The 268659-nt window shown below is 46.5% G+C and overlaps 8 protein-coding genes, 1 long non-coding RNA gene and 2 pseudogenes across 20 annotated transcripts; 6 read left to right on the top strand and 5 right to left on the bottom strand.

Annotated features, from left to right (window-relative positions):
• Nucleotides 1-321: 321 nt before the first annotated feature.
• Nucleotides 322-29593, bottom strand: LOC114598477 (flavin-containing monooxygenase 5-like). Of its 7 annotated transcripts, none has more exons than XM_028732164.2 (10): nt 29338-29593; nt 27374-27513; nt 22418-22588; nt 21247-21435; nt 18346-18508; nt 16868-17010; nt 5767-5966; nt 4131-4483; nt 3101-3173; nt 322-1164 (listed from the first exon to the last, which is right to left on the bottom strand). In XM_028732164.2, exons 3-10 carry the CDS (start codon nt 22550-22552, stop codon nt 819-821), a joined length of 1602 nt encoding a protein of 533 aa, XP_028587997.2. In that variant the 5' UTR covers nt 22553-22588; nt 27374-27513; nt 29338-29593; the 3' UTR covers nt 322-818. The 7 variants fall into 7 exon arrangements, with proteins under 7 accessions (XP_028587997.2, XP_077784265.1, XP_028587996.2 ...); XM_077928139.1 differs by having other exon boundaries at nt 29420-29593; XM_028732163.2 differs by lacking the exon at nt 27374-27513.
• Nucleotides 29594-35124: 5531 nt separating this feature from the next.
• On the bottom strand, nt 35125-47675 carry PLPP6 (phospholipid phosphatase 6). Of its 3 annotated transcripts, none has more exons than XM_028732159.2 (3): nt 47652-47675; nt 43502-43952; nt 35125-38137 (listed from the first exon to the last, which is right to left on the bottom strand). In XM_028732159.2, exons 2-3 carry the CDS (start codon nt 43917-43919, stop codon nt 37770-37772), a joined length of 786 nt encoding a protein of 261 aa, XP_028587992.1. In that variant the 5' UTR covers nt 43920-43952; nt 47652-47675; the 3' UTR covers nt 35125-37769. The 3 variants fall into 3 exon arrangements, with proteins under 3 accessions (XP_028587992.1, XP_028587989.1, XP_028587990.1); XM_028732156.2 differs by lacking the exon at nt 47652-47675 and adding an exon at nt 47356-47511; XM_028732157.2 differs by lacking the exon at nt 47652-47675 and adding an exon at nt 47035-47257.
• Nucleotides 47676-69114: 21439 nt separating this feature from the next.
• FAM78B (family with sequence similarity 78 member B) lies at nt 69115-81878 on the top strand. The gene is made up of 2 exons (XM_028732155.2): nt 69115-69391; nt 72302-81878. The coding sequence occupies exons 1-2, from the start codon at nt 69129-69131 to the stop codon at nt 72822-72824; spliced, it is 786 nt and encodes a 261-aa protein (XP_028587988.2). The 5' UTR covers nt 69115-69128; the 3' UTR covers nt 72825-81878.
• Nucleotides 81879-86503: 4625 nt separating this feature from the next.
• UCK2 (uridine-cytidine kinase 2) lies at nt 86504-104052 on the bottom strand. The gene is made up of 7 exons (XM_028732153.2): nt 103630-104052; nt 96917-97076; nt 95482-95578; nt 90611-90753; nt 88973-89070; nt 87944-87992; nt 86504-87598 (listed from the first exon to the last, which is right to left on the bottom strand). The coding sequence occupies exons 1-7, from the start codon at nt 103753-103755 to the stop codon at nt 87459-87461; spliced, it is 813 nt and encodes a 270-aa protein (XP_028587986.2). The 5' UTR covers nt 103756-104052; the 3' UTR covers nt 86504-87458.
• Nucleotides 104053-104227: 175 nt separating this feature from the next.
• On the top strand, nt 104228-127231 carry TMCO1 (transmembrane and coiled-coil domains 1). The gene is made up of 7 exons (XM_028732154.2): nt 104228-104394; nt 107999-108076; nt 108753-108812; nt 109614-109660; nt 113045-113112; nt 116174-116318; nt 126819-127231. The coding sequence occupies exons 1-7, from the start codon at nt 104325-104327 to the stop codon at nt 126915-126917; spliced, it is 567 nt and encodes a 188-aa protein (XP_028587987.1). The 5' UTR covers nt 104228-104324; the 3' UTR covers nt 126918-127231.
• A 2255-nt stretch (nt 127232-129486) lies between these two features.
• ALDH9A1 (aldehyde dehydrogenase 9 family member A1) lies at nt 129487-147743 on the top strand. 2 transcript variants are annotated; one of them, XM_028732145.2, is made up of 12 exons: nt 129487-129608; nt 131439-131645; nt 137723-137868; nt 140027-140156; nt 141497-141631; nt 142386-142582; nt 143273-143413; nt 144304-144492; nt 145360-145447; nt 146081-146222; nt 146564-146676; nt 147221-147743. In XM_028732145.2, exons 2-12 carry the CDS (start codon nt 131465-131467, stop codon nt 147313-147315), a joined length of 1557 nt encoding a protein of 518 aa, XP_028587978.2. In that variant the 5' UTR covers nt 129487-129608; nt 131439-131464; the 3' UTR covers nt 147316-147743. The 2 variants fall into 2 exon arrangements, with proteins under 2 accessions (XP_028587978.2, XP_028587980.2); XM_028732147.2 differs by lacking the exon at nt 129487-129608 and adding an exon at nt 130127-130246.
• LOC144327729 (H/ACA ribonucleoprotein complex subunit DKC1 pseudogene) lies at nt 134591-137027 on the top strand (annotated as a pseudogene).
• Nucleotides 136450-137072, top strand: LOC144327730 (H/ACA ribonucleoprotein complex subunit DKC1 pseudogene; annotated as a pseudogene).
• Nucleotides 147744-157156: 9413 nt separating the features above from the next.
• On the bottom strand, nt 157157-166736 carry CRIP1 (cysteine rich protein 1). The gene is made up of 5 exons (XM_077928137.1): nt 166573-166736; nt 160690-160784; nt 158933-158990; nt 157583-157630; nt 157157-157474 (listed from the first exon to the last, which is right to left on the bottom strand). The coding sequence occupies exons 1-4, from the start codon at nt 166610-166612 to the stop codon at nt 157590-157592; spliced, it is 234 nt and encodes a 77-aa protein (XP_077784263.1). The 5' UTR covers nt 166613-166736; the 3' UTR covers nt 157157-157474; nt 157583-157589.
• Nucleotides 166737-175364: 8628 nt separating this feature from the next.
• Nucleotides 175365-227190, bottom strand: LOC114598400 (cysteine-rich protein 2). 2 transcript variants are annotated; one of them, XM_077928135.1, is made up of 8 exons: nt 227077-227190; nt 192778-192872; nt 186634-186691; nt 183117-183254; nt 181304-181372; nt 179756-179850; nt 177035-177092; nt 175365-176550 (listed from the first exon to the last, which is right to left on the bottom strand). In XM_077928135.1, exons 1-8 carry the CDS (start codon nt 227117-227119, stop codon nt 176483-176485), a joined length of 624 nt encoding a protein of 207 aa, XP_077784261.1. In that variant the 5' UTR covers nt 227120-227190; the 3' UTR covers nt 175365-176482. The 2 variants fall into 2 exon arrangements, with proteins under 2 accessions (XP_077784261.1, XP_077784262.1); XM_077928136.1 differs by lacking the exon at nt 227077-227190 and adding an exon at nt 193338-193365.
• Nucleotides 191548-194592, top strand: LOC144327728 (uncharacterized). 2 transcript variants are annotated; one of them, XR_013392799.1, is made up of 2 exons: nt 191548-191816; nt 193327-194592. It is a non-coding gene; the product is annotated as an uncharacterized LOC144327728 (long non-coding RNA). The 2 variants fall into 2 exon arrangements; XR_013392800.1 differs by having other exon boundaries at nt 192429-194592.
• Nucleotides 227191-268659: the final 41469 nt, after the last annotated feature.

Here is a 268659-nt window from a genome sequence, read left to right as displayed (position 1 = left end):
GAAGGCACAGTGGGATTCGGATTAATTTACTCTGCACTGCCTGACTTTTTCATCTGGCTGTTTACAGCCACCCTAATTCAGAATGAAGTTCAATTGCCAGAAGATTTCCAAGTTACATATTGACTCTAGGTTGTCTTTTAGCAATCTTTTTTCATGCCCTGAATTATAAAGTTCAAAGGAAAATGTAGTTGTGCATTTTCCTGCATCAGCAGGATGTTAAACAAGATTGTCTTTCAGGTCCCTTCCTTCCAGCTCTATGATTCTGTGAAGCATTGATTCTGCTTCTGAAGGGCTGTAAATCTTATTTAGGGTTGCAATCAATTTGGTGCTAAAATACACTTTATTTTTTAACAAAATTAACACCCACACTTTAAAAATATTGAGGGATAAAAAGGTAAGGTATAATTGAATTGACTGACAAATTTGAATAACATTTAATATACATATAATTGTATGTTTGGCGCAAAACCTGATTGGTCCACATGAATTAATTTAATTATAGTATTAAAATGTTTTGTGAAATTAGGTTTTATACTTGTGATTAAGAAGAGCAATTGGACAATAGGGTTCCTTAAAAATGTTTTTAAAAGATTTGGGAATAACTGCAATCCAGGAGAGTTTGCAGGTGTCGGGGGGAGGAAGTTACCGTCTAAAATTCCATTGAAAGGTCTGTGCAAAATAGGGATTGAAGCATCTTTGAAACATTTATAAATTTCATTAGTGAAGCTATCAGATCCTCAGGATTTATTTGTTTTGAGGGATTTATGATCAGTTTCAGCCAATTCCTCTTTCTATTAAACAATGTTGTTCTTCAGCATTTAAAAATAAGCAAAAATTGCAGCCAAGAGAGCCACAAGGCCAACCAGCTTGATCCACAGGGGCACGAAGGTGTTGCTGCTTGAATTGTCAACAGGCCTTGTTCTCAAGGGTTTCAGGATCCGGTTGTGTTGCGTCAAGATGGCTTTCCTGGCTCCATCCCATTTCCCTGGTCCTTCGAGGCGGTACTGATAGGGTGTGCATGGCCCAAACAAAAGCTCCCAGGCCAGTTTGGGGTCAGAAAGAAACAGAGGCCATACACTGGGCTTGACCCCCACCAGACAAGCCAATTCATCCATGTACTCAATATAGTCCACTTGGATGGTGTGGCGTTGGCTCTTCACATACCTGGCATGGAAGGGGGAAGAGATAAATATAGTTTACTTTGCTATTCATTCAATCAGTCACATTTATAACCCACCCTTCCTCCCCAGGGTGGCTCACACCAATAAAATTACATAAACCGATTCAAAACAATATTACAGGCAGCAGTTAAAACCAACAGTATAAAAAAAAGATATAACTATCCGCCCCAAACTTTGATGAAGGAGTTTGATAGCCAGCATGCTGCTTCTGAGACTGTCCTAACCCGCATCCCAGCAGAAGTGGTTAGGGGGCAGGGAGTGGCACATTCCTCTTTCACCTCAGGTGCTCCTGGGCAAGACCAGGTGTAGGGTCTCTCCCCCAAATCACCAACTTCAGGATGGAAGCTACTTGGCTCCCAAGTGATGGAGGGCTTTGCATCCTAGTACTCCCACCTTGAATTGGGCCCAGTAGCTCACAGGCAGCCACTGCTGTGCCCCAAGATTAAGGATAGCGGGGTTGTTGTTTCTTGCTGCCCCATACAGTGAGCAAGCAGCCATGGTCTGCACTAGCTTTGAGATGCTCTTCAAAGGAAGGCCTTTGTAGAGAGCTTTGCAGTTACTTACCTTGGAGGCAGGTACAAGAGGTGGGAAGGTCTTTACCTTGAGAATGACATGAGCTCTGAGCATAGGAGGCCCAGGTGAGAGCTGGGAAGGAAGGCTGCTACAAGGCTCTACCATCCAATGCATGCCAGTTAATTGTAGCTAGCTTCTGCAGAATAATGATTCCCCCTCTCCCAGGGGTATATACTGCCATTTTTTATGTTGAGTATTGTTCTCCTACTTAGTTTTAAGCTGTTAAAATAGGTTAGCTTATTTGTATTGTTACCTAGTAGGACATGCATTTATGTTCTGCCTTTATTGATAGGGTGATTGTTTTCAATTGCTCTTAATGTGTATTTTTAATTATATTTATTATTGTTCATATGCCGTAAGATACTTTGGACACAGTTTTGTGGCCTACAAATAAACAGATGACTATGATAGCAACGTTTCAGAGCAGAAACTGGAGTCCTTGTCATGGGTCACTATAACCCTCTCAGGGCTTTGGCTTAGTACAGAATCTACACCCAGTGGCGTCGCAACGGGGGGAGGGCCAGTACGCCCTGGGTTCCATGCCTGCAAGGGTGACAAGAAGTCACATTGCGGGGGCTGGTGGTGCCTTTGGAGGATCCTCCGTTCGTGGCTGCAGCCACGAGAAGAGGATCCCGGTGCCGGCAGCTACAAGCCCTTAGTTATCATATTTCACAATAGGCCAAATGTGCTGGGGCAGGGTAGGCCCACTTCATGAATTTCATTTTTAATTAATACTGAGGTCTTGTCCACAAGGGCAGCAAAGCAGTCTAAATATCTCTGTTATTATTTTGGTATGTACTGCAGTTAGAATCTCCTCTGAACTGAGTTCAAATTCAAAGAAGCCTTATGCAAGCAGCAATCCATGGAAATAAACACAATCTTGTTTGGGCCACCGGAAACAAAACCCTCAGTTTAAAAAGCAAATGGAAGTAGGGAGATGAAAGCTAGCCACAAAACCACCACCAAGCCAGTCCCCCAGTCCCACCATAAGAATATACTAGCAAGCCCCCACACCAGCAGTGACCAGAGTTGTATACTGGGCTCGTTTTACTTACTGGATCTTCCACAGAATGGGTAGGCTCGATTAAATGAATAAAAACTACAGGCTGACATTTTTTTGACAACAATATCATGCAGATAATGCAAAAAAACACACACCCAAACAAACAAACAAACAAACAAACAAACCCACAACCACCCACCCAAAAACATGCATGCATGAGTAGCTCCGATTCAAGAGTGAACTCCCACCTTGAGGCACCTCAGCAATAAGTGCAGTTTTTGGAAGTGGCAACACTACAAGACTAGCCTACCTGGTAACCATTCAAGCTAAGCCTGTCATTTACCGTTTAGCCATTGCTGCTGACGTCCTGGTGATATCCGACATCATCCCACTTATTGATGGTATCTTAGCAAGTCCTAGAAAAGAGAGGCAAAAGGGAAGAGGCAACGTTTTGAGGACCTGGATAAAGGCAGCTGGGAAATGTAATCAAGGGAGGCAAGAGGCCCTTTCTGGAAAGTCCTGAGGTCTCCTGCAACAAACCAGAATTGCTCCATCCTAGTCAGCAGGAATTCTCTTTTCATTTGAGAAATATCAGTCTAGATTCCCTGTGTGCATGACTAAAGCTGATATTTCTGAGCTTTCAGATATAGATAAGGGGAGTTGGAATGCTGCTAGGTTTCAGGGTCCCCAAGAAAATGTTACCTTCCCACCCCAATTTCTCTCTCCCCTTCCAGCCCCACTTAACATCCTGGTAATAAAGCAGGTGGGAGAGAATGAGTCTTTTTTCCTTTCACTCACCAGAAAGAAAAAGTGACAAATATCACACACCTACACCCATTATTACCATGCAGGGGGAAGGAAGACTTCCCTTTTCCTAAAGCTTTCTGGAAAACCTCTTAAAGAGATTGTTGACACATTGCTTCAAGGAGGCAGGAGGGTTGCTTTGCTTTCTTATTTTGAAATGAGCTGTTGGAGCCCCTTCATTTTAAGGCCATAAAAGAAATAAAAAAAACCTCTCAGTTATTGCATAAAGTTAAAGTGGCAGCAAGCTCCGCAACTCCTCTCTCCAAACCTCTGGCCCCTAGGAGCCTCTCTGGGCCAGGCAGCACCCCATAGCAGTGCCCTCAAATCTGTCCCCCGAAATGTCACAGAGGCAAGCTCAAATAAAGGAGGCAGCTCCATGGTCAGCTCCCGTGAAGAAATACTACTCCCTCATCATTCAGCAAGGTCAAGTGACAGTAAATAGACCTGGTGCCATGAAATTAACACCTGCCGTGTCCAGACTTCCCAAATTTGCCAGTATAGATCATTCCTTCAAACAGGATTCCTGAGATCACCAGCAGCATGAAATGGAGCAGTTTGAAAGCTCTTACCCTTAAACACACGGACTGCCCAGCGAGCCTGCAGCTCTGAAATGGGCATGATGGCACCCAGGGGTTGCACAAGGCCAATGATTGCTAGAGTAGGCTGCTCCAAGTGTGGGGGGAAGACAAATTTATACAGGGCGGTCTGGTTCTCAATGACTCTCACAGAGTTTCCCAGGAAGGGAAAAGAGAAACTGTATCCTGTGGCAAAGACAACAAAATCGATATCGTCTTCCTTAGAGCCATCTTCAAAGACAACAGCAGTTTCAGTAAATTCACAGATGTTTGGTTTCACCAGCACCTTCCCTGAAATGATGCAGTTTGGAAGCTCATCGTTGACGGTTGGATGTTGGCTGAAAACCCTGAAAGATACAAAAACACAAGGTGGAAGTCAGTGTCGTGGTCTTCCAGTCGTTCCATCGGCAGAAGCATTTCAGCTTGTCAGAGAGAGGCTTGCTCCCTGCCACATGCTGCTCCGGGACTTCTCCCAACCTCAAGCCAATTGCAGGGGCACATGGCGGTCGGAGCGGGGAAAGCCGTTGTGCAAGCAAAAGTGAAGGGCTTCTACTGACAGTGTTGGCTAGGTGAATTCTCAAAATAGCTATTTTTTATTATTATTATTATTATTATTATTATTATTATTATTATTATTAAAAAAGCATTTCTAAACTGTATATTTTCAAAATATGTAAGCAGTGCAAAGACTAAAGATCAACAACAAATTAAAATATTAAAATGGTATTATTATTATTATTATTATTATTATTATTATTATTATTATTCCTATACCACCCTTCATGAAAATCATAGGGTCATTTACAATTTAAAATATACAAAAAATATATAGCACAAAAATATATAGCATAATAACAAAAAAAACCAATACTGCCCTCTACATTTTAAAAGGCCACCGTTTGTTTAATTAGCCTGGAAGAGGAGGAATGTTTTTGCCTGGTGCCTAATTAACATATGAAGCAAGGGGCATGCATAATCTAAACCAGGGATAGGGAACCTCAGGTGATGTTGGATCCCACGGCTTCAGACAGAATGGCTAATGGTCAAGGATGCAATTCTATAAACTATATAAATACATATATAAATATAATATATCTCTTAAAAATAAGTTATTCCAACAAGAGCAGCACAGCAGCAGCCCTTTCATTGAAAGCAGTCAGTTCCCAAAGTCTGATGAAACAAGGTGGTCCCATGCCAGCAGAAGGACAACAAAGGGAGTCAGTCTGCGGGGGGGAGCAGCCACATATTGTAGTGCCTTATTATTAGCTGTTATGAGATTTTTATCCTTAAATTGTCCTCTGTGGTGGTGGTGGTGATAATTATTATTACTACTACTACTACTACTACTAATAATAATAATAATAATACTACCCCGCCCATCTGGCTGGGTTTCCCCAGCTGCTCTGGGCAGCTTCCAACAGGAGATTAAAAATACATTCAAACATCAGTCATTGAAAACTTCCCTAAAGAGGGCTGCCTTCAGATGTCACGTCAGATAGTTCTTTCTTTCTTTGACACCTGACATTTTCTGGAAAATGCAGTACTGTACAGTCGTACCTTGGAAGTCAAACGGAATCCGTTCTGGATGTATAGACATACATTGACTAATTAGCATATTGCTGAGCCATACCTGTGTTTAGGTTTCAGGCCATAATGAGAATGGTTGAATCTTGCATTTAAACGACTCTCCAACCAGTGATTCAGCATGGACATGGTTGCGCACTTCTTCCGTAACATGTTAAACCGAGTAGAAAGTACCACATCTGCTGGATAGCCTCCTTCCCCCACACGATTCAGTATCCATGCACCTCGGCGAGTGCTGAGAAAGACCTGGGTATGGGAAGACAATTATTTAACTAAGATGTCCATGTGATCTGTTCTTCATGAAGTTCCTTCTTCCACCTGCAACGTTCCCCAAAACTGCAGAACATTTTAGTTGGACATCACCTGTGAGATAGATGAAAATATCTGGACGCAGAGAGCAGAGGGTGCAGACCCTCTAAGTGTCCCTATTTTCCAGGGACAGTCCTGGATTTACAGAGCCATCCTAGTTTCTGATTTGATGCCAGAATGTCCCGCTTTTCCTTAGGACGCCCCTACTTTCATTGGAGCCAAGGAGATGAGTAACTATACAATATTATGCATTCAAGTCTATGAGTTATTGTGTATCCATAATGTTGCAAAGTAGTTTAATATATTTGTTACTGAGTAAGCATCCGGCAGCCAGACAGATACTGTGAATAAGTTAATTATCAAGCTTCTTGAAACCAAATTTAAACTGACAGTATCTGTTTGGCTGTCGGATGCTTATTCAGTAATGCAAAATTCTGAATGCACAATTAACCCACATTAACTAACTGCCTATGCAATGGATGTTTTAGGCTGTCATATAGAAAACAGGGTAAAACACATTTTTAATGAACAAAAAAATAATGGCTACAAATTAAAAAAACTAAAATCTTCATCAAATGTGTAATCTATGGAAGAAACGACAAACAAATTTAAAATCTGGGTGATAACTTAAAAGCTCTTTTAAAAAGGCTTCATTGCAATTTTGAGAAAGAAAGCAAAAGATTAAAATCGTAGAAACGAGTTGGAAGGGACCCTGAGGGTCATCTAGTCCAACCCCCTGAATTGCTAGCTTAAAAATTAAATAAATTAAGAAGTTGAAGCTAAACATCTTATTACTTATTCAGAGGATCTGTCTGGGGATCTGAGTCAGAAAATAACAATGGGTCACAAAATTAATTAGCATTTGCACGTAAAAGGAAGTCACAGATATATGGCTTAACTTGGAGAAAACCATATCTAAAGACAAAACAGTATGAATTTAGTTAATGAATGTGCAAATGATAGAAGCAGTGCTGGTATCTCAATGCCACAAGGTTGGACTGAACGACCCTTGCGGTCCCTTCCAACTCCACGATTTTGGGATTCTGTGTATGTGATCATCAGCCCTGGAATTTATTTTCAGAAATTTGTGCAGCAATATTTAAGAATAGTGCCAACGCATGTGCAAAGTGCCTTCGTCACTAAAAGTGCGACAATACACAGAATTAAAGAGCAGGCATTACAGGGAACATGATATCTTCCTCTGGGAGGTGGCGTGGGAACACTGCTTGAAGCCAAGTACTGCCCCAATTTTGTCTGATATCAGTTTTGGGCCCCAGCTGAAGGGGCCTCAGACACGACACCCCCACCCTCCACCCCATGGGCCAGCTGAAAATTGCTGAGGGCCTTCCTTGATGGACTAGTTACTTTTCTGCGTGTTGTAGCAATTACAATGCATTGTGCTAGATGCCTTTATTTATTAAATATTAAGATATTACAAATCTAAGAAATAAAGAAGACAAAGAAATACAATTAAAACTCAGTTTGAGTATTTAATGTACAGGCAGCCCCTGTTTATGTGTGTTCAGTGCATGTGCAACAGTATATATGCTTATTGTGCCACCAAACCAGGAAGTGACCTGGAAACGTCATAAAGACGTCACTGAAACATCACTAAAAGGGTGGAAAGGGGGCAGGGTGGGGGACTTGCGGGCTTTCTCAGTGGGTTTCAATTTTACATGATTTCACTGATGTGTGCAGCACCTTGGAACGTTGTCAACCCTGCGTAAACGGGGGGCTGCCCGTAATGTATGTGGGGTCTCCTGGCTTCAACCGCAAATCCACAGACATGCTGAATGAAGCTCGTGGAGCACAGTTTGGGAGCCCCCCTGCTCTAAAAAAACATTTTCCCCTCTCCTTGCCAGCAAGTGAAGCCAGCAAGTGAAAAGAGCTTGAATCCAAGCACCTCCTCCCTCTTCCCAGAGCCTATCCTTTGGGCATCCTTTTTGCAACTACCCACTTTCCCCTGGCAGCATGAGTGACAATTGAGACATCATCTGCCTGCCTTCCACAGCCTCTCCTTCCAACCAGCTAGAGCTCTCTCTCTCTCCAGGGATGCTGTTCCCTGCCTTCTGCACCTCCCAGGGGTCCCTAGAGATGGGGGACTGCCTCAGTGCCCATCTTCTGTCACAAGAGAGCCGGCAGTCAATCATGCTCTGCAAGCTGGAGCTACCGTATTTTTCGCACCATAGGACGCACTTTTTCCCTCCCAAAAAGCAAGGGAAAATGTGTGTGCGTCCTATGGAGCGAATGCAGGCTTTCGCTGAAGCCTGGAGAGTGAGAGGGGTCGGTGCGCACCGACCCCTCTCGCTCTCCAGGCTTCAGGAAGCTATCCGCTAGCCGTGGGAGACCCAGCTCTCCCACGGCTAGCGGACCGCTGCGCTAATCCCGAAGCTTGGGGCGCGCGGAGCTCAGCGCGCCCCAAGCTTCTGGGTGCCGGCAAGGTCTCGCTAGCCCTAGGAGAGCCCCGCGACGTTGCGTGGCTCTCCCAGGGCTAGCGAAGCGCCGCGCTAATCCCGAAGCTTGGGGCGCGCGGAGCTCAGCGCGCCCCAAGCTTCTGGGTGCCGGCAAGGTCTCGCTAGCCCTGGGAGAGCCCCGCGACGTTGCGTGGCTCTCCCAGGGCTAGCGAAGCGCCGCGCTAATCCCGAAGCTTGGGGCGCGCGGAGCTCAGCGCGCCCCAAGCTTCTGGGTGCCGGCAAGGTCTCGCTAGCCCTAGGAGAGCCCCGCGACGTTGCGTGGCTCTCCCAGGGCTAGCGAAGCGCCGCGCTAATCCCGAAGCTTGGGGCGCGCGGAGCTCAGCGCGCCCCAAGCTTCTGGGTGCCGGCAAGGTCTCGCTAGCCCTGGGAGAGCCCCGCGACGTTGCGTGGCTCTCCCAGGGCTAGCGAAGCGCCGCGCTAATCCCGAAGCTTGGGGCGCGCGGAGCTCAGCGCGCCCCAAGCTTCTGGGTGCCGGCAAGGTCTCGCTAGCCCTGGGAGAGCCCCGCGACGTTGCGTGGCTCTCCCAGGGCTAGCGAAGCGCCGCGCTAATCCCGAAGCTTGGGGCGCGCAGAGCTCAGCGCGCCCCAAGCTTCTGGGTGCCGGCAAGGTCTCGCTAGCCCTAGGAGAGCCCCGCGACGTTGCGTGGCTCTCCCAGGGCTAGCGAAGCGCCGCGCTAATCCCGAAGCTTGGGGCGCGCGGAGCTCAGCGCGCCCCAAGCTTCTGGGTGCCGGCAAGGTCTCGCTAGCCCTGGGAGAGCCCCGCGACGTTGCGTGGCTCTCCCAGGGCTAGCGAAGCGCCGCGCTAATCCCGAAGCTTGGGGCTTCGGGATTAGCGCTCCGCTAAGCCTGCTTCCCGGAGCGCCAGGCGCCCTGAAAGCAGAGCTCCAGGCGCTTCGGGAACACACCCGCAGCATGGGGAGCCTTGCAGGAATTCCCCACAGGGCTCCCCACGCTGCGGATAGCAGCCTGCTGCCTGGCGGGTGGGGCGCCCTGAAGCAGAGCGCCCCTCGCGCCAGGCAGACATCCGCAGAGAGGGGAGGCTTGCAGGAGTTCCCGACAAGGCTCCCCACGCTGCGGATAGCAGCCTGCTGCCTGGCGGGTGGGGCGCCCTGAAGCAGAGCGCCCCTCACGCCAGGCAGACATCCGCAGAGTGGGGAACCTTGCAGGAGTTCCCGACAAGGCTCCCCACGCTGCGGATAGCAGCCTGCTGCCTGGCGGGTGGGGCGCCCTGAAGCAGAGCGCCCCTCACGCCAGGCAGACATCCGCAGAGTGGGGAGGCTTGCAGGAGTTCCCGACAAGGCTCCCCACGCTGCGGATAGCAGCCTGCTGCCTGGCGGGTGGGGCGCCCTGAAGCAGAGCGCCCCTCGCGCCAGGCAGACATCCGCAGAGTGGGGAGGCTTGCAGGAGTTCCCGACAAGGCTCCCCACGCTGCGGATAGCAGCCTGCTGCCTGGCGGGTGGGGCGCCCTGAAGCAGAGCGCCCCTCACGCCAGGCAGACATCCGCAGAGTGGGGAACCTTGCAGGAGTTCCCGACAAGGCTCCCCACGCTGCGGATAGCAGCCTGCTGCCTGGCGGGTGGGGCGCCCTGAAGCAGAGCGCCCCTCACGCCAGGCAGACATCCGCAGAGTGGGGAGGCTTGCAGGAGTTCCCGACAAGGCTCCCCACGCTGCGGATAGCAGCCTGCTGCCTGGCGGGTGGGGCGCCCTGAAGCAGAGCGCCCCTCGCGCCAGGCAGACATCCGCAGAGTGGGGAACCTTGCAGGAGTTCCCCACAGGGCTCCCCACGCTGCGGATAGCAGCCTGCTGCCTGGCGGGTGGGGCGCCCTGAAGCAGAGCTCCCCGCCCGCCAGACAGACATCGGCCAGCCCCACAAGCTTGGGGGACAGCAGGGAGGCGCAGCGCCACTATCCCGCTGTTCCTCGACCTGGTTCGGTTTCCCTGACCTGCTTTTGGGGGGGAAATAAAGGGGAAAATTTTTTCCTTTATTTCCCCCCAAAAAAACTAGGTGCGTCCTATGGTCCGGTGCGTCCAATCGTGCGAAAAATACGGTAACTCTTTCTTAGCCAAACCACAATCCGCCGGGACATGGTGGAGTGTCAGGCCTAATAAACACAGCAACTCATTCCTGGCAGGTCTTGTCCCCATGCAAAAGTTACCAAGACAAAAAGTCCCTGCCTCCCTGCAGCCCAGGGCTTTCCCCAAGCAATCGATCGGAGACTGTTTCTCCATTTCATGCCTCTCCTGGTTGTTGGAGGGGAGCTTGTTGCCGCACGACTGACTCCTCTCTGCCTCTTGGCCTCCCTCATCCCAGTCTCCTGCTTCAGCTCCTGCCTCTGATTTGTTGGTCTAGCTCTTTTTCGCTGCTCTCAGACCATTTCCGTAACCAATCCCGATCCAGAGCTTGCAGGGCAGCAGCTGAAGGAGGAGCAAAAGGGTTTGCTTGTGTGTGTGTTTCTTTGTGGCTGATTAGCTCAGTGTTTCCCAACCGGTGTTCCGCGGCACACTAGTGTGCCGCGAGATGTTGCCTGGTGTGCCGCGAGCGAGTCCAAAAAAGGTTGGGAAACCCTGGTTTCTCTTTCAAAAAGGAAACGTGGGTTAAAGCGGCGACGCCGCCTCCCTCTCACTTTCCTGCTCTGGCTTCCCTAACAGTTTTCCGAGTTGCGTCACTGGATCCAGCCCCCTTTTCCACATGTGACACGGGGCTGGAGGGAGGGAAAGAGGGCTTTACGCCGCGCACAAAGGCAGCCTCCTAGAAGCGCTCTGGGCCGGCGCCGTTTCGCCGAAGGCGCCGGAGGACCCCCACCCTCAGCTCCTTCAGAAAGGAAGCCCCGCCCCTCGGCTCCCTACGCCGCCAGGCAGCTCAGCTGACTGACGAGAACGTTCTGCGGCGGCGGCCGCCGCACAACCACCGCAGTTGCTGGCAGCGTCCGCAGCGCAATAAGTAACAGCGCCTGGTGCTGCCAACTCTTTCTCTCTCTCTCCCGCCCCGCCCCCAAGCTCTCGCGCGCCCCGCGTCAACATCGCCGCGCGCAGCTTCCCGAGCTCGAGGCCAGCCTATGCACACACGCGCCGGCTCGTCATCGGCTCCGGTTGTTGCCTTTCTCCGCCGAGGTCGGTGGACCCCGAGCCTAGGCTTCCTTCCCGCACCCCGCTTTCCGAAGACCGCACACCAGTTGGGCCAGTACATATTCCCCTCCCGTGACTGGAGCAGAATAGCCCTTTCTCTTCTTCCCCAACCCTTGTCGTTGGAGGAGTCCCTCAGTCCCTCGCTTTGCTGCCTCCTCCCCCCCCACCCCCAAAGCTTGGAGGTTCCCCGGCAAGGGGGAGGGAAAAAATTGAAAGTTACACTTTTGTGCGTCCCTCCCGGCGTGACGCTGCGCGCTGACGTCACGGGGCTGTAATGGTGGTGTGCCTCGAGATTTTTTTCATCAAACAAGTGTGCCTTTGCCCAAAAAAGGTTGGGAAACACTGGATTAGCTGCTCTCCCTGTGCAAAGGTCAGAGGGGGCAGGGTTTCTGTTGAGTCAGGTGGTTAGCTGTGGGAGGAGCTTATCAGAGCTTGCAGGGCAGTTTGATCCATCTTTTAGATTTAGGGGAGCTAGTCTCAAACGTTTGTTGGTTTTTTTGGGGGGGGTATTTGTCCTGTCTTCACGCTTTTTAAGATGGAGGACCACTGTAGCCACCCCCAACGACACATTTTCAAGATGGAGGGTGAGGGAACAGCTGCAGTCGCCTGCGGTTCCTGCGCAATGTTTGCCATCTTGCCAAAGGTTGCAGGCAGCTTTACCTGCAGCAATTGTATGTTGATTGCCCTCTTAGAAGACAAAGTCCAGCAACTGGAGGAACGTGTAGCTATGCTTCAAAGAATTAGAGCTCTTCTTGGAAGCAACAGAGCACACCGTCTCCACCAAGGAAGAGACAGGGGACACCCCTGAGAAGGAGGCTAGTTCACCAACACAGGTGCCAGATATATGGAGAAACGTGACTCAAAGAAGTAGGAGGCCCAGGGTTCGCTCTGATTGTTTAGAAATACACCATCGCTTTGAAGTCCTCTCCCCTAGCATGGAAGACGAAGAACAGACTCCATTTGAGGATCTCTCCCTCATTACAGTCGATCAGGTATATGAAGATGAGCAGCAAAGTCAGTCCTCAGGGAATGTCCAGGCGACCTTGGAACCGACAGCTCACAGAAGAACCCCGACCAGACCTAAGAGGAGGCGTGTAGTGGTGATAGGGGATTCCCTACTGAGGGGAACAGAAGCAGTGATCTGTGGGCCTGACAAGATGTCTCGGGAAGTGTGCTGTCTCCCCGGGGCTAAGATCCAAGATGTAACTGAACGACTGCAAGGAATCATAAAACCCACTGACAAATACCCCTTCCTCTTGGTTCATGTGGGAACCAATGACACTGCAAGCAATAGCCTCCAGAGGATCAAAAGAGACTACGAGGCTCTGGGCAGGAAATTGAAGCAATTAAATGCACAAATTGTCATCTCATCTGTCCTCCCAGTTGAACGACGTGGCCCAGGGAGAGAGGGAAAAATAGTGGAAGTGAACAGCTGGCTTCGCAAATGGTGTAAACAGGAATGGTTTGAATTCTTAGATCACGGACTGCAGTTTCTTGAAGATGGACTTCTGGCAAGCGATGGGCTGCACCTCACAACGGTTGGGAGGAATGTTTTTGCCAAAAATCTCAGAAACCTCATCAGGAGGGCTTTAAACTGACTAATGTGGGGAAGGGAGACAGTGCTCCTGAAGGTAGGAGTCTATCAATTGATGAAGATGATCATCCAAATGTCATAGACCAAATGGAGCAAACAGCACGCAGACCTACTGGTGGGAGGAAAAAATCCTTAAATAAGAGACACGGGGGAATGATTAATGGACTTCAATGTCTGTACACTAATGCGCAAAGCATGGGAAATAAACAAGATGAGCTTGAGCTCTTGGTACAGCAAACTAAATATGACATAATAGGCATCACTGAAACCTGGTGGGATAAGTCCCACAATTGGAATGTAATAATGGAGGGATACAATCTATTTCAGAGAAACAGACCAGACAAGAAAGGAGGAGGAGTGGCGTTATATGTCAGGGATGTGTATACCTGTGAAGAGATCCAAGATTTAGAACCTCAAAGCCAAAGTGAGAGCATTTGGGTCAAAATTAAGGGAGAGAAGAATAACAGAGACCTCATTGTGGGAGTTTACTATAGATCCCCAAGCCAAACGGAGGACATAGATGATGCTTTCCTGGAACAGATGGCCAAGCGTGCAAAAGGAAGGGAGATAGTAGTAACGGGGGACTTCAATTACCCGGATATTTGTTGGATGTCAAACTCAGCCAAGAGCATAAGGTCAAACAGATTCCTCACTGGCCTTGCAGACAACTTCATTGTCCAAAAAGTAGGAGAAGCAACAAGAGGAACAGCCATTTTAGATCTGGTCCTAACCAATGTTGAGGACCTGGTTAGTGGGGTAGAAGTGGAAGGATCATTAGGCGCGAGTGATCATGCTCTTCTGAAGTTTACTATACAGCGGAAAGGAGCAGCTAAGCATACTAGGACTCAATTTCTTGACTTTAAGAAAGCCGACTTCATAAAACTTAGGGAAGTGCTGGGTGAGATCCCATGGACAGTAATACTAAAAGGAAAGTGAGTTCATGATGGCTGGGAGTTTGTTAAGAGGGAGATAGTAAAAGCACAACTTCAGGCAATACCAATGAGACGGAAACATGGAAGGTGCCTAAAGAAGCCAGGGTGGCTATCTAAAGAACTTTTAACTGAGTTAAGATTAAAAAAGGATGTGTACAAAAAATGGAAAAGGGGGGGAAACCACCAAAGAGGAATTCAAACAAATAGCCAGCACATGTAGACACAAAGTCAGAAAAGCTAAAGCACAGAATGAACTCAGGCTTGCTAGAGACGTTAAAAGCAACAAAAAAGGCTTTTATGGGTGTGTCCGTAGCAAAAGGAAGAACAAAGAAACAGTGGGGTCACTCAGAGGAGAAGATGGTGAAATGCAAACAGGGGACACAGAAAGGGCTGAACTTCTCAATGCCTTCTTTGCCTCAGGCTTCTCCGATAAAGAAAACAATGCCCGACCTGAAGAATTTGGAGCAAATGATTCAGCAGAGGAAACACAGCCCAGAATAACTAAGGAGATAGTACAAGAATACTTGGCTAGTTTAGATGTATTCAAGTCTCCAGGGCCAGATGAACTGCATCCAAGAGTATTAAAAGAACTGGCAGATGTGATCTCAGAACCACTGGCAGTCATCTTTGAGAATTCCTGGAGAACAGGCGAAGTCCCGGCAGACTGGAGGAGGGCAAATGTTGTCCCTATTTTCAAAAAGGGGGAAAGAGAGGACCCAAATAATTATCGCCCAGTCAGTCTGACATCAATACCAGGGAAGATTTTGGAGCAGATCATTAAGCAAACAGTCTGTGAGCACCTAGAAAGGAATGCTGTGATCACCAATATCAGCATGGATTTCTGAAAAATAAGTCATGTCAGACTAACCTGATCTCGTTTTTTGACAGAATTACAAGCCTGGTAGATGAAGGGAACGCAGTGGATGTAGCCTACCTTGATCTCAGCAAGGCATTCGACAAGGTGCCCCATGATATTCTTGTAAAGAAGCTGGTAAAATGCGGACTTGACTATGCTACCACTCAGTGGATTTGTAACTGGCTGACTGACCGAACCCAAAGGGTTCCTCTTCATCCTGGAGAAGAGTGACTAGTGGGGTGCCACAGGGTTCTGTCTTGGGCCCGGTCTTATTCAACATCTTTATCAACGACTTGGATGATGGACTCAAGGGCATCCTGATCAAATTTGCAGATAACACCAAACTGGGAGGGGTGGCTAACACCCCAGAGGACAGGATCACACTTCAAAACGACCTTGACAGATTAGAGAACTGGGCCAAAACAAACAAGATGAACTTTAACAGGGAGAAATGTAAAGTACTGCACTTGGGCAAAAAAAATGAGAGGCACAAATACAAGATGGGGGACACCTGGCTTGAGAGCAGTACATGTGAAAAGGATCTAGGAGTCTTGGTTGACCACAAACTTGACATGAGCCAACAGTGTGATGCGGCAGCTAAAAAAGCCAATGCACTTCTGGGCTGCATCAATAGGAGTATAGCATCTAGATCAAGAGAAGTACCGTATTTTTCGCTCCATTGGACGCACCGGACCATAGGACGCACCGGACCACAGGAGGGGGAGAACAGGGGGAAAAAATTTTTCTTGTTCTCCCCCTCTAAAACAAGGTGCGTTCAAGGTACATTCACCCAGGCTTGTGGGGCTGGTGGTGGGGGGAAGCGCTGCTTTCCCGCACCGCCAGCCTCAAAGATCCCTGAAGCCTTTGGAGCGCAGCGCCCGCTGCCCTGGAGAGGCTGTGCGCACAGCCATCCGCAAGCTAGAACAGCCTTGCAGCTTCTGCAGGACAGCGGGGTGAAGGCACCCCGCTGCCCTGGAGAGGCTGTGCGCGCAGAAATCCCCAAGCTAGAACAGCGAGACGGAGCGCTCCGCAGTGCTCCGTCTCCCTGTTCTGTCTTTGGGCTTAGCAGCGCAGCCTGCATTCGCTCTATAGGACGCACACACATTTCCCCTTAATTTTTGGAGGGGAAAAAGTGCGTCCTATAGAACGAAAAATACAGTAATAGTGCCACTGTATTCTGCTCTGGTCAGACCTCACCTGGAATACTGTGTCCAGTTCTGGGCACCACAGTTCAAGAAGGACATTGACAAACTGGAATGTGTCCAGAGGAGGGCAACCAAAATGGTCAAAGGTCTGGAAATGATGCCTTATGAGGAACGGCTAAGGGAGCTGGGCATGTTTAGCCTGGAGAAGAGGAGGTTAAGGGGTGATATGATAGCCATGTTCAAATATATAAAAGGATGTCATATAGAGGAGGGAGAAAGGTTGTTTTCTGCTGCCCCAGAGAAGCGGACACGGAGCAATGGATCCAAACTACAAGAAAGAAGATTCCACCTAAACATTAGGAAGAACTTCCTGACAGTAAGAGCTGTTCGACAGTGGAATTTGCTGCCAAGGAGTGTGGTGGAGTCTCCTTCTTTGGAGGTCTTTAAGCAGAGGCTTGACAACCATATGTCAGGAGTGCTCTGATGGTGTTTCCTGCTTGGCAGGGGGTTGGACTCGATGGCCCTTGTGGTCTCTTCCAACTCTATGATTCTATGATTCTATGATCCCTTCCACTGGCATTCTGCTACTACATCTTTGATACACTCTGGGGCTGCTACACCAGGCAAAACCATCACAATATAGAACTGTCCTGAGATCTACGGGTAGAGGGTGAGATACAAATTTAACCAATAATAAATAATAGTAGCCAGACCTGTTGTGCCGAGCGACTTATCTCCACAGCAAGGTCCCCGCCTGAGTTCCCAATGCCAATCACAATTACTCTTTTCCCAGCAAACTCAGCTGGGCTCTTGTAATCACGACTGTGAAAGTAGCGACCTTTGAACTTTTCAATTCCTGTAAGTGAAGAGCAAAATTGTTCAGGCTCAGGTAGTGTGGATGCGTCTTGTACATGAGATCTGGCACTGTCGTTTTCTGCTGGTATGAAACTGGTAAACTCTGTAGTTGCAACACTAACTGCACTAAGGACATATTTTGAAGAGCAAAAACGAGGACACATTTGCTGAGTTCTACTTTGAACTATGGATCTCTATGATGGCTCTACCCATGAAAAAGAGGACATGTCCTGGAAAAAGAGGACATATGGCAACCAATCTGGACAAATTTTATTCCTTGCTCCCCCTGAATTCTCTCACAATATCTTTCCAAACCACATTTGCAAAACTAGTTCAGTTTTGTGAGCCTAAACTTTTAAGCAAATGTACTTTCTATACTGTTCTAGGAAGGGAAAAAAATAACTTTTATGCTAGTGAAGTAATCTTTTTTGATTGGAAAACTTGCTTTTTATGACATACACACAGGTTGCTCTTTGGTTTTTAATGCTTTGTTGCTTATTTCAGCACTTATCCCCCTCCCTAGTCTGATCAACTCAAGGCCAGCGTGAGAGAAGACGCTTTTCATGCAAAAGGCCCCAAGTTCAACCTCAACATCTCCTGGCACAGCTGGGAAAAGGCAATGGAACTGCAGAACTGCTGCCAGTCCATTTTGACGATACAGAGCTGGATGGATCCATGGCCAGACTCATTATAAGTCAGCTTCCAATGTTCCCATGGAACTACGGAAAGAACTGCTGCACCAGTGTGATACAGCTGTGCCAGTGTGATGCTTTGAAACTCAGTGGCTGAAATGAACAACCTGTTCTCTGTCTAAGCACTACTTACTACACAGAGTTGTGGTGAGAATAACTGTGGGATAACAAATACACAACACTGCACACTGGAAAAGGCTATAGAAATGAGTAGCAAGTTAAACATAAAGGAAGAACTTAGCTTATTTTAAGAGAGAGAGAGAGAGAGAGAGAGAGAGAGAGAAATGCAGTTACAGGATTGGTTCCTTGGTGAGACGGACACTGCCATGTGGTTTTCTCTGCTGAGCACCTTTATGTAAGTGCCAGTGCCCAAAACAGCATGAGCTGTAGGAAGCTCAGGCAAGTGAGACATGGCAAGGGGAGCATGCACATTTCCATACTAGAGGCAACGACTGAGGGGTGGCAAACCCTGAAGCAGTCACAAAATGTCATAAAAACGTCATGAGAAGGGGCAGGAGCAGAGTGGTCTTACGTGTGCTCAGCTGGCGCACGCGGGGGTCCGTAACCCCCTTGCAAAACAAGGATTGCCTGTAACATCTGCCTGCAATGGCTCCGTCGCTCCCCTTCGCACCTACAGAGCGTACCTGGGAAGGAGTTCAGCGGCAGATGTGCATTTGTGTGATGCCCAGTGCAAACCAGGATTGCATCAAAGACGGATGATTCTTCTTTTCCACCCGTCTCTGTGACAACATCCCATTGGCCAGTGCTAGAGAAATCTGGGCGCCTTTTTACACTGCACACCTTAGTCTGGAAAGAAAAAAGTCAGCAAGAGAATGATGAAGGATTTATTTCTGTGATATTAATGTATATGGTACAAAATACATATCAGAAGACACCTAAGGGCTGCGGTCTTAAACCTACACACTTGAAATGAAAATAAATGCTTCCAAATAAATCTGATTGGGACCAGACCTTAGATTATTCCATGTTGAGCAAATTCTTTTCTGGGGGTACTCAGGGGTACGCAGCACCGACACCCCCACACCGCCAATGAAAAGCATTGGTTAAAAGTGTGGCACTGACTATTACAACTTCGTAGTAAGTACTGACACCTTTTCTTTTTCTGGAAGAAAAGCACCACCCACAACCCTTGTTGAATCTCAAGGATAAATTTCAATTCCTCCAAGAAATAGATGAATTTTACAGCATGCTAGAATAAGTACAGTGGTACCTTGGGTTAAGAACTTAATTCTGAAGCGTATGTAACCCGAGGTACCACTGTATTTTGTTTATTTATTCAAACATTTCTATTGCATCTTTCTTCCTTTTGGGAACCCCCAGCAGCAGCAGCAGCAGCAGCAGCACATGCACAATAGATTTGACAAAACAACAGTGGGAGAAATTGGTGGAGGAGACTAAAAAGAGTGAGCTTATCTCTTTGGGATTAAGGCTGGTTGCTTGTCTGAGCTGCTTGGTGGCTTGGCTGTGGGTGTGGCTGCATGCTACTGCCAAGAGGAAGCCAGGCTGAAGAAGGGAGGGAGTGGGCAGAGGGGTTATCAGCCAGCAGCAGGTAGACTTGGCTGATAGAAGCTTCTGAGAGCTTGCAAATAAACAGGAGTGTTGGAGAGGACATTTGGAAGAGAAGGCCCAGAGTGCCATCTCACGGTGTCTGTAGGACTAAGAGACATGGATGATGAGGGGGCTACTGAAGTGACCAGCAACGCCTGTGCCATGTTCGTCTTTCTGCCTCAGAATGTGCAAAACTACACCTGCAGCAAGTGCAAGCTGGCTGCCTCGCTGGAAGAGAAGGTACAGCAACTTGAGGCCAGCCAAGTCACCCTTCAAATTACTGGGCAAGATGATGGCTTTCTGGATAGAGCTGAGTGGACTGTCCTGGAAGAGCAACTACAGAGGAGGAAGAACGCCCGTTGCAGGAGACAAACTCCTGGAGGAACTTGGCTCACAGAAGCAGTACTGTCAGAAGCCATGCTGTGTCACTGGAGCTGCAAAATTAATTCCTTGCGCTCACCTCAGACACAGACACTGGGCCAGAGGATCAAGAACATAAGTTGCAGAGCTTAGAATACTCTGAGGTGGTTTTGGAAGGCACTGTGTATGGAATGATTCCTGCCGCTCCCCAGAGGAGGAAGGGACTTGGGTTGGTGGAAGGGGACTCCTTACTGAGGGGGACAGAGGCAGCAGTGTGCAGAGGTAACAGGATGGCCTGGGTGCAACAATTCAAGGACAGAGAAGTTGCCAAGGCTTATAAAGCCCACTGGTCACAACCCCTCCCTTCTGATCCACGTGCCTTCAAATGATACTGCCAGACACAGCCCTTGATGTATAGCGAGGAACTATGAGACTCTGGACTGGAAGCTCAAGGGCCATGGGGCACGGAGGTTGTTTCCAACACTCTTTCCTGATGAAAGTCGTGGCCCAGGGAGGAGGAAAATACTGGCAGTAAACCACTGGCTGCACAGGGGATGTTGTCAGGAAAGGTTTGGCTTCTTCTCCGCTTTCTTGAGTAAGGACTTCTGGCAAGAGATAGGTTACACCTCACAGCAGTTGGCAAGAATGTGTTTGCTAAGCATCTTGCTGAGCCACTCAGTCAGAACTTTGTATGGTTCATTCAAGCAAAATGATTGCAAGTGAAAAAACCATGCCATTTTTGCAACGTTACAGACGAGTCCTGTGTTTTAGCTTAGCTCTGTGTAAGCTGGCATCAATTAGTCCTGTTTATCAACTGTTTAGCAAAGCAGTTTTTATGCTGTCCTCTTGGAGTCTGCAGAGGTGCACGGTTGACAGGAAGGCATGTAACCGAGTGAATAACTGCATGAGGGATCCACTCACACCTTCTATAGCCTCTTGTTTCACTAAACCCTTGTGACCCTTCTCCCTAGACAGGTTGTCTCCTGCCTTCTGCTCTCCACTGGCTCCACCCCATCTTCAATGGTTGCTAGAGATGGAAGAAGACAGAGTTTTGGTGTCCCCCTTCTCTCCCACAAATAAAGATTGCAAGCTTTTCATCCTTAAAAAATTCTGCTGTGACAAAGCAAAAAGAAAAAGAAAAAGTGGTCTACAAAAAAGCAAACACAGATTGATCAGGAAAGGCTGAAAAGAGCTGAAGAAACACACTCTCAACTTCCTTCCACCTAAAAGAAGGATGGGGAACCTGCAGCCACAGGCCAATCTCAGGCTGCCAGGAGGTCCAATGTGACCCTGTGAGGCCACTTCCCCCAAACCACAGCTGGTGCTGTCAGCTGATGAGCAGGAGGACAGAGTATAATTCTGCATCGGGTAGCCAAGACAGCAGGATTTAATCCCCAATCTTTTTTTGTTTTTGGCATCATTTTTGTTTTTCTTCAATGTCCTCCCTGTTGACTGAATGCTCTGCTTATGGCAAGAGAGAACATGAGAGAGGCCACTTGGACCAACTACTCATAGTATATTGTATAGTATATTGTCAAGAACTCTTCTGCCCAGAATTTGCTCTTCCAAGCCTAGAAACATCCCAGAACACAGCTGCTCTGTCCTACTCTTCTTACCCTGAAACGGATATATTTCAGAAGATCAAAGTGCTTGGCGTACATTCGGAAATAATCCATAATCTTGGAGTTGTGCATGTAGTTGGGGAAGTCGTCTGGGATGGGGAAGTCGCTGAAGCACATCATCTCCTTGGAGGTGTTGATGATGACAGATCTATAGATGCTGGCCCGTCCCTCCTCAGGATTCTCCTGCAGGAAGCATAATTTTAAGAGGGTGAGGTTGTGCTCATTTCGTATACAGTCATACCTCGGGTTAAAGTTGCTTCAGGCTGAGGGTTTTCGGGTTGTGCTCTGCGGCGACCCGGAAGTAACGGAACATGTTACTTCCGGGTTTTGGCACATGTGCAGACGCTCAAAATGACGTCACACACATTCACAGAAGCAGTGAATTGCTACCTGCACACGCGCAGGCGCAGGTTGCGTTCGCTTCAGAATGAGAACGGGGCTCCAGAATGGATCCTGTTCGCATCCAGAGGTACCACTGTATGTCACTTAGGGTTGTTTGAAAGGCAAATTATAAAGGCAATTATAATATTGTTTGAGGCACTTGCTTCTCCAATCACTGGGAAATCTAGGCTAGGCCTTAACAGGATCAATTTCCTTTGTGGAAGAAAACACTGGAGAGTTGCAATACACATGTTAAAACTGTTTGAAAAGTACTGCAAGGGCAGAGACAGACATACATGAGGCACTACTTTCAGAGAAACCATGAATTGGAATACCATGAATTAGCTCATCCTCAAAAATTATATTGTGCAAGTCAAACTGCAGAAAAGGTGCGTGGCAAACTCAGGTGTTCTATCTGTGTGAGCTACTGATGCACAACAAGAAACAGCCCACACATCACGTCACACACGACCTGCCAGTATTTAGTGCTTCGTTTGAGCTTGGGAGCAGCAGCAAAGGCAGATCCAGAAAAACTGGATATTGGAGGAGCTGCCTCCTTAGACAGGCATCCAACTTGCTGGCCCTGCATTCAGTTAGGCTGAGCATGGTCAATCTTTCCTTCCTGTGACCAAGAACTTCTTTTCGCAGGTTAAAGCTTCCATTTTCCCATCACAGTTTCTGCTCCTTTCCTGCACCTAGGTTTTTAGCAGTTATTGTTACAAATCCCCACTGACAGAATCCTCAGCAAGAAAAACATTAACATTTATGAAATGATCTGGCTTACCTTGAACCTCCAGAGCCCCCCAATGTCTTCACTGCTCTCAAAGCATGTAGGATCTAGACCCTCATCTAAACAGCACTTGATGCTACAAAGTCCACTGGAGCCACCTCCTATAATTGCCACTCTCTTCTTTGCCATGGCTGGTTTCCCAATTTCAGGAATGTTAGAGCTAGGCTAGGAGGAGAAAGAGATACTTATTTCCATAAAGTTCACACTCTTGCACCTTCAATAATCCAGGCACACATATCTCCCTGAACTTGTTTTGCAATTCCCAAAATGATACCTGACCAGATCTGTACCTTTCCTTTGAAATTGGTTTCAACCCAAAAAAGGAACAAAATTGCATATATTAGGGGGAAGTGTACATTAAAAGCCATATATTAAAAATTTTAAAAATAGCATACAAAATGAATTGTATTAGTCAAAATTGTTTGCAAAGTGTGTCTATGAGGAAATTGCACTGGTGTGAAGGTAAATGAGTCAAATGTAGGTTTTGCTCAGGAAGCTGCAGAATACAGATGGATTGTGGCTGATGTCATTTGTGCACAGCTTCAAACACCAGCAGCAGGAGTGCAGTGGAGAGTTGAGCAAACGGTAAACACTGTAAAGAATCTTAAATACAGCACTCATATCCACTTTTTAGTGCTGACTGTTCCTTGTGTTCATGCTTTCACAGCTGATCTGTGTGCAGTTCCCGGCAGCCTGGAGGCTCAGTTGTGCCTTGGCCAAGAGGAGAACATTTGTGCTTCAGTCACTGTGGGAAAGCCTTAGGAAGAATCCACCTTGGGGAAACGTATGGTGTTTTGTGTGTGTGTGGAGGAATTATTTGCCTATGAATGTTGTTTGATGAACATGACGGTGGGGCATCAAGGCTTACTGGTGAAGCAGGGGGCCTCCTTCCTATAGCAGAAGGGCCAGTGGGGTCATGGAAATGGGCACCAATATCGTAAGAGGTTCACCGTAGATGAAAGGAAGGGATATCAGGATGCCTGCAAGGCTTGAGAGGCTTTTCAATAGGGGCTTCTGCCAGGATTGTGAAAGAAAGCCATGCACAGCAAGCTGGAAGTGGTTCCTATGGGAGGGAGCCCTTTGGCCTCCCCCCCACCGCACGACCCACCAAGTGTAGCTCAGGTTGGCCAGTAACCATGCCAGGGGAATTGCAGGGGGCTGTGCATGCCAGTCTCCCTGAGCATCTCATGGGGAGGGATCAGAAGTACCCTCTCCATCCTGGTCTTAGCTGCTGTGTGCATATGTCATGCTCTTTCAACAACACTATGACCGATTTAATCCCATTTGTTGTTGCCCAACACATTCCTTCTTTCATGACAAGCAAAGTATGCCGACAGCACTAAACAGTGATGAATATCCATTTCAGGCACTAGCTGACTTGTCACCTGGATTTCTGAACCTTCCCCATGGCATTTCGAGAGATAATTATTTCAACCAGGCAGGTCTGACCAGCATGTCCACAAAATAAATACATCCATGATCTCTGAACTCCTCCCTCAGTGAAGATAAACTTTACTTTATTTCTCTTCTAGTTCAAACCAGCAACGATTTCTGCACCAGGAAGCCACAAAATCCCCCTGCAGGCAAGATACCAAAGGTAGTCATTGATGTCATTTTCTCTTGTTGACTTTCCCCATCAGAAAGGTCTTTCAGCAGCCATATTTTTACCATGTTTCAAAAGGTAAAACTTGTGTTTAAGAGGGAAATTGTTAGTACTCATTAAAGATTCCTCATCATCCTGGGAAAAAGTGACAAGTGGGGTGTCACAGGGTTCTGTCTTGGGCTCATTGTTGTTCAATGTCTTTATAAGTGACTTGGATGAAGGAATTGAGGGAATGCTCCTCAAATTTGCAGATGACACCAAACTGGGAGGAGTAGCTAATGCTGCAGAAGACAGAATCGGAATTCAAAATGACCTTAACAGATTGGAGAACTGGGTGCAAGCTAACAAAATGAATGTCAATAGGGAGAAATGTCAGGTTCTACACTTAGGCAGAAAGTACCAGATGCACAAATATAACATGGGAGACACCTGGCTTACTAGCAGTTCATGTGAAAAGGGTTTAGGGTGGACCACAAGCTTCACATGAGTCCACAGTGTGATGCAGCAGCAAAAAAGGCTAACACTATTCTAGGCTGCGTCAACAGATGTCTAGTATCCAGATCAAGGAAAGTAATAGTACCACTCGATTCTGCCTTGGTCAGACCACACCTGGAATGCTCTGTCCAATTCTGGGCACCACAATCTAAGAAGGATGGTGACAAGCTGAAACATGTGCAGAGGGGGGCAACCAAGATGATAGAGACTGACAGGAGATATGATAGTCATTTTCAAATATCTTAAGGGCTGTCACATGGAAGGGGGAGCAAGCTTGTTTTCTCCTGCTCTGGAGGGTAGGACTCAAGGCAATGGCTTCAAATGACAAGCAAGGAGATTCCAACTAAACATCTGGAAAAACTTTTTGACAGTAAGAGCTGTTTGGCAGTGGGACAGTCTCCCTTGAGAGGTTGTGGGCTCTCCTTCCTTGGAGGTTTTTATGCAGAGGTTGGATGGCCATCTGTCAGGGATGCTGTAGTTGCGATGCCTGCATCACAGAGGGTTGGACCAGCTGAGCTGCTTGGGATCCCCTCCCACACTACAATTCTATGATTCTATGACTCCTTTCCCCTTATACCCCACCTTTCCTCCAAAGTGCTCAAGGTGGCCCTCCTGGTTTCCCATTTCCCATGTTATCCTCACAATGACCCTGTGAGGTAGGTGAGGCTGAGAGACAATGACTGGCCAAAGGCCTCACTTGAGGGCCAAGCCGTGGCTTTTACCCTGTTCTCCCAGATCCAATAAATGTCCCACAATGTTACTCCATATTCTGGAAAGTAGGTCTAGAAGTGAAGAAGCAGGAGGACCTTTTCTCATAGCTCTGGACGTTTATGGTGACCCTTGTTAACAGTTCTGGGTGGCAACTTTCCCCTTTCTACCACCCCTGCCTAGGAGGTTTTTAAGCAGAGGTTGGATGACCATCTGTCAGGGATGCTTCAGCTGAGATTCCTGCATTGCAGGGGGTTGGACTAGATGACCCTTGGGGTCCCTTCTGACCACAATTCTGATTCTATGATTAGCATAAATGATGCCTCTGTCAGACTATGGCTTTTTGCCATAATTCACCAGGTCTCAGAACTGACTAGGTCCATAAACATGTAAGGTTATAGCAAGTGGGCCTTCAGACATGTTCTTTTTTTTATTATGGCCAGCCTCCATGCATCACCTCAGGCGCTGCCTGGAACAGGAGCCCTCAACCAAGGTACCTCACTTTTGGTAAATGAAAAGTTACACCTGTGTCCTGATATTCATAACAACGGAGCTTCTTCAACTATGAGCCAGAAGCCCCAGCTCAAATCTCACCCTCCACTGTGAGCTCAACTGCCATGGCTTTGACAAGCTGTTATCTTTCAGCCCCAGGCTGTATTATCCATGCTGCAGTATGGATTCCAGCCAGACCTTTGCATGCCTTGTCTCTATGCAGATGGTTTGGTTAACGTCCAGGCCATATTTTCTTGCAAGAGAAGCAAATCATGGAACGGTCTAGAGAGAGACTCTCTACAACTAAGAGGGATGGATCCAGTGGGTTTACAAACCACCTCTGCCACTAAGTGACGGGGAAGAAACTATACTTTCTCATCCTCCCTTTTTTATTAGCAAAATTTTAATAACCTACCTCACAAGATTAGTATGAGGATTGTAGAACATTCTATACACTCCTCTAGAAATTGTAATATAGGTAAAAGCAGGCACAGGCAGACTCGTCCCTCCAAGATGTTTTGGGACTACAACTCCGATCATCCCTGGCTAACAGGACCAGTGGCCAGTGATTATGGGAATTGTAGTCCCAAAACATCTGAGGGCTGAGTTTGCCTATGCCTTGGTAAAAGCAATACTCAGTTATTCCTTTCAATAAAAAACCAGTGATTTCATAATGGGATATTACACTTAGGAAACTTATTAAAGAGGATATCCTGACACTAATTCCTTAGTGATTTGGTCTTCTCCATTCCTCACATTCATTTTTGAAAGTAAGCTATTTTAGTTGTTCTTGCTGCTTCGTAAGTTCCTGTGCTTTTACTCCAGTGAAACCAGCAGGTGTTAAACTCGTCCAGATCCCTTTCAACATTTCATAGGCCGTTTTATCCTTCAAGTCTGTCCTTTACAAAGACCCTGATACCTTCTGATGACTAGAAATATGACATTCACCTGCTCTAAACAACTGTAACTGGTATACCTGACAACAACTTAATATTTGCAGACTGAAAGCTATACAACAGACCTGTGAAGACTGCAGATGTGATGAGGCAATAGCCCAAGGATTCACCGTACTGCCTAGTCCGCCTCTTCCACTCTGAAATTCTTCTTCAGGGTGGAGAGAAGAGAGCTTTTAAAGGGTGTCATTGAGCAACAGTCCCTCCCAGCTGTTTGCTCCAATTGGACAGAGCAAATCCTGGCAGGAAAGACATGGGTTTGAAAATATTTAGCAGTCTTATTCCATGGCCAAAAACAGTAACTGAGAAACAAGGTCTACAGTGTTGAGAAACGACATCACATGGCTTGGCAGGCTTCCCAAATGCTTCTATTTACGATTCTTCTTCACATGACAATGGGGAAAGATCTCTGGGATGTGGAAGTTGTGCTGGTTGCATTTGCAATAGCAAAGGGTAAAGCAGTCAGGCAACTTTTAACCTTTGATCTCAACAATCCAGCAATCTCAGTAAACACGCCCTAGATAAAGATTGTATGAAAGGTTATTTTATAGCTCTGGGTTGCTTTAGTTGAGATTCCTGCCTTGCAGGGGGTCAGCGCAGATGACCCATGAGATCCCTGTGATTCTATAATTTTAGGAATGCTGGAGAATGTGTTGACGTGCAATGCACAGAAGTGAGAGTCCAGGAGCAAAAACTCACCGTGACAAGATTAGGTGAAAATAGGCCACTGCTCTGTCTCCTTGATAACAGCCATAGTCCAGGTGAGAAAGGCAGGTGGGCAGGATCAGGGCACTGGGAAGCCGGTCTGCTGCCAGGTGCCACCCTTCCCAGTCCACTGGCTGAGGAAGACACATGGCAGTCATCAGGATGGACCTGGGTAATATTGCGTCCTGTGTGAGGCCAAAATTTGACACCCTCTCCAGCCCAAAGCCGCCTTCCCAAAGCCAGGTAGGGGAGACCCCAGGCTTTGGGAAGCAGGTCCTAGAGCCCTCTCCGCTCCTTCTCAAAGTTGGTAGTAGACCAGTATAAAGTAAGCAGCACATAAGCAGCACACAAAACACTACCAAACCATTCTACGTTCTAAAACTTGAGAGAACAATGTACAAGATCCACTACAGAGGCCGCAAACAGAAAACTCATTCAAATGGTGTCCAAAAGGAAGATTCAGTCTTTAAAGGTCCTTTAGCCAGGATCCTGTAGACGTCAACAAAGGTAAGTTTGATCAAACGAAGTGTCGGGGATGTTGCGCTCAAGGGCTAGATATCAACGAAGATAAGTTTGATCAAACGAACTGTTGGTGATGTTATGCACAATAATTAGACAGGGTGCCGGCGTTTGTCACCTGTTACGCCCATGAAGAGTCTCGGGCTTCTTCAGTAAATTCTCTCTCACAGTTTTGATATATTTATAAACATTCAAGTCTATATGTTACATTTCTTCTTGGCTTAAGCTACAATATTTAATTTCTTTCTTCAGGAAATTCTCCCTCAAGATTTTGATGTACTAAGGCTTAGTAAATGAATAAATGCTTAAGTCAAGAGAGAACTTAGCAGGCTAAACATATCCAACTCCCTTGACCATTCCTCATAACTTGGTTTCCAGACCTTGGATCATCTTGGTTGCCCTCCTCTGCCCACCTTCTAGTTTGTCAACATCCTCCTTAAATTGGTGCCCAGAATTGGACACAGTATTTCAGGTGTGGTCTGACCATGGCAGAATGGAGCAAGACTATTTCTTGTCTTGGTCACTAGACTTCTGCAAATCTGATGTGCATTTGACATGATTGGCCCAAGTGTATCCAGTAAGCTTCATGGCTGAGTGGAGATGTGAACCCTAGCCTCACAGTCACAGCAAGCATTCTAACCATTATGCCACACTGGCTCTCAAGGAGTAGGAAAGAAAAATAGCCAGCCATGAGTTACAAAACAGTTTGTGGTAAATGCAGTTTCTTTCAGTTTAGAAGGCAGCAGAAGTGACAACCTGAATTGTGTTTTCAGCAATTGAGAGTTTACTGAAACACTTTATGCCACAGCATTTCCTCATAATAAGCTGCTTCTGGGCATATATTGAAGTCCCCCACCGCAATCTGATTTTTTATTTTTTTTAAAGTATTTTTATTAAATGTTATCATGGGGAATGTTATCAAGATTTCTATTGTGGGGGGCAGGCTTCATGTTGGTGAGCCAGAACCTCAGTTAGTTAAATATTTTTATTGATTTACTTGATTGTAGGGGAAAGCTGCCCTCCCTTAGCTACGTCCATGGATTTTATCCATAGAATCCAAATAACAACATGAAATTTCATGAGATAAAACACATAAAAACCAAACCAAGGCTGGCATGAGATGTTACATTCACAAGAAAAAATGATAAAGCTGGCTATCTGGATATTTGTGATAAGACACAGAGGAGGTGGTAAGAGGAGAGCACCCTCATAGAAAAGGAGAGACCCGGAAGTGGGGCGCATGGCTTGAAAGATGCACAGAAACACAAGTCCAGAGCTGAGCCGTACCAAGAATAAATGGCTCTTTTTAACACCAGGAATTTTTTCCAACCAAATCGATGCTACTTAGCCCAAACTGAGAGGCTTGCAGAAGAGGCAAGTGTAATTTTTCTTTTTTAATGTATTCAATGAAATCCTGCCCAACTGAGACAAGAGGTTACCTATTTTTCAGGTGAGCTTTCCGGGTCGTGCTCGAAAATTTTTTAAGGGCGCCTTTTTTCTTTCCTGTTTCACAAACCTCACTTTTTAGACCTGAAACCTTTCAGCTCCACGATGTGGAAAGGCGTCGGGGTTTCTGGGCTCTCCTCAGAAAGGCTCCCGTGTGGGAGACGCGCCGGGAACAAAGGGCGCTGCCCGCCCGCACCCCGCGCCAGGGAGGCGGGGAGCGGCCCTTGCTCAAGAGCGGAAGGAGCTCCCGAGCTGTTCCGGAGAGAGTGGGGCTGAAGTGTAGAATTCAAGCGCTTTGCATGAAATAAATCCTAACGCCGTTCACTCTGCCCCAAGGAGTGAATGGGTGGAATTGACAGCATGGGCTTTATCAGCACAGATTAAGTGCCAAACATTCACAACATGCGGGAAAATGTTTAATACGGTTTGGGGCAATTCACACAACCACTGTGATATGTCAGAATGTAGTTTATGGATAACTAACATGATCTCATGCTTTTGGAAACACAGTTGTGAGAAGTGCACAAGCACCAATTATGAGCAAGTCCCTACCTGACTAAATACGCATTTATTCAGGAACAACCTGTTCTGTGCTGATGGAAAAATACTTCATCAGCAGCTTCAACTCACAAGTGCATATTCGGCACAGGAGAGGATTTGCATGCTGTGGCAGCTGTGCCAACGGAGAAAGGAATACAGATAATCATTTCAGAATTCAAAGCTTTTCCAAGCAGGGATTTGAAGCCAAAGGGGCATTTTCCCTTCGAAAACACTTTCAATGGCCATAGATGTGTTCTGTTTTGGATTACCTAGGCTGCAACCCTGCGCACACTCATCTTGGGTCAATGGGGCTTACATCCAAGTAGACATGTATAGGATATTTTGTCAGCCACCATAACAGTGACTTGCACTGCTACAATAGCGCATATATCTGGCCTTTCTATGTAAGGTTTGCATCAGGATGGAAGCCTACTTGCCTTGTTCATTTACTTCAACCAGAAAAATAGGTGAAATAAATCCTGTAGAGTACAAATATGCTTTTGTCAGGAATAGGAATACAGCGAGTTCATCTGACTAATGTAGAAACCTCTCAAGCTTCTGCATTATTCTAATATTCACTAATGCCCAATAATCCTGTCTCTTTGTCATGAAGAGAGTTAAGTTATTTTACCTTTATCAGAGCATTTTCAAGAAAGACAAAATGACACAATTCTCTTCAGATCACAACCCTTTATTGGTTAACAAGTAATAAGCAATAAGGACTCAATCATTCATTCATTCATACACACATACCTACCAGATGGTTGGACCCACTAGAAGAGATGGCCAGTCTCTTCTAAGGGCCATCGGACGGCATCCTCCTGCAGGTAGGACAGCACGCAAAGGCTTTCCAGCTTCTTATATAGGCTCAGTTTCCATATGGCTACATTGTCTTGTATTGAAGGGGGTTGGACCAAATGATAGCTGTTGTCATGATTATTCCTCAAATAGACATGAACAGGTATAGCTGAAAACAGTCTGGTTTCTGACATGTTTGATTCCTCAGATAGATATGAATAGCATGTTTCAAACAGTCTAGTTTCCACCGTGTTGTCACCGTCCTTATGAATAATATGTTTCTTCCAACATGTCTTCTTTAAGAACAGTCATTTCTTTCAAGAACAGTCATTTGTTAATAACAGGTGGAGACGAATCAGCATATAGAGGGGAGGTCAAAAAAATATCTACATAGTGCCTAGGGAACAACTTGCACCTTAATATCAGCAAGACAAAGGAGATGGTGTTGGACTTTCGGAGGAAGAGAAGAGAACTAGCCCCGCTGTACATCGGGGAGGGCTGTGTGGAGAGAGTCTCTTCCTTTAAATTCCTGGGCGTTTATCTCAGTGAAGACTTTAATTGGAAAATAAATACAACCCAGGTGGTTAAGAAAGCCCAACAGAGACTCCATCTCCTCAGAGTATTGCAGAAGAACAATGTCAATCAACATTTGATGATCTCCTTCTACCGGTCCACAACAGAAAGTGTCCTTTCATACTGCATCACGGTGTGGTATGCTGGTTTGAAATCAACTGATAGGAAGTGCCTACAGATGGTGGTGAATGCAGCACAAGATGTTATGGGCTGTCCTGTGAATCCGCTGGATGAAATAGCGAAAGAACGTTGCCTCAGGAGAGTGAAGAAACCTGCCCTCAGGCAGAAGATATAGAAGCGTGATTAGTTGTACCAACAGGGTAAAGAACAGCTTCTATCCGTGGGCTGTTAGGCTGCTGAATGAAAAGATAACAACAGGGCAACTGACTTTTGGGGTTGGTAGGTGTGCATCAGTAAACGAGGGGAATTAAGACTAAGTGAGCTGAGTGGGGGGTGCTCGTGTAATCTCACTGTATACAAGTTGTACAAGTGACAATAAAGTACAGTGGTACCTCGGGTTACATATGCTTCAGGTTACATACGCTTCAGGTTACAGACTCCGCTAACTCAGAAATAGTGCTTCAGGTTAAGAACTTTGCTTCAGGATGAGAACAGAAATTGTGCTCCGGTGGCGTGGCAGCAGCGGGAGGCCCCATTAGCTAAAGTGGTGCTTCAGGTTAATAACGGACCTCCGGAACGAATTAAGTACTTAACCCGAGGTACCACTGTATTTGTCTTAATCATATTTTTAGTTCTCAGGTTGTCCATTATTTCATCCAGACATGTTGTCATACTGCTCACCCTGTCTTACACAGTCCAGTAACTGGTTCGCTGTTCATCCATCTATTCAATATTCAACAGTTTGGTTCATTCTCTCAGTCCATTTCCGTCCATCCTATTTTAAAAGTCTGATAATGGTTCTTCCTCAGTCCATTTTTATCCATCCCATTTCCCACCTTCAATAATCCTTTGTAAAGTAATTAATTCAATCAGTTCTATATCTGTAATTCAATGATATCTTTATCCTTGGTTCTTCAGAGCCCGACCCTCTGATTCTCATTCATACTTCAGCCATTCATATCCATTCATAACTGCATTCAGACCCATCAAACATACTAAATATATAAGCAATTATAAAATAAGATCACATTTGGTTCTCACAGACTATTCCTGTGACTTAAAAACATCTTACTAAATCACATACTGTATATTCTGTAAGAGATTCAGCATATACCTGAACATTAGGAGAATGCATGTTGTTGTTTGATAGTCTGGGGAGCTTGAAACCAACTGTATTGAAAGAATACCTTTAATATTATCTATTCATACACAATTTGTGAAAAACACCTTTTCACCCTCACATCTTCACTGGTGTTCAGGTAATCTACATATCCTGCAGTTCGGAAGACTGTAGAGAAAGGTGACATAGGAAGGGTGGACTGGGTTACTCTAGGATCTGCCTATGTGCAAATACATGATTGTAAAGGTAAGGTAAGGGACCCCTGGACGGTTAAGTCCAGTGAAAGGTGACTATGGGGTGCGGAGCTCATCTCACTTTTCAGGCCGAGGGAGCCGGCATTTGTCCGCAGACAGCTTCCAGATCATATGGCCAGCAGGACTAAGCTGCTTCTGGCGAACCAGAGCAGCACACAGAAACGCCGTTTACCTTCCTGCCGGAGCAGTACCTACCTATCTACTTTCACTGGTATGCTTTTGAACTGCTAGGTTGGCAGAAGCCCGGACAGAGCAACGGGAGCTTACCCCCTCAGGCAGATTCAAACCACCAACCTTCCAATCAGCAAGCCCAAGAGGTTCAGTGGTTTAGACCACAGTGCCACCCATGTCCCAATGATTTAAAACATCTTCCCAATGAGGAAAAACAAGGGGGAAAGTTCTGGTTGGAAGAAAGGTGGGGTATAAATTTGAAACAAAAACAATTCCTGTTAAACACCGTGACATTTGACTCATTGCCCCACTTTCATGGAAGGAGGGAACAAAAGGAAGCCCAGAAAGGAAGTAGCAGGGACAAAGGCAATGACCCCACTCAGTTGCTCTACTTATTGCTCCTGGCTGTTGCAGATGTATGTATATATGAAGTATATACTGAAAGAACCATAAAAACATTGGAGTAAATACTCAACTTTTTAATATGAAAGGGAGATATGAAGCCCCGTTGTACTTGATACAGTACAGAAAAAAAGTGCAGCATGTAACTGAACACACCGTCCAGTAGTTAAAAACCATGATGAAAGCTAATGCCAGAAAGAGCAACTGTCTGCTACATTTTAAGTGGTACAGTGGTACCTCGTGTTACTACCTAATCTGTTCTGGAGGTCCGTTCATAACAGGAAACCACTTGTAACATGAGGCATGCTTTCTCTAATGGTGCCTCCCGCTGCTGCGCCACCAGCACGCAACTTCCACTCGCATCCCAGGGCAAAGGTCGCAACAAGGGGCATCTACTTCTGGGTTAGCGGAGCATGTAACCCACAGCATTTGTAAGGGGGACGGTACGTAACAGGAGGTACCACTGTACCTCTAAGATCTACAGTGTGGCTCAATTTGCCAGCAAAAGCTGTTAAAACATGTACACACTAGAAGACAAAGGCAATCAGAGAATCACCGTCGCAGTATTATCATCTGGCAACCCGTTATACTTTACAGACAATAAATACTTATACATGGTTTGTAATATTCTCCAACTGCAACAATACAAAACACACAATATGAGCACTACCCTGCGCTTGTACAATAACTTACTGAACAGTCTGAAATTTACTTAAACTCATAAGACCTGCCAAGCTGAGCTTTTACTAAAGCGGAAGTGACAAGTTTTCTCATGAATATGCCATTGACAGTAAATGTTAATGGCCTTCATGAGGCAAGGGCAGGGCATTCCAACTGCAGAACAACTTTTGATGAAATAGGTTGGGCATGCTTATTCACACGTCCTAAAGTGTTTTTAGGATGTGTCAATAAAAAAACCCCACGTTTTTAATGGGACGCCATTAAAACCACAGCACCCAGGACTTGCTGATCAGAAGGTTAGAAGGTCAGTGGTTCGAATCCCCACAACAGGGTGAGCTCCCGTTGCTCGGTCCCTGCTCCTGCCAACCTAGCAGTTCGAAAGGACGTCCAAGTGCAAGTAGATAAATAGGTACCGCTCCGGCAGGAAGGTAAACGGCATTTCCGTGTGCTGCTCCAGTTCGCCAGAAGCGACTTAGTCATGCTGGCCACGTGACCCGGAAGCTGTATGCCGGCTCCCTCGGCCAATAAAGTGAGATGAGCACCGCAACCCGAGTCACTCACGACTGGACCTAATGGTCAGGGGTCCCTTTACCTTTAAAGTGTTTTTGGATTGCTTTATGTTATTGGTTTATTATTTGTGCTTCAGGGATAAGTGTTGGCAGGATGTGGGAAGATCCCTTCGTGGGTCTGCTAGAGGCTGAGCGCTTGACAGCAGTAGCACAGCTGCAGAATTAAGTCTGCTAGCCCCTGGCTATGGGCCCATCTTCCCTGACAAGTGGGAGGAATTTAGGTATCAGGACAGCCAGCATGTAGCCACTGCGAGTCTGAAGTCTATCAGTCTCCCAGATTGATGGAGCCTGACCAACCTGTCTTGATGTAGGCCCTGACTGGATAGATGCTACATATCGGCATCTTTGTTTGCAGCCCCCAGTGAGCAAGTCTAATCTTGCTTATGTTGCATTATTCTGCTTACAGGCTGTTTCACTGCTTTTTATTATGCATGAAGTCTGCTACTTCATAAAAGTACTGAAGTTCTCTCCACTGATGTTCTTATTGCCACTGAATCCAAAAGAACACTTGCATTTGGCAAAACACAAGGTTAAGTCATGGAAAGGCACAGACAAGGATAATATTTTATTGATCTAAGCTCCAGGAAAACTAGCATTTAGCAACAACTCACAATAGTTTCAGAGTCGAATGCCCAGCGAGCATGGAGAATTACAACCGAACAGAGTAAGAGTACAATGTGCATCATAGATAGAACTGCTGGGAACCACAGGTGGGCAGAGTGCTGTGGTGCTCATCTCCAGCTCGCCGTTCTTCTCACAGGCATCTGGTCGGCCACTGTGAAAACATGATGCTGGACTAGATGAGCCCTTGGCAGGCTTGTTTTATGTTCTTATACAGAAAATCCACTTTTAAAACAGAATGGCACAAAGGTGAAACAGAAGGCTAGTGAAAACACTGTAAACTTATATAGGATTTGTTTCAAGTAATTTTGCAACAACAACAAAACTAATTCCTAGACTGATAAAGGTAAGCTTACATAAGACACTTTTGAATTCCAAAGTTAACAGTTTGGTGACTAACACTACTGCTGGTTGTTGTTGTTTTTTAATTACTTGTCAAGGTTTCTAGACTGGCTGCAAACACACAGAATGAACTCCAGATCAAACACAATGGGGTGCTGGTGCATTGAGCAAAAAATGTGTTTGCCAAATATACTTTATTATGCTTGATTCAGCTATATCAGTTGCAGTGATCTGCCTGTCCTTGAGCTGGATCCAGCCTTCCAAGCCTTCCCCAGGGACTTGCTAACCCCTCAATCCAATGTTGCACAGCTCCTCTGGTGAAAAAAAACCCTGTGCCAAGTAAAAATGGGGCAGAGCCATTTTCACCCCTTTTGAGGTACCAGGCAGTGAGTTTTAAACCTCTCTGCCCATCTCTGCGCTACAAGAAGGAAGCAAATGGTCTCTTCCCTGCCCATTAGAGTAATGATCTGGAGAGTGGGGAGAAGACAATAACCTGCTTCCTCAGCTGATCTGTGTATGGTGTGCAGTCTGTATGTTTAGTACAGTTCAATTCCCAAGTATTGGCCAAGGGTGAATGTGGAGCTCAGGCCAAAACAGGTTTGCCACACCTGAGCTATACCATAGCTTGAGCTACAGTTCATGAGGTGGGAGTCAGATAAAAGGCTGGATATCACAGTTTCTCTTACAAGGCTGCATTTAGGACTGAATATACTAAAAATTATGATTAGACTCTCACAGCAGGCAAACACTGCAACAAATGCCTGGATTAACATCAGCTTCTGATTGTAGAGTTAAGAAAGCAGTCTTATTTAAAGCTGCATTGAAGTCCTACCTTCCTACCACAAAGTTCTAGTTTTGAAAAGCAAAACATGAAGTGCTGGGTTCTTCAGCCATATTCTTGTCCTGCAAAAAGTCTGTCCCTCCATAAAGCTGTTTGGTTGTTCAGGTGGGACCATGTCTGTATTAAGTACAGTTTGAGTAAGCAATGTTCCTAGAACCCATTTTCATTTACTTCCTGCCATTAGAACAGTACAAAGGCACTTCAGTCTTGAGAATATACCATCACACTCAGGGCTCGTCCACTTCCACTTGTTCTGTGCTTAGAAAGCACGGGTCTGAGGTTCTCATTTGCCCCGCTGCTTTCCCTGGAAAACCCACCATTTACCACTGAATTGGACAATCATCAATCCACAGAAAAAAATGACTGACATCTGTTCTGATTCAGCAGCAAACAGCAGGGTTTCCTGGGGAAAAGCAGCAGGACAAGCAGAAACGTGAAAGACCAGCATTGCTCTCCTGGCTTCCTAATGCTGCAGACTGCTGCTGGTTACTAAGACCTGAGAGGGCAGGAGGCAGGCAGTGGGCAGTGGCAAACTGGCTTCTCCGCTGCACCCGCTGCACCAAGCTGCACACTGCCCTCTCTCAGTCACTCTCAACAATGCACAGGAAGCAATGCCATTCTGTCCATGCCGCCTGTGGAAAGCATGGTAAGGGAAGGGAATAAGGGGAAAGGATTCCCAGGACAACTGCTTTAGTATGTTTAATCCCCATGGCTGCAGCTCCATCGAAATCGCACATTGTGCACGCTTGTCAACTATTATTACAGTCTTCTCTGTGGAATCTCTTGGGCTGCTTTGCTGAACGCCAGCGTTTGGCAGAATACAATTTGAGATATGCTAGAATAACCAAATAGCCATTGTGACAATTGCAAAAGCAAGTTATCAACACCAGTTGGAATATGTACAGCTTACACAGTAACTACCAGACACCTATAGCACAAAATCATATCTACTACTTACTTGGAATACAGAGGTTTATGTGAGATATTATCTTTATCAGTTTACAGCGGGGGGTAGGGTGGGTGGGAGCTTTTTGGCCTACTGGGCCAGACCTTTATCTCCCCACCCTTGTGGATCGATTTTGAGAGGTGTGCGGGACCACTCATCTGTCAGTCATCTGACATAATAATTGCCTGATGTAAACAGTATTGCTTCTAATCTCACAAGGAAATGAAGTTTTACTATGGGATGGTTTGTGCAGTTTCATGGGTTGGTCCATGCTCCAGCCCAGCAACACGTTCAGAAAACAAGGCAGCACCAAACAACCCTTATGAGATGAACCTAAGCAGCCCACCCACCCGCTGAAGAGGAATCTTGCTGGTCCTGCCCATCTATCTTGCTGACCATATGAAGCTTTGTTCATTTTTATTGCTTGTGTTCAGGCAGACAAGGCCATCAACTCCACAATGAAAAAAGAACAGGAGCACTGACAGGTGACAGCCAGAAGTACTCCACCAGGCTGTATTGCATGTAGCCCATGATTAACCCAAATATCACATCTGTTACATTGTGCCTGCCTAGCATGACTCGGGAAATTCCCACTATGAAGGTCCAAAGCACCACCAGCACCCGCAGAGGGACAGCCAGGACAAGGTGATGTAGAATAAATCTGCAGACCATGGCGGCTCTCGTCGCATGACCTGAAGGAAATGAATACCTGTCCACAGACACCGTGGCAAACATGTCCATCTTGTTGTGAGCTGGCCGCCTTCGCTTTACCAATCCTTTCACCGCTGCCACCAAAAATAGATCAAGGATCAGAGCTGGGAGACAAGGTGAATAAAGAGGTTTCAGACATTTTAAAGAGCAACTTGGTAAACAACAAAGCTTAGAGACTGAATTTCTGTTATCTAACACCCATTTATCAGATACAAGGAGATTCAGGACATAGTACTTTGATTTGCCTTTAAGGTGCCACAGAATTCATGGCTGGTTTCATACCAATATTACAAACTTACATTTGTTTCCTAGTCATAGTTCCCCAACCCTAAAATAATTTGAGTTCTGAGAACCTTGAGCTGCATGGACCTATTAAACAAAGTGACTTGTGTAGAATGCCTATATACTAATCTCTGGGCATTACCAGGTGAATACATGAGGTAGCCTATTTTTTCCATATAACCCTAGTAAAATTATCAGTTGGCAAAAAATTTATCAGTTGGTTCCCTGTCTTTATTATGTGAAAAATAACCCAAAATATCTACTATCCAATTTGATAGTTCTATTTTGCCCACAAGGGCTCAAATAATCCAGAAAAGATCCATAATGTACTCAATAATTTTTGAGAGCATCATTGAAAAGCTGCAGAAGAAACAGTCCAAATTATGTATATAATGGGGCGGGCGGGGGGGGGGGGGAATCTTATATTTTAGATTTCATGTATAAATTGAATTGTTCATGGAAGTAGAAGAATGGTCTCTTTTCTACATTTAGCCTGTTAACTGACACTGATCAATGATTGATCATATCTCTGTTGAGGTAACATGCCTGGTTTAAAACAGTATGTCCCTGCTTAAATTGTTGTTACCACTCTAGCTGATGATATAGCCTACAGCCATTGTATTCCATGATAGCCATCAGAAATGAAAGAACACCTTAGTTATGAAAAAAGTCAAAAATTCATAATACAGTCGTACCTTGGATCTCGAACACCTTGCGAGTTAAACGTTTTGGCTCCCAAACGCCACAAACCTGGAAGTGAGTGTTCCAGTTTGTGAAAGTTTTTTGGAACCCGAATGTCTGACGCAAATTCCGCTGCTTCCGATTGAGTGTGGGAAGCTCCTGCAGCCAATCAGAAGCCGTGCCTTGGTTTTCAAACTTATTCATTTTTTTAAAAAAGATATTTATTAAGATTTTCCAAAAAGAAAAGACAAGAAAAGAAAAAAGATACAAAAATTTTAAAATAGGGGGGGAAAACACTCATTTACAGACCTTATTTTCAATACCTTATTTCCATGACTTCCCCACGCCTCCCCTTCTTGTATTCCAATTCCAATTTTTAGTTCAACAAGTTCTTATCCCTAATTTTTTAACCTTATTATGTTTAGTTCATTATTGTATTTAGTTCATTTTATATAACCAATTTTAACTTATAAACATCAATCTTAAATATTAAAATCTTTTTCTAAGATCGACCTCAATCCCCTTCCACGAATTCCCCAATTTTTATTCTAATAACAAACCCACACAAAAAAAACCTAAAAACAAGATATAATTGTATATCCTTTGGATTCCCAAACCTCACCCCCCCCCCCTTTCCCGGTTTCGATCCCCAACAAATGTTCATCAGTCTAACTGCTATCAGCCTGGAGATCTCACGTCCGAGGCCCTTAATTCTCTCTCAGTTCCTCTCTGCTGGTTTTTTTGATAGTCCTTTATATTAAACACCAAGTCTCGGAGAAGCTCTGTCCCAATAATGTCCATTTTTCTTCCAGCCAGACCTCCATATTTAAAAGTGGAGCCCAAATCTTGTTTCTTGCTTCTTTTAAGTCCAAATGTCCCAAAAGCTCCAGCTTCCACCTTGGTCAAATTTGTAATCCATAGGTCTTCAGATCTCCACATTAGCAGATCTCTCAATTCTTCATTCTTCAATTCAAACCAGATTTTCATCCTCCAAATCTTGTTTTCCTTTATATCCATCTTAACAGGCCTCTGCCTCTCCTTCATCTTCCGCAGCAATATAGCTCCTCCTTCCTTTCCCTCCAGATCATCATACATCTCTTTTTCCACTTTCTCAGATTTCTCAGATTTCTTTTCTTGTTCAGCTGCAAAGACCTTTTGTTCAGCTACAAGAACTTTTTGTTCAGTTTTCGAACTTATTCAGAAGTTGAACCGATTTCCTTTTTTTAAAAAAAAGATATTTATTAAGATTTTCAAAGTATTACAAAATGAAAAAAGAAAAAAGAAAAATACAAAACAAAAATAGTTAAAAACAATTCCATCTTTCCATTACTTATCTTTCATTTGCTTATTTCCCGGACCTCCTCACACCTCCCTTTTTTGTATTCCAGTTCAATTTGTTAGTTCAGCAAATCCTTTCCCTCTTTGTTTATCCTAGTCTTTAATCTTAAAATATTATAACATTAAATTTTTGCCTGTTAATAATCCATTTTTTCATATTCCTTATGGCATTATAGCTAAAAACCACTTCTTATCATTCTAACATTCATTAATTTTACAGTATTTCTGTAAGTAGACGTTAAACTTTTTCCAATCTTCTTCCACCGACTCATCTCCCTGGTCTCGGATTCTGCCAGTCATTTCCCCCAGTTCCATATAGTCCATCACCTTCATCTGCCATTCTTCCAGAGTGGGTAGATCTTGTGTCTTCCAATACTTTGCGATAAGTATTCTTGCTGCTGTTGTGGCGTACATAAAGAAAGGTCTATCCTTCTTTGACACCAATTGGCCGACCATGCCCAGGAGAAAGGCCTCTGGTTTCTTCAGGAAGGTATATTTAAATACCTTTTTCATTTCATTATATATCATCTCCCAGAAAGCCTTAAGAAGTTGAACGGATTTCCGGAACGGATTCCATTCGAGAACCAAGGTACGACTGTACAATGTTTTCTCAAATGTTTTAAATAATCTTAGAAGTAATTGTCATCGTTACTTCATTCAAGGGTAGGTGATTGTGACAATGTTGTACACGGTATTTTACCATGAACAGCATAACCATTCTCCATAAAGAGGACATGCAAGCGCTACACAAGATTCCTGAGACATGCAGGACAACCATTCCAGAACTCTGCCATCCATTGTACACAATCTCATGCCATCCCGTAAACAGGCCAGCACTTCCAATTTCTCCTCCACCTCTTGGGTTTGCCATCACCCAAGGAGGATTACAATGCCATGTGTTTAGGTCATCTCAAAGAAAGGCTAAAAATAACCCTCAAAAAAACAACCCAGAACCTCCTCCTCCCAAAATTCCACCAAACTCATGTTGATCACTCCCTCCAAACCAATTTGCTTGAAATAGTTGAGTAGTAATTTCCTGCTCTTTATTTCAGCTCATAGGAACAGTGATTGAATTTCCTCCAAAAACCTCAGGCTTTATATACATTTTTTACACAATGAGCACCACCTGATTATTTTCCCTCCTGGAGCCTGATTGGGCTGCTGCTGCCGGCCAATGAGTTATTGCATCCTAGTATCCTACCAGCCTAATAGGCTGATTAACTTCCTCCTGGGGTCTAATTGGGCTGCTCCTGCAGGCCAATCAAGTTGTTTCATTCTAGGATCCTACATGCCTATGGTTCTAGGATCCAAGCTTAGTACGTAACACCCCTCCCCTCTAAGTTCCCGTTGTAGTCATCAAGGTATGCATTGTGGTCTGGGGTGTCCCTCGGTAGGGGTTCCTGGTTTTGGCTCTTGTTCCGGGGCTGCCAGCTGCGACAGGGCCACTGGGTCAAGGGGCCCTACATTAGCTTACTGGGATTGGCATGGTTCAGGTCACTGGGGCTAGCCATCACTGGGGTGAACCGCACCAGCTCCCACGTGGGATTATTTTTATTTCAATTGGATTTTTAAAATAAAATGCTTTTGGAGGAAAAATCTTTCTAAAGATAGTTTTCTATTTAAATTATATTATACAGTGGTACCTTGGATTACAGACACTTCAGGTTACAGATTCCACTAACCCAGAAATAGTACCTCGGGTTAAGAACTTTGCTTCAGGATGAGAACAGAAATCACGCGGTGGCGGCGCAGTGGCAGCAGGAGGCCCCATTAAGAACAGGAGGCCCCAGGTTAAGAACAGTTTCAGGTTAAGAACGGACTTCCAGAACAAATTAAGTTCTTAACCTGAGGTACCACTGTAGTCCAAAGGCTATTCATCAGGAAATAAGGATTTGTTTTAAGTCTTTCATGTGTGCTAAAACCCAGTCTAAGTGTTTTTTTTAAAAAAGACCGTTCAACAAATATGGATACATATGCTAGAATGTTATTGTTTTAGTTAAATAAATTGTTTAAATTGTTATTAAGGAAATGATTATTTTTCTCCTTCCAGTAAAGTACAGCAGAAACGTTGTCCAAATATAAAGTTAACTTATTAACTTATTAAATCTCACAATAATTTCATAATTATCTATGTATTTCTAATAGTATAACCAAATCAGTAATTTTTGATATACAGTAACTGTAAAAACCACTCTGAAAATTTATTATTCCAAAAATGAAACCTTCATCTGGTTGTAAATATTAAAGTTATACCAGCAAGAATGAGTCTTTCTGGAAAAAAAATGATTTAAATCAAGTCTTACTGACTAGTGATTTAAATTGATTTTATTTAAATCAAATCCACCCTGCCCTGTGGGATTGCTAGGAACTGTTTTCGTGCCTTTTTTAACCTTCTTGCACTCTTTTACAGCTGTTTTTGTCATTTTTAAAATCACATTTGGGTTCACGACAATACATGTGTGCACAGTTGTGCATGCTTTCAAAGCACATAAACGGGGAGGTTCTGGTATATTCGTGTTCCTGAAAAGACTTCTATAGGAAAACCAATGGCAGCAGGTTCCACTTGGATGACATACGAAACATAGTTTGGGATGAAACATTTGGGTAGACCTGTACAGGTTCATCTAAATCAGGAGAAACCGTTTTCATAAATGGCCATTGGCCTACTGCACCTATCTCATGCAACAATAGTTAATATTGTATGTAATTTCCCCCTTAGCACAGGAAGGTTGGGATGAAGGCAAGTGTCATGGCCACAACACTCTTTGTGCCCTTGCACTCTCAGGCTGAATAAGGGCTCTGTCTGAAATACAAACACAAGCCAGATTTTCTAGAAGTGGAAGCTCAGGTTTAAATATGACATAATAAATATAAGTAATGGTAAAAATATTAGTAAATGGTATGTCAAACACAATTATTTTTTTAGTTATATACATCTTCCTAATGCAGATAGGGATAGCTTCCAGCATGTCTGTAGAAAACATTGCAATGGGACATCATTTTCATAAATGACATTTTAGGGAAAGATGGAATGAATGGGGGAAATCTCTCCGCCCAGTTCTCCCAGATACACTGACAGCTGGGCTACTCCCCACAGTTATCAGATAAAAAATATGGGAAGCAAAGACCACACAAGGTAAAGCTTTGATAAGAAAGGGAGCTCTTACCAAAGAGCAGGTTGAGCAGCACCTCACGGCCTGCTGAGCTGGCACTTCTACAGAGCCCATACAATGTGCCAGCCAACCAAGGAATGCCATGTCCTGAAATCTCTACAGCCTTCATCAGAGGACGAGCACTGCCCCAAGGGGAATTCTCTCCAGCACATACCCCCAACTGTTTAGAGGCCCAAAGATCAACAGCCAACAAGGAGCGCAGGGCAATACCCACAAAAGATGGATTAAGCTTCATGCAGTCCTCTTCAGGTAAAGCCTGTGGAGGACCAGCGCTGGCTGTCGATTCCTTGCGATGAGAAGGGCTTTCTGGGGGTGCTGAGCTCCTCTGACTTGTCAGTGATAGGAACTCCAGTCTGCTGCCTGGGGCCCGTCTCTCACGGCTACTCTTTGGGCTATTCCTAGGGCTAGGCATGATAGTGCGGATGTCGCTGATTTGTCGGAAGAACTGGGAAGATAAAAAGTTGGGGCAGTTTGATTCATCAGTCTATGCAATAAATGAATTAATACTTTAATCACATATTTTAACATATTGTGCCCCTTTCCCTCTTACAGACAACACAGCCTAATCTAACACATGTCTACTCAGAAAAAAAATCTCACTGAATTCTGTGGGTCTTACTCCCACATATGTGGTTATATGACTGTAGTCTAAATCAGTTAAGTAGCAGCATTTGCTAGAGCTACCTGCTTTTGAGATTCAAAAGCTATTTTAGCTTGAACAAAGCAATAAAAACCAGACAAATAAAAATCTGTATATTAGTGATCAGTAAGTACCCCGAAAAACAGCTTCAATATTGTAAGCAAGCTACACACTTCCACATTCTATAAGTAGCAACCAACTGGTGTGTTTAAAATAATGCTATAAAATAAAATAATGCTAGCATTTAACTATAGCATTGTCTATTTCAGTTATCCAATAAATCACCAGTTTCTATTGTTTCAAACATGCAGGTACTGATGGCAAAGTTCTGCAGCTGTAGCACACATTCATGTAATTTAGACTAGGGGTGCAGAATTCAGCATGCTAAGGATTTCAACATCATTTTTGAAATAGCATATTTCTAGCTGTCATGGATATAAAAGTATCTTGCAAGTGCCTGCTGCCTGCTGAAATCTCAGAAGCTGGAAGGGCAAGGTGGAGGATTTCTAGAGGGCAGCACTTCAGTGTCCTACATATTTTGGACCTCCAGTTCACTTACAAGAAGCAAGAACATGCAAAATTACCTAATATGTATAATAATAATAATAATAATAATAATAATAATAATAATAATAATAAATTTTATTTATATCCCGCCCTCCCCAGCCAAAGCCGGGCTCAGGGCGGCTAACAACAATCAAATAATCAAACAATCAAATAATCCAACATTCTAAAAACATTTCATTATAAAAATTAATTAAAATCAAGTTGATGGCAACCGTTAAGCAAAATTCTGTGCAGGTTGCCAGAGGAGGGAGTCAGGCTGCGCCCTGACCAAAGACCTGGTGGAACAACTCTGTCTTGCAGGCCCTGCGGAAAGATGTCAAGTCCCGCAGGGCCCTAGTCACTTGTGATAGAGCGTTCCACCAGATTGGAGCTGCAGCCGAGAAAGCCCTGGCTCTAGTTGAGGCCAGCCTAACCTCTCTGTGGCCTGGGACCTTCAGGATGTTTTTATTTGCAGACCGTAGGTTCCTCTGTGGGGCATACCAGGAGAGGCGGTCCCGTAAGTACGAGGGTCCTAGGCCGTATAGGGCTTTAAAGGTTAAAACCAGCACCTTAAATCTGATCCTGTACTCCAGCCAGTGCAGCTGATATAGTACCGGATGAATGTGATCTCGCAGCGAAGACCCCATAAGGAGTCTCGCCACGGCATTCTGCACCCGCTGGAGTTTCTGGGTCAGTCTCAAGGGCAGCCCCACATAGAGCGAGTTACAATAATCCAGTCTGGAGGTGACCGATGCGTGGATCACAGTGGCTAGGTCAGGGCGAGAGAGGTAAGGGGCCAACTGCTTAGCTTGGCGGAGATGAAAAAATGCCGCCTTTGTTATAGCTGTAATCTGCGCCTCCATAGAGAGGGAGGTATCGAAGATTACACCCAAACTCTTAACGGATGGTGCTGGCACTAATTGCACCCCCGCAAGAGATGGGAGTTGCCCCCTCAATCCCATATCATCCCGTCCCAGCCAGAGGACCTCTGTCTTCAAAGGATTTAACTTCAACCGGCTCCCATGTAACCATCCAGCCACAGCTTCCAGACATCTGGTCAGTGTGTCTGGGGCTGAGTCAGGATGGCCATCCATCAACAGATAGAGTTGGGTGTCATCGGCATACTGATGGCAACCCAGCCCAAAACTCCGGACAAGCTGGGCGAGGGGGCGCATAAAGATGTTAAAAAGCATCGGGGAGAGTATCGCACCCTGAGGCACTCCACACGCCAAGGAGTGGCGCGATGACAATTCCCCACCAAGTGCCACCCTCTGTCCCCGACCAGAGAGAAACGAGAGCAGCCATTGAAGGACTGTGCCCTGGATCCCCATGTCGGCAAGGCAGTGGTCCAGGAGTTCGTGATCGACCATGTCGAAGACTGCTGACAGGTCTAGAAGAATCAGCAGCCCCGACCTGCCTCGATCCAGCTGCCTGCGGAGATCATCTGTTAGGGCGACCAGAGCCACCTCGGTCCCATGACCAGCGCGGAAGCCGGACTGGAATGGATCCAGAGCCGATGTTTCATCCAGAAACCTACCAAGCTGTTCCGCAATCGCTCTCTCAATCACCTTACCCAGGAATGGAAGATTTGAAACCAGGCGGTAATTGGATAGATCTAAGGGATCTAATAGGGACGCGGGTGGCGCTGTGGGTAAAAGCCTCAGCGCCTAGGGCTTGCCAATCGAAAGGTTGGCGGTTTGAATCCCCGCGGCGGGGTGCGCTCCCGCTGCTCGGTCCCAGCGCCTGCCAACCTAGCAGTTCGGAAGCACCCCCGGGCCACGGCACCAGCGCAGCACACAGAAACGCCGTTTACCTTCCCGCTAGTAAGCGGTCCCTATTTATCTACTTGCACTTAAGGGTGCTTTCGAACTGCTAGGTGGGCAGGAGCTGAGACCGAATGACGGGAGCTCACCCCGCCGCGGGGATTCAAACTGCCGACCATGCGATCGGCAAGTCCTAGGCGCTGAGGTTTTACCCACAGCGCCACCCGCTTAGAATATTACTCTGGCCAGGGAGGGCGGGGTATAAATAATTTTTATTATTATTATTATGTAAATGGAACGAAATGTAAGCAATCTGTTGAAAATCACAGGGCTCGGGTGGGTTCATAGGGGGAGAGGTAGGTGGTCCTGAGCCATTTAAGGGTTTAGTGGTCAAAAGCAGCACTTTGGATTGGACCCGGAAGCGAGCGGGCAGCCAGTGCGGTCGGACCAGGATCGGCGTGAGATGCCCGAACCGGCTTCCCCCGGTGAGCAACTTGGCGGCTGAATTCTGCACCAGCCGAAGCTGCCGAGCTGCCTCCAGGGGCAGCCCCGCGTGCAATGCTCTGCAGTAGCCTAACCTAGCGAGGCAACCCTTTAGGCGCGCGAAGAGTCTCCCTCCAGGCCGGCCCGGAGCTCTCCTTCCGCCCCCCTGGGCTCAGCTCCCGGAAGGGCGAAGGCGGCCCTGGTCTGGAGAGGTCTCGTCCCCCCGAGAGCGCGGGGCCTGCCGCCTCTCCGAAGGAGGCTCTCCGGAGGAAGGCCTGGGCGGAGGGCGACGCCGGGACAGGAGTGCCGCGCTCGGGGGGGGGGGGGCCTCCCTCACGCCCGCCCGCCCCTCCACTGCCCCCCAAGCGCCCTCAGCCCGGCCAGCGCCGCCCCCCGCCTTCGCGCCCCGCCGTTACCTAGCAACCTCGCTACCCTCTGCGGCTCTCGCGGGAGGCGGGCCTTGGGCTCGGCTTCCGCTTCCGCCCGGCGCCATAGGGCCGCGGCCGAGGGGCGGGGCTGTCTGGCGGGAAAGAAAAGGCGGGCGAGGACGCCCCTCCCCCCCCTTTCCCTCAGGGTCAAATTCACACGAGACGCCGCGTTCCGCCGGCCTGCTTTAGAAACGGGCTCATGAAAGCGACCGCCCTGGCCTCGGCCTTTTCCCTTCTCTCTCCCGGCGCCCTCAGGGAGCCAAGGCGTGGCCCGCCCACCCGACCTTTCGCTCGTGGGCCGCAGCCCGCTTCCCAGCCTCTTGGGTTGGAAGGGGTCCCCGAGGGTCATCCAGCCCAGCCAGGCAGGAAGAGTCTCAGACAAAACATCCTCGGGCAGATGGCCGTCCGAAGGGATCGTAGGAGTCAGAATCACAAGACGTTTTTTTTAAAAAAAAAAAACAGACGCCCGAAGTATTTGTCTTGTCATAATTCTTCTCTTCCACATTTTATTCTCGTAAGCGAGACACAGCCTGACAGGGAAGCCCAGGCTCACCCGAGGAGCTTGGTAGATGAGCCGTGGGTTTAGCAGTGGTCTCCTAGTGTGTTTGTATCTGGGACAAATTGCATTTATTTGCTTTGAACAACACCTTGACTGAATTCTGCTTTTGAAAACTCTGGCTATACTTTCCGGAAGAGACATAGACATAACTGGTGGTTGAAGACTTGCTTTCCTCTTCTCGTGCCCCGCTCAGCAATAGATCACAACTTCTATAGCCTACATATAGTTGTTGTTGTATAGTTGTGTCCGACTCTTAGTGACCCCCTGGACCAGAGCACGCCAGGCACTCCTGTCTTCCACCGCCTCCCGCAGTTTGGTTAGGCTCATGTTTGTAGCTTCGAGAACACTATCCAACCATTTCATCCTCTGTCGTCCCCTTCTCCTTGTGCCCTCCATCTTTCCCAACATCAGGGTCTTTTCCAGGGAGTCTTCTCTTCTCATGAGGTGGCCAAAGTCTTGGAGCCTCAGCTTCAGGATCTGCCTTTCCAGGGAGCACTCAGGGCTGATTTCCTTAAGAATGGATAGGTTTGATCTTGCAGTCCATGGGACTCTCAAGAGTCTCCTCCAGCACCAGAATTCAAAAGCATCAATTTTTCGGCAACCGGCCTTCTTTATGGTCCAGCTCTCACTTCCATACATCACTACTGGGAAGACCATGGCTTTTACTATACGGACCTTTGTTGGCAAGGTAATGTCTCTGCTTTTTAAGATGTCTAGGTTTGCCATCGCCTTTCTCCCAAGGAGCAGGCGTCTTTTAATTTCATGACTGCTGTCACCATCTGCAGTGATCATGGAGCCCAAGAAAGTAAAATCTTTCACTTCCTCCATTTCTTCCCCTTCTATTTGCCAGGAAGTGATGGGACCAGTGGCCATGATTTCGTTTTTTTGATGTTGAGCTTCAGACCATATTTTGCGCTCTCCTCTTTCACCCTCATTAAAAGGTTCTTTAATTCCTCCTCACTTTCTGCCATCAAGGTTGTGTCATCTGCATATCTGAGGTTGTTGGTATTTCTTCCGGCAATCTTAATTCCGGCTTGGGATTCATCCAGCCCAGCCTTTCACATGATGAATTCTGCATATAAGTTAAATAAGCAGGGAGACAAAATGCAGCCTTGCCGTACTCCTTTCCCAATTTTGAACCAATCAGTTGTTCCATATCCAGTTCTAACTGTAGCTTCTTGTCCCACATAGAGATTTCTCAGGAGACAGATGAGGTGATCAGGCACTCCCATTTCTTTAAGAACTTGCCATAGTTTGCTGTGGTCGACACAGTCAAAGGCTTTTGCATAGTCAATGAAGCAGAAGTAGATGTCTTTCTGGAACTCTCTAGCTTTCTCCATAATCCAGCGCATGTTTGCAATTTGGTCTCTGGTTCCTCTGCCTCTTCGAAATCCAGCTTGCACTTCTGGGAGTTCTCGGTCCACATACTGCTTGAGCCTTCCTTGTAGAATTTTAAGCATAACCTTGCTAGCGTGTGAAATGAGAGCAATTGTGCGGTAGTTGGAGCATTCTTTGGCACTGCCCTTCTTTGGGATTGGGATGTATCTTTCTGGTATAGTTCCTCTGTGTATTCTTGCCACCTCTTCTTGATGTCTTCTGCTTCTGTTAGGTCCTTACCACTTTTGTCCTTTATTATGGTAATCTTTGTACGAAATGTTCCTTTCATATTTCCGATTTTCTTGAACAGATCTCTGGTTCTTCCCATTCTGTTGTTTTCCTCTATTTCTTTGCATTGCTCGTTTAAGAAGGCCTTCTTGTCTCTCCTTGCTATTCTTTGGAAATCTGCATTCAATTTCCTGTATCTTTCACTATCTCCCTCGCATTTTGCTTGCCTTCTCTCCCCCGCTATTTGTAAGGCCTCGTGGGACAGCCACTTTGCTTTCTTGCATTTCTTTTTCATTGGGATGGTTTTAGTTGCTGCCTCCACCCATAGTTCTTCAGGCACTCTGTCCAGCAAATCTAAATCGTTAAACCTGTTCGTCACTTCCACTGTGTATTCATAAAGGATTTGACTTAGATTGTATCTTACCGGCCCAGTGGTTTTTCCTACTTTCTTCAGTTTAAGCTTGAATTTTGCTATAAGAAGCTGATGATCTGAGCCACAGTCAGCTCCAGGTCTTGTTTTTGCTAACTGCAGAGAATATAATCAATCTGATTTCGATGTTGCCCATCTGGTGATGTCCATGTGTAGAGTCGTCTCTTTTGTTGGAAAAGCGTGTTTGTGATGACCAGCTTGTTCTCTTGACAGAACTCTATTAGCCTTTGCCCTGCTTCGTTTTGATCTCCAAGGCCAAACTTGCCAGTTGTTCCATTTATCTCTTGATTCCCTACTTTAGCATTCCAATCCCCTATAATGAGAAGAACATCCTTCTTTGGTGTCACTTCTATAAGGTCTTGTAAGTCTTCATAGAATTGGTCAATTTCAGTTTCTTCAGCACCAGTAGTTGGTGCATAAACTTGGATTACTGTGATGTTAAAAGGTCTGCCTTGGATTCGTATCGAGATCATTCTATCATTTTTGAGATTGCATCCCAGTACAGCTTTCACCACTCTTTTGTTGACTATGAGGGCCACTCCATTTCTTTTACGGGTTTCTGGCCCACAGTAGTAGATATGATAGTCATCCGAACTGAATTCGCCCATACCCATCCATTTTAGTTCACTGATGCCCAGGATGTCAATATTTATTCTTGCCATCTCATTTTTGACCACATCCAACTTACCCAGGTTCATGGTTCTTACATTCCAGGTTCCTATGCAATATTTTTCTTTACAGCATTGGACTTTCCTTTCGCTTCCAGGCATATCCGCAACTGAGCGTCCTTTCGGCTTTGGCCCAGCCGCTTCATCAGCTCTGGATCTACTTGTACTTGTCCTCCGCTCTTCCCCAGTAGCATGTTGGACACCTTCCGACCTGAGGGGCTCATCTTCCAGCGTCATAACTTTTATATGCCTGTTGTCTTTGTCCATGGAGTTTTCTTGGCAGGGATACTGGAGTGGCTTGCCAGTTCCTCCTCCAGGTGGATCACGTTTGGTCAAAACTCTCCACTATGACCTGTTCATCTTGGGTGCCCTGCTCGGCATAGTTCATAGCTTCTCTGAGTTATTCAAGCCCCTTCGCCACGGCAAGGCAGTGATCCATGAAGGGGCCTACATATAGTAGGTGTATTTAAAATGAGAGTCGTCATAGCGTCCTCTTTTTTGCTCTTCACAATATGGCAACCCTGTCTACACTCTAGTCCATTTAATACCCCTCCAGATTGTGGAAGGAAGTAATAAAAGCGAATAAGCTAGAATGGTGGGGGGGTTCATCTTTCTCCATAGGGCTGAAACTTGGGTAAGGGGGGCTTGTTAACAGTTCTGTGTGGTACCTTTATTGGCTTAAGACCACCATACCTCAAGGACCGCCTTTCCCCATATGAATCAACCCAGACCCCCAGATCATCCTCTGAGGCTCTTCTTTGTGTGCCCTTCTTCCATGAAGGGTCCCAAGGGTGGTAACAAGGCCTTTTCTGTAGTGGCTCCTTGTCTGTGGAACCTCTCCCCAGGGAGGTTTGCCTGGTGCCTTCATTATACACCTTTAGGTGCCGGGCAAAAACATTCTTCTTCAACCAGGCCTTTGGTTGACACATGCAATGCCATTTTAAAAGGGGGAGGGAGGTATTGTTTTACTGTTTACTTATATTTATGTTTTTATCCTGTACTGTACACCAGCCTCTGTGAACCAGCCTGAAAACTTATGATGAAAGGAGGTATTATTTTAATCATTATTATTATAGTCCAGTCAGTTCTGGTTGCAGTCCTATCTTGGTGTTTCCTTAATGGAATTTAGTAGAGCTTACTTCTGAGTGATTTATGGTTATTGTGACATTAACCAACACCAGAACTTCTGACAACAGGGACCCCTTCTCAACCAAAGTTAGATACTTTTTTTAGGCACTAAGTACTTATACAACTGCAACACTTTGATGTCCACACCTTTGCAAGGGAGGAAGATGGGAAGTATAGGAGCCAACTTCTAGGAAAATATTTGAGGGAGCCTTCCCTCCCCCAACATTGATGGGCATTGCCAATTTGCCATTCAAATGGTGTGCATGCACCGCGTCAGAGTAGACAGGGTTATAACTTGCTCTGCTTACCTGCCCCCCCCCCAATATTTCAAGTTGGCACCCCTGATGGGAAGTCAGAACAATTTGGCCCTGCCCATGTGACCTGCCAACCTAGCAGTTCGAAAGCACGTCAAAGTGCAAGTAGATAAATAGGTACCGCTCCGGCGGGAAGGTAAACGGCGTTTCCGTGTGCTGCTCTGGTTCGCCAGAAGCGGCTTAGTCATGCTGGCCACATGACCCGGAAGCTGTACGCTGGCTCCCTTGGCCAATAAAGCGAGATGAGCGCCGCAACCCCAGTCGGTCACGACTGGACCTAATGGTCAGGGGTCCCTTTACCTTTACCTTTATGTGACCTCCTTGGTCCTGCCTCCAGGTCCAGGGCATAGCTGTCAACCTTCCCATTTTTTGCGGGAAATTTCCTTATTACAGTTCCTTTCCTGCTGCTTCCCACTGCTATCCTGGATTGTTAATAATAATAATAATAATAATTTTTATTTATACCCCGCCCTCCCCAGCCAAGGCCGGGCTCAGGGCAGCTAACAAGCAATAATAAAAACAAGTTGAATGAATACAACATAAAAAAAGATTAAAATATAACATTAAAATATTGAAACTTTAAAATATTAAAATGCACCTTCATCATAGGAGGAGAAAGAAAAAAGAAAGGGGGAGGAAATCAAATTGGCTCCAAGCCAAAGGCCAGGCGGAACAACTCTGCCTTACAGGCCCTGCAGAAAGAAATCAGATCCTGCAGGGCCCTGGTCTCATGAGGCAGAGCGTTCCACCAGGCCGGAGCCAGTGTTGAAAAGGCCCTGGCTCTGGTTGAAGCTAATCTAACTTCCTTAGGGCCCGGGACCACTAGGGTGTTGCTATTTATGGACCTTGAGACTCTCCGTGGGGCATACCGGGAGAGGAGGTCCCGAAGGTACGAGGGTCCAAGGCCGTGAAGGGCTTGAAAGGTCAAAAGCAGCACCTTAAATCTGACCCTGTACTCCACCGGGAGCCAGTGCAGCTTGAAAAGCACTGGGTGAATATGCTCCCATGGCAGAGACCCCGTGAGGAGCCTCGCTGCAGCATTCTGCACCCGCTGGAGTTTCTGGGTCAGCTTCAAGGGCAGCCCCGCGTAGAGCGAATTACAGTAGTCAAGCCTGGAGGTTACCGTCGCATGGATCACTGTGGCCAGGTCAGGGCAGGAAAGGTAAGGGACCATATTGTTAGATATCCCATAGACTGTCCCCCGGACAGGTGAGGCTGCTGATCCCTTATTTTTAAATCTGAAAGTTGACAGCTATGGTTCAGGAGCCACCAACTGCCACTGCACCTGAGTCTGCACATTTTCCAAAAGGTTGGTAAGGGGCTCCTGGAAAGTATTACTCTAAGACTTGCTTATGTTTAACTGAAACTAAAAGTTTATACCAAAAAGTAACTCTTCAAGCCGAATCAGAACATCAAACTTGCTCTGCTTGTCAATTCTAAATATTCATTTTAGTTCCTTTTTAAACACATTCAACCTGTTGCAAAAGCTACCCTATGCATGTTTACACATACATGCAGGACAGGAAGGTTGCAATCATTAACAAACAGGCTGCTTACTAGGGATTAAACTCCACTGAACTCCATTTACCTTATTTCCAGGTTAATATGTACATAAGATTGCTTTTACCCACTCTTCATTTTTCTTGCTGTCTTGATGACTTCTCCCAAAGCCAGGTCACCTGCCCTCACTCCCTCTATACATGCTCCATGATACAACCTTTTTCGTCTCATATGTTTCACACTCCTAATGTATGCCATGCTTTCTAACCCAAAGCGAAGAGTGTAGAGAAAGCAGGGGATTAGCAGTCACAGAAAATGACCAAGGGAAAGCATGGTGCATGGAGCCTGAGATGTAAGCAAGCACAATATGTGAGCATTTAGGACACGTTTTCTTTTCCCAAAGCACAGGTGTTAATATAGTTGGTCAGGGTGCACTTGTAAATTATATATTGGAGCTGCAGCAGGGCTGTTGGCTCCGTGTGGGATGTGGCAGCGCTAAATATGCATTGTAAAAAGAAGAGGTGGGAGTAAAAGAAGACAAGATGGTGCTAAAAGGAACCTGAAATGGCCTGCAGCTGATACTGGTACATTGTTCCCATGTATAATTGCTGCTTGGTGTGTCCTTTCAGACCTCCTCCATGCATATGCTAAGACAGGCATAGGCAAACTCTGGCCCTCCAGATGTTTGGGACTACAATTCCCATCATCCCTGACTACCAGTCCTGTTAGCTAGGGATGATAATAATAATAATAATAAATCTTTATTGTCATTGTCCATTGATGATGGGAATTGTAGTCCCAAACATCTGGAGGGCCAGAGTTTGCCTATGCGTGTGTTAAGAGCACAGAGAAGGGGGAGCAGCACCAGGCAGCTGGCCTTGTTCCAGACATTCAGGGCCCTGTGGTCTCCCCTCCTGAGATTTATACTTAGAGCTGAAAGTCTGAAAATGGGCATCTACCTGCGTACAATGAATGTGCACAGCTATTCCTTGCATTAAGGAACTTTGCATGATCAGGGAACCCAACTGTGTGGAGCACCTGTTCAGTTCACACAGTGGCCGGCTGGAGAAAAATGCTGGAAACATATATCTGCCATAGATAAAATCAGAAGTCATTTTACAGTATAGCATTCAATACCATTACCTCAGCAGTTTCAGCTGGTGCACTTAGTCCCATCCTTATCTAGCTGTTTCTAGGATATAGTTAGCAAGAAAGGGTGGAAGAGATAAGGCTCTCTGCTCACACAGCTTCCTGCAAGGACACATTCTTACATGGTGCACATTCACCTTTCTCATGCATAGCTGACATTTCTGATTTCCTTTTAGGGAGGACTACAATTCTTCTTCCTTAGTTTGTATGCATGCAAACTCTTTTCACACCCCCGGCTCTACACAGGAAAGTCTGGGTGGGCCTGTCGGGGGTGGAGTTGGTGACAAAATTTGAAAAGGAAAAGTGAGGTTTTGATGTGCCTGAAATTAAAACTTTTAAGGGACTTAAATTTTAGCATCACAATTCACAAGATTATTTAAAATGAATTGTGTGCTAAAACACTTTCATTTGTATTTGAGAAAGATAATCAAATATTGTATTACTTATTCTTGCAATTTAAAATAAATTTAGCAGTTTCAAGTTTTGTGCTTTTCATTTTTTTCTTCATCTGTTTTTGAAAACAAATTAAAAAATATTTTTAATTAAATATTTTCTTGGGTTACAAAAGTACATGCATTGTCTCCTTTTTCAGGTGGTAGAGTCTTTTCTACAGATCAGTTACATTTGAGACAGTGAGACACTGATGTTGCATACAGTATAAGGCTGGGGGAGAAGAGAGGTGAGGAGAGGGTGGTCAACTTATATTCTTTTACTTAGTGTACGTGTGAGGTTTTCGTGTCAGTGTCACTTGGGTGGGTTCTCTTTCTATTTGTTTATTTCCTTGGTAGTGAGAGAGGTTAGGGGGGCAGGTTGGTTGTCTTCAGTTGACACGGGGACAAATAAAAGAGAATGCCTTCATTACATACATATGTTGGTTTCTGTTTCCCTCACTGAGCAGCAAAATGCTTGTCACAAGACAATTGTTTACATTCCACAGTCAGAGTTACTGTTGGGTTCCCACGGGAATGGGAGACTGCAGTGGCGTAGCGTGGGTTGTCAGCACCCGGGGCAAGGCAAGTAATTTGCGCCCCCTAACCCGTGGATTTGCGCCCCCTAATCTGTGGATTTGCCCTAACCCCAGATGTTGCGCCCGGTGCGGCCGGCCCCCCCTGCACCCCCCACGCTACGCCACTGGGAGACTGGATGTGACCGACACTGGTTTCCTGTTTTTCACTGTTCTCTCGGTTCCCTTTGTGTCGAGAGGGAGTTGCTTCTCTGCTCTTACAGAGGCAGGATGCATGTTTGTATGCTCTCAGCATAGCTTGTAAATAAAATTAGCATGTAGCACATTTAGCTGCTTATCCTTCTGCTGTGTGATGACGCTCTGCTTGGGCTCAAGATAAGACGAGCCTGTATCAGCTTCAGATGGGCCGAAGCTGGTTAAAATCTCACAACATAGCCCAACAAGGCAACACATGCCATTTTTCGAGCGGGGTACAAGCAGTTTAGCCTTGCCCAGGGTGCAAAATAGCCTGGCCGTGGGTGTGGCCAATGCCATGGTCCTGCTCCTCCCTTCTCCACTTGTTCAATGCATATGGGGAGAATCCTAGTGCTGTGGAGTTGGGAGGGTCTAAGAGGGTCATCTAGTCCAACCCTCAGCAATGCGGGAATCTTTTGCCTAATGTGGAGCTTGAACCCACGATCCTGAGATTAAGATTCTCTTGCTCTACCTTGAAAGGGTTTATTATAAATATATAAATTCCATTAAAAAATGGGTCGCTTCCAGCTGTTTATGCAAAGGGCAAGGAAAATGATGGAGGATATTGTAACAAACAAAGAAAATTGAATTTATAATAATAATAATTTATTATTTGTACCCCGCCCATCTGGCTGGGTTTCCCCAGCCACTCTGGGCGGCTTCCATAAAAACCAAAGATACAGTAAAATATCACAGATTAAAAACTCCCCTGAATAGGGCTGCCTTGAGATGTCTTCTCAATGTCAGGTAGTTATTTATCGCTTTGACATCTGATGGGAGGGCGTTCCACAGGGCGGGCGCCACTACCGAAAAGGCCCTCTGCCTGGTTCCCTGTAGCTTTGCTTCTCGCAATGAGAGAACCGCCAGAAGGCCCTTGGCGCTGGACCTCAGCGTCCGGGCAGAACGATGGGGGTGGAGACGCTCCTTCAGGTATACTGGGCCAAGGCCGTTTAGGGCTTTAAAGGTCAACACCAGCACTTTGAATTGTGCTCGGAAACGTACTGGGAGCCAATGTAGGTCTTTCAAGACCGGTGTTATGTGGTCTCGGCGGCCACCCCCAGTCACCAGTCTAGCTGCCGCATTCTGGATTAGTTGTAGTTTCCGAGTCACCTTCAAAGGTAGCCCCACGTAGAGCGCATTGCAGTAGTCCAAGCGGGAGATAACCAGAGCATGCACCACTCTGGCGAGACAGTCCGCGGGCAGGTAGGGTCTCAGCCTGCGTATCAGGTGGAGTTGGTAGACAGCTGCCCTGGATACAGAATTGACCTGCGCCTCCATGGACAGCTGTGAGTCCAAAATGACTCCCAGGCTGCGCACCTGGTCCTTCAGAGGCACAGTTACCCTATTCAGGACCAGGGAGTCCTCCACACGAGCCCGCCCCCTGTCTCCCAAAAACAGTACTTCTGTCTTGTCAGGATTCAACCTCAATCCATTAGCCGCCATCCATCCTCCAACCGCCTCCAGGCACTCACACAGGACCTTCACTGCCTTCACTGGTTCTGATTTAAAAGAGAGGTAGAGCTGGGTATCATCTGCATATTGATGGACACCCAGTCCAAACCCCCTGATGATCTCTCCCAGCGGCTTCATATAGATGTTAAAAAGCATGGGGGAGAGGACAGAACCCTGAGACACCCCACAAGTGAGGGCCCAGGGGTCTGAACACTCATCCCCCACCACCACTTTCTGAACACGGCCCAGGAGGAAGGAGCGGAACCACTGTATGACAGTGCCCCCAGCTCCCAGCCCCTCTAGACGGCCCGGAAGGATGTTATGGTCGATTGTATCAAAGGCCGCTGAGAGATCCAGCAGAACCAGGAAACAACTCTCACCTTTGTCCCTAGCCCGCCGGAGATCATCAACCAGTGCGACCAAGGCAGTTTCAGTCCCATGATGAGGCCTGAATCCCGACTGGAAGGGATCCAAATTTCAGATTTCATTTTATCTGAAATGAAACATCTAGCAGGGGAAGCTAATCCTCGGGCTGTAAAAGTGTTTGCCAATTTGTCCAGCGTGCTTAGAGCCCTTGAATCATGTTCAGGACACACTTTAGACATTTTCTTTGATTAGCCTTTGGACTTTCCTGACCAGCTGTTTATTCTGGGCCTGGTGAAGAAGGAGCAGCAAGGTCTTTCCTCTGTCCAGCACTCAAGCCACTCAGGGGACTAGGAGCTCAATGCCAACTGGCTTTCCAGGCTCACAAGACAAACAAAATAGCGCCAGATCAACAGTTAGAAAAATCTACCAAGAAACACAACCAGCCAGCGCTTTCATGTTGTAGTGCCCCCCACCCAATCTCCGAGCAGGACAAGATCCCAAGGATTCACTTTCCTCAGACTGAGGGACAGTGGACACTATAGTATCTTCAGGATATAGGTTTTATTTATACAAGATACAACCTGAGCCCGTTGTCTTTGTCCATGGAGTTTTCTTGGCAGGGATACTGGAGTGGTTTGCCAGTTCCTGCTCCAGGTGGATCACGTTTGGTCAAAACTCTCCACTATGACCTGTCCATCTTGGGTGGCCCTGCACAGCATAGCTCATAGCTTCTCTGAGTTATTCAAGCCCCTTCACCACAACAAGGCAGTGATCCAAAGCACTGCTAATAACTAGGCCAGTGGAATTGGTGATATTCCAGCTGAACAATTTAAAATTTTAAAAGATGATGCTGTTAAGGCGCTACACTCAATATGCCAGCAAGTTTGGAAAACTCAGCAGTGGGCAGAGGATTGGAGAAGATCAGTCTACATCCCAATCCCAAAGAAGGGCAGTGCCAAAAAATGCTCCAACTACCGCACAATTGTGCTCATTTCACATGCTAGCAAGGTTATGCTTAAAATTCTACAAGGCAGGCTCAAGCAGTATGTGGACCGAGAATTCCCAGAAGTGCAAGCTGGATTTAGAAGGAGCAGAGGAACCAGAGACCAAATTGCAAACATGCGCTGGATTATGGAGAAAGCTAGAGAGTTCCAGAAAAACATCTACTTCTGCTTCATTGACTATGCAAAAGCCTTTGACTCTGTCGAACACAGCAAACTATAGCGAGTTCTTAAAGAAATGGGAGTGCCTGATCACCTCATCTGTCTCCTGTGGGACAAGAAGCTACAGTTAGAACTGGATATGGAACAACTGATTGGTTCAAAATTGGGAAAGGAGTACGGCAAGGCTGTATATTGTCTCCCTGCTTATTTAACTTATATGCAGAATTCATCATGTGAAAGGCTGGACTGGATGAATCCCAAACTGGAATTAAGATTGCTGGAAGAAATATCAACAACCTCAGATATGCAGATGACACAACCTTGATGGCAGAAAGTGAGGAGGAATTAAAGAACCTCTTAATGAGGGTGAAAGAGGAGAGCGCAAAATATGGTCTGAAGCTCAGCATCAAAAAAACGAAGATCATGGCCACTGGGCCCATCACCTCCTGGCAAATAGAAGGGGAAGAAGTGGAGGCAGTGAGAGATTTTACTTTCCTGGGCTCCATGATCACTGCAGATGGTGACAGCAGCCACGAAATTAAAAGACGCCTGCTTCTTGGGAGAAAAGCAATGACAAACCTAGACAGCATCTTAAAAAGCAGAGACATTACCTTGCCAACAAAGGTCCGTATAGTAAAAGCCATGGTTTTCCCAGTAGTGATGTATGGAAGTGAGAGCTGGACCATAAAGAAGGCTGATCACTAAAAAATTGATGCTTTAGAATTATGGTGCTGGAGGCGACTCTTGAGGGTCCCATGGACTGCAAGAATATCAGACCTATCCATTCTGAATGAAATCAGCCCTGAGTGCTCACTGGAAGGACAGATCCTGAAGCTGAGGCTCCAAGACTTTGGCCACCTCATGAGAAGAGAAGACTCCCTGGAAAAGACCCTGATGCTGGGAAAAATGGAGGGCACAAGGAGAAGGGGACGATAGAGGACGAGATGGTTGGATAGTGTTCTCGAAGCTACCAACATGAGTTTGACCAAACTGCAGGAGGCAGTAGAAGACAGGAGTGCCTGGCGTGCTCTGGTCCATAGGGTCACGAAGAGTCAAACACAACTAAACAACTAAACAACAACAACAGTTACTTGAGCTCCACATGTTCTAGGGCAGGCTTCCTCAAACTTGGCCCTCCAGATGTTTTGGCCTACAACTCCCATGATCCCTAGCTAGTGATCAGGGATGATGGGAATTGTAGTCTCAAAACATCTGGAGGGCCAAGTTTGAGGAAGCCTGCTCTAGAGTATGTGGAAGGTGCTGCCTTTGGAGAAGGTCAGAAGGTGGGATACCATTTTGAATGAATGAATGAATGAATGAATGAGTCATAGAATTGTAAAGTTGAAAGGGACTTCATGCATCATCTAGTCCAACCCGCTGCAATGCAGGAATCAAGAATGATTTAAGCCTGAATAAAAGGCATCACTTGTCCAAGACGGATATAGAAAACCACTTTCCTTTGATTTCTAAGGCTACTTGAAATTGCAGTCCTAACCCCACCAGTAAGCCCCATTGAATTCAATAGGATTTACTTCTGAGTAGACCTTGTTTGGATTAGCCATCACCTTAATTGCTCATGGAGTGAACAAATAAAGGCAGCATTCTAATCCCCAAAAGCATTATCATGAGATCCTCCCATGAAATCACCCTGCAACTGTTTAACTTGGCAGAAAATCACGGGTAGAGCATGCACTGATCATGAGTTAAATCGTCTTTTTGCTTCACTTTTCTGCTGATGAGAGAAAATCAATGGACTTCTACAGTTTAGCCAATGTCATTAGGATACTGAGCAACTACTTTTGTAATCGGTTTATCTGTATATGCTATGCTTTAACCCTATCACAAATCGACTATGGATGGGACTACTGCAGCAGCTGTAAAGAGGTAGCTTTTGGAACTGTGCCTTCTCCTTCTCCCCTGGGGTTCATCTTCCCTTTTCTGTAAACCTGGCAACCTACATTCTCCTACAGGAGAATAATGTCACATGCCACCACAATGTTTGAGTGGTGCATGATTCCAGGGATCAGTTTCCTCGGCATGACAGTGGTGTCTTCAGAATACATATATGGTTTATTTACACATCCACACAACTTGAGCCTATGATGGAGGGTCTCACAGCAGTAACACCCTAAGAAGGTATTGCTTCTCCCACAGCCACAGCCTTGGAATCAAGCAGAAATAATTCAATATCACTATCATATTTATATTGCACTCAGTAATCCTGTAATTAATCCTTACAGCAATCTACAAGAGAGGCCACCTGATTGAGCCTCCTGTTCTTAATATTGAGCACACTTACTTGTCAATCTCTGGAAAGTCTGTGTGATCCAGAAAAGGAACATTAACCATATAGCCAGTACAGCTAATAGTAATTTGGTATCTTAACTGATGAGTGCAATATAGGACCCCACTGGAGTAAGGTCTTTGCCCAGTCACGTAAAACTATAATTTTCTGTTTTCTCCAAATATTGAGGATTGAATAGTTCCCCCATTATAAAATAGCATGGTAAGCCATGGAGTTCATTCTTTATGAAATGCCTTGTAAAACAAGTAGTTTGAGCCATCAAGCCCTGGAGCTTTAATGAGTTTTCATTTTTTGATGACCTCTACTTTCACTTCTTGAATTGGACTATTAAGGTACTAGTGAGGTCAGCAGAGTGTGAAACTTCTGCTTGAGAGATATCCATGTTCTAGATGCAAACAGATTAAGTGAAAAGGTGTGAATTCATGTTGCTCTGTCTCACTTAAAGTGGAAATACTAGGAATTCAGAAACAGAAGGTCAAAACTTTTAAGAGGCAGCATAATAGGAATTTGATAGTGTGGGATAACCAGTCTCATATAACCAACATGCTTTAGTCTAATTAATGCAGGAAGGGGTTGATACCATACAGTAAGTTGTCTTGCCAGACTTAACTGGGACAACTTCCCTTCACTTTGGGAGGAAGTACCGTAAGTAACCAGGCCATTGTTCTCTCCCAGTCTACCTGTGAAACCCAAGGTGTGAGGAGATCTGAGCTGGTTGCTCAGTCCGCCACTTTTTGGCCACTCTTGAATTCCTTATACCAATAATTTAGGAATTTTCACCACTTTGGAACTAAGCCAAGTTTTACTGCAGGTGCAACCTTTCTGACTTATGTATATTTCAATGCTTTCCATTGCTGTGTGTTTTGTTATTTTAAATCTCTGCTGTGGTTTTCTCACCAAAGAATACTTGCCCGGATTATACTGACAGTTGAAGAAGAAGAAGAAGAAGAAGAAGAAGAAGAAGAAGAAGAAGAAGAAGAAGAAGAAGAAGAAGAATAGTAGTAGTAGTAGTAGTAGTAGTAGTAGTTTGGATTTGATTTCCCATTTTATCACTACCCGAAGGAGTCTCAAAGCAGCTAACATTCTCCTTTCCCTTCCTCCCCCACAACAAACACTCTGTGAGGTGAGTGGGGCTGAGAGACTTCAGAGAAGTGTGACTGGCCCAAGGTCACCCAGCAGCTGCAAGTGGGGGAGCAGAGACGCGAACCCAGTTCACCAGATTATGAATCCACCACTCTTAATCACTACACCACACTGGCTCCAGGGTCCAGCTTCAAAACTTTTAACAGTTGACCAAAGATCCAGTGAGTCTTAAGCCTGCCTAGAAAACCCACCCTCCAGGATGTGGTGGTTCATTGTTGAGAAGGGTGCCATCTTCCAGAGCAGGCCTTCCCAACTCTTGTCTCAAATTAAAGCCCTGTGCAGCTACTTGATAGTGGGAATACAGGGCTGAGAGACAAACCTACTTAAGAGTCTCTGGCACGGATAGCTTCCAGCTGTTGATTGGTCTATCTGAAGCCATGCAAAAGCCCTTTCTGATAAAATATCCAAAGACCCGGTTGCACGCTCAATTATAACCCTGCATTATTGCACCATTAAATCCTTCACAAGTATTCTTGGCCCAACCATACTCAGATGCTTACGCCCTGCAGGGATTTACTTTGTTTTAGCCACTAGATGGTGCCAGGAACCAGAGATTGGAATAGCAGCAACAATAAAAGCATTTCATCAAAACCTTACAATGAACATCCACAACAAAAATGCACAGTAGAACAAGCTGGCAATGATTTGCAGAGGTTCCTTAAAACTTTCTTACAACTTGATGACTTGATGTCAAAGAAAAAGAGCACTTTTCAAAATAGCTCTAAGACAGTGTTTCCCAACCTTTTTTGGGCAAAGGCACACTTGTTTCATGAAAAAAATCTCGAGGCACACCACCATTACAGCCCCGTGACGTCAGCGCGCAGCGTCACGCCGGGAGGGACATGAATTGCTAGCAAATTACATAATCACCTCCTTGAGGGCTGGCTCATCTTCTCCGAAGGCAGAACCCCATTAATTAACAGCACAGACTCACACCATAGCCAAGACGAGGGGGGAAAACCTCAGTCATGCACAGTCATGCACATGTGGGGGCTAAATGAGGACGAAGACCGGGCAGAGAGCAGGGTTCAAATCACCCCACCTGGCCAGGACAATCCCTGGGTGCTCCCTTGGGCCACTCGCCTGACCCACCTCGCACGGCTGTTGTTGCGAGGATAACACGGGGAGAACCACGCGCGCCCCCGGGAGCTCCTTGGAGGAGAAAGCGGGCGATGAATGCAATGCACGAAATATATGAGAGGCGACCAGGTTTTGCAGGTGAGGGGCCCCCGCCAGCCTCCGCTTCCAACACCCGGCGCAACGACGCCGAAGTTTCCCCCTGGGCTCGGCTCGGGGAGCAGCGCTGCTCCCCCCCCCGGCTCCCCTTCGCCCTCCCGGCTCTCTCTGCCGCCCACTGGGGACCCCCCTCACCTGCCAAGTCCGGAACGCCGGTGGAAGTTGCATGCATGCATGCAGGGCGCCGCGTTGCCATTGCATTGCACTGCACTCCATGCAACGCCTGCACGCATGCATTGCCTTGCACGCCCGCCAAGGGGTCTCCCCGCGGTCCGATGCGTCCCCTCCGGCGCGGATGCAGCATTGCAAAAATAAAAAACCCCCGACGCAGCCCTACCTGGGGGGGCAGCCTCCGCCTCCGCCGCTCCGCCTCCGCGGGGATCCCCGGGCTCCATCCTGCCGCCCGATCTCCGGGGGGCGCAGGCAGGCTGCGCGGGGTCTGCACGGAAGAGCCCCTGCCCGCCCGGCCGCCGCCGCTGCGCTCATTCCATGGCCGGGAGAAGAGCGCTTCAAACAAAACGCCCAGCCCGCCAGGCCACGCTGGGAAACGTAGTTTGCGCACCCCGCACGGGCGCGGAGCCCAAGGGCGAGGGGACTACGGATCCCGGCAGCCCCCGCGCCGGGGACGGAGGGGGAGAGGCCGGGTGCAGGAATGGAGGGACGGGTGGGCGAGCGAGTGAGTGAGTGGCAGCCGCCAAGCCTTGGCTGAGAGCCAGGAAGGGCCTCCCCGGAGGAGGAGGAGGAGGGAGGCGCAGAGCGGGAGGGAGGGAACCCCAGGGGTCATCTAGTGACGGCGCCCCAATCGAAAATTTGACTTTAAAAAAAAATAATCTTTCAATTTTTTAATTTTTCCCGCGGCACACCAGGCAACATCTCGCGGCACACTAGTGTGCCGCGGAACAGTGGTTGGGAAACACTGCTTTAACGTACTGACAGTCCGCAGCCGGCTTCCCTTCTCCGGCAGTCCGTTCCCAGGGTTGAAATACAGCGGTGTAGAATTTAATTCCTTTCTGTAAATGCAGGCATATAATGCACTCCTGCCTGTGGGGGAGAGATCCTAGTCTCTTTAACAGTGGATTACTTATTCAAAGGCAAAATCTTCAAAAGTTACAGCTTAACAGTCTTTTTGCTTTGATCTTACTGCAGAGCGGAAAGGCAGACTTCCTTTTTAATCCTTTTCCGTCTCGGTGCCGAAATTCTTTAAATTTAACTTCAAATTAATCTTTAAGTCTTTATCCTACTCACGGATAGTAGTTTCTTTTAGATCCAATTCTCAGGAAGAAATCAGCGCTCTCCGCTAATGGCGACGCGGCTTCACTCCACAGGCTGGGTAAACGACTCTCAGCACCGCGCCACTCACCCGCTGCTGTTCCGTAGCCTTTAAAAAGGCTCCTTCACAGCTTTGGGGGGCGCAAAAGGTGCCCACCGAGTCTCCAGCTCACAGGCTTCGCGCCTGTGATTTTTAAGGGTCCCCGCTTGGTGACCAGATTGTTCACCAGGACAAGATGGTTTGAGCATATTACACCGAACATGGCCTGACCGGATTAGCCTTGCCCCTTCATGGATCACTGCCTTGCCATGGCGAAGGGGCTTGAAGAAACTCAGAGAAGCTATGAACTATGCCGAGCAGGGCACACAAGATGAACAGGTCATAGTGGAGAGTTTTAACCAAACGTGATCCACCTGGAGCAGGAACTGGCAAGCCACTCCAGTATCCCTGCCAAGAAAACTCCATGGACAAAGACAACAGGCATATAAAAGTTATGATGCTGGAAGATGAGCCCCTCAGGTCGGAAGGCGTCCAACATGCTACTGGGGAAGAGCGGAGGACAAGTACAAGTAGATCCAGAGCTGATGAAGCGGCTGGGCCAAAGCCGAAAGGACGCTCAGTTGCGGATATGCCTGGAAGCGAAAGGAAAGTCCAATGCTGTAAAGAAAAATATTGCATAGGAACCTGGAATGTAAGAACCATGAACCTGGGTAAGTTGGATGTGGTCAAAAATGAGATGGCAAGAATAAATATTGACCTCCTGGGCATCAGTGAACTAAAATGGACGGGAATGGGCGAATTCAGTTCGGATGACCATCACATCTACTACTGTGGGCAAGAAACCCGTAAAAGAAATGGAGTGGCCCTCATAGTCAACAAAAGAGTGGCGAAAGCTGTACTGGGATGCAATCTCAAAAATGATAGAATGATCTCGATACGAATCCAAGGCAGACCTTTTAACATCACAGTAATCCAAGTTTATGCCCCAACTACTGGTGCTGAAGAAACTGAAATTGACCAATTATATGAAGACTTACAACACCTTATAGAAGTGACACCAAAGAAGGATGTTCTTCTCATTATAGGGGACTGGAATGCTAAAGTAGGGAATCAAGAGATAAAAGGAACAACTGGCAAGTTTGGCCTTGGAGATCAAAACGAAGCAGGGCAAAGGCTAATAGAGTTCTGTCAAGAGAACAAGCTGGTCATCACAAACACGCTTTTCCAACAACACAAGAGACGACTCTACACATGGACGTCACCAGATGGGCAGCATCGAAATCAGATTGATTATATTCTCTGCAGCCAAAGATGGAGAAGCTCTATACAGTCAGCAAAAACAAGACCTGGAGCTGACTGTGGCTCAGATCATCAGCTTCTTATAGCAAAATTCAAGCTTAAACTGAAGAAAGTAGGAAAAACCACTGGGCCGGTAAGATACAATCTAAGTCAAATCCCTTATGAATACACAGTGGAAGTGACGAACAGGTTTAAGGATTTAGATTTGGTGGACAGAGTGCCTGAAGAACTATGGATGGAGGCTCGTAACATTGTACAGGAGGCAGCAACGAAAACCATCCCAATGAAAAGGAAATGCAAGAAAGCAAAGTGGCTGTCCAACGAGGCCTTACAAATAGCGGAGGAGAGAAGGCAAGCAAAATGTGAGGGAGATAGTGAAAGATACAGGAAATTGAATGCAGATTTCCAAAGAACAGCAAGGAGAGACAAGAAGGCCTTCTTAAATGAGCAATGCAAACAAATAGAGGAAAACAACAGAATGGGAAGAACCAGAGATCTGTTCAAAAAAAATGGAGATATGAAAGGAACATTTCGTACAAAGATTACCATAATAAAAGACAAAAGTGGAAAGGACCTAACAGAAGCAGAAGACATCAAGAAGAGGTGGCAAGAATACACAGAGGAACTATACCAGAAAGAAATGGATGCCTCGTACACCCCAGGTAGTGTGGTTGCTGACCTTGAGCCAGACATCCTGGAAAGTGAAGTCAAATGGGCCTTAGAAAGCACTGCAAATAACAAGGCCAGTGGAAGTGATGGTATTCCAGCTGAACTATTTAAAATTTTAAAAGATGATGCTGTTAAGGTGCTACACTCAATATGCCAGCAAATTTGGAAAACTCAGCAGTGGCCAGAAGATTGGAGAAGATCAGTCTACATCCCAATCCCAAAGAAGGGCAGTGCCAAAGAATGCTCCAACTACCGCACAATTGCACTCATTTCACACGCTAGCAAGGTTATGCTTAAAATTCTACAAGGAAGGCTCAAGCAGTATGTGGACCGAGAACTCCCAGAAGTGCAAGCTGGATTTAGAAGAGGCAGAGGAACCAGAGACCAAATTGCAAACATGCGCTGGATTATGGAGAAAGCTAGAGAGTTCCAGAAAGACATCTACTTCTGCTTCATTGACTATGCAAAAGCCTTTGACTGTGTCGACCACAGCAAACTATGGCAAGTTCTTAAAGAAATGGGAGTGCCTGATCACCTCATCTGTCTCCTGAGAAATCTCTATGTGGGACAAGAAGCTACAGTTAGAACTGGATATGGAACAACTGATTGGTTCAAAATTGGGAAAGGAGTACGACAAGGCTGTATTTTGTCTCCCTGCTTATTTAATTTATATGCAGAATACATCATGCGAAAGGCTGGGCTGGATGAATCCCAAACTGGAATTAAGATTGCCGGAAGAAATATCAACAACCTCAGATATGCAGATGACACAACCTTGATGGCAGAAAGTGAGGAGGAATTAAAGAACCTCTTAATGAGGGTGAAAGAGGAGAGCGCAAAATATGGTCTGAAGCTCAATATCAAAAAAACGAAGATCATGGCCACTGGTCCCATCACCTCCTGGCAAATAGAAGGGGAAGAAATGGAGGCAGTGAGAGATTTTACTTTCTTGGGCTCCATGATCACTGCAGATGGTGACAGCAGCCACGAAATTAAAAGACGCCTGCTTCTTGGGAGAAGGGCAACGACAGGCCTAGACAGCATCTTGAGAAGAAGAGATGTCACCTTGCCAACAAAGGTCCGTATAGTTAAAGCCATGGGCTTCCCAGTAGTGATGTATGGAAGTGAGAGCTGGACCATAAAGAAGGCTGATCGCCGAAGAATTGATGCTTTTGAATTATGGTGCTGGAGAAGACTCTTGAGAGTCCCATGGACGGCAAGAAGATCAAATGCATCCATTCTTAAGGAAATCAGCCCTGAGTGTTCACTGGAAGGACAGATCGTGAAGCTGAGGCTCCAGTACTTTGGCCACCTCACGAGAAGAGAAGACTCCCTGGAGAAGACACTGATGCTGGGAAAGATGGAGGGCACAAGGAGAAGGGGGCGACAGAGGACGAGATGGTTGGATAGTGTTTTCGAGGTTACCAGCATGAGTTTGACCAAACTGCGGGAGGTAGTGGAGGACAGAGGTGCCTGGCGTGCTCTGGTCCATGGGGTCACGAAGAGTCGGACACGACTAAACGACTAAACAACAAAGTTTCCAGGCCCAATTTGAAGTGCTCAGGACTGCAATACTTCCAGGACCGCCTCTGTCCATCTGAATCAGCCCAGACCCTGCCAGCATCATCCTTGGAAGCCCTTCTTAGTGTGCCTCTGGAGAGCCACAACACAAGGATGGGCTCCCCATTGGTGGGATGCCCCAGGGAGGCTCACCTGGCACCTTCCTTACTGTCTTTGGCACCAGGTGAAAACGCTCCCCTTTTCTGAAGCCTTGGCTCATGAAACCATTTATGGCCTTTTAAATGGTGTCTTTTGGGCGGTGGAGTGGGGGGTGTTTTGTTTGTCATGTGTGTGTTGTTGCTTTTATACTGTAAACTGCCCTGTGATCTGCCCATGAAGGGCGGTATAGAAATTTAATAAACAATGGCGAACACGCCCATCCAACAGCACCCGGTGCAAGGCTGCCTACAGGTGCTTCCCTGTGCGGCTTCCCTTCGGCTTCCGCCCGCGCCTTTTGGGGAGCCCCCAGCCGCCGCCCGCCAGCATCCTTCCCGGCGGCGGCCCTGCGCGCTTGGGCGCCGCTGCTCTGACCCGCTTCTCCTTCCCTTCACGTGACTCCTTCCCTCACACGTGTCCCCGGCGCGCCCTGCTCGGCGTCGGAGAGGAAGCCGCCGGCGAGCAGGTGGAGCCGCCGGGCGGGCGGGCGGGCGGGCTGCGATGCTCGGGGGGCGGCGGGCGGCGGCGGGCGGCGGCGGCGGCGGGGCGCCCGGGGGGCGGGCGGGCTAGCGGGGGCGGCGGGTCCGGGCCATGGGCTGCCTGCAGAGCGTGGCGTGCAAGGCGCGCGTGCGGCGGGAGCACATCGTGGTGTCGGACGTGTCGGCGTGCATCGAGCCGGGCGCCACGGCCCTGGAGGAGAGCTCGCCCATCGTGCTGCGCTACCGGACGCCCTACTTCCGCGCCGCCGCGCGCGTCCTCATGCCGCCCATCCCGCGGCGCCACACCTGGGTGGTGGGCTGGATCCAGGCCTGCAACCACATGGAGTTCTACAACACCTACAGCGACCTGGGCATGTGAGTGGCGCCGGGAAGAGGGGGGGGGGGGCTCACCGGGTCGCCATAGGAACCCTGCGCCCTCCCACAAAGATGGCTGCCCCCCCCCCCCCGCCGCTCATGGACCCCAAAGGGAAAGGTCGCCGCGGCGGAAGACACCGGGCAGGACAGCTGGGCCGGCCGAGGCTGCCCCGGGAGCAAGAGCACCCCCTCGGCCCGGGGATGGGGTGGGACGGCGCCCTTGGGAGCAGCACCTTCCTTAGCTGCTCTCTTGGGCAAAGGCTGCTCCTCCTTGCCTACAGTTTTCTGGGGCCAAGCAGCCCAAATCGCAGCAAACCCAGGGAGGAAATTGCTGAAATGTCTACAGTTGAAATACAAGCCCCGTGGCAGCTCTCAAGTAAAAGTGAAAATGGGAGAGGTTGGTGAGTTGCGGGTCTCCTGTAGCTTGGCCCTCAGCTGCTTCTCTGTGGGTGTCTCTTCCCCTTCCCTTTCGATGCTCCAACACCTACAGCAACATGGTCCTTTGTGAGCAGTGCTAATTGAGCCCACCTGGGCAGGTGAGAGCACCTGTCCTCATGTCACCAGGCACCCTTCTCCTCCTGCAAGAAAGCACCTTGGACAGTGCACTGCTGTGCCAACCACTGCAAAGCTACACGTCCCCCTTTAAGTGTAGCATCAGGAAAGTGAATGTTCTGTCCTGGCAGTGAATTACCTCCCGTTGCTAGAAGACTCAACAGCACTTTGGAGCTCCTTTTCATGTGGTTGTCTTGGGCCTCATGATGATTTGGAATAACTTGATACTCTTGAGCTCTTATCCTTCCTAATCAGCAATCATAATGATATTTGATTTTTACATTGTACTGTACTTTTATTTCAGAAATCCTTACAGCAGTTCTGTAAGAGAAGTCAATGGATTGTCCCCATATGAGGAGCTGAGGGATAGTAGCAACATATGTATGACAGATTCTACAAAAGAAACCCTTTGCCAGCTTGTTAATTGTCACCCTCTCCTCCCCCCCCCCTTCTGATAGTAAAGACTGTGGCAGCCCTGGCAAGGTTCTTTGGGGAAGCAGTTGCATTGTGGGAGTTCCCCAGTGACACTGCCACCAGATAAAAGGCATTGTGCGTGACATTTGTGGGGAACGTGGCCTCCATGCAAAAGGTAGAGTTGATCCTTAAATCGAATGAAGGCTATTTGTGATTTAAAGGTCAAGACCAGTATTTTGAAGTCTTCCCTGACATAGATTGCTGCTGATAGGCCCAAGGCTCAGTCCCAGTCATAAATTGCTCATTTTGAAAGTTTCTGAACAGTTGTTCAAAGGCAGTTCAGCATAGAACATACAATCATGGGAAAAAGAAAGTACACCCTCTTTGAATTCTGTGGTTTTGCACTTAAGGACATAACCATTGTTCTTTAGAAGGTCTTAAAATTGTAGAACCACCTTTAGCAGCAATAACTTGAACTAATTGTTTTCTGTAGGACTTAATCTGCCTCTCACATCATTGTGGAGGAATTTTGGCCCACTCTTCTGACTCGGCCATTGCAACCCCTTGATTCTGTTCTTTTTCAGCCATTCTGTTGTTGATTTGCTGGTGTACTTGGGATCATTGTCCTGCTGCATGACCCAATTTCATCTAAGCTTCAGCTGTTGGGCAGATGGCCTCACATTTGACTCGAGAATACTTTAGTATATAGTTCATGGCGAACTCAATGACTGCAAGGTCCTGTGGCTGCAAAACAAGCCCAAATCATCATCCCTCCACCACCGTGCTTGACAGTTGGCATGAGTTGTTTGTGCTGGTATGCTGTGTTTGGTTTTCACCAAACATGGTGCTGTGCATTACGGCCAAACATCTCCACTTTGGTCTCATCTGTCCAAAGGACATTGTTCCAGAACAATGTTTGTTTTTCAGTTGCAGTAAGATCCTACCACAGTAGATATATTAATATTGGAGGTGCTGAAAGACTCTTTGTTATTTAAGTGAACAATGGAATGGGGTAGAAATTGAGGTATGCACATGTGTGTGAGAGAGAACCTGCATCTTAGAAGCTCTTGCGGGTGCTCCCTGTTGGGTGGGTTCTCATAGATCTACTGCATAGCCTTCTATGTTCCCCTAGTGTGAAGGTCAGATTTTAGAGCAGAAAACATCTGTGGCCCACCAGATGTTTCTGGAGCACAACTCCTATCATCGCTGGCAATTGGCCTAATGAGAGGTGGATGGTGGCAGCATTGGGAGGACCACAGGTTCCTTATCCCTATTTTAGAGAGTGACGTAGTATCTCAAAGAGCAGCACTACACTTTACCAGAAGAGTGATTAGCAGCAGTTCAATTAGAAGGGGACAGGTTAACGATGCTCTTGGTGTAGCACTAAAGTAATTGCTATCCCTGTTCTCTTTCTCTTGGGTTCCCTTTGTTCTCATACTGTGAAATGGGGTAGATAGATAAAAGTGGATCCAAACCTGAATCCATCCCTCCTACTGGAATCCCTGAGGTTGATGTATTAGTGTGCTTGAAAGTGTTGGGCACAGTCAGCTTCCTGCTGCTTCAGTGGCATCGTTGCAAAAGTTGCCAGTGAAGGGATGCTGTCTATGTGAGAAGATTGTGTCACAATCAATACATACTAGCCAAAGCTATTTGCTTAGAAGGCTGTCTGCTGCTGAAGTGTTGTACGTCATTTTACTTCAACTCTTTTGCCATTTAGAGTGGTAGTTTTTAATCTTTCCAGGCCTGGGAAATACATTTAGATCCAGCCTGAAGCATAGGACTCACTTTTAGTATTTTTTCTATACCTTTTATTGTATTTTTAGTTTTTCATTCCCCTTGCCCTCCCATTTCCCCCCTCTTCCTTCTTGCTCTTAAACATTCTTAGCAACTGTTAATACAGCTCTTAACCCATGTTTTTATTTTGTTTTTGCTTTGCCCCTCTAGGTCAAGCTGGGAACTTCCAGACTTGAGAGAAGGGCGTGTAAAAGCCATCAGTGACTCTGATGGAGTGAGCTACCCCTGGTATGGGAACACCACAGAAACAGTGACCTTGATTGGCCCCACCAATAAGGTCTCCAGGTTCTCCGTCAGTATGAATGACAATTTCTACCCCAGCGTAACGTGGGCTGTTCCTGTGAGTGACAGCAACGTGCCACTACTAACCAGGATCAAACGGGACCAAAGCTTTACGACGTGGCTAGTAGCCATGAATATGACCACCAAGGAAAAGATTATTTTGCAGACTATAAAGTGGAGGATGCGAGTGGACATTGAAGTTGATCCCATGCAACTCTTGGGCAAGCGAGCCCGGCTAGTGGGGAGGACTCAGCAGGAGCAGCCCAAAATTTTGAGCAGAATGGAACCCATCCCACCAAATGCACTAGTGAAACCCAATGCCAATGATGCCCAGGTCCTTATGTGGAGACCCAAAAGAGGACCGCCTTTGGTAGTGATACCACCCAAATAAAAAAATACACTTGATGGTATCAATGAGGGCTTTTGCCACCACTGGCATGGATAACTGAGCCAAAGAAGACCTCTGTGTTCACCTGCCTTTTGCGATACAAACGCAAAGAGGGCTTCTTCAAGACAGCGTGAGATCACAATGGCCAGTGCTAGGCCACAGTAGAGTAGCTGGACGTATGGACTTCGGAAGATTTAGGTTGTTTCACACTTTGAGTGTGTTCTCATGTGGAAAGAGGCTGAAACACAGAGATCCAGAGTTTGATTTCCAGTGCCTGTGGCCAATGCTGCTTCCCAGCCAACTAGATGTAGTCCTGGAGGCTGTTCTTACCAGACATTCAGTGCAATGCCTGCTCTTTGGGTTAAGACAGGAAGGGATGGCATATTCCCACAACATGATACCTATGCATTTTTGATTGATAATCAATATTATCACCTGCTCATTAGAAGGAAGAAAATGTTTACAAATGGGGGGGACAAGAATGCCGTCTGTTAAGCTTCACATTTGTAGAAAGTGCAGCTTTATCCCGAGGAAACTGTCCATGGTGCTGAACTAAAACACATTTTGAACTACCAATAATATCACCCACTCTCCCTCTTTCTGGGGCTAATTGATTCGGCCTCATCGGGTTCAGACCTTTTGCATGTTTCTCGGTGTGTTTCAAGTAGTTGTAAGTGTAGGAGTTCTGCCATAGTTTTCTATGCTGTGGGTGAAGTGCAAGGCAAATCAACTGGCTACACCTTAAAAACAAAACAAAATGAAAAACCACACACCATCCCCAGTTCTGCTTTTTATCCAAGCACAGTTAATCTGTATTTCAGAAGATTGTCTGTGCACAGTATGTTTCTCCAGCACAGTGGGAAAGGGTTATATCTGGCACCCAGAAAAGCCCAGGCATAATATTGCTCAGTGTTTGGGGGGCGGGGGCGGGTTGGATTCTAACAATCTTGGTATGTTGTTTCTGCCATAGGAAGATTGAGATTGCCTTTGAACAAGGAAAATGGGTAATGCTGGAAACACTACTTCTTTCCATATCCTCCCAATCAGTGACAGTTTTGCTCATGGTGGAGAAAAGACTGGGAGAAAGAACACCACCTGGAGCAAAAGCGTTATCTTGTTAATGGACAGTCAGAGCTGGACAGAAACTCACAAGGTTAGATGCCACTAACTGACTGACTGACTGACTGACTGACCTACTTATTTATTTATTTATTTATTTATTTATTTCCCACTTTCCTCCAAGGAACGGAGGATGGCATACATGGCTCCCTCATTTTGTCTTCACAACAGCTCTGTGAAGTAGCTTAGGCTGAGAGAGTATGACTTGTCCAAGATCATGAAATTACCTTCATGGCTGAGTGGGGATTTGTATCTGGGTTGCCAAGTCCTTGTCCAACACTATTTGAAAATGCATGACATAGAGGGAAGGTTTTCTGAAAATTATTCCTTTCCCATATTTAATGTAGTTAAGGAAAGTATTATTAGATCATCCCATATTTGAGGAGGAATTTTTGATTTTATGTAGGATAAATGAAGATTGGAAGGTAATGGGAACTTCTCTTGAGCATTTGTCAGAACCACAGATTGGTAGCATCTTTGCTTATGATGGTGATGGTGTCCTAGCAGGAAAGGGAAGAGAACCTATGGAGTTTAGCTCCTGTGAAATCTCCAGAGATGTGCAGTCAGCTTACTTCTCTTTCTGCTCTGTTGCTGACTCTCAGCCAACACCCGTTCTGGAAAACTGGGAGGAGGAACACAGTGCCTCAGTGACTATAGCTCCAAGCTTTGGTTTTTGGTTCTCCAACTGTGGAAATGGAGCATTAAAAGGCTTTTGAGCAAAATTAGTGTAGAAAAGTGTGTAGAAGATCAAAACTACTGACATTAACTCCCAGAATAACGTGAACATACTACTTCAGATAGAAAATGTAGATGAGAGATGAACAGAAGTTGAAGATTTATGTTGTGAATTACTGTATAACAAAGAACTAGTTGCAGAATCCATAATAGCACAGCACATGGGGCCTTTTTGTGGATTCCCACCATAATTCTGCAAGTAGTCAGCTATTGGCCTTAAGAATTTAAATTCTCAAGTGAACAGAGATTGGCACTCCTAAAGAGTGATACATTTTCCACTGAGTTCTTCATCTAGTCCCATCTCTTTTAGAGCTATGATTTCATTAGTCTCCAGGTTCCTCACTCAGCTCTTCAGCTGAAGTGCCCAGGGAGGTCAGATCAGAGCAGAATAGAGGGGTATTTGTCATGATCTGGGCACTATATTTCTGTTGATGTAGCTTAGAATTGCCTTAGCTTTTTTAGCTGCCACTTCATCCTGCTGAATCATGTTTAGCTACTAAAACCCTTAGATCCTTTCAACATGTACTGCTGCCAAGCCAGGTATCACCTATCCTTTATTCGGGCACCTTAGCCTACCATAATGCAGAACTTCATATTCATTTTTGTTGAAATTCATTTTGCTTGTTTGGTTTTGTTAGTTTTGGCCCAGATCCTGCCAAGATCACCTTGATTCCTGCATCTAAGTATTAGCAAGAACTCTCAGTTTAGTGTCATTTGGAAATGTGATGAGCAAACATTGGACAGCACTGGGTTTAGGGAAACCCTGAGGGTTTCTAGGTTGATGACCCATTGAAGAGCACTCTTTGGGAACAGTACCTAGCTTTCCATCAAAATATGAGAGACCTTGTTAAAAATCGTTAAGATACTTTGTGCACATCTGCACCCCTGATCTAGCAAGCCATTAGCTGTAGCCCAAAAGGAGGAGATGAAATTAGCTTGACATGAACTCTTGCTGGCTCTTTGTAACCATTGTGCTTTTTTAAAGACAGACCAACTGTTAATAATCTGTTTAGAATTTTTCTAAGCATTGATGCCAAGTGAACTTGCCATCAATCACCCTTTGTGTCGCTATCTTCAGAAGGGGGGAATTTGCCCGCCATCAGTCACCTAGCATGCCACCTGTTCTCCAATAAGTCTCAAAAATTACAGGGACTCTGATACAGTCATACCTCGGGATGAATATGCTTCAGGTTAAGCATTTTCAGGTTGTGCTGCCACATGCACAGATGCTCAAAATGACATCACGCCCATGCACAGAAGCAGCAAAACACGACCCGCGCAGTCGTGTGCTACGTTCACTTCAGGATGCGAATGGGGCTCCGGAACGGATCCCGTTCGCATCCAGAGGTACCACTGCATTATCTCTGCCATGCAGCTCATGTGACCCTGGACCACATTTAGGGCAGCTAGGTGTTGCTGTTTGCATCTTGAGTAATAATTCCCTTAATTATTTCATCTATCTTTTTATTTTTTATTTTTGGCAGAATTTCACTTTTGGGAGAAGACAGCGGTGAAGTGGGAGTTGAGCAGTCCCATCTTCTCCCTGCCTCCCACTAACATTTCCATTCAACTGATCTATGGTTTTCTTGTTCTTCCACTTGCTCCAGACTGGCTCCTTGTTGTTGTTTTTAACCTTTCTCACAAGCCTAAGTTCATCTTGAGCTTTATCTCCCTGACACTTGCCCTACAACTTTGGCTATTCATGTGTCCTCATCCGTGATAGTCTGCCCATGTTTTCATCTCTGATAAAGAACATTGGGGGAATGTAACCAAAGTCTTCCTGCCCAGCCTGTGTGGATTCTCAAGACCTGTGCCTTTGCTTGGCCCTGGCTGGGAGCAACTGCTATTTCCATTACCTGAGCAAACCAGTGACTGTTTGAGGAGCCTAATGCTCTGAAAGACTAGGACAAACTCTTCCTGGAAATGTTCTGCACAAAGGATTATAATTGCCTCCCAAAAAGCTGAATGGAGAGTTTTATTATTTTCTGCTGTTTCTGAAAATTAAAATAGAACAGCTTATTGAAAGGTAGTGCAGTTTTAAATATATATTTTCTTATAAAATATCTCATTTAAAATTAATTATCCTAATTCTGGGGAAAATAAAATAAACAACGTTGCAGAAAAGGAAAGGAACAGTGAATTATAGTATGGAATACCCCCGCTCCAATCACACCCTAAATGTTGGTACTTGAATATCTAACTTAAAGTAAGGGCAGCCATGATCAGGGGACTGGAGCAACTCTGTCATGAGGAAGGCTTACAACATTTGGGACTATTTACATGAAAGAAAGACATAAGGAAGGACATGATAGAGGGGTCAAAAATTATGTATGGTGTAGAGAAAGTGATGAGAAGTTGTTCTGTTTTGAACCATGGCCTCAGCAGTACAGAGGTTCCACAAAGGCTTCTGAGGTAGAAGAGGGCAACAGCATATCTTCAGGCGGGAGACATCCTGGCCCAACTAGGTCCTCTTGCACAAATTCCTCTCCCACTTCAGCTCTGTGGCCTCATCCCCTGAAGGAGGGATCTGACCCCAGAGGGATGGCAAGTCTTTCTTCCTCTCTCACAACACTCCAATCCAAGACCCATCCAATTAAGCAGAAGAATGGGAGACGGGGACTTTTTCACCCAGCACAGAGTAAATTGCCGTGTTCGGTGGGCTTCGCACAGACATTGGACTGAAGACCAGTTGCTGGGCAGCATCAGTGGGAGGGGGCTGTTGCCCTCATGTCTGCTCCCTGGCTTCCCATTGACCTGTGGCTGGGGGAACAACCTGCAGGGCTAGATTGGCCTTTGGTCTGATCCCTCAGATGAGCCTTTTTGGTGTATTGAAGAAACTCATTAGGAGAGAGGTGTGCATGCACCCCAGTTCCCTTTTCTGACTATCATGTGCCTAATGCTTGTTCTTTTACATGGTCCTGGCCCCCTGGTCAGAATGCTGCTTCTCAGCAGTTGTTTCTTTTTGAAGATGGACAACAATATTGTTTGTCCCTGGCAGCGTTAAAAGGCCTGTGTGAGAAACCAAAAACTGCCCCCATTGAAGATTTGCAGACAGCCAGTCCCCAGGCCAGAAATGCAAGCTAGCAAACATGCATTGGTGCAGTAGAATAGAGATCTGATTGACAACTAATACTGATGTCCTGTTACTTGGCTTTGGGATATAAAAGATGGAACCCACATCTGTGCAGTATAGTAAGTGGTGTTGTGTACATTAGACATGGCTATTCCAACAATCCCACTTGCCATGATAAGTGTTGTGCTACCTTTGGGCAGGAGGAATGGCCCGCCTCCAGGGATTGAACCTGCAGGTGTAGGCAGAGATCTGCCTGCTAATTGCTTGGCAGTCCCCACCACCTCCAAAGCTATTTGCCAGCTACATGGCAAATATACCCTGGAGAGCCGTGTCGGGGTGGAATTTGGTCTTTCAGATTTTAGTGGCACCTTGAGCAAGGGTTGACACCAACTTCCCCAGAGAGGGGCGGGGGGCGGGTTGGGGCCTTCAAGTTTGGCTTAGCCAGCAAAACTGATAATTGGTATCCGTTCTCCTTGCAACTTGACTTTACTTCAAGCTACTTCACTGTTTGAGATACTGTAACTAAAAAGTGTTTGTGTGTGTATTTTAAGTGTGTTGCTCAAGTGAAGATCAATCAGGGGTGGTGATTTAAGAGGTCCCTCTTAGGCACATTGCAGGACCTCACTGCTTCTTGGGTGAGCGAGAGCATGGAACTCAATAGATACAACTTAAGGTGCAGGGAATGTTCAGGGAGAATGAGCCCAAGATGTTCAAAGCAGGGACTAATATTGTAAGCACTTTAGTCTTTGTTTGAGTGTGATGCCCAGCTGTGAAGGAATGCAGGTGTGTAGCCCACTAGCTAATTTCAGGCCCAAGTCAAAACTGGCCCCCACTCCAGGCTGCTTTTTGTCAATAACAAAAATATTTTTTTTGAAACATTTGGCACAACTGGTTCAGATACTGGATTAGTGGGTCATCAGAAGGGTCTCTGGCAGTGCCTGGGTCAGCTGTTCTAACATACAATAGGTAGAAGATCCCAGGAAATGGGTATATTTAGAATGGGATGGAGTCCTAGGAAAGCAAGAAAAATGCAGAGAAGGTACCAGGCCAGTTCTCAGATTACATTGGGGGCAAGAGAAGGCCTGACCCCTTACCCTTTCATTGGCCCCCTTAGCTCCTGTTTCTAAAGGCTTCAGAAAGCATGACTGGGCTAAAATTGGGGTGACTCAAGGTGGCTTGTGGGTTTCATTAAGCCCCCCCCCCTACTTTTCTCATATAAAAAAAGACTAGCATCTTTAGAGGGAATGGAAAGCCAAAAGACTATGGCCAACAGTCAAAGAGGTGAGAATGACTGATACTACATATTGATTGAAAACAGCCAACCAGATCTTTATGGGGCTGACATCTGCCAATGTAAATATGCAAGCCTTTCTGTTAAACAGCACCCCTTCCAAATTCTCACCTGTGCATAGGACAATGCTATTTCTAAAAACTAATGCTCCCCTCATTTCATAACTGTTGAGCATTCTCTTTTGATTAAATTATTTTGCATTAAGGATGTACAAAATGGGCACATTTTGCATTCTCAATAGTTCCTAGCCCTTAATAGGTTTTGGAAGCACTGCTGTTGTTGTTTTAAGAAAGTGTTTTTGGTGTCTGCAACGAGGCTGGAAGAGAGCAAGGAGCTTAGCACTATAAAGTTGTCAATTTTTTTCCTTAATGTTGAGGTTGTATTGGTTAGGAATTTATATAGACATAAAAATATAAGCATTAACTTGGATATAATGGCCTCATTTGCATGTATTTTTAAACGATAGCTAAATAAATGACAGTTTAAAGGTGAACACTCAGTGTGCTGGTGCACACTATTAGAGTTGTGGCCCCGTCACTCCTCCCCAACTGCTGCAACCTCAGTGACGATTTAGACCAGGCTTCCTCAACCTTGGCCCTTCAATTCCCATCATCCCTGGTCCTGCTAGCTAGGATCATGGGAGTTGTAGGCCAAAAACATCTGGAAGGCCGAGATTGAGGAAGCCTGACTTTTAGACCAATGAATTCATGGCTTTTCAGTTATATGATTCAGCCGCTATCCACTATCCACCTTAGAAGACAAAAACTATGGCTGAGAATGAGCTTCCTTCCTACTCTGCTAAGTTTTGTGCACATTATCCAGCAACAGCCATTGGCACAATAAAACATCCTGCCTGCACTGCTTCAACTTTCTTCCTAGGGGCTGGCAGCCTTGGCAGTCTTTGCTTTCCCCAGTTCTTTGGGCTATCTTAGAACATTTTACTGGATCCCACTTGCAACTTGCTATAAATTGGATTCAGTGGGTTAAGTTGCAGGGAACTGTGTGGCAAATTGCACCTTGGGTCAGTTAAGTGGACTTGCTGGACCCTACCAACCTGTAATCGTTGCTTCTACCAAATGTATGCAATCTTACCAGTTGGCCATGTCTGTTTTGAAATGGTTCCCCCCCATCTTCTTGAAGCAGCCTCCCCCAATGTGCTCCTGCTGTTTTAGACCAAACTCCATCATCTCCAGCAACATGCTTATAGTCCAAACTGCAGGCTGAGAGCACCAGGGTGCAGAAGGCTGTTTCGAAAGGATCCAACATCTCTCAGGGATAAAAATAGAGCCTGTTTGTAGAATGGGGACTCACAAACTTTCTCCAGCTCTGAAACTGGACATTAACCTTCTTCAGTGCCCAGCTGCCTTTCGTGCAAATGCATGTCACACCTGTGCCTTTGCACAATGAGCTCCAGCCTCCAGAGTGGATGCATAGGAGCCACATCCCCAAGACATCTGTTGCAGCAGGCTGGGCGGTCTGCCTTCACCACTAGAGCCAGTAAACCCTTGTGGACTTTTCAGATCCATCTTCTGGGGCCTCAAGAGTAGAGCAGCCTCCCCCTTGGCTCTCACAGATCTCAGAGCTGTGTGGCGGCGACTCTGCTAAAAACGCCTTGCCCTTTTTGCGAGAAAGCTGTTCCCGCGCTGGACCCTGGGCTTATCCCACACTTGTCCTCTGCTTAGCAAGCACAGGTCTGAGTAGTTTTGCCTCTGCCCTGCTGCATCCCCCAGGAAGCCTGCTCTTTTAGCACTACATCTGCAGAAAACCCAACGGCTGTTTGTTCCAATTCAGTGCTAACCCACAGGTTTCCCCAGGGGTGGGGGGAGCGGCAGGGTAAATGGAAGTGTGGATGAGCCCAGAGAAAGCAGCCCTCCACAACTCCACTCTGCGTAGCTCCATGCCAAATTCTGTGCTTATCTTAATGTTGTGCATCAGGGAAGCAAGCACACTTTGTGTTCTGGACTTGAACATGAACTGCTTTAAACTGAAGGGTACTTACTCAGCTTATTTATTTGAAGTTATTTTTTTCAGTTAAGAGACACATGCACCCTCCTCAGGTGAGCTCCTGAGTATGAAAGGTCTACTGAAAATGGAGGGTGGGGTCGGTTGTACTGAAACAGAGAGCTATACATAGGGAGGGATGATTTTCTCACATGTGCTATTTTTGTCTTAAGCTTCAACCTTGTTGTTGTCCTTTTTCAACAGGATTGGTGGCTATGAATACAACTTCCATTAAATCAGTTGAGGGGGTTGGAGAAAGAGGGTTGAATCTATTCCTTTCGATGTGATTCTCCTTTCATACCTTTGTCTGCTCTTTTTGGATTGCCCTCACCAATAGCAGACTTTGGGCTCTCAAATTTCAGTGCTGCCCAGCATGTCACTAAAATTTGGCAGCCCCACCTCTTGGGGCTCTGTTCTACAGCGTCATGGTGGTGCCCCGTGCAGTGTGGTGTCCAGTGCAGCCAAACTGGTCATAATACTCTAAAACTGCCTCTGCCCTTGCACCCTGTTTTCTTCCTTCTCCCTTTGTGGTGTGTGTGTGTTTTTTACTCCTGCAGTATTAGATGTTGCCAGTTTCCAGAGATATTTATAGGAGCAGGAGCATGTGGAAGTCACTTTGGAAAGAAAAATCAGGTATTCTGCCATTTTGAAAAGACTGGAAGCAGGGAAGGAAGAGGCAAGCGGGCTTTGCAGAGTGCCTTAAAACACTGACTTTAATCTGAGATGGGAAGGGGATTGCTCTTTATCTCTGAGTTTTATAGAGGGTCAGGCAATGCTGCATTCCACTTTTCTGGGGTTTAAAACAAATTGTCAAATACATCATGTATTGCAAACAGAAGGCTGTTTCCTTTATTTTGGGGAGATGGGGCAGATTTAAAGCTCTGGCTTCCAAACGTCAGTAACATTTGGGAGAGGATTCCATGGACGTTCATCAACCAGGAAAATGACTAAACTAGAGGCTCCGATGATCTGTCTCACATCTGCAGAACCTTTGATTTTCTCAGCCAATGTGGTGTAGTGGTTAAGAGCGGTAGTCTCGTAATCTGGGGAACCGGGTTCGCGTCTCCGCTCCTCCACATGCAGCTGCTGGGGTGACCTTGGGCCAGTCACACTTCTTTGAAGTCTCTCAGCCCCACTCACCTCACAGAGTGTTTGTTGTGGGGGAGGAAGGGAAAGGAGAATGTTCGCCGCTTTGAGACTCCTGAAGGGGAGTGAAAGGCGGGGTATCAAATCCAAACTCCTCTTCTTCTTCTTCATTTCTTGGTTATGGTTCAAAGATGTTAACATGATGCCTAACCCAACACATGTGTGTGTTTTTCCTCGTAGATACCTTTAAGCATTTGTAAGATGGAACTCTTCAGTAGGGCTTCTCTGGCAAATTTCAAATAATGAGGCGGTTGATGGAGAAATTATCCCCTTAAATTCAGGAGACCAGGGAAGGCAGCACTGCCATTTGGGGCTGGGAGACCAACTCCAGAGGAGGAAGGGCCCCCTCAAAGTTCCAGGCTAATGTCCTGCTAAAAATGACCAATTCAGCCTGATAAACTTTAAACAACTGAATAGGCCTGTTGGCAAAAGTGTCTTAAAGAGACATCTGAAAACCAGCTGCAAGGGTGCTTGCCAAATCTCTACTGGAAGGGCATTTCACGGTATGACACTGGGAACGCTAAATACCTGACTTCTGGCTGAACCCATTTGGGCTTCTGAAACATAAAAGGTAAAGCTAAAGGGACCCCTGACCATTAGGTCCAGTCGTGGCAAACTCTGGGGTCCCGGCACTCATCTTGCTTTATTGGCCGAGGGAGCTGGCGTACAGCTTCCGGGTCATGTGGCCAGCATGATTAAGCTGCTTCTGGCGAACCAGAGCAGCGCACGGAAACGCTGTTTACCTTCCGGCCGGAGCGGTACCTATTTATCTACTTGCACTTTGACGTGCTTTCAAACTGCTAGGATGGCAGGAGCAGGGACCAAGCAACGGGAGCTCACCCCGTCGTGTTGATTCAAACCACTGACCTTCTGATCAGCAAGTCCTAGGCTCTGCGGTTTAACCCACAGCGCCACCCGCGTCCCTTCCTTCTGAAACATAGGCGGCCACTATTAGCTCTTCTCTGAATGATCTCAGTGATTGAGCTGGGGTAGAAAGGCTGAGGCAGTCCTTAGGGTATCCTGGACCCAAGGAGGTAAAGAATTTTGTGGACTGAATCTGGCCTGGCAGCATATAGGCAGCAAGTGCAGCAGTTTTCATGCCCTCCAAGTGTCCCTATTTTCCAGGGAAGGTCCTGGAATTATGAAAGCCTGATCTGATCTGATCTCAGAATGTCCCTCTTTCCCCCACTGGTGCCACCACCACCAAGCCGAGGGAGGAGCCAGTGCTTGTGGTGCAGCGGTGGCTGCATTGGGAGCATCCCACGGCCTCTCCTGGGCTGCTGCTGCCAGCCTCCTCTCTTGGGCAGCTTGTAGCAGCTGTGGAGGAGGAGGAGGCTGCTGCCAAAGACCAGCCCTGTGTGACGTTCTGACTCTGAAGGGCAGGTATAAAGGGGGAGCAGAGCGGAGCGCAAGGAGTCCTGCTTTTTTTTATTTAAAAAAAGCTTTCCGTGTCCACGTCTAATCTTCTTCCCTTTCTAAAATTTATTTATTGGTGTATTTTTCTTTTTGCAAATCTACCAAAGAATGAAATCAAATCAAATCAGGAATGGCAGATTTTTCTGGGATGGTGCTGTGTCCCGTTGGTGTAACGGTGGTGGAAATGCTCAGAGGGCCAGTTGGTGGGGTGAGAAATGTCCCTATTTTCATCTGAGGAATGTTTGCGGGGGGGGGGGGTGAATTTTAGCAGAAGTGTTCTGTCAACCATCTGCGCCCATCAGAGGTTTGACTGCTGCATTTCGCACCAGCTGGAGTTCTGGACTAGGCCTAAGGCAGGCTCACAAAGTTCACTTTCAGCAATCCAGTTTGGAGGTCCCCAGTGCACGGACTAGAGTGGCTAGACCACCCTTATCCAGATGTAGCTGATGGACCACCTGAAACACTTGAGCCTCCAATGACAAGCAAGGCACCTGCTCCTTCAGAGGGAGTGCGACCCCATTCAGAATAGGAAATGGGTTTGCCAGCTGTACCTGGGAGCCGCCTACCCAGCCACACTCCATTTGTTGGCCCTCTTCCAGTCTGCCACTACATTCTGGCCCTGGTCCAGGGCTTGCTCAGCCACGCCCTATGCAAATGTTAAGGAGAAACAGGTGTGCGCCATCAGAATACTGACCACCCTGCGCTCTAAAACAGTTACCAATATCAGGCTCATGTTGACGTTAAATAGGATTTGGAGACAAAATAGTGCCCTGTGGGATCCCATAGCAGAAGTGCCGGGGGGGGGGGGGAAAAACACTCCCCTTGCCCTACTCGGTATGTACTCAACTGCACATGGAGGAAGGGCAGCACTGAAATACAGCACCTCCCAATGCACAGTCAAGGATACTGTGGTCTCAAGATTGGAAAGAAAACTGACTATCAAATTGAAAATCTTTTAGGCACTACATAACTCAGTTGTTTTGCTATAACAGACAACCATAGGAAATTATGGTATTTATTAACAGAGAAATCCAATCTATCACACAACCAAATTCATCTATTAGGAAATGATGGTGCAACTGGTGCAGGGCAAACTTCAGAAGTCCTCTTCTCCCATTACCATGACAGGCATCCTTTGGGTCTCCCTCCCGCTGGCCCCAACTACCATATTTTGCGCCCCATAGGACGCTCCGGCCCATAGGACGCACCTAGTTTTTTTGGGGGGAAATAAAAAAAAAAATTTATTTCCCCCCCAGGTGTGGGGCTGGAAGAACCAGGTCGGGGAACAGCGGGAAGGCACGCTCTGCCTCCCCGCTGTCCCCCGAGCTAGTGGGGCTGGCGATGGGGAGAAGTGCGCTGATCCCGGGACTGGAGGCAGCTCTGCGCGGCCATCCGGAGGGGGCGGGACTTCGCGCCCGGCTGCCGGTGGCCGCGCAGAGCTGCGCTGATCCCGGGACTGCAGGCAGCTCTGCGTGGCCATCCGGAGCGGGGCAGGACTTCGCGCCCCGCTCCCGATGGCCGCGCAGAGCTGCGCTGATCCCGGGACTGCAGGCAGCTCTGTGCGGCCATCGGGAGCGGGGCGGGACTTCGTGCCCGGCTCCCGGTGGCCACGCAGAGCTGCGTTGATCCCGGGACTGCAGGCAGCTCTGCGCAACCCTTGGAGCCGGTCTCCCGAGGGTTGCGCAGAGCTTCCTGAAGCCTGGAGAGCAAGAGGGGTCGGTGCGCACCAACCCCTCTCGCTCTCCAGGCTTCAGCGAAAGCCTGCATTCGCCCCATAGGACACACACACATTTCCCCTTCATTTTTGGAGGGGAAAACGTGCGTCCTATAGGGCGAAAAATACGGTAATCTGCTGTTGCAGGCAAGGGGGGAAGCAAGCCAGATGGTTGGCTTGGGCTGTCACTCAAGTTAATCCACTCAATGCTAGAGAAAGACAGCTTCAGCCCAGCTAAAAATGTCTGGTATCATGGACAGAAACTGGCCTTGCCTTTCTGCTGAGCAAGTGTTTCATGCCATCTCAACCGGTTAAGGGTGGTGTGCCAAAGAACAAAATCAAAGTGGTTCTGGGTTAACATGCGCGCGGGGAGCTCGGAGACAGGAGGTCCAAAGTGGGGGAAGCTCAGGATCTCACTGGCCCCTTTCTCCACACCATGCATCATTTTGTGAAAGCCCTTTCATCTCTCCCCCAAACTTCCTTCCAAACTAAACAGCTCCAGATGCTGCAAGGTCTCCCCACAGGTGATTTGCTCCAGTCTCTTCATGATTTGGGTTGCCTTTTTCTGCACCTTCCGCAACTTTATTTTTAGGTGCAGCAACAGCCCATCCTCCTTTTGTCACATGTTCCCAGCCCTCATTCATTGTTCAGAAAAAGAGACCATTCTAAATTTTGCAAGGCATGTTACGATAATGCATGTAGAATGGCATAGTTTATGTGTGCAAACAGAACTCATGCATACAGATGAGTTCAATGTGTATGCTACAGGAGATCTTTTTAAATACAGAATTCTAGAGCACCTGATGTTACGCCTAGGAAAGAGTAGTCAGCGTGACCAAAATTATAAACAAAAACCACAATACACTTTTCATGCCACCTTTATTAAGTCTGAATATTACATCTTGAAAGCAATAATTACAGAAAAGAGCAAAGTCCCAAGAGTTCTCCCACCTGACCTTATCCAGAAATTCCATCTAAACCCTGAAGAACAAGCCTCCTAGACTTGCAGGCAAAACAAGTGGCTCTTCCTATTCCCCTTCTAGGACAGGAGCAGGAAGCTGCTAATATTTATCTGAGGCTTGTCAGCCAGCCAGGACCCAAAACACCAGAGGACATACAAGCACCTTCTCTCTCCAGCCACACCATTAAGGTGGGTGGGGGTGGTAGAAAACATTGTTGACTGCTTCAATCTGTATCAGCACAACCCTACACTGAGCACCATGGCACACACACCCCTTTTCCTGTGTCCTGGTCACTCCCCATTCAATCCCAGGGCCCAGTCAGAAATGCTCACTATTAGCCCTGCTCATCCAAGTCAGTATCTATACATTGCTCCCTGGCTGGGATGGACACACAACACTCTTGAGTTTAGCACCACTAGGATGAACATGCAGAACTTCTGGTGATCCAAAGGCATCAGATGAATACCAGTTCTGAGGCTGGCTCAGGAATACTTGGGAAGGCAGAGAGTATGTGGCCATATAGTCACATGGGTGCAGGCTTAAAGCCAAGCAGCACTCGGGAGCTGTGTCTGCCTTGCTCTCATCACTTTTAAGATTAGCCCATTGCAAAACTATTGCTCAGCAGTAGGGGGATGAAAACGGGCATTCTGAGCCCAGGTGAGACTTCAGTTGAAACCTTTTTCTCTTAACAGCTCCCCCATCTCTCATCATACCAGAGCCCAATGATCTACATTTCTGAAAGCACAAGCCAAAAATGGTGCTTTCCTTACCCCCTTCCCTCCCTTCTTAGCTGATAATACAAACCTGAGGTCCAGATGTGATATGAAGCTAGTGGCAGAGCCATTTGGGCACCCAGTTCTGGTTCAATTCCTTCCCCCAATGCCTTGCACACAGCACTATCTTCCCCAAAGACAGAGATGCCACCTTTCCATTCCACAAAACCTAGAAATCATCAGCATCCTCACTGTAGGAATGTATTGCCCCGTGTTGGAGTTTGGAGCAGAGCCACCCTAGGAAGGCAAAATCTGACCATGGAAGCAAGAGTCCTTAGCACAGACTCATCAATCTATCCATCAGTCAGAAAAGAAGCCACCAAGCCCGGCAAGCGTGTTTGTACATGGGGCTGTAAATACAGGGCAGGAACCAAGGGCATTCAGTTCCTAAGGCAGCAGCCCTGAGGTCAATGTGGCCGGCTGCTTGCTTCTGAGTGCTGCTGCAGGCGGGGAGGAGTATAGCCATTCAGGCAGCCGTTGGGTTGGCGCTTGCCAAGGCCTCCGTTCAGAATGTCCTGGATGTGCTGCACAATCAGATTGATGGCCACTGGGCAGAGAAGAGGAGGAGTGATTAGAATATAGTCCGCATAGAGTCCCAAGTTTCCTTCAAAATGCCTCATCGCCCTCCACACATACTCAACATCTCAGCAGCTCTACTCCACACCATGGTCCCCTCTCAACAAATCTATCCTTTTCTTGCAGAGTTGGAAGGGACCCCAAGAGTCATCTAATCCCACCCCCTGCAATGCAGGAATAAGAAAAGGAATTGTTGCATTGTTTCCAAGGCTGTAGAAAGCCAAATCCTCCTAATTACCCTCTCCAGTTTCACATTCTCCAGAAACAGCTGCACAAGTCAAAAGCAAGTATTGTACTTGGAACGTCAACTACTCACCAAGATTATCCACGCCCCTTGGGATAATCACATCAGCATACTTCTTGGTCTGCCAGAAAGATAAAATCACATTACAGGGTGCTGCAGATGAAATCCAGAGCTGTTACCCATACCCGTTTGAGAGAACTGCTTTAGAATTTTTTCTCCTCAGCTCAAACAGCTGATGAAGTAATGAATGCTGAAAACACCTTTCCTTGTTCCCCTTTTCCCCTGGCAGAACTGCTGCCAGCTTCCACATTTCACAGCAAGAAAGAGGAGACTTTGTGGCCCCTTAAGTACATAAGGAGAGCCTGCTGGATCAGGCCAAAGGCCCAACTAGTCCAGCACTCACAGTGGCCTCCCAGAGCCAGAGCATAACTCTCTCCACCTGTCATTCCCAGAAACTGCAATTCAGAGACATATTGCCTCACAGTGGAGACAGAACACACACACAGTGCGGAGTAGCCACTGATAGCCCTTCCCTAAACTGGAGACATAGAGAAAATTAATTTTAAGTTATTATTATTAATGATAATAAAGTTATATAACAAGGAAAAAACATGCACACCCATGAGATATGGATTTGTGTGCACTTTTACACAGTATCTAGTCTACGGAAGGTTATGCCATGATACATTTGTTACATCTTTCAAGTGTGACAAAACTTAAATAATATGGCAGCTGTTGCAGGATCACTTGAGGAAGCTCTGCAGAAAGAGACCCTGGAATTGCAGCAGGGATGCATTCACAGAAAGCCCTCAGCCCTTATGGTAACAGATAAAAGTGTGAGAAATTGTGACAAGTGCAAAGAGCCTGCAACAAACCAACTTCATATGCCACAATTTATTTTGAGCACCTGTTTGTGGAATGTCCAGCACAAAAATATCCAAAGTTAATCTCTCTCATGGACAGGAATACAAAGCTCTAACTGGGAAGAGAAAGCACCCAACAAATCTTTCCCCCTTGTGAGCCTCCCAGGCACTCACAAAGAGGCCAGCCCAGCACTGACAGAGATGCAAAAGCCCTGGGGCTACCATATCCTTTACTCACAGGCAAGCAGAATTCTTCAAAGGCTGGCTTCACAAATGTAATATACTGAGATAAGATCTGCTCCAGGTCCCTGCCTCTCTCGCTTATGTCTCGGAGAACTGCAGGGGGGAAAGAAACCATGAGGAGGAGACTGACAGCAGCAGAGCTAGAACACAGCTACACTGACAGGTTGCCCAGCCAAGCAGAATATGGTGCTCTAAGCGGCTTGCTTTTTCTTTTTCTGCAAAGAGCAAGGCTTAAACTACAGAGATAGTTTTTCTTTAAACAAAGGAAATAAAACTTGAATACCAAAGTGTCCCGTCCCCCCGCCCAAGAAGTTAATAAGAACAGGAACTTGTGCTGGGGGGGGGGGGGATACAACACTGCGCTACTCAAAGCCGGCTTGGAAAGGAGTATGAGACTTCTGCAATGCGGAACAAGATGCATGTAAGACACCACAGGGCCACTCCCACGGTGCTGAACAGTAGCCTTCACAGACGGTGGGCTCGGCAGCCCCAACAGCTCTTAGCTGTGCCCGCCTCCAGGTTGCTCGCATGAGGAAGCTGCTGCCCCTCCCAACTGGGAGATGCTGCTGGACCATGGGGTCTGCAGGAGGGAAGGGGAGGCCCAAAGCCTATACAAGCCAGGCTAGCCCCTCGGGGGCAAAAGTCACATCCCAGGGGGTGACAGCACCCAAATGGGCCTTTGCAGGTGCCCCACAAACTCTGCAGCCAGGGAGTAACCTCCTGGGGTGAGGAACTCCCGGGGTACCCTGTACAGGCGCCACAGGGGGCCAATGTTCATCCAGGCGAGTTCCATCTTCACTGTAAATGCTCCACCGTTCTCCATCCATTTTCCACCTCCTCCACCCTGAACCACCAGGAGCCTCCAGAGGTTTGCAAGGCCCTGGGGGAAGGAGGCAGCTGAGAGGGCAGGGAGAGAGAAAACTACTGCTGGAGGCAGAAGCCAAAAAGCAGGGGGCGGAGGAAGAGATTAAGTGTAGGAAGTCAAAGTAAAGGTTTTTCAAAATGGCTTTCCCAACTTTTCTGTGCTGTGCCTGGGGGCTGCTAGCAGAGGAAGCAACAGTGTCTTGCAGTGGAGCTGGCAGAAGTTGAACGGGCAAGGGGGCTGCCCCGCCCCTAGATGTACCCTTTCGAAAGGGTGGGTAATGACAACCCACAAAGTACCCCCTTCCTCCACTCTTGTCAGGGACTGAGTAGAGGAGGCGGAGGAATGGTGGATACCACCTCCTCCACCTGAACCTACCAGAGAAGGAGGAGACAGCGTAGATTGACAACAGGAGTTTGCGAGAGGTCACAGCTGAAAGGCTGCAGAGGGGAGAAGCTGGGAAATATTGGGAGAGGAATAGGAAGCAGCAGCAGCACCAGGGGAGAGACAGCTGACAAGACTCAGTGTCTTTAGAAAGCATTCCACCCCCCACCCCCCAGAACCCGGTGGGCATTGAAAGTAGGAGAGCAGAAAGCTCAGATCAGCCAACATGGAAGCCTGACAACTATCGGAAAACAAGGTTTTCCCTCACCACCACCACCACGTTATCCTCAAGTGCAATGCTTTGCTTTTGTACTGTTGTGAACTTCATTTAATTTTTAAAATAAACTTTTTTACTCCCCTCTTCATCTGAAAAGACTACCAACTTACCCCTGCGGGAGAGTCGGGTGTCTGCATCTGTGTCCACAAAGAGCTTCATCTGGAATAGGTCCCGAACCTCTTGGTTGTAGAAGGCCAGGATGCCCTCAAATAACACCACATCAGCAGGGTACACAGTCACTGCCTCTTCTTTGCTGTTAATAGGCGCAAAAGAGATTAATATATGGTCAGGAAAGCCATGCAGATGACAACAGGGTCTGATCCAAAGCTCTTATGATGCTCCTGTTTTTGTTTTTTTTTATTAGGCTATTGTTCACATTTAAATTAGTTTTATTTATTTGTATATGTTTAGGTAACATGGAGACAAAACATGGCATATAATTATTTATATAAATAAAATGATTGGGAGCAGTTTGTTGCTCCATCCTCATAGGACTGCCACATAGGTCTGCAATTTCCTGAGAATTCTTTTCAGCCCAAGAAATAAGTGAGAAAACCTGTGGACTTTGATTGGTTTAACTTCAAGAAAAGGAAGGGGTGAGCACATAAAGGATTGTTTTTTTCTTTTTCCCAAGCCTATCACTCAGAACTCAGTATGCCCGTGAACTACAACTGAGGACTCGAAAGTTCTCAAACAGATCCATGAACTAAAAATGGTAGTTTAGGAACAGACAAAAGATCTGCAGGAAGCAGCCTCATTTTTGACACATGGAGTCACTCCTCCAAAGAGTTCAAGACTTTTGTTGCAAACTTTTTATAGTTCTCAGCTGCTTCTTTTAAGGCACCAGATATGCGCATGATTCTTAGATGGGTGCAGAGTAATCCTCAAGTGAGAGACATATAACTGATGAAATGAACTTTGGTCCATAAAAGCTTGTGCCCAAACAAATGTGCAAGTTTGAAGGCATCCCAATATTCTGTTTTTCAAACATTTTGTGAGGTAGTATGTCTTGAGCCAAGGGACGTGGGTGGCGCTGTGGGTTAAACCACAGAGCCTAGGACTTGCCGATCAGAAGGTTGGCGGTTCGAATCCCTGTGACGGGGTGAGCTCTCATTGCTTGGTCCCTGCTCCTGCCAACCCAGCAGTTCGAAAGCACGTCAAAGTGCAAGTAGATAAATAGGTACCGCTCCAGCGGGAAGGTAAACGGTGTTTCCGTGCACTGCTCTGGTTCGCCAGAAGCGGCTTAGTCCTGCTGGCCACATGACCCGGAAGCTGTACGCTGGCTCCGTCGGCCAATAAAGCGAGATGAGCGCCGCAACCCCAGAGTTGGTCACGACTGGACCTAATGGTCAGGGGTCCCTTTACCTTTACCTATGTCTTGAGCCATACACTACAAAAACAACAGAATTATAAGACTAAAGAATCTAAGTACTGAATTTTAGCATCAGAAATGTCACTAAAAATTACTTTAGATGTTTCCAGTGGTTTTTGTTTATTTCTACAGCACTACCCATGGATCCTTGGTTTCATAAGCAAAGATAACAAATCCGGAAGGTGTTTGTAATCTAAACTTGAATAGTGGTGAGAGACCTTAACACTGCATGTTCAAATATTTTTTATCAGCACTGGACAAAAGTATTGGAACAACGGAATCTGTTCCAGAAGTCCATTTGACTTCCAAAACATTCTAAAACCAAAGCGCAGCTTCCTGCAGCCAATCGGAAGCCACGGAAGCCCTGTTGGATGTTTGGCTTCCAAAAGAACATTTGAAAACCGGAACACTCACTTCCGGGTTTTGTCATTCGGGAGCCAAAACGTTCGAGAACGAAGCAGTTTGACTTCCAAGGTACGACTGTAAAAGGTGGTGGGGCAGGGAGGGTGAGGAGAAGACAGGAGCTGGAGACCACTGGGAAAGGTCTTTAATTGGAAATATCTATAACTTTTTCCCCCAAAGAGGAAGACAGGTGACACTATTCTCCTTTAAAGGAGGAAGCTGCCAGAGATTATGGGCTCTAGTTCTCTTATCTCAGTTTTTTCTCCTCCCCCTCCTCCCACAAATGCTATCTCCAGGTTTTTGGGGCTACCTTTCTGCTCAAATAAGTTACAATCATAGAATCAGAGTTGGAGGATCATCTAGCCCAACCCCCTGCAATGCAGCCCCGGCGCGGGGCTGTGGCGGGGGAAGCCCGAGCTGTCCCATACAGGGATCAAGGTTGTAATAACCTCTTTCATGTGGTACCTCAATGTCCAGTGCTTCCAGTATCCCTGCAGTTTGTGCCACTTCATTTGTTGAGAAACAGCAGCTTAAATGCAAAGCCCCAGTGAGAAGCAGGTCTTGCTTTACAAAGGCCTTCTGTGAAATGGCAGTGAGATTTGTGCTTCTGGAGTTTCAGGGCAAGGATCCTGATACATTTGAAATTGGGACCCAATCCAAGTTGCACAAGATGTTCTGACTCTCATCTCCTCTAGCCTGAAAGGGTACCTAGTGAAATGTATCAAGACTGCCTGTTGGTCTGCCTGTTGAGATCTTGGTCCTAGAGTTTAATTAGTTATTTTATGTCTTCCTCTACCACTGCATGTCTGTCAGGGAAGAGTTAGAGGTTTTCAGTTTCTCAGAGGGAGAAAGCATTCCCCAAGGGGGGGGGGGAGGAGAGCAGTGAATCTAATAGAAGGGAGCAAGAGGAACAACAGGGAGGGACCGGCTGTTCCCAGGAAAGGCCAGGGTTCAGTTCTAGCTCAGATTCGGAGGAGGGGAGAGACAAGCCAGCTCTAGCCAGGAAGGTAGGGAAAAGAGCGGGAAAGCGAAGGGAAAGGCGCCTTCGCCATTTGGAGAGGGGCTGGTCATGGAGAAGCAGAGCTCAGAAGGTAGCTGAAAGAAGGGACTCTGAGGAAGAAGAGTTAAGAACTGTTTATAAGAATGTTTTGTTAATACGCAATAAAAAGTTTTATAAAAGAACAAGAAGCGTTTCTGTGGTGATCTGAAGAGGACAACGACCAGTCCTGACAATGTCCAGGCATACTTCCCTGATCCATTTAATTAAGAAAACTTTCAGGTTGACTTCTTTGGATTTTCTCATCCTCAAATTTAAATGTCTCCTGTTTTCAGGTCACCTGCCTGATAGTGGAGAGCTTTATTAGGGTGAGCTGTTTTCTTACTTTCTTATAATGTTAACTTTCCATGTCACAGTATTTACTGCAATTTCTGTGTCCATTAATTTTAATAAGATTTCAGCTTATTTGTAATCAGACTTCTATTTGTAATAAGACTTCATCCCAGGCTGAGAAAAGTTATTGGCACGTTAGAAACTGGCAAGGAAAAGTGCCCTTCATTGGGACTCTGCATGGGAGTTTTGGTGACTTTTGACAGTCTGCATTCACCACCAGATAAAGCTCAGTTTTGCTAGCTGGTGTCCCTGAGTAGTGCAGAGCTTCTTGTGCCAGAAACATAGGATTTCAAGTTCACTTCTTTCTTCCGGACCATCTACCTTTCATCACCCAGTTTTTAAAGCAAACTCTGAGTTTCTAAATTAATCTGTTATTTGGGTGTAATGGAATTATGCAGCCACAACACCCATAAAATTTGTATGTGTGATTTGCTGCCTTCTCCCCACCCCCCAAAATGGATTTGTTGGTTTAAAAAGGCATTTCTGTTAAATTTTTCACTGATATCTTCCCCAAGTGCTAAGACTGCACAACTGTGCCTCCAATGATAGTTTACAATGTTCTGTGGGATCTGGGAATGCAAAACTAAAGTTGCTTCCTTTTTATTTTTTCCTACTGGGAATGATCCTTGTCTGTAGGGCTTAGAATGGACAGTCTTGGATTTGTCAAGAAAAAGAGTTTGGATTTGATATCCCGCTTTATCACTACCCTAAGGAGTCTCAAAGCGGTTAACATTCTCCTTTCCCTTCCTCCCCCACAACAAACACTCTGTGAGGCGAGTGGGGCTGAAAGACTTCAGAGAAGTGTGACTAGCCCAAGCTCACCCAGCAGCTGCATGTGGAGGAGCGGAGAGGCGAACCCGGTTTACCAGATTATGAGTCTAACACTCTTTCAGTCTGACTGGATTCAGGATTCTTTTCTAAGAAAACAGTACAAAAAGGAGATCAGGGAAAGCTCCCTGCTGATATGTCACAACTTGCAACCTCCTCAGGTTATACAAACTAAAAAGCAAACATAGAAACATGAAAAGAACCCATCCACATTGATAAGTGGACCTGTACCAAAGGAGCCTAAACTGAGAGGATGTAAGAGATGCACGCACAATGTTCACAGTCTGCTTCCATGATCCCCTCAACTTCTCTGAGGAGTCCAGCTTTAAAAGGCCCCTCATCATTTGGAATAGCTCTGGTCTGTTGGCAGGAAGAGGGCAGATGCAATGGGGGAGGAGAGGAAATTATGTCTCGTCGTCATCATTGCCATGGAGTTGCCCAAAAATAAACTCTAGACCAAGTACCTCCTACCGTCTCAGACCCACGTCTAGAGCAAACATGCCTTTCAGGAACCATTTCTTAATCTTCTACCATGTAGTTGTATACTGGGGTGCTCATGTCGCGACCAGCCTTGGATCGGGGTGTGACCCATGTGTGGGGCCCGACCCACCAGTTGAAGACCACTAGGCTACAATTCACTGGATTTGGAATAGTGAAACTGAATGAAGGCAACAGCTCCTTTCTTGTCATTTCATTGCAGGGAACGCACCCGACACAACATGGGAGTCCACCTCTGTTTTCTTCTACCAAAGCAAACACTAGATTAGTGTTTACCGCTGATAAACAGGAGGGAAGTAGGAAGAACTGTTTTACAATTTTCCTTCGACTAGACCATTAGATATTAAAGGTTGGTTTCGGGGCAAGATGCAGCATTTTATGCAAATGTTTTCCACCATGGGCTCACTGGAAGGATCTGCTAATGAGAAGCAATGCAGACGGAAAGCGCCACATCCAAAGCACAGAGCAAAAGAGGGGAGAAGCAGACTTACCGAGAATGAGAGACAAAGTCGTAAACAGGGATCTGAACTGTTTTCCCTTCCAATATCTCCCTAAGAGTTTTGACGATCAGCTCATTGTCAAAGGCATCTGTAGCAAGAATGAGAGAGGGGAAGTTAAACAGCTGTGTCTCTCAGTGTGAGGTAGGTCTCCCCAGTGAGGCAGAGGAAGCCTCAGAGGAAAGCATAAACGTCCCACAAAACCTTCCTAGTTAGGTGAAGTCTTCTGGATCACGAGAAAGATACAATTTTTGGCTAACCAGAAATTGTGCCTGCCAGGTTTCTACCCAGCAGTGGCCAAGGAAGCCTCTGAATGAAAGGATGGCTTGGAATTAGTGGGCTCTGACTGCAGCACCAGCCAAGAAAGCCCCCAATTTCCTGCTCTGGAACAGGAAAGGGAGGGGGGCCTGCCATTTTGGCTCTACCTGGCAAAGGTGATCCAGGAGCCTTGGCCAAACAGCCTCTGGGTATTGGTGGGGGGGAATCACTGGGTAGCTGCCAGATAATTCCTCTCCAATTCTGTAGTTTCAAGCTTGGGAGAAATGGTTGTCACACTCAGTGGAGAGGAACAGCCCTTTCATCAGAGTGAACAAGATTATCTTTGCTCTCATGGTTCCTTTCTATCTGAAATAAGTTTACACAGAACTTTCCACTGCAGTGGGAAATCTGGAGCTTGGGAATGAGTGAAAAGGCCTCTTCAGCTTTGGTACCTGTACAATTGGGGGGGAGGGGCGAGCCAACAGGAGGCCTGGTTTCTACCTTGTTCTTCCTCCCCCTGCTTCTTTGCTCATTGTAGTTTCACCTTGGCTTTATATTGTTTTCCACTATACTGCATATCATTGCTTTAATTTAATTTTTGATAGCTATGGATCAGCTCTACCTCTCTTTTTCTGAGGCCTGTAACCTGCTAATTTAGGTAGCCACTTCATCTACAGAATAATCAAAAATTATTCACTACTTATTGTTATAACTTCAATAATCAGTATCATGAATGATCAGAACATTGTATATTATGTAACTTGGCTAGCTGAAGGCAAGAAAGAATTGGTTAAGCTTGTACTCCAAGCAAATTTTAAAGTAGCAGGATGAACATAAGAGGTTTGCAGGGGAAAGGGTTATTGTTTTGTTTTTCTTCTTCTTTTATGTATTTTGTGTTTTTATCTTGCATTTTTTTTGCTGTGAACTGTTCTAAGCTCTATGGATGAAGGGCAGCATATAAATTTAAATAATATTAACAACAGCAGCAATAACAATCTATCCTATTGTCAAGGTGGGGCCTCCTCTCAACAGCTCTCAAATGATCTCTCTTGAGCAGGTTAGGCTGTTTTGACATTGCAATTTCCCAGTTCTGTCTTTGGGAAGTCTAAGTAGAAGCTAAGGAAGAAGCCTATGCCCCTCTACTCCCTTCAGAGGCTTCATGATGAGTTACCTGGGTGGTCAAAGTTGAACTGGCCTTTGAGAGCTTTGGCTTTTTGCTCTGTACTGAGCACACGATAGAAGCTGTCCTGGCTCAGAATCACCACCTGTTTCTGGCGATGGTCTACTTCATTCTGACCAAGCAGTTGGACTATTTTGGCACAGACAGAGGACTGCAAAAGATGCAAAGAGAAAGAGAGAGAGAGAGAGAGAGAGAGAGAGAGAGAGAGAGAGAGAGAGAAACATAATCTGAAGTGGACTGAAGGACTGACAGGTGTTGACCCTCCAGTTGCAAAGGACCCAACTTATCCGCAAGCTTCCAAGGGGCAGGGGGCTCCTCTGGAAAGGAGTACTGGCAACATCTGCCAAATATATAACTGTGTCCCCTGGAAAGAACAGAAAAGTGAAGGCCCTGCAACACATAGTCCAGCAGGAACATGTTCATAGGACAGGGATCAAGCATGTAAAACTTCTTTTATAAATGTTGCAGGCATACTTGTCCTTCATTAACAGGCAGTCCTTTCATTCCTGTTAGTTCACCCCTTTCAAGCTTACATACCCACAATTAATTTGATCTCCTTGCCGCTCCCTTGTCAGGGAGGAGACAGGTTTGTGCCCCATGGGTGGAAGGCAATCCAAGCACCTCCTGACCCCCCCCCCCATCTTTTCCTTTCCAGTAGAAATATGCTGACAGAAGGGGCAGGCATGTATCTTCAGCTGCTTCCCTTTCCACATATAAATCGGTGGATCTCAAAATCAGTAGCTGGAGCATTAGGCAATGACAACACCTGAGCATTGTCATCATAGGCAGAAAATATATTCTTATATAGGCTTTGGCCCACTGCTCTGTTCTTCCACTGGACTGTCCTTTGGCCAGCTGCTTCTCTCCCAGCAAGGATTTCATGTCTCCTGCTGGTCTTTCAAATGTCAACAGACCATCCCTCCCCAACCTTGGGCTAAGGGTAGTGCAACTTGCTTCCAGTTCAGTCTGCAACCTTCTTTCCAGCACTCATCAAGTACATCATATCTGGGCACTTGGGGGGGGGGGCATGACCAAGCAGGGAACGCTCCACTATTTTACGGGACTTGGGCTCAGCCCAGGCCAGGTCAAGGTCACAGCAGGCCTGTTCTGATGTTCCTGACAGGAGGTCTCATTGTAAGTACTCCAGTTTGCTACACTAGTCAAAGGAACAGGATAAATCTACCAGACAGCAGAAGAGCTTACTGAGACTTTCTGCAGGGCTCCTAACTTGTGATCATTCTACCGGAAGCAAAGCTCACTTCACTGGCTCAGCTGGGAGCAACATTTGCCTCCTCCCCTTCCAGAACATCTCTAGCTGTTACCTTTCCGCATAGTCATTATAATAAATTCCATAGGAAACCTACAATATATTGCAGTTTATCCTTAGTCCCCAATAGGAGTGCTCCAAATCAGGGTTCTAGTCAGCCTGGAACAAACATCTCACAGTACATTTCTGGCACTCTTGGAGGACACTTTCTCCCTTTCTCACCCAATCAAAAACTTTCCCCACTGTGCTATATGGTACTAGAAGGCTGCCAGTCCTGAAGCAGAGAGACTTTTAACCTCATGGGATGTATCCCCCAATTCCAATTCCTATTTCCAGGATATCAGCAACTGCTACAGGTTCAAACAGGCAAATTCCCCTCAATCTTCCTCTATTCGCCTTTGCTTCTACTGACATGTTAACAGTTGGTGTTTCAATTGCCTTCAATTATCACCAGCCCCTGGCCTAATAGCAAACTCTGATGACTGAGTACCTGCCAGCCTGGAAGTGAAAGGGAACCACCGAAAAACAAGGTAGTGGTTTCTACATACTCAGGAGACACAGCAGCATTTAAATCTGCAAATTAAAGATGATTTTTAAATATACACCCCAAGATAACCTGACAAATCCCAGAACTTACAGAAAGCCTAGACAGACAAGAAATCCTGCCAACCCAACAGAGTTGACACACAATGCTAGGGTCAGTTAACAAAAATTAAAAAAACAACAAGGAAAATGGAGGGAAGAGGGCAACAGCCCATTCAGGCCTGTAACAGCTTAAAGCAAGTGTCCTAGAAATGGGGATAAGTTAGTAGGGTACAAACAATGAAGCTTAACAGAAACCCTTCCTTCCCTGAACCACACAAGGAAGTTTTAGAATCACAACTGTAGAGTTGGAAGGGACCCCCAAGACTCATCTAGTTTAATCCATGCAATGCAGGAATCACCATTAAAGAACCCCTCACAGATGACCATGAAGGGGAGTGACATCTAAAGGGAGGCACATGGAAGAGGGAGCAAGCTTGTTTTCTCCTCTCCAGAGGGTAGAACCCGAACCAATGGATTCAAGCTACAAGAAAGGAGATCCCAACTAAACATTAAAAGGAACTTCCTGAGCATAAGAGCTGTTCAACAGTGGAACTGTCTTCCTGGAAGGGAGGTTTTTAAGCAGAGGTTGGATGGCCATCTGTCAGGGATGCCTTAGTTGAGATTCCTGCGTTGCAGGGGGTTGGGCTAGATGACCCTTGGAGTGCCGGCCAGCTTGACAATTTTATGATAGGCAACACTTGAAAGAGAAACCAAGCTTTCAGAAGGAAAGCTGTATTTACAGCAGCTGTACATCCTAACTATGATAAATGTAGGTCTTTACAAGATCTAAAATCCTGTTGTACATGTAAAACTAATGGTGTAAAGCCTGCTTTCCTTAGAGTTGACAGATTTTTAATTATCTGCACTCCCAAATATTTTATTAACTTGTGGCAGGATTTAAAACCCATCTGTTTCTGAATGATTGATTTGTTAGCGGGAGAAATTCCCATTCTCAGCAAGTCTCCCCCTACCATCTGGGTATAATGATGGTGGACTTTGTATTGACATTCATTTTTAAACTGTTTACAGCAGGGGTCAGCAAACTTTTACAGCAGGGGGCCGGTCCACTGTCCCTCAGACCTTGTGGCGGGCCGGACTATATTTTTTTTTGGGGGGGGGGGGGGATGAACAAATTCCTATGCCCCACAAATAACCCAGAGATGCATTTTAAATAAAAGGACACATTCTACTCATGTAAAAACATGCTGATTGCCAGACCATCCGTGGGCCAGATTTAAAAGGCGATTGGGCTGGATCTGGCCCCCGGGCCTTAGTTTGTCTACCCGTGGTTTAGACTCATTAGAAATAACTTGTTCATATAATATCACGAGCTGCTGCTGCTGCTCACCAGTGGACAACTACCATTTGTCATAGAGTTGACACACTAGTCCACAACCATACCTACACTAATATCCTAGATATCTCAATATTTTCAGTAAGCCAAAAATCACTTCTCCACAGGGGAAAACCAGCAGAAAATGCTTAAAGAGAGTTCAGATAAGGTGTGTTAAACTCTAGCCTTCCATTTAGCCTAGCTAGAGGGTTTTTCCTGTTTTCTTTTCCGTATGTCAGAAGCTTGTGTATCCAGGAGCAAATTACACTTGATTCTTAATCTATTGTACAGGAATTATTTTTAGCATTGACTAACAGCAAGAATCTCTAACAATAAAACTGTTTTCTGCTCAACTATTGAGAAGTGTACAGCACATCCTAGATTACAGGTTAGGGCAGGCTTCCTCAACTTCGGCCCTCCAGATGTTTTGAGACTACAATTCCCACCATCCCTGACCACTGGTCCTGCTAGCTAGGGATCATGGGAGTTGTAGGCCAAAAACATATTGAGAGCCGAGGTTGAGGAAGCCTGGGTTAGGGCGTCCAAGGAATACTGGCTAAGCTGGGCGGTATCTGGTTTTCAACACTGTGATATACCAATACATCAAAATGTCTAAAATAAGGATGGAGCTATGTAGAGGCAAATGTGGTAATGTCTTGGCAACTGCTACTACTAACGGGTCTAAAAATGAAAAAAAAATTACTTACCTCTTTCTAAAATCTTCCTTTTTATATGGAGGGGAACTATTTAGGGGGAACAAACAACATAAACACCCCCAGAAAATAAAAACACTTCTCCCCTTTCCTTTTTTTGCCAGTGGGGTAGGTGGGAGGGAATAAAAAGGAAGCAGTGGCAGCACATAAGGAAGTATAGGGTTGGTGAAACAATGTGAGAAAGCAAAGGGGGGAGGGGAGAATTGGGAGAGTTCATGGGTGAGAAGGAGAAAATGGGAAGGATAACAAGGGGGGGAGACTATCACACACAAACATGCAGAAGGGGAGAAGTGAGGAAAGAAGCTTAAACAGTAGGGCAAAGTTTTTGTTTTTATTCTGAAGTAAATAACGTTTCACAGGAGAAAGGAAGGGGGAAAGGGGCTTCCACCAGCTCAGACCGGCATCTCCATAAGCCACCTACCAGCCTGGTGCACCACCTACTAGCCTGCTTAAAGCAAGAGCACCTGAGGGAAGTTTCTGCTGGCTGCTTTTGCCAGTGCCTTGTGACTCACTGCCCCTGCAGGAGGTAGCAGAGAGCTGAACTGCACAGGAATCAAAAGCAGCACTGGCTGGCTATATGTGTATAGCACATCCCTCCCCCCCATGATTTGTGATATATTGCCAAGAAATAAATTATTAAACAGTTATCATGATACAGACTTCAAAAAACAATTCTGAATGTTATATTGATACCACCCAGCCCTAGAAAAGGGCTTAGAAAGGAGCAAGATTTTGTTCTGCCATATGGTCCTAAGCAGTCACCACCATGACACCCCTCTCTCCATACACTGGCAGAGTATCTAGGAGCACAGCTTCCCATTGAGCCAGAAGCGGTTTAGTCCTGCTGGCCACATGACCTGGAAAGCTGTCTGTGGACAAATGCTGGCTCCCTCGGCCTGAAAAGCACCCCATAGTCACCTTTGACTGGACTTAACCATCCAGGGGTCCTGGATTAAAGATCTCTCTCTTTATGTTATTTCCTTGCTAGCTGTTATTTTTGGTTCACATATAAGGCCCAACGAGAACCTTGTTGATTTTTACCATGAGTACATCTGTCTTGTACTTTGGCTGCTTTGCACTGGAAAACAAGGAAAATTGGGGAGGTGGAACTTATTGGTCAAATACTTAAGCAGGAAGCAAACAATTACTTTTTTCAATTATTTTTATTGATTTTCAAATTATTAAAAATCATTGCCAAATTAATTCAATTTAATAGGAAACAAACAATTACTGGCCACTTGATTCAGCTGTTAAAAGTGGGAGTTGTGATTTCAAACAAAAAAAACCTCACTATTTAAAAACATCTCTTAATTTGTTTTCCTAATAGAGCTCAGTAAATACAGTGGTGCCTCACAAGACGAAAAGAATCCGTTCTGCGATTCTTTTCGTCTAGCGGTGTTTTCGTCTTGCGAAGCAACCCCATTGGCAGCTAAGCGGATTAGCGCTATTAGTGATTTAGCGCTATTAGCGGCTAAGCTGTTAAAAGCCTATTAACGGCTTAGCGGCTTTGAAAAAGTGGGGGAAAGCGGGGGGGGGGAGGAATGGCGAGACTCGCAAGACGTTTTCGTCTTGCGAAGCAAGCCCATAGGGAACTTCGTCTTGCGAAGCGCCTCCGCGACAGAAAACCCTTTCATCTTGCGGGTTTTTCCGTCTTGCGAGGCATTCGTCTTGCGGGGCACCACTGTAGTTTAAGAAAAATGGAGGAACAGCTCTCAAGTTTCTTAGAAGCTGAGGGAATGGTGACATCTGTGTTGCCTTCACCCCCGACATCTGCAGAGAAACCCAGAACGGAAGCACCTGCAGCACTCAAAACCGCAAACCGCTATTTGGAAGGGCAGGTGCAAGATGAAACCTAGAATTCTGACATGCTGTTTTGCTTCAAGACTATCAAGTCTCAGGAACAACACAAAGCCTGGAAAAAATGTGGGAGCGGGTATCAAGAGTTTTCAAGTGGCTATTTTAATACAGTATATAAACCCCCAAGCATGCAGGGTCTTAAGGACTTGAGGGGAGAAAACAGAAACAAGACTAGAGTTTCATCAGTCCAGCTGCAGGAGAAGCAGAAAGAGAAGGATCCCACCAGTCCGTGACCATATTCCTGCCACCAAAGGATAAGCCAGCAGAGCAAAGCCACCCTGAGGGCTTTCTAGCCACTGAAGGACAGGCTAAGATCTTATTTTCCTCTAGAACAGGATAGTCGGGATCTGGCTTTTGTCTTGCGGGAATGTGGAGACACCCAGCTAGCTGCACAAGGATCCGACGGGGTTGTTGCTCATAGCAGCTTGCTCCCCCCTCAGCACCTGCTCCCAGCAACTCACCGGCAGGCCGGCAAACCTACCCCCCTCCCACCACTCCAATCTCTAAGGGGCAGGAGGGAAAAGGGATGCCATCCTTGTACCTGTACTGTATTTTGGGGGAAACTTTTCGCTATTACCGTACACTACTTCAACGAGCTCCACGCGCAGCTGTTGCCTTGACAAAGGGCCACTTCTGGCCCCGGAGCTCCCCGTACACGGAGAACGGGAGCCCGGCCCTCGAGGCCGCCGCGTGGCCGCCCGGTCCCCCTCGCGCGCGCTCCCGAGCCCCCCGGCCGCCCCTCCCGGGCTCCAGCCAGCCGGCCTCAAGCGCGGGCGGGCGCGCACGTGGCGGGACGCTCTAGCCCCCCTCCCTGACCACTGAGGCGCCGGTGAGGTCGCAGAGCCGCCCCAGCCGGGCTGCTCTCCATCTGGATGGCGACAGTGCCTCTGAGCGCGTGCAGAGAGGCGCCTGGAGCGGGAAGCGCGCCGCCGCCCGGCCCCCCGCTCACCTTGCCGCTGGCGGTCCCTCCGCCGACCCCGATGAGGAAAGGCTCCCCCCCGCCGCCGCCGCCGCCTGCTCCGTCGCCGGGCGGCCTCCCGCGGCCCTGCACGCCCTGCTCGCTGTCGCCGGCCATGGCCGCTCCCGCTCGCCTGCGGCCGGCGCCTCCTCGGCCTCCTGGCCCTCGCAGGACCGCCCCTCCCGCCTGACGCACGTGGGAAGCGCCCGTCACGTGTACAGGTCCCCGGGGCGGCCTGGCTGCTCTTTCGTGTCCCTCGGCCGCATCGGGTGCAGCCCGCGCGCCCAGAGAGTCATGCGTCGGCGAAAGAGGCGGCAGCTCCCGCCCCGGGAGACGCGCGTCTATGGGCGCCTCAGAAACGGCCTTTCTCCTCGCGCCTCACCGCTGCCCGCCGGCCTTGGCGAGGGGAGGCGGGAGATGGGAGGGCGGGCCAATCAAGTCTCGAGGCCGCGACCGTCCAGGCCGCTGATTGGGGGAAGGCCCCCTCCGTCCCTCCCCCGCGTCCTGGCAGGGGAATCTTGCGATTGGCCGAGCGAGAGCCGGGTTCTCTGCGCTGTCGAGACCGAGGACAGGCTCGCCTAACCGCCTGGAGGGACGCAGAGGCCAGCGAGGCCGGGAGCAGAGCGGCGCGTGTCTCGAGAGCGCCTCGCGGATTTCCGGTTGGGCCCAACTTCCGGCCGCCCAAGATGAGCACCATGTTCGCCGACACCGTCCTCATCGTCTTCATCTCGGTGTGCACGGCGCTGCTGGCCGAGGGTGAGGGGAGCCCCGGGCCGGGCGAGGGTGTTGCGGGGCGGAGAGGGCGGGCTCGCGGGTGGCTTCTCCAGGCGAGAAGCGTCTGCTCGAGCCTCCCTGGGAGAGACTAGCTGGCAGCCGTGGGGCGGCAGAGGCAGCGGAGCTCTCCCCATTCTGTAGGGATAGGCAAAGGGATCCACCTAAATTTCCTTGTCGTTCTGAAAGGCACAGGAATCTCGCCGCCCCACCCACCTCGGCAACAGCCTCGCATCACCAAATACTATTAAAAAATCCTGCCAGGGAGGGAGCCGAGTTGCACATGAGCAGGGGGGCAGCTGCATCAAGTAAATCAAGAAAACTACTTAACCAACTTAGGTTCGGCCCCTCCCCACCCCCAATGAATCCTCGCTATAACCATGGAGTTGCAGCACTTCACCTTCAGGAGTGGATTAAGCCATCCTAGTATACAGTGGTGCCTCGCAAGACGAAATTAATTCGTTCCGCAAGTCTCTTCGTCTTGCGGTTTTTTCGTCTTGCGATGCACGGTTTCCCATAGGAATGCATTGAAAATCAATTAATGCGTTCCTAGGGAAACCGCCTTCAGACCAGGTCCGGGGACAGTCTGTCCCCGGACCTCTTCTGAAGGCTGGGGGGGGGGGGGGAACAAGGGCTTTTCTTCCCACCCCCAGCATTTTAAAAAACCCCGGGACAGCGGAGAACTTCTCCGCTGTCCGAGGCGATTTAAAAGCCCCTGGGAAGGCAGGCAGGGGGGACAAAGACTTTCGCCCCCCGCCCGCCTTCAGAAGGTGTTACCGCCCCCGCCCCGCTTCGGAACAGCTTTCCAAAGTGGGGCGGCGGGGGCAGATGTCCCCGCCCCCCCTCCCCGCTTCGGAACAGCTTTCCGAAGTGGGGCGGCTGGGGCAGATGTCCCCGTCCCCCCTTCCCCCTTTCGAACAGCTTTCCGAAGTGGGGCGGCTGGGGCAGATGTCCCCGCCCCCCCTCCCCACTTCGGAACAGCTTTCCGAAGTGGGGCGGCTGGGGCAGATGTCCCCGCCCTCCCTCCCCGCTTCGGAACAGCTTTCCGAAGTGGGGCGGCTGGGGCAGATGTCCCCGCCCCCCCTCCCCGCTTCGGAACAGCTTTCCGAAGTGGGGCGGCTGGGGCAGATGTCCCCGCCCCCCCTCCCCGCTTCGGAACAGCTTTCCGAAGTGGGGCGGCTGGGGCAGATGTCCCCGTCCCCCCTTCCCCCTTTCGAACAGCTTTCCGAAGTGGGGCGGCTGGGGCAGATGTCCCCGCCCCCCCTCCCCGCTTCGGAACAGCTTTCCGAAGTGGGGCGGCTGGGGCAGATGTCCCCGTCCCCCCTTCCCCCTTTCGAACAGCTTTCCGAAGTGGGGCGGCTGGGGCAGATGTCCCCGCCCTCCCTCCCCGCTTCGGAACAGCTTTCCGAAGTGGGGCGGCTGGGGCAGATGTCCCCGCCCCCCCTCCCCGCTTCGGAACAGCTTTCCGAAGTGGGGCGGCTGGGGCAGATGTCCCCGCCCCCCCTCCCCGCTTCGGAACAGCTTTCCGAAGTGGGGCGGCTGGGGCAGATGTCCCCGCCCCCCCTCCCCGCTTCGGAACAGCTTTCCGAAGTGGGACGGCTGGGGCATATGTCCCCGCCCCCCCTCCCCGCTTCGGAACAGCTTTCCGAAGTGGGGCGGCTGGGGCAGATGTGCCCGCCCTCCCTCCCCGCTTCGGAACAGCTTTCCGAAGTGGGGCGGCTGGGGCAGGTGTCCCCCCCCCCTTCGGAACAGCGTTTTAAAATGCTGGGGGTCGGGAGCGAAGCGCTGCCGACCCCCAGCATTTTAAAATCTCCCCGTGTCCCGGGAAGATTTTAAAATGCTGGGGGTCGGGCTGCCGACCCCCAGCATTTTAAAACCTTCCCGGGACACGGGGAGATTTTAAAATGCAGGGGGTCGGCAGCTCTTCGCTCCCGACCCCCAGCATTTTAAAACCTCCCCGGGACACGGGGAGATTTTAAAATGCTGGGGGTCGGCAGCGCTTCGCTCCCGACCCCCAGCATTTTAAAACCTCCCCGGGACACGGGGAGATTTTAAAATGCAGGGGGTCGGCAGCGCTTCGCTCCCGACCCCCAGCATTTTAAAACCTCCCCGGGACACGGGGAGATTTTAAAATGCTGGGGGTCGGCAGCGCTTCGCTCCCGACCCCCAGCATTTTAAAACCTCCCCGGGACAGAGACTTCTCTGCTGTCCCTTGGAGATTTTAAAATGCTGGGGGTCGGCAGCGAACGCTTCGCTCCCGCCCGCCAGCATTTTAAGATCGCCCCCGGCAGGCGGGGGGAAGGCAGGCGGGGGGGAGCAAAGACTTTTGCCCCCCGCCGGCCTTCAGAAGAGGTCCTCTTCTGAAGGCCGGCTGTGGGCGAAAGTCTTTGCTCCCGACCGCCAGCATTTCCCTATGGGCTTTCGTCTTGCGATGCAAGCCCATAGGGAAATTCGTCTTGCGAAGCGCCTCCAAAACAGAAAACCCTTTCGTCTTGCGGGTTTTCCGTCTTGCGAGGCATTCGTCTTGCGGGGTACCACTGTATACTAAATGTGACTTCATTCTAGATCCTTATGTAGCCAAACCAATGAATGCCAGTTTGCGCCGGGGGGCGGGGGGAGAGTTGTGGACAGTCCTTGAATTCTTTGTCTGTACAGTGGTACCCTGGCTCTCAAACACCTTGGTACGCAAACAACTTGGAACCCAAACACTGCAAACCTGGAAATAAGTGTTCTGGTTTGCGATCTTCTTACGGAAGCCGGACGTGCTCCATTTTGGGTGTTATGCTGAGGTCTGTTTTTGCTATTTATATTGCGTTTTTGTGGCTCTTTTTTGTGACTGTGTGGAACCCAGTTCAGCTACAGATTGATGGATTGTGTGACTGCAGTACATTATTGCTTTCATTTAGTCTCGTTAGATAGTAAAATTTGTGTTACATTGCTGTTTTAGTGGTTGTTTTTAAAGAGTTTGGAATGGATTAATCCATTTTGCATTATTTTCCATGGGAACGCGTGCCTTGGTTTTGGAACGGACCTCTGGAACGGGTTAAGTTTGAGAACCAAGGTACCACTGTACTGCAGCTACTGTTGCACTAGCACCTGCAATGGTTACAATGGTGTCTTCTTGCCATTCTGTAACTTGGGTGTAGTGAATGAAGAGACATGTGTACATGGCACTTTCAGGAGCAGTGGTGATGTTGATGCTTGCAGTCCAACTTAAAATCCCAGTCTGTTATTTTCAGATGCTCCTACTCATGCACCAAAGCCTGTTTTAAAGCACCATCAATATCTCAAAGTTCATGTGCTCACAATACCTACCATGATGGGCAATGGGCTTCATCTCTCTTGGATCAGTTGCTAGGGGCTCCCACCTCTGACTTTGTGAATGATGGTTGAGTCATGCATGCTGTCGCTGGGCTGGTGGAATCAGTTTGGGAATAGCTTGTAACTCATGGTACTGCAGTTGTAGGAAGGAGACCATAAGCTACTAGGGCTCCAGTTACTGGGTTTGGAAGTCCTCTGGCAGTCATGCTGAGCGCTTTGTAGATACATCAGTTATTCTGTCTCCTGATTATTGTGCTATTTGTTTCAGGCATAACATGGGTGCTAGTTTATAGAACAGACAAGTACAAGCGGCTGAAAGCAGAAGTGGAGAAGCAGAGTAAAAAATGTAAGTTCAAATGCATGATGGAGCTTGTCTTGTCCATCAACACTCCAATTCTGGGCAATATTTCTTTAAATTGAGCTTAACTGCTTTATCTTGAAATAAATGGATCCCTCATCATGGATTTGTCTGTAAACCACCCAGAGAATGCAGTTATATGGCTGATAAATAAATAGTCATGGGCTGTGTATTAATGTGAAACACTTCATGAGCTTTTGTGGCCTAGTGTCTGCTCCATCAGATCCATGATGTATTATTTTCAATAGGCATAGAGATAAAACTTTTAAAAGGGAGTAAATGTGAGCAGGAAGCTCAGCAAAGTTGGTGTTTTTAAAAAAAGAAAAATCAGTATTTTGTGCTTCATAAAGCTTATGTTACAATATGAACTCCATTCTGGAGGCTTTCACTTCTGGACACTTACAGCACCATCCTAAACATGTATGCTCAGAAGTAAGACCCATTAATTTCAACAAAGCTAAACCAGTATAGAATTGAAGCCTTATAATAATATAATTTAGGCAAAAATAAGCATTTCACCATTATTAATTGCTTTTCAGCTCTTGCTTGCCATACCCATTGGTCTGATTTTTTGTTATAGAGATTTCTATGAGGCCTGAGGGTCAATGGGAAGAGGAACCATTTTCTTTATGAAAAAACTCACTGTGTTGTTTTATCTCTGCAGTGGAAAAGAAAAAGGAAACTATTACAGAATCAGCTGGCCGACAGCAGAAAAAGAAAATAGGTAACATTGGGGGCTACATGGTTTGTCATGTTTCAGTGTTCAGAGTGGGTAGGCCTGGGGGACAGATCTGGCCCAATTGCCTTCTAAATCCGGCCCGCAGATGGTCTGGGAATCAGCGTGTTTTTACATGAGTAGAATGTGTCCTTTTATTTAAAATGCATCTCTGGGTTATTTGTGGGGCCTGCCTGGTGTTTTTATATGAGTAGAATGTGTGCTTTTATTTAAAATGCATCTCTGGGGCATAGGAATTACTTCATATTTTTTTTCAAAATATAGTCCGGCCCCTTCTGAAAAAGTTTGCTGACCCCTAGTTCAGACAGTTTCATGAGGGAGTGAGGGAAGTGGTTTTCACACACACACTGTTGAAAAAAATCGAGTTCCTTCTGTAAATCATGCAGTATGAGATCAGCTCTTAAACTGTGCTTCCTGAAAACTTGTTATTATTTCTATCTATCTATTTATTTATTTATTTATTTATTTATTTATTAAGAATGCTTGGTTTAAGAATTGACTTCCAGAGCGGATTAAGTTTGTAAACCAAGGTACCACTGTACTGTATACAGTTTTGCATTATTTGGATGGTTTGTATTGAGAAACGCTCTTGAGCTTCCATGGGGAGGAACAGGATTGCTACTATCTGTACTAAATGTCAGAGCACCTGAAGTGGGTTGGTGACCTTTACATGCCTCAGACTTTCAGTATGCCTTTTTGTTGCTGTTTTCCTGCTGTAAGTCCCTTACAACCTTATTGGGAGCAAGTTCTTGACTTTGTGACCTGCAATCATTTGTTTCTCTTTTTCAGAGAGGCAGGAGGAGAAGCTGAAGAACAACAACAGGGATCTGTCAATGGTGAGGAAACAGAGCAAAGTGAACCTTTATTGTAAATCCCTTTGGGAAAGTGATTCCTAAATGAAGAAAGTAGTAATAAGGAGTAGGAACTGGGGCAGCTTTTCAGAAAAGCAGCGTGTTTAACCTGCAGACATTACAACTAGGAAGTGAGACCAAATTCCACTATCTCTGTGGGATGCAACACTTAAGAAATAGATGATCGGTAGAAGTGAACTGAAGTGATGCCTAGTTTTCATATAAACTCATCAACAGCTACCATAAAGAAAAAAAATCAACAGCTACCATCAACTAATGCAACATTTCACTTTTCCATTACTAATGCCTGTGAAGTATTGTCTGTCAGCCAACTCCACCTGCTTGATGTTCTTTTAGGCAGTAGAACACCCATGCTCCTGTCTCTCTCACCTGTTGCACAGAGGCTCCTGCCAGGCTTGGATTCTGTGCCCACCCTTGGCCACTTGCTGTGCAATTTACCTCTTCTGCTACATTATCTGCTATTGCAGATGCTATTGAAGGTGTTCAGTTTGTTTTTATGCTTTTATTCAAGATATTAACAAAATATTAAATTGACCAAAAGATTATATAATGTTAGTACAAAATGTCAATTAAAACCCAGTTTTAATTGCATACATTATGTATACATTATGTATGTAATTGCATACATTAATTAAACAACACTGTTATGTTATATAAGGTAAAGGGGACCCCTGACCATTAGGTCCAGTCGTGACCGACTCTGGGGTTGCAGCGCTCATCTCGCTTTAATGGCCGAGGGAGCTGGCGTACAGCTTCCGGGTCATGTGGCCAGCGTGACTAAGCTGCTTCTGGCGAACCAGAGCAGCGCACGGAAACGCCATTTACCTTCCCACCGGAGCGGTACCTATTTATCTACCTGCACTTTGACGTGCTTTCGAACTGCTAGGTTAGCAGGAGCAGGGACCAAGCAACAGGAGTTCACCCCGTTGCGGGGATTCGAACCGCCGACCTTCCGATCGGCAAGTCCTAGGCTCTGTGGTTTAACCCACAGCACCACCCGTGTCCCATGTATTATATAGAAAGGTAAAAGTACCCCTGCCCGTACTGGCCAGTCGTGTCCAACTCTAGTGTTGCGTGCTCATCTCGCTCTAGAGGCCGTTAGCCGGCGCCGTCCGAAGACACTTCCGGGTCACGTGGCCAGCGTGATGAAGCTGCAGCTGGCGAGCCAGCACCAGCGCAGCACACGGAAACACCGTTTACCTTTCCACTATAAAGCGGTCCCTATTTATCTACTTGCACTTAAGAGTGCTTTTGAACTGCTAGGTGGGCAGGAGCTGGGACCGAACGACGGGAGCTCACCCAAGCAACAGGAGTTCACCCCGTTGCGGGGGACTGAGGTTTTACCCACAGCGCCACCCATGTCCCTGCGCCACCCGCGTCACATAACACCCGTTATGTTATATAGTTAACATCTAATACAACTAATATCTAGCTGTGATTTCTGCATTGCACTGGATAAATCTTGGCATCCTTAACCTATCATTCAGTGTACCCATACCAGTACTGATGTATCTATACCAGTACTGGGGGAATAATTGAAGGTTTTAATGTTTCCTATACATTTCTTTATACCTTCCCTAATTTGTATGACATAAGCAAGTTTCAGAACTTTAAATAAGGATCAACACTCATATGATTGGAATGCTTGGGTTTTGTGCAGACAACAATGGAAGGTATTTTTGAGATCTGGCAGAGAATCCTAGGATGACCTTTATAGACTTGCTGGACCACCCCACCCCCAGAACACCTCTAAATAGTTGCATGTGGTGACCATGGATTGCTTGGGGAAGTAAGGTGTTCTGTAGGTTGTAGTGAAGTTTGACACTTGAATTGTACTTGGGCAACTAGTGAAGGATAGCTTATTTGAAACTCCTTAAGTGGCTTGTAATGTTTTGGTTCCCATTTGCTAACTGTAGGGTTAAGGCAGGCAGCGGTACAATACCTATGCAACTACATGATGCATTTAATTGTATGTCGTGAGTCCTGACATCCGTGCCCCAGGTATGGTGTTGGAATATGGAGGAGGATATGCCAAACGATGAGCAGTCTACAGTAAAGCACATCTCCCACCACCACCACCCCTGCCCCCAGTCCTTCCCCTGTGGAATGGGAGACTGATGCTAGTTGGTAAACAGTGGGCTCTCAGCAGGAAGAAGGGGCAGGTTACAGGATGCAGTGGTTCAAAGACTGGGATTGGGAAACCAGTGCATGTCAGTCCCAGCAGCATATTAAGACGGGACACACCTCTTATGAAGGAAGAAAAACTTCTCATTGAGACCTAGTAAGCAATCATGTTCTGAGCATGTGCCAACAAAATGGCCCAGTCTCATGAATGCCAATGCCACAGATGCAAAAGGTCAGCTCAACATTTCCTATTAATTAGGAACCAAGTGTGAGCTTCAGGATAAAAGATGCTAACTCATAATAAAAAAGAGCAGGGAAGATGCATAAAATGAGGCCATTGTTTTTTTTAGAGTCAGCATCACTGATAGGTTAGGGGGCAAGCTATTGGCGACCTTCACTGCTGACCTGAGCCCTTAAAATAGAAATAGGGATGGCTGTTTTGAATGGAGCCAACCATAGTTAGACAATTTAACGAGTGCTAATGCTGTGTTAGTTTTGCCAGCCAGTTAAGTTTTTAAAATCTACTTTGCTTCACTTAGACTGAGAGCAAGTTGGCATCTGGAAGTCAAGTGGTCAAGTGCTAGTACAGAGGTCAGCAACCTAAGGCCCATGGGCCAGAAGCAGCCCATGAGGGTCGCTTAACCGGCCCAAAAGCCGCCCCCAAACCGAGCTGCCTGCTCGGTGAGTCCCCATGCACTGCGCTAAACCGGCACAGCACAGCGCAGGGACTCTCTTCCATGGTTCTGGAAATCACTTCTACACATGCCCAGACACCAGAAATAGTGTCTGCGCATGTCCACGGCACCGGAAATTGCTTCTGTGCAGGCGCAATTTTCTGCGTCTGGGCATGTGCAGAAGCAATTTCTGGCACTGCGGACATGCGCAGATGCGATTTCTGGCGTTGCGCTGTGCCGGTCCAGCCCACGGAGGAGGTCCGCGGGAGTGATCCAGCCCATGCCCGGTAAGCCTTGCCGACCCCTGTGCTACTACATTTCCTGGTCTAACCTTCTATAGCCTTTGGGCTGAGGACCCCATAAACATCCAATGGCCTCACCAAGGTTGACTATTTAGTGGCTCCAGATAATGCATATGCACATCCCAGTTGATTCATCAGTTTTTGTGGGAAGAGACACTCAGTGGCGATAGTCACTTCTCCAATTTTTCCTCTCCAGGAAAAATTTGCCAGACACTAATATGGGTCCTCAATTGTTCTTTTGACTGCAGGTTCGCATGAAGTCCATGTTTGCAATCGGTTTTTGTTTCACTGCTCTGATGGGAATGTTCAATTCCATGTAAGTGGTCACCACTCTTCTTTTATTTAAGAACTGTTAACAATGCTCTATGTTCTCTTCTTCCTTCAGGGTACAGTGAGCCCACAACTTATGTCGGGGCTATAGTAAGTGCCCAGTGCCAAAACTGTATATAGCCAAAACACATTGGGTGATATGGCAGGTGGGATTGCCAGAGTTTATGTCCCACCCACCCCCTTTGTAATTTTTTATTTTTTTGCCATGCGCATAAAGCTGAATATGCTCAAGTTAAATGCGCATAAGTTGCAAGTATACTGCATATGTTTTCCATAGCTCACTGTGCCTTCCTGGGAACTGCATGGAATTAGCATAAAAGGAAACAGTGTTGGTGCAGACATGGTTGCAGCTGTGCAATAGCCATTCTTGCAAGCGATTGATGCCAACTGTGTGTGTGTGTGTGTGTGTGTGGAGGAATTTATATATAAAGGGGGGTGGAAAGAAGAGGATAGGAAGCTTAATTTCCTCTGCAGAGGAGAGTGGGTGTGACCTGAGTCTATCTAGCCATACAGCTCTGGTCCTTAACCCCTTCATTCACTAACTAGCAGGCATGCATAGTTATATTTGACTGTCATATCCCACAAACTGAGTTGTGTATGTGTGACATAGGACCTGTGGAAGATCACAGAGCTATTTTCATGATTGCAGGGGAAAGTTGCAGTTTTCCAAATAATGGAAGTAGCCACTGTGACTTCCCATTAATTCCCATGTCATACACTCAAGCTGTCTATCTGCACTGGCTCTTGAATTTCAGCTCAGACTCCAGCAAGATTTTTGGTCAAACATATGTATCTCTCTATTTGCAGTGAACTTCAATCTTCTACTTTTATCCCAAATATTCAGTGTTACGGTTCTAGCAGAAATTAGCTGAGAGCTCCTCACACTAGCAATATGGATTCTCATTGGTAATTTTGGTATCTTTTCATAGTAGAAAAGGTGCTTTTCAATTCTCATTTATCTCCCCAGCATTTCTGTGAGATGAGCTAGGCTGAGATCAAGTAATCTGGTCAGGCTTTATTAAGAAAGACCTTGACTTTGAGATGCTGGACTAGATTTTGGTCTGTTCCAGCAGGGTATTTCTTACATTATATTAAAAGTGAGTTTTTGTAAGAACTCTCAAAGTGACTTAGTCATATTCATTTTGATAATTAGATTAAATTCCTACATTCATCTTTCTTCCCTAACAATGTAAAAGTCATGGGGCCCATACCCTGTAGCACTTCCTGATATTTTTTCTTTTAGCTGTGTCCAGAAAAGAAGACAGGAACCATGTAGAATATCACAACAATGTCAGAGGGAGATAAACATCCGTTCCTATCTGTTCTGCCAAAAATTCCTTTGCTCTCCAGTTGGCACTTACTGGAAGTGCAGCTCCTTGTATTGTTAACTCTGCAGGAAGAAACAATCATTTAAGAGTTTACGGTACCAGAAGCACCTGCTGAAAATGAGAGAGAGCTTCATATAGCAATGCACTATAGGACATGCAGTTGGAAACTAGTTAGCCTAGAGTCCACCATCTACATTTGTCCCCACAGTAACCTTGGTTAAGGAGCATTATGCACTTCTCTCCCTGCCAGGAGCTTAAAATACACAAGTTTCTTTTCTCCTCTGTATAAGTAGAGCCTGGAAGAAACTTCGTTCCCCTTTGGAAACTCATAAAATGTTTTCAAAACCCAGTTTGGTTAATTGATTTCTGAGAAGTTTGTCCCTTATTTTACGTGCTGTTGCTCTCCTTCTGTTAAAGGATCTGAACACTGAGTGACGATATTGGACCTGAGCGATCTGAGCTCAGCTCCAAAACACAGTTGTACAGTCTTCAATCTGTAAAAAAGTTGTACAGCCTTCAATCTGTATACCTCAGAGGGTTGGGGCAGTGGATGAAGTACTCTGAAGTACTGAAGTAAACAAAAGGGTTTTTCTTTATCTCTGTACACCTAAAGAAATTGTGGTTGCTCTAATCAGGAGAGGACTAATCTGCTTTGAACCAAATACTATATATAGTTAAATTTGGCGTTTTCACCTGGGAGCTAGAAATTTCTTGTAGTCCTTGTAGTATTCCAGTGGCTTAAGGTTCCTGGTGGCACACTCTTCACAATCGGATTGTTTCTGGGTAAGTTTTACTACAGTCAAAGCTCGGTTCCCGAACGGCTCTGTTTTGGAACATTTCAGCTCCCAAACGCTGAATACCCAGAAGTAAATGCTCCGGTTTTCGAACGTTTTTCAGAAACTGAATGGCTTCTGGGGAGTTTTTTTCTTCTTTTTTCTCCATTGACTTTGCCAGCTGCCCTTTGATCCTCGGTTGTCAGAACGTTTCGGAAGTTGAGCGGTCTTCCAGAACAGATTATGTTAGACAACCGAGGTTTGACGGTACCAGCATGTTTTTACAGACTTACAGTGGTACCTCGGGTTACATACGCTTCAGGTTACAGACTCCGCTAACCCTGAAATAGTACCTCGGGTTAAGAACTTTGCTTCAGGATGAGAAGAGAAATTGTGCTCCAGCGGCGCGGCAGCAGCAGGAGGCCCCATTAGCTAAAGTGGTACCTCAGGTTAAGAAGAGTTTCAGGTTAAGAACAGACCTCCGGAACGAATTAAGTACCACTGTATTCCATAATTTTTGGCACAAACAGTTCTAAGGTCAAACTGTCAGTTCAGTTCAGCAGCTCTTAGAATACCATAAATCTGGTACCTCTGAGTGATTTAAGTTAAGATGGATTCCTTAGCGTATTTCCTGAATATAGCCAGAATATGTCAGTCGGAAACAGTGTCCAGGCGGAAGTCACTGAAATGTATGGCAACCCATGTTGGAAGTCTAGATTTTGGTGAATTTCCAAAAGCTCAATGACTTTGCCGCCCCCCCCCCCAAGAAACAACTTTTGTGTCTCGGTTTTCACTTTTTTGAAATATGGCAACCCTCTTCATGCTATGCATTGAATGTTACACTGTTTGGCTTAAATGCTCCATCTGCTGCCTTGTTTGGAGAATGTGAGTCTGGACCACAGACAACTTGTACCGATAACCAAGTACATCTGTATGCTTTTCCCAGATTTGATGGCCGAGTGGTTGCCAAGCTCCCCTTTGTGCCACTTTCCTACATCCAGGGTTTGTCCCATCGTAATCTTCTGGGTGAGGATTATACAGATTGTTCCTTCATCTTCCTCTACATTCTCTGCACTATGTCTATTCGGCAGGTAAGTGCTACTCTGTGGAGGGTTGCCTTATTCAGAAACTTTGTTTGGAACACCGTGTTTCACATTTTATTACTTTTATCATAATTGATAAGAGAGGGCTGGCACAACTACAATGCTGTGATATAAAGATGCAGCCGTAGCCGCCTTCTCTTCCTCCTTTCCCCTAACCTTCCACCATTTTGATACTCATTCATATGAGCTTGATATTTTCTCTTGGGCTTATTAAATAACCACTCATTCAGGGGGCACTTGTATCAAATAAGAATTGTCTCCAGATTATTGTAAATGAGTGAGCGCTGCTCTCCCTTATTTTTGGAGGCCACAAATGACTAGCGTAAGTATTTTTGTTTTGACTGTGTTTGTAAGCATATCTGAAGTCTCGTATTATAATAATGGTATTTCATGTCCATGTCCTCAGTATCCTTGCCTTTGTACTTCCTATTTTAAAAACAGCCAAATTCAACTCAGAAATTGGCAGGACATGCTTAGCAGTTACAGACTCATATAAGAGCAAGTGATCTTTTATGTAAACTGGTCATAAGTTCTTAGTGCTGAAAACAAACCAGCAGCCATTGCAGCTGTTTAAACGGAAGAGTAACATGGTCCCAATAACTAGCTCTGGTTAACAGGTGCCTCATTCTGCGTGGGCTAAAGTTTCACATGCACCACAGAGGCCGTCCCATTAGACATTGCAATACAGTAACTCCACAAAATATGCTGGGGCTACATTCTGGGGAAAGCGGCAAAAGTCAAAATCGCATGTAGTCAAAACACAATAAGTGCCAGGGTGGGTGGGACGGCCAGTCTTTTTTCCCTGGACTCCCACCCCCTTTTTTGTTTTTTGTAGAAGCGGATAAAGCTGAATGCATGCAAATTAAATGTGTGTACATTAATGTATAAACATTATAATATATTGTTTGGAATCTGTTGATGAGTGGAAGTACATTAGAGAGACATTGCAGTATTGCAGAACTGTTGATTGGAAGAGGGTAGCAGAGATTTGACTCTTTCACACTTCAGGGAGGAATGTTTGAGGCCATTGCACTGGTGATCTCCAGGAGATGTGAATAGCTTAGGTCTCAATTGATTTGCCCTTGGATGTTTTGATGTTGAGGAAATGTTTTGAGCCTTGGCTGGGACACTGCTCACTCCTGACTTGAGCTTGAGGTTGCCTGAAATATCTCCCTGCAGTAAGCAACTTCCTCTGTGCTGTTTCCATGTCCCCTTGGCACGTCAATCCTGCCTTGGAGTTCTTCCTGCTTCCTGCTGAGGGTGTGAAGTGCTGCATGGATTGTTTTTCAAGGACCCTTAAGTGGCTGGGAAAGTTGACCAACATCTGGACTGGGTGTGAAGATGTACATCCTGTCCCTTGTTTGTTCTTCCTCTGCTCACTCCATGCGACAATTTGGCTGATTAAAATGACTCAAGGCAGATTGTTCCCATTTCCTCTTCCATAACTGAGTTGCCTCTGTTAGCATGGATTAATTTATAGAACCTTAAAGACTAACCAGTTTTATTACAACATAAATATTCATGGACTAGAGCCCATTCATCAAATGCATACAGGGTGAGATGCTCTATTGTCGGGGGGGGGGGGTCCATACAGATACATATGCAGACATACCGTGTAAATGGGGGTTGGGAGAATTTAAAGTTGGAGTTGAATGGAGCACAAAAGTATAGTCAGAGATAATTCAATGAGAGCTTAACCATAGGCAAAACTATCATTCACAACAGGAGTGGTGGGCAATGCTGATAGGATTGTGTCAAGTGGTAGCATGATTAGATCTTAAGTTTATGCTGAAGCAGCACAGTGATGTGTCCCAGCAGCAGTTATTGGTAATAGAGTAGTTTTAGCATTGCTGAGAAAATTCAAATACGTAGTGGGACAAGAAATGGAGTGTTTTGCTTTGTATGTGTGTGAGTCACTCTGTGCTCCCTCCACTTTGATCTGTGTTTGGGGTTCTATGTCACTCTGTATAAAACAGAGCTCTCGATCCCTGTTCACCATAATGTAGAATCTAAAAACTGCTGTGAATTTGGGTCAAAGTGAATGAAATTTGCTATCCCCAAAGTGGATTAAACATGCCCAATTGCAGACGGGACTTTTGTGGCAGAAGTAAAAAGGATTCACTCTCCTCCATAATTTATTTTAATTTTATCTCAACTGGTCTATCACTGTACAGCTCCCATTGAAGGTTTGGGAGCGTGTCATCACAACCCTGGATTTGCATAACGTCAGGGTGAAATTGGGGAGCAAAGACAAGGCTGGTTGCGCAACAGCTGTGGCATGGGAGCCAGGAAGGAGAAACAGAGAGAGGATAGAAGTAGTTGTTTTCAACAACAGCAGAAGTTTGAGTGAAGTGGGTATAGGGAATCACTGAGAGGAAAATGGTGGTTTTAAACCTCAGCAGAGGTTTGAGTAGAGTAGGGGTGAAGTAGTTGGTGGTTTTTATGTTGATCTTTTCTGTGAACCACCCTGAGACCCCCAGGTATAGAGCGGTATATAAATTCAATCAATCAATAAGAAGGGGAAAGTGGTGATTTCAAATAATGGCATAGGTTAGAGAGCAGGGGAAGGTGGTGGAAGTGGCAGTTTGAAGGAAGGACTGAGTACAGTTTGGAAAGGTTCTGTTGTGTTAAGTGTTTTGGTGTTAGCTTCTGTGTTGTAATCTCTGCTGTTTCTCCTTGTTACAGCTGGGTGGGGGGGCGTTATTTGAGGGGGGAAAGTCCACTAGTGTAGGTCCATCCCTGCTTTACTCAAACTTCTGCTGTTGATTAAAATAGCCCCGTTTTTCCTTTCAGCATCTCTCCTTTCTTGCTGCACTGTTCTCTCTTCTGTTTCTCAGCTGCCTTGTGCACAAGGATGCAGAGCCCTCAAATATCCCATAGCACCTTCATACAATGTGTGTCACTCCTGGTTCCCTGTGTTGTCTTCAACATGAAGGTCCAGGTTCAGTGTAGTAATTTTTTTTTTTTTTAAAAAAGATATTTATTAGAGTTTTACAAAATGAAAAAAGAAAAAAGAAGAAATACAAAATAAAAATAGTTAAAAAACAATTCCATCTTTCCATCACTTATCTTTCATTTGCTTGTTTCCCGGACCTCCTCACACCTCCCTTTTTGTATTCCTGTTCAATTTGTTAGTTCAGCAAATCCTTTCCCTCTTTGTTTATCCTAGTCTTTAATCTTAAAATATTATAACATTAAATTTTTGTCTGTTAATAGTCCCTTTTTTTTCATACTCCTTATAGCGTTATAGCTAAAAACCACATAACTTTTGATCTAACATCATTCATTAATTTTACAATATTTCTGTAGGTAGTCTTTGAATTTCTTCCAATCTTCTTCCACCTGGTTTCGGATTCTGCTGGTCATTTCTGCCAGTTCCATGTAGTCCATCACCTTCATCTGCCATTCTTCCAGAGTGGGTAGATCTTGTGTCTTCCAATACTTTGCGACAAGTATTCTTGCTGCTGTCGTGGCGTACATAAAGAAGGTTCTATCCTTCTTTGGCACCAATTGGCCGACGATGCCCAGGAGAAAGGCCTCTGGTTTCTTCAAGAAGGTATATTTAAATACCTTTTTCATTTCATTATATATCATCTCCCAGAAAGCCTTAATCCTTGGTCACGTCCACCAAAGGTGAAAGAATATACCTTCAATTTCTTTACATTTCCAACACTTATTATCGGGCTGATGATAGATTTTTGCAAGCTTGACTGGTGTCATGTACCACCTGTATATCATTTTCATAATATTCTCTCTTAAGGCATTGCATGCCGTAAACTTCATACCTGTGGTCCATAACTGTTCCCAGTCAGCCATCATTATGTTATGTCCAACATCTTGTGCCCATTTAATCATAGCAGATTTCACCGTTTCATCCTGAGTGTTCCATTTCAACAGCAAGTTATACATCCTTGACAAAATCTTAGTTTTGGGTTCTAACAGTTCTGTTTCTAATTTTGATTTTTCCACCTGGAAGCCAATTTTCTTGTCCAAATTATATGCCTCCATTATCTGGTAATAATGAAGCCAGTCTCGCACTTTGTTTTTTAATTTCTCAAAACTCTGCAATTTCAATCTATCTCCCTCTTGTTCCAAAATTTCCCAATATTTCGGCCATTTGGCCTCCATATTGAGTTTTTTCTGAGCCTTCGCTTCCATCGGTGAAAACTACCTTGGGGTTTTATTTTCGAGCAAATCCTTATATCTTGTCCAAACATTAAACAGTGCTTTCCTGACAATATGGTTTTTAAATGCTTTATGTGCTTTGACCTTATCATACCACAGATATGCATGCCATCCAAATACATTATTAAAACCTTCCAGATCCAAAATGTCTGTGTTTTCAAGGAGTAGCCATTCTTTCAACCAGCAGAAAGCTGCTGATTCATAATAAAGTTTAAGGTCTGGCAGGGCAAATCCACCTCTTTCCTTTGCGTCTGTTAATATTCTAAATTTTATTCTGGGCTTCTTGCCCTGCCAGACAAATCTAGAAATATCTCTCTGCCACTTTTTGAAACAATCCATTTTGTCCAAAATTTGCAATGTTTGAAACAAAAATAACATTTTTGGCAATACATTCATCTTTATCGCAGCAATACGGCCTAGCAGTGAAAGCTTCAAATTTGACCAAATTTCTAAATCTTTTTTCACTTCCGACCAGCATTTTTCATAATTGTCTTTAAATAAGTTCCCATTTTTAGCTGTCATGTTAATCCCCAGGTATTTCACTTTCTTAACCACTGTTAAACCTGTCCCATTCTGAAACCTCTCTCTTTCAATCGCTGTTAGGTTTTTCTCTAAAACCTTTGTTTTTAGTTTATTCAATTTGAATCTTGCAACCTGGCCAAAATCTTGAATCGGTTCCAAAACTCTTTTGGTACTAGATTCTGGCTCCTGTAATGTCAGTACTAGATCATCTGCAAATGCTCTCAGTTTATACTGTTTAGCTCCGACTTGTACACCTTTAACCAACTGGTCCCTTCTAATCATATTCAGCAAAACCTCCAGGACTGATATAAAAAGCAATGGAGAAATTGGGCAACCTTGTCGTGTTCCTTTTAATATCCTAAATTCCTCCGTAACCTCATTGTTAACAATTAACTTAGCCTTTTGTTCAGAGTAAATTGCACCTATACCATTCCCGAATCCTTCTCCCACCCCCATCCCCTGTAGGTTCTTCTTCATAAAACTCCAAGATATGTTGTCAAAGGCTTTCTCCGCGTCCACAAATATCAAAACTGCCTTAGTATTAATATTCACTTCTAGTTTTTCCAAGATATTAATTATATTCCTCAAATTATCAGACAAATGTCTACCCGGAAGAAAGCCTGCTTGGTCTTTATGAATCTCTTCCATCAACACTTTTTTTAATCTCTTGGCCAAAATATCTGCAAAAATTTTGTAATCCACATTGAATAATGATATGGGGCGGTAGTTCTTAAGCTGGGTCTTTTCAGTTTCTGTTTTCGGTATAAGTGTAATGTACGCTTCTTTCCACGACTCTGGTGCCCTTTCCCCTTCCAATATTTCATTACAGACTTCCTTTAAAGGTTGTACTAACCATTCTTTTAAAGTTCTGTAGTATCTTGAAGTCAGTCCATCTGGTCCTGGAGATTTGCCCAATTGCATGTTCTGAATGGCACCTTCTATTTCCTGTTCAGATATTTTATAATTCAACATTAATTTATTTTCTTGAGAATTTTTTTGTAATCCATTTGTCTTCAAAAATCGATCTATATCAACTTCTTTCTGTGGCCCTTGTGTGTATAATTGTTTAAAGTACCTCTGGAAACATTTTTTAATCTCGGCTGGGTTCTGTATGTTCTTTCCTTCCACTTCTAAATTTGTAATAGTATTTAATTTTTATCTTTTTTCATTTGCCAAGCCAACAATTTCCCACATTTGTTAGCTGATTCAAATGTCTTTTGTTTAATTTTCCATTCTATTTCTTGATTCATCATTTTCATATATTGTACTTGATATAACTTTATTTCTCTCAGGATCTCTTGCGACTTTGGTTTTGCTCTCAATTTCTTCTCACTTTCCTTTATTTTCTCCAAAATTTTGTCTGTCTTCTCATTTAAACTTCTTCTTTATTGCATTCTGTTGTATCAAGAACCCTCTCATAACGGCTTTGCTTGCGTCCCAGATAACTCTTTTTTCAACATTAGTGTTCATATTTATCTCAAAATAGTCTCTGATAGTTTTTTGGGCCTTCTTGATCACATTTTCATCTCTAAATAAGGTGTCATTCATCCTCCATCTAAAAGAGCCAGTTGATATTAGTTTCATCTCCATCTTCACAGCATTATGGTTGGAGCAAGTTCTTGGACAAATTTCCGCCTTCTTTATCTTTGGTGCCATTCCTCTAGTTACCCATATTTGGTCGATTCTGGTCCATGTCATTTTGGCTTCAGAAAAGAAAGTTCCCTCTCTACCTAAGGGATTCTTTGTTCTCCAGATATCAACTAAGTCCAAATTATCTGTCATCTCGAAAAAAGTTTTCGGTAGTCTACCATCCTTGGTGACCACCTGTCTTTGTGCCTTATCCATATTTGTAGAAACCACTCCATTTATATCTCCCATCAAAATCAGGTTATAATCCATGTAGTCCATTAAGGTCTCATGCAACTTTTTTAAAAATTCAGATTTCCCCTCATTCGGTGCGTAAACTCCTACTATCAAGAATTTCTCTCCTTGAATTTGAATTTCAATTGCCACAAATCTTCCTTGGTCATCTTTAAAGATAAATTTCGGTGATAATCTCTCCTTTGCGTAGATCACTACTCCTCTTTTTTAAACTTTGTCAGATGAAATAAACTCCTGTCCCAATCTTTTGTTAATCAATACTTTTCTATGTAGCCTTATCACATGTGTTTCCTGTAGGCAAATCAAGTCCAATTGTTCCTTTTTCAATAGATGAAAAACATTTTTCCTTTTCTAGGGGGAGTTGAGACCATTACAATTCCAACTTAATAGTTGCAGAGCCATAATGTAGTTACTTTGCTTTTCCTCCAACTGCTCCAAGTGTTTGTTCTTGTTCTGTTGGTGGTGTTGCTTTCTCTGAACCAGGCAATCCAAAGGATAAGTTTGCTATATCTAGTATTCCTCTTTCCAGTGCTCTTGGCTCTACTCCAGATTCCGCTTCTTTCTATAAATCTTCTCCGTGATCTTTCAGAAAACTATCTTTGTCATCAGGTGATCTTATTTTAATCTTTCTCCCTTTATATTTAAAAGACAGGCCTTGAGGGAATTCCCACCTAAAAATGATTGTTACTTCTCAACAAAGCGACCAGGTCTCCGTAGTTAAACCTGAGATCCAAAAGATGTTTCGGGATGTCCTTAAATATCTCCACACTTGACTGATAAATTTCCAAGGTCTTTCGGAAATGCAGATTCAAAATTTTGTCTCTCTCCTCTTTTGTTCGAAGAGTAATGAGGCAATCTCTCACCTTGTTCTTCTTTCCTCCTCTTCCAAGCCTGAATGCACTCACTATCTTAAATTCTTCCTTCCCCAAGTCTGATTGCCGGAAGTCTGTAAATTCCTTTGTAAGAAAGTCAGCCAAGTTATCTTTCTCAAGTTCAGGTACAGCCCTAATCCTCAAATTCGTTTGTTTCTCCTTCAATTCAATCATAGAAAACATCGACCTGTAGTCATCAAGTTGCCTGTGTATCGGTGGTATCTTCTCTTCAGTAGCAGTTGCTATTTCCTTTGCTTCTTCAGCTGTCTTTCGAGTCTGGGTAGATTCCTGAAGCAGTTTCTCAATAGTCTCTGTATTGGTATTCACCTTCTGTCCCAAGTTATTTATGCTTGTAATGTTTTGATCAATTTTAATAACTGATGCTTCAGCTACTTGTTTGTTTGTTTCAGCTACCTGTTTATTTGTTTCAGCTACTTGTTTGGTTAAATTTTCCAAAGATTCATTAATTCTCCCTAGTGCCAGAGCTAAAACATCCTCAGACGACATTCCTTTTAGCTTCGCTTGTACAGGTGCGGCCCCTGATGATCCAGGTATTCCAGAAGAGCCAGATGTTGATGCTCTTCTCTGTAGCCCAATATCTGTACGGAAAGATTTACCAGACCTCGTTGTTTTCTCTTGAGGCAACTCTGACTTTTCTTTTCCATCTGCCATAACACTCTAGATAAATCCAAGGTCAATCCCACAGCTAGGATTTGTTATGAAGTGGAAAATTCCCCTGGCTCAGTTATTTTTGTAGCAATATCCAACTTCCTCTAGGGGGACACAGTAACAGTCAATCTTGTAGCTTTAAAAATGACCTTTTTAAAGTCCCCCAGTTCACCAAAAAGCAACTGTTTCAATTCCAATTACTTTAAAGTTACTGTAAAACCAGGAGAAGTCAGCCAGAAACACTGTATCTCTTTTGCAAAGTTAGCTGTCAAAAGCGCTCTGTTTACCAATAGTGCCTTTCACAGTACGGCATTCTCATTGTCTAAAGGCAGTCCGTTCCCAGGGTATAAGCGGTGGATTTTAGCTTCTTTTCCTCTCTTTTTTACAGGAAAATACAGTTCAAACCTTTCCCCCTCCTCTCCTGCAATCCAGAGGGGAAATCTCCTGTTTGATGTTAGGATTTGAGTCCCTTTAAAGACATCTTTCAAAGTTTTAGCTCACAGTCTCTTTGCTTTAAACTATATACAAGAAACGGAAGGCGGACTTCCTGTTTATACCTCCCCGTTTCGGTGCCAAATTAAATATTTTCCTTCGTTTAAATCCAATTTTTCCTACTCACAGGTAGTTGCTTTTTGTAGCCAAATTGTCCCAGGAAAAAGTCAGCGCTCTCCGATAATGGCTGTGCGGCTTCGCTCCGCGGAAGAAGCAGTCCACTCACAGCACCGCGCCACTCACCCCACTTCGCTCCGGAGCCCAGAAAAGGGGTTCCTTTGCAGATTGGGGGGGCGCTGAAGGTGCCCGCTGAGTCCCACGCTCACAGGCTTCACCCGCCTGTGATTTTTTTTATAATATTTTTTATTGATTTTCCAACACATAATAAAAACAATACAATACACAATACACAAACAAACAAACACATAAACACGTATAATTTCAAAACCTTCTTTTCTTAAATCTTACTTCTCCGACTTCCCCATACCTCCCCTTTCTGCATCCCTATTTCAAAATTTCTTCAGCAAGTCCTTACTTAATTTAACTAATTGCTCATTTTTCCCTCCTTCTCTTTTACATAATCATTTACAGCTGTAATCCTCTTTTTCCTATACCCTTGACATTTTAGCACTCATTAATTTTACAACAGTTCTTAAGATAAACTTTAAATTTCTTCCAATCTTCTTCCACCGCACCCGCCTGTGATTTTTAGAGGGGTCCCTGCTTCGCCGCAGCGGTCACACCCGATCCCGCGGAGCTGGTCCCTCAGAGACAGAGGGAATCCGCCATTACCGATGGCGCTAACCCGGAAGTCCACGTAATTTTGAACATACATTTAATCTACAAGCAAACATTGCTGTGTGGGCAATGTCTTACTGAGCAAACTTAAAGATTGGGGGGTGCACAAAGAGGGCCGCAGAATATGAGAGAGGACAACGGTCTGGGAGCAAGAGAGTTGAGAAGAGTGAGGAGGGGGGAAGGGGAAAGGGAAAGGTGAAAAATGGGGTGCAATAAAGGAAGAGGTAGGCATGGGAATGGGGACAAAGATGAAAGCCAAGGGACGAAAGAAAGGGTCTGCAGAATCAGATGGGGGTGGCAGCTTCATAACTGGATGAAAGGTGTAAAGGGTGCTTAGTAGTTGCAATTGGTGGGAGGAGGCAGGTGCAGGAGGTTCCCCATGGAGGTGTCCTGTGTTCAAGGGGAGCTGCCCTAAAGGAGAGGAGGCAGCTGCGTAGACTTTGAAGCAAAGCGGGGCTGCAGAATAGAAGAGAAAAGTGGCTTCGAAATAGGGTTGGAGAAAGGGGAATGAGGTTTTCAACCAGTACAAGGTTCTAGGGGTTTAATGTGTATTGGAGGGTCAGAACCTCCCAGTTTCATATTTTGAAAGTGGGGGTTTGTCTCTTGCTCTTTCTTACCTTTAAGCAATTAAAAGGTGGATGAGTGGTGTGTATTCTAGCTTGTGCATTTTTTAAAACTTGCAACTTTACACCAGCCTTTCCAGTGCTAGACCTTGCACACCTCTTGATAGACCTGGCAATGTAAGGCTGTCTAGAATGCTCCTTGCAGAGTTTGGAAGAACTCTGGTTTTGTTTGTTTGTTTGTTTCTTTGCTTGCAGTAAAATACAGTTTTCTAAAAACTTTAAAGTTTTTTTAGTTAGTGAAAACCAATGCTGTGCTCTTCAGTGCTCTATGGGCAAAGCATAGAGCTATTCCATATAGAAGAGTACAAATACAACAAGGCTTTGTGGGGACCCTGTTCCGACTATGCTGAGAAGACCCCTAAATCACCCCAGTTGGGTCCTAAACAATGCACACCCTTGCACGAAAGCAAACCAATGTGAGTTTGTGTTTTTCTCCTGTTTGCCAGAATATTCAGAAGCTGTTGGGTTTGGCTCCTTCTCGAGCTGCCACCAAGCAAGCTGGAGGATTCCTTGGCCCCCCACCTCAATCTGGGAAGTTCTCCTGAAATAAGAGTTGCATCTCACTAGTCGAAACATCCTGACTTTACAAGAAACTCTGGATTGCACAGAAGGCTTCCTGAACATGTTGCCTATGTAACTATCATACCTTTGTTTTGCAAAGAGATCAGCACTGAAGCACATCTTTGGGCTAGATCTTGTACTTACTACTCTGAGGCAGTGGAGAAATATATTAGTGGAATTAAATGGAGTGCTGTTTGATGAGAAAAGTGTGACTTAGAAGTAAGCAGCAGTAGTATTCTTTCTTGTGTAATAACCTTTACCTTTACCAAAGTGAAAATAAAACAAAAATTGTTTTGTCTCTTTGCTTCCAGTTCATATAGTTCACCTCAGAAACTATTCTGAGGGAGGCTTTTATTCCACAAACTCCCGACAGCTGCAAAACGGCAGCATTGGTTTGTTTCAGCCACTGGCTTCCCCTGGATGTTTTTCGATTGCAGTTGGTTAAGATTAGCATTGTATATAAGTGATGTCAAGAGACAGCTGAGGGGGGCTTGGCTTGCTGCTGAGTCAAATGGCGGCTTGATTTCAAGTCTCTGGCAGTCTCCTCCATTTGTAGTGCTGCTCCAAAAGTTTTACATCTACCTCAAGGTGGGTCATTTCCCAGGCACACATTTTCTTCATGTCTCCTGTCTTGCTGATGCAGTTTTCCTGTATGACAGCTTTCATTGCCTCCCATACGGTCGCAGTTCTGATTCCTTCTGTGTTGGTTCCAAATACAGTGGTGCCTCGCAAGACGAAATTAATTCATACCGCGAGTTTTGTCGTCTTGCGATTTTTTTCGTCTTGCGAAGCACGGTGTCGGGAAAGTTTTGGAAAAGTTTCAAAAATACCAAAGTCTTCAAAAACCTCAAAAAAAGGCTACCACACCGCGTGCTATGAGTTGCTCCTCGAAGTCAAGTCGCAACTGTATTAACGGTGTTAAGAAAAAGGAAACAAACTTGCAAGACGTTTCCGTCTTGCGAAGCAAGCCCATAGGGAAAATCGTCTTGCAAAGCAGCTCAAAAAACAAAAAAACCTTTCGTCTTGCGAGTTTTCTGTCTTGCGAGGCATTCGTCTTGCGACTTCCATTCTTCCCCAATCCACTTGACCACCAGGTGGTGCTGCAACATCATGGGAGGGTACTGCCGAGCCAGCTGCCCGCTTGCATGATTCAGCAGAAGATAAAGGGACAAAATCAATATGACTGTATAGCTGGTGGGGATGAGGCTAGAAACAAAAGTTGGGTGAAGCAAGTGTCATGCACCAGTGAAGTATTGGCTTGTGTTTTCATTTTAGAAGTTATGGAGCCCTTGCTATCCATGTGACCATCAGAAATCACATTTTAATCACCACCTAACACGGGTGGCGCTTGGGACGCGGGTGGTGCTGTGGGTTAAACCCCAGAGCCTAGGGCTTTGCTGATCAGAAAGTTGGCGGTTCAAATCCCCGCGACGGGGTGAGCTCCCGTTGCTCGGTCCCTGCTCCTGCCAAACTAGCAGTTCGAAAGCACGTCAAAGTGCAAGTAGATAAATAGGTACTGCTCCAGCGGGAAGGTAAATGGCGTTTCCGTGCGCTGCTCTGGAAGCGGCTTAGTCATGCTGGCCACATGACCCGGAAGCTGTACGCCGGCTCCCTCGGCCAATAAAGCGAGATGAGCGTCGCAACCCCAGAGTCGGCCATGACTGGACCTAATGGTCAGGGGTCCCCTTTACCCTTAACATGACAACACCTTCTTGAAAAGACATCAGAGGTTGAAGGGTTCTTTTTAGAAAGGGGGTTTGCCCCTCACTGGGTCAGTAAACAGAAGCTAGAGTTACAGTAGTTAATCTCCCTTTTGGCAAAAAAAGATCTGCCAGCAGCATCATGTAAAACATCTTGAACTGCCCCAAATTCAATTAATTTGAAATAAGGGGTGCTTTAGGATCCTGGAGAGGAGAGGAGAACAGTGCATCATAGCCTTGCAAACACAGAACTTTATTAGGATACTTTAAAACACAGTATTAAATGATTTGGAAATAGTAACAAATCTTATTGCTGCGAAACTGCGCAGCGTAAAATTGGAAAAAGCATTGTGCACCTTCAATCTCAGAGCAGTATGGACTGCCATAACAAAGTATAAGTTAACTTCCTATAGAAGAGCTACTAATAACCAGCCAAATAAGTTTATATAACAATGAGCTTTATCGCACTTAACAAGATAAGATACAACTGTACAATAGGTTTTCATTATTGTAATAACTTGTGTGCAAACATTTCTTTTTATTCATTTTTGGTATGCATTAATATAATTGCTAAAAAAATACGTTTAGAAGAGCACCGGGTTTAGGTTGCGGTTACCTGGGAGTGAGTCTCATGGATCTCAGTTTATTTCTTATTTCTGAGTAGACGGGTAGAGAACTGCGCTGCCTAGATTCTCCCTATTGGGACAGCAGAAAGTGCGCACGACGCAGTTTGGGGGGACACGAATTTGGGGGCAACAAAAAGAGCTGCTGTGTCTCGGATGGTTTCCCCTCAACACGCAAGTCTTGAAACCTGCCTGGATCCTCTCTCTGCCCCAAAGGAAAGCCCGGCTCAGCGGAGGGGGCGGGGTCCTGGCGGCCCCTCCCGCGCCGCGCTCGCCAAGGGCCGCCCCCCGCCCCGCCCCGCCTGCTCCCTCGGCCGCTCCCGGGGCTGCGCGGACGTTGCCAGGAGGCGGGGTGAGTGAGGGTCGCGGGAGAGGGGGGGGGGTCCCACGCGCCCCCAGGGCAGCGGGCCGGGAAGCCCCTTCGCCTGCGCCCGGAGAAGCCCTTGGAGGCCGCGCTGGGCCTTCCGCGACGGGCCTCCCCTTTCCCTGGCCGGGGCCTGCGAAGGGCGTCCCGCCGAGGGAGGCGTCGGCTGGGCCGGGGCGCCAAGGGGCCGCTGTCATTACTGTGGTTCAGTTGGTTGGTTGCTCGCTTTCTCCTGCCCGAGGACTTGCGACGCCCCGACCACGAAGGGGGGTGTTTCTAAGGCCCCCCCCCCCGCCAGCTTCGAAGAGGCCTGTGGAGAGAGAGGGGCGTTTCCGCCTGGCGCTTCCCCCGCTGCAGAGGAGGCAATGGGAGCTGGGCTGCGCTGCCTCGGTTGGGCCGAAAGCGGGAAATGAAATGGTGTTGGGACCTTGCAGCAAAGCCGGGTTTGGCGCTGTAGGCCCCCCCCCGCCCCCCTAAAACGCCATGAGGCAAGCCTGGTGGTATTTTAAGGACCAGCCAACTGGTCATGGCGTGAGCTTTCATAGATTCTAAGAATATTCTCTGCGCCTGTGGAGTTTTATCGGCAAAGCACAAACAGAAAAGCACTTCCAACTTCAAGAAACAAAGTAAAATACTCTTGAGCATATGGATTTTCATGCTTTAAACTCCCTTAACTCATTTCTTTTGCTCTCTTCCCACCAATAATTACTAAAATATGTAGAAAACGATAAGGACTTAATATGTGCCCCCTCCCCCCAAATAAGCTTAGGGCCACAATAAAACTTTGCTCCAGGAGAGTGTCTTCCATGAGACAGTATTGAATAGCCTCTGGCCACATGTGGTTCTGAGAAGAAGAACCTGTCAGGGGGCTGTGCCCCTGCCCATGATATTGTGCTATATAGAAGTGATGAAGGAATAGGGGGAATGCACACTAAAATAATGTTGGGACTGCTCCAAATCTTGACGCTCACCTTGATGTGTTAGTGTCTCTGGGAGATGCTATTGAATCACATTTGACCCAGTCACATCCACAGCCATGCATTTAATGTGCATTTGGAACCTTTGTTGTGTTGGGAATTTTAGCTCTGTGAACAAACTGTAAAAAAGAGTAAGAGATAGGGGTATACACCCCCCAGGAAGCTTTTGGGCCACCCTCAATCCTTCACCCATGCAGTTAGAGACTACTCCTGGGGATGTGCATGCATCATTTGTGGAGCCTCAAAACAGCTTGCAAAAGATTCTCAACACCGTACTCTAATCTCCGTCCCCTCCCCCACCCCCATGGGCTGTTCTGGGGGGTTCCCCTGACCCCTTCCAGAGCCAGTTTGGAGGGCCACCCTGCACCCAGCACCCATATGGATGCAGGAGTCTTCAGGAAGCTTTTGCTGCTCTTGCTTTTGATTTTTCCGGGTGCCATGCTTAGGCCCTCTCCCACCGTGCTGCTCTGAGGCTCTGGAGTGGCTCTGAGCAACTGGGTTTCACCCGGCACAAGGTGAAAGGAGCCTTCCCTCTGTTGGCTGATTTGTGTGGCCTATCTCTTTGGGACAATCTGTAGCCAATTGCGTAAAATAATAGGAGGGTTTAAAAGTGGATTGTACATGGCTCTGTGTTTTATAGACATGCTTGAAATTCTTTGAAGGGTAAAACTTGATAAGATAGTGTGTGTTATCTTGTTTTTGTGAACTGTCCTGGTAGCTCTATGGAGGGCAGTATATAAATCTTTCAGATAAATGACTCAGCAGTAGGCAGATTCCCAGGTACCTTGCCTGCTGCTTTACGGGAGCAGAGGTTGATAGGCCTCTCTTCTGTCCAATGCAGCCTTGTTCCTGCTTGCCAGCTGTCAGATGCTTCACAGTCCCCGCTTCTTACTCATTCTCCCTGGTTTTCCTGGTCTGCTCCGTTGTGCAGCAATGAGCACCATCACTGGCACATTTCAGCTGCAGCAGCCCCTCAACTACCGAGAGGGTGCCCGCATTGAGCCTGTGGATGGAGATCACAGCGAGGAGACGTATGAACCAGCAACTGGTAATTATCTCCAGGGTGATGTTCTGGGGGGATGTGGGCTTCAGGGAGTGCAGCCCAGTTGCTGCAAAAGGTGGCTTTGGAATCCCCACCCCAGACTCTGTAGTACACCAATTTGCTATTGACTTGGCATTTTAGATAGCATTCACATTCAGTGATGTGAGGTGAGAATATTATCGAGAATATTCTCTACTGGAAAATTCCACTCCACAAACTGTAAATTCTAGTGTAAGAACCAGTTTTACAACACTCATTTTAAAAACCTAGTGAATAATAAGTCAAGCTGTGATATTGGCAGTGTAAGTAATGAATAATGTTTTTTTTGATCCAGTTACATTACTGGGCCTTGTGTCATTCACCATTGGCAGTTTTGAAATGTGAGCTACAGGAAACAATTTTTTTTAGTTTTAAAAGTGCTTTTCATTTAATATGATGAACATTTGAATTCATATGTATTTCAACTGTATGTAATAGCCTTTTTTCTATTTTGGTGTGATCTTATTCTTAGCAATTCTATACCCTTGGCCATACAGTGTGATTATTTTTACAGAAAGTAGCTTTAATGTTTTATACACTTAAAGTACCTAGGCCTATACAATTATGTGTAACAGCATGTGAGGTGGCCTTGATTTAAACAGTTGTTGTTTCTATATTTTTATTTAGTGCCAGTAACTGGTTTTTGCAGTGCCATTCAATGGTACAAGGTGCCATATTCTACTATTTTAAATGAAAATTCTCCAATATTTTCATTAATTGAGAATATTCTCAAGAATTTTCTCCAAAAGATTATTCTCGAGAATTTAACATCACTATTTACATTATTCAAATAAGTTTCTGGCTTAGATTTATTCCAACCAGAAGAACCAGGAATCTATGACCTTTGAAGCTGTTGGCTGGCTGCACTCGTTCCAAGGTGCATTCTGAATTGTTTATCTTTTAATGCTTGAACTTTGAATTTGGTGATTGGTAAAAAAATGTGGCTGAGGGCTGATATGCAAGACTTGCAAATAATGGAGACAGTGGAGTACTGGTTTTTGTCCAGACACATGTATTTTTTAAACTATTGTATTTGCTGTAACAATAATAAATGATAAAGATGTTTATAAAGATGTTGGTCAGTGTCTTTATAAATGACTTGGATGAAAGAATTGAGAGGATGCTCATCAAATTTGTAGAAAACACCAAACTGGGAGGGGGAGCTAATTCCACAGAAGACAGAATCAGGATTCAAGATGACCTTAACAGACTGGAAAACTGGGCCCAAGCTAACAGAATGAATTTCAGTTGGGACAAATTTAAGGTTCTACACTTAGGCAGGAATAACCAGCTGCACAACTATAAGACACCTGGTCAACTATAAGATGTACATGTGAAAAGGATCTAGGGGTCTTAGTAGACCACATGCTAAACATGAGTGATGCAGCAGCAAAAAAAGGGAATGCTATTCTAGGCTGCATCAACAGAAGTGTAGTGACCCAAACAAGGGAAGCAATAGAATTTCTCTATTCTGCCTTGTGGCAGAGTTATAGCTATGGTAAGGCTAGCCAGGGGTCCCCCCCCCCCCCGTGAAGTCTTCAGAGGGGCGCCATTGAGGCTCCTAAAACCTTGTTTTTGATCCAGGTTGTGATCCCTGCTTGTGGTGTCCAGTTCTCAGCATCACAGTTTAAGAAGGATGTTAACAAGCTGGAACATATGCAGGGGAGGGTGACCAAGGTAATCAAGGGTCTGGAAGCCCAGCTTCCAGACCCTTATGAGGACCCTTATGAGGATCAGTTGAGGGAGCCTGGAAAAGAGGAGACTGAGAAGAAATAGGATTACCATTTTCAAATATCTTAAGAGCTGCCATATGGAAGACGAAGCAAGCTTGTTTTCTCCTGCTTTGAAGGGTAGGACTTGAACCAATGGATTCATGTTACCAGAAGTGAGATTCCAAATAAACATCTGGAAAAACTTTTTGACAGTGGAATGGTCTCCCATGAGAGGTGGTAGACTCTCCTTCCTTGGAGGTTTTTAAGCAGAGGTTGAGTGGCCATCTGTCAGGGATGCTTTAAGCAGAGATTCCTGCATTGTAGGGGGTTGGACTACATGAATCTCAGAATCCTTTCCAACTCTATGATTCTATGATAAGTTAGAGAGTCTTACTGTCTGTCATTTACCAAAAATCATTGATACTTTACTGTATCATTTTCCCTCAAGCATGGATTCCCCCCCTCTAATAATGAATAAAAAATACCATTTATTTATTTCCCTGTGTATGACTATGTACGTCTCTTTATATGTCTGTCTACACAATATAATGTCAGGTCCTGTTTTCAATACAAACCTTTTGGAGCAGTGTCAAATATTTGGCAAATCACTTTCTTGCTACAGTTAGCAAATCAACAACAAGCAAATATTGAACTTGGCTTGTTATATTATTCAATAAATCTATTTGGGGAGAAAAGGCAATTTAAAAAAATCTGTAGTAATGCATTTTCCATCATAAACCAAAGTGCCCTGATGCCATTGCAGTGCCATCAAATGGGATAGAGGTTGCTGAGTTTCCAACATGTCTGAGAAGTCAGACCATTTCCCACCCAATTTCATTGGCATAGAATATTGCTTATATAAGCTTATTTTATTTTTAATTATTATCTTGTTCATTGACACCAAAGAACCAAATTTATAATACTTTAGTCTTGAACATCAGTTTGTGTTCTTATGGCTAATTACCCTGCTAAAGGTGGGCAGGGACAGAGCTGTAAGTGAGTTTCTGCCTGCCCTTTTCTTCCGGTTTCCCCCCTTGCCACTTTCATGAAATTAGGCCAAGGGCCATGAATTGCCTACCCCTGGTGCAAGCATGGGTGTGATGGGACGCTTCAAGCTTTTCCTCTTGGTAGGCCATGTTGCAGAATAAATAGCTTTTCCTGTTCAGCACACAGCCTGCAGTCCTATGCAGAAGATAATAGATGAACCACATTCTGTCTCTTAAGAAGCATAGGAAAAAGAAAGAATAGAAACCCTGCCCGATAAATAGTTGCTGATGTTCAATATTCAGAAGAATTCCTTGTCAAGCCTGAATCCAGAGAGGCTCAATTGGACATATCACAATGGCCTTTACTTCTCAAGAACTTTGACAAGCTGAAAGTGAGGACAGCATGCTACACACTCCTTCCTTCTGGTTGCAATCTCTTAAGGAGAGTGATTGGCGAGTGTGTAAGGATGGGCTTCATCAATTAGAACAAGCCTCCCAGCCCTTCTTCTATGAAGTGGTGGTCTGGGTCTGCTGCATCCTCCATGTTGAGAAGACTGCACAGTGGCATGCTGGACCCCAAAGTGCCTGGGGGTCTGATTGTGTGCATTGAGCAAGCCACATGCATATGAATATGAACCAGAAAGAAGATTGGGTACTTTCTGGGTGAGCTGTGCAGCCAGGACCTGCATCTGGATGCTATGTGTGCACCTGGGCTCGTTGCCGAGAGTGGCAGGTCAGAAGCAGGAGCTTTGGCAAGTGTGATCTGGGGTCATGGGAGAGAAGGACAGTGCTGGATGCCTAGTGGCAATATGACAACAGCAAGTATGAGACTTCTCTCAGGAGGGTGATCTTCCCCTTGGAGAAGCTGCTGACATCCTACAAGTGACGGGGGCCACCAGGTGGCGCATTGGAAGAAGGCTGACAATAACATCTCTCCGACCCACACGAGGTAATTAAGAGGCTGCTATGGGAAGTATGCAGCCTTCCCGGGCCCCCCCAAGGAGATGGGGGGGACTGCCTTGCCAGCGGTGTCCATAATTCACTCCCGGTTTCGAAAGAAGGGGGTGCAGACACTTGGCACAAGCCCTCGGGTGAAGTCGGCTCTTCCTGACGCTGTCTCCAATCAGTGCACTGGTTCGCTTTAGCTTGAAATATATAATTGGAAATATATAATTGGAAAGAAGCTAAAGCACATACATCAAGCGAAGATCGGGAGTAAAGACTGCTGATTAATGGATCTCTGTGAGCGGAGCGACGGGCGGGACAAATAAATCAAGTGATGAATCACCATTAAAAGACTGGTATGTTTGGAGTGAAACGGAAAGGGGGTGGAGGAAAAATCTTTTCTTTTTTTTGGCCTTATGTGAGTATTAATAACCCTCCACCCCAGAGAGAAGAATCGTTGCAATTTATTAATCACAAGCAGGAATTCAAGAACTGTGTGGAGTGAATTATTGATCAAAGAGAGGATTGGTAAACATCGGAGAACGGAGGAAAGTTTTATGATGCAGTTTTAAATGGCGTCTCGCCAAGACAGGCTTGCCTAAGAAGGACGGGGGGAGGAGGACCAGGGTCATCGGAGTGTGAATGGTGATCGGAATGTGATCTAGACCTGGCAGAGCCCTCTGAGATATGCTTGGCAAGCCTGGGAAAATCAATGGACAGACTGAGGGAAAGTTTTTTTACGGAGGTGTGGAATGTGGAAATGGCGTCTGTCCTTATGTGATATGATTTTTGGAGAGTGTAAAACCCACACAGAGGATGTTTGTTTTCAACCCGCTTGTGAAGATTATCAGAGATCGCAAAGAAAGGAATATATGATAACAACAAGAAGATGAGGAAAGTAATAAAGAGACTATCTGGACAGAACTGGATAGAACTGTCTAATTAAAGCAGCAATATAAGTGATGCTTGGACCCCTGTTCGGAGCTTGAAGTATGGGTACCCCCAACAAAAATTTAAAAATCTGGCTGTATAATTTGGAACTAATGTGATTTGGAAATAATGTGATTTGATTGGCCTGCTAATAAAAATTATATTTTTTTAAAAAAGACACCCTACAAGCGACTGGTTATGAAGGACAATGCAGTGAACGCTGTTTGTTATGGTGAAAAGAGCATGTGACCTGGCCTGCTGTGGTATGAAGACAGCCTCAAAGTCCATAAGAAAGTTGTTATCAGCACAAAAGGAGAGACCATTTGCACAGCCAGTACTTTGATGACAACTGCAGTACTTGCAGTCATGGAGTTATGCCAAAAATCAAGCATGTGATAATGGAAAAGACACCTACGCTCACAAGTGGGGGCTTGTCCCGAAAGCTGCCCAGAAGACGATGATGATTAAGGCGAGTCTTATTGGACACTCACAGCAAGCCCCATGAGAAAAATCCCCAGGCCTGGAAGTATAACTATGTGGGTTGCTGGAAAGGAAAGCGTAAAAGAAGTCGTCCCAGTGGAGCCAGACAAAGAAGGTCATGGAGGGTGTTGGGGAACACGGAGCAGCAGCCTCATCTCCCTCAGACTCTCCAGAGCTACAAGCAGAAATCAAGGAAGAAGAAGAAAGAGACGATAGAATCAGAGCTTGCTGAGAGTGGCGGGAAGCTAGTTTAAATGGACAGTGGCACAAATGTGAAGAAGAAGAAGAAGAAGAAACAGCTCAGAGTAACCTGTGAGAACCACCCTAACCAGGCAGCCTGAACCAGCCTGAGGAAGAGGAGTCTGAAAGCCCAATCCGTTGCAAGTGCAGAAAAGGCAGCTTTCCAAGAACTCTGAAAAATACTTTCTTTACCAAGTTTCTGGATCTTACAGTTACATATGATTTAAGCATGTAAGTAATAGCTATTGACATCTCAAAAGATTTTCAGTCAACTCATCGTAGAACTGTAAAAGCATGGGGGGAAATGTAGGAGAAACCAGTTCTGCCTCCACTTTTAACCTTCCTAATGACTGGTGGAAACAGGATACATTATGCAAAGCAAACAATTTACAAATTAAACTTGCTTAATCAGTATGATTGTGCAGAAATCTGCTTTTCTTGTTGCTGAATGTGGACTATCTTAGGTGCTTGTTTTTAAGTGTGCATTGGTCTAAGTATATTTTTATGTTGTGAACCTTCCTGAGATCTGTGGATGAAGGGCAGTATACAAATGTAATAAATAATAATCCTCTTTCTGGATTGCGGCTTTTCAAAATTAAGGAATGTGGCCATTCAGATAAATCTGCAATAGTAACATAAAATCAAAATGCAAGACCTGCTTCTGTAAAAGCTTTTTGTAACAGAGGTATGCTAACAAGTTGTGCTTTAGAAACCTGAATTATTATTGTTGTTGTTATTATTTTCCCTTCAGGGCGAGTTATTGGCAAATTTCTCTTCTCTGGAGAGAAGGAAGTAGATCTGGCTGTGCAAAATGCACAGGCTGCCTTTAAAATATGGAGTCAGAAGTCAGGCATGGAACGGAGCACTGTCCTGCTGGAGGCTGCCAGGATAATCCGGGTATGTGTTAAAAATCACATGAGCCAGCCCAGCCTCCTCTCAGGCAGCGTTGGCTGCTTTCCAAGGGGATACCTTTTCAGCCATTGCCCACCAGTTTTGACTTGGCTTAATCACTCTAGTTTGTGGTTGCTGCTGGCCTCTCTCTTCTCCTGAGTTCTGTGCAATACTTGAAGAATGAGAGGAGATCTTGTGCAAGGTGTCAATAGAAGGAGAGGTTGCTAGAGAGGGAAGTGCATTTGCCCCTGGAAGCCAGATTTGTGGACTCTGGTTTGCAGTGCTGTGTCAATCACTAACCTATTAACAGCTTTAGGTAAGTAAAAGTCACCTTTGCTCAGATTGAAAGCCTTGGGGTGTCCTTGCCTTCCCAACCTTATCCTACTGCTCAGAGCTGCTTTATATGACATGTGCTTGGAGGCCCTTGGATCATAGCTGCCGTTATGCCTCTGCCATATAGCCATTGCTTAATTCACCCAAAAGAGTTAAGGTGGTTTTTATTCTTGTTGGCTGACTGCATTATTCTGAATTATTTGTACTTTAGTGGTATTTTGATAAGTTTTAATGTTTGTTTTTATTTTGCATGTTGCTTAAAGGCTCATTGCAGGAGGTTGCTGGTAGTAAATAAGAGCAGTTCAAGAGAAAAGCCCTCTTGGTCCTGCCACGTCCTGCCGACACACACGTTACAGCTACTTGGAGTTGCATGTTTCCTCCATGGTGCTGCTCACCTTGTGGAATGTCCCCCCCCCCCCACACACACACCCTGAGCATCCAGCAGGGGCCAAAAGTACTGCTATTTTACCAGCTACTAAAAATGTATCTGTTCATAGAGGCCTTCCTGTTGTACCGTATTTTTTGCGCTATAGGACGCACCGGCCCATAGGACGCACCTAGTTTTTTTTGGGGGGGGGGAATAAAGAAAAAAAATTATCCCCCCCCCCAGGGCCAGCTTCCCCCGACCCAGCCCCCAGAACAGGCTGCTATCCGCAAGCCTTCCCCCACCAGCCCCGACAAACTCTGGGAGTATTCCCCACCTCCCACAGAAGCCGCGCGCTCTTTCAAGGGGCTGCGCGGCTTCTATTGGCTCTTCTTGCTTGGGGATGGCTGCTCGCAAAGGAAGGCTGTTCCCAAGCCAGAACAGCGAGACGGAGGGTTCCATCTTGCTCTTCTAGCTTGGGGACGGCTACGCGCAAAGCCCCTGCAGGGCAGCGGGGTGCCTTCACCCCACTCTCCTGCAGAGGCTAACAAGGCTGTTCCCAAGCCAGAACAGCAAGACGGAGGGCTCCGTCTCGCTCTTCTAGCTTGGGGATGGCTGCGCGCAAAGGAAAGCTGTTCCCAAGCCAGAGCAGCGAGACGAAGGGCCCCGTCTCGCTCTTTTAGCTTGGGGACGGCTGCGCGCAAAGCCTCTGCAGGGCAGCGGGGTGCCTTCACCCCGCTGTCCTGCAGAAGCTAACAAGGCTGTTCCCAAGCCAGAATTCCCCCACCTCCTGCAAAACTGGCAGAAGCCGTGCGCTCTTTAAAAGGGCTGCACGGCTTCTCCTGGCTTTTCTGGGAGGTGGAGGGATTCCCTCGCAAAAGCCTGCAGAAGCCGCACAACCCCTTTAACGAGCGCACGGCTTCTGGCTTTTCTGGGAGGTGGGGGAATTCCCCCACCTCCCTGAAAAGCCCGCAGGCTGCCATCCGCAAGCCCTGGGAGCCCGAGGGAAGTCGCGCCGGGCTCCCAAGGCTTGTGGATAGCTTCCTGAAGCCTGCATTCGCCCCATAGGATGCACACACATTTCCCCTTCATTTTTGGAGGGGAAAAAGTGCATCCTATAGGGCAGAAAATACGGTACCTTTTTTTTGTTCCTTAGACACAGCAGATATAAATGTTTATAAATGTAGTGTTTTAGTGAATTGTCTTCAGTTATTATAGTGCACATTGCCCTGGCATGTTCTGCTTCAAAAGTGGTATATACATTATTTTAATAAATGAATGGCTAGAAATAGCTGATTATAGAGCACAAAGAAATATGCACAAATGTATATCACTTCGCAGTTCTAGCTTTTTTGGCACAGACTTTCTTTTGGTGGAATATAAAAGAAGCTTGGGCAGCCACTTAATTCCAGTTCCACTTGCTGCTAGCATAGTGTGATTCATACTGTGTCTCTGTTGGGATTCTAGGAGCGAAGGGAAGAAATAGCTACCTTGGAAACAATCAATAATGGCAAATCCATAACTGAAGCCCGAATAGATATTGATACATCTTGGCAGTGTCTGCAGTATTATGCTGGCTTAGCTGGCTCCCTAGCAGGTAAGAGTCTGCAACTCCATTTGTTAGTTCTGTTCCGTTGGCTCTGTATTTTTTCATTCTTCCCATGTCGTCTAATACACTCCTTGGAACAGTACAGAAGTCAAATGTGGGTAACAGCTTCAAGTCATGGGAGGAGCCTGAATGTTCAGACAGGAAACATTTGTTGTTTAGATAATATGGTTTGCTACTTTTTCCAGAATTCTTGTATTCCGCTTTAAGCAGTGATGTCTGGAGTCCAGCTCTTCTACTGGGCATGAAAAATGGTTCCGTGTGTGCAGTGTTGTGTACTTGCTGAAACTAATATGACATCAGGTGGCTCAGCTACAAAGGAAAGAATCAGGATTACCAGTTCCTCCTTTGCATCAGAAAGTTGGTCCTTTTTAAATGTGGTGCAACAAAAAAGGTGCCAAGTTTAAAGAGCAGGAAAACTTGGGAGTGCACTTAAAGCATTCTCAATTCTTCTTCCTTGTATCCACAGCTTGAGCTTTCTTGCACCCGCCATCACATATGATGGGCAAATTTTGCCCCAAACAACCTGCTGAGCCAACCTCTGAGACCTAGCAGGCCAAATAAGCAGGCTGGAGGTTCCCCATCACTAGTCTAATATTTAAAATGCATTATTTCTTCTTTTTAAAGCTGCAGAAAGAAACTTCACAGGCAGCCACAACCAACCAGGGCTCCTACAGAATGTTTCCATGCTGAATTTGTTAGGTTCCAGTGGGCACGTGGGGAGTTTCACTCTGTGGAATGGGGAGATGACTTGGGTGGTGGATGTATCAGCATATCCCAATATTTAGCTGCTGATAGATCACAGTGTTGAAAACCAGGTATCACCCAGCCCGCCCAGGTAGCCAATTCAGAGCCGAAAGCGTATCACAGAAAGCACCATGAGAGAAGAAATGCAAAAACTATTAGGTTACAAAGCAAAACAGAACCCTTTCACCTCAAAAATACAGTTAAGGAAAACTACCAGTATAAAGACACCTTTGGGAATTTGAGTATAGTGCTGGAAGATCATGCAGTGGCTAAAAATCAATATCTGCAGTCACTGGTGACCTTGAACCACACAGGTGGTAAATTGGAGCAATTAAATGAAATCTTTTTTCCTCAGGAAGAAGGTTGCACTCAGAATCCAAAGCAAAAAGCCATTCAAATGGACTCAAGGAATGGGGACTTATTTGCAATCCTTTTTATAATATAAAATATACCATATGTTTTATACTCTTTTTAGTCTTACCTCTTTAAAATGTTTTGGTTTGGTTTGTTGTGGTTTTTACTTTGCAAGCCACTCTGACCAGTTGTGCTGCTCCTGCTCATCTTGCTTTGTCCTTCCTGTCCAGGCCAGCACATCCAGCTTCCCGGCGGATCCTTTGCTTATACGAGAAGAGAACCTCTTGGAGTCTGTGTTGGAATAGGAGCCTGGAACTACCCTTTCCAGATTGCCTGCTGGAAGTCTGCCCCGGCTTTGGCCTGTGGTAAAAGAGATGCTCTATATGAGGAGTGAGAATGTGGGTGTCATCCCAACAGCTAATACCAGGGGGTGGCTTTGTAGGGCGCCCATGCATGGAATAGGGAACAATACTCTGCAATATTATAAAGTCAAGTATATAAATGGCAGATGAAGAAGAGCGGTAAAGGGGACCCCTGACCAGTTGTGACCGACTCTGGGGTTGCAGCGCTCATCTGGGTTATTGGCCGAGGGAGCCGGCATACAGCTTCCGGGTCATGTGGCCAGCATGACTAAGCCGCTTCTGGCGAACCAGAGCAGCGCACGGAAACACCGTTTACCTTCCCGCCGGAGCGGTACCAATTTATCTACTTGCACTTTGACGTGCTTTCGAACTGCTAGGTTGGCAGAAGCAGGGACCGAGCAACAGGAGCTCACCCCGTTGCTGGGATTCGAACCGCCAACCTTCTGATCGGCAAGTCCTAGGCTCTGTGGTTTAACCCACAGCGCCACCCATGTCCCGCGAAGGAGAGAGAACACATTAATGTGGATTGTGAGGCCACCAAATTAAGATGGGGATTTGCGGGATGAGCATTGTGGTAGCTCCATTTCTTGCTTCTGTCCCTAGTAGGAGCCTTTACTCAACAATCATGTTTGGACTGGGCATTCAGCTGGGATCAGAGACGCCAAATCCATTCCCCACCCCAGCTTTCTCCTTTGCACCTCCAGATAGAGTTAATGCACAGCTGTTCTTTCCCCCTTGGCCCATGTGAATTGCCTAGGTAACGCCATGGTCTTCAAGCCTTCTCCCTTCACCCCTGTCTCCGCCGTGTTGCTGGCAGAGATCTACCATGAGGCTGGAGTTCCCAAGGGGCTTTTCAATGTGGTGCAAGGTGGAGTTGCCACAGGCCAGTTCCTGTGCCAGCACCCGAATGTGGCCAAGGTCTCTTTCACCGGGAGCGTTCCTACAGGAATCAAGGTACAGGACACCAATGCCGGCTGGCAATATTGAACTGCAAAGTTTAGCCCTCTGGCTTCCCAGGTGGTAAGTCTACAGGAGCGCAAGCATGCGATGCAAAGGCCAGTTTGGAGTACCTGGCATGCCTCTGGAGTGGGGAAGGCAAGCTGGAGAGGCCCCAGAGAGCAGGATAGGAGAAGTTTCTGTTTATGCCTTTGCCATTCGCTACAGTCAAATCCCTTTGGGCTTTTGAATTGCTAGAGGACAGTGTGTTTTGAGCAAGCCGCAGATGTAAAGCATGTCAACACTGTACTTACAGTCGGAGCTTTCCATGTTGTATCCTTTGGGGAAAGCGCTAGCCTTTCACTGCCTGCCTTTCAATCCATGTTGCTGGAGAATTGTCTGGCAAGGACACATGAAAAGCAAGGTGAAATTTCAGCCCTGAGTGGTTAAATCTATCATGTGTTACAAAATGCTTTTATGCATGGAAGACAGAGTTGTGTTAGCGTAACATCACTGTAGGCTCAGAATTACTTGACATTTAATCCTGACTTATCACCAGAAAGTATCTTCCGTAAGCAAAAGATATAGATGCTTATTCAGCAGACTCCCAAATGAGGATGTCCCTTTTCGCTTGTCTAGAGATTTTGCAGAGTTGTGATAGACTTGCTTGTGTTGCTCATACACCTTGTTCCATCTTTGCTTCAATAGATCATGGAGATGGCAGCCAAAGGGATCAAGCCAGTTACTCTGGAGTTGGGGGGCAAATCCCCCCTTATTATCTTCTCTGACTGTGTCCTGGAGAATGCTGTAAAAGGAGCTCTCATGGCCAACTTCCTCACACAAGGCGAGGTGTGGACCTCCTGAGGAGCTTGTTTATGTCTTGTCAGGGAAGTCCAAAGTTCAGTGGTAACATTCTTCTACAGCTGAAAAAGAAATCTGTCATTTCTAAATTACTGCAGCATGGAAAGCCTTGGTTTTTAAGATAAATGAGAATCTGATCTTGACATGAAAACAGATGCCTGTAAAGTCCCAACTATTGAGGGCAAGAGGCCAAGGCCTATCCCTTTCTTACTGGTGGGCCTGCTAGGTTCATGTTTGCCCCTTTGATGCAACTTGTTGTATTTAGTCCACTCTTGAACTTGAAGCCATAAGGCTCCGTCAAGAGTACACATGTTGTAACTGTAAGTCAGACTTTCTTCAAGATACCACTAACAAGAATATAACATGTGATTATATTTTTTACTGACATGGAGTTCCATTTGGATTTTGGGTCATAGACACCCAAATGCCTCAGGCCATTTCTGCTTTGCTTTATGCCATAGTTCACTCTTGTCTGCTCTTTATATTTTCCCCACATGGTGGCACTGAGAGTTCTAAGAAAATCTTTCTGCTCTACTTCACAACAAACTTTTTTCTTATCTCATTCAAGGGAGGGCAGCTCCAGTTTTTCTGGTGGACTAGATTCTCAGTATTCAGAGGACACATAAGAAGACACTTCAGTGCTATTCTTATATTCTAACATTTGTTTGCTATGCAAAAAGTGGCACTACAGCTCACACTCTTGTACTGTGTGGAAGAGTCTGATTTTCTCCATTCCCAGGAGATTTAAAATCAGTGCCAAAGATCCAGTGAGCAGGTGGCTCATTGTGGCTACCAGAGCCAGCAAGAAAGGTGTGGTTGGTTGGTTGGTTGGTTGGTTGGTTGGTTGGTACTTTCTTAGATCTCTCTCTGTGCCTCAGGTTTGTTGCAATGGCACTCGGGTGTTTGTGCAAAGCGAGATACTGAATTCCTTCACCAAGGAAGTCATGAAACAGACACAGAATATCAAAATTGGCGACCCCCTGCTGGAAGACACACGGATGGGAGCACTTATCAACCACTCCCACCTGGAGAAGGTGTTGAGCTTTGTTAAACAAGCAAAGGATCAGGTGAGAGTCATGAAGTATATCAGATAGCTTCTCTTCACCCCGAGAACATCATACAGACGCCATATTCTGTGCTCACAACAAAGGCTGTGTCTGGCAAGGCATACATGGAATTTTGATATATATGAAGTTGTGTTCCCCTCTTTTGCTAGGTTCTGAGGGACTACATCTGAACAGTTCCTGATAACTTACAGGAAAGTTGACTTCGTGGGATATGCTGTCAGTGTTGTGCCTCCCCATAAGTAGCAACAGCAGATTCAGCCATTCATGTCAAGCAAATAAATAGGGCTCTTTTGCAGGGGTGGCCATGCTGTCAGTTCTCTGCTTATGGATCTAGCAGGTCGCTTCAGATCTGTTGGAGTACATTCTCCCTGCAAGATTAAAGGTTATGAAATCCAGAGTCAACATAAACCCAAGGAATTTGAGACCATTTGACTATTCACATTTAAGGACTTTGTCCCTCAATTGTACTTTGCCTTCTGGCAAGGGTTATGACTTTTGTTTGTATGGTGCTCAGATTATCTCTTTTCAAGACTGAATAATGCTGTCAGTTGCAAAAGAACCCTATGGAGACTGGGATGGACTGGTCAAAGGACTATAAATAGAGGGCACTGTCCAGCAAAGTAGTTCTGTTATTGCAGCAACTTCTGTCCCTTCCCTTCCCCCTCCTCTCCCTAAATCTGTTCTGGGAGTTGCCCAACCCTCTGGAGGAGGCTGTGTAAGGAGGGGGGCAAGAGGGAAAGAGACGGAGAGGGGAAATTCCATTGCACAAACGGAAACCCATGGCTAACGCAACAACTTCACTGGATGCTTCCCATAGTTTCCTTTTAAGGAGTCTAATGGTTTGCTCTGGACATTTTGCATTTACAGGGCGCAGTGGTGCTGTGTGGAGGAGAAGCCTATGTGCCAGATGACCCTAAGTTGAGTGGTGGCTTTTACATGTCTCCCTGTGTGCTAGGTATGAACCCCATTATTGGTTGATTCTCCAACATGGTCCATGTTGGTGCTGAAGGGGATGGAAGATGAGCACAGTGCACAGATTTGTATGGCATTTTTAGCTCAAGAAATTGGCTTCCATATAATCTTTCCTGAGGTTGAGAAAGGATGGTGGCCTCTTTCATTGTTCTGCAGGCGCCTAATGCTATGATCTGAACTACATGATCAGATGATTCGTTTGGGATGGTACTCAAGGTCCACATGTTTGAATGTTCTGTACTATAAATAACCTCCTGTGCAGAGAAGTAATTTCTTCTCCTTACATAGTAGTTTTATTTATGCAGGAAGCTTTCATATTTAGAGTATTGAGGGTGCAGTAAATAATTCAGTTGTCAGGCACTGAGCTCCTGTCCACACTTTACTTGGAAGCAAGTCCTGTTGTACAAAGTGGGATTTATTTTCAAATAAACTTGCATAGATTTATAGGCTGATAGTTTGTCCAGATCTAAAGCAACAAGCAGGTAGTTCTGAAATCCCAATTTGTTTCATAACTGCAGAATAACTGGGTGGGAGAATCTGTTTCTTCCTCACTTGTGCATTCAGAACAGTTGCATACCTATTTAATATTATTTGATCACTTCTGTGTTGCTCTCAGGAAACTGTAATGACAACATGACATGTGTACAAGAGGAGATTTTTGGACCTGTCATGTCCATCCTGCCCTTTGACACCGAAGAGGAAGTCCTAGAAAGAGCCAACAACACTCGCTTTGGCCTAGCAGGAGGTGTCTTTACCAGGTACCATCAAGGAAGGGCATAGGTTTCAGGAAGGGAGATGGAAAATGAAACAGGCCAGACTGGACAGCAAATGGGGCTGCCTGCTCTGTAATGTGGCATCTGTGGAAGATGCAAGTTGGGAAGCAGCACATCGGCCCAGAGCATGATGGCAAATGCTTGCTGCCTTTGCTCAGTTGGAATTGTGTGTCATCCTCATCAGCTGGCATTCCTCCGAAGTGACAGCTGTGCCTAGTGGCATTTGGCCTACTCTAGCCTGTCCCATAGGAAGGCCAGGGAACACTGCAGGGTTTCTGGGCCTTGGGAGACACACTGGTGCTTCACCCCATCCTTCTGCTTCCTAGGGACATCCAACGGGCTCATCGAGTTGTGGCTGGTCTCCAGGCGGGGATGTGCTTCATCAACAACTACAACGTCAGCCCTGTGGAGCTGCCCTTCGGAGGATACAAGATGTCAGGTGAGCTGCTCAGCTGGTGGCAACAGTGCTGGGCTTTGGTTCTCAGCATATTACATACCAGTTGGCAAAAGGGAATGGAAATATTAGCCAAGCTTGGGTTGTGGACCAAGAGAGCTGCAGCCTTCCAGAGGGATGTGGTGCTCGCCAAGAATCCTGATGTCATTTAGTTCCTCTGGCTTAAGGTCGTTCTGGGTGTTGGCCATACAGCCTGCCTGAAACAGTTGGAGATACATACATCTGTTGTTTGCAGTGCTCACCCTGTGAGAAAGGACATGCACATGCTAACTCCAGCTTTTAGGTTCACCTGTACATACACCTAAGTAAGGAAGTCCCTTCCCTTGGGTCCTTTGCATTCTCATAGGTAAGTTGCCAGCAAGCTTCCTTCTGAAACCTTCACAAGGAAAAACATATTTTTAAGAGCAAATAGTGGCATCAGATGCTATGTTCTCCATTCCATGGTGCAATTCCTTCCATGCAGTTTTCCAGAGTTCTTCTCACAGGGAGCCATAGAGTTGCAGTCTTACCATGGACCTCTCTCTTGCAGGGTTTGGCCGAGAGAATGGCGAAGCAGCAATAGAATATTACTCTCAGCTGAAGACTGTCTGCGTGGAGATGGGCAACGTGGAAACATTGTTCTAATGGCCTGGTCTTATCCATTTATTCCAGCGAACACTCGGCTGAAGTGCTGTGTGCCATGGGGGGAGGGGGGCTGGAGTGTGTGTCGCTCTTGCTGCCCCTCTCTTTCTTTGAATTCCCTTATTCTACTCTGCCTCCTTGAAATAATTCACGGTGAAGATAGGAGAAAATGTTCCTATCCACCAGTTCTCACATTCTGCCTCTTGCCTAATTTTCTGACTTTAGGAGCAGTGCATGCCAAAAACCACCTGCTCCCATTTAGAGGGGCTGTGACAACGTATCTGCTTGCGAGCTCTCTATTTTAGCTGTCAGGTAACTAGACATCTACTACCACAATGAAGGTAGATCATATATATCTGCTACCTTTTCTAATCTGACACTTTTGTACACAGTTTTCTGAGCAAATAAAAGAGCTGCTATTTCAGTATTAATTGCATAGAGCAAGAGGTAATAGCTCTCTTTGCCGTCAAGGGACACCTGTGCTGTGGAGGTGGAGGGGTGGGCATATACATGCACAGAGTTTAGCCGTCCCCGTTCACCCATCACAGACATGCGATCCATAGGGTCCCTAATAGCTATTTGATTTAAATGCAAAATTCGGGGGGGGGGGGCTGGCAGGGGTGACAAGCTGCATTGTGACATGTGACAGTTTCACATGGTGAATGCAGTCTGCCTCTGGTGGAACTGCCTTAAACCCAGAGGCCATCAGCTGTGCCCAGGTGGGAAGGAGCCATGGCTGCTTTAAAGAGGGATGGAGCTCTCTGGCAAACCATGCCACTTATGTAGGAAGCAATGTCACTGCAGCATTTTGTAAAAAGTGGGTTATCAGCTAGCTTCAATTCCCCAAAGTTGGGAGCCTCTACCTCCACCTGGAACAAAATCTGTCACATGTTCCTTCCTCACAGATTGTGGGAAAGCAGCAGCAGCGGTTCCCTCTCTGGCTTCCCCACTGAGCCATGGATGCTTCAGCTGAGATTCCTGCCTTGCAGGGGGTTGGACTAGACGACCCCTGGGGTCCCTTCCAACTCTACAATTCTAGGATTCTAAGTGGATTGCAGGTGACCTTTCCCTTAGTCTGTAAGAGGGGAAAGGGGCATTTTGAGGAGTATTTGCCAGACTTCCTTCCCTACAGCCTGAGCAAGACGTGCTCTGCTTCTTAGGGCTAGTATTGCCCTTGGAACAGTAAGTCTGGGGTCTTTGTGCTTGTCCTGTAAAACAGAATCTAGACTTGTAGTGTTGGGGGACCCCAAGGACCATCTAGTCCAGCCACTTGCAATGCAGAAATAGCACAAGGCATGTGGCCAACACACCCTAAAGACAGGCCTGGCCAAACTTGGCCCTCCAGATGTTTTGGGACTACAATTCCTATCATCCCTGACCACTGGTCCTGTTAGCTAGGGATGATGGGAGTTGTAGTCCCAGACATTAGGAGGGCCAAGTTTGGCCATACCTGCCCTAAAGATGCAAGCGGAAAGCCAGGTGTGGCAAGCCAAACGTGGTATGTTGTGAATCTGTTTCCTGGGAATGATGAAGACCTTTGCCTCCTCTCCAGGGGCCACATGGCAAAGCAGACAACTCTAAAGAGAAAGGTTTTGATCCTGAATTCTAGCACCTCCAAGCAGGTGAAGAAGGGAAACGGGGGGGGGGGGCTCTGTTAGAGGGCTACTCCCATATCCCTCCTGCCTCTTCTGAGGAGAAAAATGTCTCACCTCTTCACAGAAACAGTCCTGGAACTTTCTTAGTTTCCTCCCCAGACATCTTGCCCCTTAAGGGAGAAGGGAGGTGGCACAGATAAGTTGAAAGTTTGGGAATCATAGAATCATAGAGTTGGAAGAGACCACAAGGGCCATCGAGTCCAACCCTCTGAAGAGACTCACTTTGTAACTCCCGCACAGAGAGGAAACATGCCAGATGTTCAGAAAACCACAGTCCAGCATTCAAAAGGCAGAAATTAAACTAAAGGAAAGTAACCCACAGGAACTTCATCTTCCATCAGCTATTAACACCCTCCGTGCTTTTGCCTGTAAGAGCTAAAAAACCCAGAAGCAAACAACCCTTGGCTGAGGTTGAGCCACCTCCGCTTCCTCAAGACAGTTCAGCCTCCTCCCCAGCAGGCTTGGTAGTTGCTTCCCTACAGAGGAGCACTGTAGAGAGGCTAAAGCAGAGCTTTCCAAACTGTCGGCTGCAGTGTGTCGTGTGCATGCTTCCTCCCGGGGCTAGAAAGGGATAACCTCCAGTTCATAAAACTGAATTACTGTGTTGTGAAATGATGCACGTCTAAAAAGCATGACAAATTTGGAAAACTCTGAGCTAAAGTGTTAGCTGCACGTTCTGTCCACTTAGCACATTCCTTAGCCAGCCCCAAGGCGACAGAAGAAAAGGCCCTGGAAGAGGGGCAGAAAGGAGACCCTGTAGAGCTGCCGCTTAAGGGAGATCTGTGAGATCCTTTTATGTCTTTTGGGTGGTGCCAACTCTTTCCCTTATGGGGCATTTACCTCTTTGTAAATGTACTGTGAGTGTAAAAGAGGAAGCCTGCCAAACCAGTTGCCTTATCAAGGCACAATGGCTTTAGCTGATCAGCAGAAGCCCAAAGAATGAGGTCAATGTGGCTCTCTAAATGGGTGGCTTAGGCATTTCCCGCACTTTTCTCACACTCGACCGCATGACCCCAGGTAGAAGAACAATAGCCAGAGTTGCGCATGAGAGCTGAGCTGATGCTGGAAGCTGGAAGAGACAGCAACGTCTTGCTTGGTGTTGGATCCAAAGCTGAGTTTGGGCTCTCCTGGAAACCAGATGAGGAAGCAAGAACCTTTCGGTCTCATGGACATATGTGTAAATAAAACCATATATCCTAAAGACACCACCATCTTGGGATGACCTTCATTCCAGGACACCAAGGAAATGCAGGAACCTCTTGCCGCACAAAGATTGGGGTGGCGTGCAACAATATGTTTCCATCCAAGCTGGTGAACCCTGTATATTTCTAAACAAGGAGATTTTGCTAGTTTGCATCTTCCCTACAAATCCTCTTTTCCTTTTGTGGTCATTTCTTCTTTTAGATTGTCATGCTCAGATTGTTGTTGTTGTTTTCTAAGCTGCCCTGTGAGCTTTTCTGGCTGAAAAGCAGGGTATAAATATTTTGAATGAATATCCATATGTGGGAAAGGGAAAGGTGGAAACATGATGGCTGGGGGAGGGAAGGCCCCTCTCATGGGAGTATCATCCCTGAAGAAGAGGAACACAAAGTCATCCTACTTGCAGACTGGAGGACACTCTTTTCCTGTTCCCTGTCTTCAGGGAGCACAGTCAGCTTTCACTTGTAAGCAGAGGAGGCAGGACTGCCGACATCTCCCTCACGACTGAGTTGTAGACGACTGTAGAAGTGAACATGGGAAAGGCCGTTCCTTTCCATGGGAGCCTACAGACATTTGTCTCTGCAACACTTGCCCCTGGTCTCTATGGCTGTGCACCAAAAGACCTTGAAGCTGAGCTGGAGCTGTTCGAAGAGCAGGCAGCAGCCAGCCAGTAGGAGAGTCATTTGGAGTTTCTCTGACTTCATGGGCTTAACTTCTTGTGGAGGATACTGTGGGGAAAGAAAGAAAAAATACTAGGGAGAATCTCCATTGCTAATTTGGTCTGCTCAGCTGGCTTCTGATGTTCCCTCAGTTCTCACAGCAGCTTTCCCATCATCTAAAGTCTTATGGCATGTTTATGATGATGATGATGATTGGCATTTCTCAGGCCCCTTAATGTCAGAATAAAAATAACTGCCCTTAATGTGCCCTGTTTTCATAAATAGGAAATCCAAAATATTAATGGAATGTGCTTTGTCTGAGGTGAACTTCTGAAAACAGCCAGCTTCTGACTTTCCATAGCAGGCAGATGTCAATGTTTAAACGCAATTCATTCTTGGTCCACGGAGAAGGCAGGGCGGGGAGCCTAAAGCTAAAAGCAAAATCAGTCACTGGCAAAAAGTGGTCATCAAAACCCTAAAGAAACTTCTTGGAGTGAGATCAGGATAAAAGCATCTCTGGTAGGTCGCTGTTCAACCTCCTTTCTGAAACTCCAAAGGAGTTTCTTCCATTATGTTACTTGCAGCGCAGCAAGCAAAGAGGCTGGCTCTGCCGCCATATTCTCAGGAGAGCAAGTGGGCCGCGTTGCTGCTCAACCTTTGACCACAAATTCTTGAAATCAGCTGGTCACTGCCAACTTAGCAGTTCCTCCTCCCTTCACTAGCCATGGTACCTTTTCTCCTTGCAGTTGCAGGAAGGAGCCAAGATCACTTGAGTGATCTTGTGAGTGAAAACAGGTTTTTGCTTGGTTGAGCCCAGTAGAGTGGGGACTTCCACATTAGTCTTTAAATGTGGAATTCCCACTCTTTGCCCTGGAGAAAATGAGTGAAAATTGAGGTGACGGGGATGCATAAAAAGCTCTGTAGCTTGAAGTTGGAGAACAATGGGTAGCAGTGTTTAAAACCCTCACCTGGAGTACCCCTTGTGTTTGATCACAAAGGGAAGCTTTGTGGTCTTTCCAGGCAGCAGCTTGCATCACAGAGTACTAAGTTAAATCTGGATCCGGGACGAGCCACGGTTCAGCCATTCTCTTGTTTCCTCAATTCTGAGAGATGTGGGTAGCAACTAGGATACATTCATGAAAATAAAATATGTGTTGTCTGGGATGTGCATTCATTCCCCCCCCCCCTTCTGAATTTGTTCCCACAATGACAACTTTTATATGTGATGCCAAAAGCATGCAAGTACAGCAGAGTCACCTATGAAACACACCATTGCTAGGTTTCTTCAAGGATGCCACCATATCTCAGCCTCTGTGTGCAAAAAGGTGAAAATACTGTAACTTCAGGACTGTTGTTACTGGGATAGCATATGTCTGCTTAAACACTTGAAGGGTGCTCTAAAGAGGCTGAATGTTAATCTGCGGTGAAAGTGTTAAATGTCAATAGACTATAGGTTTCCTGTGAAGATGAGACAGATAGTGAAACTACAACTGCCACCTCAGTGGGAAAAGGAGAAAAGCAAAGAAAGATCTGCTCACACACTCAGGGTCAGAGTGCAAATTAAAAATCATTTGACAAAGATCTGGCACCCCCCACTCGCATATGTTGCAGAACCCCTTGCCATGCTTGGGGATGGAGATCCTAATCTTTAAGGTGAGCAACTTATAAACACATTAAAATCGAAGAAAAGACCTGCAGGATCCAGCCCATGGCCCTTCTAGTCCAACATCCTGTACTCTCAGGGGCCAACCAGGGGCCCCAAAGGAAGCCCCCGAGCAGGACCCCTGGGCAACAGCAGCAACTCGCCCTGCTCTTGATTCCCAGCAATGCAATAAGAAGGATTTGCTGCCTCAAACATGGAAAGGCAGGACAGAGCCAGGAATCTGTCTAAAACCATCCCAGACTGATGGCCATCACTATGCAAAACAGGGCAGTTATTCTAGATCAGGGATGGTCAGCTCCCAGGACACTGCGATCTACCCACAGAGTAGTGGGTAGATGATCAGTGATCTACCACCTTTTGAGGGGTTCAGGTCAAAGTTGTTGAGCTTTTTTTAGGAAGGAAAGCCCTGGTTTTTGGGGTTCAGGTCAAAATAGAACTTTTTTAGGAGGAAAAGCCCTGTTTTGGGGGGGGGGGTTTCAGGTCAGAGTTGTTGAGCTTTTCTTAGGACCCCTGTTTCTTTGGGGTTCAGGTTAAAGTTCTTGAGCATAAGGAAGGCATAGGGACTGCCTCCATAGATTTCTATCTCATCTTTCAGTGCACAGTGTATTTTATAACCTTATATCGCGGGAGAGAGAGTGGCTTGAACAAAGCCATCCAGTGGCTGAATAGGAATTTGGAGTGGCTCTCTCACTCTCATCTCCTGCCATCTCCTGTCAACAGTCTGTCAACAGAGATAATTATGTGGTGATTAATTATAGCCACACCATAAATATTGGATATCACATTATCTATGGAGAAACAGAGATTCTGACTGAACATCAGGCAGAACCTTCTAACAGAGTTGTTTGACATGGAACGGTCTCCCATTGAGAGGTTGTGGGCTCTCCTTCCTTGGAGGTTTCTAAGCAGATGTTGGATGGGCATCTGTCAGGGATGCTTTAGCTGAGATTCCTGCATTGCAGAGGGTTGGACTGGATGGCCCTCAAGGTCCCTTCCAATTCTATGATTCTGTCTCCTTCCTCTGCTATGCCAAAAATGGAGTATGGGTGGTTATTCCATTTGTGCAATGCTCTCCCCAGGGAGGTTCAGCTGGCACCTTTAGGTGCCAGACAAAAGCATTCCTCTTCAAGCAGGTCTTTGGCTGATTGACATTTGATGAACTTTTAAATGTGTTGTGGGAGGGGGATTATTATTATTTTGTTGTTGTTCTTATGTATTTTGTGGTTTTATATTGATATCTACAGCTGAAGGGTTGTATGAAGAAGAAGAGGAGGAGGAGGAGGAGGAGTGATATGGGCAAAAGCAGCATAAATTGGATATTGTATAAATAACCTCCCCCTTTTTCTTGGTCTCAGGCTGTTACAACTATGCATCTGTTGCAAAGACAGCCAACTTCCTGTTTGATTCATTCCACTCATTATCTGTCCATTTCCACCCACGCCCAGCGTAACAGATTGTTTTTTGCTTTGATGACTAAATGTTTATAGCAACCAGAATTTCCACAAACCTCTGAAATGGCACAGCAAGAGTTTCCTATTCATGTTCTCGGTGTCAGATTATTTGCTTGGGAAAAGCTTGCTATGACAAGAGACTGTTTGGGTTCTTTGGCAAGAAGCTGCAATTTTCTTCTGAGAACAGAATAGCAGATGTCCACCATATTTCCAGCCTCACTCACCAGGGGCCTCAGTCTTTTTAAAAACCACCCATGTTATCTAAGGCTTCTCAATCTATTGAAGAATACTCAGCCACCTGCTTTGTAACAGATTAATTTATCATATCAATGTATTTGTATTTTACCCAATATTACCCAAACACCAATCTCGGTGTTGGAATGAAGTGGAAAAACCCCATTTAAAATAAGTGGGAGCTCACACTGTCAGAAGGAAGTATCACCTTTATTATTTTATTTTTCATTTCCTATTGCAGCAGCAAACATGAACAAAAATACCCTTAAGAACAGATAAATGCACTTTTGACTTTCTGCTTTGGGAGTTTGAAGTGACCAAGTTGTTAGTTAGATGGATTTACCATTTAAACAACCAATTATGCAGCAGTAACTTTAAAATTTCCTGCAGTGAACCACAATAAAGGCAGCATATTTTATCCACGCTTTTTTGAAAGCATATTATTCCTACCCTATCATGATCTGACATTTGTCACATTTATCTCTTTGCAGTCTGGCAAATGAATTTTAATGCCAACGCCTTTGTGATCCTCTTTGTTGCACATTCACCTAGCGATTAGCAGGAGCTATAGTTGTAGCAGCAGTAGAACTGGCAAAAGGAAAGGGTGGCCCTTGACCCTTACTTCTAAAAATAATTGAGAGGTTCCATTTAGGTTTTCCTTTCCTCCCTTCAGTAGGATTGCTTAAGTTCAAGTCTACATAAAGGTTCTGGCAGAGACAGTAATTTCCACAATCCAAGTATATGGCTGCTGCAGTAGGAGATGGGGAGCCCAGATGCTCAAAGAACAAGAGTGGTGTCACCTTATTCTGTAAATATTAGAGCCTCATGTACAAAGAGAAGGGTTAGTTGTTTCTCAAGGGTCATTTTGTGACTACAGATCAAAACATTGCTCTTTCAGTGCAGCGATAACACAGAACCTCTGCAGCAGAAGTGTCCCCTCAAAAAGAAAGTGCAAACTAGTAAATTATAAGTAAAATACATATAAATGTACTTAAATGTAAATAACATAGTAAATTGTGTCATGGTTTAGGAATATTTGAGAAGCCCCTTGAATGTGTAGCTTGTGTAAGACACTGTTGACTATCTTCATTGTAGGACATTTGTTGTCAAACAGTGAGCCTTGGACATCTTTCCCGGAGTCCTCTTCCTCCTCCTCCTCCTGCTTGCTGCCTCCCAGATTCCCAGTCTCTCCCTCTGCCCACTCCAGTTCTGTCACACTTTATGCCAAGGGTCCTCTCATGGGCTCAGGGCAAGGAAGAGCACAAGCACTGTTGAGTTGTGGGTGAACATATCAGACGACACAGCGATTCTTCAAACAGCTCTTGTTTATTCACAGGCCAGAACAGAACTGAGCTGAAGGGTTCAGCCAGCCTGCTTATATAGAGCTCCACTAGAACGCAACAGTAACCATTTTCTGTAACTATCCAATCACTGAACGTCACTTTCGATCCCTTATTTGCATAACTATCTACAGTATCCCCCTGCTGGCCCAGGGTGAGAACTTCAGTACATAACAAGCACATCTGGGGGAAGCAGGACGTTTGCCTTTGTTTGCTTGCTGCAGCATCCCTGACAACGGATTTGGGTGAGGAGGTTCCCAGGTGGCTGTCCTTGTCTGTTGTTGATGTGCAGGTATCTGGGGATTTAAACTGTGATTCCTTCCCTGTCTTCCTTGCCCTTCCCCTTTCAGGTAGCATCTGAGGTAGCATCTGTTCAGGTAGCATCTGTATGACGACTGCTTGCTACTGCTTTTTATCTGCTTAGCATCCCACCCCCCAAAAAACCCAAAATCCACCCCAGGTTCAGTAACAGTTCCTTAATTCTACACATAGGGTTTGAGAAATGCAAGAAAATAGCAAAGTAGCTTGATGGTGTGTGTGCCCGGAAGTGTAAGTTTGCCCCCTCCTGTGGGTTTGGGGTTTTTTTGGTAACACCCTTCCCTACTAAAAAACCCCACCAGCACCAACAACTTCCCTTCTTTTTTTGAGAGTCCCCCAGTTCTATGAGGAGAGATGTAAAAATAACTGTGAAAGTGAGGAGAGTCTTCTGTGTTTCCCTCTCCGTCTATCCCCAACATCCCTCTCCCCTCTTCTTCTCTACCTCTCCCCCCAGGCAAGGGGGGGACAGCAGAGCCAAAGTAGGGTCTGCTGATGCAGTCTCTCAGAATTCCACCAGGGGTCTGAAGCCTCTTGCTGATTGGCTGCCAAGACAGTAGTCAGAGGGGGTGGAGCCTCTTGCTGATTGGCTGCCAAGACAGCAGCCAGAGGTGGGTGGAGCATCACTTTGGGCTATGATGGATGTCACCAACTAATCAGTTTCAGCGCCTGAATGGAATTTTCCATGGGTGCAATTGTGGGATGTGTTACATCAGTACAGTCAATTACAACATGCTTTACTTCCTAGAGTGGACAGAGACAGGGGGTGCGTAACTTCCTGTTCCTGCTCTAAGTGACTCAGCCTATGAGTGTGACTCATGCTCTGCCCTGTTTGTTCCTGTTCGATTCAACTCATAATTAAGTCTAATCCATTTTGTTAGCACTTAGGCCCATCCTCACAAAGGCTGTACGCCACGTTATATGTTTGTAACCTGAAGCTTAAAGCCTGCCTTCTAGGATGTGTACTGTGAACAACTTGTAAGTAAACTTATTGTTATACTTTTAAATGCAGACTTGTGAGTCTTTATTATATTTTAGGAGGGAGAAAAGGGGAGATTGGATTAGACATTTTGTAGAGATTCAAACGAATCTACCAGCCAGCTTCTGTGAATATAGAGGGGATTTGCTCTGCTACGTCACTCACTAGCATGAGTGAAGGATAATACTTAACAAATATTTCCTTACCTATTATCCTAAACATCCCCACAGCAATGGCTAGTATCCATTCCATCTGGGATTCCAAAGAGTCTGATCAAGAGCCTCCAGGGCAGCAAATACAAACACATCACGCCTCCCCCGCTTCCAAAGATGAGCTGCAGCAAACCTCTTCAAATCAATATTTTATTACTGAGACACAATCATCATCATGGACAGCAGAGTCTAAAAGCAGGGCTAGGCTTTGGGCAGGAATTCATTTCCAAGAAACTCGGTGTTAAAATTAGGAAAAAGGATTCTGGTCTCCACCTCAAAGTATCTTTCCATTTACACAGAGCAGGAAATCTCCCAGTTATCTAGCATGATGCTTCTTTTGAAAGCCTTCATAATAAGCTAGCTTACTACATGTTTGGGTTGGGGGGGAGGCACATTGCGGCTATTATGATTTGTGAAACTGCTGGAATCCACAGCCAATTCCATCCTTCCAGACCTAAAAAGAAGGCAAAGAGAATACTGTGAGCAAAATGGATCTAAGCCATCAGGGCTACAAAAGCAATCCTGGGTCTATCAAGAAGAAGCTTTAATAACAGGAATTTACCTGAACTTCATTTGAAGGTGTGGCTTTCAGCCCCTCCACGGCCAAACCCTGAAAGGAAACCAGACAAATCAATACTAGTGGCATTTTCCACACCTGGTTATCTAGCCATGAAAAGAGCCACCCAAGATGAGGCTCTGAATGGGCCTAGGCCAGGACTTTTTAAAGATAATGACAATTCCCTCTGTTGTAGCCTCCCAGACATATAAAGAAAAGGGGTTTTTCCCTCAAGGGACAAGATTAGTTCATCATCCATAGTTATCCAGGGATCTGAAAAGTCATATTAATTTAATGAAAGGACAGTACATCTCTAGTTTGGTGGACCATGATCACCAAGCAGCTTGCTTCATCAATCCCTGCCACATGGAAAGGCAGTTCTTTCAACATACTCCTCCAAAGGGTACATTTGGCTATTTGGCTCTTCTGCGGCAATTAGCCTCTCAAACAGAGACTGAAGGTCATCTCCCAGACCCACTTGTGAATGGGTGCAGAAATCCTAGTTTGGAGATTTGGGGCTATGTCCACACCCTTTTGCCATTGGTACCAGCTATGTCAGATTACAGGAAATGTTGAAGCCATTAAAAAAACAGATTCTTCCTGGTGTTTCTCAGAAAAACATATCAAATAAAAAAGCATATCAAATAATCTTATTTTACTGTTTTACAATGTAAAATGTATCATTTACAACTTAGAATATAAAAGGCAAGAAGAATTCACATGCAATTTACCTGTATGCTCGTTTCATAGACTTGGTGCGGAAATATATATTGCATCTGAGTGTTCAGTATAAGAATTTATTCTCTAATACTGTAGATTGTCTTACATTATTTTTTTTAATAAAAGCATTTAATGTTGGGACCCACCCTAGTTTTGTAAATAGTTTAAACATATAGCTGCATACTTTGTACCAGACCAAATACTCTCATTTTATCTGAATGGAAATCGTAAAAATATCAGTAAGCATTTACAATATGTTGGTTTTTTCCAGTGTTTCCCCAGGTCTTCAGAATCATCTAACTGCACAGAAGGTGCGAAGAGATGGAAAATGGAGCCTCGGACGTGTTGCAAAGGTGATTGGGTGGGAATTGGATTAGGAAGCTCCAAGGCAATCTTCAAATGTGACAGTAAAGTCTGTCACCACATGGCTGCCACACATTAATGTACAACAGCAAACAGCAGAGGCACTTAATGTGCAGCCCGGCCAGCATCCGGTTTATAACTACTTCACAGAGAGAGTTCTGCCTCCTGTGAGCCAGAGAGACTCCAATATACACGGGGATATTCTGGCATGTGATCCTATTTCCATAAGATGAAATCTTTGGAGCAACAAGTTCTTGTCTGGAGGAATCTTACCTTTTGGTCCAAACAAGGCAGCATAGCAAGGGTGGTTGCAATAAGGCTTCCCATCATGCTGCAGAGAGAATACAAACATCTCAGAGGAAGCAGGGAAGACGGGACAGTTGATGGAAGGATTGTAGTATGTATGGAAGGCGGGACAGACCCAGAGCCACCAACCAATTCCTGCTGGAGGCTAAGAAGGCAGAGCCTCGCTTGCCTGTCTGCTCTTGGGGCAAAAGCCAGGCCTGCTGCTCAGAGCAGCTGCCTGCAGCTCTGTTTGCCCTGCCAGAGGAGTGGAGTCCACAAATAATGGCAAAGCGGGGGTGGCCAATTTTGACAAACCGTTGTGACGGTCCCATCACAAACAGACAAACCCAAACCCCACAAGAGTCTCTCCTTTCCAAAACCCCAAACCAACCCCTCCAAAAACTCCCACTCCACATTCCCCCACCTACCGAGCAATATGTCCTCTGACTCCCTTTAAAACACACAGAGAGACAGAGAAACCTTCAGTTCCCCCACCCAGGAAGAAACCCAAACTCACTCATTCCACAGCTCACAATAAACTCTCACAAAGATACCATGGTAACACAACACACCCGCACCCACTCAGGAAGAACACACAAGCCATTCAAACAGGCACCCCGCCCCTCGCCAGGCAGCCCCAGCTCCCTTTCCCCATGCGCTCCCCTCTTCCTGCTCTCAAAAGAGGCTGCTGGGCTGGGTGTGCTGCAAAGCAACTTTCCAGCTGCACCACCCTCTTCCTTTGCTGCTCAGCTTCTGCACAGAGAGAAGGGAACAGGATGGCTGGTAATGGGACTAGTAATGGGACTCTCCCCCCCCCCCCAAAGTCAAACTAAAGAAAATAAATTGTAACTCTGTAATAATCAGGAGGGGCCGCACACAGTGTTGGGCAATCCAAGTGGCAAATCATTGCAGTCAATGCTTTGCTCCTTCAATGAACATGAGAAACGTCACTGCAAACCAGGGATTTGTTTGTTAGCTGGTGGTTACCGTGGTGTGAAAACCAGCCACCCTGGCAGCACAAACACGACCTGCAGCCAACTAATCTGAACAATAAGGCTGTCTGTCATCCGGCGTTACTTCTGAATTATTTCCCTCTTCTACTTGAGGGAGGGGGAGCATACATTCACTCCTGAAAGGTGGGAGACCAGTTAATAAGCTGCCAAAAGAAATGTTTTTGTGATCCTCTTTTCCTCCTGCTCATGTATGTGCAAGGGAAACAATGGGAACCCCAATAATTTAACTGGGGGGAAACAACAACCCACCAATAAATTGGGTAAACCATAGGTCCTGTGTAGAACTTTAAAAAGGGGACATCTTCATGCACAGGTAGCTTTTAGAAATAAATATAATTGATGATATCATATATTGTTCTCCCCAATGAGACATGTGAAAAACAGTAAGAAACAGGTGACCAGAAATCATTGACTAAAGTCCATTTCACATAGATATTCTGCAAGTATCTTGCAATATCCTTGGGAGATAAAGATGGCATATAAACGTAATAAATAATAAGACAAAGAAGCCAGTGGCTTTAGTTAGCACAATCTGTCAGAGCAAGCACACATCACAATTCTGCTTCTGGTGCTCAACCCACTTTAGAGGCACATGCATATGTTTGCAGCAAATTATTCAGAAGCATCACGTCAGAAAAAAGCCACATGGACATATGCAGTTACTCTGCAAACAGGCTCCACCTGGAAGTTTGTCATGCAGGCAAGAAGCAGCCACCTCAAACCTCGACTTACCTCCGCATGGCCACCTGCAGTCAGGGTCTTGCTGCATTTTTCGCACTTCAAGCATGGCCGATGCCAGTCTTTTCCCAGGGAAGTGACTTTCTCAGCTACCGTGGCAGGGACACAAACAAGAAATAGTGATGATGATGATGATGATGATAATAATAATAATAATAATAATAATAATAATAATAATAATAATAATTTATTTATACCCCGCCCATCTGGCTGAGTTTCCCCAGCCACTCTAGGCGGTTTCCAATCAAGTATTAAAAACAATACAGCATTAAATATTAAAAACTTCCCTAAACAGGGCTGCCTTCAGATGTCTTTTAAAGAGAAGATAGCTGCTTATTTCCTTCACATCTGAAGGGAGGGCGTTCCACAGGGCAGGCGCTACTACTGAGAATGCCCTCTGTCTGGTTCCCTGTAACCTCACTTCTCACAATGAGGGAACCGCCAGAAGGCCCTCAGTGCAGGACCTCAGTGTCTGGGCTGAACGATGGGGGTGGAGACACTCCTTCAGGTATACAGGACCAAGGCAGTTTAGGGCTTTTTTTTTTTAAAGAATATTTATTAACGTTTTACAAAAAACATAGGTTTACAGAATAAAGAAAATTAAAACAAAAATTAACAAACTAAAAAGCATACATAGAAAAAAGAAGAAAAAAGATACAAAATACAAAAAACAAATAGCTAGGAAAAAATAATTCCATTTTTCTATATATTTAGGCTCATTTACTTGTTTCCTTGACCTCCTCACACCTCCCCTTTTTGTATTCCCATTTACAAAATCATTTCAGCAAATCCTTACCCTCTTTCATTTATCTTTACTCTATATCTTAACCTATTATAACTATATATTTTCATCCATTATCAATCCATATTTGCATATTCTTGTTAACCTTATTACAAATACCACTTATTTTCAATCCAACATCATTTTAACATTCATTAATTTTACAGTATTTCTGCAAATAGTCTTTAAATTTCTTCCAATCTTCTTCCACCAACTCTTCTCCCTGGTCTCGGATTCTGCCAGTCATTTCCGCCAATTCCATATAGTCCATCACCTTCATCTGCCACTCTTCCAGTGTGGGTAAATCTTGTGTCTTCCAATACTTTGCAATAAGTATTCTTGCTGCTGTTGTTGCATACATAAAAAGGCAGTTTAGGGCTTTAAAGGGCAGCAGCAACACTTTGAATTGTGCTCGGAAACGTACTGGGAGCCAATGCAGATCTCTCAGGACTGGTGTTATGTGGTCCCAGCGGCCACTCCCAGTCACCAGTCTAGCTGCCGCATTCTGGATTAATTGCAGTTTCTGGGTCACCTTCAAAGGTAGCCCCACATAGAGCGCATTGCAGTAGTCCAAGCGGGAGATAACTAGAGCATGCACCACTGTGGCAAGACAATCCGCAGGCAGGGAGGGTCTCAGCCTGCGTACCAGATGGAGCTGGTAGACAGCTGCCCTGGACACAGAATTGACCTGTGCCTCCATGGACAGCTGTGAGTCCAAAATGACTCCCAGGCTGCGCACCTGGTCCTTCAGGTGCACAGTTACCACATTCAGGACCAGGGAGTCCCCCACACCTGCTCGCCCCATCACCCAAAAACAGTACTTCTGTTTTGTCAGGATTCAACCTCAATCCGTTATCCGCCATCCATCCTCCAACTGCCTCCAGACACACAGGAACTTCACCGCCTTCACTGGTTCCAATTTGAAAGAGCAATAGAGCTGGGTATCATTTGCATACTGATGAACACCCAGCCCAAACCCCCTCTCCCAGCGGCTTCATGTAGATGTTAAAAAGCATGGGGGAGAGGACAGAGCCCTGAGGCACCCCACAAGTGAGAGCCCATTATACAAGCACTCAGTGTTAGTGGCTCCTTACACCAGGGTTACAGTCACCAAAATGGAATGGCTAGTTGCCATTTAGGGGGCAGACGTCTCGAAAGCCATATTTTTCCATACAACTTTCAGTTCCTGAAATTCATTCTAATTGTGCAGGTAAAATAGTACAGATAGAATTCTACAGGATGTGTTGCTGGTGTGTGAAAACAGTCAAGATCCAAGGATCTCCAGACATGCACCTCCAGTTGGGGGAGACATCAGGCGCCATCATGGCATCTTCACCTGGTTGCAAGTGGCCGAAAGCCAGGTGCAAAATGTGCTTGGCGCCTGGCAAATTTTGAATGCTGCAAGCCCCAAACCAAGAACTTGGGAATTTGCTGTGACACGTTTGTCCAAATAGATCACCTACTTGTTCAGCTTCTGAGGGACTGCAGGCTGACAGCCTCTCCTGCCGCAAGTATCATTTGAACTCACTTGCCACATCAGCTCAGTCAAACACATAGATTTCAACCACCCGCAGTACAATCTATCTGCTTCCCCTCCTAGTCCTATTTACAAAGGGTGTCATTTTAATAAGGCTCTTTCAACTACTGCAGCTCACAAATATTTTCCAAGGGACAAGGCTTAGATTTTTCACAGCAACATTGTTTAGCTTTATGTTCACACTTAAAGATGCACTACATCCATTGTTCCAAGCACTACCCAATTTCAAACATGCCTTGAGGTGCTCCTGCAAGTTCATTTCCTTTTGCAGCAGTGTAATAGCTTTGCTGCTTCGGAATACTGTGGTCCTGCTCTTTGTCATTTAGAAATCTAAGAGCAAAAGTCTCCAGATCACAAACCACAAATTAAAGGAAAAACTCAACAAAATCAGGCAAATATCCACTGCATGCAGAAAGAGAAGACTTTGCTGGACACACTTCAAAAAATAAAGTTTTTTTAAAAGGCTAAACCACTGCTGTTTACAATTTATAAGGGCTGGGAGATTTAAAGGGCTTTGCAAGTACATTTTGAAGCAAGAGCTACATTGCTGGATTTCTGTTGATCAGGCCCTGCATTAACACCTTAAGCAAATAGGTAAGAAAATGCTAAAAGCAGCACAGGATGAAAGGTGATATGAGCCAACTCAAGTCAGTGGCATCAAGCCAGCTCCGTCTACAGAAAACTTCTAGCTACTTCCCCATGAACTGGAGCTATCAATGTCAAAGGCAGTCATTTCCTGTTAACCATTTCCTGTTCAACAGCACCTACTACATGAAAAGAAAAGTGACATGAACAAAGTGTTATGGTTTTTCTAAATACAGCAGTGGCAGGATGCATATCTGACTTGAAGCCTCACTCATCTAAGGAGGAAGCTGCCTGTGGAAGTGTGCCCTGGCCTCTGCACATGCTCAGAGCTCCCCTTCCCATATTGTAAGACTCCAGGGCTGAGCTCTGCTGCAGATCAGACATAACTGCACATATAGTTGGATTTGTACATTTTGTCCTCAAATGTACACAGGAGCTCTGAAATTGATCACCGCGTCTTAGAGGTGAACACAGTGTCTGCTTGGCAGTCCAGACTCCCTCAGATGATGCTTGAACACTAATTCTCTGGGTCCCATACAAACTTGTAACACAAATACTGTACACCTTTTCCCTATTTGAAAAAAAGGAGGCTTAATTGGTGTTCTTTAGCTTTTAAGATTCATTTGTTTAATCTTTTTATGGTTCTGGCTGCCTGTTTTGTATTTCCAGCTATGTAAACCAATATGCTGTGACTGTATGTTCATTCTATATGACTGATGTATCACTTAGACATTGTTCCTTTTTAAATACGTGTGTGTGTGCGAAAAGCAAGAATATTTTACAAAATCATTCACAATCATAAACATACATACGCATAAATATTGATCTGTACATGAACATATGAATCCAAGTTATTGGCAGCCCTATATCCATTATACAGGGGTACCTCGGGTTAAGTACTTAATTCGTTCCGGGGGTCCGTTATTAACCTGAAACTGTTCTTAACCTGAAGCACCACTTTAGCTAATGGGGCCTCCTGCTGCTGCCGTGCCGCCGGAGCACAATTTCTGTTCTCATCCTGAAGCAAAGTTATTAACCTGAAGCACTATTTCTGGGTTAGCGGAGTCTGTAACCTGAAGCGTATGTAACTGAAGCGTATGTAACCTGAGGTACCACTGTACCCAATTCTATTTTGGGGGCTGTCAGAACTCACTTAGCCATTTCCTCTCTAATCGTTTTGTAATGACACATCATCACAGTTAGTTCTATGATCTCTAATTCCCCCCAAACTTTCCTGATTAGTTCAGTTTTTGGTCCTCTCTTCTGCTGTTTCTACGATCAGTATCCTTGCAATGGATTGGTATTTGCAAAATCTGTATTTTATGTTTCTAATGCTCTTGTCGGTGTGTAAAATTCAGCTACGTAAATATTTGTATGCGAAACATTTCCTTAAATATTTATATTACCATTTGCCAATATTACTGCTTTCTTACAAGGCTTCCCCCCTTTTGGGGGGAAAATCACCTTTTGGTTCCTGTCAAATCCAACTCTTTCCCTCTCCCGATTTACAGATTTTTTCCCTCCAGTACCACTGAAGTGCCATTTTTATGTAATTTTATTTATAAGATATGGCAATTGAAAAATTAGAGCCCCTCTGAAACAAAAACTGGATTTTTTGTTCAACTAGTTTTCAAAATTATTCCCTTGGAATTTCTCTATTTGTATTGTAATTCAATTTCATCATATAATTATGGATTATTTACCTATTTTTTAAAAATAATAATTTAAGTATCTTGGAGAACATTTGAGATATCTTTCAGTTTGTTTGACTCATTCTTCTCCTTCCAAATTTCCTAATTGTCAGCCTGTTCGGAAAAGTCCCAATTTGCAAATACTGAGTGGGTCTACCTTCAGTTTTGCTTATACTTGTTCAATGGTCTGGAAATCTTTCCAATCTTGAAAGATTTTCTATTTATTTTCTTTCCATATCTGGAAATTTCCCAATTGTCCTTTTAGATTGAACTGTTCATATCTTCTAGTAGCGAAGTCAATGGGGAGGGTTTGAGGAATAAGAACAGTTCATATTGAGGCCAAATTGTTATACATGCTTATTACATGTGACTCCCCTCTGTAAAATGTTTGCCTATCTTCTTTACTTGTCCAGAGCGATACTTAATATCGGGGTGCCAACTCACCCTCAGGACGTGCCACGCCACCCAGGGAGGGGCTCGGGCGCAGACTCTGCCTCTAGGTCCAGGCTCCCCAAAGGCCGCCTCCCTGGCTGGATGCAGAGGGCGAAGCTGAACTGCCTCTCTCGCAGCCTGCCGGCCTTTCTCCTCGACTTTGTGGGTGCCCAAGCAACCATGCCCCCCCCCCCTGGTCTTAACTGAAGATTCCTCCTAGGGTCTATTATATTTCCTCATCTGGTACCATTGCATCATCCATGCCGGACCAGACCTGCTGCATCAACATGGCAACTTGTGTCTGGAAGTCCCCATCCTCTCATCTTGTTTTCTCCAGGTTCCTTCCTACTCATTTTCCTCTATCCTATTGTGTGTCCCGTCCCCCCCGCCCAACTTAGCGCTATTTTATTGGGCCTGTCGGGAGCAGATTCCTTGACAACACAGCCGTCGAACTTGGCTCTTCTGTGCCTTCGCCACACCGCGGAGCAGCCCACGCCGTCGCCGCAAAGAGCCCGAGCCTGCGGATCTCCGTGTCGCCATCACTGTTCTCGGCGTCGAGGAATCCCCGGGAGCGCGGGCTCCGAGGCTGCTCGGCTCCCGCAAATCGGGACAGAGCTGTCCAGGTCCTGCAACTGGACCTCCGTTTCTCCCCGGGGAAGCCGGGTTGCCCAGCCCGTCCCGACCCTCCCGCCTCCGCTGCGCCCGCCGCCGGCAGCTCGGCCCAGCGACCCTCCCTCTTGGCCCAGCCTCGCCCGCGCGGCAAGCGGCGGGTCCCCGAAGCAGAGACGCGCCCCCGATCCAAGAGAGCCTCCCGCCACCCCCCGTCTAGGCGCCCCGACGGCCAGTCTTACCGAAGTACACCTCCTTCTGGCACTTGGGGCACTTGGGCATGGCGGCGGCGGCGGCGTCGAGCACTCGGTCTCCCCGACGGAGGCAGCGGAGCGCCCTTGCACTGGCTGCTCGCTGCTGGCGGAGAGGATCCTGCCTGGCCTGGGCGCCTCCGGCCCCGCCCGCCCGCCCGCCCGGGCCGCACCCTCGAAGCTCCGCCAGCGACGCCTCGCCCTTTCCTGCCGCGAGGAAGCGTCCCGCCCGGAGCCGACGGCCCTTGGCTTAAACGCAAGCGAAGCTCCTCCAAGTTCGCAGCAGCCTTTTGAACTCGGCGGGCTCAGAAATGACCTGGGTACCAACCAGTGTAGTCGTTTAACGGAAATACATTCCCAGGTAGTTAGAATTCAGTTGTTTCCAAAGGCGGCCCCTTAGCGATTACCAGAGATGGAGATATGGGGTAAGCTCTCTCTCTGACCAGTAATGAATACAGAAAGACAGGAGCTGTTTTATCCCACGTCAGCTTATCAGTCCATCTAGCTCAGTGTTGTTCACACTGACCGGCAGCAGCTCTCCAGGATTGGAGGCAGGGTTCTCTCCCACCAGCCCGACCTGAAGATGCCATGGGGGACTGAACCTGGAACCTTCTGCATGCTGAGCAGCTGCTGTACCACTGAATAGGGCAATTCCCCAGTGGCAAGCTGATGGAAGGCATTCTATGTCCAGAGTCCCTATGCACCCCTAGTGACATACCTGGGTCTAGGTATACACACGCACCCCGATGGTGAACTTGCTCCTTTAAGGGGGTACAGCTCCATCCAACACTGGCTGGACTACCAACCTGAGCGCATGAACCCATCTTGCCTGAATTGAGTTTCACTTTATTGGCTGTCATTCAGTGCATTAATGTGCTCAAGCACTGATTCAGCACTTCCCTATCTCATCTGAATCAGAGCATTATTGCTCTCCTTTGAACCCTTCTGTCTGAATCAGTAACATGTCATTGACTGGCACAGGAACAAGTTGAGGCTAAGGAAGGAGAGTGGGACTCTTGCCTCCATTGCCATATGTATGTTAATAGAACAGCTACACTGCTGGTTGTTCTTACATGCTGAAGTAACCCAGCATAAAACAGATTTTGGGTGGAATTCCTGTAACTTCAGCTCAGCATTTTTGTCTTACCTTGTCTCCACAAAAAGAAAAGTTAGAGCTTCGTCCTTTGAGTGTTGGAGTTCCTTCCCATAATAGCTGCTTGGCTCCCATGAAGCATCCTGCGGGGGCAGCTGGTTGCCCTCAATCTGATGGACACAGGCTCTGCTCAACCTTAAAGGTAAAGGTACCCCTGCCCGTACGGGCCAGTCTTGACAGACTCTGGGGTTGTGCACCCATCTCACTCAAGAGGCCGGGGACCAGCGCTGTCCGGAGACACTTCCGGGTCACGTGGCGAGCGTGACAAAGCTGCATCTGGTGAGCCCGCGCAGCACACGGAACGCCGTTTACCTTCCCGCTGGTAAGCGGTCCCTATTTATCTACTTGAACCCGGGGGTGCTTTCGAACTGCTAGGTTGGCAGGAGCTGGGACCGAGCAGCGGGAGCGTACCCCGCCACGGGGATTCGAACCGCCGACCTTTCGATCGGCAAGCCCTAGGCGCTGAGGCTTTTACCCACAGCGCCACCCGCGTCCCCTAAACCTTACCACTAGTATTACATACATCTTTATATACAGTCACCACCAGCTGAACTATTTTCTCCCCTCCCAGCAGCCTGATGAGGGCTAAAGTAGACATGCTGTCATGAGATGAATGACAGGATCTTGTGTTCTGTTTGTGTATCATACATGCGGCCCATCAAAATTTGTTGAGGTGTGCACCCATGGATTGATTTTTGTCAATGAGAGAAGGGAGAAAATAGCAAGATAAACAAATAAGGACAAGGAAGAGGTAAAGAGACAAAAAGTTAGCAAACAACCAAGAGTTGTTGGGAAGTCAAAACAGGAGATTTTTCCTGCAGAGAAAAATACTTGTGCCAAGTTGGCCAGAGGCAGAGCAAATCTGAAAGGCTGGTGGCAGAATGACTGTTCCTCTTTGGTTGCACACCACAAAGTAGTAGCCCCTCATCCCCACAGAGGATGGCCAGAGGAGCTCAGTGGAAGACACAGCCATGAAATAGAAACAGACTGAGGCAGAAGAAAAAAGCTGGAATGGATCTATGCCTTGTGGATGAGGGAGTTCCTCAGCATCCTTTTTATTCTGTCTGCACCTCTCTGCTTCCCTAGATCCTTTTTTTTTTTTAATTACTGTGTGCCGCCCCCCGCCCCCGCCCCCCGCTGCACACACCTATGGTGAAGGCAGTGTCTGCATGTGGGGCATTTATCCCATGGAGACGGGTTCGTTAGAGCAGTCAGGGCTCAGCTGTATCAAGTGAAATGGCAAGCATTTTTATGGAAACAAAAAGTTCGTCCCAAAACCTCAAAGCTATATTCTTCCTTTCCTGTACCATGCATCCTTCCACATGTTATTGCAGAGAGAGCCTTGGATACTTTTCTTTCAGTCTCCTGCTCTCTGGCCAGTCAACTCTCTGCTCCACATAGCCAAGCTCAATCCAAAACAATGGCTGAGATCAGGAGGCTCCACCCATCTGTCTTCACGTAGGGCAATAAAACACGACCACATATTACACGGTATTAAACTTCTTTGGATCCAGGCAAGGCTTCCTGTGCACAGTTCTGGTTAACTCCCCTAAAAAGGGGCATTGTAGGAGTTGGAAAGTGTTCAGAAAAGGGCAATGAAAATCATCAAGGGAGCAGCTCCCCTATGAAGTTCGTTCGCAGCATTTGGGACTTTTTAGTATAGATAAAAGGTGCCCAAGAAGTGACATGATAGAAGTTTATACAAGTATGCATGGCATGGAGAAAGTGGATAGAGAATTTTTCTCTATAACAGTAGAACTCATGGACATCCAATGAAGCTGAATGTTCAGAGATTCAGGGCAGATAAAAGAAAGGGCTTCTTCACACAGTGCAGGGTTAAAACTGGAATTCGCTCCCACAGGAGGCAGGGATGCTAAATTAATTTCTTAACCCTAGCTAAGTTTCTATTTTCCCCACACATACTAAGTTTTGTTTTTCTTTTAGAAAAGCACTTGAACAGCGACAGAGGCGCCAGCTCAAAAGGGCGATGGCGGGGGCAACGTCTCGCGTGATGTCAGGATATTGGGCAGAGCTGAATGCAGCGGTGGCAGCGTGGTTTCAATGGCTGGCAGCTGTTCCTCCTCCTCTTGCTGCTGCTGCTGCTGCTGCCACACTGTCAGGGGCTGCTCTGACCCTCCTTCTCCACCCACTGATTTCTTTGGACATGAGGAGGGGCAAAAAGGGCTCTGTCCCCAGTAGTTGGTGCCCCTGAACAGAGCAATTATACAATGCACATGAAAGTTTATACCCAGAACAAACTTAGTTGGTCTCTAAGGTGCTACTGGACATTTTTTTATTTTTTGTTTCTACCCAGGTAAAATTCAGAGTTTGAGTTTAACTTCGTGAGCAACTGTGTTACTTTCTGCTGGCCATCAAAGCAAAAATCCCTTAGCAGACTGGCTTGTCAGACAGTTAAGTGCAGCACAGAATCAGGATTCCTTGTACACGAAGCAGCATTCCAGAAGTACATCTGCTGGTTCTTGGGAACGCCTTATCTTTTGTTAGCCCCCCATAGTGGATACAGTCAAAAGCACTGGGGGAGTCCTCGATTGACTAGTCCTGTCTTAATTTTGACATGCACTCCCTACTCCTTTGATAAAGGCGAAGAAAACTATTCAGGAAAGGAAGATTCAAAAGCCAGATGGAAGGGAATCGGCCTGGATTTTACTGATGAACTAATCAGTGATCTGTTTTAATTTCTCTGTAGGTTTTATGGTATTATTCTTGTAAACAGCTTTGTTTTTTGCAGTATACACATATATTTATAAAATACATAACTAAATGTTGCACGGGTGACATGTAGGCTGTATCTGCCAGTATTTGAAAGCTGAAACTCAAATTTCTTGCTTGAGTATTAGAGGCTGTGCAGCAACCAACCTTTTGTTTGGAGTCTGTTTCTGGTCTTTTATGCAATCACAGCGTGATTGTTGTGATCCTAAGCTCTCCCAGAAGCAAAGCAGAAAGAAAAACAATGTCACTGGAAACAAAAGCTACATGGCAACAGGTACTGGTAACTCCCACAGCAAACAGGTAACTCCCACCTCCACCACAATCAACATTCACCAAGTTATTCCCCATAATGCTGTCATATGAACTGTGTAGGTTTGCAAATGACACCAACTTATTTAGGATGGTAAAAACTCATATGAACTATTAAAAGCTCTTCTGAGTGAATGGACAACAAAACAACAAAGAAACAAACTTTTTTTAATTGAGGGGGTTCTTTTGTGTATTTTTCAATGATTACATTCCATTTTTTTGTGAATGTGCAGATATTTTTTACAACTGTTTATGTTTTAAATGCTATTGGGTGACAGAGAGAAGATGGAACTGCTCAACACCTGTGTTGCCTCTGCCTTCACTCCAAAGGAAAGCAATGCCCAACCTGGTGATAAGAGAATAAAAGGTGTAAGGAGGGAGCTGCAGCCCAAGAAAGGAAAAGAGGTGCTACTTTAAAGGAATTCAGATCTCCAGGGCCTGATGAGCTGCAAGCAAGGGTTCTAAAGAAGCTTGCAGATGGAATCTCAGAACCTCTGTCTATAACTGGCAGCCCTGACAATAACCTTTGAGAATTTTAGGACAAGTGAGGTCCCTGTAGACTGGAGGCAGACAATGTCCCTATCTTCAAAAGCAGGGTGGAGGCGGGGAGACCTAGGTAACTGACAACCAGTCAGCTTGACTTTGGTGTCTGGAAAGGTCTTAGAACAGATAGTTCAACAGTCGGTCTGTGAGCACTTAGAAAAAGATGCTGTGATTACGAAGACCCAGCGTGGGTTTCTCAAAAATACAAGCTTTGTAGGTAAGGGGAATGCTGTGTGTCTTGATTTCACTAAGGCTTTTGGTAAAGTCCCTCATGATAAAGGGACTGCTGAAATTTGGGTTGGACAAGGTAACTGTTAGGTGAATTTGTAGCTGGTTGACCGATCAAACCCACTAATGCTCACTAACAGTTCCTCTTTATCCTTGGAAAAAGTGACACATGGAGAGCCGCAAGGTTCTATCCTGGGCCCATTTTTGTTTATAAATGACATGGATGAAAGAATTGAGAGGATGCTCATTCAATCTGCAGATAACACCCATCTGGGACGGGTAGCTAGTGCTGCAGAAGACAGAATCAGGATTCAAGATGATCTTAACAGATTGGAGAACTGGTCAAAAACTAACAGGAATTTCAATAGGGACAAATGGCAGGTTCTGCACTTAGGAAGCATATAAGACGGGAGACAACTGGCTGGCCAGTAGTTCATGTGAAAAGGATCTACAGATTTTAGTGGACCACAGGCTTAACATGAGTCAACAATATGGTGCAGCACCAAAAAAGGCAATGTTATTCTTTTGGACAAAGAGGTTCAACATTCATCCATTTATTGATTTTATATACTGCCCTATAGCCGGAGGTCTCAGGGCAGTTCACAATAAAAATCACAATATATAACATCAAAAATAAAAATAATTCAATAACCCCCCCCCCCCAAAGAGCCACCTTTTAAAGGGTATAGGATGTTGATCTATCAAGCAAAGGCCTGGTTAAAAAGGAATGTTTTTGCCTGGCGCCTAAAGGTGTATAGTGAAGGCGCCAGGCAAACTTCCCTGGGGAGAGCATTCCACAGATGGGGAGCCACTGCAGAGAAGGCCCGTTTTCATGTTGCCACCCTTTGGATCTCTCAAGGAGTCTGGTGTCTTTATGATTTATGTTTGATTTACACACACAGGTTATATGTGTCTAGATGCAGTGGCGTAGCACAGCTGACTAGCACCTGCCCCCCATCTGTCTCTAGATAGAGTGCAGAGCATTCACACCCCAAGTGTCCTGTTCCTCCCATTGCTGCAGTCTCACATTCCAAGAGACCCCCAAACTTCATGTCTGGCGCACTCTGCAGCATAAAACAGCCTCCCCGCCTCATGCTCTGCCAACCCCCACCCCCACCTAGGCAGCCTGCAAAACTTGTGCCTTTCGCCTGTCCACTTACCTCATCCTGTACTGCAGTTCTGCCCCTCCCTCCTGAAATTCTGGGCTTTTGTCTCCATCTCTCCCCTCAGGGAGACGCGGGTGGCGCTGCGCTGTGGGTAAAAGCCTCAGTGCCTAGGACTTGCTGATCGAAAGGTCGGCGGTTCGAATCCCCGCGGCGGGGTGCCCTCCCGTTGCTCGGTCCCAGCACCTGCCAACCTAGCAGTTCGAAAGCACCCCCGGGTGCAAGTAGATAAATAGGGACCGCTTACTGGCGGGAAGGTAAACAGCATTTCCGTGTGCTGCGCTGGCTCGCCAGATGCAACTTGTCACGCTGGCCACGTGACCCGGAAGTGTCTGCGGACAGCGCTGGCCCCCGGCCTCTTGAGTGAGATGGGCGCACAACCCTAGAGTCTGTCAAGACTGGCCAGTACAGGCAGGGGTACCTTTACCTTTTACTCCCCTCAGGGAGGGGCTTTCCTCATTTTCAGTCTGGCAAGTGAGTCTCCATTAACGGCCTGCTTAATGGGTTAATGGCTGAGCCAATCTAGTGATTAAATCTTGTTGTTCTGCCAGGCAGTTTTCTGGACACAGAAAAACTGGTTTAAACTGCAGGCTCCCCACTAAATCCAGGAATTTAGGGGAGTCTTTCCACTGTAAACTTATAAGAGGATAGTTTTAATATTTTTTTTCTGGGGCTCTGATATTTGCACTTTTAATTTTCACATCATGTTGAGTTTGCTGCTTGACTGTTCTTTGCTCTAGTCAAACTGCTAATTCTATAGTTTATAACAGTTGAGGAGAGCAGGGTGCTTGTCTCGCAGTATCTAATGGGCAGAGGGACATAGGAGAATTCGGCTAGCCAGCTGAATGCCAGCCTCTTTTCTGCTTTTCCCCACAGCAACAGTAACTCAAATTGCCTTGCTACCTTCTCATACATGCAGAGTCAGCCCACTCGTGAGGCAAGGTGAGGCGACTGCCTCAGATGGCAGGATCCACAGGGGCAGCAGACCCCAGTCTAGATCTTTATTCTCCCCTTGTTCCTGATGTAGATTTTTCCTGGCGGGCAGAGGGGTGCCATTTTGGGTTCGTTTCAGGTGCCAAAATGTCTTGTGCTGGCCCTGCCCAAATACCATGACCATTTGGGACTTTATCAAGGATTAAAATGCCAGTGTAACCTACAGAATGAATACACTGTGGGACTGCAGGCTGTAACATGGGCTGTGGGATACTGAATTGATTGTCTGGGAGAGGGTCACTGAGTGGCTGTTGGGTGGGAAGGCATTTCTGGAGTAGAGCAACTAGATCTCTCTGCTAGCCTCCCCCCTGCCGTCTATCCAAGGCAGTGACTGGAGAGAATGATTGCAGTGGGGTTGCCTGTGGAACTGCTGCCTGCAACTGCAATGTGATGCTTGTCCCACAATCTGTCAGATGCTGGCTTACCCTGGAGCAAACTGAGCAAAAGCTTGCTTGGTGGGGAAGAATGACTGGAATGAGGTCACTGCAAGTGAGGCTGTGCCTCTGCCCTTCCTTCCCGACATGCCCCTGCTTCCCGACCTGACAAGTCCAAGATGAACAGCGAGAGCTAAAGGGCTCGTTCCTGGAGGCTCTCAGCTGGTGTCTCTGCCGACTTCCAGCCAGTTTGGACTGTCTTGACTGCAGCTGCTGCTTTTTCTTCTATTAAAAAAATGAAGTCTATGCAGCAGAGTGAAGAAATGTGGATGACCCAGAAAGTCTACATCTGCCTCTAGTGGACAAATAATCCTTTGGGAGTACGACCACCCCATCTCTAGGATTGTATTCTGGAATTCTATTCTCCTTGTTGGTTTTACAATAGTCCTTTCTTTGTGCCCATTTTCTGTCTCCTGCGAACAACTTGAGAGCTATCCATACAGTGTCAGTGTTTTGGAGAGAGGCATCCCTAAATTTCTGTTTGTAAGGAGGAAGATTAAACCAGCCCTCTTTTGATTTTATTTTTAAATTTTAAATTTATTTATTTTTTAAAAAATTACTCTTAAGGAGGACATGATTTTCTTAGACACCTTTTGTTGTATTGTATTTATTTTCCAATCCACATTTTTATTTTAAAGGGGAGCTTTATGGTTTTATACCATAAACTGTTGATCCCCCCCCCCCGCATTCCTTTTGTTTCTGTTAGGTTAATATTTTAACCAAGAGGTAGGAATGAACAGGTAATGTGTAATGGATTGATTGTCTGCTTTCTAACAGCCATCCTTCCACCACCTAGCGGGAGTCCCAGAAAAAGGCTACTTTGTGTGGTTCTCTTAGCTCTTCTAGCTCCCTCTGATGGGGAAAATATACTATTAAGATAGTTTCATTTTTAAAATTCAGATGGCTTTATGGAAAAATAATTTTTCTTGTTTGCAGTAAACACTTTAGGAGTTAAGGGTTCGTTTGATTAGTGTTTTATTTCCTCCCAGGAATCAAATGAGCCAATTATAGTCTACTTTTTGTCCTCACACTTTTAGACGAAAAGGCCCTTGTGTATAGCAATCTTCAGGGGTCTCTGGGTATGAGACTGCATTTTTTGTCATCCGTTGAAGGGGAGCCAGGACAAAACATCACCAGCCGTGCCTCTGAGGCCAAAAAACAGTTTCAAGGTTAGCATGAAAAACCCTTCCCTCTCCACATAAACAAAGGCTCCAAATGAACTGCACAAACTGTTTGCCAAATACCTTTATTGTCAGCAAAAGTTAGACGAGGCAGTTTGGGATAAAGAAGGTGGTCTGCAATTTGGGTAGTGCAGGCTTTGCAAAGCGGATTGATTAATTCAGCCTCTGACCCCCAACCCCCCGCGGCTGGTGCTGGCTGTGTCTTTGGCTAATATCCCAGGCTATGGAAAGGGCAAGCCATTCTCCAAAGCAAAAAGCAAATCACTATCTAGTTATGAATAAACCTCAAACACTTAGGGAGGCACACCCACAATGGGATACTTTGCAAGTAACCAGAGTCCCCTCCTTCCCCACCCCTACAGCAACAGACACAATGTACCCCTCACATTTAAACTTATCAGCCAAAAAGTGACAAATACATCCTTTGGCAGATGGCCTACACGGGTCTCCGAAGGCCTTCACCTCCTCTCCCAAGTCATGACAAAAGCCCTCTCCTGGGCTCACAAGCCCACAGATTCCGTCCAGAGATGAGATTTCAAGTGGGAGCAACACAGCTCTGGCCAAGCATGCAGGAGTCCAGGTCAGCCGGCAGATGGAGCCAGCTGCTGCATTTGCTCCCAGGATGGCTGAGTCTTCGCCTGCTAGACGATAGCTGGGGCTGTTTGGAATCGAGATGCTATACCAGCAGCCCCAGAAGAAGATGGCTCAAAAAATGAAGCAAATCCCCTGCTTTGCTCAGCTTGTCCTACCCTCTCTAGGCAGGCAGCCATTAAATGACCCACACTAAGCTGGAGCGATAGTTGGCTGCGGAACGTCCCTGGAATAAAGCCTGGTTTGTGTGACCGCAAGCAGCCACGTGAGGACAGCTCAGGCCATTGCCCAGGACACACTTGACGGATGAAGGGAAAAGGAAAGGAGGGCCCAGGGGAGAGAGGCGGCTCTCTGTGCTTTTATAGCATAGCCTTTGTTATAAAAACAGAGGAGGGAATAGAACGCCAGCCTGACCCAGGGAGGAGACAGCAGGGCAAGCACAGCTACGTCATCCGCTCTTGTGACAGGGCCAAGCCAGGAGTTGATTTCACTACATCTAAACACACACGGAGATTAGTCTAAGAGAATGGAGTGGAAGTGGGCTGAGCAGGAAGCGGAGATGAAGAGAAGAAGCTCTCAAGGCTGGTCTTTTGCTTCAGAGTCTTGATCATAGATGTAACTTCCGACAGCACCTGTGTTCACACCTGCAAAAACAGCAGAAGCATCAATGGAGGAAGATGGTTGAAAGCAGAGAGGCCCAGTTAACACCCAGCAGGCAGAAGAGGAAAGCAGAATGCACAACTTTCTGTGCTAAGTTTCTTTTCTGCTTCAAATGGTGTTGCTCCTCCCACTTGGACCAAGAGGAGTACGCAGATCTGACTTGTAACTGCCATCCCATGTGAGAAAGAAAGCCTCTCTCTGTTTGGGGACATAGCACAGCACTGACTAACTTCAAAAATACTCCATGTACGTGGGCAATGATGTTTAAGTTTGAGATCAAACTGGTATCTATTATTATTATTATTATTATTATTATTATTATTATTATTATCATCATCATCATCATCTCATTGTATTTTCTTTTAATTATCTCTTACTACATCAGTTTCTGTCAGGCCTGCTAACCTTCTTGTCTCTTGTTTAACAACCGAGTTCTAGAAAATCCATCTGTCCCAATATCAGACTCACCTTTTGGTCCAAAGAGGATCCCATAGCATGGCTTGTGGCAATAAGGCTGTCCATCATGCTGGAGGGAAGGAAAATGGGAGAGAAATACATTGCTGTAAACCATAAGACTAGTCTCTCCACCACTGGAAGGCTTATTTGGATGGCCAACTATTGCATGACCAAGGAGCCTTTCCTACTGGCCAGTAACAGGTATGTGTGGAAGTGCTGGGGGAAGGGAGAGGCAGGGGTCTTTCTCAAAGACCCCTCCCAAAAGCAGATGCTGGCCAAGGATCCAACTTGGCCCATGTGGCACCGATCATAGTGAAATGCTGAATCTCCCTGCCTGGAAATGACCTTGTGCCTAAGGACAAGGGCAACCCAAAAGGCTTGGACCTGCCTCTGTTGTGGCTGGTACCCAAGGATTCTGCATGTCTGAGATCTCATAGGCCAAAGCCATTAATATGAAGCAGTGGTATACTGTGCCTGAACAAAATGGGAGCTTTCACATCCAGAGCTGGAACTCTCTGGCTGTGTCTACATTATGCCTTTATAGCCCATTTGAAACACGTTTCCCCTTCAAACAATTCTAGGTACTGTGGTTTGTTATGAATTGCTGGGAATGGTAACTGTCAGGGGGAAACTACATTGCCCAGAATCCTTTGGAGACAGAATGATATTTAAATGTACAGTGTGTATAGCCACTAGGAACAGTGCAGAACTGCAAATTCCTCCTCCTATTCTATTTACCGTATTTATATTCTGCCTTTCTCCTTAACATGAATTCAAGGAGACATACAGATAAAACAGAAACAGCTAAAAACACCGGGGGGGGGGGGTAATTAACATACAGATAATTACAATTTTTCAAAAATCGCAGTCCTTTCCTTTAAAACAGGCAGCTCCAGTTGGAGCTTCTGAACCGTTTTCATAGGAACTCATTTTCACGTGAAACTCATTACAAGAACCCAAACAGGATCTAACTACGGCGTGTATCACAGTGGCCCAAGCCAAGATCTCCACAAAGAGGCACACCTGGCAACTAACTCTGCCACTGCACTTCCAGCCACCTCAGAGACCTGGGCTTCCACACTCAGGGCTGAGTCCAGGAGCACACACAAAATGCAAACTGGTGTTTTCAGGGGGGGCGGCCCCATCCAGCACAGGGTTCCTATTGTCTGTTCTGCCTTCACAGTGACCAAGAGCACCTCTGTCTTGTCTGGATTAAGTTTCAATTTGTTCACCCTCATCCAGTCCATTACTGATGACAGACACCAGTTTAGAACCAAGACACTTCCTTGGAAAGCTGAAAAAGGAGAAATAGAGCTGGGTGTCATCAGCATACCGGAGATACCAAACTCCCAAACTCTCCCAGCAGTTTCAAATAAATGGTAAATAGCAAAGGGGACAAAGCCAAACCCCGAGAGACCCCCAGGTCAACGTCTCAGATGCTGTGGGGCACCTGGGCCCTTCTTTGCTTGTTCCTTTTGCATACATACAGCTGCTCTTTGGACACAGAAGAATGCAGCTTGTTTGCTTTTCAGAGCAGTAGCAGAGGAAGCCGTGCATGCCAAAACCAACTTGAGTTCATAGGGGAAGAGCTGCAGCCAGGATTTCTGGCTACAAAGCAGGGCTCATCATCAAATTGCTGTATCAGTTAGCAAACAGGCAGCTAAATATACAAGGTTCAATCTGCCTCTAGGTTTATAACTTCTGACAGTTCTCACATTGCATTTTTCCTTCTAGAAGATGAAATGCTATGTCAAAAAAGCACTTTACACACATGAAGAACATATAAATGTTATCTGGCTCTGGAAGTGTATGCTGGGAATCCACAACAACTGTATGAAGTGGCTGAAGAGAACCTAAAACAGGAGGGAGTGTTTAATATTCCAGAGCAGACAAAGGACTATGCTCTGTGCAGGTCACAGGGACTAGAAGTACACTATGAGAAGTCACAGTCATTAAGGCAGGATGACTCCAAAGTCAGAGGAGATGGAGTGGACCTTTTCTGAAAGGTGAGCAAACCCCCTCTCTAAACTGGACCGATACATACTGTGTAAGCTCTTCACAACTAAGTTTGGAATAAACCTATGCCACATTAACCTGCCACTGGTAAAAGTCAGTTAATCAGAGCCTCTTCCTCATTATCTTTATGTAACAAGCATTTCTTGCTAATGGTTTTTACCGATTCTCAGAGGGCTTTAACAACCATGATATTTTGGAAGTGCACATGTGAAGTTGCTCAAAACCATAGATCACTCCAGGATACATTTTGTGTGTACCTGCTTATCTCAAAGCATGTCATTAACCCAATCCTCAGGTTGTAAGCCATTTCCCAAACTTCTGGTGGCATTCTCACAGGCAAATGCTTCTGTGTTTTTACTAAAACCATGACCCCAACAATGCATTTCTAGTGACTGTGTTGCTATTATGGTGAGTGGTTTGAAATTTGTAGTGTATAACCTTTTGTGAATTGAAAACAACACCTATCCCTTAGAGTAGGAAAATCTCCATAAGAAAATGCACATAGAGAGAGATTCTATTGGATTGATGTGCGGTGGGGGGGCAGTGTTTTAGATAAGGAGAAAGCCATTCAGAAAAAAATGAAACTATCATACAAAAATTGTGAATATTCACTTTGTGACAATTTTATCAAGCACTACATGTCTTTTAAATGTGCAAAATATCTGCCCAACCCGGAGACACCTGTGTTAGAATGCAGCGTTTGCACCCAAGCCTTACCTCAGCGTGGCCTCCGGGGATCAGAGTCTTTCCACAGCGCTCACAGCGCAGGCAGGGGCGGTGCCAGTCCTTGCCCAGTGAAGTCACCTTCTCAGCTAGAACAGACAAGAAGTGGCATGCGGATTTGCAAGTCAATCTGTCCTCATGGCAACTTATGCCACTTGTGCCTCACAGAAAACCATCAGACAAAAAAATCCTCCAGAGATCAGACAAACCACATCCAAAGCAGTGCCGGAAGGGTTTGACACAAGAATCTCAATGCAACATTCTGGCCACAATTCAGCGTCATCAGAATCTCAGCTCCCCTTTTCCTTTAAAGCAAGTTTCCACCCAGTCTGGGTGAAATGAAAGGCTTGCACATTTAGGGCAAAATCCCCAAAGCTAGAAGGAGGCTCAGTTCCATGGACTGAGAGATGAGGCCACAGTGCTCTTCATAGCTTCTTGCCCCTCGCAGAAGCAGAATAGATACTGCATACAGCAATGCAAATCTTTATGATTTATATAGGGCACAGAATTCAACTTTTCTAGGTGCAGAATCCTTGTTACTTTGTTCCGTTCAGTCCTGTGTACAAGGGTCAGCAGGAATTCCATCCCCTTATGCACATCAATAGTCGCATTAGAAATTGCCCCACTTTTCTAACAGAGTGAGCATGCTACTTAAGTATAAATCTAGAAATTGTAGCCAGTCACTGGACCGATCAGTTCTCTGCCAAAAACTTCCAAGAACAGACCTGGTGGAACTTGCTCCATTTGGCCATTCTTTGCTCTGGCACAACTCTATAGCCCAAGGTAGAACTTGGTGTGTACCCTTACAGATTGGAGTATTAGCAGACTGGAATGACCCTTAAATCCTTTGTTTCTTTAGCCACCAGCACACACAAACCCACTCCCTACTATGAAATCAGGATATCAGGAACATAGCCCCCCAGAGTGCAGGGGATGAGTTAGACTCAGAGATTGAACTAGGGACCAACTTTGCAGAGAACTGCCTGTCAGAATCAAGAAAGGGCAGTTCAACCCCCCTTTTTGGAGAAGACTCTATTAGCTCTTAAGGAGAGGAAGAGTTGGAAAGCAGTCAAAGCGTTGCTAGGCAATCAGCAGATAAGCAGAGGTCTGAGTCTGGGTTGAGTGAGAGTGAGCAGGAGGGGGGAGGTCAGCCTCTCAGTCCTCAATCCAGGCGTTTGGATAAAATCAGAAGGCAACGGAAGAGCAAGAGGGGAAAGGCAGGAGTCTGGCGTCCTTCCTGTTGTGGGAGGGGCGAGATTTCAGACTGACCAACAAACGTAAATGTGAGCAGGCGAGAAGCTGGGCTCTGGATGTGTCTTTTTGTAAATATACCTACATAGAACTGCCAGAGAGTCAATTACTTCTTATCGGAGCTTGTTGTCTGCTAGAGATGATATATTCCTTTTTTGAAAAATCAAATGTTATCTGCCATTCCAGGCCATGACCATTTCTGGCTTGGTGACACTGGTTTCATCCAGCTGCAACATTTCACTGTATTTCCGAAGCCAAGGTGGGGCAGTTGCAGGACAGGCCAATACTCACCAAAGTAGACCTTCTTAGAGCAGCGTGGGCAGATGTTTGGCTCCCCAGTGAAGGTGGTAATGCTGGTAGCTGAAACACAAATGGGAAGGCATGAATTCTCCAAAATGCTCAGCTCCAACCTCAAGAACTGGATCTGACAGACCTTGATCCTCTTCAGCCAACCAGCTCTGAATGCAGCATCCAAGGAGCAGCCATCATACTGGACAACGCCACACCTATTCTCCTGGAAGGACACAATCATCTTGTGGCACTGAGGTAGACATCTTCTCTTGTGGAGCTGTGTGAAGAGTCATTTTTGGCTGATGAGGTCAAAGGCCTTTGTCAGGTCTAGGAAGTCAATGCACAAGGGTGTCTCTGCTCTCAGCACTTCTCCTATAGCTGACACAGTGAGAAATCTCACCAGCGGCTCTGAGAAGCTGCCAGCATGTGACAGCGGCTGCACCCCAGGAAACGATATTGACTGCCCGGCTTAACCAAGTGAAGGAACCAAATACAGGCTCTGGCAGACTAAGCGGACAAGAGTGGGTCCAATGGTAGAGAAGGCGGTTTCTGCCTGTGCTGTGGACATAAGTGAGGGGCAGATGGGGCTTGTCACCCTGGAAAGGGAGCCCATCCAGGAGACAGAAAACTCTGATACTAACCCTCTGCTGCCTTGTGGGGTATCTTTGGGAGAAGAAAAGGCTAAGGAGTAAACCCTAAATAAATCCAGAGTTGAGTCCTTAAGATGGTCAGATGGCACACTGTACGCCTCCTTCTGGCAACTCTTGCAGCCAAGCTGGTGCCAAATGTCTTGCTCTGCTTTCCTCTGGACCATGTCAGCCAGTGAGGCCGAGAGGGGGCAGCCCTCATCTGGGCATCCCTGGACCTCCAGACACACTGCCCAGGCCTGTGCTGCAGGGAGGTCACTTTGGTGCTGCTAATGCAGCAAAAAGAACGTAGGAGGCAGCAGAAGCTCAACCTGATTGGCGTAAGGTTCAAGTGCTACAGGTTGCCTTCATTGGTGGGAGAGAACATCATGTCTCACTTGTCAGTTTCTGCCCACCTTAAGCCAGGCAGCTTCCAGTCAAGACAGTTCTTACCTGCCGCTGTCTGCAGGCTTCAATGGGTGCTTGGAGCTCAGAGCATCACTTGACAAATGCACTGAACTACTGCACCAGGCAATAAAGAAACAAACCCTCTTGTACCTTGCAATTTGAAATGTCACTTTTCTCTTTCTCTCTCTACTATTAAAACACACAGATATTCACAATAAAAAACAGCACAGCACAGCACAGCACCCACCCTTTCCTTCTAAACAGCCAGTTTCCAAAGCCTGTTGGAACAAGACAGTCTTCACCAGTCAGCAGAAGAACAACAAAGTGGGAACCAGTCTATCTTCTCTAGGAAGGAAGTTCCAAGTCTGTGAGCAGCCACCACCAAAAAGGCCCTGTCCTGCCTCACCACCCAGTGTGCCTATGAGGGTGGGAGGGACCGAGACAAGGGCCTCCCCCAAAGATCTGAGAACCCAGGCAGGTTCTTATGAGGGAACATGGCTTTTCAGGTTGCCTGGACCTAAAATGTATGGAAATTTTCTCCATTTCTGTAGAACTGCAACATACACACAGCACTGAGTATGCAAGGAGCAACAAAAATGGATAGCAAGCTAGTTTTCAGAAATCATGAAATGAGCCAACCACAGAGTCTCCCAATTGCTCAGCAGGGAATGGAAGAAGCAGAGGTGCCTAGGCTGTTGCCTGCCACAACCCCAATGCCCTCGCAGCAGCCCTTCTCCTGCTTCCTGGGCCAGCTGCCTTTTCTGGGACCCAATGCTCACCTTTGCTGGGTCCCTTGGGTGCTGCGCTTGCTTTCTTTTCTTCAACTTTGGATATGTGCTCAATAGGGCCTGGTGCCACTTGCCCTTCAGTTTGGGGCTTATCATAGATGTAGGATCCTGCCCCTCCAATGTTCACACCTGGAAAATGGAGCAGGACAGGTCAGAAGGGCTTTCTGCCCCAAAAGAATTGCTTTCCCGTTCTCCACAGCCATGTCTATGTATTTGAGGGAAGCCATAAACACCTTCCCATCTAGACCATGTTCCTGGTTGCAGCAATGGGCAAAAAGGTTCCTCAGCCTAGCCCAGCCAGCTAAAACCAGCATCAGAACATACAGGGAGCCAGCAGCTTCACAACCGGGTCAGACTACTGGTCCCTATGGCTTAGTATACTGACTTGAAGACAGCTCTTCAGGATCATTCAGACAGGGGTCTTTCGCAGTCTTACATAGTGAGTTGAAGCTGCCTACAAAATTATGTTCTCTCCCAGTGAGCGCCAGCCCTTACTCTGTCCCCAGTGCTTTCAAAGTTTTGGACCCAGCTGCAAATTCCTCTACCGGCACTGTCTGTGTTGGAGGGGTGTTTTCAACAGTAATCAAGATATTGTTGAGAGCCTGTGCTACTAAGGATCTGAACATCCGACCTAAAGGCCTCCCTTGTTCCCTTATCTTAGAAAGCCAGAGTTTAGTAATGCAGATACTGTCACTATCCAGTAACATGTTAGGGGATTTCATCATAAGAGCTCAATTCCTAAACCCAAGGAAGTCCCCTAACAGCAAATGTTAACATGCATTTCATGTTTTCAATATTTCCTATTGGTTTATTTTGTAGTTTGTTAAGTTAATCTGTTTTTAAGGGGAGAAGGTCAGAGCTGCCTTGGGAGTGGGCCCTAGCCATCAGAATGGCTGGAGCTGGTTCCACTACGGGGGTTGCACTGGGACACCTGATCCCAGTGATCCCAGGCACGGGGAGGAGTTGCCTGAGGGCCAGACCACGTTGTTATTAAGGAGGCTGGTTTACTCATTGTCTTAAGAGCATCCCTGCCTCTGGGATAATAATCAAAAGCATGCAGTATTTTTCACTTCTTATTTCATTCATGAGGCAGAAACACTGGGGGTGGGGGAATAGGACTTGGGTAGTTGTAGCAGGGAAAGAGTGGAACATCCACCTCAGCACTTCTCTGTTCCACAAGTTTACATGTAATGTTTTGCTCTGCTCAAAGTTGCTCCTATTTAAAATAGAGCACACCTCTAACCACAAGGTGTGCCACACCAGAGATATGTGAAGACAGACCTTATATAAACTCAAAAGTGATGTCTCTAGTTGGCTTTGGTGATGAGGAGGGGGGGGGGGACTTCCGGGTTGGCGCCATCGGCAAATGGCGGAGTTCCTCCGACTGGAGGAACGGGCTCATTGGAAATTGGGGCTTCCCGCCGCGGCGAAGGCGGGGGCCCGTTAGAAATCCCAGGCGGAGGAAGCCTGGGACCGTGGGGTTTGGCAGAGCACCAAGAGCGCCTCCCCTACTCACGAGGAAACCCATTTTTGGGGCTCCGGAGTGAAGTGGGGTGAGCAGCGCGGTACATCAAACCGATCGCTATTTCCATGGAGGGAAGCCGCGCAGCCATCGCCGGAGAGCGCTGACTTTTTCCTGATGACATTTGGACTCTAAATCAAGTACCCATGAGTAAAAATGGAGAATTGGATTAAGAACTTATAAATTTTATGAATTAGGCACGAAGCGGGAAGGTGTAAACAGGAAGTCCGCCTCCCGTTCTTGTATACGGATTGAAGCAAAGACCTTGCAACCTAATAGCTTAAAAAGTCTTTTTAAAGAATTTTCCTGCACCCATAATCAACAAAACCCCCCTTGGAAGCAGGAAAGGGGGGGGAATTTGACTGTTTAATCCTGCAGGAAGTGAGAGAAGGAATATAAGTTTCTACCGTCCCAAACCTGGGGACGGGGTATCGGGACAGAATCTGCTTGAGACGTCCATCGATTGAAAGTGGAGTACTTTGACAGATAGAAAAAAATAAAAGAAAAGAGAAACAAACTAACTTCAACGCCACCTTCTGCTTTTTTGCTTTAAAGAAACAAAGTATTTGAAACTGAAGGGACTTTGAAATTGAAAGTAACTTTCTTTGTTTGATACTTTCCTGAAAAATGGATACAAATAGAAACTGTGTCCCCTATAGGGAGCCTGTCAGTTTGCGGTCTCAGCTTACATACATGAGGCTTTGGACCGTGGGAACAGCCGTCTGACCTTGTTTTTGAACAGGAATATTTTGGCAGGAAGGTTTGGTGTCTGCCCTTGACAGGACTAATGCTCTCCTTGAGCAGCTGTCCGGGAAAATGAGCCTGATGAATGAAAAATTGGACTTTATGAGTGCTGTTGCCAGTGAATATGACTTAACAGGGAACAAGGATAAAGAAGTTACACAGCGACCAACTCAGGAATCCGGCTTGACAAAGCAAGTTCAAGGGCAGACGGAGAAGGAAGAGGCAGCAGTTATTTCCTATACTACACAAATGGTAAGACCCAAAGTTCTACAGGAACAAAAGCTATTGCCTTGGATGATGGAATTTGGAGAGTGCTGGGAAGCATTTGAAGTTAAGGAAGTCTTCTACTCTAGTGGGACTCTGAAACAGGTGATCAACTACTTGGACAAATACTTTTTGGACTATAAAGATGAGGATTGGGAGTGGATCTGGGGGGAAGGAGACAATCAGATGAAGAAAAATGGAAATCATTACTGAATGGAACCCTCCAGAGACCCACTCCCCCAGAAACTAACAATAGTCAAAGAACTGCGTAAGTACAAACAAGAACAAAAAAATCTGCAGAAGGGGCATAGAAGAGACTTAAGAGCCTCGGACATCAGAACACCGGATTGATGGACTAAGTAATGGACAGAAAGGACTGATATGACCCGAAACCAGGATGAAGGGACGTTGGATGAAAATTAGAAATTGTCTATGTTAATTTTGGAATTAATGTAATATTACTGAAATTTGAGGGATTTGCCGGAAAGGAACTAAATTGGCTTTAGTAGAAATGTTCTTAAGGAAAAATGTATGAATATGTTGTGTTTTTGAAATTTTAAGATTTTTAACATAAGATAAGGTTAAATGGAGTAACGTAAATTGAATAATAGATTATTTTAAAAGAGGGAAAGGGTATGTTGTTTAATAAATAAGATAGAGTGTGATGATTAACTATATAAATTAAAATTGAGAAATATGGGAAGAATTTGCTGAAATAACGAACTAAACTAGAATACAAAAAGGGAGGTGTGAGGAGGTTCAAGAACTAAGCAAATGAAAAACTGTAATTGGAGATTTGTATTTTTTCTTTTTCTTTTATTTTCTATTTTCTCTTTTTTGGGCTAGGGTTGGGGTTCTTTTATGTATTGATGAAATTTTGAATAAATATTATTTAAAAAGAGAGAGAGAGAGAGAGAGATTTATCAGCATTTGTGTCTGGAGTTGAAACGGTCAAACCACCCGGAAAGAAAAACCTACCTTTTGGTCCAAATAATGTTGCGTAACAGGGTTTGTGACAATACGGCTTTCCATCGTGCTAAGACAGAAATGGCAACTGTTAGATTAGCCAGTGTTAAGAAAAGATTATTAGTTTCAAACAATTGTTCACTGAAGGCTGATAAATCACTAAATCATAAAGGGAGGGCACTGACTATTTCATTTGAACTTGAGTCTATAAAGAATCTGGAGATGCCAAAAGGTTTTGTTATTTTATTTGAGATTCTAAATTTGCCATCCACTCACAAAGTGCTTGTTGTAAAATTTAAAAACAATACATCAATATTTTTAAAAGATACTGAGAACATAAAATACGCACACAGTTTCCAGGGATATTTAGAAAATCACAAAGTTAGAGCAAAGGCATGGCAAAAAGAACAAAAAAACCCACATATAGACAGTAGTGATGAGAACACCAAATAATAGATGACAAACTTGAAAGGATGGGAAATAAAATCGACCAAAACGCCAAATTAATTGAGTTGACTCTGAGATTAAGAGGTATCCCCTAAGAGACCGAAGAGATTATAAGCTACCCCTGCCCGTACGGGCCAGTCTTGACAGACTCTGGGGTTGTGCGCCCATCTTACTCTATAGGCCAGGGGCCAGCGCTGTCCAGAGAAACTTCCGGGTCACGTGGCCAGCGTGACATCGCTGCTCTGGCAAGCCAGCGCAGCAGACAAAACGCCGTTTACCTTCCCGCTGGTAAGCGGTCCCTATTTATCTACTTGTGCTTTCGAACTGCTAGGTGGGCAGGAGCTGGGACCGAACGATGGGAGCTCACCCCGCTGCGGGGATTTGAACCGCCGACCTTTCGATCGGCAAGCCCTAGGTGCTGAGGCTTTTACCCACAGCGCCACCCGCGTCCCTTCGAAGAGATTATAGATGAGCAAATTATTAAGGAGCTAGCCAAGTGGTTAGAGCTACAAGAAGGCAAAATACTTAAGGGAACTGAAAAAATATTCAGAGTAAAATCTAGTGTGGCAAAAGCCAACAAGTGGCTGGGAGACTGTTTGGTATCCTTCAGTTCGAGTCAAATTATTGGTCAAAAAATATGGAAGCCCAGGAAAAAAGTGAAATACACGAGTTCTGTGACCCGGAAATTAGCAAAAAAGTTAAATATGTGGGCATATGGCTCACAGTGAAGAACATTAATTTATCTCAGGCTAATTATGCCAGCACCTGGAAGGAGATAAAAAATAAACTGGAAATCTGGAATAGGCTAAATATCTCCTTTTGGGGAAGAATTTCCACGATAAAAATGAGTGTGCTTCCAAAAATGATCTTTTTGTTTCAACTCATCCCAGTTATAGGAACAGCGAGCTGCTTCAAAGATTGCCAGAAGGATATATTAAGATTTATTATTCCCCGACCTGGCCACAGTGATCCATGCAACGGTCATCTCCAGGCTTGACTACTGTAATTCGCTCTACGCGGGGCTGCCCTTGAAGCTGACCCAGAAACTCCAGCGGGTGCAGAATGCTGCAGCGAGGCTCCTCACGGGGTCTCTGCCATGGGAGCATATTCACCCAGTGCTTTTCAAGCTGCACTGGCTCCCGGTGGAGTACAGGGTCAGATTTAAGGTGCTGCTTTTGACCTTTAAAGCCCTTCACGGCCTTGGACCCTCGTACCTTCGGGACCTCCTCTCCCGGTATGCCCCACGGAGAGTCTCAAGGTCCATAAATAGCAACACCCTAGTGGTCCCGGGCCCTAAGGAAGTTAGATTAGCTTCAACCAGAGCCAGGGCCTTTTCAACACTGGCTCCGGCCTGGTGGAACGCTCTGCCTTATGAGACCAGGGCCCTGCAGGATCTGATTTCTTTCCGCAGGGCCTGTAAGACAGAGTTGTTCCGCCTGGCCTTTGGCTTGGAGCCAATTTGATTCCCTCCCCCTCTTTCTTTTTCCTTTTCTCCTCCTGTGATGAGGTTGCATTTTAATATTTTAATGTTTCAATATTTTAATGTTGTATTTTAATCTTGTTTTTAAGTTGTATTCATTCAACTTGTTTTTATTATTGCTTGTTAGCTGCCCTGAGCCCAGCCTGGGGAGGGCGGGGTATAAATAAAATTTATTATTATTATTATTATTATTATTATTATTATTATTATTATTGGAATGGCAGAAAACCTAGTATAAAGCACAAATTATTAATTGATATAAAAGAAAGGGGAGGGTTTGCAGTACCGGATCTGAAACTGTCTCATGAAGCAGCTTGCCTTTCCAGGATACAGGAGTGGATGACATTAAAAAAGACTGGACCTAGAAGGGTTCGATAATAGATACGGCTGGCATGCTTATCTAGGTTATGAGAAGGCCAAAGTGCATAAAGGTTTCTCAAACCATGTGATTAGGAAATCATTATCGAGTGGTACCTCGGGTTACAAATGCTTAGGGTTACGAACTTCGCTAACATGGCTTAGTCATGCTGGCCACGTGACCCGGAAGCTGTACGCCGGCTCCCTCGGCCAATAAAGCGAGATGAGCGCCGCAACCCCAGAGTCGGTCACGACTGGACCTAATGGTCAGGGGTCCCTTTACCTTTACCTTTATTCTCCAAAATGTATAGGCTCCTCCTTGACTGGGAGGACAAGGAGGAAGAAGTAAAATCCGTAATGGTGCAGTGGGCTAGGGACTTTGGCTATAATATCCAAATGGACTCATGGGAGAGGCTTGGGAGGGAAAATTTAAAATTCACTGCATGTTATGATTTAAAAGAAAATTGCATGAAAATGCTCTACAGGTGGTATTTAACACCTGTCAAACTGGCCAGAATGTTTAAATCTAGTCCAAAGACCTGTTGGAAATGCAGGGAGGCAGAAGGCACAATAATCCACATGTGGGGAAACTGTAAGAGTTAGAGCAGGCATCAGCAAACCTTTTCATCAGGGGGCCAGTCTACCGTCCCTGAGATCTTGTGGGGAGCCAGACTATATTTTGAAAAATATAAATACCCTGCAAGCTGGTCCTACAGCTGCCTCCAGACCTGGAGGAGGAACGCACTCTGCATGTGCTCAGGAGCGCGTCTCGGTGCTGCCCACTCACCGGCGTTCTTGACAAGCCCGTACGCCCGGAGCTCCCAGGCGGCATGCACCATGTGCTGCAGCCCGTCGTCTGAGGCCAGGTTGGCGGGCAGGCCGTGCACAGCTCGCCCTCAAGCTGCTCCAGCCAGCCGCTGAGTGCGCCACCAGCAGCAGCGCCGAGCGGTGATGCGCCCGTCACAATGCGCCCGTCACAATACCAGGTTTACCTCAGCGCGCAGACGGCAAGGCTTCGGAATGGCTGCAGAAGCTTCCTGCAGCCAATCCAAAGCCGTGCCAGCATGGCGGAAGTCAGTCCTCGCGCATGGCAAGGTGTTCGTGGCTTCTTTTCAATGAAACGCCGCACCGGTTTAGCTCAGTGCGGGGACCGTCCAAGCGGGCGGCTGTGTCCATGGGCCGGATTTACCAGCCTGGTGGGCCGCATCCAGCCCCCGGGCCATAGTTTGCCGACTCCTGAATTAGAGAATTTTGGGAGATAATTTACAACAAACATTAAAAAAAATGTTCTTTCCCTAAAATGCCTGAAGCCTTCCTGCTAGGAACAATGAACAACTAAATTCCAAACAAATTTAGGATAATTTTCATGTATGCTACAGTAGAATTTTAATTGCAGAGGGTTGGAAAGGAGATGCTATCCCATTCAAGCTATACTGGCAAAACAAAATGCAAGAATATGCAGAACTAGCCAGACTATCAGCAAGGTTTTGAGATGTCACTGATCAAAAATTTAATAGAGAGTGGGATGTGTACAGTTTATTTAAATGAACATTGCAAAAACATAAATCCGTTGGCAGGTCTGGATTGACTCTGCATGTAACAAGAGAACTTTATAAAAGCAATGTTATCAAAATAACTTAGAAGAGATAAAGCTTAGTGTGTAGTAAAAATAACGTAATTTGGGAACCACAATGCAGGGACCAGAGGTCATGTGGAAACCAGCTACAAACTTACCTACAACAAGCGCTAATTATGGAATGAATGTTTGTTTATTTTTTTCTTTCTGTTGATTACCAGTACTTTGTGTTGTGTAGTTTTTTTAAAAAAACCAATAAAGCATTTTTTAAAAAATCAAATCAAAATATCAAATATCAAATGCAAGCTTTTGAAGTCAACTGAATTATCCAGCTCACATCAAAATCTGAGCTGGCAAAAAATCTGATTGACTTGCCTAAGATCCAGGACAAAGCGCCGCCTTTCATATGGCAGGCCTACCAAAGCCATCTGCACCAGCTGCCAAATATCCTTCCTTTTACTCATCTGGCAAAGCAGCAGTAGCAGCAGCAGCTTGCAGCGAGAAGAAAGAGGCTTGTTCTCTCCCTGCCTCCTCATCGCCCTGGGGCACCAGAATAACCTTTCAGCAAACCAGCACCTTTCCTGCTCCTCTCTTTTTTAAACTGTGTTTATTAAGTTTTATAAACAGATGAACAAAGCAAATAATTCAGCAATAACAGATTATGCTGTAAAGCAGCAATTTTTTGACATGGGCCTTTTCAGATGCTACATGTGTGTTTTCATATACTTATAACAAATTGAAGATGAGAATTTGTCAATCATCCACAATTTTTAGTGACAGGAGTATCATATTTCCACATGGAAAACTAGGAGGAACATGTCTATACTTGTTTATATTGAGGTTTTGAGATGCATATGTATGAGGACGTATTCAGGTATTGCATGTTTAGTTGTTCATTAGGTTTCATTCAGTGCTCTAGTACCTACGTAAATGTGCCGTGTTGCTCTAGCATGAACATCACAAGCATAGCAAACAATATTGGCAGTATCTGCACTTAACTGTCAACAGGAGTCAATTTGTGAGAGGAAATGGTGATAAGGCATGAACATATTTCTCCCTTAATGCGAGGAATGCACTGCTTGTACTTCCATAGAAGGAAAAGCAAATACAGCTTGAGAAAACATCCTTCCACCTTCCAGTAGCAACAGCAGGCTTGTCATCAGTTAGCAGACAAGAGAGAAGCTCACCCACCACGTGAAGCATGGAAAGAAAATTGCTGGGTGTGACTCCTCCAAGTGTGGGACGTGGTGCAGTCAGGGAGAAACCATCCCAGCTCCCTGGAAGCACTCCAGTGTGCTGGCTAAGACACACCTTCAGAGAGAAAGTGCTTCTCGGGTGAGTCACTTTTCTCAGATTTCACATAATGGGGAACCTCATGCCTTGAAAGCAGATGATTCCTACCTACAGCTCTCTATGTGGGCACACTTGATAGGGCAGTACCCAGATACACTTTCCTTCTGCTCTCTCTACAACATTAATTGGGGAATAAATGATGTTTGCTTGAGCAAAGTGCCCCTAGGCCAGGAGCAGAAGAGCTGAAGCAATAATAATTTCTGGTTCCCAAGTGGGAAGGAAGAGTAGAAGTCACCTTCCAACAATTTACAATGACTCGAAGTCTAGGCTTAGGAGCATATGCCAAGCACTTTGGAGCAAAAATATTTTTATAATTAATCAAGGTATTGTCTAAGGTATGATTTAACCTCCTTATTTAGTTTTTAGAAGGAACAACAAGAGGAACCACTCTCCAGATTCAAATGGAGTAATTACACGTACAGACAGAAAGGGGGAAAGATAGGCATAAATCATTTCATAAACTTATCTGAAATGGCACAGAAACTTAGGGGGGGGAAATGAAAAGCTTTTGCTTTCAGGCAACACAGAATTAGGTAGAATAATTTCTTTCCTTTCTAATTTGTCATTCCTGTTTCTTGTTCTGCCACTGAAAAGATACTCCTGATGAACTATCCTTGTGCAAAGTGAAATTGGAAGCCCATCTTAACATGCAACAAATCCCACACAACCCTGTGAACTGGAAAGCGCCTACTGCGCTGGAGCCTCACAGACTGGGAGGTGCTGCCCCAATTGTTACTCTGGGTAATTGTGACAGTGAAGAGCTGGAACACCTTATCCTGCATGACACTACAATTGCCCCAAACATCTTGAGGGTAAACACTTTGTTGGCAGAATTCAGAAGAGAGGCTATTGGCCAAAATATATCCACCCAGTTAACAGATCAAAGGCAAGCGCTCCCAGAAACTACCCCAATGCAGCAGGCCATGTCCAGTGGGACTCTTACCTCAGCATGCCCACCAGGAGTCAGGGTCTTGTTGCAGCGCTCACACTTCAAACAGAACTTGTGCCAGTCCTTTCCCAACGAAGTTACTTTCTCAGCTGCACAGCAGAGAAACAAGAAAACATGTAATCAAAATATGAACTTTCAGATACCTACAAACTGGCTCCCCATGCCAAACATCACGCCCAGCGCTTTTTTCCTGGCAGAACGCTCCAGAACACAGTTCAGAGACCTTTTTCTTTCCCTAAATCAGAGCCCTGCGCCTTCTTCCCAAAGCCCAGGAAGCTTCTGCCTGGCTTAGGAAGGGAGGCGAAATGCTCTGGCAGGGTCCAAGAGCCTTCCCACTTCCTTCCCCAAGCCAGGCAAGCACTTCCCACCTCAGAGGAGGCAGGAGGGCTGCAGGATCCTGACAGAAGCCTTGCATCTGCTTCTCAAAGCCTGAGAAGCAAAATGCAGAGCAAGGCAAGGCAAATTCATGTGCAGAAGAGGCAGGGAGGGCAATTTGGATACTGCCAGGAGGGGTGAACCCTTTGCCCTCTTTTCCTGTCCCAGGTTCTGTTCACCTTGAAAAGGCATGAGATGCTCCCCCCAGACTGGGATGCAACTCAGCTTGCACTGGAGGCTGATGTGTCTGCCTAGGACAGAGCAGATAGAAAGAGGAACTGCCAAGTTTCCTAGACTGAGGAGGAGCCGCTAGGGGCGCATTGGAAGATGGCTGACAATAACATCTCTCCGACCCACACGAGGTAATTAGGAGGCTGTGATGGGAGTAAATAGCCTCCCTACCCCCCCAAGGTTGGGGGGGGCTGCCCTTGCCTGCTGTGCCCTATACCACCCCCAAATTTGTGGGGATGGGGGCACTAGGCAGAATGCCCTCCTGTGGATCTTGGTGCTCCTGGACGCTGTCTCTGATCCGCGCCGCTAGCTGCAAGAACTTCAAAAGAATCAATTAGGAGGAAGGGAATACACATATTACAAGGAAGGAGGGGGAGTAAAGACTGCTAACTGAAGAGATCTCTGATAAACAAGACGAGTCGGAGGAATAAGAATAAATCATGAGAAGATACGCCAAGACTCGGTATGGCAAAGGGACTGGATGGGGGAGGGGAAAAAACACTTTCCTTTCTTTCCTCTATGTGATTAAACAAGAATCCCCCCCCCCTCACAAGTCAGAAATGTCGTTTTAATGACTTAAGCTGTGGATTTAAGACTGTGTGGAGATAAATTTTCTAACCAAAGCATGTTTTAAGAAGATTGTGGAATGTATAAGAGCTTTGGAATGACGCAGTTAAAAATACCGTCGCCATGTTGGCAAGCTCTGTCGAAGGACTTGAGTCTGGGAGGAGGAATAGAGCTGCTTTTGTATTGTGTGTGAGACTCCTCAATCTCCTCCTCCTGACAGTTTGCGAGATAAATGATGGAAAGAGCGATGTTATTTATGAAAACAATGATATATGGAAACCATCTCGATATGAGGATTGGACGAACGGAAAATTCACACAGGATTACAATTGGGGTTTATCAGCTTAAGGAGATTATCAGAAGAGATCATAAATAAAAAAATAAAAAAATATATACGAACAAGATGAGATGTGGAAACAGCAAGATAAGTCTGGATAGAATTATGAACTTTATTTGGACTGATTTGGATATTAACGCAGCAGCAAGAAGATGATTGGAATCCCCCTTCGGAACTTGAAATATGTGTCCCCTCAACAAAAAATTTAAAATTTGGCTTTGTAATTCGGAATTTATGTGATGTGATTTGATTTGATTTGATTTGATTGGTCGGTTAATAAAAATTATTATTTAAAAAAAGTTTCCTAGACTGACCTTTCTGACCTAACCTGGGCTGACCTTCCCTCCAGTCTAGACTGATACTCTTAGGGATAAGGGCCTCATTTCCTTCTTTCTTCTTCAACCTCACTTTGAGAGAGGAGACAACTTTTGTGTTTCTCCTGCTGAGATGCAAGAGCAAACATGGAGAACAAGAGAGAGAAAAGGAGGACCATTTCTCACTATGGACTTTTTGCACCTCTTGTAAGAGCCAAGCATGTGGGAGAGAAGTCACACCTTTCTTTCCAGAGCTCTCCATGGGGACAACCACAAGGAATGGGTAGCTAGAAAAGTGTTGTAATGCCCTTCAATCCTACACTGCTTCCAGGACCCAGTTGCTGGATGCTGTCCCAGTGGACAGTCCTCTACCTAGGCAGTTGAAAAATAGACAGAATTACAGTGGTACCTCAGGTTACAAACACCTCGGGTTACAAACACTTCGGGTTACAGACTCCACTAATCTGGAAGTAGTACCTCGGGTTAAGAACTTTGACCCAGGATGAGAACAGAAATTGCGCGGTGGCGGTGCAGTGGCAGCTGGAGGCTCCATTAGGCAAGGTGGTACCTCAGGTTAAGAACAGTTTCAGGTTAAGAATGGACCTCCGGAACAAATTAAGTTTGTAACCAGAGGTACCACTGTACCAGCTGAAGAACCCTCTATCCTCTATTCCTCTTGCTGCTGCTGCAATAGCGTCTCAGAAAATATAATATGAACCCCCTTTCTTCCTTTCTCTCTTGGGGACTGAAGCACCTTAAGACTAAAAGAACCTCATTCACTGTTAAACCAGTATTTGACTTGCAGAGGTTTAATTCAAGTTTGTGTTCAAGTCAGTTAAGATATTGGGGTGAATCCTAGATCACTGAAAAGAATCTCTCTGTTTTCAAGTTCAACCCCTTCCTTTTTGGAAATTCTTAAATTGCTTTTGCTTGCAATGCCTTGTTGGAATAACTGGACATGAAAAGGGGTTGCTTTCCTTCATAAGTGTAAATCACCCCATGGATGTGAAAGATTAGCCATTCCAGTTGCTTTGCTAACAGCCCAGTGCCCCAACTATATCTGTGATTAATGTATGTCAGTTCAGTAATGTTTGTTAGCCGTCTGTTGGTGTTAGTTGTCAAGCATTGCTGGAGTTTATCTGGAGCAATGGAGATACTTTGGAATTGTATGTATCGATATATATATCTGTATCTGCAAAAGCCTACAAATTGTATATATCCACGTCCAGAACAGTTTTACTAAGCCTTATCTTCTGCAACAGTAAAAACTATTTGGACCTTAAGCTCCTTCATGTGGTTACTGGAACTGGGAGCAACTTTTTAAATATTTATATTTTATTAGGGTGATTTCAATCAAAAGAAATATAGTGATACAGAAAAAAGGAAGAGTGAGAGGGACAAAAACAACAACAACAAAGATACATATAAAAGTGGAAATTTGGAGGGGGGAAGCAATATACAATTTTCCCATACATTCTTATATAAATTGGCATAGTGTTATTGTCCTAGTGCTTATGTAAATATTAATAGCCTACTGCATTTTGTATAAACTCATTCCAAATGTTATCGTATTTATCCATATTTATTTATGCACCTGTCAGCAGTCTGTTCATAAATTGTCAGTGATGTCATATAGTCAGTCCATTGATTGAATGATATCAAAGCTTCATTTTTCCAATTCCTCAATATCAATCTCTTGGCCATCTTTCGGGCACAGAAAATCCATTTCCATTGTCCCGTTGAAAATTTCCATACAGCAAGTATATAGTTCAATAAAATATTCTCCACTGAAAGATTTAACTTTTTCTGCATAGTCATAGTTACACAGTCCAGCATTTTCTCCTAGAACTTGTTAAATAAAGAGCACTGTACAAACATGTGTTTCAGAGAGGCATTGTCCTTGCCACATCTCCAACACTTAGCTATCTTAAAAAGGTAAAGGTACCCCTGCCCGTACGGGCCAGTCTTGACAGACTCTGGGGTTGTGCGCCCATCTCACTTAAGAGGCCGGGGGCCAGCGCTGTCCGAAGACACTTCCGGGTCACGTGGCCAGCATGACAAGCTGCATCTGGCAAGCCAGCGCAGCACACGGAAACGTCGTTTACCTTCCCGCTGGTAAGCGGTCCCTATTTATCTACTTGCACCCAGGGGTGCTTTCGAACTGCTAGGTTGGCAGGTGCTGGGACCGAGCAGCGGGAGGGCACCCCGCCGTGGGGATTCGAACCGCCGACCTTTCGATCGGCAAGCCCTAGGCGCTGAGGCTTTTACCCACAGCGCCACCCGCGTCCCCTTAGCTATCTTAGCTACCCCTTTTTTATACAACCGTAAAGGAGTCCAATAAACTCTAAATATTATTTTCTGATGTATTAGTTTTAATTTTAAATCTAATGACACCTTGGGTATTGAAGCTAAAACATTTTAAAACATTTTCCCACTGTCTGAGTAATATTGAAAATTCCAATTCTTTATTACAATCATCTCTTGCAGTCTGCATATTGAACTTGTGTATTCTTAATAGATATCTATAAAAAGTAATTGCTGGCTTTTTATTTATGAATAGTTGTCCAATTGCTCCAATATTTCAGGTGTCTCAGAAGCTGAAAGGGGTGATGGCTCAAACACACTTGTTATGAGATGTTGTACTTGAAGATATTGTCACTGGGCTGCATCTGATAGGTGATATTTTTGTCTTAAACAGCAAAAGCATAAAATTCATCTTCCTCATCTATCAGTTGGTCCAATGTCAGTACACCTTCTTCCATCCAATTTTTCCATATCACCATCTTTTTTTTGCAGTTCTTAGTGTGGGGTTTCCCCACAGGTAAGTTTAGCATGTAAAAGTGGAACAAATTTGTTTTTATTAGCCAATGTATTCCATATTCTTCTGTGATTTAATTGTTTCCAGAGTCCCCTGACATTTCAGATATTTTAATCCTAGTATTGTCCAACCAACCAAAGGTGCTATGTACATATATTCTAGCGTTGCCCGCATTGGAAAATTATGGCCAACAGTGGAATTCCAATATTTAGTACTTGACCGTAGGTAAACATAATTATATAATTCCAAATTTGGGATTTCGAAACCGCCTTCTTTAATTTGTAGCTGCATTCTCTGCAAGGATATTCTCGGTGCTGCTGAGCCCCAAAGGCATTTCAATGAACAATGAGTTTATCTTTTGAAAATATGATCCAGATATAAAAACTGGAAGTCCTATCAAGATATAAATGAATCTGGGAATAATATTCATTTTGAGAGCATTCGCCCAAAGGGTAAGGTTCAATGACTCCCACCTATCGATATCTGAAGAAGCCTCTTTTATTAATTTATTCATATGAACTGTAACTAACTGTGTTTCATCTCTTGACATTAACATACCTAAATATTTAATAGATTTGGAACAAACCTGAAATTGTTATTCCTTGAATGAGTGTGCAAACTGGGAGCAACTTCACTGTAAGTGTATCTCACCTGAGATTCCCAACATGGCTTGCTGTCATGGCATTTGTAAACACAGAATAGTTGCTTCATCACAAAAGCAAAGTGACTCTGAAAGCTCAAGAGGTTCAGACACCATGTAACCCAAGCTCAGAACCTCAGGCAAATTACTTTGGTGCTGGTATCCTGACAGGGAGAAGAAAAAAACACCCTGATAGCACATTCAGCACCATCCTCTTGCTGACACTCAACAGCAATAGCCACTGGCATCTCCCATATCAGCAGCAGAGAACGTGTACAGCCAGTGTACCCCAAGCACCAACCGGGCAGGGGGAGAGAACGCAACAAAGCAGCAGCTGCCATCTCAGTTACTCTTAGAACTGAAGTCCTGCCTGACACTGTGTGGATCAGGTATCTGCCTTTTAATATTTTAGGCTATTTTCGAATTAGAGCAGACATGCTTAGGCTTTCCAGCTTGACTGCAACATTATCAGCTGCCGGGAGCGCACTAAAACTCTCTCTTGTGCATAGGATAACAGGCGAAATGGAGCCTTCCTTCCTGGCCCATTTGCCTCACATCAAACACCAGAGGCAGAACCTCAAGCAAAGGAGAAGGCGCACGCGGTCTTTGCTCTCACATGCCAAAAGCTGCGGCCAACGTGGCAGAGTCCGGTCTCCAGGGTGACTACACATTTTGGTGGCTAAGAAATCCACATGCTCTGGAAAAATAGGGACAAGCCATTTTGAGCCTTGGAATAAAAACACCAGATTTCAACCCCATGGCACAATTGCCATGGGGTTAGCTAGCCACTGCACTAGTAGGCAAGTCTGGGGAGCAGGAGCAGAAGAAACAGTGCTAAGGCCCACTATTCAACTCCTCTCAAAAGCTGAGACATCAAATGCTTTTCTGGCTGTAAACTAGAAGAAGAAGAAGAAGAAGAAGAAGAAGAAGAAGAAGAAGAGGAGGAGGAGGAGGAGGAGGAGTTTGGATTTGATATCCCGCCTTTCACTCCCCTTCAGGAGTCTCAAAGCGGCTAACAATCTCCTTTCCCTTCCTCCCCCACAACAAACACTCTGTGAGGTGAGTGGGGCTGAGAGACTTCAGAGAAGTGTGACTAGCCCAAGGTCACCCAGCAGCTGCAGGTGGAGGAGCGGGGAAGCGAACCCGGTTTACCAGATTATGAGTCCACCGCTCTTAACTACTACACCACACTGGCTCTCTAGACCTGCAGGTCCCATTTCCTTCATATCCTGCCTAGTCTCTCTGTAATTCCTTGACAGTTCAACTTGTCCTCAATAGCATGACAGTGAAAGCACTGAAGAACAAGAGGAAATGAATCAGACTTACAACAGAGCAGATTTTCTACTGACAAAATTTCAGATGCTTCCTGGTCTACTTCCAGCTTCTTACCCAAGGAATCCAATTCCTTTGGGAAGTCACTTCCCCAAGAAGTACCGTAGTTATCACCACTAGCTTAGATGTTCTTAAAGGACATCTTAAAGGAGTAGAGGCCTACCAACGGCTAGTCACTATTGCAGACAAACACAACCTTTATGTCCATAGGCATTGTACTTCTCAATGCAAATATGCTGATATGTACAGATTACTTTCACACTCTGTGGGCAGTTGGTTGTAAATGGACCCATGGAAGTCGCAGGAAGGGAGGGAGGCAGCTGCAGTCTCACAAATTATCCGCTATGTTATGTTCTCTCACAAATCTCACGAGATCCACAAATCATTATTGCATTATGGTCTTTAGAACTCTCAGCAGTTTTTAATACTTTAGGGTGGCAAATTCTGGCAAACTGCTTGTGGAATCTTGAAAGAAACAGAGTTTTAAAAGTTAAGTTGCCCCCACAGACCATGTTGGCCAAGTTTCTGTGCTACTTTGGAAATGTCCTGAAAGTATCAGTGCTATCACCTCTGGGATGCCAAATGAAGCTGCTGGATGAAACTGTCCAGAGGTTGGACATACCAGTGTGATAAAACCAACCTCTATTTTTATTTTGCTATCAAACCAGCCGTTGACACTGTGGCCAAGTGAGTGAGGATAAGCCGCTTGTGACAGAGTCCAGACAAGTTGATTAGGATGGCAGGGCTGTCTGCCACTTACGGTTTCCTCTCTCCCCACCCAGCACCCACGGGAAGGTGTTTGCTGTTTAGAAAGACTGCAGGACCCAGGGTTCTTCTAAGTTATAATTACATATTTACAGGAGAATATGCTTGCTGCTGCACGCATATACATCGTGCCATAGTAGTGCTGCAGGAGTTGCCACAGTCACACATCATCACCACTGCTTCATTAGTCATGGCTGCTATTAACCCTCCATTTCATGGAACACAAATCACATGCTTAGAATTCAGGGAAGACAGTGGCTTTGACCTTGTTCTGGGTTTTGCAGAAGCAGCACCTCACTGCAAAGCCCAACTGGGAAGTGCAAAAAACTACATGTCCCTCTGGGAGGTGGGAAGGACAAAGGATTTCTCTCTTGGAAAGGCGGCAGCAGTGCCTCATGCTGCTCCCTCCTGCAAACAACCTTCCCTCCCTGCCACATGCTACCCATAGAGAAAATAAGGGGCCACTGCTTCTCAGGCTCTTCAGGATTTCATAGAAGGCAGGTGTTATGTACTGAAGTTCTCACCCAGCAGCCCGCGTCTTGCTAGGAAGCCAGTTCCAGTGCATCATGAAGAGGCCAGCAGTGATGAGGCATCCTCCAGTGAAGACGATGACGTGCACCAGACAAAGTGGGAGTGCAGGAAGTTCCAAAAGAAGTCCAAGGGCCAAGCGGAATGTGCCGGCTGCGGAGGCAACCATTCCTGTGCCAAGTGTCGATTCAGAGATGCCATCTGTCAGAAGTGTTCCAGAAGGGGCCACATCGCTAAGGTCTGTTGATCGGCTCCGTCTGACACCCCCCCCTTCACTGACTCACAAGTCCAAGTCGTCACTCCAGTCCGCCAAGGAAAGCTGTTTCGCTCTCACAAACTGCCGCTGCCCGTCTGGAACCACGATTGGCCAAACCGATTCGCCTACGCGACGCAAGCTGAAAGTCACAGTGCTCATTGAAGGAGCTCCATGTGACATGGAAATCGACACCGGGTCTGCTCTGTCCATCGTGTCTTGGAGCACCATCAAAAGACTGGTACCCAGAGTGTCCAAAAGGCAACTCGACTCTCACCGCATACACCTGAGAGACTACCAGGGAAACGACATTCCCGTGGTAGGCGTTGGCCGGTTCTGGATCGCCTTCAAGGATTTTTCAGGCCTGCTCCGACTGGTAGTGGTCGAAGGTCAGCGGCCAAGCCTCCTAGGGCTAGACTGGTTTGATGCCCTCGGCCTGGAAGTCACCGGCATCAACTGCATCTCTAACGCAGAGACTGAGGGTCTGGTCAAAGACTTTGCTGAGGTTTTTGACAGCACTTTGGGGCAATATACAGGTACGCCCATCTCCTTTAGCCTTGATCCACAAGTCGCCCCCATCAAGCTAAAGCCACGCCGGGCTCCCTTTGCTCTCAAGGCTAAGGTGGACGAACAACTGGACAAGCTGATCGCCCAAGGAGTTTTGGAGCCGGTTGACCATGCCAAGTGGGAAACCCCCATCGTCACGCCTGTCAAGCCAGATGGGTCGGTGAGAATCTACGCTGACTACAAGTGCACGATCAACAAGGCACTTCAGCAGCACGCTTATCCGGTTCCTGTTGTCCAACATCTGCTGCATTCCCTGGGTGAGGGTAAGGTCCTCGCTAAGCTGGACCTTGCCCAAGCCTATCAACAACTGCCCGTCGATGATGCCACTGCTGAAGCCCAGACGATCGTCACCCACCGAGGGGCATTCCGTTGCCACTGGTTGCAGTTCGGGGTGAGTGTGGCTCCTGGCATCTTCCAAAGCCTTATGGAGCGTCTCCTGCAAGGGCTTCCGGGCGTGGTACCACATTTTGATGACGTCTTGGTGTCCGCAGACTCACACCAGCAGCTGTTCGAACGCCTCCGTGCCGTGCTGACCAGGTTCCAGGAGGCCGGGCTCAAGGTAAAGAGGGAGAAGTGCCAGATCGCCGTTCCACAGGTGGACTTCCTGGGCTATCTTATCGACGCCTCTGGCCTTCACCCGACCACATCCAAGATCTGCGGTATCTAGCAGGCCCCCATCCCAAAGAACAAGACGGAGTTGCAGGCGTTCCTGGGACTGCTGAACTTTTATAACATGTTCCTGCCCCACAAAGCCACGGTGGCTGAGCCTCTTCACCGACTCCTCAGCACGAAGACACCTTGGTCCTGGGGTCATCGGGAGACGGCCGCCTTCAACGCGGTCAAGGCTCTCCTTTCATCGGACAGTGTGCTGGTACAGTACAGTGAAGCCAGGCCGCTGGTCCTTGCCTGCAACGCCTCACCTTTTGGCATCGGTGCTGTCCTTAGCCACTGTTTTCCAGACGGAAAAGAAGCACCGCTCGCCTACCTTTCCAGGACGCTAACTCTGACTGAACGGAATTACAGCCAGCTTAACAAGGAGGCACTGGCACTTGTGGCTGGACTGAAGAAGTTCCATGAATACCTCTATGGCAGGACTTTTGACCTCATCACCGACCACAAGCCACTCCTGGGCCTTGTCGCCGGTGATCATCCAACTCCACCGGTCCTCTCGCCGCGCATGCTGTGATGGACTGTTTTCCTGGCTGCCTACCACTACCGGCTCATCCATCGCCCGGGGAAATCAATGGGCCATGCCGACGCCCTCAGCCGTTGCCCTCTTCCAGCGTTTGTGGAAGACCAGGCTCCTGCTTCATCACTCCTCCTGATTGAGGATCTTCCTGCACCACCTGTAACGGCTGCCACTGTGGTCTCCGCATCTGCCGAGGATCGCACCATCAGCTGTGTGCTCAACTGGGTGTGGAGGGGGTGGCCACAAGGGCCCTTTGCATTGGAGTTCCAGCCCTTCGCAACCAGACAACATGAACTCTTGGCTCCTCGCGACTGTCTGCTGTGGGGAGACCGCGTCGTGACTCTGTCAACGCGTCCTTGAGGCTCTGCACGTTGGCCACCCAGGAATCGTCAAAATGAAGGCGTTCGCTCGGTGTTACGTCTAGTGGCCTAACATGGACGATGCACTGCCTGGGTTTCCGCCTGTCAAGCGTGCCAAGAATCGAGGCCTGCGCCACCGGCAGCTAAGGGACACACCTGGGAGACGCCCAAGACACCCTGGTTGAGGGTGCACATTGATCTGGCCGGCCCCTTTCACGGCCAGACCTTTATGGTAGTGGTGGACGCCTATTCCAAATGGCTGGAGGTGGCCCTGATGCCCTCCACTACTACCGAGGCCGTCATCCAGATGCTGCGAGGCCTCTTTGCGATGCATGGGTGTCCTGATGTCCTTGTCTCTGACAACGGACCACATTTCATGTCAGGCACTTTTGAGCGGTACCTTTAGGGACTGGGCATCCGCCGTGCCCTAACGGCACCATTTCATCCGTCCAGCAACGGGCAAACAGAGAGAATGGTGCGCTCGACAAAAGAGGCACTGGCGCGCCTGGACCGGGGAGACTGGCACGAGTGGATCGCCGAATACTTGTTCGTACAAGACATCACCCCTCATGTGGCCACAGGACAGAGTCCTGCCAAACTGCTTATGGGCTGCCGCCTCGGGTCCCAGCTCGACCGGCTGCACCCAGACTTTGCCGTGGCCAAACCCCCAGGCTGTGCCAAAGCACCACGGTCATTTGTTCCAGGAAACCAGGTCTTTGCCCAGAACTTTGTGGGGGTTCCTTGGGTGCCAGCCACAGTAGTGGGAGTCACTGGACCTCGCTCGTACCAGGTGGCACTCGAAGAAGGACAGCTCATAGACCAGCTTAGGCGCAGGGTTGGGGACTTAGACACTACCACGGTGCCCCCAACTGCCCTCGTGGCTCCGGAACAGACACTTACAGATGGTGAGGCTCCACCTACACCTCTCTCACAAACTGCGGGTGTGGAGCCGAACCAAGCCACTTCAGATGGTCTGCCAGACTTACCACAGCCTCAGACCACTGCAGTGCCTGACATTCCGCCAACTCCACTTGCGGAGGTTCCACCCACAGCAGTGGAGCCAGGGGACTTGGTTTCAACGCCACCTAGGGTCGCACCACAGCCTCAGCAAGAATTGGGTGGCCCCCCCGGACTTGGCTACCAGTCCCCGGCGGTCTGGCAGAGTTTCCAAGCGCCCAACTTATTTAAAGGACTATGTTGTTGGACATGTATCACTGTTGGTCTAAGTATGTGGAGGTATGTGAAATGTAACCGATATGCTTTTGTGCCTAATTGAACCATTACGTGTAGTGCTGTATATAAGGAAACCATTACGATTGTAACTAATGCCTTATCTCGGTGGGGAGTGGTGTTATGTACTGAAGTTCTCACCCTGGGCCAGCAGGGGGATACTGTAGATAGTTATGCAAATGAAGGATCGAAAGTGACGTTCAGTGATTGGATAGTGTCAGGGGTTCAGGGAGAGAGGCACAGATGAGGGAGGAGACTGAGAGCGAGGGGGAAGAATCCAGGAACGAGGAGGAGGAGGATGACAATGACTTGAGGGTTTCCATGAGTCTTTCAAGTGAATCGGAGGATTCCCAAAAGGGGGCGCCCCTGGTCAGGCCAAGGGGAGCCACAGGGGGGACTCGTCAGGAGCAGGGGAGCAGCAGGGAAACCCCGAGTGGGAGTTGGAGATCGGGGCCGGCTTCCCCGCCGGAACGGAGTGAAGAGGGTGGAGTTCCCAGTGTGACAGACGAAGCAGAGCAGGAAGCAGAGAGGGGAAGGAGATCGGGGCAAGACGTCCTGCCGGAAGGGGCGGAGAATAGTACAGAGAGTAGTGTAACTGTCAAGAGGAAGGTCAGGGGTAGCGAACACGCACCAAGTTCAAATGTGGAGGCGCGCGGAAATGCGGAGAGCCCGGAGGAGGAGCCTGGTCCCAAAGCACGGAGGAGGGGGGAACAGGCGCCTGGGAACTCAGCGTCAGGGGAAAGCAGGAGGGAAGGAACCCAGGGGGGCAGAAAGACCCTGCGGAAAAGGAAGGACAGGAAGAGGTGGACCAGCACAAGCCTCTTAAACTGGTGTAGAGGCGGGACTGATTCAGAGGGGACTTCAGCGGTCTAAGCGTAACAGACGTGGGGCTGCGCGCCTCGGCTGTGGAACAAACAATGTACTTCAATAAAGACTTTTGTAAATAAAGTGGACTTGGCGTTGGTCTCTTGTGAGCTGGGACCTGAGGCGGCCCTGACAGTAAGTCCCCTCTCCTTTTTTTGCAAAGCTCACGAAGTGTGGCAACCATGAGTGCGGAGGAACAGTTGACAGCACTACGGAACGCAGTCACCGAGCTCTCCACTGCAGTAATAGCCTCTCAGAAGAAGAGTGACGATGCGGAGAAGCGATGCCAGGATCTGCAAGCCAGGTGGGAGCGTGCATGCAGAGAGGGGTTCCCAGGGTCCAGATCAGAGGGAATTGGACTTGGAAGGCGGGGGGGGGCAGTTTGGTCGCCCACTTCGATGGGAACCTGAAGCACTACCCCAGTTTCAGAGCAGATGTCCTGTATGCACTGCATTTGCTTCGCAATGACTTTAAAGATGAGGAGGAGAAAGTGGGTTTTATTGTGACTCATTTGCATGGAGACGCCAGAGCGTGGCTGCGCAATTTGTGGCGTGAAGATGGTCCTGCCCGCCGCGATTCTGATGAATTTATCAAAGTGATGGACGCTTGTTTCCAGTCCACCGTGGATGTTGATGTTGCGCGCCAAGAGATGCACGGACTCAGACAAGGCAAAGCCACTGTGCGTCAGTACCATTCGCGCTTTTTTGCATTGCTGACTGTATTGGGCTGGGAGAAAGACTCCAAACCAGTGAGAGATTTGTTCTGGGAGGGACTCCACAGCTCCATAAAAGATGAATTGGCCAGGGGTGACAGACCTCAAACCCTAGCAGAAGTAGTACAGAGGGCTCTTGCGATTGGAATACGACACGAAGAACGTCCTTGGCACAGTGAGGAAGGTCGCCAGGTGTGTGCGCCAGCGAGGGCACCTCCTTTTATCCCCAGGGAGTTCGGCCAGGCACATCCTTCGCCTCTAATGCGGCAGGGGGAGGAACCAATGGAGCTTGGCGGTGCTAGAGCTCAGACAGCAGCCAGAGCCCCAACGTCCGGTGCAGTCAAGGCGAAGCCTCCTAGAGGGAACAGGAAATGTTACATCTGTGATAGTGCACAGCACATGGCTAAAGAGTGTCCCCAGAGGCTCCAGAAACACACTGCAGCTTTAGCAACGGTCGCAGCAGACGTACTTCACGAGGAGCAGTTTCAGGGAAACGACAGTGCCTGGCTGGAGACAGCGATGCTGGGGCTCAGCCAGGCGAGTCTGTAGAGCAGTCCCCAGCGATTTTGCAGCACACAGACCCCTTACCACCTAAGCCAGCGGTGCAGCTCACTGCAACACTCCAGTTGCCGAATGGACCCACCCTGGAAGTCCCCATTACAATCGACTCTGGAAGCAACGCGGACTTTGTGGGGGTGCAGTTCGTCAAGCAGCATCGCATAGCGCTTCTGCCAGCTACGACGCCCCTGAACATCGTCACGGTCGATGGCAGGAAGTTGCTAGGCGGGCAAGTTGTACAACAGACGCCACCCATGGTGATGCAGATTGGGAATCATCGAGAAGTCATTAGCTTCAACGTCACCCGCCTATCAGACACGCCTATAGTGTTAGGCATGAGCTGGCTAGAGAGACACAGTCCAGCAGTGGCGTGGTACCAGCGACAGCTCACCTTTTGCTCATCGTACTGTGCTCAACATTGCATCCAGTCCAGCCAAGGGGAGGAAGCTGGGCAGCAACTGCAACTAGGCATGGTGCAGGCAGTCCCCCGCAAGTACGAGGGATTTTTGGAGGTTTTCTGCGAGAAGGAAGCTGACCAGCTGCCACCCCACAGGCCTTACGACTGTGCGATTGACCTGTTGCCGGGGGCGAAGCTGCCGACTGCAAAGCTGTATTCCATGTCTGAAGATGAGATGCAAGAACTCAGGGAGTTCATAGAGCACAATTTGAAGCGCGGATTCATTCGGGAATCCAAAGCGGTGGGGGGCAGTCCTGTGTTTTTTGTGAAGAAGGAGGACACGCCCCAGAAGAGACTCATTGTGGACTATCGAGCCATAAACTCGATGACAAAGCCCAAGGCCTTTCCCATGCCCAAGATTGACGACCTCCTAGCGACCGTGCGGAAGGGGAGGATCTTCACCAAGTTGGATCTGCGCGGAGCGTACAATCTCATACGCATGCGTGAGGGCGATGAGTGGAAGACGGCCATGTTCACGCCTCTGGGCACGTATGAATACAGAGTTATGCCTTTTGGTCTCCAAAATGGATCCCACTGCTTCCAAGCCTTTATGCATCACGTGCTAGCGGGACTCCTCTACAAGAAGTGCGTGTGCTTCCTCGACGACATCCTGATCTTCTCAGAATCGCCGGAGGCTCACGAGAGAGACGTAAAGGAGGTCCTGCAGAGACTACGGGAACACAGACTCTACGCCAAGTTGGAGAAGTGCCAGTTCGATGTGACGGAGGTGGATTTCCTGGGCTACAAGCTGTCCGACAAGGGGCTGGCCATGGACAGCGTCAAGGTCCGCGCGGTGTTGGACTGGAAGAGCCCGCGCAATCGGAAGGAAGTCCAGAGGTTCATCGGTTTCGCCAACTTTTACCGCAAGTTCATCAGGGGTTTCGCGAAGGAGACAGCAGCAATCACGGACACTCTCAGTTCCAAGAAGAAGAAGTTCACTTGGACGGACCAGGCGGAGCGCTCTTTTCAGAAGCTTAAAAGCCTCTTCGCCTCCGAGGAACAGCTGCTGCACGTGAATCCCGGCAGGCCCATGCGGGTCGAGACGGACGCCTCAGACAGAGCGGTAGGGGCCGTCCTTTTGCAGGAAGATCCGCAAGGGCACTGGAGGCCCTGTGCTTTCTACTCCCGGAAGCTCAGCAAGGCGGAACAAAACTACACCATCTGGGACAGGGAGTTGTTGGCCATTCACGCGGCTTTCAAAGCGTGGCGGCACTTCCTCATAGGAGCCAAGCACACCGTGCAGGTCCGCACGGACCACAAGAACTTAGAGTATTGGCGCACGGCGAAGCTCCAGAGCCAGAGGCACATGCGCTGGGTGGAATTCTTCGCGGATTTCGACTTCCGAATAGAGTACATCCCGGGGGACTCCAATGTCATAGCCGATGCGCTCTCAAGGAAACCGCAATATCTCGAGGAAGCGGCAACAGTAGCAGCCAAGCACATTTTCGCACCGCAGGCGTGGGCGTGCGCTTCAGTCGCCGTCGACCTGGACGCGGTGCGACGCGCGCTGCAGACGGATCAGTTTGCACAATCCAAGATGGAAGAGCTGCGCAGAGGTACAACGAGAGATGACGAGTTCCAGATACGCGACGGGCTGTTAACTCGCAAAGGTGCCCTCTACGTGCCAGGGGACGATCTCCGCGCAAAGGTTCTGCACCAGTTGCACGACGCACCCAGCGCGGGCCATTTCGGCAAGGAGAAGACAGCAGAACTGGTAGCCAGGGACTTTTGGTGGCCCCAAATGCGAGGAGAGATCGCAGATTACGTCGCCAGATGTGACACCTGTCAAAGGTCCAAGCCAGTGCACCAGAAGCCAGCCGGACTACTGGAACCGCTGGAGACGCCACTGCAACCGTGGGAGCGGGTAGCGCTGGACTTTGTTACTGATCTGCCCAGTTCCCGAGGCAAGACGGCGGTACTGGTGGTTGTGGACCTGTTCACCAAGATGGCGCACTTCATTCCTTGCGCGAAGGTGGCGACAGCGGAACAGACCGCCAAACTCTTCATCGACCACGTGTTCAAAGTGCATGGGCTGCCACGGTCCATCCTGTCCGACAGGGGGCGCCAGTTTGTTTCCAGTTTCTGGCAGAAGCTCCTAGGTATCCTGCACGTCAAGATCAACCTATCGTCGGTGAGACATCCACAGACCAACGGTCAAGCAGAGAGGGTCAACGCTATCATGCAGCAGTACCTGAGATGTTACGCCAATCAGCGACCCGCAGCTTGGGTGGATTACCTGCCGATGGCTGAGTTTGCCTACAACAACACGAAGCACGCGTTGACGGGGGTGACGCCGTTCTTCGCTAACAATGGACGACATCCCAGAACCTTCCCGGGGTTCGTAACGACGGGGGAGGGGGCGCTGCAGGGGGCCGACCATTTCGCAGCAGAACTGCAAGAGGTGCACGAGGAGCTGCGGAGACATTTGGAGCTAGCTAAACAAGCCTATAAGGTGCAGGCGGACAAACACAGGAGGGCGGGAGAAGACATCCAGGTGGGGGACTGGGTATGGTTAGCGGCCCAAGCGGTGCCGGCCAAGTCGTTAGCTAAGAAGAAGCTAGGACACAGGCAGCTAGGGCCATACCAAGTTGAGGCCAGGATCAATCCCGTAGCGTTTCGACTGGCCCTCCCCGAAGGTTCCAGAATGCACCCGGTCTTTCATAGGTCGGTGCTCACCCCCTACAAGGCCCCACACAGATTTCAGGAGTCAGGGACGGCACCAGAACCACGCAGAGAGTCACCCAAGAGGGGGAGGTCACCTAGGGCCGAACCAATCAACGAGGTCACAGAGATTCTGGACTCGAGATGGGGGGAAGAGGGAGTAGAATATTTTCTCGCCAGAGAGGGTACCCCAGCCAGCGCCAACAGTTGGGTGCCGGACTACGCTTTGGACGAGCCTCTTCTCAAGGACGAGTTCCATGCCCTTTTCCCACACAGGCCCATGCCAGCCGAGTACTTTGACGACTGGCTTTTTACGCCCACACTTTCAGCCAGCACTTTCCGGGGGTTTTCTTCCGCGGAGGAGAGAACGCCAGAATCGAGCCCCCCCAGGGGATCGTGCTCGGGGGTGGAGACGGAACCCTCTTATTGGTTGGACGAGCAACCAGAGGAGGACTGGCGCAGGAGGTGGAGGGAGGGGCCTTGGCCAACAGCACCGGACGAAGTAACAATGGGAGAGGAGACCGAGAACACTTTGGGAGACGAACCCGAGTTCAAGCACACATACACTGAGCTGGAAGCAGAGGAAATCGAAGTAGACGAACTGTATCCAGCATCTACCCCCGCAGAGACGCGGCTCCCAAAACCTGCGCCCGACGGGCGGGAGGGGGGAAGGGGGGGCTTCGAGGGGGGGATGGATGTCAGGGGTTCAGGGAGAGAGGCACAGATGAGGGAGGAGACTGAGAGCGAGGGGGAAGAATCCAGGAACGAGGAGGAGGAGGATGACAATGACTTGAGGGTTTCCATGAGTCTTTCAAGTGAATCGGAGGATTCCCAAAAGGGGGTGCCCCTGGTCAGGCCAAGGGGAGCCACAGGGGGGACTCGTCAGGAGCAGGGGAGCAGCAGGGAAACCCCGAGTGGGAGTTGGAGATCGGGGCCGGCTTCCCCGCCGGAACGGAGTGAAGAGGGTGGAGTTCCCAGTGTGACAGACGAAGCAGAGCAGGAAGCAGAGAGGGGAAGGAGATCGGGGCAAGACGTCCTGCCGGAAGGGGCGGAGAGTAGTACAGAGAGTAGTGTAACTGTCAAGAGGAAGGTCAGGGGTAGCGAACGCGCGCCAAGTTCAAATGTGGAGGCGCGCGGAAATGCGGAGAGCCCGGAGGAGGAGCCTGGTCCCAAAGCACGGAGGAGGGGGGAACAGGCGTCTGGGGACTCAGCGTCAGGGGAAAGCAGGAGGGAAGGAACCCAGGGGGGCAGAAAGACCCTGCGGAAAAGGAAGGACAGGAAGAGGTGGACCAGCACAAGCCTCTTAAACTGGTGTAGAGGCGGGACTGATTCAGAGGGGACTTCAGCGGTCTAAGCGTAACAGACGTGGGGCTGCGCGCCTCGGCTGTGGAACAAACAATGTACTTCAATAAAGACTTTTGTAAATAAAGTGGACTTGGCGTTGGTCTCTTGTGAGCTGGGACCTGAGGCGGCCCTGACAGATAGTTTTTATGCAAATGAAGGATCGAAAGTGATGTTCAGTGACGTTGTACTGGAGCTCTATATAAGCAGGCTGACTGAGCCCTTCAGTTCAGTTCTGTTCTTGCCTCTGAATAAACAAGAGCTGTTTGAAGAATCACTGTGTCATCTGATATGTTCACCCACAGCTTAACAGCAGGAGCAGTGAGACATTGATGGCACTTCCTTCTGAAGCCCAACTTGTGGAACAGAAGGCACCTCTCCCCAGGACTTCTGGGTTAGCGCCTCCAGCAATGGCGGATTTCCTCTGATCGGGAGGAATCCGCTCCATGGAAATCAGGGTCTGGACCGCCACGGCGAGGCGGAGACCCACTAAAAACCACAGGCGGGAGAAGCCTGTGGATGTGGGATTCGGCTGGCACCTTTTGCGCCTCCCCTACTTGTGGGGAAACCCGGTTTCGGGGATCCGGAGCGACGTGGGGTGAGCGGCGCGGTGCTTCGCATCGACTGCTTCTTTCACGGAGTGAAGCCGCATTGCTGTTGCTGGAGAGCGCTGACTTTTTCCTGTGGACAATTGGACTTTAAACAACTACCCGTGAGTAGAACGGAAAATTGGATCTTTAAACATCTTAATTTGGCACCGAAACAGGAAGGTTTCAAACAGGAAGTCTGCCTTCCTCTTTTGTAAATAGATTGAAGCAAAGGCGCTGCAAGCTAAAGTCTTGGAAAGCCTCTTCTAAAGGATTAAATTTCCATCGGTTAAAACTACTAAACCCCCCTTGGAAGCAGGAGAAGAGGGGGGAAATTTTAGATTGCCTAAGTCTGCAGGAGAGAGAGTGAAGAAAGATAAATTACCACCGTTTTGAACCTGGGAACGGGCTGCCAGTAAGATCGACGTTTTGGGAAAGTTCATTGACTGTGAATAAAACGTATGTTGACAGACAGTTAAATAAGAGAAACATATTGTTTCCATTGTTTCCTTTTGCACTTAAAAAGGAGCAAAAGTAGCTGAAAATTGAAACTAATTTTGTTGCTGGATCTGTGTTTAAAAGGACGGATACAAATAGAAATTGTTTAGAGGGAGCTTTTGAAACTGTTGCAGGAGTGGAGCTGGGGAATTTTCCAGCTGCAGAGATTAAAGACCGTGAGAATCAGAGATTGACCTTGGACAAGAATGTTGACAGAAGAAGCCCTAGCGATTGCATTTTGCAAGATAAGTGCTTTATTGGAACAGCTTCATGAGAAGACGGATGTGATGACTACTAAAATTGATAATTTGGGACAAAAAATGACTGATTTGGGACAAAAAGTGAATACCTATACAGAAACTTCTCAGGAATCGATTCAGGAATCCATTTTGACATGGCAAGTTGTGGAGAAGACAAGGGAGAAAGCTGTTGTTGAACCTCAAGTAATACAAGTGGAGAGAGCCCCGGCTGTTCAGAGGCAATTTGATGAATATAAGCTGTTGCCTTCTACGATTGAATTTAGAGAAAGCCAGATTTGGAGGGATGGAATCCCACTTGGATTTGAGAAGGAAAATTGGATAGATCCCCTTATGCAGGGATGCTCTGGCTTTTGGGATCTGGATTTGGGTCAGGGGGAGACTGGAGTTGTGGGGGCCTTTAGCTTCGGAAGGATTTTGAAACACGCTCTGAAATATCTTATGGACTTTAGTTTTGACTATGGAGAATGGGCTGACCTGCCGAGAAGGAATAAAGACATTGTTAGGTTGGAGTTTCCCCGAGATCTACTCCTCAGTGCCAAAGGAAGGAAATTAAGAACAAGATCAGCAGAAGATAAAGTTAAGTGCATGTATAAATATGAAGAAGATCTGCAGAAGGGACATGGAAAAGAGTTAAGAGCCTCGGACAGAAGATCACCAGGTTGATGGACCATATGGAATTGATAGAAAGGACTGACAGAATCCGAGACCAGGGAGAAGAGACAGTGAAAGAAGATTGGAAAAAAGTTTAAAATTTATTTAGAGAAATATTGTAAAATTAATGAGTGTTAGAAAAATGTTGGATGAAATTACATGGCTTTAATTATAACGTAATTACATGGCTTATAACGTAGAAACGTTATAAGGAGTTAAGTTCAAATAAGTTTTAGGGTTTTAATGATAAGATAAGGTTAAAATAAATCAAGACAATTAAATGACAGAAAACAGTGAAAGATGGAAAGGATTTGCTGAAATAATTAATAACTAGAATACAAAAAAGGGAGGTGTGAGGAGGTCGATGAAACAAGTTAATGAAAGACAAAGATATGGAAATATTGGATGTGTTTTTAATTGTTTTTGCTTTTGTTTTTGTTTTGATGTATTGTGTCTTTTGCTTTCCCCCCTCTTTTTTATGTATTGTAATGTATTGATTTGTATTGTTTACTTTTTCTCTTTTTTACTTCTATCTGTAATCTTTAAACTTTTAATAAATATTATTTAAAAACAGCAACCCAGAAGCCACCTCTCCCTTCTTCATCCTTCTCTTTGTTTGCTGCAAGGAGCTGGGCTTAAGAAGGAATTCTTTTGTAAAAATAAATAAATAAACTATGAGAAAAGAGGGACATGGTTTCTTCAGCTTCTCATCCATTCTTTGCAGGATGTAGCAGTGAGGTTCAGTGAGCACTTTTTTCCAAGGTTTAAATTAAGAACATAAGGAAATCCCTGTTGGTTCAGACCAAAGGCCAACCTAGCACAGCCTCCTCTTTCACAATGGCCAAACCAACCCCCACAGGAGGCCACATTCTGGGCCAGCACTCTCCCCATGAAGGATTCCCAGCAGCTGGTAAGGACCACACCCTACTGCATAATGCAGTAGTCTAAGGAGAACTGGCTCTTCATGGCTCATCCCATGGTGCTGTTGAAGCTCTGCAGGAAAGTAAAGACAAACGGAAGGTGCTTCTCCCTTAAAGCCCTTCAGCACAGCTGATGCAGTATTTTCTACAATAACCTGGACATGGGATTAACCTGGACACAGTCCTATATAGCTTTCTAGATTACCCAACAAAGATGCCCTTCTCCATAACCATGCTCTTTCTATAGTGTCTACCCGCAAGTATATCCCATTTAGCAAAGATCCATTGTGTTGCTAAGTGAAAGGCTTCTGTTTGCAAATTCGGCCTATGTTATTGCTTCCTGTTGATCTGGGCTAGGGATTCATGATGAGTACTGTACTTCTGATTTGCTCCTTGAAATTTCCCTGATGACACTTTTTCTTCCTGCAGGGGGAGATCTTAAAATTACTCATGTCCTCTATTTTTTATTTTATTTTTTCAATGGTTAAATAGTGGGAAGGGCCATAGCTGGGTGGTAGAATACCAGAAAGACACCCACCTGAAACCTTGGACAGCTGCTAATAGTCAACAATACTGAGCTACAGGGATCAATGGTCTGACTTGGAATAAGGCCATTTCCTCTGAGTCCTGCAAAGCATTGGAAGTAAAAAGCCTATCTTTGTCTTGCAGTTGCACTTTATCACAAATATAGCTACAAATTGATGGGGGGGGGGGGAACGCTGAAGGTTTGCTCTGAAAATCATGTAGCTGCTCCATAGTAAGTAAGTAAACAAAAGATGGCAAATCCAGAGAAAAAGCACCCAAATGAAAAAGGCACTTTCGAATGAAAACACCCAGGCACTTGCTGTTCCATGCACACGTGCACATGGTATCACCCCCGTCAAATGTTCACTATATGCTTCAACCTAAACCAGATCATGATGATTATGTAATCTCTGGAACTTCACAAAAAAATCTTAAGGGAAAATCTAAAAATGCTTCTACTTGCTCTCTTCATACTCCACACCAAGCTTAGCTATTCACTGTGGTACTGTACAATTTTCAGTGGTACAAATTTCTGTACAATTAGCCACATTACCCATGTTGCAGCCAAAACAAAAAGTTCTGTAGCATCTTAAACCACAAACACCATAAGCTTTCACAGAGCACTTCATTTTAAGTATCTGAGAAACTGCTAATGTTTTTGTCATTCAAAATCAATGGAGCAAACTAAGGGAAGAAGTGATGGTGTGCTATAAAAAGGAAAGCAAAAAGAAAGAAACCAGACTGCAATCAGTCCAACTTGCTGGGCTGCTCATAAAGGGAACATAGGAAACAAAACCCAACCCGGAAAGCAAAACTCGGCCTCTAACAAGCAGCCAGTGCAGGAAGCAGCAACAACATGATGCCCCAGAGACAGCCTGCCAGCAGCCAGACAGAAGCCCAGTGTTCTTTCCAGAGAGGAAAGTGAGCTGGTCATGAAGCAGAGAAATGTTTCCTACTGTACGGAATGCAACAGTTCAGAAAGTAAAAAGATGACAGCCTGCTTTATTTCTTCCAACTTCCCTGCCTTCATGGCTGGAAGACACAGCAGGCAACTTAGTGGGAAAGGAAGGGGGGAAGCTAGCATCTGGGACGTAGCCAAGGGTCAGGGGTATCTATATGCAGTTGTTAATTCCACACATGGGATTAAGCTCGACCATATCCAATGCATGCATTTCCAAAGAGGTGGCAGTTCCACGGATGTCATTCTTTCCCCTGCTGCTACACAGCAGCTGGCTGGGTGTATGCATTCAGAGGCATGGGGTGGCTGGTGGGCTGTGACGACAGTTTCCAGCAGCTCAGCTACAGAACAGAGAGCTTGTTCCAAGCTCCTCTAGAGGAAGGCCAAGACCTCTTCAAATCTGCAAAAGGTGCACCTGTGGTCTGAGAGCCAAGGAGTTTTGATATAGGTCTTGGGGTCCTTCCCAACTGTGCAGGCAGCCCTTGCACCAAGGCACGCAACATCAGGAAGGCCTGCGGAAGGGCAGCAAGGCCCAGGAAAGAAACTGTAGGCAGCAGCATGTCACCCAGTAAAGTTCTGGGAAGCAGCAGCCCCAGAGGGTTTTCATAGTTTGGTGGGAAGAAGACCCTCTGGGGAGAGGCATTGGGAAAAAGAGGGCAGGCACTTAGCCTAGGCCCTCTATAGTAAAAAGGTAAAGGTAAAGGTATCCCTGCCCGTTCGGGCCAGTCTTGCCAGACTCTAGGGTTGTGCGCTCATCTCACTTAAGAGGCCGGGGGCCAGCGCTGTCCGCAGACACTTCCGGGTCACATGGCCAGTGTGACAAGCTGCATCTGGCGAGCCAGCACAGCACACAGAACACTGTTTACCTTCCCGCTAGTAAGCAGTCCCTGTTTATCTACTTGCACCAGAGGGTGCTTTCGAACTGCTAGGTTGGCAGGCGCTGGGACCGAACGACGGGAGCGCACCCCGCTGCGGGGATTCGAACCGCCGACCATGCGATTGGCAAGTTCTAGGCGCTGAGGTTTTACCCACAGCGCCACCCGCGTCCCTCATAGTAAAAGGAGATAATTATATCATATTGAAGGAAATCATTTCCTGTCCCTAACCTAACACCCAGTGTTAGGATCTGGGATAGGAATGTTAGGAGCCGTGGGACTCCTGGGACCTAGATTGTGGTCTGTCTAAAAGTAAAATATCTAGGTGCTCCCCCCCCCCTTTTATTTTTGCTGCCTTGCTACCAGACCAGGAAGCCCTGTAACAACAACAACCAAAAAATCTGCTGGGTGAATTGGTGGTCTGCAGGGTAGCATGGGAGCAAAAGATGCATCTCTTGCTGCGGCACTGCTGGGCAAATTAGGTGTTTGGCAGGGGTAGTGCTACAGAAAAGGATGTGTGTCTTTTGCTGCTGCTGGGCAGCAGACCAGCTGACTGCAGCCAGACAGGTGGAAACGCTAGGTGCCAAGGGTGGCTCCTGGACATCTCCATCTTGTTGCAAAAGGCTGACTGCCAGTCGCAAAAAGCAATGTCCTCTTCCATGTCAAAGCGCAAGGAAGCCTCACCCTGCAGTTGCAGGTTAGTCCTGCCTTATAACTTTACAAATGCATAACTGCATTCTCCACTGTCTTTAAATTAGTCAGTTTTTGTTTTGTGGGTGGGAGCTTTAATTAGAGGTTTCATTTCACTCTCAATGTGGGTGATCTAATATTTTATGCCTTTCAACTAACTGTCCAAATATTCATTTCTCAAATTCAGAGTATTTATGAACCAAACATTGTAAACATTTAATTTCCAACCCACTTTCCACTTTCCATCAGCTCTTCTTTTTGCAAAGGTACATTTTAATCAAAAGACCCACTTCGTTCCTATAAGCCTCAGAAAAACCCTCTTCAGGAATCTGCCTGATCACACATGGGTGAAAACCCCCATAGAGAGCACAGGTGGACGTACAAGTTCTAACACTCAGGATCTCACCTCCTCAAATTTGCTTCTCTCAAATTATGGTCCAAACTGTATACAATGCAAGCTCATTCTGGAAATCTGTACTACAAAATGAGAAACTTTGATTTATCCATGCTAATCTTTGTTAGGGATTTGAAACTAATACATTGCCTTGATTAAAAAATCAACTCATTCTGGTTAAAACTCTTTCCCCAATGCAAAGTGACCTTTCTCTCTTCTCTTTTAAAAATTAAACCTAAGTTATCTTACACTTGTTCTGCATTACAGGTAGTTGGCCTCAGGATGTTTTTCATACAGTGATTAGCTCCTGCTCTTTGCAGCTCACCTTCAGCCACAACTATCTCTGTGCTACCAAGTGACCTAGTTGTTTCTGTGCGAATGAGCCTGGCAATCTTTAAATGGGTACAGTTTGGTTTGACAATTATTTCCCCTCTGTGAATATGACTGTGCACTCCATCTGCTCCTCCTTCGTCTTTGTCAGGTTAAGCAGACTAGAGAGTTGTTTTCCGTTTCACTTTCCTTGTACAGTGGTACCTCGGGTTAAGAACTTTATCCATTCCGGAGGTCCATTCTTAACCTGAAACTGTTCTTAACCTGAGGTACCACTTTAGCTAATGGGACCTCCCGCCACCACCATGCCGCCACCGCGCAATTTCTGTTCTCATTCTGAAGCAAAGTTCTTAACCCGAGGTACTATTTCTGGGTTAGCAGAGTCTGTAACCTGAAGCGTCTGTAACCTGAGGTACCACATGACGTACATGAGTCCTCAGCACTCTATGCAATAACCCCCATTTCCCTCCTTTCTTAATGAAAAGGGCACATCACACCAGAGCACCCCAAGCAGTAAAATTTCAGCCATTCTTTGACAAAAATGTGCTTGACAGAATTTATTTTAAAATGAACAAAAATGTGAAACAGGATCCTTGATGGAACAATAAGAAGAACAAGTCTTTTGCCTATTGTGTTCACACCTGTCTGTCTTGAAAGACAATGGAGTGTAGTGAATGAATAATAAAACAATCCAGAAAGTCTCTCATTAACCATAGCTTCCCATGTGCTCCAAACTGGGAAACTATAGTCATCAGCTTTGGAACAAGCCAGAATATTAAACTACAGTTCAAACTACTATTTGAAGTCGTTCATTAACTATGATTAATTAGAGTTTTCCTCATCTGATTGTTCACTCCGTCAAGGGAGTTGTGACGGAGCTGAGTTAACAGGCAAAAGGCTTGTTCATATCTTGCTTTATTAAGGAGAGATAGGATCCTCCTAATCAGACTCTATGAGTTGAGATTCAATAAAGAGTGGTGCAAATAGTTCCTAAAGCAAAATGAAGGCATTGAGAAGGAATAAGGCAAACCTAGAAGTTGGCAAGGGTTGTACAACTTCATTCATACTTGATTCCCAGGTCTTTTGCCAAACCCCCTGTTATGTCCCAAGCCACTGTGAGAGCTAATAATTCTCCCTCAGTCCACAAAAGAGAAAATGGAAATCAAACTCCTTCTGGTTTTTTTCAGGGAGGCATCAACAACAAGCAATAGGAACCTAGATTTCAGAAACTGTCATTGCAATTCACATCCTGGAGATAGATAGATAGATAATACTTTATTCGGCTATAAGCCCACAAGGTAAAACCAATCAATAAATAAAATAGCATTTTACATTCTAAAATATCAACTAAAATATTTCAACGCATAATCTCCATCACGTTACATACAATCTCTAGATGTACCATATTGTGGCCTTGAATATAAAGATGGTGGATAGAGTTTACTAGATTTTTAATAGTCATGCAGCATTCCATGAAGTCTTTTATATGAAAGAACTGAATTCAGGAATCTGGCAACCTGTAATGTTCTATAAGAGTCAATGTCTTGTAGTAGATAGGCTAGATGTAATTCAGGTGGTTTAGCAACAGTTTCCAAAATGATTGAACTCAGAATCCTTGATCGGGGAACAATATATAAAGGACAATTAAACAAGATATGATAAAGGGATTCTATTGATTTGTTGTCACATGCGCATAAAACAGAGGTTTTACCGTTAGAAAATCTATTGCTCAGCACATTTGAGGGGAACACATTAAATCTGGCTCTAACAAAAGCGAATCTATGCGATGCAACCGATAATGTAGACAGATATTGAGGTATCTGGGACATAAATGTAATGCCCTGATTTATCGGGGAACATGTACCTCCACCTGTAGTAAGATTTTGTTGCAAATCAACCTCCTCCAATCTTTGTTTGATGACCTTTTTTGCTGTAATTAGATCTAAATTTAGTATATCGGACGGAGAGATTCCATAAGACAACAGTTTGGAATGGATTTTTGTTGCCCATGGGCTGGTAAATTCATCTCTCCAAAGGCACTGAATAAGATGGTAATTGGGCAATTTATGCCAAAGGGTGGCGCTGTGGGTAAAAGCCTCAGCGCCTAGGGCTTGCCGATCGAAAGGTCGGCGGTTCGAATCCCCGCAGCGGGGTGCGCTCCCGTTGCTCAGTCCCAGCGCCTGCCAACCTAGCAGTTCGAAAGCACCCCCAGGTGCAAGTAGATGCCGTATTTTTCCCTCTATAACACGCAGATTTTTTCTCCTAAAAAGGAAGGGGAAATGTCTGTGCGTGTTATAGAGCGAATGTGTGGTCCCTGGAGCCAAAAAATCAAGCAAAAGTCAAATCGCGAGTCACGGAGAAGGGAAACCTGAAAAGAGGAAGTGGCAGCTTTCCTGCATTCTGCCTCAGGGTCTTACTGCCCACCCTCCTCTGTTTCGTTGCTGTGATTGCTGAAAGGGAACAAAGAGCAGGGAAAGCCCCTCCCCTCCAGGCAAGCAGAGTGTCGTTCTTTCTAATTCCTCTCTGTGCTCCGGTGCTGCTGGGGGAGAGGGAGAGAGGGGGGGGGAGGGAGAGGGAGGGAGGGAGGGAGGGAGGGAGGGAGAGAGAGAGAGAGAGAGAGAGAGAGAGATGGCTGGCTTGGGGGGGAACTTTTGCCTTTCTTTCCTCCCACCGGTTAAATCCCTCTCCAGCATTCTTAGCCAGCTGCTTCTCTGCCCTCTCATGTCCCTTCTTTGTTTTTCCTTCGCTCCCCACTTAAAATGTGGTTACAAAGCATAGATCCCACTGTTGCCTGGGGCTGCAATAGTGCAAAAACGTGGTTAAAAAGCATGGATCCACATGGATCCTCAGGATCTTTGCATTGGGTCACCCCAAATTCACCATCAGATCACATAGCATGTCCATGGCTATAGCCTGCACCAAAAAAAGCACGCACCCACTGTTGCCTGGGGCTGCAATGGTGCAAAAATGTGGTTACAAAGCATGGATCCACAGGGATTCTCAGGATCTTTGCATTGGGTCACCCCAAATTCACCAACAGATCACATAGCATGTCCATGGCTACAGCCTGCACCCAAAAAATCACGCACCCACTGTTGCCTGGGGCTGCAATGGTGCAAAAACGTGGTTACAAAGCATGGATCCACAGGAATTCTCAGGATTTTTGCATTGGGTCACCCCAAATTCACCATCAGATCACATGTCTGTGGCCACAGCATGAAGCACAAAAATGATACATCCACTGTTTCATTCAGAATGTTTTTTCCCTTGTTTTTCTCCTCTAAAAACGATGTGCGTGTTATGGTCAGGTGCGTGTTATAGAGCGAAAAATACGGTAAATAGGGACCGCTTACTGGTGGGAAGGTAAACGGCGTTTCCGTGTGCTGCGCTGGCTCACCAGATGCAGCTTTGTCATGCTGGCCACGTGACCCGGAAGTGTCTCCGGACAGCGCTGGCCCCCGGCCTCTTGAGTGAGATGGGCGCACAACCCCAGAGTCTGTCAAGACTGGCCCGTACGGGCAGGGGTACCTTTACCTTTTTTATGCCAAAGGGACAGCCAGTAATTAAAGGCATGTCTCCACATCAGGATCTCTAAGGAGGGGGTCTTAAGTTCTAAGCGAATAGCCGAGTTGCTTACACAGGAGGGTAGTTTCAAAAGGCGTCTGAGAAAAAGATTTTGCAATGTCACCAGAGGCATGAGGTTTACAAAAGCGCCCCATAAAGGGACCGCATAGGCCATAGTTGCAACCACTTTTGCACTATAAACTTTTAAGGCAGATGGAACATGCATAGCCCCCTCCGTAAAGAAAAAGCATAATAGAGCGTAGATAAGGGCTTTGCCCTTATTTTGTAAGTATGTGATATGCGCTTTCCATCCCATATTATGCTGGAAGTAAATTCCTAGATATTGAAATTTGTAGACTTGTTCAATTGGCTTCCCCTCGAGTTCCCACCTATACAATTTACGACTCCTGGAAAAAAATAGGACTTTAGATTTGGAATGGTTAATAGTAAGTAAATTTGTTTGGCAATATAACGCGGAGATCTTAAAGGCCCTCCTCAAACCGATTCTTGAATATGAGAGGATCACCGCATCGTCAGCGTACAATCGTAAGGGGCAGCGATAGCCTGCAAGCCTGGGTGCATGAATGGTGGTTTGGGCCTCAACTAGGGGAGTTCTCATGTCACTAATATAGAGGTTAAAGAGATAGGGGGCAAGGATGCACCCTTGTCGTACCCCCTTATTTATTGGTACAGAGTTTGTGAGATCGCCCTCAGGTGTTAACCTCACCCTAGCGGCCGTCCCTTCATGTAATTTGATCATAAGCCACAACAGCCTTTTATCTATGCCCCACTTTGCCAATTTTTCCCATAGCAGCGCTCTAGAGATACTGTCAAAAGCTGCCTTCAGGTCTATAAAAGCTGCACATAGAAGACCATGAGTGGGGGAAGAATACTTCCGCGCCAAATGATATAGAATTATTGCATGGTCAATAGAAGCACGATTTGGTCTAAACCCGGCCTGTTCATGGCCTATCAGATTGGAATACATCCTGGAGAAAAAATACACCCATGGCAGATTCAAGACTAGTGTAATTCAGGCTCAAGACAACTTTCTCAAATCTCTCCTCCTTCTCAAATCTCTCCTTCATCCAGTTCAAACTGTGAAAAAAGGAGAGATCCACTGTTTGGCTCCCAACCTATCCTCAAACAGTGATCCACACATTCGTTTGTTCTAACAGTCAAGATAGGTAGTTGAGAGAAAACCAACATTCAGGAACCTGTTGCTTATCAGCTTGCCAGGCTTTTCAGAGACAAACTTATTTGCTACATATTTATTAATTATGGGACGCGGGTGGCGCTGTGGGTAAAAGCCTCAGCGCCTAGGGCTTGCCGATCGAAAGGTCGGCGGTTCGAATCCCCGCAGCGGGGTGCGCTCCCGTTGCTCGGTCCCAGCGCCTGCCAACCTAGCACTTCGAAAGCACCTCCGGGTGCAAGTAGATAAATAGGGACCGCTTACTAGCGGGAAGGTAAACGGCGTTTCCGTGTGCTGCGCTGGCTCGCCAGATGCAGCTTTGTCACGCTGGCCACGTGACCCGGAAGTGTCTGCGGACAGCGCTGGCCCCCAGCCTCTTAAGTGAGATGGGCGCACAACCCTAGAGTCTGTCAAGACTGGCCCGTACGGGCAGGGGTACCTTTACCTTTATTTATTAATTATATTCCCGAATTTTTTTAAATTTAACTTTCAGGGTTTGTAATAAACAAAGCTTGGAAGAGATGATAGCAGCTGGACGGGAAGTCAAAAGGCATATGCAGTCTGCAGGACATCCTCCATAGAGACCAATGAGTAAAGAAGAAGCACTAGCTTCCAAACTCAGTCTCTCACTCCTGGCTACAATATATATAACTAAGAACTTTTGTAGGCAGGCTTTGCAACCCCAGTTCTGTGATTCATTCACAAGCAATGCGCTCACAGATGACGTTTTTGCACCCAAACTAATCAATAACACAAAGGTATGTCTTCTCAGCTTTATGAACTACTGACACAAAGAAGGGCTCATCCATATCTTGTAGAGCCATGTGGGAACCCAGGTTGATGAAGACACATGGAACAGGCTATGGGTTAACCCACCGCTCAAATCTATATTGGCCAAAACACAGAAGATGACACTAAAAACAATATTTTGATGGCACCGCACACCCCTTTGTTTGCACAAGATTGACTCCCCTTCTATCACCATCAGCTGGTGAGGCTGTTCCAAGCTGGGCACCACCATTCATATGTGGTGGACCTGCGCAAAGATCACCCACTTTGGGGAAGAGATATTTGCCACCCTCCTCCATCTCCAGACACGAGCTGCCACCTTTCCCAACAATGACTCTCCTGTCAAACATCAATTATAGACTGCATACCAACTCCTACCAAAACATTCCTGGCCTAGCAGCGGCCAGATCAGAACTAGCAGCCCACTAGACATCAGTGCACTGTCATACAACAAATGGCTGAACAGATTGTGGCAGATACATAGTCTAGTCAGAAAAACTGACCGGCATTTTTGAGTCATGAGAGGCACTACCCAAAAGACTTGTTCTATGCTACATGGCATCCATTTGTAGAATTCATTAATAGTAGAGCTTCCTGCAGCCAATCAGAAGCTGCACCTTTGTTTCCAAATGTTTTGGAAGTTGAACGGACTTCCAGAATGAATTCCGTTCGACTTCCAAGGTACAACTGTACACATGACCTAAGTATTTCCAAACACAATACAGTGGTACCTCAGGTTACATACGCTTCAGGTTACATACGCTTCAGTTTACAGACTCCACTAACCCAGAAATAGTGCTTCAGGTTAAGAACTTTGCTTCAGGATAAGAACAGAAATTGTGCTCCGGTGGTGCAGGAGACCCCATTAGCTAAAGTGGTGCTTCAGGTTAAGAACAGGTTCAGGTTCAGAACGGACCTCCGGAATGAATTAAGTACTTAACCCGAGGTCCCACTGTAGTGATTTCTACAGCTAAGAGTGAGAGCCAGGCACAATATAAGAATTCATTGTCGCATAGAATCATAGAACCTTGTTGATGCATTTCATTAGTAAAAGCACAAGTCCACGTGGGAATAAATCTTTCAGGAAATATCTCTAAAGAAGGGACAACAGAAACCATTTCTGAGGACCCATTAGTAGGCGGAGGCCTGGGCCACAAACAGGAGAACTATCACATGCAAATATAAGGGAAAATGTTTAAGAAATGAGTCCCCAAATGCATGGGGTTAAAAGCGGGCCCTGGGTCTGAAGATACCTGTCTTATTGTACCAGGAACAACTTGTATGTTTGTGTGCTCCCTATTCACCTCACCATCTTCCTCTGCTCACACATCCAGCTTCAGCAAAGCTTTTCTTGTTTAAAGCACTGCTTCCAGAAACATCTGAACTGAGATACTGGGATCTGACCACTACCAACAAACCAGGATATCAAACAGCATCTCCAAGATCACTCAGACCAGTTTCCCAGTTTGGATAGCAAGAGAAACTATGACTTAAGAAACCAGGAAAGCTCTGTCAAAGCTGGGAGTGCAATGAAGACCACATGGCTAATTCCTGGTCCAGTATTGTTCTGCCTAAACCAGGCCAGTAACTGGTCAAGTATCTTTCCTGAGAAATTCATTCAGGTTTTCAGTTCTGACTTTAATGCTTCCCATGCATATTTCTCACAGGAGTCATTAAAAAAATTAGATTGTCTCTCTCATATCATGCTCAAGAGAACAGAACTCCCCCAGAGAGCAGAAGAAAGAATATGTGTTATTCCCATCACAAACATGATCCCAAGGAAAGGGGTAATGAGTTTTTTCACCCCCACACAAATGTCTTTAAATAGAAAACAGCGAATTCGTCTTCCTTTGTGTGTTTACTTGCAGATGGTGGGAGAGAAACAAGCACACTGGCTTATGCATAACTCCTGAACAGAAACAAGCAGGAAGATACCATTGTGATGTCATGCTTCACAGAGCCTCAACCAATTCCAGGAAGGAAAAGCGAACAATGCACAGCAAATCCTCAGCATGGAATTGATGCCTGACTGGGTGTAACAAGGGAATGCTGCACCCTAATTCCATTAGAAAGTGATCTGGTGAGCGCTTGGGTCCCCTAAAGGCAGTCTAATTTAAAACAGCAATTCCCAGAACAAAAGCTGTCCAGACAGAGAACAGAATCTGGCCGGGCTATTATGCAGTGGCTACAAACCCACATTTTGAAGCATCTGCTGCTGAACAAGAGGCCATAACGTTCCCCTGACAAAGGCAAGAAAGTGGCAGTAAAAGAGGACTTGCCTGCATTCTTCGTGCCTCCTTTGACTGACTGAACTAAACAAACCAACACCCAAGATTTAGAAATTGCCTTTCTGAGGTGTTCAGCACTCGCTTAATTTAACACACAAAAACAGTCAAGCTGCCAAGTTAAGGACCCTAAAATGATGTCCAGAAACCCATCACATGGTGGCTCATGAACTGCCCAGGTATCACTTATTCACCTTCATTCTGTATTAATGGCATTTGGGGCAGAGAATATGATATTCTGGTCATCCTGGAAGCAGAGCTGTAGCTAGGTGATCTTGCACCCCTGGCAGAACCGTCCAGATTGCGCCCTCTAGCCATGGACAAATGAGCTCTTCTTGCCACCTCTTCTCCAACCCCCCCCCCTCCACCCATTCAATTCACCCTCTATGTAAAATCATTTCTTATGAGGCAATAATCAATATTTATATTTATGGACATATTTTAAGCCAATTTTGTGCCCCCCAATCGCCTGCGCCCCTGGCGGGGGCCCACCTTGCCACCCCCTAGCTATGATACTGCCTGGAGTTAGATTTCCAAACTCTCGTGCAACATACAAAATTAATGTGTGGTTCTATGCATGGGGAGCCCCACTGCATCCTACTGAGGCTCCAGTTCTCTCTGTCCTGCTCTTGGCAACAGAGGTTCTAAAGAAGGATGCAGGATGCCTCTCAGTTCCTTGACCTCAGGCACCTGCATTGCATGCCTAGAAACAGCTTCCAATAACAACAAAAAATGGGAACGAGCCAGTAGCAGCCGCTCACTGCAAGCCTATGGTATGCTAAGTGGGATGGGGTGAAGTCGGGGAGTGGCTCCACTTTTCTACAACCGCCAACACACTCGACATGCTCTTAAGCAAACGGTTTCACCCAACACTCTCTCTCTCTCACACCCACCGGCCTGTTCTTGCAGACGGAGGGGGGCTGCTGCTGCTCATTTTTAATTGACCATTTTGTTTAGGAGACATCTGCATGATTAGCCCTGTGCTCAAAAGAGGAGCGGGTAACCTAGCAACAATCTGAGTTCTGTAAGAATGAAGAAGACACGTCCACTGTTTTCTTTCAGTAGAAGAGGGAATCTGGCAGGAATGAATGCGCCGGGTGGGAAAGTGAATTTTTGACAAGGAGAAATGATTGGAGGAGGAGGCCTGCGAGAGCAAATGATTCGATAACGAGAAAGTATTTTCCGTACATTTGGACTAGTGGAGCGGCTTGAGGTTTGGTTGTTGCATAAGAGCATCCCTGCCGGGTCTGGCTCAGGTCCCTCCAGTTCCCAAGAGCGGCCGCCTATCTGCTTCTGGGCACTCGCAAGGCGGGCCTGCTGCTGCTCCGCGAGGGCGCCGGGTAGTCCGCGCTACACTGCCTCTGAAGAGGGAGGCTCCATCGAGCGCGGAGGCGGAGGCGCGCAGCTGCGCCCAGAAGCAGCTCCTTCGGGCTCGGGGGCAAGAAGCCCTTCGCCCCAGAGGATGGCGCGGCCCGGGGACCGCGCGCGCACGAGGAGCCACCGAGGGCGTGGCTAAGCGCAAAGCTCGCCAAGGCGGCGCCCGCCGGCTTCTTCTGCTTTGTCCCCGCCCGGGCATGGCCTCTGAGCATGGGCAGAGCGCCCGGGCGCGGCAGCCAGCATCTTCGCTCTGGCGGGCGCGTCTTGGGGAGGGATGGAGGCGAGGAAGGAGCCACTCACCGAAGTAGACGGTCTTGTCGCACTTGGGGCACTTGGATGCCATGGCGCGCGCGAGGCGGACGAGCGACAGAGTGGAGCGTCTCCGGCGCCGCCGCCCGACCCCCCCCCCCGCGCCCCGCCTCCGCCGGCGCCCATTGGCTGCGGCTCCGCCCGGAGCGAGAGGGGGCGGGGCCCGTGGCGCGGGCGGGCGGGCGAGGAGCGGGCCCCCCCCCCCCCCGACCCGGCAGCCGGAGGGACGGGCGGGGCAGGGCGGCGGCTGCGCTGGGCGCCGCTTCCCGCGGGGCGCGCCTCTCCGGGCGGAGCCCCCCGAGGGAGAAGCCGGCGAGGGAGAGGCAGGCGGCGGTGCCCTTCCCTCCCCCCATCGCCCCCGGGGGCGGAGAAGGGGCTGCTTCCCTCTTCCATGGACAGCCCTCGAGGGATATGAAGATGGTTATCCTACCTCCCTCCGGCTCGTCCTCACCCAGCCCCTCCAACTGTTCCTCACAAGGCTTGGTTTCCAGACCCTTGAACATCTTGGTTGCCCTCCTCTGCCCTCCTCCCAGCTTGTCACTCTCCTCCTTAAATTAGACAGAGTATTCCAGGTGTGGTCTGACCAAGGCAGAATAGAATGGTCCTTTACTTCCCTTCATCTGGACTCTCGACTTCTGTTGATGCAGCCTAGAAGAGCATTAGCTTTTTTTGCTGCTGTGTGACATTGTCCACTCATGTTCAGCTTGTGGCCTAATAAGACCCCCACCGAGATCCTTTTCACATGAACTACTGGCAAGCAAGGTGTCTCCCATCTTACACTGGTGGAGGCCCATCTTCCTGCCTAAGTGCAGTCCCTGGCCTGGACTCATTTGGAACAAAATCTTGGGGAAGTGCGGGGGTTATTCTGCTATTGCTTCCCTGTTCCAAGTGTCTAATGTGTTTTGAAATGTCCTTAAGCAGTTGGTGGTGTCAGTGGCGTAGCGTGGGTTGTCAGCACCCGGGGCAAGGCAAGTAATTTGCGCCCCCTAACCCGTGGATTTTAGTAGGGGCAGAGAGCTGCAAGTGCGAGCGCCCCCCCCCCCCGATGTTGCGCCCGGTGCGGCCAGCCCCCCCTGCACCCCCACGCTACACCACTGGGTGGTGTTAAGTTGTGGGTGAACATATCAGACGACACAGCAATTCTTCAGACAGCTCTTGTTTATTCACAGAACAGAACAGGGCTGAAGGGTTCAGCCAACCTGCTTATATAGAGCTCAACTACATGACAACAGTAACAATTTTCTGTAACGATCCAATAACTGAATGTCACTTTCAATTCCTTATTTGCATATGCGGACCTGAGTGAAAACTATCTACCAAATCCCCCAGCTGGCCCAGGGTGAGAACTTCAGTACATAACACCCGTCCCCACTGAGATAAGGTGTTAGTTTTTGCTTCACAGAACTCTAGCCCAATGGTTGCCATCAATTTGATTTGAATTAATTTTATAATGAAATGATTTTAGAATGTTGTATTATTTTATTATTGTTAGCCGCCCTGAGCCCAGCTTCGGCTGGGGAGAGAGGGATATAAATAAAAATTATTATTATTATTATTATTATTATTTAGTTACAATCGTAATGGTTTCCTTATATACATACAGCACTACATATAATGGTTCAATTAGGCAAAAAAGCATATCGGTTACATTTCACCCACTTCCATTAGACCGACAGTGTTACATGTCCAACAACATAGTCCTTTAAATAGGTTGGGCACTTGGAAACTCTGCTGGACCGGCGGGGAGCGGTACCCAGGTCCGGGGGGCCACCCAATTCTTGCTGAGGCTGTGGCGCAACCCTAGGTGGCGTTGAACCCAAGTGCCCTGGATCCGCTACTGTGGGTGGAACCTCCGCAAGTGGAGTTGGCGGAATGTCAGGCACGGCAGTGGTCTGAGTCTATGGGGAGTTCGGCAGACCCTCTGAAACGGCTTGGTTCGGCTCCCCGCCAGCAGTCTGCAAGAGAGGTGTAGGTGGAGCCTCACCATCTATAAGTGTCTGTTACGGAGCCACAAGCGCAGTTGGGGGCACTGCGGTAGTGTCCAAATCCCCAACCCTGCGCCTAAGCTGGTCTATGTGCCAGCGCCACAAACCTCCATTTTCGAGTGCCACCTGGTACAAGGGAGGTCCAGTGACTCCCACTACTGTGGCTGACACCCAAGGAATGTCCCCCACAAAATTCCAAGCAAAGACCTGGTTTCCTGGAACAAAGGACCGTGGCGCGTTAGCACAGCCCAGGGGTTCGGCCACGGCAAAGTCCGGGTGGAGCCGGTCAAGCGGAGATCTGAGGTGGCGGGCCATAAGTAGTTCGGCAGGACTCCGCCCTGTGGCCGCATGAGGTGTGATGTGTTGCACAAACAAGTATTCAGCGACTCGCTCGTACCAGTCTCCCTGGTCCAGGCGCGCCAGTGCCTCTTTTGCTGAGCACACCATTCTCTCCACTTGCCCGTTGCTGGATGGATGAAATGGTGCCATTCGGGCATGGTGGATGCCCAGTCCCAAAAGGTACCGCTCAAAAGTGCCTGACGTGAACTGTGGTCCGTTGTCGGAGACGAGAACATCAGGACACCCATGCTTTGCAAAGAGACCTCACAGCACCCGGATAACAGCCTAGGTAGTGGGGGAGGGCATCAGGGCCACCTTCAGCCATTTGGAATAGGCGTCCACCACTACCATAAAGGTCCGACCGTGAATGGGGCCAGCAAGATCGATGTGCACCCTCGACCAGGGTGTCTTGGGCATCTCCCAGGTGTGTCCCTTAGCTGCCGGTGGCGCAGGCCTCGATTCTTGGCACGCTTGACAGGTGGAAACCCAGGCAGTGATGGCATCGTCCATGTTAGGCCACCAGACGTAACACCGAGCCAACGCCTTCATTTTGACGAATCTTTGAGTCTTTGGGGAATCACAACACAGCGATGAGCCGAGAGTTCATGTTGTCTGGTTGTGAACGGCTGGAACTCTGATGCAAAAGGCCCTTGTGGCCACCCCCTCCACACCCAGTTGAGCACATGGCTGATGGTGCAATCCCTGGGCAGATGTGGAGACCACAGTGGCAGCCGATACAGGCGCTGCCGGAAGATCCTCAATGAGGAGGAGCGATGAAGCAGGAGCCGGGTCTTCCACAAACACTGGAAGAGGGCAACAGCTGAGGGCATTGGCATGGCCCATTGATTTTCCCGGGCGATGGACGAGCTGATAGTGGTAGGCAGCCAGGAAAACAGTCCATCGTAGCATGCGCGGTGAGAGGACTGGTGGAATTGGTCGATCACCGGCGAGGAGGCCCAGGAGCGGCTTGTGGTTGGTGATGAGGTCGAAAGTCCTGCCGTAGAGGTATTCATGGAACCTCTTCACTCAATCACCTTTGACCACCACCAGTTGGAGCAGGATTCCTTTTGGTGTACCAACCTCCCTGCTGCACCAGGGATTCCCTGCCTGAGCTGCTTCAGGTCATGGCAGATGTTCTCCTGGAGACACCTAGGGGATTTTAACATCCATGCCGACACGACCTTACAAGGGGCCACTCGGGACGTCGTGGAAAGCGTGGCCTCCATAGGGCTGTCCCTGAATACGTCTGGCCCAACACATAGTCACGGACATGCCTTAGACCTGGTGTTCACCTCTAGTGACGTGGGTGATCGGACACTAAGTAAATGTGAAACAAAAGAAGTGCCATGGTCAGATCACTTCCTGGTGCAACTGGACTTCTCCGCAACCCTTCCCCTCTGCAGGGAGGTGGGACCAATTTGGATGGTTCACCCCTACCACTTAATGGATCCAAATGGTTTCCAGAGAGTGGTAGGGGATGCTTTATCCCATGTTGATGGCCTTTCAGCTGATTCCCTGGTGACCCATTGGAATATGGAGTTAACCAGGGCTATTGACTGTCTGGCTCTGATGCGTCCTCTCTGATTGCATGGAGCCCGGACAGCCCCATGATTTCCCACAGAGCTGAGGGTGTTGAAATAATCGCTGAAACGGCTAGAGCGCTGTTGGTGGAAAACTCACTCTGAATTGGACCGGACATGGGTTAGAGCTCAATGTCGAGCGATGGTGACAGTGAAGAAGACTTTCTTCACCGCTTGTATTGCATCTGCAGAAAATAGTAGCAGGAGACTCTTTCAGGTGGTTCGCAATTTAATGGAACCACCTTTACCTTTGGGGCCTTGTAAAGACCCCAAGATCTCCTGCAACGATTTTGCAAAGTTTTTGCACTTTTGTAGTTCTGCATGCCATACCTTGCCAGCAGCTGCACAATCTTAGTTTTCTGGCTCAGCAGAAAGCTGCCATCAGTAGCCCTGCACACATCCACGCCCAAGTAAGTTTGAACACAACCCAAATCTTTAACCTTGAACTTCTTGCCCAGTTGTGTGGAAAAACTTTTGATTTGATTGTTTTCTTTTGCCATATGCAAAAGGTCATCAATGAAAACCAAACAGAATTCCTGCTTGTCTCCTGCCCCATGAACATACATGCAGTTGTCAGCTATGCTGCGTTTAAATCCTAAAGATACCAGGGTTTTGTCCAAGCACTTGTTCCAATTGTAGGCAGACTGGCGTAAGCCATACAGAACTTTGTGTAACCTATACACCTTGTCTGCGCCTGTCTCAAAACCTGGCGCCTCAGACATATACAGCTCTTCCTCCAGGTTTGTATTCAGATATGCAGTCTGGATATAAAAATGATTGACTTTGTACTTGTGTTTTGCTGCAATGGCGAGGAGCAAGTGCATGCTCTCCCTCCGTGCAGTAGGTGCAAACACCTCATCAAAGTCAAGCCCTGGTCTCTGGGGAAAACACTTTGCTACCAGGCGTGCCTTGTGTTTAAATCTGCCTGAAGCAAGAGGCTTTAACTTGAATACCCATCTACACCCCACCGCCTTTTGGCAGCGAAGTGGATGTGAACACCTCGTGCTCCTGAAGAGATTGCATCTCTTCTTTCATTGCCCCTTCCCAGAGCAAAGCTTCTTCTCATGGCAACACTAATACCGTACTTCTTGGTAACTTTGAGGTTCACAAGCTACCTGATACACTTGAGCTAAATCAGCTTTGTTATCAGTCAGGCGGCACCCCCTTTGTGCTTCTTTGTTGTTGTTTTTAAAATCATTTTTATTGATTTTCCAATAAAAACAGCCAATTAACATTTCCATATCATAATCCAATTAAAAACAATAAACTAAAATAAAAAAATGACCAAATTACTGTCTGAATTATTAAGTATAATTTTTTTGGGGGGGGGCTCCCCACAGTCTGGACCTTTGAAGTGTATCTCCAGTATCTTCATTCCTGCCTTCTTCTTCTTGTTTTCATATTTTCCACATCTCTATCTTAACGCTTTAAAGTTCTCCGTCCCTGGCTCTGCGATTCGCAGTCATGTCAGAAATCATATATCCTTTCATCCGTCTAATACAGCTTTATTTGTGTATATATATTTTTTCAACTGTCTATTTGCCAGTGCAGCTTTCCCTGACTCCATTCCAATCTTCCAATCCGGGCTGTTGTCCAAGTCTATCGTCTGAAGTTTAATGATGCAGCAACTCCGAAGTTGTTACATCATTCCAATCCGGGCTGTTGTCCAAGCTTTTCGTTTGAGATTTAATAACATAGTAGCTTCCACATTGTTAACTTATTGCTGTAAATTGTTGAGCATACTGTTTGCAGTATAGAATGTAAATGAACTGTATCCCACAGATATAAGTCATTTGGCGATTGATCGGCCTCTCAGAGACCACACACTCCCCCCCCCCCCGGGCCCTAGAAGGGGGGGCTGCTGGACATCCATTCAGCTTTCTCTCTCACTCATAATGAAAAACTTCTGCAAACAGTTGCACTATATGTTGTCCCAAATTGTTATCTCAAGTCATTGTAAAGTCAGCCAGCAAATATTTCCTGCTTCACTCAAAAAAGGGAGGAATTCTCATTTTTCCGTGCTGCGTCATATTAACAAGTGCCGTCTTGTTTCTTCTTTCGTCTTTATCAAGTCTTTCAAGTCTCAGTAAAGCAGTTGAATACTTAATTATATAAGTCCATCTGTACTCTTTTAAAAAAAATTAGGTTTCTTAATGAGGCTTGGCATAGAAAACCAATTGTAGATAATAATAATAATAATAATAATAATAATAATAATAATAATAATAATAATAAATATAATAATATAATAACTATTATTATTATTATTATTATTTATACCCCACCCATCTGGCTGTGCTTCCCCTGACACTCTGGGCGGCTTCCAAAAAAAATATTAAACTACTGTAATACATCAAACATTAAAAGCTTCCTAAACAGCCAGAAGGCCCTCGGAGCTGGACCACAGTGTCCGGGCAGAACGATGGAGGTGGAAACACTCCTTCAGGTTTACTGGACTGAGGCCGTTTAGGGCTTTAAAGGTCAGCACCAACACTTTGAATTGTGCTCGGAAACGTACTGGGAGCCAATGTAGGTCTTTCAAGACCGGTGTTATATGGTCTCGGTGACCACTCCCAGTCACCAGTCTGGCTGCCACGTTCTGAATTAGTTGTAGTTTCCGGGTCACTTTCATTTTTTTTTTTTTTTTTTGCAAATTAAATTTTTATTGATTTTCAGTACACATACATACATTCATAAATTACACATATATAGGTTACATATTTAACTTAGGCTCTATCATGCCTCTGACTTCCCTCCATTTCTTTGGTAAGTATCAAATAAAATTCTAATATCACATACTCTATATATCTTATTATCAACTACACGCTGTAAGAGTTATTCCAACCCTATCAGTGTCTTCAAAGATTTACAATTGTTTCTTATATACATCAAATATTTACTCCAATTTTCTTGAAACTTCTGCTCGTCCTGATCTCTTAATTTTCCTGATAGTCTGGCCAGTTCTGCGTAGTCCATCATTTTAACCTGCCAGTCCATTATATTCGGTATTATGTCTGTTTTCCAATTCTGAGCTAACATATTTCTGGCTGCTGTCGTGGCATATAAAAAGAGGTTTTTATCTTTTTTTTCAATTTCCTTTCCAATCAATCCCAGTAGAAAAGCTTCAGGTCTTTTTGGGAAAGTATATTTAAAGATTTTTTTAAGTTCGTTATAGATTAGTTCCCAAAAGCCCTTCACTTTACTACAGGTCCACCACATATGGTAGAGGTCACCCTCTACCTCTCCACACTTCCAACATTTCTTATTTTTTGTTCTATACATCCTTGCTAGCTTTACCGGCGTTAGATGCCATCTGTAGATCATTTCCCACAAATTCTCTTTTAAAGCAATACAAGCCATAAATTTCATGTTTACATTCCATAGTTCTTGCCACGCATCAAAATCGATATTATGGCCGAAATCAATAGCCCATTTAACCATAGCTTCCTTTATCTCTTCATCTTTCGTATACCAATCCAATAATAAATCGTATGTTTTTGATAATAATTTATTTTTACCTTCTAGAATATCAATATTAAATTTAGATTTCTTATCCTCAAATCCCTTTTTCCTTTTATCTTATTTTAGTAGATCATTAACTTGGTGATACTGTAACCACCCTGTATATCTCTACCTCTTTATACGGTTTGAGTTTTATATTTTGATCTCTCTTTTTGATTAGTTCTTCATAAGTAGCTTTTTCCCCTTCCATATTAACTTTTTTGATAGTTAAAACTTCTGTTGGTGAAATCCACCAAGGGGTTTTCCTTTCCAATAGGTCTTTGTTTCTTTCCCAAACTTGAAATATTGATCCTCTGATTATATGGTTTAGAAAACCCTTGTGAACTTTCACCTTCTCATACCATAGGTACGAGTGCCACCCGTACCTATTATCAAAACCTTCTAAGTCTAAGAGATCGGTGTTTTCTAATTTTATCCAGTCTTTCACCCATGTTAAGCAAGCCGCTTCGTAGTATAGACTCAGTTCTGGCAGGGAAAAACCTCCTCTTTCTTTTTTATCCACCAAGATTTTCATTTTTATTCTCGGTTTTTTCCCCTGCCAGATGAATCTTACTAATGTTTTTTGCCATTCTTTAAGTTGTTTTAGCCCTTTAATTACTGGAATAGTTTGGAATAGAAATAACATTCTGGGCAAAACACTCATTTTAATCACGGATATTCTCCCCAAGAATGACAACTTTAATCTATCCCATATTTCTAGGTCCTTTTTAATACCCCTCCATGTTGCCTCATAATTGTCTTTGTATAAGTTTATATTTTTTGCTGTAATCCATACTCCTAAGTATTTAACTTTCTTAACTGCTGTAATTCCAGATCTTTGTTGTAGTTCCTCTATCTCTTCCTTGGTCATGTTCTTTGTCAGCATTTTGGTCTTATTCTTGTTAAGTTTGAGTCCCGCCACCTTGCCGAATTCTTCTAGTCTCTGTAAGGCTTCTTGTAAACTCTTCTTTGGCTCTTCTAATGTTAACACTAGATCATCCGCGAATGCTTTAATTTTGTACTCTTTACTTCCTACCTTGATCCCTTTCACTTCTGATGCTTCTCTTAGCCTCTTGTTAAAAACCTCTAATACTGTTATGAATAACAGGGGAGACAGGGGGCAACCCTGTCTAGTCCCTTAAGCGATATCAAAAGGTTCCGATATATTGCTATTTATTATGAGTTTGGCTTTTTGATCTTGATATATGGCTTCAATTCCTTTTCCAAACCCTTCTCCAACTCCCATTGCTTTTAGATTTTCTTTCATAAATCTCCAGGAGATGTTATCGAATGCTTTTTCGGCATCGATAAATATCAATGCCGCTTGCTTGTCTATCCTATTCTCTAAATATTCAATAATGTCTATGACATTTCTTACATTATCTTTCAGTTGTCTTCCGTTTCCGGGTCACTTTCAAAGGTAGCCCCACATAGAACGCATTGCAGTAATGCAAGCGGGAGATAACCAGAGCATGCACCACTCTGGTGAGGCAGTCCACAGGCAGATAGGATCTCAGCCTGTGTACCAGATGGAGCTGGTAAACAGCTGCCCTGGACACGGATTTGACCTGCGCCTCCATGGACAGCTGTGAGTCCAAAATGACTCCCAGGCTGTGCACCTGGTCCTTCAGGAGCACAATTACCCCATTCAGGACCAGGGGATCCTCCACACCTGCCCCTCTCCTGTCCCCCCAAAACAGTACTTCTGTCTTGTCAGGATTCAATCTCAATCTGTTAGCCGCCATCCATCCTCCAACCGCCTCCAGACACTCACACAGGACCTTCACCGCCTTCACTGGTTCTGATTTGAAAGAGAGGTAGAGCTGGGTATCATCCGCATACTGATGAACACCCAGCCCAAACCCCCTGATGATCTCTCCCAGCGGCTCCATGTAGATGTTGAAAAGCATGGGGGATAGGACAGAACCCTGAGGCACCCCACAAGTGAGAGCCCAGGGGTCTGAACACTCATCCCTTAACACCACTTTCTGAACACGACCCAGGAGGAAGGAGCGGAACCACTGTATGACAGCTGTATGACCGAGGCTGTTTAGGGCTTTAAAGGTCAGCACCAACACTTTGAATTGTGCTTGGAAACGTACCCAGTTACCTGGGTCTTCTTTTCCCCATTTTTTGAACATGGGGACAACATTTGCCCACCTCCAGTCTGCAGGGACCTCCCCTGTTCTCCAAGAATTCTTAAAGAACATAGACAAAGACTCTGAGGTTATATCCACAAGCTGCTTTGGTACCCTTGGCTGCAGCTCATCAGGCCCTGGAGATTTGAATTCATTTAAATCTCCAGGTGTTCCCGGACCACCTCTATTCCTATCTTGGGCTGCAGCTCTGTGACAGACAGCAGAGCCTGGCCACAGTCTGGTGATGCAGTCCCTTAGAATTCCACCAGAGGGCTAGAGCCTTTTTCTGATTGGCTATCAAGACAGCAGCCAGAGGGGAGGTGGAGACAGCACTTTGGGAGGGAGAACAAAAGGAGCCGTTTCTGAGAGAGTGTTCCTACTGGATGTATTATGAGTATATAGCCTCACTGTAAAGGCAGCTGTGCTGTGAGGAAAATGTCTGGTGGCCATTTTCTGCCTTTGGAACAGTTTGCTTGTGTCAGAGCTGGGCAAGAAATGTAGAACCAAATATATTTCAAAAGCATAATTTGCTTCCCACTGAAAACAGAGAGAAGCACTCAAGAAAAACTAAAATAGTTTTGGCAACTTATTCCCACAGAACCTTGGATCAGACCATTGCCTGTGGAATTGCAACTTACTGCCTGGAGGTTAGGGGGGGCAAGTGGCTCTGGTGGCCCCCTCTCCCCCCCCACCCCATCTTTCAAGAGAGGGAGGGGTGAGCAGCCAGCTGCTCCCCCAAGCAACAGGTGGTGCCAACTCTCATGTCTGTATGCTCTGTAGGCAGCCCTGTTGAGGCCCAACAGAGAGAGTGGAATGAGCAGCTGTTCTTGCAATAGACAGACAATGGGTCCACTCACCCACTTTCGGGGTTAGTACCTTGTTCCTCCCAGAGGGAGGGCAGACACATGCCACCGGGGGAGATAAGCCACTGGAGACATGGCTGGAAGCACTTTGCAACTGACATGTCCTTCACAGGATGGTGGAAGGCAGGAGACCAAGGTACAGCTGCTTCACAAAATACATAGGACTGGCACCAGATCTGTGGAGAACCTGGCCCACGCAGCCTGGCACTCAGAAGAGAAATGCTGGGCAAGGCAAGAGCTGCAGCTGCTTTGCCTCGTGGTGGGGCTCTTTAAAGTGTTGTGCCATTATTATTATTATTATTCTTAAATAATTTAAAACTGAGACTGGCACCTGTAGCTGTGGACCCCAATGCTTGCTGGGCCCTGCTAGGTGCTAATGCTACATCTGATTATGATTGCACTAAAGAAAATGCAAAGGTTGAGCTGGCGCTGTAAGTTGTGTTTCTTATAGGGCTAGAGCAGGTCGGGGAACAGTGCAAAGGCTGCGCGCAGCCTTGCCGTTGCTCCCCGAGCTTGCTTTCCCCCACCGCCAACCTCAAAGATCCCTGGAACCTTTGGAGCGCAGCTTCGGGGACAGCCTTTCATGCCTCCGCAGGGCGGAGAGGTGCCTTCACCCTGCCGCTCTGCGGAGGCTTTGCGCAGCTTGTGTGCAGCGCCGCACTCCCCGGACTTCGGGCTGCAGGCAGCTGTCCGCAACTCCCGCTGGGCTCCGCAGGCTTGCGGATAGCTGCCCTAAGCCCGGGGTGCACAGCACCGCGCTCCCCGGACTTCGGGCTGCAGGCAGCTGTCCGCAAGCCTGCGGAGCCTGGCGGGAACTCCCACCGGGCTCCGCAGACTTGCGGATAGCTTCTTGAAGCCTGGAGAGCAAGAGGGATTGGTGCGCACCGACCCCTCTCGCTCTCCAGGCTTCAGCAAAAGCCTGCATTCGCTCCATAGGACGCACACACTTTTCCCCTTCATTTTTGGAGGGGGAAAAGTGCGTCCTATAGAGCGAAAAATACGGTAGGTACCGCTCTGGCAGGAAGGTAAACAGCGTTTCCGTGCGCTGCTCTGGTTTGCCAGAAGCAGCTTAGTCATGCTGGCCACATGACCTGGAAGCTGTCTGTGGACAAACGCCAGCTCCCTCGGCCTATAAAGCGAGATGAGCATGCAACCCCAGAGTCGTCCGTGACTGGACCTAACAGTTAGGAGTACCTTTACCTCCCTGGTAGGCATTTATATGAAAACACCAGAAACATCATTGACATTTTGGAACTTTTGCAAACCAACAGGAACACAAGGGCGGTGTTGATTTTTATTGATGCGGAGAAAGCATTTGACAACATATCTTGGATGTTCATGAAGAAAAACTTGGAAGGGATGGGAGTGGGACGGGGGTTTGAAAATGGAATAGATGCTATTTACTCAGAACAGAAAGCTAAATTAATAGTGAACAATGTGGTGACGGAGGAATTTAAAATTGAAAAAGGGACACGACAAGGGTGCCCTCTATCCCCTCTTTTATTTATCTCAGTCCTGGAGGTGCTACTGAACATGATCAGGGAGGACCTGTTGGTACAAGGGATAGAGGTCGGAGGGAAACAATATAAACTGAAAGCTTTTGCAGATGACCTAGTTTTGACATTACAGGAGCCAGAACCCAGTACAAAAAGAGTTCTAGAACTTATATCAGAGTTTGGTCGGGTGGCGGGATTTAAATTAGACAAACAAAAAACAAAGGTTTTGACCAAAAATTTGACATCTATAGAAACAGAGGGGTTCCAGAGAGAAACAGAACTAAATGTGGTAAAAAAAGTGAAATACCTAGGGATTCACTTGTCCTCCAAAAACTTGAATCTATTTAAAGATAACTATGAAAAATGTTGGTTGGAAATCAAAAAGGATTTAGAAATTTGGTCAAGATTGAAACTTTCCTTGTTGGGTAGAATTGCAGCTATAAAAATGAATGTATTGCCGAAAATGTTATTTTTGTTCCAAACCCTACAGATCGTGGACAGAATGGAATGTTTTGGAAAATGGCAGAAGGATATATCTAAGTTTGTCTGGCAGGGCAAAAAGCCTCGAATAAAGTTTAAAATACTAACTGACTCGAAAGAAAGAGGAGGGTTTGCCCTGCCGGACTTGAGGTTATACTATGAAGCTGCAGCCTTCTGCTGGTTGAAGGATTGGTTTTTGCTGGAAAACACCGATGTCCTAGATCTGGAAGGTTTTGATAATGCTTTTGGTTGGCATGCATATTTGTGGTATGACAAGGTTAAAGTTCATAAACTGTTCAAAAACCATATTGTCAGAAAAGCAATTTTTGCAGTCTGGATGAAATATAAAGACTTATTAGAGACTAAAACTCCGAGGTGGCTATCACCGATGGAGGCCAAGGCCCCAAAAAGGCCCAATATGGAGGCTCATTGGCCGAAGTATTGGGAAATAATCGAAAAAACTGGAGACAATTGGAAACTGCAGAGTCAGGACAAACTAAAAAATAAGGTGCGAGACTGGCTACATTATGCTCAAATTCAAGAGGTTTTTAAAATGGACAAAAAAGTTGGGTTCCAAGTGGAAAAATCGATTTTGGAGACAGAACTGTTAGAACCAAAAACTAAGATTTTATCAAGAACGTATAACTTGCTGCTTAAATGGAATACACAGGATGAGATAGTTAAATCTGCCATGATAAAATGGGCACAGGATGTTGGACATAACATTATGTCTGAAGACTGGGAAAAGTTATGGAACACCGGAATAAAATTTACGGCATGTACTGCCCTGAAAGAAAACATTATGAAAATGGTATACCGGTGGTACATGACCCCAGTCAAATTAGCTAAGATATATCACCTGTCTGATAATAAATGTTGGAAATGTAAGGAGGCAGAAGGTACATTTTATCATCTCTGGTGGACCTGCCCAAAAGTGAAGGCTTTCTGGGAAATGATTTATAATGAATTGAAAAAGGTATTTAGGTATACCTTCCCCAAGAAACCAGAGGCCTTCCTGCTGGGCATGGTGGACCAGAAAGTGCATAAGAAAGACAGAACGTTATTTATGTATGCTACTACAGCAGCAAGAATTCTCATCGCTAAGAACTGGAAGACACAAGATTTACCCACTTTGGAAGAATGGCAGACGCAGTTGATGGACTACATGGAATTAGCAGAAATGACCGGCAGAATCCGAGATTTGGATGAAGAATCGGTTGAGGCGGACTGGAAAAAACTTAAAGACTATTTGCAAAAACACTACAAATTGTATGAATCTTAAGATTGTGCATGTTATTGGAAATGTTATGCTTTAGCAAATATGATTAAGCAAATGGCAAAATAAGTGATAAAAGAGAAAAGAAGACAAAGTGAACCAAACATATTATGTTTATTTTAAAGGTAACAAATTTGAGATACAATATATTGAATACGGATACATAATAATTGAAAGTTGTAACAAGGTTTGAAATAAGGTAACAAATTGCTGATATTGTCATTACAAAGAATGCAGAACTGGAAGGTGTGGGGAAGTACAATGTTTTTTTTTTGTAAAAAAAAATCAAAAATTGTTTCTTGTATTTGATTTATTCTGTATGATTTGGAATTTATAAAATTATGAAAAGAAACGCAATAAAAATATTTATAAAAAAAAGGAGTACCTTTACCTAATAGCAATTTTCCATCCCTAGGAAATCATGTCAAGTAAAAGAAAAGTTGACTCCGAGTGCAGGGTTTTCAACGAACAGTGGACTTTTGATTACCTTTAGACTGAAGACTGATTTATTTAATACACTGTGTCTTTCAGGACGTACACATAGTACTGAAGAAATGGGGGGGAAATTGCATCAACATTTGCAAAACTCCTCGAAAATGATGTTCATGATTCTGCACAATTTCTAATTTTCATTCGTGGGACAAATGATAATTTCAAAGTCACAGAGGAGCTTGCTGCACTGCAAACCATCAAGGGAACAACAACAGGAGAGGATATATTTGAAAAAGTTTGCAAATTGTGCGTGATTTGGAGCTGGATTGGGCTAAAATAGCCAGTGTGACAACTGATGGTGCTCCTAGCATGATGGGGTCTATGAGAGGAGTGGTTGCACACATTAACCAAGAGATGGACAAACACAACCATTCACATCCAATAGCCATACACTGCCTCATCCACCAACCAGCACTGTGTTGTGAAAAATCACTGAAGTTGGACTCTGTCATGAAAACTGTGGTATCTTGTGTTAACTTCATTAGAGCTCATGTACTAAACCACTAAACTGTACTAAACCACTAAACTAAACTGCCAACCTAGCCGTTCAAAAGCACGTCAAAGTGCAAGTAGATAAATAGGTACCACTCTGGTAGGTAAACGGCGTTTCCGTGCGCTGCTCTGGTTTGCCAGAAGCGGCTTAGTCATGCTGGCCACATGACCCGGAAGCTCCCTCGGCCAATAAAGCGAGATGAGCGCCGCAACCCCAGAGTCGGCCACGACTGGACCTAATGGTCAGGGGTCCCTTACCTTACTAAACCACAGTTTCAGGAATTTCTGTCTGAGTTGAATGTTGAACATGAAGATCTTCCGTACCACACAGAAGTCTGTTGGCTGAGTCAAGAAAGAGTTTTGAAACGTTTTTATGACTTACTTCCACATGTTTATGATTTTATGCTTCTGAAAAACGATAAAGTACCAGAGCTCAAAGATGCAGAATGGAAATGGCTGCTTGCCTTTCTGACAGACGTAACAGAAATACTCAACACTTTTAATGTTCAACTTCAAGGAAAGGGGAAGCTCATCTGTGATATGTTTTCACGTGAAAGCGTTTCAAGCAAAATTAGACCTTCTCATTAAACAAGTGAAGGAAGAAAACTTCTGCCATCTCTCCACAACTCAAAACCTGTTGGCGGGAAAACCACCAGTTGCATTCCCAAACGAAACGTGTGGATTTACTGGAAATTTTGCAAAAGGAGTTTCAAACTCGATTTAAAGAGCGTCACATCCATGAGCAGGGCATACAGCTTTTCCGGAACCTATTTTCTTTTGACATTGAAACTGCTGATCCAATTTACCAAATGGAATTGGTCGAACTACAGAATTGTGACTCTCTGAAAGACACTTTCAAATCAAGCAGCCTCACAAATTTCTATGCATCTTTCCCCTCTGAGACGTATCTGAATCTCAGAAACCATGCACTCAAATTTGCAACCATCTTTGGCAGCACCTATATCTGTGAACAGACTTTTTCCCAAATGAAACATCTGAAATCTCCAACTAGATCCAGACTAACTGATGAACACTTGCATCACTTGCTATGACTAGCAGTGACAAATATGGAACAGGATATCAACCATCTCATTAGCTAAAAGCAGGCCCATACTTCCCATTGAATTATTTCTAAGTTTATTTATGTTGATTAAAATCGTTCTTCATTTTAAATATTGTAGTTTTTCCTGTTTTTTGTGCACTACAAATACAATATTAGCAGTGCGCATAGGAATTTGTTCATTTCTGCCCCCCCCAAATATAGTCCGCCCCCCCCGCAAGTTCTGAGGGACAGTTGACCAGCCCCCTGCTGAAAAAGTTTGCTGACCCCTGCTTTGGAGCGATGAACTCAGTCTTCTTGACACCACCTGCACTGAACAGCATAGAGCAGCTCATTCTCAGGTTTGTCTTCTGAGGCATCAGCACACAAGTCACTGTTTCTTCTGGTGACCTGCTTGATTTTTTCCAGGCATGTTGCAGTTTAGTAAAGGTAAAGGGACCCCTGACCATTAGTTCCAGTCGCGGACGACTGGGGTTGCACCGCTCATCTCGCTCTATAGGCCGAGGGAGCCGGCGTACAGCTTCCGGGTCATGTGGCCAGCATGACGAAGCCGCTTCTGGCGAACCAGAGCAGCGCACAGAAATGCCATTTACCTTCCCGCCGGAGTGGTACCTATTTATCTACTTGCACTTTGATGTGCTTTCGAACTGCTAGGTTGGCAGGAGCAGGGACCGAGCAATGGGAGCTCACCCTGTCGCGGGGATTCGAACCGCCGACCTTCTGATCGGCAAGCCCTAGGCTCTGTAGTTTAACCCACAGTGCCACCCGCGTTAGTTTAGCTTTAAATGCTGATAGAAGCCATAACATATGAACCAGACGGGCATGAAATCACCACTTTGCCTGTATCCAAGTGGCCCCAAACCTTCTTTCTGGATGTCTTTCCTAGGTCTGGCTGAGGGGAGTTTATCCGTGCCCTTAGTTTGATCAGGTACACCCTCCTATTAATTAGGGTCTCCTGCTACACCCAAAGATTGTAGGGTCAAGTCTCTGTGAAAGATGGATGAGGGTTTGGAGTGGGTGAGAGTTGAGTGAAGGTTGGGTTAGGGGATTAGGTTGGGGTGGGGTGAGGGTTAGGGCTGGGGTTGCGGTAGGTTTAGAGGCAAGGGTGAGGTTTAGAGTTAGTGTTAGATTTGGGTTAGGCCTGGATTTAGTGTGATGGTTATGGTGAAAGTTTGTTAGGATGGATGTAGAGTTTGGGTTAAGGTAGGGGGAGGGGCTGGGGTTAAGTTAGGAATAGGTTTAGCAGGTTAGAGTTAGGGATTGGGGTGAGTTGACGGTTAGGGGGTTTAGGGTTGGGTTAGGGATTAGATTCTCTGCACTCACCGCCACAGCATAAGAGGCCTGAGAGAGGCCTCCGGGACACGGCTGCTGCTGCTCACGTGAGTGCTGGGAGGACCGCTCCCTCTCCTGCCAACTCCATCTGGCCTAGGAGGCGGGGCCTACACTCACCGCCACAGCTTGAAGGCCCCCATCAAGGCCTCCGGGACACGGCTGCTGCTGCTGCTCACGTGAGTGCTGGGAGGACCGCTCCCTCTCCTGCCAACTCCATCCGGCCTAGGGGGCGGGGCCTGCACTACCACTACAGTTTAGAGGCCTGAGCAGCTACCGGCAGCAATGGACAAATGGTTTTAAATGTTTTAATTGCTTTTAATTTGCAGCACCTTAAATGGTGGTTGTTGTTTTTTATATTATATTATTTCATTATTTTATTTTTGCTTGGGGTGGGATAAGCATTTACTCAGCGCTATTGTTTCTTGCTTTGCTTTGTTTTGTTTTGTTCTGTTTTTATTATTATTATTATTATTATTATTATTATTATTATTATTATTCTGTTAAATTATTATATAGTTTGTATTTTGCTTTTTAAGGGGAAGGGTCATGGCTGCCTGGGAGTGGGCCTCAGCCAATAGATTGGGTGGGGCAGGTTCCACAGGGGGGGATGTATTGGGACACCCGATCTCAGTGATCACGGGCAGGAGGAGGAGTTATGCTAAGACCAGACCATGTCATTACCGAGGAGGCAGGTTTAGTCGTTGTTTGAGGACTATCCCTGCCTCCAGGTCTGGTCCTGACCGGAAGGATACAGTAATCAGCAAGGGAAACCCACATGACCTGAAAGTGTTGCTGTGCAATGCCAGGTCAATGATGAATAAAACCACTGCCATCCACGACCTGACTGTGGATGGAGGATTTGACCTGGCATGTGTGACAGAGACCTGGTTGGATGAAGCAGATGGGCCTGTCCTTGCCGCTGCTTGCCCACCAGGTTTCTTTACGCACAGCAACCCAGGTCATGTGGGCGGGGAGGGGGGGTTGCAGTGATTTTTAGGAAGTCATTAGTCTGCACCAGGCGTCCTATTGGGAAGACCCAGTTTTCCGAGTGCATGTTCTGGAAGTTGGGCAATAAGGGCAGTACAGGATTCCTACTGGTGTACCGACCTCCCCGCTGCACCAAGGATTCCCTGCCCAAGCTGCTTCAGGTCGTGGCGGATATGCTCCTGGAGACACCTAGCTTGGTTGTCCTGGGGGATTTTAACATCCATGCCGACACGACCTTACAAGGGGCCGCTCGGGACTTTGTGGAACGCATGGCCTCCATGGGGCTGTCCCTGAATAAGTTTGGCCCAACTCATAGTCATGGACATGCCTTAGACCTGGTGTTCACCTCTAGTGACGTGGGTGATCTGACACTAAGTAAAAGTGAAACAAAAGAAGTGCCATGGTCAGATCACTTCCAGGTGCAACTGGACTTCTCTGCAACCCTTCCCCTCTGCAGGGAGGTGGGACCGATTCGGATGGTCCGCCCCCGCCACTTAATGGATCCAATTGGCTTCCAGAGAGTGGTAGGGGATGCTTTATCCCATGTTGATGGCCTTTCAGCTGATTCCCTGGTGGCACGCTGGAATGCGGAGTTAACCAGGGGTATTGACTGTCTGGCTCCGAAGCGCCCTCTCCGATTGCATGGAGCCCGGACATCCCCGTGGTTTTCCCCGGAGCTGAGGGTGATGAAACAATCGTTGAGACGGCTAGAGCGCCGGTGGCGGAAAACTCATTCTGAATCAGACTGGACACGGGCTAGAGCTCAAAGTAGAGCCTACCAAGTGGCAATGGCGACGGCGAAGAGGGCCTTCTTCGCCGCCTCCATTGCATCTGCAGAAAACAGCAACAGGAGACTGTTTCAGGTTGTTCGCAATCTATCGGAACCACCTGCACCACCGGGGCCTGGTAGGGACCCCAAGATCTCCTGCAATGCTTTTGCAAAAAATTTTGAAGATAAAATCGCTCAGATTCAGAAGGAGGTAGACTCCACCGTGGGAGCAGGGCCAGGGCAGGAGAGTGCTAGAGTTCTGTCTAGTCCTGTTACATGGGATCAATTCCAATCTGTTACCTCCGAGGATATGGACAGGCTGCCTGGACAAGTGAAACTGACCACCTGTCTCCTTGATCCTTGCCCATCCTGGCTGATAAAAGCGAGCCGGGAAGGGCTGGGCGATGGGCTCTGCGGGGTGGTGAATGTTTCCCTCTGTGAGGGAGCCTTCCCAGACCCGCTGAAAGAGGCGGTCCTTAAACCGCTTCTTAAAAAAACATCTTTAGACCCGGCCAATTTGGCCAACTATCGCCCAGTCTCAAATCTGCCATTCTTGGGCAAGGTGATTGAGCGGGTGGTTGCTGAACAACTCCAAGCATGCCTGGAGGAAACGGACCATTTGGATCCCTTCCAATCGGGATATAGGCCTCACCACGGGACTGAAAGTGCCTTGGTCGCACTGGTTGATGATCTCCGGCGGGCTAGGGACAAAGGTGAGAGCTGTTTCCTAGTTCTGCTGGATCTCTCAGCAGCCTTTGACACCATTGACCATAACATCCTTCTGGACCATCTAGAGGGGCTGGGAGCTGGGGGCACTGTCATACAGTGGTTCCGCTCCTTTCTCCTGGGCCGTGTCCAGAAAGTGGTGGTGGGGGATGAGTGTTCAGACCCCTGGGCTCTCACTTGTGGGGTGCCTCAGGGTTCTGTCCTCTCCCCCATGCTTTTTAATATCTATATGAAGCCGCTGGGAGAGATCATCAGGGGGTTTGGACTGGGTGTTCATCAGTATGCAGATGACACCCAGCTCTACCTCTCCTTTAAATCAGAACCAGTGAAGGCGGTGAAGGTCCTGTGTGAGTGCCTGGAGGCTGTTGGAGGATGGATGGTGGATAACAGATTGAGGTTGAATCCTGACAAGACAGAAGTACTGTTTTTGGGGGACAGGGAGCAGGTTGGTGTGGGGGATTCCCTGGTCTTGAATGGGGTAACTGTGCCCCTGAAGGACCAGGTGCACAGCCTGGGAGTCATTTTGGACTCACAGCTGTCCATGGAGGCGCAGGTTAACTCTTGTGTCCAGGGCAGCTGTCTACCAGCTCCACCTGGTACGCAGGCTAAGACCCTACCTGCCCGCAAACTGTCTCGCCAGAGTGGTGCATGCTCTAGTTATCTCACGCTTGGACTACTGCAACGCGCTCTACGTGGGGCTACCTTCGAAGGCGACCCAGAAACTGCAATTAATCCAGAATGTGGCAGCTAGACTGGTGACTGGGAGTGGCCACCGGGACCACATCACACCGGTTCTGAAAGATCTGCATTGGCTCCCAGTACGTTTCTGAGCACGATTCAAAGTGTTGGTGCTGACCTTTAAAGCCCTAAACGGCCTCGGTCCTGTATACCTGAAAGAGCGTCTCCACCCCCATCGTTCAGCCTGGACACTGAGATCCAGCGCCGAGGGCCTTCTGGCGGTTCCCTCATTGCGAGAAGTGAGGCTACAGGGAACCAGACAGAGGGCCTTCTCGGTAGTGGCGCCCACCCTGTGGAACGCCCTCCCATCAGATGTCAAAGAGATAATTAATTACCTGACATTCAGAAGACATCTTAAGGCAGCCCTGTTCAGGGAAGTTTTTAATATGTAACACTGTACTGTTTTTAACACTGATTGGGAGCCGCCCAGAGTGGCTGGGGAAACTCAGCCAGATGGGCAGGGTATAAATAATAAATAATAATAATAATTATAATTATTATTATTATTATTGTCAGGGGCTCAGGGGCAGAGCCACAGGGGAAAGAGGAGTTGGAGAGCGAAGGGGAAGGATCTGAGGGGAGCTTAGGAGGGTATGACAGTGACCCGGGAGATTCCATGAGTCTCTCCAGCGAATCAGAAGATTCCCAGAAAGAGGCGCCCAGGATCAGGGCAAGGGGGGCCAGCGGTGAGTCCCCAAGCGGCAGCTGGAGATCAGGGCCAGCTTCCCCGCCAGAGCGTAGCGGGGGGGAAGAAGCCCACAGATCAGAACCAGCGTCTTCTCCAGCAGGGAGAGAGAGCGAGTCAGAACTGACCACGCCTCCGTCGGAGAGTGGAGGGGCGGAGCGGAGGTCAGTTCCAGCCAGCCCCCCCAAAGGGGGAAGCAGTGACAGGAGCAGTGTAGCCGTTAGGAGGAAAGTGGCCGGCTGGGCGCGCGCGCCAAGTTCAAATGTGCAGGCGCACGGGTCAGCAGAAAATCCGGATTGGGAGCCAGGTCCCAAAGCCCGCCGGAGACAGGGGGAGGAGTCAGAGGAATCCGCCTCCGAAGAGTCCAGGAAGGGTGGGACCCCAGAGGGCAGGAGGACCCAGAGGAGAGAAGAGTCAGACGGAGCTTCGACGGTCTAGAGTTACAGACGTAGGGCTGCGCGCCACGGATGTAAAACCAACAATGAACTTCAATAAAGACTTTTGTATATAAAGAGACACTGGCGTTGGTCCTTTGTGAGCTGGGACCTGAGGCACCCCTGACAATTATTATTATTATTATTATTCAGATTCTGTACAAAAATATAAATAGAAAGTGCTGCTGCACTGGGGGTACAAAAGGCAACTAGCCATTCATTATTTTTGCCTGTAACCAGGTTGCAGGAACCATGTGGCGAATAGCTTTTCTATCCCAATTTCTAAAACTGCCAGGAAGATGTGTGTTGTTCATCCATTTTGTATTCTAAAATTTCTACCTTTTTATTAATGATTAGGAACTCTGTCACATGCTCATTACAATCCTTCTTGGATTCAAGCCTCAGATTAAAGAAATCTCTCACAAATATACAATGCATACGCTTGTGAATCCATAGGCTTTTTCTAAGTTTTGGAGCATCTTTGCCTCTTACCTTCTTTGGTGTAAATCATCTGGGGCCCTGTGAAATTTCTGAAGATGATAAACACTGCTCACTTGTTTTGGTTCCCCTGGGACTTTGAGTCTTCATCTCTATTGGGTTTTGATTTCTTAATACATTAAAAAATGGAAAAGGGGGAAAAAAACCTTCCAAAAATTATTATTTTTTAAATGCACAAATAGAATGCAAAAATGCTAGTATTTCAAAACTTTCTCAGGATGCAAAAAACAAAAATTCAAAAATCAAAAATCAAAAAATCCTGCCTGTACAGTGGTACCTTGGTTCTCAAACTTAACCCATTCTAGAAGTCCGTTCCAAAACCAAAGCGTTCTAAAACCCAGGTGTGCTTTCCCATAGAAGGTAATGCAAAATGAATTAACCCAATTTAACATGAATTTTTACTATCTAACGACCATAAAATGAAAACAATAAACAATGTACTGCAGTCACACAATCCAGCAATCAGTAGCTGAACTGGGTTCCACACAGTCACAAAAACAAACAAAAAAGCACCGCAAAAACAAAAACACAAAATCAGACAGACCTCAGCATAACACTCAAAACAGAAGTGTGGCACTCAAATTGGAAGCGTCACACTCAAAACGGAGCACATTCAGCACATTCGCAAACTGGAGCACTTACTTATGGGTTTGCAGTGTTTGGGTTTCAAGTTGTTTGAGTGCCAAGTTGTTTGAGAACCAAGGTACCTGCATTGAATTTAAAGCATAGAGAAAAAACGAGAAGCTTGATCCTTTTACAATAGCAGATGGGTAGCCGTGTTGGTCTGCCATAGTCAAAACAAAAAAAATTCCTTCCAGTAGCACCTTAAAGACCAACTAAGTTAGTTCTTGGTATGAGCTTTCGTGTGCATGCACACTTGGTATCTGAAGAAGTGTGCATGCACACGAAAGCTCATACCAAGAACTAACTTAGTTGGTCTTTAAGGTGCTACTGGAAGGAATTTTTTTTCCTTTTACAATAGTTGGCTGCGTCACATCACAACACTGCCATCTATTGGCCAAAACAGAAATTGCAACAGTAAAACTTGTTTAAAATTCTTTTTTTTTTAATCGAAAAATGCTCAAAATCTCTCAAAAATACTTTTAGCTCTGAGATTAAGCTACCATATGACTGGGGCCATGACTTTTTGATAGGGAGTTAGGTAGATATTGAATGCTTTACAGTATGGTTACCAGATTTTCTTCAATGAATCCAGGGACACTTTTTTTCTTTTTTTTAAGTTGAGTAGCAACAGGGATGGGAATCCCATCACCTCCTGGCAAATAGAAGGGGAAGAAATGGAGGCAGTGAGAGATTTTACTTTCTTGGGTTCCATGATCACTGCAGATGGTGACAGCAGCCACGAAATTAAAAGACGCCTGCTTCTTGGGAGAAGGGCGATGACAGGCCTAGACAGCATCTTGAGAAGTAGAGACGTCACCTTGCCAACAAAGGTCCGTATAGTTAAAGCCATGGTTTTCCCAGTAGTGATGTATGGAAGTGAGAGCTGGACCATAAAGAAGGCTGATCGCCGAAGAATTGATTCTTTTGAATTATGGTGCTGGAGGAGACTCTTGAGAGTCCCATGGACTGCAAGAAGATCAAACGCATCCATTCTTAAGGAAATCAGCCCTGAGTGCTCACTGGAAGGACAGATTGTGAAGCTGAGGCTCCAGTACTTTGGCCACCTCATGAGAAGAGAAGACTCCCTGGAGAAGACACTGATGCTGGGAAAGATGGAGGGCACAAGGAGAAGGGGGCGACAGAGGACGAGATGGTTGGATAGTGTTTTCGAGGTTACCAGCATGAGTTTGACCAAACTGCGGGAGGCAGTGGAAGACAGAAGTGCCTGGCGTGCTCTGGTCCAGGGGGTCACGAAGAGTCGGACACGACTAACCAACTAAACAACAACAACAAGCAACAGGGAATCTGTAGTGGGAATGGTGAGGCAAAAGATCCTGGGCCCAAGCACACATGCATATTGTATAAAGGTGCAAAGCCCTTCTTTCACACCCTGTGCAACATAAATGAGCAGAGTTTTTAAAAAACTGGGCAACAGCCGCCTGCCAGCAACTCCCAAGCCTCCCCCAATCAGTCAAAACAAAGGGGGAAGGGGGCAGGAGATCTGTACCACTGGACATCCCTGGTGCCCCTTTGGCAGTGGCGGCAGTCAGCAGCCCGGAGCCAGCCTGGTAGCGCAGTCGGCTCACCAGCCAGGGCTGAGGCTGGCGCTACCCCTTTCCCGGGGACAGATCTGCAAATCCGGGGACTGTCCCCAGGGACATCTGATAACCCTACTTTATAGTGATCCCTGCTACCCACATGCATTTACACAGTAACAATGGGACCCCAGGTACTAGGTTCCGCCCAACTTTTGGGTGGGTGTGCAGGACCATGTGTGTGATGTCACACAGTGAGAGGATGCCGCAAGGCCTGTCGCAGCTGTGGGAAGGCTTGACGACGTCAGCCGCAGGCCGCAAAATATTGAAAATGGGGGGGGGAGAGAATGGGAGGCGCTTGGCGCCACCTAGATGGGGACCCTGATTGGGGCTAATGGTTGTGTGACTTTCATTCCAATCCGTGAGGCTTTCTTTACTCTCTCCTCACGGCCTCTTGCAAGCAGAGTTTAATAGTTTGCACAGCAATACAGAGGCAAATCAGGCAGTGAAGCACCTATGAGAAATTGTCTCCATTACATCTCTGACACAGGTGACCCCACTTTTTGGACCAGAGTCCTGGCGGGGAGCAGCTTCATGGAACAAGGATCCCATGGGGCAATATTGCCTGCCAGTAGATGGAGAGTAGGGTGCTGCAGTAGTAATAATTAATAAGAATACTAATAATTTTATGATTTATACCCCCCTTTCTAGCTGTTTCCCCAGCCACTCTGGGCGGCCTACAGTAGATATAAAAACAGAGTAGGACCTCAAACCTTAAAAACTTCCCTGAGCAGGGCTGCCTTCAGATGTCTTCTAAGAAGAGTCAGATCATTTCCTTGACATCTGAAGGGAGGGCACTAGAAGAGTCTCCTTGCAGGGGGGAGGCCTCTGCCCTCTTGACGTGCCCCCGACAGAATATCATGCTGGCCCCGCATCGGGAGCCCCCCCCCCGTCCCCTTGGCCATCCTGCTCCGCTTCCCGTTTCCATCAGCGCTGCCGTGAATGGGGGGCGGGGGCGGCGGCGTGTCTTTGCCGGGGTCTCCGGAGATGGCGGCCCTCCTCCGAGAGGGAAGCGGTCGGTCTCGGTGCCCTCTCGCCTTCTGGAATTGGCTGAGGCGCCTCCTCCTCCCACCGGCTCTCTGCTTACCCACCCGCTTGGTTTTCCTCCTTCTTTTGTGTAGCAGCCGGGGGGAGTCGGGGACGTGTGGGACCGAGGAACCCCCCCCCCGGAACCTCGCCTGCTTGGCCTAGCAGCCCCCCGGGCAGCTGTGGGCCCGTGTCCCTCGAGGGCAGGCGCCCTGGGCGCTGCTTGGCTGGTGTGGCCCCAGGGGCTGCCTCTAAGGGGAAGGGTCCCCCCTTGGTGTCTCGGGGGTGTCGGGAGGGGTCTTCCTCCTTGCAGTGATGCTCGCCGCCCCTCTCTTGGCCCGGCCGTCCCTGCGGATTCCACCCCGGCTTGGCTCCATTTCCCAGCGGCGATGCGCTCTGGGTCCTGGGCCTCCGGCCCCCCGTCCTCTCCAGCCTGAGCCGCCCTGCGGCGGGGCAGGAGAGTCTCCCTCGGGTGCTGGGGAGAAAGGAAGCCCGGCAGGCCGAGCCAGGACTGTCCCTTGCCCCGAGGGGAAGGCGCGCCGCGCGTCAGCGGGAGGCGCCGCTGCTCTGGCGGATGGCGCTGGTGGCTGGCGCGCCCCGGGGAGCCCGGTGCCCCGCGCAATTCCAGCCTCTGGCTCAGCGGATGCAGCGCGGCTTTGGCACACGACCCCACGCGCTCCACCGGTTGTACTTCTGCCTTTGAGACGCTTTGCAAGCGGAATCGAAACCTCGCAGGGAGCCAGTCATCTGCAAGCCTTCTTGATTGGTCGAGAGCCCTCTTTCGTTTGCATAGGACGCACCCATAATGCTACACGGCGGTTTTCCTTGCCTTTGATGCAAGAATCGAACTAAAAAAACCGAGATATTTTGCTTCTATAACGTCTGGGTGCAAGTTTGGATATTTGGACGAAGTCGTCGTTGTAATTATCCTCAGAATCCAGTTGGCTTTTTGTTTACGGGGCGGGGGTGGGGGGGAGAATCCTTCACCATGACCCGCGTGTCGATACAAAGTGTAGGTATAAATACATTTGGAGACACTCAGTAGTTTTGGCTGGTCCGATTGCAGTGGTACTTATAATTAATTGATCACAGTCAGTTACAGGTTTCTTTGTTCTTTCTCCACTCCCACTGCTTCACTTGACCAGTCTTTTGCCTTGCAGCGCCTACAGAGATTCGCTTCCCCAAGAGCTTTTGAATGGCTGCTTTGGGAGATTTCAAATGAGGAGGTGCTTTGCACGCCTAGCTCAGGAAGGTCTGCCCAAATAAGTTCAGGATCAACTTGTAGAGCAGCCAAGGGGACCCCGAGGGTCATCTAGCCCAACCCCCTGCAAATCAGGATTCAAATTCTTGGGAGTTAACTGAGGTATTATGCGGATTAAGTTGTGGCAGGAACTGGCAGCCTGTCCTGCTGTTGGCTCTTCCCACTGAACCCGTCTCTCTCCCCCCCAGCACTGCAAACTTATGGTTTTAGAGCTACTAGTCGGCAACCTTATCCAACCATGTGCGCGCACACTATTTCTGGTGCTCCTCCGACCCAGAAGTGCACCAGAAATAGTGTATGCACATGTGCACGGGCGCTTCTCTGTCCCACATGCTTTGTTGTTGTTTAGTCGTTTAGTCGTGTCCGACTCTTTGTGACCCCCTGGACCAGAGCACGCCAGGCACTCCTGTCTTCCACTGCCTCCTGCAGTTTGGTCAAACTCATGCTGGTAGCTTCGAGAACACTGTCACACCATCTCGTCCTCTGTCGTCCCCTTCTCCTTGTGCCCTCCATCTTTCCCAACATCAGGGTCTTCTCCAGGGAGTCTTCTCTTCTCATGAGGTGGCCAAAGTATTGGAGCCTCAGCTTCACGATCTGTCCTTCCAGTGAGCACTCAGGGCTGATTTCCTTAAGAATGGATGCGTTTGATCTTCTTGCAGTCCATGGGACTCTCAAGAGTCTCCTCCAGCACCATAATTCAAAAGCATCAATTCTTCGGCGATCAGCCTTCTTGATGGTCCAGCTCTCACTTCCATACATCACTACTGGGAAAACCATAGCTTGAACTATACGGACCTTTGTTGGCAAGGTGATGTCTCACATAGAGATTTCTCAGGAGACAGATGAGGTGATCAGGCACTCCCATTTCTTTAAGGACTTGCCATAGTTTGCTGTGGTCGACACAGTCAAAGGCTTTTGCATAGTCAACGAAGCAGAAGTAGATGTCTTTCTGGAACTCTCTAGCTTTCTCCATAATCCAGCGCATGTTTGCAATTTGGTCTCTGGTTCCTCTGCCTCTTCGAAATCCAGCTTGCACTTCTGGGAGTTCTCGATCCACATACTGCTTGAGCCTATCTTGTAGAATTTTAAGCCTAACCTTGCTAGTGTATGAAATGAGTGCAATTATGCGGTAGTTGGAGCATTCTTTAGCACTGCCCTTCTTTGGGATTGGGATGTAGACTGATCTTCTCCAATCATCTGGCCACTGCTGAGTTTTCCAAATTTGCTGGCATATTGAGTGTAGCACCTTAACAGCATCATCTTTTAAAATTTTAAATAGTTCAGCTGGAATACCATCACTTCCACTGGCCTTGTTATTTGCAGTGCTTTCTAAGGCCCATTTGACTTCACTCTCCAGGATGTCTGCCTCACGGTCAGCAACCATACTACCTGGGGTGTATGAGCCATCCATATCTTTCTGGTATAATTCCTCTGTGTATTCTTGCCACCTCTTCTTGATGTCTTCTGCTTCTGTTAGGTCCTTACCACTTTTGTCCTTTATTATGGTAATCTTTGCACGAAATGTTCCTTTCATATCTCCAATTTTCTTGAACAGATCTCTGGTTCTTCCCATTCTGTTGTTTTCCTCTATTTCTTTGCATTGCTCATTTAAGAAGGCCTTCTTGTCTCTCCTTGCTATTTTCTGGAAATCTGCATTCAATTTCCTATATCTTTCACTATCTCCCTCGCATTTTGCTTGCCTTCTCTCCCCCGCTATTTGTAAGACCTCGTTGGACAGCCACTTTGCTTTCTTGCATTTCCTTTTCATTGGGATGGTTTTCGTTGCTGCCTCCTGTATAATGTTACAAGCCTCCATCCATAGTTCTTCAGGCACCAAATCTAAATCCTTAAAACTGTTCCTCACTTCCACTGTGTATTCATAAGGGATTTGATTTAGATTGTATCTTACCGGCCCAGTGGTTTTTCCTACTTTTTTCAGTTTAAGCCTGAATTTTGCTATAAGAAGATATGAGCCACAGTCAGCTCCAGGTCTTGTTTTTGCTGACTGTATAGAGCTTCTCCATCTTTGGCTGCAGAGAATATAATCAATCCAATTTCGATGCTGCCCATCTGGTGATGTCCATGTGTAGAGTCGTCTCTTGTGTTGTTGGAAAAGAGTGTTTGTGATGACCAGCTTGTTCTCTTGACAGAACTCTATTAGCCTTTGCCCTGCTTCGTTTTGATCTCCAAGGCCAAACTTGCCAGTTGTTCCATTTATTTCTTGATTCCCTACTTTAGCATTCCAATCCCCTATAATGAGAAGAACATCCTTCTTTGGTGTCACTTCTATAAGGTGCTGTAAGTCTTTATAGAATTGCTCAATTTCAGTTTCTTCAGCACCAGTAGTTGGTGCATAAACTTGGATTACTGTAATGTTAAAAGGTCTGCCTTGGATTCTTATCGAGATCATTCTATCATTTTTGAGATTGCATCCCAGTACAGCTCTCGCCACTCTTTTGTTGACTATGAAGGCCACTCCATTTCTTTTATGGGATTCTTGCCCACAGTAGTAGATATGATGGTCATCCGAACTGAATTCGCCCATTCCCGTCCATTTTAGTTCACTGGTGCCAGGATGTCAATATTTATTCTTGCCATCTCATTTTTGACCACATCCAACTTACCCAGGTTCATAGTTCTTACATTCCAGGTTCCTATGCAATATTTTTCTTTACAGCATTGGACTTTCCTTTCGCTTCCAGGCATATCCGCAACTGAGCGTCCTTTCGGCTTTGGCCCAGCCACTTCATCAGCTGTGAATCTACTTGTACTTGTCCTCCGCTCTTCCTCAGTAGCATGTTGGATGCCTTCCGACCTGAGGGGCTCATCTTCCAGAGTCATAACTTTTATATGCCTGTTGCCTTTGTCCATGGAGTTTTCTTGGCAGGGATACTGGAGTGGCTTGCCAGTTCCTCCTCCAGGTGGATCACGTTTGGTCAAAACTCTCCACTATGACCTGTTCATCTTGGGTGCCCTGCTCGGCATAGTTCATAGCTTCTCTGAGTTATTCAAGCCTCTTCGCCACGGCAAGGCAGTGATCCATGAAGGGGTCCCACATGCTTGCGCACACACTATTTCCGGTGCACATCCGGGTCAGCGGAGCACCCATGTGCACACACTATTTCCGTGTGTATAGGCGCCATCAACCCGGAAGTCAGTCCCTGCGCTGCGCCGTGCCAGTAAGAGCGGGTGGCGGGGGCAGCAGGGGTCGCCATGGGCCAGTTAGACAAGCCTCATGGGCCACTACTGACCCATGGCCCTTAGGTTGCCGACCTCTGTATTCGAGGCTTAATTGCTTATTATTTGCCTAGTTTGAGCTGCATTTGAACTGCACCCCTTCCGTTTTAATTTTTTTACTTTTATTATTTAATATGCACATACAACCAAACATATACTCACTTACTTTAGAAAACTTGAATACAAATACAAATAATACAAAAACACTACACTTATGTGACTTCCCTCCACCAGTATACATCATTTCTTATTCCTTAATATTCTTATTTGCATTGCAATCTTTATCTCTCATCCTTAATATTGTTATTTTACTAATATTTTGTTTTCTGAGTCAGCTTTACACATTTAGTCTAAACATATCAGCATGTTGTTTGTAGAACAGTGTTTACTCATGTATTCTTCAAACCATTTCCACTGTGACCTTCAGTGAATTCAAAAGGTTTATTTAGCCAATCTTCCTTTGTGGGTATCTAGTTTCTTTTCCAGTTTTTGGCAAGTAGGAGCCTGGCTGCGGCGGCTGCGTATAGAAATATTGCTTTCCTGTCCTGTGGTATGTCCTTTCCAATTATGCTCAAAAGAAATGCTTCAGGTTTTTTTCCTAGAGGAATTTTGAGCATCTTTTTTCATTCCTCATTCACACAACTCCAAAAAAAATTGACTTTTCCGCAGCCCCACCATAAATGCATCATGGTTTCCTCTACCTCCTTGCATTTCCAACAAAGGTTGGATCTAGACTTGTATGTTTTGGCAAGTTTTGAAGTTGTTATGTGCCTCCTGTAAAACATTTTCATAATGTTTTCATTTATGGAGTAACAGGCAGTGAACCTTATATCAATCTTTAGAAGCCTATCCCACTGTTCTAAATATATTGCATGACCGATGTCCTGGGCCCATTTGATCTGTACTTCTTTTACTTCATCTTTTAAGTTCCATTCCAATATGAAATCATATACTTTTGATAATAATTTTTTATTGTTTCTGTTATGTACCGAAGTTCTCACCCTGGGCCAGCAGGGGGATACTGTAGATAGTTTTCACTCAGGTCCACATATGCAAATAAGGGATTGAAAGTGACATTCAGCGATTGGATAGTTACAGAAAGTTGTTACAGTTGCGTTGTAGTGGAGCTCTATATAAGCAGGCTGGCTGAACCCTTCAGTTCAGTTCTGTTCTGGCCTGTGAATAAACAAGAGCTGTTTGAAGAATCGCTGTGTCATCTGATATGTTCACCCACAATGTAACAGTTTCTTAATAGAACTTTTTGTAATTTTGATTCTTCCTTTTCAAAGCCTAATTTTTTATCCAAATTAAAAACGTTTAAGTGGTGATATTGGAGCCAGTCTGTGAGGTGGTGCCTTATCTTCAAATTATTTCAACTTTATCTGGTCTTGTTCTTCCTTTAATAGTTGCCTATACGTTTCCCAATTCCCTGTCATGTTTCATTTTTTAACCGCAAATGCCTCCAATAATATGGTTGTTGCTTCCTGATAATATAGTTGTTTAATCCTTTGTGGACTTTTATTTTATCATAGCCCAGGTAGGCATGCCACCCATATCTCTTGTTGAGGCTCTCTAGATCTAATATATCTAATTTTCCCAATAGAATCCAATAATTTATCCAGATTAAATACTCAGCTTTATAATAAATTTTGAAATTTGGCAACACAAATCCTCCTCTCTCTTTCCTATCAGTCAATAATTTATATTTGATGCGAGGTTTCTTTCCTTGCCAGATAAATTTTGTCAGCACTTTCCTACAATCTTTTGTTTTGTTTTGTTTTGTTATGATTGAAATCATCTGAAAAAGAAAAAGTAACTTGGGCAATATATTCATTTTTATTACCGAGATTCTTCGCCAAAATGATAATTTCAATCTTGACCAGATTTCTATATCTTTACTAATTTCTTTCCAGGTCTTTTTGTAGTTGTCATCATACAAATTAATGCTTTTCATTGTGATTTGGATGCCCAAATATTGTGCTTTTTTAACTATTTCCAATCCTGTTATTTCCCTCAAATCCTTTTTATTCTTCTTCCTGCATATTTTTAACCATTAGTTTTGTTTTTGCTCTGTTGAGTCTGAATCCTGACACTTCGCCAAATTCTGTTATTTTTTCTAAAGCTTTGGGAATACTTTTTTTTTGGATCTTCAACTGTTAATATTGAATCATTGGCAAAAGCTTTTAGTTTAAAGGACCTTTTCCCTAATGCAATCCCTTTGATTTCTTCCTCCTACCTCATTACCGAATTTAGTATTTCTAATGTTAATATGAAAAAGAACAGGGATAAGGAACAACCTTGTCTTGTTGAACTGCACCTCTTCTGTTTTATGTTAAGAAAAAGGAGCATCAGGTCCTAAAGGAGAACAGAGGCTTAAAGTGGCAAATGGGGACCCCAGTCAAGCTGGCTAAGATATATCACCTGTCTGATAATAAATGTTGGAAGTGTAAGGAGGCAGAAGGGACATTCTTTCATCTCTGGTGGACCTGCCCAAAAGTGAAGGCTTTCTGGGAAATGATTTATAATGAATTGAAAAAGGTATTTAGGTATACCTTCCCTAAGAAACCAGAGGCCTTCCTGTTGGGCATGGTAGACCAGAAAGTGTCAAAGAAGGACAGAACCTTGTTTATGTACGCTAGCACAGCAGCAAGAATACTCATCGCAAAGAACTGGAAGACACAAGATTTACCCACGTTGGAGGAATGGCAGACGCAGTTGATGGACTACATGGAACTAGCTGAAATGACCGGCAGAATCCGAGATTTGGATGAAGAATCAGTTGAGGCGGATTGGAAAAAATTTAAAGACTATTTGCAAAAATATTATAAGTTGTATGAACCTTAAGATAGTGCATGTTATTGGAAATGTTATGCTTTAGCAAATATGATTAAGCAAATGGCAAAATAAGTGACAAATGAGAAAAGAAGACAAAGTGAACCAAACATATTATGTTTATTTTAAAGATATCAAAATTGAGATACAATATATTGAATACGGATACATAATAATTGAAAGTTGTAATAAGGTTTGAAATAAGGTAACAAATTGCTGATATTGTTGTTACAAAGAACGCAGATCTGGAAGGTGTGGGGAAGTCCAATGGTTTTTTCTTTTTCTTTTGTAAAAAAAAATCAAAAAATTGTTTCTTGTATTTGGTTTCTTCTGTACTGTTTGGAAGGCATAAAATTATGAAAAGAAACGCAATAAAAAATATTAAAAAAAAAAATAAAGTGGCAAATGGGGCTTCCATGCCTTTAAGAACCAAAGTCTCCTTTCTCATTCCCACTCATGTGCCTTGTCTTTCCTCCACTGTTGAGTAATAAATCCATTCTCATTTTCCCAAAAACAAAGCATACTCTTCCTCTTGAAATTTGCTGTGAATATATATCTTGCTACATCCCAACTAGAGTTACTTGTGCAGAAGTCTCATGGATATTAGCTGATGTTAATATTTTCTTGCTGAAACTTTTTATTAAGTAGTCTGACATTTTGATGCTTGTATAAGGAGGCTCAGAAGGAGTGACTTGGACAGTTTATCCACATCAGTGTATGTCAGGGACTGGGCAGAGGAGAAATGGTGGAGATGGCTTCCCCAGCCTGACCCTTCCAGAGAAGAAGATGACAGTTGAGAATTACAACAGAAGCAGATGAGTCACCCTCCATCTTGAAAACGTGCCGTTGGGGGTGACTACAGTGGTCCTCCATCATAAAAAGCGTGAAGACAGGACAAATAACCCCCCTAAAAAAAAACCCCTAGGTCTCCCCCAACAAACGTTTGAGACTAGCTCCCCTAAATCTGAAAGATGGATCAAACTGCGCGCGCCGCTGCCCTGCAAGCGCTGATAAGCTCCTCCCACAGCTAATCACCTACCTCAACAGAAGCCCTGCCCCCTCTGACCTTTGCACAGGGAGAGCAGCTAATCAGCCACAAAGAAACACACACACACACACACACACAAGAAAAACCTTTTTGCTCCTTCTTCAGCTGCTGCCCTACAAGCTCTGTAAAACTTAAAGCTTTATAGGTCAAAACCAGCACTTTGAATTGGGCCTGGAAGCTAATTGGTAGCCAGTGCAGTCAGACCAGGATCAGTGTAATATGCTCAAACTGTCTTGCTCCGGTAAGCTACCTGGCCGCTCAATTCTGCACTAGCTGAAGTTTCCGAACCATCTTCAGAGGCAGCCCTATGTATAGCACATTGCAGTAATCTTAACCTTGAGGTTACCAGAGCATAGACAACAGTAGTTAGGTTATTCCTGTCCAGAGAGGGGCGTAGCTAGGTCACCAGCCAAAGCTGATGGAAGGCACTCCGGGCCACTGAGGCAAAGGATCCAGGAGTAGCCCCAAGCTACGAACCTGCTCCTTCAGGGGAAGTGTAACCCCATCAAGAGCAGGCGACCTCCCACCCATCTGGTCTAGGGAACCACCCACTAACAGTCTTATCTGGATTGAGCTTCAGTCTGTTGGCTGTCATCTAGTCCATTACTGAGGCAAGACACTGGTCCAGCACTTCCACTGCCTCACCTACAGATGTAAAGGAGAAATAGAGCTGAGTGTCATCAGCATACTGCTGACAACATACTCCGAACCTCCGGATAACCCCACCCAGCAGTTTCATGTAGATGTTAAACAACATGGGTGATAGGACTGAGCCCTGTGGAACCCCATACTGAAGGTTCCACAGGGCAGAAAAGCATTCCCCAAGGAACACTTTCTGGGAACAACCATCCAAGTAGGACTGGAACCACTGCAAAGCAGTGCCACCCACTCCTAGTTTGGAGAGTCACTCCAGAAGGATACCATGGTTGATGGTATTGAAAGCCACTGAGAGGTTGTGAAGAATTAACAGGGACATGTTTCCCTTGTCTCTCTCTCAACAGAGGTCATCATACAGGGCGACCAAAGCAGTTTCTGTGCCAAAACCCCGATTGAAATGGTTCCATAAAATCAGTTTCTTCCCAAAGCGCCTGGATCTGGTCTATTTATTTTTATAAATAAGGCGAATAAATAAATATTACTAACGGACTCTCAGACATGTTGCTGTTCCTTTGGACCATTTTTTCCAGGACTGCTGCATGCAAATGGAGGAGCAAAAGCCTTTGCTGAAGCCTGTGTGTGCATGACCATGGAGCTGTTGGTTCTGCCTTGCATTTGCCCAGTGGCAGACTTTGGGTTCTCAAATTTCAGTGGTGCCATGTGCAATGCTCAAATTCAGCACCGCTCTCCTCTCATGCTCCACTCTGCAGCATTGTTTTGGCGCCCCCTGAAGTGACCATCCATCCTATGCACTATATGTGGGAGATTTTGCAGTCAGTCTAACAATGTATATTATTGCTTGTTAGCACATGAAAGTGTTAAGACCATAAAGCTTTATAGCTGATTGGTAGAGAAGGCTCTGTTCAACATAATTTCCCCTCCTTTCCTAAGAGGAAAGGAGCATACAGTGGAACCTCAAGTTGCAGACATAATCTGTCCTGGAGGCACGTCTGCAACTCAAAGCGTTCACATCCAGAAGCGCCGCGTCTGCACATGCACGCAGCGCAATTTAGCGCTTCTGCGCATACGCAAGCGGCGAAACCCAGAAGTAACCCATTCCAGTACTTCCTGGTTGCCACGGGACGTAATGTGAAAAGATGCAACATGAAGCGGACGCAACACAAGGTATGACACTATAGTATTTCCTGTTCCTTTTCTCTTTCTCTCTTTCTTCAGCCAACGATGGAGGAAGACAGGCTTCCTCTTGTTCCATCATGAGTCACATGCCTGAAGCTGTTTTGCTGCAAATACAAGTATTTCCCCTGCAATTATTTTAATGCTATTGCTGCTAACGATTAATGCTTGGCTGTGATTAAACTATGTTTTTCAGTTTACTTTTCAATCTCTAGTTTGTTTCTTTGAAAAATAGGTAGCAAAGGGGGAGATCAGCCTAATGGCTAATTCCTATGCTTTCAATTAAACTGCCTAAAATGAGGTTGAAACTCTGCTTAGCCCTATTATTTAAAACAAAAGCGATAAGCTGATTTTGTCTGTTAACTCACACATGTCTGTCTAGATAGATAAAATACAGTTAATCTATTCCCTTGTCACCTACCTAATAAAACATTTCACTTTACAACAGCGTTTCCCAAACTTGGTGTTAAGTTGTGGGTGAACATATCAGACGACACAGCGATTCTTCAAACAGCTCTTGTTTATTCACAGGCTAGGACATAACTGAATACTGTAACAACTTTCTAAAACTATCCAATCACTGAACGTCACTTTCGATCCTTCATTTGCATAACTATCTACAGTATCCATCCAATCACTGAACGTCACTTTCGATCCTTCATTTGCATAACTATCTACAGTATCCCCCTGCTGGCCTAGGGTGAGAACTTCAGTACATAACACCACTCCCCACCAAGATAAGGCGTTAGTTACAATCGTAATGGCTTCCTTATATACAGCACTACACGTAATGGTTCAATTAGGCACAAAAGCATATCGGTTACATTTCACATACTTCCACATACTTAGACCAACAGTGTTACATGTCCAACAACATAGTCCTTTAAATAAGTTGGGCGCTTGGAAACTCTGCCAGACTGCTGGGGAGCGGTACCCAGGTCCGGTGGACTGCCCGATTCTTGCTGAGGCACGACCCTAGGTGGTGTTGAAACCAAGTCCCCTGGATCCGCTGCTGTGGGTGGAACCTCCGCAAGTGGAGTTGGCGGAATGTCAGGCACGGCAGTGGTCTGAGTCTGTGGTAAGTCCGGCAGACCATCTGAAGTGGCTTGGTTCGGCTCCATGCCGGCAGTTTACGAGAGAGGTGTAGGTGGAGCCTCACCATCTGTAAGTGTCTGTTCCGGAGCCACGAGCGCAGTTGGGGGCACCACGGTAGTGTCCAAGTCCCCAACCCTACGCCTAAAGCTGGTCTATGTGCCGGCGCCACAAGCGTCCGTCTTCGAGTGTCACCTGGTACGAGCAAGGTCCAGTGACTCCCACTACTGTGGCTGGCACCCAAGGAATGTCCCCCACAAAGTTCCGGGCAAATACCTGGTTTCCTGGAACAAATGACCATGGTGCGTTGGCACAGCCTGGGGGGTTCGGCCACGGCAAAGTCGAGGCGGCGGCCCATAAGCAGGTCGGCAGGACTCCGCCCTGTGGCCGCATGAGGGGTGATGTGTTCCACGAACAAGTATTCGGCGACCCGCTTGTGCCAGTCTCCCCGGTCCAGGCGTCCGAGTGCCTCTTTTGCCGAGCGCACCATTCTCTCCACTTGCCCGTTGCTGGATGGATGGATGAAATGGTGCCGTTAGGGCATGGCGGATGCCCAGTCCCAAAAGGTACCGCTCAAAAGTGCCTGACATTAACTGCAGTCCGTTGTCGGAGACAAGGACATCAGGACACCTATGCGTTGCAAAGAGGCCTCGCAGGACCCAGATGACGGCCTCGGTAGTGGTGGAGGGCATCAGGGCCACCTCCAGCCATTTGGAATAGGCATCAACCACTACCATAAAGGTCCGGCCACGAAAGGGGCTGGCCAGATCGATGTGCACCCGCGACCAGGGTGTCTTGGGCGTCTCCCAGGTGTGTCCCTTAGCTGTCGGTGGCCTCGATACTTGGCACGCTTAACAGGTGGAAACCCAGGCAGTGATGGCATCGTCCATGTTAGGCCACCAGACATAACACTGAGCCAACACCTTCATTTTGACGATTCCTGGGTGGCCAACGTGCAGAGCCTCAAGGATGCATTGATGGAGGCTTTGGGGGATAACGACGTGGTCTCCCCACAGCAGACAGCCGCGATGAGCCAAGAGTTCATGTTGTCTGGTTGCGAAGGGCTGGAACTCCGATGCAAAAGGCCCTTGTGGCCACCCCCTCCACACCCAGTTGAACACACGGCTGATGGTGCGATCCTGGGCAGATGCAGAGGCCACAGTGGCAGCCGATACAGGCGCTGCCGGAAGATCCTCAATGAGGAGGAGCGATGAAGCAGGAGATGGGTCTTCCACAAACGCTGGAAGAGGGCAACGGCTGAGGGCGTCGGCATGGCCCATCGATTTCCCCGGGCGATGGACGAGCCGGTAGTGGTAGGCAGCCAGGAAAACAGTCCATCGCAGCATGTGTGGCGAGAGGACCAGTGGAGTTGGTCAATCACCGGCGAGAAGGCCCAGGAGCAGCTTGTGGTCAGTGATGAGGTCGAAAGTCCTGCTGTAGAGGTATTCATGGAACCTCTTCACTCCAGCCACAAGCGCCAGTGCCTCCTTGTCAAGCTGGCTGAAATTCCGTTCCGTCAGAGATAGTGTCCTGGAAAAGTAGGCAAGCTTCTCTTCCATCTGGAAAACGGTGACTAAAGACAGCGCCGATGCCAAATGGTGAGGTGTCGCAGGCAAGGACCAGCGGCCTGGCTTCACTGTACTGTACCAGCACACTGTCCGATGAAAGGAGAGCCTTGACCGCGTTGAAGGCGGCCGTCTCCCGATGACCCCAGGACCAAGGTGTCTTCGTGCTGAGGAGTCGGTGAAGAGGCTCAGCCACTGTGGCTTTGTGGGGCAGGAACATGTTATAAAAGTTCAGCAGTCCCAGGAACGCCTGCAACTCCGTCTCGAACACGGGTTAGAGCTCAATGTCGAGCCTACCAAGTGGCAATGGCGACGGCGAAGAGGGCCTTCTTCGTCGCCTCCATTGCATCTGCAGAAAACAGCAGCAGGAGACTATTTCAGGTGGTTCGCAATCTATCGGAACCACCTGTACCACCGGGGCCTGGTAGGGACCCCAAGATCTCCTGCAATGCTTTTGCAAAGTTTTTTGCAGATAAAATCGCTCAGATTCAGAAGGAGGTAGACTCCACCGTGGGAGCAGGGCCAGGGCGGAAGAGTGCTAGAGTTCTGTCTGGTCCTGTTACATGGGATCAATTCCAATCTGTTACCTCCGAGGATGTGGACAGGCTGCCTGGACAAGTGAAACTGACCACCTGTCTCCTTGATCCTTGCCCATCCTGGCTGATAAAAGCGAGCCGGGAAGGGCTGGGCGATGGGCTCTGCGGGGTGGTGAATGTTTCCCTCTGTGAGGGAGCCTTCCCAGACCCGCTGAAAGAGGCGGTCCTTAAACCGCTTCTTAAAAAAACATCTTTAGACCCGGCCAATTTGGCCAACTATCGCCCAGTCTCAAATCTGCCATTCTTGGGCAAGGTGATTGAGCGGGTGGTTGCTGAACAACTCCAAGCACGCCTGGAGGAAACGGACCATTTTGATCCCTTCCAATCGGGATTCAGGCCTCACCACGGGACTGAAACTGCCTTGGTCGCGCTGGTTGATGATCTCCGGCGGGCTAGGGACAAAGGTGAGAGCTGTTTCCTAGTTCTGCTGGATCTCTCAGCAGCCTTTGACACCATTGACCATAACATCCTTCTGGACCATCTGGAGGGGCTGGGAGCTGGGGGCACTGTCATACAGTGGTTCCGCTCCTTTCTCCTGGGCCGTGTCCAGAAAGTGGTGGTGGGGGATGAGTGTTCAGACCCCTGGGCTCTCACTTGTGGGGTGCCTCAGGGTTCTGTCCTCTCCCCCATGCTTTTTAATATCTATATGAAGCCGCTGGGAGAGATCATCAGGGGGTTTGGACTGGGTGTTCATCAGTATGCAGATGACACCCAGCTCTACCTCTCCTTTAAATCAGAACCAGTGAAGGTGGTGAAGGTCCTCTGTGAGTGCCTGGAGGCTGTTGGAGGATGGATGGTGGATAACAGATTGAGGTTGAATCCTGACAAGACAGAAGTACTGTTTTTGGGGGACAGGGAGCGGGTTGGTGTGGGGGATTCCCTGGTCTTGAATGGGGTAACTGTGCCCCTGAAGGACCAGGTGCGCAGCCTGGGAGTCATTTTGGACTCACAGCTGTCCATGGAGGCGCAGGTTAACTCTGTGTCCAGGGCAGCTGTCTACCAGCTCCACCTGGTATGCAGGCTAAGACCCTACCTGCCCGCAAACTGTCTCGCCAGAGTGGTGCATGCTCTAGTTATCTCACGCTTGGACTACTGCAACGCGCTCTACGTGGGGCTACCTTTGAAGGTGACCCAGAAACTGCAATTAATCCAGAATGCGGCAGCTAGACTGGTGACTGGGAGTGGCCGCCGGGACCACATAACACTGGTTCTGAGAGATCTGCATTGGCTCCCAGTACGTTTCCGAGCACGATTCAAAGTGTTGGTGCTGACCTTTAAAGCCCTAAACGGCCTTGGTCCTGTATACCTGAAGGAGCGTCTCCACCCCCATCGTTCAGCCCGGACACTGAGATCCAGCGCCGAGGGCCTTCTGGCGGTTCCCTCATTGCGAGAAGTGAGGTTTAGATGTATTCAAGTCTCCAGGGCCAGATGAACTGCATCCAAGAGTATTAAAAGAACTGGCAGATGTGATCTCAGAACCACTGGCAGTCATCTTTGAGAATTCCTGGAGAACAGGCGAAGTCCCGGCAGACTGGAGGAGGGCAAATGTTGTCCCTGTTTTCAAAAAGGGGAAAAGAGAGGACCCAAATACCGTATTTTTCGCTCTATAACACGCACCAGACCATAACACGCACATAGTTTTTAGAGGAGGAAAACAAGAAAAAAAATATTCTAAACGAAATAGTGGATATATGATTTTTGTGGTTCATGCTGTGGCCACAGACATGTGATCTGACAATGAGTTTGGAGTAGCCCAATGCAAAAATCCTGAGGATCCATGTGGATCCATGCTTTGTAACCACGGAGGAGGGAAGGAAGGGGAACCATGGATCCTCTGCTCACAACTGCAGCAGATCCCCCCCCCCCCCGCCACCCACAGGCATTCGCTCCATAACACGCACAGACATTTCCCCTTACTTTCTAGGAGGAAAAAAGTGAGTGTTATGGTGCAAAAAATACGGTAATTATCGCCCAGTCAGTCTGACATCAATACCAGGGAAGATTCTGGAGCAGATCATTAAGCAAACAGTCTGTGAGCACCTAGAAAGGAATGCTGTGATCACCAATAGTCAGCATGGATTTCTGAAAAATAAATCATGTCAGACTAACCTGATCTCGTTTTTTGACAGAATTACAAGCCTGGTAGATGAAGGGAACGCAGTGGATGTAGCCTACCTTGATTTCAGCAAGGCATTCGACAAGGTGCCCCATGATATTCTTGTAAAGAAGCTGGTAAAATGCGGTCTTGACTATGCTAACACTCAGTGGATTTCTAACTGGCTGACTGACCGAACCCAAAGGGTGCTCATCAATGGTTCCTCTTCATCCTGGAGAAGAGTGACTAGTGGGGTGCCACAGGGTTCTGTCTTGGGCCCGGTCTTATTCAACATCTTTATCAACGACTTGGATGATGGACTCAAGGGCATCCTGATCAAATTTGCAGATGACACCAAACTGGGAGGGGTGGCTAACACCCCAGAGGACAGGATCACACTTCAAAATGACCTTGACAGATTAGAGAACTGGGCCAAAACAAACAAGATGAACTTTAACAGGGAGAAATGTAAAGTATTGCACTTGGGCAAAAAAAATGAGAGGCACAAATACAAGATGGGGGACACCTGGCTTGAGAGCAGTACATGTGAAAAGGATCTAGGAGTCTTGGTTGACCACAAACTTGACATGAGCCAACAGTGTGACGCGGCAGCTAAAAAAGCCAATGCAATTCTGGGCTGCATCAATAGGAGTATAGCATCTAGATCAAGGCAAGTAATAGTGCCACTGTATTCTGCTCTGGTCAGACCTCACCTGGAGTACTGTGTCCAGTTCTGGGCACCACAGTTCAAGAAGGACACTGACAAACTGGAACGTGTCCAGAGGAGGGCAACCAAAATGGTCAAAGGCCTGGAAACGATGCCTTATGAGGAACGGCTAAGGGAGCTGGGCATGTTTAGCCTGGAGAAAAGGAGGTTAAGGGGTGATATGATAGCCATGTTCAAATATATAAAAGGATGTCACATAGAGGAGGGAGAAAGG

Source organism: Podarcis muralis, chromosome 5 (assembly GCF_964188315.1).
Source record: "Podarcis muralis chromosome 5, rPodMur119.hap1.1, whole genome shotgun sequence".
Taxonomy (NCBI): Eukaryota; Metazoa; Chordata; class Lepidosauria; order Squamata; family Lacertidae; genus Podarcis; species Podarcis muralis.
Note: the sequence above shows the minus strand (reverse complement) of the source record. Positions and strands in the feature narration are given on the sequence as shown.

What these genes read in the sequence shown, in the direction of transcription:
- LOC114598477 (XM_028732164.2), bottom strand. Translation starts at nt 22,552, where the DNA reads ATGGCAAAGAAGAGAGTGGCAATTATAGGAGGTGGCTCCAGTGGACTT. An exon ending in GGGGGCTCTGGAGGTTCAAG is followed by an intron (nt 21,436 to 22,417) that starts GTAAGCCAGATC and finishes TGCTTCCTGCAG; the next exon opens with GAGAATCCTGAGGAGGGACG. An exon ending in GGCAGTCCGTGTGTTTAAGG is followed by an intron (nt 3,174 to 4,130) that starts GTAAGAGCTTTC and finishes TCTCTTTTCTAG; the next exon opens with GACTTGCTAAGATACCATCA.
- PLPP6 (XM_028732159.2), bottom strand. Translation starts at nt 43,919, where the DNA reads ATGCCTAGCCCTAGGAATAGCCCAAAGAGTAGCCGTGAGAGACGGGCC. An exon ending in GCTGCTCAACCTGCTCTTTG is followed by an intron (nt 38,138 to 43,501) that starts GTAAGAGCTCCC and finishes CTTGTCTCCCAG; the next exon opens with CTCTGATCCTTGATCTATTT.
- FAM78B (XM_028732155.2), top strand. Translation starts at nt 69,129, where the DNA reads ATGGGCTGCCTGCAGAGCGTGGCGTGCAAGGCGCGCGTGCGGCGGGAG. An exon ending in ACCTACAGCGACCTGGGCAT is followed by an intron (nt 69,392 to 72,301) that starts GTGAGTGGCGCC and finishes TTGCCCCTCTAG; the next exon opens with GTCAAGCTGGGAACTTCCAG.
- UCK2 (XM_028732153.2), bottom strand. Translation starts at nt 103,755, where the DNA reads ATGGCCGGCGACAGCGAGCAGGGCGTGCAGGGCCGCGGGAGGCCGCCC. An exon ending in GACTTTGTCTCTCATTCTCG is followed by an intron (nt 90,754 to 95,481) that starts GTAAGTCTGCTT and finishes GCCTATTAACAG; the next exon opens with CAAAGAAGAGGCAGTGACTG. An exon ending in TTGAAGAATTCTGCTTGCCT is followed by an intron (nt 87,993 to 88,972) that starts GTGAGTAAAGGA and finishes TCTTTCTGGCAG; the next exon opens with ACCAAGAAGTATGCTGATGT.
- TMCO1 (XM_028732154.2), top strand. Translation starts at nt 104,325, where the DNA reads ATGAGCACCATGTTCGCCGACACCGTCCTCATCGTCTTCATCTCGGTG. An exon ending in CACGGCGCTGCTGGCCGAGG is followed by an intron (nt 104,395 to 107,998) that starts GTGAGGGGAGCC and finishes TATTTGTTTCAG; the next exon opens with GCATAACATGGGTGCTAGTT. An exon ending in ACAACAGGGATCTGTCAATG is followed by an intron (nt 109,661 to 113,044) that starts GTGAGGAAACAG and finishes TTTTGACTGCAG; the next exon opens with GTTCGCATGAAGTCCATGTT.
- ALDH9A1 (XM_028732145.2), top strand. Translation starts at nt 131,465, where the DNA reads ATGCTTCACAGTCCCCGCTTCTTACTCATTCTCCCTGGTTTTCCTGGT. An exon ending in TTAAACAAGCAAAGGATCAG is followed by an intron (nt 144,493 to 145,359) that starts GTGAGAGTCATG and finishes TTGCATTTACAG; the next exon opens with GGCGCAGTGGTGCTGTGTGG. An exon ending in CGGAGGATACAAGATGTCAG is followed by an intron (nt 146,677 to 147,220) that starts GTGAGCTGCTCA and finishes TCTCTCTTGCAG; the next exon opens with GGTTTGGCCGAGAGAATGGC.
- CRIP1 (XM_077928137.1), bottom strand. Translation starts at nt 166,612, where the DNA reads ATGCCCAAGTGCCCCAAGTGCCAGAAGGAGGTGTACTTCG. An exon ending in CTGCAGGTGGCCATGCGGAG is followed by an intron (nt 158,991 to 160,689) that starts GTAAGTCGAGGT and finishes TTCTCTCTGCAG; the next exon opens with CATGATGGGAAGCCTTATTG. An exon ending in TGCCTTGTTTGGACCAAAAG is followed by an intron (nt 157,631 to 158,932) that starts GTAAGATTCCTC and finishes GTTTCCTTTCAG; the next exon opens with GGTTTGGCCGTGGAGGGGCT.
- LOC114598400 (XM_077928135.1), bottom strand. Translation starts at nt 227,119, where the DNA reads ATGGCATCCAAGTGCCCCAAGTGCGACAAGACCGTCTACTTCG. An exon ending in CGACAAGACCGTCTACTTCG is followed by an intron (nt 192,873 to 227,076) that starts GTGAGTGGCTCC and finishes TCTGCTGTGCAG; the next exon opens with CTGAGAAAGTAACTTCGTTG. An exon ending in ACCCAAGGGACCCAGCAAAG is followed by an intron (nt 181,373 to 183,116) that starts GTGAGCATTGGG and finishes TTTGTGTTTCAG; the next exon opens with CTACCAGCATTACCACCTTC.